This window comes from Oncorhynchus tshawytscha, linkage group LG11 (genome assembly GCF_018296145.1).
Source record: "Oncorhynchus tshawytscha isolate Ot180627B linkage group LG11, Otsh_v2.0, whole genome shotgun sequence".
Lineage (NCBI taxonomy): Eukaryota > Metazoa > Chordata > Actinopteri > Salmoniformes > Salmonidae > Oncorhynchus > Oncorhynchus tshawytscha.
In genome coordinates this window covers 32599015-32887372 of record NC_056439.1, presented here as the reverse complement: position 1 = coordinate 32887372, position 288358 = coordinate 32599015, and the positions used below count along the sequence as shown (strand labels likewise).

Sequence of the window (288358 nt, the reverse complement as noted above, 5' to 3'; positions counted from 1 at the left end):
CTGGTGGCTTCAAAATCTCTCATTGGCCAATACACAGCATAAGCAATCCAAGGTTTATATACACATAATTTCCTGCTTCCCATCACACTTTCACCAGACTCATTCAGACCACTTCCACATGGGAGGACAGGCAGGATGCTCACAGAGCCCTTCTCTATCAATAACACAGCACACTAGTCAAGTCTGAATTTTTCCCTCAGCTAATAAAAAGTAAATAGTCTCACAAATATTGGAGACACTATTTGCAATGAAATTCACAAATTCACATATATCCTATATTCCTATATTAATGGATGTGATTTACATGTATTCTATATTTTTGATTATATTTTTGATTATCCTTAATCTAAAGTAGGATAAAGGATCATCTATTGCCCCATAGCACTCACTTCTGTCATCATGAAGTGCTTTAAGAGGCTAGTTAGGGATCAATTTGTATGTTGCCCCAACAGATCCACGGATTAAGCAATCTCCATCGCACTACACACTGACCTATCCCATCTGGACAAGAGGAATACCTATGTAAGAATGATGTTCATCGACTACAGATCAGCTTTCAACACCCTAGTACCTTCCAAGCTCATCATTAAGCTCTGGGCACTGGGTCTGAACCCTGCCCTTTGCAACTGGGTCCTGGATTTTCTGACAGGCCGATCCCAGGTGGTGAAGGTAGGCAACAACACCTTCACTTTGTTGAGCCTCAACACAAGGGTGCATGCTCAGCTCCCTTCTGTACTCCCTCTTCACCCATGACTGTGTGGCGATGCACGTCTCCAACTCAATCATCATGTTTGCAGACGACACAACAGTAGTAGGCCTGATTACCAACAATGATGAGACAGTCTACAGAGAGGAGGTGAGGGCCCTGGTGGAGTGCTGCCAGGAAAATAACCTCTCCCTCAACGTCAACAAAACGAAGGAGCTGATCATGGACTTCAGGAGACAGCAGAGAGAGCACGCCCCCATCCACATCGACAGGGCCACAGTGGAGTGGGTGAAAAGCTTCAAGTTCCTCGACGTGCACATCACTGACAACCTGAAATGGTCCATCCACACAGACAGTGTGGTAAAGAAGGCGCAACAGCACCTCTTCAACCTCAGGAAGCTGAAGAAATTCAGACCCTCACAAACTTCTACAGATGCACCACTGACAGTATCCTGTCGGTCTGTATCACCACCTGGTACGGTATTTGCACCGCCCGCAACTGCAGGGCACTCCAGAGGGTGTTGCGGTCAGCCCAACGCATCACTGGGGTCCAAGGCCTGTTCACCCCGCTAGCATCTAGACGGAGACAGTACAGGTGCATCAAAGTTGGGAGCAAGAGACAGCTTTTGTCCCCGGGCCATCAGACTGTTAAACAGTCACCACTAGCCGGCCTCCGCCCAGTACCCTGCCCTGAACTTAGCAACTGTACCGGGCTACCACCCGGTACTTTACCCTGCACCTTAGAGACTGCTGCCCTATGTACATAGTCATGGAACACCGGTCACTTTAATGTTTACATACTGTTTTACCCACTTCATATGTATATACTCTATTCTAACCAAGGCTCATTCTATATTCAGTGCATTCGGAAAGTATTGACCCCTTGACATTTTCCACATTTTGTTGCGTTACATTCTAAAACAGATTTAATAACATTTTTTAACTCCTCAATCTACACACAATACCGCATAATGACAAAGCAAAAGCAGGTTTTTAGAAATGTTTGCAAATGTATTAAAAAAATACTGATATCACACTTGTACTTGTCCTCTTATTCAGTCCCCTTTCTATTCTGGTTAGAGACAGTTTGTGCTGTTCTGTGAAGGAAGTAGTACACAACATTGTACGTGATCTTCAGTTTCTTGGCAATTTCTCACATGGAATATCCTTCATTTCTCAGAACAAGAATAGACTGATGAGTTTCAGAAGAAATATCTTTGTTTCTGGCCATTTTGAGCCTGTAATCGAACCCACAAATGCTGATGCTCCAGATACTCAACTAGTCTAAAGAAGGACAGTTTTATTGCTTCTTTAATCAGAATGACAGTTTTCAGCTGTGCAACATAATTGCAAAAGGGTTTTCTAATGACCAATTAGCCTTTTAAAATTATAAACTTGGATTAGCTAACACAACGTGCCATTGGAACACAGGAGTGATGGTTGCTGATAATGGGCCTCTGTACGCCTATGTAGATATTCCATAAAAAATGTTGTAAATGGTCATTTACAACATTAACAATGTCTATACTGTATTTCTGATCAATTTGATGTTATTTTAACATGGACAAAAAATGTGATTTCCTTTCAAAAACAAGGACATTTCTAAGTGACACCAAACGTTTGAACGGTAGTGTATATACAGTATGTATACACACACTACCAGTCAAAACTTTTAGAACATCTACTAATTTGTCTTTATTTTTTACTATTTTCTACATTGTAGAATAATAGTGAAGACATCAAAACTATGAAATAACACATATGGAATCATGTAGCAACCAAAAAAAGTGTTAAACAAATCAAAATATATTTCTTATTTGAGATCCTTCAAAGTAGCCACCCTTTGCCTTGATGACAGCTTTGGACATTCTTGGCATTCTCTCAACCAGCTTAATGAGGTAGTCACCTGGAATGCATTTCAATTAACAGGTGTGCCTTGTTAAAACTTAAGTTGTGGAATTTCTTTCCTTCTTATAGGGTTTGAGCCAGTCAGTTGTGTTGTGACAAGGTAGGGGTGGTATACAGAAGATAGCCCTACTTGGTAAAAGACCAAGTCCATATTATGGCAAGAACAGCTCAAATAAGCAAAAAGAAACAACAGTCCATAATTACTTTAAGACATGAAAGCCAGTCAAAATGGAAAATTTCAAGAACTTTGAAAGTTTCTTCAAGTTCAGTCGCAAAAACCATGAAGCACAATGATGAAACTGGCTCTCATGAGGACTGCCACAGGAAAGGAAGACCCAGAGTTACCTCTACTGCAGAGGATAAGTTCATTAGAGTTACAAGCCTCAGAAATTGCAGCCCAAATAAATGCTTCACAGAGTTCAAGTAACAGCCGCTTCTCAACATCAACTGTTCAGAGGAGACTGCGTGAATCAGGCCTTCGTGGTCGAATTGCTGCAAAGAAACCACTACCAAAAGGACACCAATAAGAAGAAGAGACTTGCTTGGGCCAAGAAACATGAGCAATGGACATTAGACCGTTGTAAATGTGTTCTTTGTTCTGGAGTCCAAATTTGAGATGTTTGGTTCCAACCGTCGTGTCTTTGTGAGACACAGTGTGGGTGAACAGTTGATATCCCTATGTGTATTTCCCATCGTGAAGCATGGAGGAGGAGGTGTTATGGTGTGGGTGTGCTTTGCAGGTGACACTGTCTGTGATCTATTTAGAGTTCAAGGCACACTTAACCATCATTGCATTCTGCAACGATACGCCATCCTATCTGGTTTGGGCTTAGTGGGACTATATTTTGTTTTTCAACAGGACAATGAACCAACACACCTCCAGACTGTGTAAGGGCTATTTGACCAAGAAAGAGAATGATGGAGTGCTGCATCAGATGACCTGGTTTGTGATGAGTTGGCCCGCAGAGTGAAGGAAAAGCAGCCAACAAGTGCTCAGCATATGTGGGAACTCCTTCAAGACTGTTGGAAAAGCATTCCAGGGGAAGCTGCTTGAGAGAATGCCAAGAGTGTGCAAAGTTGTCATCAAGGCAAAGGATGGCTATTTGAAGAATCTAAAAAGTAAAATATTTTTTGATTTGATTAAAACTTTTTTGGTTACTACATGATTCCATATGTGTTATTTCATAGTTCTGACGTCTTCACTATTATTCTATAAAGTAGAAATAGTACAAAAAAACAACAACCTTTGAATGAGTAGGTGTGTCCAAACTTTTGACTGGTACTGTATTTATATAGGTGCTTTTAATCAAAGAACACAGATTTTTGTCAAAGTGGACACAGTGTTTTGAAACTAAATGTGAGATGGTGATATCATGCACTTGCACACATACGAGTGCACGCACTCACACACACACACACACGCACACACACACACACACACACACACACACACACACACACACACACACACACACACACACACACACACACACACACACACACACACACACACACACACACACACACACACACACACACACAAAAAAGCTCAGAGTCAACCTATCACATTGCCTGCTCATGGTAACTTCAATCACTCCCCCCAGCCATGGCGGGGACCTTGACCTTAACTTTACATCGCAGTAATCAGGGCTAGGAGCGGCCATGGGAGGCCCTTCCCGTTTGGGGGCTCCTGACATATGACACAGGAGGTCCACAGCAGGGGTAATTTGTTTATCTGGACCTGGCAGTGACAGAGACACACAACCCCCACACCCCCTTCTTCATCCGCCGATCTTTCTGTTAATGTTTCAACAATACAGAACAAAACGAACAATTCGGGTGATTCTCTCCAGTACACAAAAACTGTTTGTAGTATTTTTTAACTCCTTTGGGGTCCATGGTTGGATATTCCCTTGCAGCACTTTTTTGGTTACTACATGATTCCATGTCATATTTCATAGTTTTGATGTCTTCACTATTATTCTACAATGTATAAAATAGTACAAATAAAGAAAAACCCTGGAATGAGTAGGGTTGTCTAAACTTTTGACTGGTGCTCTTTATCTGTAAGAAAAGGAATGTCTGTAGTGCAGAAACAACAAAGGAGGACCATAATACAGCAGACCCGTTAACGGCGGTGTCTCATCCTGAGCGGACAGCTATATAAACCTCACTGGCCAAACGTGTGCTAAGATAGGAGAGGGTCCTGTCTTGGCAGCCTTTTAACAGCCTGCGTGTTCCATCCATGACCTCGACACCCATCAATCACATGATGGCGCAGCAGCAGGGGGTGCAGAGAGCTATGTGGGGAACACTTTGAGCCAAGTCTCTATGTTGTATAATCAATAGGTATAAAAATAAATGGCTTGACTGTTATTCTCTCCCTGCTACCCCTCTCTAATAAAATCCTAGTAATGCATATTTCATTTACTTTTATACTTATTGATTGCCTGTACTCCAGTTAGTAAATCACGCGGTTATCGATCCCTCAATCGTACCTCTGTCGGATAGAACATAACCAGCCATTTGCGCCCCTTATAAAGAGCTCAGACATTAAACTCTCCACAGTAAATCTTTGCAAACTAAGTTTTTAATTCAAAAATCGATCTGAGCTTCAACGTCACATTATGTCTTGAGGCACACCCGCAGTATTAAAAGTAATACCCTGATGCATTATGGTCTTAATGCATGGAGGTCCATCCTTCCATCTCTCCCCTCATTACAAGGAGCCCTGATCGGGCAGGCGCTCTGGGGCCTAGACTGAAGCCTGGAGGGAGAGATCCTGTGGAGGGTGGCTGCCTGCCTGGCCCCTCCCCTTCTGCTGCTCCAGGATCCAGGCTCCAGGCTGAGGAGCAGGGAACACTCAGGGGCCACAGGGAGCCCACAGAGACACCGAGCCACATGCTAATCAAACAGTAGAATACCATCAGCTGGCTCATTAGGCTAAATGAGACAACTCGTTTAAAAAATGGAACCAAAAGGCCTCTGGCAACAGGCTTGTTATGCATGCTTTGTAGCTGTTTCAGTAACTCACTGCTGGATAACACAGCTAAAATTGAACTTAAAGGTGTAATAAATTGGAAATTGGTTTGCAATAGAGTTGGCCTTAAGATGTGCTCAAGAGAAGCAGTTAACAGATACAACATACAATACATGAGATTGATCTTCTTCCAAGATTTACATGGCAACATTACAAAATAAGTAGCAAAAAATGGTTGTTTCCTTGCACATGGGAACATTTAACATTTGAATGTAATGTAATGGTAAACTAGAAAGAAAGGAAAGTCATAGAACTGGGGATTGAAAATGTATCTCCAGTTTAGAATAGCAGAGCTGTATTAAGCAATGGAAAAAGAACCAAATATCCAATAAAGCAGATGAACAACAACTACCTTTTCCAAAGACATGTCGAGGACATTCAAGAAAATGTCTGAGCAGTAGATTTTACAGGTCATATGAGTCACACAAAGACAGTCCTAAATGCAGCGTGGTCCCTTAGGCAAGGAATAAAACAACAGTGACACAGGGTCAATTGTAATTCGGGCGCACACATTCAAAAGCAGATATATCAATTAAAAATAATACATCAAAAGAAGCGAGAGGAGCAGCAGTAACAAAATGGCCATCTATTTTCATTAGGCTACATGGCGCCTCAGGTGTGAGCAGGATCACAAGATGAATAGAGGTATTCAAATGAATCAGAAAGGATTAGGGTCTCCTGGGAAGCCGATCAATAGCCCCAAATCAATAATCAATAGGCCACTCACACCAATATACTTACTGCTGACACCGAGATCTCACAATTAAAATCAAAACTGGGAGAGGAATGGCGTAAGACTATGATTTATCTTGCGGCGCAAATGTCGTTTAGAAATAAATAAGTCAATATATATAACTTGAGTGTGGCCCGGCACAGGTGGGAGGCAGTAATGCATTTTAACATGGCCACCATCCCAGAGTCTCAGAGGTAAGTTCCACTGTGCATAGTGCCCATTCACACGACCAAGCAGTACAAGGACAAATAACATGGAACCACATAGAGCCTTTTAGCACTTCATATCAAATCCCTGATTGTTGCCATCAACTCTCCCAAAACAGGAGATGACAGGTTTTATTAATCCAGCATCATTTCAACCTCTGCAAAGTACAAGATTAATGTTTATACTTTCCTTACAGACCAAAACACTTTTCTTTCAAGGGTATTTTGAAACAAAGAAAACATATAACATGAGAGCTCATTGATAAAAATGGATCATTCAAAAATCGAAATAAACATACTGAAGGCAATTGTTGTAAGTATAAAATTTGCAATGAGCAAGGTGTTACATAATACAGTTACTGACTCTGAGTATCGATGCTCTTTGCTAGAGAGACACAGCACTATATATCTCCACCCTTTTAGTACCAATGCTGATGCACTATATAAGAATATTGATTACGTTTATGTAAGTGAATGTGTGTGTGCCTGCATGCATCTGCATTGGTAAGCGTGTGTAATGTATGTGTTGGGTGACTTGGTTAGGGGTGTGGACAGGGGGTAAGTCTGGACAGTTTGGGGGCCGGAGAGCAGTAGGACAGAGACGCCGTCTCACTGGAGGATGGATTTGAGCAGCTTGGGGAGATGGATTCAGGCTTGTGCCATCCGACGGGACACATCAGAAGCACCACTCGTCAATCCCCCTCTCTCCCTCGTTCATTTGGGAGTATGATTTATACTTTTTGAAGTGAAGGGTCTTCAATCCCTCTATAAAGGAATTAAGAGGGTTCCCCTGAGACTGCATTTAAATGAGAGCATGCCAGGGATATGAGGGCTTTTTAATAGATAGAAATTAGTATTCACAATGCCTCAAACTGGAATCTGAAGGAACCTTTCAGGTGGAGAAGAAAGAGCCAGTTAAGAAAAGAAAGCTCTAAGAAGTTCAGCCTTTTCATAGCAGTCGTGTTTTTGCCCCTCATCAAGGAATGGTGGCGGGCTTTCTGAAATAGCCCAGGAGAGAGAGAGAGAGAGAGGGCTTGAAACAGAATGAAAAATGCTCTGTAAATAGGCACTGTGGAACTGGAAACAATGCAAGGAAGAGTCCCAGACTGAGGGCTGTTCAGCTCCTCAACAATCCCCATGCAGATCCAACCGTACAGGAACTGACTTGGAGGCTTTGAGAAAAACTCTTTAGAAAAACTTCTGCATTTATTTATATTTTTTTGCATTTTCAGAAACACTGGAATTCAAAGATTCTACATGAATATATTCTATGTTTGAGAAAGACAACCTTGAAAAATACAGTTGTTATTCATTGGAGTCGTATATCCAACTGCAGAGATGTCTGTAGTATAAAGCACAGGTCAAGCTTGCCCCATATACCTGACTGTGCTAGCTAGTCTTTCACAGGAGGCTGTGATGGGGACGTGGCTAATATCACAAAAGTGAATAAGTGTTTCTACAGCCTTCCCCATGTCCTCATCCTAACATGACCTTCTCTGTGGGACCATTCCCTCTCATACATTAAAGACCAGGAGAGCCCACACCAACAGCAACAAAGCAGAACGCACAACTTTACGCTGCTTGATGTGATGTTATCTACATGAACACCCGAGTCTGGAGGTCATAAGGTCTCGCTTTGAGATCCTGTCTCTGAGGAGTTGGTCAATGTTCTAAACCTCACAGACATTGAACACACGTCTCTTGAGGTACAAACTTTGATGTAGCATGCATTGGTTATAACAAAACCTGTGTTTAGTGACTGGTTCATTTAGGAGAGTTAACCATGTCTGTCAATATATTGAGCTTCAGAAGGGAATGGGCTCAATGGCTCCAATTGGCCCAGAAGAGGCGGAGTCTAACCATGCTGCTAATAATGAGTGCTGTGCGGTGCTCCTAACTGGTTTTGCAGATGGAAGAGGAGCATCTCCGATGGGAGCTGTCTGGCACCATGTCAATGGGATAAACAGGTAACGGTCACAGAGGGCTGAACCAGAACACATTTAGAAGTTGTTCATCCAGACCTACCAAAATAGGGCTAGATAGCCGAAATGTCTTATTCAATAGTCAACACAAATATACCTGTGGCTCCGGTCTCTTTTTCCAATGGAAGGCAGCCAATGGTAGAGGTCCTGAGATAAATACTTAATTCTCTCCACAGACACTGATATACTGTTGTCCTGCAACACACACATTTTTTTGTATAACGTACACTGAGTGTACAAAATATTAGGAACACCTTCCTAATATTGAGCTGCACCCGCTTTTGCCCTCAGAACAGCCTCTACAAGGTGTCAAAAGCGTTCCAAAGGGATGCTGGTCCATGTTGACTCCAGTGCTTCCCACAGTTGTGTCAAGTTGGCTTGATGTCCTTTGGGTGGTGGACCATTCTTGATACACAGCAGCATTGCAGTTCTTGACACACTCAAACCGGTGCACCTGGCACCTACTACCGTACCCCATTCAAAGGTACTTCAATCTTGTTTCTTGCCCACTCACCCTCTGAATGGCACACATACACAATCCAACGCTTACAAATCCTTCTTTAACCTGTTTCCTCCCCTTCATATACACGGATTAAAGTTGATTTAACATATGACATCAGTAAGGGATCATACCTTTCACCTGGTCAACATATGTCATGGAAAGATGTTTTGTACACTCAGTGTATGTATAACATAACTTGTTAGATACCAGCATTGAAAGCCTGGTAGCCATTCATGTGGGAAAGGATTGTGTCGATAGTGTGCCACTCTGCCATCACCTTGCTGGGCAGCCTCCTCCGGCCTTTCCTGATGCAGAACAGGAGAGCCTGGAGAGATACATGTGGAAGTGCATAGTATTTTGTATCAGTTATCAAAAGCAAGACCATCACATCTCTTAGTGGGCTGTGCAGGCTGTAGGAAGGTGGGTGGAGCTAAGTCTGATACCTCTAGGACAGGAGGTGTGTCTGGGTCCCAGCTGGGCAGCAGGCTGGGAACGCCCATCCCCATCCCCCTTCTCCACACTCCCCCTCAAAGAACCAGTCACTCTGCTCATCATCACCTACAGCCGAGGCAGGAAATACAAAACTGTTAGTCACAATGTATACATAATTCCATAACAATATAATAGGATTCTGTATTACATATTTTGTTTGATTGTACAAAAAAGTGTTCATGGATGGCCTGCACCAATTTATAATTTAGTGATGTACAATTAGCCATGGTATGAAGTACTGTCTGCATGAGGGCCTATTTCCTAATTGTCCTCCATCAATCCTCTCTCTATTTGTTGACAGACTCTCCACCAACACCACACCACACACACAGCAGACAGACAGACAGTAGACCACCCTGGTCCCCAGACACTGCTCTCTCCACAGACCTGTCAGTCAGTGGGGCGCACGCAGGGGGCATGCATCTCACAGTCAAGGTGTAGTGACAACTGTTAAATCAGGGGCTACCTCGCCCCACCACGGCTAATGAGATTAGCAGAGGCTTCAGCGCTCATTAACACGACATGACAACGCCTTATTAGAGCCGCCTGGGTGCCCGGCAACCAGCCTATTGTATCGGAACTTCCTTCTGTCTAGTCGCAGGATTCTGTTACACGCACAAAGAGCAAAGGCATATCTCCATCCTACCAACTGGTAATGCTAGAATTAAAAGGCTTATTATATGCTTTTTGTTTGCATTTTACTACATGACTGTAGTTGTATTTAATTTAATTTGCACATACATACCTGTTATGTACACTGAGAGTACCAAACATTAAGAACACCTGCTCTTTCCATGACACAGACTGACCAGGTGAAAGCTATGATCCTTCTTGATGTCACTTGTTAAATCCACTTCAAGTCAGTGAAGATGAAGGGGAGGAGACAGGTTAAATAAGGACTGAGCATTGAGACAAAAGATTGAAGTTCCTTTGAACTGGGTACGGTAGTAGGTGCCAGGCACACCAGTTTATGTCAAGAACTGCAACAGTTTCCCGTGTGTATCAAGAATGGCCCACCAACCAAAGGACATCCAGCCAACTTGACACAACTGTGGGAAGCATTGGAGTCAACATGGGCCAGCATCCCTGTGGAACGCTTTCAACACCTTGTAGAGTCTATGCCCTGACAAATTGAGGCCGTTCTGAGGGGAAAAGAGGGTGTACTCCATGTAAATGCCACAGAATAATAATTTTACATGAATACATTGTCTAGGCCAGAATCACTGCAAAAGAGGAAGAATAATATCATTGTCAGTATGCATTTCTTGTTGAAATTAGAAAGCAGTCTTTATGTAGCGACAATACTCATGTGTAACAAGACAAATGATTTACGTTGTGATGAATCATTTCAAAATTAACATTCAATAACCAAATAAAATAATTCCCTAGCTAGGTCGACATAAATATAAAATGACACAAAAAGACAAGGGGAGCTCTCCCCACTGGGCTCTCCCCACAAGGCATGGAGAAGGACTCTGATCGAAACCACTGAGTGACATGCACAATCTAATTGAATATCCTCCGCTGTCAGCTCCAATCTAATCTGTGCTGCGTTCTGGAGGATGACATGAGCGTGGCAGATTCCCCTGCCTTCCCCTCCGTCTGTGAGCAGGACCTGCGGACAACAACTGGCCAGGATTTGCTGTGAAGGCTGCTCCAGCACAGGCTACTCCATGGCTGGCCCTCTCCATGCCCCCCAGCGGCCCCCGTGTCATCCCTCCACCCCCCTCTGCCACGGGCCCCTACCCCGTGTCTCTATGCCTCTGTCACACCTCTGCCACCTTGGGCTGAGAGATAGAGCCACCAAGGTCACACATGACTAAAAGCTCCATAGATCTATTTGTTTTACACCAATTTTTTTTTACAAGAATCGTCTTAATGAAGTGGACATTGATGCAGTTCATGTAGAACTGTGTTCTATTTGACAAAAGGTGAATTTGAAGAATTAATATCTCTGTATTGTGCTAAAGTGACATATTTTGTTTTTTAGATTCTTAGATTTAAACTGCCATGGATGGAATAAAGTCACTGATTTTGAAATGTCTTAAATGATCTCACAGCATGCCAAGTGGCAATTGTAACACAAACGTCCAAGCTCCGTCCTTTGAGGCTTTTTGTCCACTGGGTCAGAGGAAGTCTGAGGGTCTTGTTTGCGTTGCAGTTTGCTTTGTGGTGATCAGCGTTGACCTTGGTGACGAGGGAGAGAGACCGGCGGGGTCAGATACATGCTGGTATGGTTCTTTGCCATATTACACAGGCGTGGCGGTGACTGCAGGCTCAGACTAGGCTGCTGCCAGATGGTCAGCACCATCTCCCCACACACCCAAGAAGCAGATGTGAGAGGGACCAGGCCTCTCCAGGGAATGTGGAAGTCGTTTGGCCTAACCAAGCATTCCTGGACCATCCCTCCCTCCCTCCCAACCCCCTTCCCCAGACCCTGGTTCCCCAGGCCTCTCCTCAGCTGTCCTCCACCTCTGGACACACGGCTGAGCATCTGGAGCACACTGCTTTCTGTTCAACAGCAGTAGAGGGCATATCTCCTCACCATGCGTCCTCCTGGCTATATGCAGCAGCCCCTATAATAAGAACCAATGGCCCTTTCAGGACTATAGCTACTTATCCCACAGCTTTTCTAGTTCTCTCTCTCTCTGGCTCTTTATTCAGTCTGTCCAGGATTTCCCTCTGATTTTTTAAATATTTGCGGGTTAAAATGACACATGCTTTATTTTTGTAATAATATTACTATGATTTGACTGGTTAATGCATAAATAGTGCAGTGATTGGTGAAATTTACGTAGAATTGTTGATTTTGCTAAACAAATTGGATCACAGAATCATGGAGGGACTGTCTAAAAAATAATAAATATTCTGGTCTTAAGGAGAATATTCTGAGTACAGTTCACATATGTATAATAGGGCCAGGAATTGCCAGGGACCTCACGATAAGATATTATCACGATATGTAGGTGCCGATACAATATATATTGTGATTCTCACGATTGGGATTCGATGTTCCAAACACAATGCTCACCGTATGTCTGCTACAGAGGAACAAGAGAGCCATAAGAAAATGAGTTTTGATCAGTCATGAAAATAAAAGTGCTGAAAACAAATTGGCTCAATATTTAAAAAGAAGAGGAGAACAGGCTACAGTAATAATTTTGTATTGGTGCAGCTACAACTGACTACCCCTTGGGTTGTGCCGTGGCGGAGATCTTTGTGGGCTATCCTCGGCCTTGTCTCAGGATGGTAAGTTGGTGGTTGAAGGTATCCCTCAAGTGGTGTGGGGGCTGTGCTTTGGCAAAGTGGGTGGGGTTATATACTGCCTGTTTGGCCCTGTCCCTGGGTATTGTCGGATGGGGCCACAGTGTCTCCAGGCCTCAAGTATTTATGCTGCAGTAGTTTATGTGTCGGGGGCTAGGATCAGTCTGTTATATCTGTAGTATTTCCCCTGTCTTATCCGGTGTCCTGTGTGAGTTTAAGTATGCTCTCTCTAATTCTCTCTCTTTTTCCTCTTTCTTTCTTTCTCTCTTTCTCTTTCTTTCTTTCTCTCTCTCTCGGAGGACCTGAGCCCTATGACCATGCCTCAGGACTACCTGGCCTGATGACTCCTTGCTGTCCCTAGTCTACCTGGCCGTGCTGCTAGTCCAGTTTCAACTGTTCTGCCTGCGCCTATGGAACCCTGACCTGTTCACTGGACGTGCTACCCGTCCCAGACTTGCTGTTTTCAACTCTCTAGAGACAGCAGGAGCGGTAGAGATACTCTGAATGATCGGCTATGAAAAGCCAACTGACATTTACTCCTGAGGTGTTGACCTGTTGGTGTAACGGTTTTCATATAGTGGTGATGAAGGAGAGTCGGACCAAACTGCAGCGTGTCGATTTCGATCCATGTTTAATATAACAAAGAAACACGAACTTACAAAAAACAATAAACGAAACCGAAACAGCCTATCTGGTGCAAACTAACAAAGAGTACACATAGGACACTAAGGACAATCACCCACGACAAACTCAAAGAATATGGCTGCCTAAATATGGTTCCCAATCAGAGACAACGATAAGCACCTGCCTCTGATTGAGAACCACTCCAGACAGCCATAGACCTTGCTAGACAACCCACTAAGCTACAATCCCAATACCACCACCAAAACCCCAAGACAAACACACCACAATTACAAAAACCCCATGCCACACCCTGGCCTGACCAAATACATAAAGATAAACACAAAATACTTTGACCAGGGCGTGACAGAACCCGAACGCACCTCAAAACAATAGGGAGGGTCCGGGTGGGCGTCTGTCCATGGTGGCGGCTCCGGCGCGGGGACGTGGACCCCACTCCTTTAATGTCTTAGTCCCCTCTCCCTTCGTCCCTGGATAGTCCACCCTCGCCGCAGACCATGGCCTAGTAGTCCCCACCCAGAACCCCACTGGACTGAGGAGCAGATCGGGACTGAAGGACAGCTCGGGACCGAGGCAGCTCGGGACTGAGGGGAAGCTCGGGAGTGAGAGAAAGCTCAGGAGTGAGAGAAAGCTCAGGAGTGAGAGGAAGCTCAGGAGTGAGAGGAAGCTCAGGAGTGAGAGGAAGCTCAGGAGTGAGAGGAAGCTCAGGAGTGAGAGGAAGCTCAGGCAGGTAGATAGATCTACCAACTCCTGGCTGCCTGGTGGTTTCAGCAGATCCTGGCTGACTGGCAGATCCTGGCTGACTGGCAGATCCTGGCTGACTGGCAGATCTGGAAGAGTCTGGTTGACTGGCAGATCTGGAAGAGTCTGGTTGACTGGCAGATCTGGAAGAGTCAGGTTGACTGGCAGATCTGGAAGAGTCTGGTTGACTGGCAGATCTGGAAGAGTCTGGTTGACTGGCAGATCTGGAAGAGTCTGGTTGACTGGCAGATCTGGAAGAGTCTGGCTGACTGGCAGATCTGGAAGAGTCTGGCTGACTGGCAGATCTGGAAGAGTCTGGCTGACTGGCAGATCTGGAAGAGTCTGGCTGACTGGCAGATCTGGCGGCGCTGGGCAGACTGGCGGCGCTGGGCAGACTGGCGGCGCTGGGCAGACTGGCGGTGCTGGGCAGACTGGCGGTGCTGGGCAGACTGACGACGCTGGGCAGACTGACGGCGCTGGGCAGACTGGCGGTGCTGGGCAGACTGACGGCGCTGGGCAGACTGGCGACGCTGGGCAGACTGGCGACGCTGGGCAGACTGGGGGCACTGGCGGCGCTGGGCAGACTGGCGGCACTAGCTGCTCCATATAGGCTGACAGCTCTGGCGGCTTCTTACAGACTGACCGCTCTGGCGGCTCCGTGCTGACTGGCAGCTCCTTGCAGACTGGCAGCTCCTTACAGACTGACAGCTCCTTGCAGACTGGCAGCTCCTTGCAGACTGGCAGCTCCATGCAGACTGGCAGCTCCATGCAGACTGGCAGCTCCATGCAGACTGGCAGCTCCATGCAGACTGGCTGCTCTATGCAGACTGACATCTCTGGCTGCTTCATGCAGACTGACAGCTCTGGCTGCTCCATGTAGACTGGCTGCTTCATGCAGACTGGCAGCTCGGGCTGCTTCATGTAGACTGACAGCTCTGGCTGCTTCATGCAGACTGACAGCTCTGGCTGCTCCATGTAGACTTGCTGCTTCATGCAGACTGGCAGCTCGGGCTGCTTCATGTAGACTGACAGCTCTGGCTGCTCCATGCAGACTGACTGCTTCATGCAGACTGACAGCTCTGGCTGCTTCATGCAGACTGGCAGCTCTGGCTGCGCTGAACAGGCGGGAGACTCCTGCAGCGCTGTGTCGGAGGAAGGCTCTGGCTGCGCTGAACAGGCGGGAGACTCCGGCAGCGCTGGAGATGAGGAAAGCTCTAACAGCGCTAGATAGGCGGGAGACTCCGGCAGCGCAGGAGAGGAGAAAGGCTCCGACAGCGCTGGAGAGGCGAGGCGCACTGTAGGCCTGATGCGTGGTGCTGGTACTGGTGGTACTGGACCGAGGACACGCACAGGAAGCCTGGTGCGGGGAGCTGCTACCGGAGGGCTGGGGTGTGGAGGTGGTACTGGATAGACCGGACCGTGCAGGCGCACTGGAGCTCTTGAGCACCGAGCCTGCCCAACCTTACCTGGCTCGATGCCCACTCTAGCCCGGCCGATACGAGGAGCTGGAATATACCGAACCGGGCTGTGCACCCGCACTGGAGACACCGTGCGCTCCACAGCATAACACGGTGCCTGCCCGGTCTCTCCAGCCCCCGGTAAGCACAGGGAGTTTGCGCAGGTCTCCTACCTGGCATAGCCATACTCCCTGTGAGCCCCCAATAAATTTTGGGGCTGACTCTCGGGCTTCCATCCACTCTGCCGTGCTAGCTCCTCATAATGCCGCCTCTCTGCTTTTGCTGCCTCCAGCTCGGCTTTGGGGCGACAATAATCTCCAGGCTCATTCCAGGGTCCTTTACCGTCCAATTCCTCCTCCCATGTCCATTTCTCCAGGTGGTGCAACCTCTCCCACTGTAGCTGCTGCTGCTCCTGCTGCTGCTGCCTCTGTTGCCTCTTCTCCTGTTGCTCCTTTGGGCGGCTACACTCCCCTGGTTTAGCCCAGGGTCCTCTCCCGTCGAAGATCTCCTCCCATGACCAGAAATCCTTGTTGAGCGTCTCCTTTTTCGGCTGCTCCTGCCTGTTGACACGCCGCTTGGTCCGTTGGTGGTGGGTGATTCTGTAACGGTTTTCATATAGTGGTGATGAAGGAGAGTCGGACCAAACTGCAGCGTGTCGATTTCGATCCATGTTTAATATAACAAAGAAACACGAACTTACAAAAAACAATAAACGAAACCGAAACAGCCTATCTGGTGCAAACTAACAAAGAGTACACATAGGACACTAAGGACAATCACCCACGACAAACTCAAAGAATATGGCTGCCTAAATATGGTTCCCAATCAGAGACAACGATAAGCACCTGCCTCTGATTGAGAACCACTCCAGACAGCCATAGACCTTGCTAGACAACCCACTAAGCTACAATCCCAATACCACCACCAAAACCCCAAGACAAACACACCACAATTACAAAAACCCCATGCCACACCCTGGCCTGACCAAATACATAAAGATAAACACAAAATACTTTGACCAGGGCGTGACAGTTGCACCCTCGACAACCACTGTGATTATTATTATTTGACCCTGCTGGTCATCTATGAACATTTGAACATCTTGACCATGTTCTGTTATAATCTCCGGCTATGCCGGGTGGAGCCTGGTTCCTCTCTAAGTTTCTTCCTAGGTCCTGGCTTTCTAGGGAGTTTTTCCTAGCCACCGTGCTTCTACACCTGCATTGCTTGCTGTTTGCTTGCTGTTTGGGGTTTTAGGCTGGGTTTCTGTGACATCAGCTGTGACATCAGCTGATGTACGAAGGGCTTTATAGAATGGCTTTTTTTATGATTGAAATTTGATTGACTAGTGTAAAAATATTGCAATATTGTAAACAATAATATAACGTTGTATCGTCCAAAATAATATCTCGATATGTAACTGTGTCGATATTTCCCCCATCACTAATGTACAGTATACTCTTAATCTGGCTCCCAATACTCTTTCTCCTGAAATCTTTACACTCATGGGAATGCCTATATGTGTAACGATCGTCGTATGGAATAGACCAAGGTGCAGCGTGGTATACATACATTCTCTTTTAATGAATGAACACTGAACAAAAAACAACAAAATCAACGAACGAAACATGATGCTATACAAATAAAGCTGACAGGCAACTAAACATAGACAAGATCCCACGAAACACAAAGGGGAAATGACTGCCTACATATGATCCCCAATCAGAGACAACGATAAATAGTTGTCTCTGATTGGGAACCATATCAGGCCAACATAGAAATACAAATTCACCTAGATGACCCACCCAAGTCACACCCCAACCAACACAGAGAAAAACCAGCTTACTATGGTCAGGGCGTGACAATATGGATAGAGCTACATTTACAGAATATGAAATGCATTCCAAAGCATTTACATAAGCATAGTACCAATTGAAAGGGAAAAGTTTGGAGATTATAGGAAAATTATTAGACCAATATTGAGGACACAACAGTTTACCTGACATGACTGAATCCAAAAATTAAGCTGTTGATTTTATGTGCATTTTAATTTTACTATACCTTTTGCCACATTTGTGGATAACGAAATCTGAAAATACTCTGGACACATTCAGTAACACGATACAAATATTCTTGGAAAATGTGGGGTAGGTGCAACATAAAACAAAGAAATTACAAGGGTTTGAGTGAGATGACTAACTGGTTTCTCTAAGTGGCCACACACCTCTCCAGTGTTCACAACTAGTTGTCTTGTTTGGAACACAGCCCTGCATCCCCGCCATCACACTGTTGTTGTTTAGGCAATCAAAAAACAGACCATTTTAAATCGCAATCTGGGTCAGGTGGGCATCATTTGAAAGCGTGTTCTATTGTCAACATGACTAGCTAAATTAGAAAATACAATCTCACAGTGTTAAGCTTTCACAGGTCAGTTCAGCGAAACGGATCGTAGGTGAACACCGAAAAGACTCATGCGTGCATCAGGTGCGTGTTCAGTGGCAAATCTTCTTCATGATAGACAACCAGAGGCACATTCTGTTCAGAACAACCCAGGTTATGATGCCATGTCCTCTTGTAACTGTACATCAACTGTACATCAACTGTACATCAACTGTACATACAGGCCGTACGTTTGTTTATGTGTAACTCTGTGTATGTTGTTTTTGTCGCACTGCTTTGCTTTATCTTGGCCAGGTCGCCGTTGTAAATGAGAACTTGTTCTCAACTGGCCTACCTGGTTAAATAAAGGTGACAATAAAATAAATACAAATCAAACATAGTGATCATAAATGTTGACACTGTATATGACAAGAGTTTTATGATATGGAAAAGTGAAGTGCACATTTGGACTCTTGGCTTGCTTGTAAGACTTGAGGAGTATTTATTATAATCATCAACGTCTCATCTTTAAAAATACTTTGAGTCTTCTTAATTGACAGCGTTTCCCTCAATCAGAAAACAAAACATTTTCAAAAGTTGCCCAATTAGCAGGAGGGTTTAAGGCAACTTTTCAGAACGGCTGTCGTTAGTCAAAACCCATACAGCACCGTGAAGGGCAGAGCCTGAGCTCTGACGTCATTTATAGCATGTTGTTGTACAGCCACTACGTTCCAATTTAGGTTTTTATCAGTGCCCAAATATGCAATTCTCAACATGTATACGGATAGGTAGTGTAACGGGTTAATAGCAGAACATTTAGAAAAGTGCTCCTCCACAATAAAGTATGGCTCACAGGTGGCAGCGAAAGAACAGCTTCTTCCATTTCTGAGTTGAAAATGTGTTTGCTTCCTATAGGGGGATTTGGTGCAAAGTTTGAAAAAGATCACAGGTATAAACAATGAATTAGAGCCACACATGAAGTATTTATCCATATTAAAGGTCTAACGTGATGTCGCTGGGAGCAGCCCTGAGCCAATGTGAAACCATTTCCATTAAGTGCTATCTATTTAATGACCATGAATAATTGAGGCTGCCATTTTTCTTGAGACCAGTTGGGAAACACCTCTCTCTCATCTCCCAGGAAAAGTGAACTAACATTTTAGTCTAACTTAGTCTGTTTTACATGCAGTACCGAGAAAAGGAATCATCCCTGTGTTAGTATCAACCACAGGTAACGGTCATCAAAAACACTCACCTTCCATTTCTTCATCCCAGAGAAGTACCATCACATACTTTGCATCAGGCACCATGTCACTAAATAAGTCTTCACACTGATGTTCCCTACAACCATGGTGGCACTCAATTAATACAAGGACGGTTACATGTTATAAGACATGAAAACTGCATTCCAGTGTGGAACAAAAGCTCCCTTCTTTTCCGTGAAGCAAAAACATACTATCCAATAGTATATAATCCCTGGCTCCTGGGAGAGGCAGGCTAGTTTGCTCAGAGATTACGAGTCGGCCGCCATTTATTGAGCCTGGGTTCATTCAGCAGAGGAATAAAGAGACAGAGACAGAGGGGGGCAAAGCGCTGATAACAATGGATCTGTAGGCTCTTCAAACAAGCCACCCCAGCCCAAATCCATGCCCTCTTCCATAGGCGTCTGATTATAAGGTTATCCCACCCTCCCTGAGCTCCTGTAATTGGATTAGTCTCAGAGATTGCTGAAAATGAACTTCAGCAAATGGAATACAGCTCTAAAACAAAACTCCTCGTAGAGTTTTCAAAAAAAATCCAAATTACAAAATTATGGAGTGGAGTGTGACAAATGCACGCCAATGGCTTCTGTTTCTCCGGTGACAAGGTTGTCCACCAACAGTACCACCACCACAGCTGAAGACAGTGGCTGTGTCTCTGTGTGCCTTCACCTACAGGTGAGGCCTGCTCTCTGGGCCAGACTTGGCACCAGGTGGCCATCCTGCCAGTAGGCCAATGCTACTCTAATCAAGGATGCCCAGCTGGAGCTGCCAACATCTGCTACCCATGCACTTGGTTGGCTAAAGGCAGGCCCTGGTCTGGGCACATACTGCATGAGCTGTGACCTTGAGGCAAGGGAAGTTTCAGAGATCAAACACAGAATATGAAGAGGTTAATGGAACGAACAGAGAGAGACCACTGAACCCTAAAATGTTAAAAGACACTTTAAGACACACTAAAGTTTCTTTAACTCTAAAACATCAGATGGATCATAGCATTTCCTGATATCTAAATATGGCTGTTGTACCACTGTCAACCCTCCATTACTTGATACAATTTTCCATCTCTTTGGGCTTCAGTAGGACTCATAGATTGTTCAGTCCTCAGTACAGAGCGGCAGTCTACTGAGCAGCAATCAGCAGCGTGCTGTTGTGTAAGTGAGAAATGATTGACAGCGTGCCACGGTGTTCCCATTTATTTCTTCTTCGGAGCTGTTTTCTGTCAGAACGGTTATTGATTTTTCCATAAAGTAAGAAAACAAGTACCATTGAGAGGTCAGCACAAATTAAACCAGAAGATGTAAAGCCCTCTGTATCCCTATTATTGGTTACCACAGACGTCTTCTCCCTATTTTTTTTATAGCCAACAGATAATGAGATCATCAAGGGGAATACCCAGTGGAGGCAGGTGTCTAGCAGTGGGATGGACATGGGAGGAAAGAGACCAACCAGATTTACACACAGGCAGCACCATGCACTGATATGAGACCAGCCTATTGCGCCATGGTCCTACTTTCTATTTTCGTAAAAATCTTGACCTCTGGCTGAGGCCTACAGTGGCCAGGCAGGACTGTATAAGCCTATTTAGTAAACCCATTATTATAATTAATATGACAGCATGGTAATTGATTGGTTCCAATGTCACTTATAGATAGAAATTAATTTTGAAACCAATCAATACCTCACCAAGTGACATTCATTTGTGACAATATTTCTCCCAACAAAGTAATGAGCTGAGTGATGCCTTGCGGCCAAAGAATCAGTGACCCCTCCAGACTGATCACCTCAGAGAGAGAGAGAGAGAGGAGATGAGCAGGACAGGGGAATGTCATTCAAGTATTCATGTCAATTGAATACTTGAAGGTGCAGAAGCATCAATGTGATACACTTTTTGTTTTAGATGGGGCCACATTGAATATTGACAACTAGATGAAGACAGGCAGTATAGATCATTTTAAATGTCGCTGTGTTTAATTGCCTCTGTCAGATAGTAGACTTTTATATTACGGGCCAAACTGCCTCAGTAACTTCACCACATAAAGGGTGAATGGAGCACGTGATATTTAAGGGTGATTTGCAGTTTGACTTGGTCTGTGTCAACAAAGGCTAACAATAACATATTTTACAATGGATATGTTGTAAATATTGCAAAGGTTGTAAATATGATGTAATATTTAGGAAATGCTAAATGAAACCTCTTCGTGTAAAAAGTAAGACTATTTCAGTATCCTAAAATATTCTATCCTATAGGATGTTAAATGATTGTTTTGCCCAAATAGATATTTTCTCACACACAAATAAAATGAAAGTGATGTTTAGGTATATGCATAATGTTTAGAACATTACCCTTCAGACATGTTCTCATCACAAGCCTCTCATTGCTCTCGGACCAGTGGGATCTTATCCGTCCAGCACTCCTCTACCCTGAGACCCACTGCATCAGCCTCCCACTCCCACTCCCACTCCCACCCAGCCTCCAGACCCTTCTTCAGCCTGGACAGACATTTATTTTTTGGATGACCTGTGGTTCCTACCCCACTCGCTATCCACTCCTGACACCGTCAACTTCTGCTGCAGGCTAACCGTCACGTCTGAGGTCATGCGTTTGACCATCCGCCTCCTCCTAAAATGGCCGTTCCAGGGTGTTCTCTGTGAAGGAGTCCTACTCAGGCCATGAGTGCTGCTTGGTTTTGATGGCCTCAGCCTCACTGAGGCAGCAGCCATGCTCCATGGGGTGGAGGGAGGAGTCACAGCGGTGTTTCCATCCCTGACGTCGGAGGATCTACCTGCGCTGCTACAGAAGGGCTCAGAACCATCTCCTCCCAGAGCTCCTCTGCTCTGGGAGGAGAGCTTGGAGCTTGGCCTGCTCTGAGGTCTACTCCAGGGCTGACACCAGGTCATGCACCAGCTCATCCATCATGCTGCTGGGGGAGAGGGAGAGAGGAATACAGGTAAGCTGGTGGATTACAGCTCCAGTATTTATGTCAATAGCACATGAATATGATGAGTATGGTGTAAGTTGATACTAGCTTATAGGTGTGTCTAGGATAGGAGGACAGTGTAAGCTGCTGGTGTCAACTACAACAATCAGCATCCTCAGATGTTAAAGCATAATGCAGATGACTATGAAGGTGTTTTGTTCAACTAATATAACAATGATTTGCACCCATTTTAAATGCACAACAATTGTGTTAGTCTTAATATATCTTTCATAGACCCTTCATAAGGCCAAGGTGGTTGCTTCACATCTTATATAGCATGAACTACAGGAAAAGGAGGACCGAGCACACCCCCCATTCTCATCGACGGGGCTGTAGTGGAGCAGGTTGAGAGCTTCAAGATCCTTGATGTCCACATCACCAACACACTATCATGGTCCAAACACACCAAGACAGTCGTGAAGAGGGCATGACAAAACCTATTCCCCCTCAGGAGACTGAAAAGATTTGGCATGGGACCTCAGATCCTCAAAAAGTTCTACAGCTGCACCATCGAGAGCATTCTGACTGGTTGCATCACTGCCTGGTATAGCAACTGCTTGGCCTCGACCTCAAGGCAGTACAGATGGTAGTGCGAACGGCCCAGTACATCACTGGGGCCAATCGTCCTGCCATCCAGGACCTCTATACCAGGCGGCGACAGAGGAAGGCCCTAAAATTGTCAAAGACTCCAGCCACCCTTGTCATAGACTGTTCTCTCTGCAACCGCACGGCAAGCTGTACCGGAGCGCCAAGTCTAGGTCCAAAAGGTTTCTAAACAGCTTCTACCCCCAAGCCATAAGATTATTGAACAGCTAATTAAATGGCTACCCAGTGTAACGCTTGTCAAAATTGGTAGACCAAGGCGCAGCGTGATTTGGGTTCATCATAATTTATTTAAATGTGAACCAGCAACAAAACAATAAAGAGAAACAAACAAACGAACGTACAGCCTTGTAGGGCTCAAAAGCAACAATACAAAAACAAGATCCCACAAACAACAGGTAGGAAAAGCCTGCCAAAATATGATCCCCAGTCAGAGACAACGATAGACAGCTGCCTCTGATTGGGAACCATACCAGGCCAACATAGAAATACAAAAACTAGACTACACATAGAAATAATAAACTAGAACACCCCCAGTCACACCCTGACCTACTCCACCATAGAAAATAAAGGCTTTCTATGGTCAGGATGTGACACCCAGACTATTTGCACCCCCCCTGTCGCTGCTGCTACTCTCTGGTTATTACATTAACGCTACGTGCATGTACACATTAACGCTACCTGCATGTACATAACGCTACCTGCATGTACATAACGCTACCTGCATGTACACATTAACGCTACCTGCATGTACACATTAACGCTACCTGCATGTACACATTAACGCTACCTGCATGTACATAACGCTACACATTAACGCTACCTGCATGTACACATTAACGCTACCTGCATGTACACATTAACGCTACACATTAACGCTACACATTAACGCTACACATTAACGCTACACATTAACGCTACCTGCATGTACACATTAACGCTACACATTAACGCTACCTGCATGTACACATTAACGCTACCTGCGTGTACACATTAACGCTACCTGCATGTACACATTAACGCTACACATTAACGCTACCTGCATGTACACATTAACGCTACCTGCATGTACACATTAACGCTACCTGCATGTACACATTAACGCTACACATTAACGCTACCTGCATGTACATAACGCTACCTGCATGTACACATTAACGCTACACATTAACGCTACCTGCATGTACACATTAACGCTACCTGCGTGTACACATTAACGCTACCTGCATCTACACATTAACACTACACATTAACGCTACCTGCATGTACATAACGCTACCTGCATGTACACATTAACGCTACCTGCATGTACACATTAACGCTACCTGCATGTACACATTAACGCTACCTGCATGTACATAAACTCACCAAAAACTAAACGCCAGGTCCCTTTTTCAAAGAAAATTCATAAAAATCTAAATAACTTCACAGATCTTCATTGTAAAGGGTTTAAACACTGTTTTTCATGCTTGTTCTGTTTTTTGTGTGTTTAGCATGTTATTATTGTTTAATAAAAAACAAAAACAATAGCAATAAATAAGTAAATAACAATAAGGAATAAAATAACAAAAAAATATAGGCTACCCGTAAGAGAAAAATAGTTATAAATATCATACAACAAGAAAACAGAATAGAAAAGCTGTATTGTTCTCTTTAAAAAGTGAACTTCCCAGAGGGTAATAATTAAGCAATAAGGCATGAGGGGGTGTGGTATATGGCCAATATACCACGGCTAAGGGCTGTTCTTAGGCACGACACATTGCCCTTAGCCGTGGTATATTGACCATGTACCACAAACCCCCGAGGTGCCATATTGCTATTATAAACTAGTTACCAACATAATTAAAGCAGTAAAAATAACTGTTTTGTCATACCTGTGGTATCCGATCTGATATACCACGGCTGTCAGCCAAACAGCATTCAGGGCTCGAACCTCCCAGGTTATAACAGTACATACATCATGTCAGGTCAACTTTATGTTTTCTTGACCAGGCAAGCAATAGATGCCTACCTGTAGGCCAATAATATAGTTAGTATGAAAAAATCATTTCGAGTGGTTTGCAGAAAACTTCCCTCAAAGTGACATTGTTCCTTGTGTGTGGAGCAAGACCAATACATTTCATGTATATAAGACTTTTTAAAACTATAGATATTAGTGTTTTTATCATGTCTGGCAAGTGCCAGTAATGGAAGTTTTCCTCAAAACCAATGTGTGGCTGAATGAAGTGAAAAGTCATTTACCACTCCTTTCATCTCTCAGATGAAGGCTGGCCTAATAATGAAAAAAAGAAAAGTCTCTGTGAAAATGAGCACAAAGGCCATTTAATCTCTCTCATCTTCCTCTTAATAACTGCAAATTTCCCTTTGGGCCCATGGGAGAGGGCCTCTCTGTGCCGCTGCCACCTTATCTGTCCCCTCCATATTTCAGCGTGCCGAGCGGCTTCCTCAGTACCAAGCCCCCGGCCTCCTCTCGCCGGGCCTGTGGGAGAGCTGGGCTCCTGGGCCTGCCATTGTTCTGGCCTGGGAGGAAGTCCGGGGAGAGGCCTGAGAGCCGGAGAGGGGCAATAAAAAAAAACTGCCACCGCTTCATTATGCGCCAGCCTTTCACAAGCAAACATATCAGAAACAGACCCCTTTCAGAGGCGGTAATTAGCCATTTGGTAACCTTGCCCCCTCAGGATATACAGTTTCAATTTAGTCGGCAGGACAGCTTTAGATTCTAAGGCACTTAATATTCATTGTTTCTACCGTCTTCCCAATTTCTCAGCATACATTGTCTAGCCTTTCACTGGTGATATGTTTTATCTGTCATGTAATTCTTCTTTTCAAGTACATTTTTACAAATCATTTTCAAAGGGATTTGTCAAGAATGCATGGGATATGATAGCAAAACGCTCTTCAAGAAGCACCAAGCCGGAAATCCTGCAGAGTTGTGCATGCTTGATTAAGTTGAGCAGTAAATAGTCCATATTTGAGGTAACTCCTTCCAGCCAGTAGCTCTGCCACAGAGGAGACTCTCCCCTCCACAAGAGAGGGCATATGGGTGTTAGAATGTCAGGTCAACAAAAGCAAGACAAGAAAATATGCAAGAAATGCATCATATGTCAAATATGACTGTGATGACCAATGGATATAAAAAAAAGGCCATCTTCAGACAGTTATTCAGGCACAGCCTTTGCATCCTCATGCTCTAGTACTTCCTGTTGGATCTGGTTTGAAGGACCAGTGTTAGAATAGGTGTCTAAAGACAGATTTATTTTACAGATAGTTGAAGGATTTTGTGATTAGTTCCCAATTGGGCCTGTAATACTGTAGTTTTACAATATAGGACAATGTTTTATAATGTCTAATAATTTAACAGTATGGTAAAGTATCATTGTTGGTACTGCTATACTACTTATTTTTCTGCCTGGATGAGAGGGCAAATGTTTGCAAAGTGTTTAATAACCCAAACCACACGCTTTACCTCAGGGGGCAAGAATAACACTTATCTGGGCCACTCTGAATCCTTTGTTTCTAAATGCTACCCATTCCATTGCAATCTGCTTTGTCTAATAAAAATAATTGATTTTTGCCTCTCACATAAATGAAAAAGGAATGTGATTAAGCATTTTGTCTCAAAATCTAAATTCCAAGATCCTCATCAAAAATGGAAAAATACGCAATTCATTAAAGCCAAAAATAAATGGCTTAAAATGTAAAAAGAGGGACAGGGAATGAAATAATGAATGGAGTCCGAGTGAGCTATCTTTCCCAGGCAGAGCGCCACTAGGGATGTAAACTCCCAGCCAGCAGAATGAGCTACCTATCTGTGAAAAGACTGACTGTTCCATCCTATTTGATTTGGTTTCCCTATCATCTCTTAAGAAGATGTCAGCCTTGCTTCGTCTATTGCTCTGAGCCTTTATCAACCATAGACGCTCCGCTGCAAAAAGGGGGAGCCGCATTTCAATGCCTTTCAAGGAGCAACACTAAAGAATAAGTGTTATGCGATAAAAAGAGGGTTGTTAAATAGATCTGTCTATTTGTATGGTAATAATGATTGCTTAAAGACCTGGGGCGTCGTGACTTGTAGAGCAAGGAAACAAATCTGTATTCAGGTATTGTGTGAACATGCCTCTCCAAATGACCTTGTGAAACTTTTACATCGTAAGAAATGAGTTGCATGCTATGTTTTTTCATTTCATATTTTGTATTATTTTCTCTGCACTAGTCAGACTGAAAGCAGCTTGGTATGGGAGCAACCTGTGGCTGCTCAGCACAACTCACTGTCTTATGATTTGATAGAAAATGGGCCTCAATGGGCCCTAATTGATTCAATGTTTCCCACAATTATTGTTTGTTCTAGTCACATTCTGGGCTTACAGATGACTCAGTTAGTAATGTTGACAAGGTCAGAACAATTTGCTTCAGAGAAAATCATCCTGACATTTCCCATTCCTTCAAAAGGAAATAATCCTACCGTTTTAGTAATCGTTGTTGATTAAAGAACCTATTATCCTTAGTTTGCTAGTGCTACATACAAGTTTTGCACTATAAATGAATGAAATATGCCCATTGATTCTCGAAGATCATGACTTGCAACTACCTCATGATCTTCAAGTTCAACTGACGTACACCTCAAAACATGTCTTCAAACTATCGTTTTCATATCATGGATGGTCAGTCCTTGCATCCATAACTATAAATGTGAGAGTGGTTACATTTCTCCAAGCCCATCCCTCAGCTTTTTACCAAAACAAACATGGGTGATCTCTGTTATTGTTTCAACTAACGATTCTAGCTTTAAATCACTGCTAGCTACAACATTGGCTGTATGACAAAAAAAAAACACTAAGTAAACAATATGACTAAAGCCAATAGAGAACTCTCATTGGGATTCAAAGAATCCTGTTTTCTGGCCCCAGACGGCAAAAGCTATGAACAACATTATTTGAAAAGCTGGTCCACAGACCTCCAGAGCATTGTTTTTGTTGTTAATAAGGAACTCAAACAGTTGTGAGTGTGTTCGTTGTGGCTCTGTACCTGGAGACCTCATTGTAACACATTGTTTCAGGTGTGTTGTTTGCTACAGTTAGTGATGTCATTTAGTCCCAACAAAGTTAGTCCCAGTTAGTCCCAACAGGGTTGACATGTCAGCTTGCCAGGGTTCACCTCAGTCACTTGATCCCTTATCTCCCCTTTTGATATCTCAGTCTTGTGTCAGTACAAACAACAACAGCCTAGCCAATGACGTCTGCCAGAGAGTGGCTGCTGAACATGATTGATTCTTCAGGCACACCAAGGGATGAGTACAACAATGACATGAACACTTGATGAAAAAGCTCCCTGCTCTCCATAGAGCAGCTGGAGTGAGTCAGGGTGTAAACTTTGTGGCCATCCCTCTCAATAAAAAGGACCTAATAAAAACACACAATAAAGGCCATGTCCATTTATTCAAATATCAATACAGCTTGTGACATTTTTCCCTGAAAAGCAATGAGGTTCTCTGTATATTCTCTGTGCCCCCTACATGCCTCCAGAGAGTGTATTGGGAAGGAAGTGAATTGAAGAACTGGGGATAAAATAGCCCATTTCCCCATTAGCAATCACTGGTTGACCTGTGAGTAATCTCTGTAACCCAGAAGTAAAATATTGTGTAATTGGGTCAGCTGCATGATTAACTTATGTGTTCATTTGTGTTAGAAAGTGAGTGTCCCAGCAAAAACAGTCTCTGCCCTTCTGATCCATGTGGGCACACACTCAAAGCCAGGGGTGCAACTTTCACTGGGGAAAGTTCAAACAGGTGCAGTTAATACAGGTAATGAGTGGAGAACAGGAGGGCTTCTTAAAGAAAAACTAACAGGTCTGTGAGAGCTGGAATTCTTACTGGTTGGTAGGTGATCAAATACTTATGTCATGCAATAAAATGCAAATGAATTACTTAAAAATCATACAATGTGATTTTCTGGATTTTTGTTTTAGATTCCGTCTCTCACAATTGAAGTGTACCTATGATAAAAATTATAGACCTCTACATGCTTTGTAAGTAGGAAAACCTGCAAAATCGGCAGTGTATCAAATACTTGTTCTCCCCACTGTATTTACGCTCAGTGTGTCGTCTTGATCGCTGGTGAAAAGTTCATTTATTTTGTAGAATTGTCCATCTCTCTCCCTCTCTCTCTCGGTTGTGGTTAGAGGGGATTGTTCAGAGTGACATTCGTTATAGAATGGTTGTTTCGGCGGTTGTCGTTCTTCGTGTTCAATGATACCGAATTCCTAGCTGCAGACTAGTAATTAATATCAAAGACTTGTTCTGTCGGTATCGATAGTCGAAGAGTTTAACCAGGTGGTATGGTTAAAAGATACAACAATGGTCTACAACCTTTGTCCTCCTAATGGAGAAAAACATGGTCTGCAACCTTCAGCCATCTCGTAATTGAGGTAAGCTCGGTCTGCTGATTGAAAAACCAGAGTGGGGGTATTATTCGGAAGGGCCGAAGAGGGCTGTCCCAGGATGTCTGATCCTAACTGGGCTCAGGGGCGGTCCTCGGATTTAGTTCAAATCAAAAGAGAATTGTATTTTTCTTCATTAAACAGTCCAAAATCATATTACACAATTATACAAACAGTATCATACTCACTCATTCATCGTATACAACAATTAGATGTAAACACAGCGTTATGGTAATTGTGGTCACACCGTCTCCCAAGTTGTGACAAACGGACCAGTTCGTAGCTGGATTCTTCACCGATCTTTTATACTTTCTCCGGAACATGAAATTTGCTCGTACCTCAAGTTCTGTGAGGTGGAAGAAATTCCTTTGTGCTCCATGAAAATCTACTCTCTCTATACTGTGTGTCTTCTCAGGAATTTACGACCTTTGACCACAGCAGCCTAGTTGAGGGAGGCAAGGGGGAGGCAGGGACAGGGGGATGGGGTTGCTATACCCAAAGTGGCCAACGTCATGACACTGGTAAATCTCCAAGGCATTCCTAGTTGATCGCCAAGCAGGTCTTGTTAATAAAACAACCGTAAAGCATTGCCAATATGCGGTGATAATGTATTGGGCCTATAGCTTACTGCACAAACCTACATTGAACATCAAACGATGGCTTCTACTGAATGATGGTACAGCTATTTCCATGTTCAAATGTTATGGGATGCATTTGCTCCATTGTTTCTGATTGTAGGCCTACATTATCATCAAATAGCCACAGTAGCCTACTTGGCCACTGTTAAAAATGTAATTTAAAGCGGGTTCAACCTAAGTGTTCACAGTAAACTTGCCGGCAGTTGCACAGAATTTTCACAATGTTTAAGTTTGCTCTCAGCAGACCTGAAATTTGCTCAGTGCTGAAAATAATTAGAGGGTACATTGCTTGAGGCATAGCAGTTTAAGCACCGCCTTCTTCCAATCCTGATAGGTCATGTTGGCCAACCCAGCTCCCCATGCCTGGCTTCAGTATGGCCTTCCCCAGCCTGGTCACACGCTTCCATTTATCTGGTGAGATAACAAAGAATCTGTCAGGAGGCAGGGGGAGGATTTTTAGCTCTGAAACAGCCGAGCTGGCAGGTAGAGAGACCTGTAATGCACAAGACTGTTTTTATTATTCTTGCTGGGGGAACACTATTTCATCAAGTGCATGATTCCACAGAAGAGAGGAGATAGCCCCAGCCGCCTATATTTCTTCCAATCAAACAGGGGAAACAATTAGTGGGTGCCATCAAATCACAGAATAATGCTGCCAGATTTGATGTAAAAAGAAGAACTGATGGACAAATACAGGAAGGCAAGAGAAGTTTAATGACATGTGTTCATGAGCTGAGATTGGAAAACTGACAGAGAAAAGCAGTCTATTTGCTGGAATATAAATTGTTGTGCGCTGTAAAAAGGCTTTTATCTGGAGTGAATATGGGACATAATACATAGGTCAGGGTTAAGTAATTTTCTCTGGCAAGTTAAGTGAATAATGAAGGCGAGCCCACGTGCAGAATGAGCAGTGCTACTGCCAGTTTGTCTTCATTTATTAAGCCAAATCTCATGATTTTGGCGTTGCCACGGTGGGTGCTCTGGCGCGCACCAGTGGATGACGTATCGCTTAATTTACACAAGGTAATGAAAGCAGGGAACGGGATGACAAAACAATTTACCTGCTGACATGGGAAGAAGTGATTTGCCAACATGGAGGTGAGCGGAAGAGCAGGCAGAGGGGTGGAAGAGAAAGGGATAGATGGAGGGGGTGATGAGGAGAGAGAGGGGAGTAGTGGGATGAAAGAGAGGGGGTGCTGGTCTTCTCAGTGGGAACGTTGGTGGGGGCTGGTGTGTACATCTGTAAGCGGTAGCATAATGTGGAAACACATGATTAGGTAAAGACTAAGGAGAGAGAGAAAGAGAGGGGGGCGTGAGGGACTCACCACTTCTGATCACATGACGGCTCTGGTAAATCTGGTAACTCCAGTTTATCACACACACACACACACACACACACACACACACACACACACACACACACACACACACACACACACACACACACACACACACACACACACACACACACACACACACACACACACACACACACACACACACACACACAACACACAGACCAGAAACACACATGCAATCAAGCTGTAATTGACTTCAAACCTGATGGAGGGTCTGTTCTGACAAGGCCCTTGTTTTGCTCTGTCCCCTTTCCCAATTTGAATCACTTAGAATACGTCACTCCAGTGAAGGGGTGGGGGGAGGGGAACTATTATCATCACACTGGCCATGCAACAGGTATTTCTACCCACAGACATCAGGAGCCTGTAAGACTGCTATCTCAAACTGTTATGGTTGACAACCACATTACAATCATGTATAGTTTGCCACACACATTTAAAATCTCGTGTGATCTCTGACATTTCTATACTTCTTCATTTATTGATTAAAAACAATAAAACAATTCTGCATTGTGTGTCTTGTTTTTATTTCAATGATTTATTACTACGTATTGCCGCACTGCTGGAGCTGGAAACACAAGCATTTCGCTGCACCTGTGATAACGTCTGCCAATCTGTGTATGTGAACCAATAACATTTGATGATGGCATTGTATTATAGAAACTCGTAGTGTCATTCAAACATAGTCATTTGTTTCCTATAAATGATTCAAAGCTATAGAGGAACTTCAGTTTTCCAAGATTGGCTTGTCTTCCCTTTAAAGGAGCTTACAGAGATTCTGAAACCCTCGGAGTTGCCATGATGTTTCGTAACATTCTCCTACAGAGTTTACAGACATAACCCTAAGCTTCCTAGAATTGCCAGATGGGCGGCGACAAAGTTCTAAATTGAATGATTGGTGGACAATCACTGGACTGCATGGATGCTTGTGTTCCAATGTGTATGGTGGCCATTCAGCTGATGCTCTTCCACCTGACCAGACAAGAGTCCAGCTGCCGGGACTTGTGACAATGCTTGCAGAAGCCCTGTAATTTTCCAATCACTACCTTTCAGGCCAGGCCACTCTTTAGGGCCGTAAGATCAGATGAGCTCCAGTATTTTCTTTTGTAAGAGGCCACAGTCTATTTGTCGGCACACTGGAACAAAAACAATCAGACAGAGAATCAGGCTTTTTCTGTCTCTCTGGAGAGAGACCATAGGGAGGGAGAGGAGGGGAGGAGGAGGGGGTGAGAGAGAGTCTCGTCCTCCTGGCTGGAGTGTCGTCAAAGTCTTGTCCCCCTGGCTGTCCGCAGTGGGTGGTGGTGATAAACAGAGTGGCGGAACAGCACCGGGGCTCTGCTGGACCAGACACAGAGAGGAAGTGTCACTCTCCGCAGGCCTGCTGGGTCAACCTGGAGTCTGCTGTGTCCTGCTGCTTGAGTCTTCACAACAAATCAAATACCACAAGGCCCCCTCCCCAAACACAGCTGGGGGCCCTCCTCTGTCTGGAAGATTGTGCTAACAAAAACTGGTGGGCATTCTGAATGAATTGAGCACCACAGCTCTGCTCACTGAATATCTGAATGAAACATAACCATTCAACTGCGTACATCTCAATATTTAGTCCTTATAACACAATGAGAGCTAGTTAGCTAGGAGACCTGCTCTCCCTGGGAGAGTAACTGGTCCTTGGGCCCTTGATCTGAGGGTGTTCCCCTCTGCAGTTTCTCCTCACCCTGCCATGCCCCTGGACCCCTCTGCAGGCTCTCCTCTCCTCCACCCTGCCCTGCCCCTGGTCCCCTCTGCAGGCTCTCCTCTCCTCCACCCTGCCCTGCCCCTGGTCCCCTCTGCAGGCTCTCCTCTCCTCCACGCTGCCCTGTCCCCCTCTGCAGGCTCTCCTCTCCTCCACCCTGCCCTGTCTCTGGCCCCCTCTGCAGGCTCTCCTCTCCTCCACCCTGCCCTGTCCCTGGCCCCCTCTGCAGGCTCTCCTCTCCTCCACCCTACCCTGTCCCTGGTCCCCTCTGCAGGCTCTCCTCTCCTCCACCCTGCCCTGTCCCTGGCCCCCGCTGCAGGCTCTCCCCTCTCCTCCACCCTGCCCTGCCCCTGGTCCCCTCTGCAGGCTCTCCTCTCCTCCACCCTGCCCTGCCCCTGGTCCCCTCTGCAGGCTCTCCTCTCCTCCACCCTACCCTGCCCCTGGTCCCCTCCTGCAGGCTCTCCTCTCCTCCACCCTGCCCTGTCCCCCTCTGCAGGCTCTCCTCTCCTCCACCCTCCTCCCCCCTGTCCCTGGCCCCCTCTGCAGGCTCTCCTCTCCTCCACCCTGCCCTGGTCCCCTCTGCAGGCTCTCCTCTCCTCCACCCTGCCCTGCCCCTGGTCCCCTCTGCAGGCTCTCCTCTCCTCCAACCTGCCCTGTCCCCCTCTGCAGGCTCTCCTCTCCTCCACCCTGCGCTGTCCCTGGCCCCCTCTGCAGGCTCTCCTCTCCTCCACCCTGCCCTGTCCCTGGTCCCCTCTGCAAGCTCTCCTCTCCTCCACCCTGCCCTGTTCCTGGTCCCCTCTGCAGGCTCTCCTCTCCTCCACCCTCCACCCTGCCCTGTCCCCCTATGCAGGCTCTCTTCTCCTCCACCCTGCCCTGTCCCTGGCCCCTCTGCAGGCTCTCCTCTCCTCCACCCTGCCCTGCCCCTGGCCCCCTCAGCAGGCTCTCCTCTCCTCCACCCTGCCCTGTCCCTGGCCCCCTCTGTGGGCTCTCCTCTGCAGGCTTATTTCCTCTCACAATGAGAGGTGACAGTGAACAGCGGAACTCGTCAGTGTGAATAACACAGTCATGCTCTGCGAGACTCTATCTGGCTGCATGCACACACACATGTGAGTATCACGGGGGGCTGGGGGCTTGGTGCAGAGCAACACAGTGGCAGGCAGGCTGACAGCCCCCAATATAGCTTAACTAGGGACAAATTGAGAAAATTGTTGTGTTACTGTTTATCGTTTGACTCACTTTGTTGTCTTTACAATGCTGTAGTGCTATCGCAGACTAGTGTACAAATGAAATAACCTCTAGCAGATAGAATGGTGTAAAGGGCACTCTGACAAGAGAACTTGGATGAGTTAAGATGTGTTAAGGAAAACATATTAGAAAAATAAAGACCTGAAAGCAGTGACTTCTTGTGTCATCAATACAAAAGTGTGGTGTCTCAGATTTATTCCAAGGGCATGCCAGTCATCTTTGATCTACAGAAATAACTACGCTCACATTACTGTAAATTCTGGTGTCCCATAGTTGCATGCTCTCTTTAGTTCTTCTCTGTCCTTCCGTAACAGACAGCCTTTCCTGCAGGAGCTGCTGTCTCCAGTTAAGCCGCTATAAGACCACTGGTCAGGTTTAATTTACCCACTTACCCTGTCCACTGCCCCATCAGCACACAGTATCACATAACTGCTAATGGACTAATAGGGGGAGAGAGAGGCAGAGGGAGAGAGTGAGAGAGAGCGAGAAGGAGTGAGCGAAAGAGAGTGAGAGAGAGAGAGAGAGAGAGAGAGAGAGAGAGAGAGAGAGAGAATAGTTAGGTAAATTGAGCTCAGGTTTATCCAAACATTTAACAACTTATCCAACCTGGAGCGTTGAACTCTTACTGGGCATAATTATATCATTTAACTGGCCTGGATGAGTGGCCAGCGCAGCCAATTATGATACTGTCATCACATAATTATGACTTATGCCAACGCAGCTTATCAAGCTTGATGAAGTCAGCTCGCCATCAATTTTAATGATCACTTTGACAATATGAACATTCACACATCTTCCACAGCATAAACAGAAAAATATGGATGCCATAACCACAGTCCTGCAGTCACAAAGACAGACCATACATTAGGGAGAGGAGAGAGAACAAGAGGAGACACAGGGACTAGAAAGAGTAGGAGACAAGCTGGGGAGACGTAGCAGAGGGACAGCCAGGCCAACTGATAGGGGCCGACACATCCTCTTGCGTCTGTGGGATGGGTTTCTGTCTGTGGTCACTCTGCTGGCTCTGGGTGAGGAGCAACAGAGCTGATCAGTTCAGGCTGGTCAGAGAGGTAAACACTGGAGCAAGAGCCAGAGCTGATGTTGCTGTGGTGTGACACGTCCGATCCAGTAGCAATGGAAAAACAGCAGCTGACACTACGCCTGGGGCGTTGCTGATGACCTCATTTAGAGCATGGGCTTTTGGAGGAGGCCTGGAGGGGGGGTTACTGTATATGGTGGACAGGGGACGCTAGCTTTGACTCCCAAGGTCCAAAACTAAAAGCACTCGCACAAAGTTTGAAATAACTTTCAAAGGTTGAAATAAAGAGAAATTGAATAATGAACAATGGTGATATAAAAATAGATTGGACACAATGAAAATGGCTGCGTGTCTTTTTAATTGCTAATTACTCCACTATGATTGATCAATGGCAAGGCTCATTGGGAAATTTGAGACCCCTGAGTTTTCTACTGAAATAATTCTACTTTTCTCGTGTAATTAGGACATGTTATATGACTTTACTGACCTTAAATGACTGTGAAAGAAGTTATGTAAAAACACATATCACAGAAAGAAATAGGCCTAGAAAGGGTGGAGTTTAAGAGAGAGAGAGTGGGGGGGGTACAGAAGGAGAGGGACACATTCAATTTAGAACACCTGTGCCCACTGATCACAGGAAATGTACAGGTAACTCCAAAAATAAAGGGAACGCCAAAATAAAAGGTCTTAATAGGGCGTTGGGCCACCACGGGCCAAAACAGCTTCAATGTGACTTGGCATAGATTCTACAAGTGTCTGGAACTCTATTAGAGGGATGCACCACCACTCTGCTGGAGAGATGAGCTCTGAGGAGTAGCCTTGCACCTAATATTTATGTCTGCTTTTGTGGCTCTCCTATTTCAGGAGGATGTCGTTTGGAAAGCACCAGTCTGAGCATGCACTACTTGATTTATGCATGTTTTTGTTTTCTCCCCGGGCTTTGTGGAGGCTTTGGGTCTCTGTTGTTTTTCTGCTGTAACTTGACTCACTAAACCTGAGGAGGGTGATTCTTACCTAAAGGACTCAGAGGTCAGTCAGTTCCTGATTGAGAGTTAGCTCAGAGTCTTGAAGGTGAGTAGCTTTTCTGGACCAGGGGCCCACCACATAGTCATCCCGTGGGCCTATCAACAAAATAAAAAAATCTCTCACCACCACCACCACAATTCCATTCTTCCCCAACATTAAATGAGATTGAACGTTCCCCTGCACACTTTCCTGGGGCTGTCAAATGAGGTGTCCGTCAAGTGTCAGAGTAGGCTGATGCTCATCTGTTCTAATACATTACAGCCTTTTATATGTACCAGGATCAGGGAGGCTCCCCTTTCCTCTCCTCTCTCACCAGCCCCCCACTGGGACCCAGAGTGATTGATAACAACATCCAGGCAGGGACAAATTGGCACACAGGTGCCCATTTGGAGAACGAAGTGGCAGAGACCCTATAGTGTCCACTGACTTACATCCTAGTGCCCACCACAGCACCACTAGAGAACATGCCATCATGGTGTTAAATATACAGTAGCATGCTGAGCGTTTTCAATCACACTATGGGATGTACTAGAGTCAAGCTGAACAGTGTTTTCATCCATAAAGTATGCTATGAGAGCCGTTGATATGTTATGAATAACAATTTGTATGAAATGTTATGAATTTCAATTTGTTGAATGTGTTACGAATTGCAATTTTGACAATATGTTACGAATTTGCAAAATTCCCTCACTGCTCGAGAATGTAGTGAAATACAGTAACATTTAACATCCATATTTCGGCATTGGGAGGTGGTATCATTTGAAGACGTTTCCATGCTTTGGACTAATCAAAATCAACTTGATCCCTTCAACATTTTCATCTCCAGAGCCATTGAGAGGGGCTGTTTCTAAGGCAATTTAAAGGGAAAGACTCAGAAATACACCATGAGAATTGGAACTGATTTGTTTCAGAGGGTAGATATTGAAATTCAGTCTGTTAGCTTTGTACATCAAATCAAATCACATTTTATTGGTCACATACACATATTCAGAAGATGTTATTGCGGGTGTAGCAAAATGCTTGTGTTCCTAGCTCCAACAGTGCAGCAGTATCTAACAATTCACAACAATACACACAAATCTAAAAGCAAAATAATGTAATTAAGAAATATATAAATATTAGGATGAGCAATGTCGTAGTGGCATTGACTAGAATACAATAGAATACAGTATATACATATGAAATTAGTAAAACAGAAAGTAAACATTATTAAAGTGACCAGTGTTCCAATCTTAAAGAGAACAGTGATTCCATGTCAATGGACAGTTGAAGTTGGAAGTTTACATACACTTAGTTTGGAGTCATTAAAACTCATTTTTCAACCACTCCACAAATTTCTTGTTAAACAAACTATAGTTTTGGCAAGTTGGTTAGGACATGTACTTTGTGCATGACACAAGTCATTTTCCCAACAATTGTTGACAGACAGATTATTTCGCTTATAATTCACTGTATCACAATTCCAGTGGATCAGAAGTTTACATACACTAAGTTGACTGTGCCTTTAAACAGCTTGGAAAATTCCAGAAAATTATGTTTGGCTTTAGAAGCTTCTGATAGGCTAATTGACATCATTTGAGTCAATTGGAGGTGTACCTGTGGATATATTTCAAGGCCTACCTTAAAACTTAGTGCCTCTTTGCTTGACGTCATGGGAAAATCAAAAGAAATCAGCCAAGACCTCAGAAAAAACATTGTAGACCTCCACAAGTCTGGTTCGCCCTTGGGAGAAATTTCCAAACGCCTGAAGGTACCACGTTCATCTGTACAAACAATAGTACGCAAGTATAAACACCATGGTACCATGCAGCCATCATACCGCTCAGGAAGGAGACGCATTCTGTCTCCTAGAGATGAACGTACTTTGGTGTAAAAAGTGCAAATCAATCCCAGAACAACAGCAAAGGACCTTGTGAAGATGCTGGAGGAAACAGGTACCAAAGTATCTATATCCACAGTAAAACGAGTCCTATATCGACATAACCTGAAAGGACGCTCAGCAAGGTAGAAGCCACTGCTCCAAAACCACCATAAAAAAAGCCAGACTACGGTTTGCAACTGCAAATGGGGACAAAGATCGTACTTTTTGGAGAAGTGTCCTCTGATCTGATGAAACAAAAATAGAACTGTTTGGCCATAATAACCATCGTTATGTTTGGAGGAAAAAGGGGCAAGCTTGCAAGCCGAAGAACACCATCCCAACCGTGAAGCACAGGGGTGGCAGCAGGAGGGACTGGTGTACTTCACAAAATAGATGGCATAATGAGGATGAAAAATTATGTGGATATATTGATGGGAGAGGCGTGTCTTGCAGCAGGTCAAGCATCAAAAATAGAACCAAGTTGGATGAAATGATTGAATAACATGTACATTTGTTTTGCAACATGAGCAGTCTAGTCAGCATGTAAGGTGCAGGGTTGAGTAACCGGGTGGTAGCCAGCTAGTGTCAGTGACTAAGTTCAGGGCAGGGTACTGGGTGGAGCCCGGCTAATGATGGCTATTTAACAGTCTGAAGGCCTTGAGATAGAAGTTAAATTAATAGGCAAAATGTTGGTTTGTATTCTGCTAATTCATTTTTTAAAAAGCCTATGTTATCACACACGAACCTGCAGCCACTAGCTAGCTTGACAGCTGACGTTCGAAGTTAGTACCGTTCTGAGAAATGTATTTAAAAAATGTAATAAACCTTAATTTAACTAGGCAAGTCAGTTAAGAACAAATTCTCATTTTACAATGACAGCCTACCCCGGCCAAACCCGGACGATGCTGGGCCAATTGTGCACCGCCCTATGGGACTACCGATCACGGCCGGTTGTGATACAGCCCAGGATCGAACCAGGGTCGGTAGTCACACCTCTAGCACCACTCAGGAGCAATGAAAAAGTTATATTGAGCAGCGACCACTGTTGACCATGGCTGTAATGACATTCTATTCACTCCGAGTAAACCGTCTGTAACTTTTGAACCATATATGGCATGGACATAGGATTTTGACTTTTGTTTTTCTGACACAATTCTCTATATAAACAATACAATAATAATTTTATGGGTGAACAGCCTACAATTTGTTGTGGCTAACATTAGCTAGGTGGTTAGGTGGCGTTAGCTAGGCTAGGGATTAGGGTTAGGGGTTACGGTTAGGGTTAAGATTAGAGTTAAGGGTAGGAGTAATTAGATAATTAGATCCAATTCTATAGTTGTCCGTGATGAGATTCGAACACGCAACCTTTGGGTTGCTAGACATTCACATAAACCGCTCACCCATCCACCCCGACCAACCACCCTACTTTAATTTTTGCCTTAATTAACCCTCTATGTTATGTAATCATACCAAATTAAACATATCATACCAATTTCAGTGTCCTGGATTTACATTTACTATGTTATGTCTAGTCTATGAGACCAGGCTGGTATTATTGGCATGTTGCGGTGCTGCCAAACTAATGGCCACTTGGCACATATCCTAATCTCAGCCTCACTAATCCAATTCATGTGACCTGCTTGGCATTAGAGATACTCATCTGTCTTTACTGTTCATTAACAGACGTCCTCTTGGACTAAACCCATTCACATTCCGCTCCTCTGGATTTCCTGAAAGGGAAAACTAGCAGGGAACCCTGATCTAATATGAAGCGTCAATAGAAGGGATGGATACGCATCATAAAATATTCTACATAGAGCTAAAATCCACATTGACTTCACAAGAGGGACATGCTTTTCTGTGAAACCCTGGGTCACCTCTTTTGGTCATGCCCCAAACTGCACAGATTCTGGCAGGATATTTTTAAGTGTTACTCAGATGTATACAGCTGTAACCTCATATCAGCCCGGGACACTTAAGTTTTAGGCAGGTCACAGCACCTAACGACTTTAACCCACTGGGAACAGGAGACTGTACAATATGAGAGGGGAATTTTTTTTTTGTATTTTGCAGACAGCTAATAATAGGCTAGCTAGTAGCTACTAGCTTCGTTAAGTTTGGTAGCAGAGCACTGAATAATTATAGCTACTTGGCTAAGCTTTGATCAGCCTGGATATCCGAAAATGGCTGAGCACTGCCAAGAACAAAAAAACTTAGGACCGCCATGTTGAGAGTGATGCCAAGCTCACCGACCACCAAGGCTGAGGAGCCTAGCAGAAAATGTACTATCCGCCCATCCAAACGCTGTCTGCTGACCAACATGATGGAGAAGGGCCTTGCACCAGCAGCAGCATCAAAACAAGCGCCTGTACCTCTTTTAACCCAGCCATTAGCACCAGATGACCTGTTGAATCTAACCATAACTGAATCAGTGGAAGCAGAGTTGATTGTGGCTCGCACATTCTTGCAAAGGAAAATCACAACCACAACCAGCAACAACAACTGGACCCCACTCAGTGTTCTTCAAAAGACACGCAGGCCTTTTTCAGTAATGCCATCTGTGCTATTGGCACTGAAACATGATTAACATTTTTGGGGCATCTACAGCAATGTCAGAGAATTCATTCTCCTCCCTGAAGAACTCATTCAGTGAACACAGACTCTGAACACAGAGCATGTTACATCAACAAAAAAGCCCAGCTTGTCCAGTTGGCATTTGAGAAGGACCTGATGAGTAAATTATGTCAGGAAGGAGAATGGAATCAGAAACTTCTCATGAGGTTCATCACAGCATTGAGGAGGCTGCAACTCTTCTAAATGGTAAACTACAAACTTTATGTCCCTGGCCGCCTTACCAGTATTATTTATTGATTGGTTTTCCCTCATGTAAGCCTACTGTTTTTTTGGCACGTTTTTTAAATGTAATGTATAGTTTAGGCCATTGCTTTTAACTGCAATGCATCTTTTACATTTATCTGTGATTCTTAATGTAATTAATGTAATTGCTATTGATAGATATACAGCGTTGCATTATTTGATGGGTATAGGGACAATAACCAATGCAGCCTAATGGGTTGTGCTCTGAGGTGAGCCCTGGTGCAGTGCTCCTGTTGTCCTGGCTCTCCACTCCGGTGGTGCTGAAAGCGGCAGGGCATCTAACATTATCCTTTCATCTGACTGGCTGTAGTCTTCTGTTAATGGTCCTGAATCAATGGTTAAGGTGTGTGCTGTTTTAATGAGCTCATCTTGGGCTACCAGTCATCATGGGGCTTCTCTTCAACATTGCATGCTTTCTTGTGTGCAATATGACAGTTGTTTTGTATATTTTGTATGTCGCAGTAGTAGGACCAACACCATGTGTAGCCTACTAAAATAAGTAGGTGAACATTCACTCTGTTATTATTTTTTGCATGTCTGTAAGTCATGTCTATAATGTGAAAACGACACATAGCCTACTTTTTGCCCCCTCCCTGCTCTCTTGCTATAGTGTGTTTGTGTGTGTGTGTGTGTGTGTGTGTGTGTGAGAGAGAGAGAGAGAGAGAGTGAGAGAGAGAGAGAAATTCTACCACACAGAAAATATTGAGCACCTGGAGAAGTGTCGGCTTGGTTACTCTCATTGCGTAGTGTCACAAATTTGACAGCAATATAGCCTATAGTTCAAATGATTGAAGTATAAGCTATGAAGCCTGTAAGAATCTTTAACAGTGGTGTTCATCCTGTCCAGCTGATCTGTGTGTGTTGGTAGACAATCATTGGATTTCACATCTGGGCAAGGGTGCGGCCATGGGTGGGCCTGCGAGCGCATTCGGCCACCTACTTGGGAGCCAGGCATGCCTGCAGTCAGCATGCCAATTGTGCACTGCCTCAAAACTTGAGACATCTGTGACATTATGTTGTGTAACAAAACTGCACATTTTACAGTGGCCTTTTATTATCCCCAGCACAAGGTGCACCTGTGTAATGATCATGCTGTTTGATCAGCTTCTTGATATGCTACACTTGTCAGGTGGATGGATTATCTTGGCAAAGGATAAATGCTTACAACAGGGATATAAACAAATGTGTGCACAACATTTGTGAAAAATAAGCTTTTTTTCATATGGAACATTTCTGGGATCTTTTATTTCAGCTCATGAAACATAGGACCAACACTTTACATGTTGTATTTATATTTTTGTTCAGTGTATATAAAACGATGGTTGTTGGTTTTTGTACATTTGAACAGTAGTAGGAGCCAACCTACCTTGTTTTATTAGGGCTCTAAAACAATACTAGTTGTGCCCCCATATGGATTTAAAATGCCCAATCAGGTATGTCATCCTGGAGCTGGGCCTGTGGGTATGTCAGTCAGTCTGGAAGTAATAAGTATATCAGTTGAGGCTGTCGTGTGTAAAAGTGTGTGAAGCGATGTAATCATGGCAGTCACAGGGCTTAGGTCCAGCACAGCTATTCACCATGCTACGATAGGAGGCTGTGAGTAAATGGACCTGTCCTGCTAATCACACACAGGCTAAACGCACGCACTCACACAACAACTAGTTCCATCATAAATGACATCCCTCCACACGTCCAGATCCGTATGACAGGGAATTAATGCTTTTGACAGAAAAGCATGCTCACTTTCTCTCTATAGCTATCTCCAACAAGATGTTAGTCCAACTGTCTCTTTTAAGCTAGAAACTGTCAAACATCCAACTGTCTCTTTTAATCTAGATACTGTCAAATATCCAACTGTCTCTTTTAATCTAGAAACTGTCAAACATCCAACGGTCTCTTTTAATCTAGATACTGTCAAATATCCAACTGTCTCTTTTAATCTAGATACTGTCAAATATCCAACTGTCTCTTTTAATCTAGATACTGTCAAATATCCAACTGTCTCTTTTAATCTAGATACTGTCAAACATCCAACTGTCTCTTTTAATCTAGATACTGTCAAACATCCAACTGTCTCTTTTAATCTAGATACTGTCAAACATCCAACTGTCTCTTTTAATCTAGATACTGTCAAATATCCAACTGTCTCTTTTAATCTAGAAACTGTCAAACATCCAACGGTCTCTTTTAATCTGTTCCATTCAAAAAGCATGCAATTTGTCACATGCTTCGTAAACAATTGTCACGACTTCCACCGAAGTTGTTCCCTCTCCTTGTTTGGGCAGCGTTCGGTGGTCGAAGTCACCGATCCATGTTTCATTTTTCCTTTTGTTTTGTCTGTTTACACACCTGGTTCCCATCGTATTCCGGCACAACGGGGTGCCTGAGGATATAGTTTCTGATCGGGGTCCCCAATTCAAAGTCTGGAGGGCGTTTAGGGAGCGCCTGGGGGTCTCGGTCAGCCTTACCTCAGGTTTTCACTCCGAGAGCAACAGGCAGGTGGAAAGAGTCAACCAGGAGGTGGGTAGGTTTCTGCAGATCTATTGCCAAGACCGGCCGGGGGGAGTGGGCGGTGTTTCTCCCCTGGGCAGAGATGGCTCAAAACTCCCTCCGCCACTCCACCACTAACCTGTCACCTTTTCAGTGTGTGCTAGGTTACCAGCCGGTCCTGGCACCATGGCATCAGAGCCAGATCGAGGCTCCTGAATGATTTCGGCACTCGGAAGCGACATGGGACGCTGCCCATGTGCGTCTGCAAAGGGCCATCAGGCGGCAGAAGATGAGTGCTGACCTCCACCGCAGTGAGGCCCCGGTGTATGCACCGGGGGATCGGGTCTGGCTCTCGACACGAAACCTGCCCTGCAGGAAGCTGGGTCCGCGGTTTGTGGGGCCATTCAAAGTCCTGAGGAGACTGAACGAGGTTTGCTATAGGTTACAGCTCCCCCTGATTGATTACCGTATTAACCCCTCGTTCCATGTGTCTCTCCTCGGGCCTGTGGTGGCTGGTCCGCTCCAGCAGTCTGAGTTGCGGGAGGTTCCTCCGCCCCCTCTGGACATCGAGGGGGCCCCAGCGTATACAGTGTGAGCCATCATGGACTCAAGACGTCGGGCGAGAGGCCTTCAGTACCTCGTGGAGTGGGAGGGGTACGGCCCGGAGGAGAGATGCTGGGTACCGGTGGGGCACATCCTGGACCCATCGTTACTCCAGGAATTTCACCGACTCCATCCGGATCGCCCTGTGTCTCGTCCCCCGGGTCGTCCCCGAGGCCGGTGTTGGCGCGCTGCTGGAGTACTGTCACGATGTCCACCGAAGTTGTTCCCTCTCCTTGATCGGAAGGCGTTCGGCGGTCGCCATCACCGGCTTTCTAGCTGCCACAGATCCATGTTTCATTTTTCCTTTTGTTTTGTCTGTTTACACACCTGGTTCCCATCTCATGATTATGTTCCTTATTTAACCCTCTGGTTTCCCTTTCTGTTTTGTGCGTGATTGTCTTTCGTGTGTTGGAGTTCGAGTCCTGTTTTGTCCTTGTTTTGTAACGGGATTTTTGTTACATTCTTGGATTGAGTAAATACAGTGTTTTTTTTACTCTTCGCCTGACTCCTTCGCCATCTTCTAGATAGACTCTGACAACAATAGGTGTAGACTAACAGTGAAATGCGTACTTATGGGCCCTGCCCAACAATACAGAGAGAAAAATAGAAATTATAGAAACAAATAATAACATGAAGAATAAATACACAATAACTTGGCTATACAGTGCATTCAAAAGTATTCAGACCCAAAATGTATTACTTTATTATTCTTATTATTCTAAAATGGATTAAATAAAAAAATGTAATCATCAATCTACAGTTGAAGTCGGAAGTTTACATACACCTTAGCCAAGTACATTTCAACTCAGTTTTTCACAACTTCTGACATTTAATCCTAGTAAAAATTCCCTGTCTTAGGTCAGTTAAGATCACCACTTCATTTTAAGAATGTGAAATGTCAGAATAATAGTAGAGAGATTATTTATTTCAGCTTTTATTTCTTTCATCACATTCTCAGTGGGTCAGAAGTTGACATTCTCTCAATTAGTATTTGGTAGCATTGCCTTTAAATTGTTTAACTTGGGTCAAACGTTTCGGGTAGTCTTCCACAAGCTTCCCACAATATGTTGGGTGAATTTTGGCCCATTCCTCCTGACAGAGCGGGTGTAACTGAGTCAGGATTGTAGGCCTCCTTGCTCGCACACACTTTCTCAGTTCTGCCCACAAATTTTCTATAGGATTGAGGTCAGTGCTTTTGATTTTGTTGTCCTTAAGCCATTTTGCCACAACTTTGGAAGTATGCTTGGGGTCATTGTCCATTTGGAAGACCCATTTGCGACCAAGCTTTAACTTCCTGACTGATGTCTTGAGATGTTGCTTTAATATATCCACATACAGTGGGGCAATTGTTCAAGTTCTCCCACTTAAAAAGATGAGAGAGGCCTGTAATTTTCATCATAGGTACACTTCAACTATGACAGACAAAATGAGAAAAAAAATCAAGAAAATCACACTGCAGGATTTTTAATGAATTTATTTGCAAATTATGGTGGAAAATAAGTATTTGGTCACCTACAAACAAGCAAGATATCTGGCTCTCACAGACCTGTAACTTCTTTTTTAAGAGGCTCCTCTGTCCTCCACTCGTTACCTGTATTAACGGGACCTGTTTGAACTTGTTATCAGTATAAAAGACATCTGTCCACAACCTCAAACAGTCACACTCCAAACTCCACTATGGCCAAGCCCAAAGAGCTGTCAAAGGACACCAGAAACAAAATTGTAGACCTGCATGGCCAAACAGTTAAATTTTTGTTTCATCAGACCAGAGGACATTTCTCCAAAAAGTACAATCTTCGTCCCCATGTGCAGTTGCACATCTTCTTCCTGAGTGGTATGACGGCTGCATGGTCCCATGGTGTTTATACTTGTGTACTATTGTTTGTACAGATGAACGTGGATCCTTCAGGCGTTTGGAAATTGCTCCCAAGGACGAACCAGACTTGTGGTCGACAATGTTTTTTTCTGAGGTCTTGGCTGATTTCTTTAGATTTTCCCATGATGTCAAGCAAAGAGGCTTACTTCCGGCGCCGACAGAGATGGCCGCCAAGATTAGAGTTCCTAGGAAACTGTGCAGTATTTATTTTTTTATGTGTTATTTCTTACATTGTTATTCCAGGAAACCTTAGGTTTTATTACATACAGTCGGGAGGAACTATTGGATATAAGAGCAACGTCAACTCACCAACATTACGACCAGGAATACGTCTTTCCCGAAAGCGGATCCACTGTTTGGTCCACCACCCAGGACAATGGATCGGATCCCATGCGGTCTTCTGGTTAGGCTCCGTAGACGGGCACATCGCGCACCGCCCCTGAGCATACTACTCGCCAATGTCCAGTCTCTTGACAACAAGGTAGACAAAATCAGAGCAAGGGTTGCCTTCCAGAGAGACATCAGAGATTGTAATGTTCTTTGTTTCACAGAAACATGGCTCAACTGGGGTACATCATCGGAGTCTGTACAGCCACCTGGTTTCTTCACGCATCGCGCCAACAAAAACAAACATCTCTCTGGTAAGAAGAAGGGCAGAGGTGTATGCCTTATGATTAACGAGACGTGTTGTGATCATAACAACATACAGGAACTCAAGTCCTTTTGTTCACCTGACCTAGAATTCCTTACAATCAAATGCCGACCGCATTATCTACCAAGAGAATTCTCTTTGATCATAATCACAGTTGTGTATATCCCCCCCAAGCAGACACATCGACGGCCCTGAAAGAACTTAATTTGACTCTATGTAAACTGGAAACCACATATCCTGAGGCTGCATTTATTGTAGATGGGGATTTAAACAAGGCGAATCTGAAAACAAGGCTCCCTAAATTTTATCAGCATATCGAATGCGTGATCCGGGCTGTAAAAACCCTGGATCATTGTTATTCTAACTTCCGTGACACATACACTGTAAAGCCATCCCCGCCCTCCTTCGGAAAATCTGACCACGACTCCATTTTGTTGCTCCCAGCCTATAGACAGAAACTAAAACAGGAAGCGCCATTGCTCTGGTCTGTTCAATGCTTGTCCGACCAATCGGATTCCACGCTTCAAGATTGCTTCGAACACGTGGACTGGGATATTGTTCCACATAGCGTCGGACAATAACATCGATGAAAACACTGATTCGGTGAGCAAGTTTATTAGCAAGTGCATCGGTGATGTTGTACCCACAGCGTCTATTAAAACATTCCCCAACCAGAAACTGTGGATTGATGGCAGCATTCGCGCAAAACTGAAAGCACGAACCACTGCTTTTAATCAGGGCGAGGTGACCGGAAACATGACCGAATACAAACAGTGTAGCTATTCCCACCGCAAGGTAATCAAACAAGATAATCGTCAGTATAGAGACAAAGTAGAATCTCAATTCAACGGCTCAGACACGAGAGGTATGTGGCAGGGTCTACAGTCAATCACGGACTACAAAAGGAAAACCAGCCACGTCGTGGACCACGATGTCTTGCTCCCAGACAAACTAAACAACTTCTTTGCCCGCTTTGAGGACAATACAGTGCCACTGACACGGCCCGCTACCAAAACCTGCGGGCTCTCCTTCACTGTAGCCAATGTGACTAAAACATTTAAACGTGTAAACATCTCCACCCCGCTGATCTTCAACACTGGGGCCCCACAAGGGTGCGTTCTCAGCCCTCTCCTGTACTCCCTGTTCACCCATGATTGTGTGACCATGCACGCCTCCAACTCAATCATCAAGTTTGCAGACGACACTACAGTGGTAGGCTTGATTACCAACAACGACGAGACGGCCTACAGGGAGGAGGTGAGGGCCCTTAGAGTGTGGTGTCAGGAAAATAACCTCACACTCAATGTCAACAAAACAAAGGAGATGATCGTGGACTCCAGGAAACAGCAGAGGGAGCAGCCCCCTATCCACATCGACGGGACAGTAGCGGAGAAGGTGGAAAGTTTTAAGTTCCTCGGCGTACACATCATGGACAAACTGAAATTTTCCACCCACACAGACGGAGTGATGAAGAAGGCACAGCAGCGCCTCTTCAACCTCAGGAGGCTGAAGAAATTCAGCTTGTCACCTCAAACTTTTAGAGATGCACATTCGAGAGCATCCTGTCGGGCTGTATCACAGCCTGGTACGGCAACTTCTCCGCCCACAACCGTAAGGCTCTCCAGAGGGTAGTGAGGTCTGCACAACACATCACCGGGGGCAAACTACCTACCCTTCAGGACACCTACACCACCCGATGTCACAGGAAGGCCAAAAAGAACATCAAGGACAACAACCACCCGAGCCACTCCCTGTTCACCTCACTATCATCCAGAAGGCGAGGTCAGTACAGGTGCATCAAAGCAGGGACAGAGAGACTGAAAAACAGATTCTATCTCAAGGCCATCAGACTGTTAAACAGCCATCACTAACATTGAGTGGCTGTTGAAAACATACTGACTCATCTCTAGCCACTTTAATAATTAAAAGATTGATGTAATAAATGCATCACTAGCCACTTTAAACAATGCCACTTTATATAATGTTTACATACCTTACATTACTCATTTCATATGTATATACTGTAGTCTATACCATCTACTGCATCTTGCCTATGCCGTTCGGCCATCGCGCATTCATATATTTTTATTTTTATGTACATATTCTCATTCATTCCTTTACACTTGTGTGTATAAGGTAGTTGTTGTGAAATTGTTAGGTTAGATTACTTGTTAGATATTACTGCATGGTCAGAACTAGAAGCACAAGCATTTCGCTACACTCGCATTAACATCTGCTAACCATGTGTATGTGACAAATAAAATTTGATTTGATTTGGGGAGTTTGGGTTTGAAGGTATGCCTTGAAATACATCCATAGGTACACCTCCAAATGACTCAAATTATGTCAATTATCCTATCAGAAGCTTCTAAAGCCATGACATCATTTTCTGGAATTTTCCAAGCTGTTTAAAGGCACAGTCAACTCAGTGTATGTAAACTTCTGACCCACTGAAATTGTGACACAGTGAACTATAAGTGAAATAATCTGTCTGTACAATTGTTGGAAAAATGACATGTGTCATCCACAAAGTACATGTCCTAACCGACTTGCCAAAACTATAGTTTGTTAACAAGACATTTGTGGAGTGGTTGAAAAACAAGTTTTAATGACGCCAACCTAAGTGTATGTAAACTTCCGACTTCAACTGTACACACAATACCCCATAACGACATAGCAAAAAACGTTGTTTTTTAAAATTCTGCGGCATTGAAAGTCCCCAAGAACCCAGTGGCCTTCATCATGCTTAAATGGAAGAAGATTGGAACCACCAACACTCTTCCTAGAGCTGGCCTAGAGCTGGTCAAACTGAGCAATCAGGGAAGAAGGGCCTTTGTCAGGGAGGTGACCAAGAACATAATGGTCACTCTGATAGAGTTTTGTTGGACAGACTCCTCAGAGGAGGAAGGGGAGGACCATCCTCCTCAGTGAATTTCATAAAAATTAAAATTGGAAAACATTGGAAAAGTAATTTTTTTAGATAAAACTACACTAAATATATTCACGTCACCGAATAATTGATTAAAACACACTGTTTTGCAATGGTCTACAGTAACCTCAACAGCACTCTGTAGGATAGCACCATGGTGTTGCCGGAGGACAGCTAGCTTCCGTTCTCCTCTTGGTACATTGACTCCAATACAAAACCTAGGAGTCTCTTGGTTCTTACCCCCTTCCATAGACTTACACAGTAATTATGACTACTTCCGGAGGATGTCCTCCAACCTATCAGAGCTCTTGCAGCATGAACTGACATGTTGTCCACCCAATCAAAGAATCAGAGAATGAATCTAGTAATGAAAGCTAAGCTACTGCTAGCTAACACTGCAGCACATAAAATGTGGTGAGTAGTTGACTCAAAGAGAAAGACAATAGTTAAACAGTATTGAAAAATGAAGGAGAAGTGAGAGAGGGAGAGAGACGTTGTCATTTTTTCACTTACTTAGCTAGCAAATGCAGCTGGCTAGTTTAGTTACACAAACATCCGGCACAAACAGAGAGATGCTATGTTAGCTAGTTAGCAATGACTATCCAAAACATCACTGGAACTCTTCCAAGTCAAGTTAAGCTTTTGGTTTGACTATTTTATTGCCACCGGGGCCTGCCGGTGTAACTGCTTACTGACTATACACTGTAACGTTACTGCATGATTGTAGTGGGTTTCCTAACGCATTAGTTCCAAATCAAATCAAATAATCAAATCAAATTGGTCACATACACATTGTTAGCAGATGTTATTGTGAGTGTAGCTAAATGCTTGTGCTTCTAATTCCTCTGAACTTTCCACCTTCTCCACTGCTGTCCCGTCGATGTGGATAGGGGGGGTGCTCCCTCTGCGGTTTCCTGAAGACCACGATCATCTCCTTTGTTTTGTTGACATTGAGTGAGAGGTTGTTTTCCTGACACCACACTCCGAGTGCCCTCACCTCTTCCCTGTATGCTGTCTCGTCGTTGTTGGTGATCAAGCCTACTACTGTTGTGTCGTCTGCAAACTTGATGATCGAGTTGGAGGTGTGCATGGCCACGCAGTTGTCGTGTCTTGGCTATCATTATGACCCAAAAGAGCAAGTCATGACACAGTCGTGGGTGGCCAGGGTGTACAGGAAGGGGGCTGAGCATGCACACATGTGGGGCCCCAGTGTTGAGGATCAGCGAAGTGGAGATGTTGTTTCCTACCTTCACCACCTAGGGGTGGCCCGTCAGGAAGTCCAGGACCCAATCGTACAGGGATGGGTTGAGACCCAGGGCCTCAAGCTTAATGATGAGCTTGGAGGGTACTATGGTGTTGAATGCAGAGCTGTAGTCAATGAACAGAATTCTTACATAGGTATTCCTCTTGTCCAGATGGGATAGAGCAGTGTGTAGTGTGATGGCGATTAAATCGTCTTTGGACCTATTGTGGAGGAACACAAATTGCAGTGGGGCTAGGGTGACAAGTAAGTTGGAGGTGATATGATCCTTGACTAGTCTCTCAAAGCACTTCATGATGACCGAAGTGAGTGCTACGGGGCGATAGACATTCAGTTCAGTTATCTTTGCCTTCTTGGGTACAGGAACAATGCTGGCCATCTTGAAGCATGTGGGGAGAGCAGACTGGGATAGGGAGAGATTGAATATGTCTGTAAACACACCAGCCAGCTGGTCTGCGCGTGCTCTGAGGACACGGCTAGGGATGCCGTCTGGGCTGGCAGTCTTGCGAGGGTTACGTTTAAACATCTTACTCAGCCCACAGTCCTTGGTAGCAGACCGCGTCGTTGGCAGTGTGTTATCCTCAAAGTGGGCAAAGGAGGTGTTTAATTTGTCTGGAAGCAAGACGTTGGTGTCCTCCGGATATATGGTTTCCAGTTTGCATAGAGTCCAGTGGAGTTCCTTGAGGGCCGTCGTGGTATGGGCTGAGGGGGGATATACACGGCTGTGACAATAACCGACGAGAATTCTCTTGGGAGATAACATGGTCGGCATTTTATTGTGAAGAATTCTAGGCCTGGTTGAACAGAAGGACTTGAGGTCCTGTATGTTGTTACAATTACACAATGAGTCGTTAATCATGAAACATACACCCCGCCCTTCTTCTTCCTGGAGAGATGTTTATTTCTGTCGGCGCGACATACAAAGAATCCCGGTGGCTGTACCAACTCCGACAACTTGTCCCCAGAGAGCCATGTTTCCGTGAAACAGAGTATTTTACAATCACCGATGTCTCTCTGGAAGGCAATCCTTGCCCTAATTTCGTCTACCTTGTTATCTAGAGACTGGACATTAGCAAGTAATGTACTCGTAAGTGGTGGGTGGTGTGCGCACCTCCGAAGTCTGACCAGAAGGCCGCTCTGTCTACCTCTTCTGCGACGACATTGTTTTGGGTCAGCCTCTGGAATCAGTTTGAATTCCTTAGGTGGTTCGAACAAAGGATCCTCTTCAGGTAAATCGTATTTCTGGTCGTAGTGCTGGTAAGTTGACGTCGCTCTGATATCCAATAGTTCTTCCCGGCTGTATGTAATAACACTTAAGATTTTCTGGGCTAACAATGTAAGAAATGATTCGATAAAAAAAAAAAATACAGCATAGTTTCCTAAAGACTAAAAGTGAGGTGACCCTCTGTCGGCGCCATCTTACTATGTTGACTAGGACGTTACTTTAGTACTAATATGGGGACAACGATGTAGGCTCTGTATAGCGGTTATGACATGGTTTGAAAAGGTTTTTTCTCCTGGTCACATACTGTTACATCTGCGCCTGCCACACCCTCTATTGCTCATCCTGTGTCTCCCTAACCTGCCGCCACTCCCCCAGTGCTCTCTCCCTCTTTCTCTCTGTGTGTGTTTATGTGTGATTGTGTGGGTGGAGACAGGTGTGCTGGAGGCAGAGCAGATCCCCACCAGCTGCAACCTGTTCCATAATCAAGAACTCTACAAATACTCAGCCCTGCCACTTCCACGCTGCCAGATCGTAAGCTCTGCTCAGTCAGTCTGAGTTTTTAGCCGTTTGTTCCTGCATAGATCCCATTTTTGTGTTGTGCCTGTTTTCCCTTGCCTGGCACTGTTTTCCTCTCCGTTACAGTTCTGTCCACTCTGACTCTGGTCCCTGTCTCCAGTCCCACGTCTTGTCAGTCCTGCTACCCTGTTCTGAACCCCCCACTCTACTGCTTCCATGGATTCCTCTCTGGACCTGCTTATCCAGCCCCAACTCCTCTCGCTCCACCCTCGGCACCTGGCTCCCTGCACAACCCGCCCACACTTTCCCTGGCCTGCACCCTTCTTAACCGTTTTTCAATAAATACCTTAGTTACCTTATCCCAGTCTCCTCGTCTGAGTCTGCTCTTGGGTTCACCTGCTCCTCATAACACATACAGTTGATGTGTTGTTCATTGAAGTCCACAGACAAAGGGAAATGGTGAGAGGAGAGTGCATAGAGGCGAGAAGGAATACAACGTGGCTGCTATGAAATTGAACCATGTTTTTGCGTGATCAGGGGTGTATTCATTCTGCCGATTCTGTTGAACAACGTTTCTTAAATGGAAGCAAACAAGACAGGGATAAAAATACTTAAAATTGTCCAATAGAAACTCTTGTTTGCAACTGTTGGACTAATGATTACACCCTAGATAAGCTAGATGCAGGCAATAGTGTGCAAGCCAGTATTGAATGTGTCACTCACTGTCTGTCAATGTGTCACTGCCTGTCATCTCACATTTTTCTTTCGACATGTGTGCACCTATGTTGTAAACTTTAATTCATAGGCTAGGTTGTAGCAACCTCATGATGGTATAGGGAAAATGTTAGTATCATCTAGTAGCCTACACCCATCAATGTTACATTGAACTGGGTGAATGGAATATGAATGACTGTCATCCAACTGCTTTAATATAAATAAGACCATGCTCGTGAAAAAAAATGTCTTCCCTTATCATAAACGGCACTGACCGCCACTGTCTCAATTCCTCAACTAGACCATGTTTACAAGTCAAGAAAAGCTCTTTGGCAGATTTCCCCCAAATCCTATTCAAATATATATCGGAATACTTGTCCCAAGTGCCTACTTGGGATCCCCCATCTCTCCTCTCCTCTCTCCCAGGCTGTGACAGGGACTTTATGTCTGGGGGTGGAATGATAATGTTTCTAATCTTGTTACATTGCACAAAGAATTGTGTTCCATGTTAATGATGAACTGGCCCCCTCCCGGCCCTGCCGAGCTGCTTACTTTCAATTTGTGTACTGTCATCTCCCTGCGACGATGCTGAAATTGATGCGCCCTCTTCCTTTTAATTAAATCAAACCCAGTTGGGGGCCGGGCAGGTTGGGGGCCTGCGCCCATTCAGCCGTCAAAAAGACCTGCCTGACTTCCAGCCAAAACTGAGTGCTGGTTTAAACTCTGGTTTGGGTTTGTGTGTCCTTCACCCTTCTCTCTAATTATAGGGTCTTTGAGGCAAACAAGACATTCAGCATTTTGTAATTTTCCATAGAGGTTAAACCACTGCTTCCATGAAAACTCATTGAAAATATAGCATTGGCAAGGGATGTCAACTCTCTAACGTATAGATTTATTTTTTAAATTAAAAAATTAAAAAATTCTGATATCCAATTGGTAGTTACAGTCTTGTCCCATCGCTGCAACTCCCCTACAGACTCGGGAGAGGCATGCGTCCTCCAAAACACAACCCTGCCAAGCCGCTTCTTGACACACTGCTCGCTTAACCCGGAAAGCAGCTGCACCAATGTGTCGGAGGAAACACTGTCCAGGTGGCGACCGTAGTTGGCTTGCAGGCGCCCCAGCCCGCCACAAGGAGTCGCTAGAGCGCGGTAGGACAAGGAAATCACGGCCGGCTGTGCCACAGCCTGGGATCGAACCCGGGTCTGTATCAATGACTCAAGCACTGTGATGCAGTGCCTTAGACCGCTGCACCACTCAGGAGGCCCTAACGTATAAATATAACTCAAGTAAAATGATTCACATTGACACTATCTTGGTCTTTCCCAATCAGCCAAAAAAGTAATAGCTTGTTGGCTGGGTTATGAAAAGCCTGACATTTTTTTATAGGTTACATCACAATACAATATAATAGTCATGGAATAATTTATGGCAGCTAAAACATTCCAGTTTCCCAATCTAAATTCAGACATTTTGGAGTTATATGGACACTGCCCCAGCTCTACAAAATCTCTGCTAGAAAAGCAGTCCCTCCAACCTGCCTTGTAGCTTTCACAGTTACAGTGGAATGTTGGAGCCAGCCAGACCATAAAAAAGGGAAGAGATTCCCACACATTTGAGGTAGGATAATTGGATTCCCTGGCTATGTCCTGTATGGTGGGCTGTGGGCAGAGGTGATATTATCAAGGTAACGTAAGGCTGTGGTGCTGTAGCGCAGGGATGCCCGGCAAGGTCCGTCCTCCAGGTTCCACATCACTGCCTGCTTGGCTATTCATCCTGTGGACCCTGCAAATTAAATTATGGGAGGAAGAGCAAAGGACATTTTGGGGGAATTAATCCCATTGATGCCTAAACCTACTTCAACATGTTATAGTGAGGCAATCTTAAGATGTAAGGCGCATGTACTCTTAGACAAGACATTGGAGCACACAGTATGGTTGTTTTTTGGTAAGCAGGCAGATGTGAGAGATGTATCCGAGTGTCTGGAAATGATCAAACAGTTGGATAATCAATTTGAACAAATAAAGAAATGCAACATTTTCACACTCAAACAGTCTGAAAGAAAGATTCACACCTGGTGTCCTGTAGACAACCTTCATTATGCCACTTTTCCAAATGCACACAATGCACACAAATGCACACAATGCACACAAATGCACAAAGTCTACATTTTTCAAAATATAATTATTTTGGACAGGTCATTTTCAAAGGATAATCATCTCACATATTCAAATGAACTCAAATGAACATTTCAATTATTAGTTTCTATGTTTAGAAATGTATGATTTAGATTTTACATTGAATATTGCCCTAGAATGATAGACATTTTGTTTCTGTTTTTATATCTAGGCCTCTAACCCTATTCCTTGTTCAGAAAAGTGTAACGATTGTTGTTCGTATTTATGGAATAGTTCTTATTCATTAGATTAAATGTATTAGATCTACAGAATCCACTTTGATGTGAAAGCATCCCAAGGTAATCAAATGACCGTACAAACGCATCAATAAACACTGGTTGAGGCGAAATTATCAGACACCGTTCTTCCTTTGACCATCTTTGAAATGGAACATTGTTTTTAATTCAATAATATAAGAAAAAATATATACATTGATTTAATTTGTTTAGCCCACCATATGACTATATACTTGTATTTTTAAATAACGTTTTCATGGATTCATTTCCACTTGATTCTAAGACTAACACCGTTGTTTTGATTTTTGAAAATAAAACAATCATTGTAAAATTGTAATCGGTCCCACTGGGCCTTTAGTTTTCTGTATCGCATCAGTTTTACAGGTCATCTACAGTAGCTGGTGGCCATATACAATCCACCTGTCACTACAAAACAGGGCTGGCTATACGGGCAAGGTCAATGCATGGACTTCCTCGCATGTAAATATATCACCTTTCAAATTAAACACCCGTCAAAAATAAGAAAGTAGGCTAACTGGTCACTCAGCCTAAACGGTCAACATTTTTCCTTTTGTTGAAATATTATACCTAATCACACAATATGACATTTTGAACAAAGGCTACTGAACATAAGTACATGTGTGCAGTTTATGCTTACATTTTGGAATAATTATTACAATAATATAGCAGTAGACCAGTAGATTAATTTAAATATGAATGAAGTATATAGGAGCCATAGGCTTATCGAGACTGCTGTAATTATTATTTGAAATAAAGTTGCAGGATTACCCTGTCATTTTACAAAGAAAACCCCAATCTAACCTGTAATTATGTGATTAGACTTTATTACGTCCTAATCTGACAATTTACGTCAAAAAACGATATACTGTTACAACTAAACAATTAAACTGCATTCAACGCCTGAAGCCACAAATACGGATATTTAACCTGCCCTCGCGTTTTATGAAGTTAACCACAGCAGGCTACACTGCGAAGTGTGATCCTCTCGGCATTGCAGATAAACACTGCCCCCTGCTGATCAATACACATTCAAGGAGCATTCAAAAATGCCTTCAAAAAATCGGATTATTTGCACATTCTACATTAATTACATTACTACACAAATTAATATATTTCCGTACACAGAAGCTTCGGAAACATTCAATAAAATAAAAAACATAAATACAGAACATACACCAAGTATACTTTCCTCTATAAATCACATTGTTGTTTGTGGAACAACAATATGACTGCAACATACATTTCAGCCTGTCAATAAGAGTAAAACATAATTTGATGGGGCTTATGTACTGACATATCAGTATTGCATGTCCCACAAACTTGGAGGAGTATTGTAAAAGATAGGATGGGTTATAAAAGTGTAAGCATATTGCCTATAATAAGTTGGAATCTCAGGAAGGCCTATAACAGAATTCAAAGTTGTTAATTCCAAAACTCTTTATTTAAAAAAGCTATATTTTAACATTCTATATATTTGAATAAAAATCATGCTAGACTAGAGAAGAGGACAACATTTTAAACAAAGACACACGTTCCAGGGAGGGCTGTGGCCGTAAATGGTCCTATAGCCTAATTACCTGACAGGTCCTTCAATGTCCTCCTCATCAGGAGCAGCACAGACCTCAGCCAGGACTAACAGGCCACACCACTGAGCCTGTCTCTTCTCCCTGGTTACACATCTCCCCCACCCAATGCAAACAAACACAGCATGCACAGTAAACAGGATATTGACTATTGACACACACACACACACACACACACACACACACACACACACACACACACACACACACACACACACACACACACACACACACACACACTCACACACTCCTCAGTACACCCAGATGTCCTGCTTGGCCCTGCCATTATCCCCTCCTCTACTCCAAACACACAGTTTTAATTTCAAAGCTCTGATTAGCTGATGATTGCATGACAACCGCCGACCAGGTTCCCTTTTCGACAGGCTCCCAGACTGCAACTCAATCATGCCCAATTAGTGGGTCCCCAAACACTCTCTCTTATTAGAGGACTCATAATCGACTCATTGTGTCCTGATTTGGCAAATAAATCACTCTGGAGGTCTCTCTCTCTTTTCTCCCCTCTCTCTCTCTCTCTCTCTCTCTCACTCACTCACTCACTCTAACCCCCCTCTTTTCCTTGTCCAGGGGTTCAGTGACAACATTTTCAGGCAAGCTTTTCATTGGAGCTGACAGTTTGAGCTACACTGCAGGACTCCTTTTTTTTATTACCCAGAAGAATGAAGAATCATTTAGCGGCGAAGGCATGCAGCATGCGGGTGTCCTTGTCCTACAAGGTTAAGAATCCATTCCGTCTGGACAAGAAAGGAATGAATTAAAATAAATGACGGCCAGATATTTATTGCGAGTTTGTAGATGAAGCTAAGTCACTCCAGTGGACAAGCGGGGGCTGCCAATCGCTCAGTGTCACCGCATGACCTGTTAGCTCTTTCTGCGTGGCACAAGGGAATAAACGCTGAATGTCACATCATTCCTCTCCTGCTTGTATATATTTTTTGATATACATTGTTGTATACTGTATATAAATGCATGTGTTGTTGTGGACAGTAGACGTCAAGTGAGATAGCAAGGCATATGAAATGATCTAGTGCTGGATGCTAGAAATATTAGTCATTTGATTGAAAGAACAGAAATCCTGAGAAATAGAAGCTTGGTAGACAGACAACACTAGCAGCTGTCTTAGACAACAAGATCTCGAATGAAGAGGACGGATGGGATACAAGAGGACCCTTGAAACTGTCCATTCATTCCTACAACATTCCACAAACTCCCAGCAGAAATCTGTATGTGAGCCTCAGATCTCAGGGTATAACAGCCTAATTAATTAAGTGGACTGTGATGAAGTAGCTTTATCATAGTGGAAAGATGTCCGGTGCCAAGGAAAACAATATGGCTTTCACACAGGTGTTTCCACACAGTGATCATGTGCTATGTTCACAGAGAGTTGTGTTCTGTACAGGCCTCAAGATGAACTACTATGAACATGGAACAGAAATGAATCACTGCACTTCATAGGCTCTGTGGGGTCTACTGGGTGGAGCTCCAGGGGCATGAGGAGCAGGCAGGAGGTCTATGAAGTGATGGACTTACAGGGAACCGCCTCACTCTGTGATGTGGTGGACTCAGAACCCCTAGCCTACAAAGTGGACTCAGTGGTCTCCCACTGTCATTCTGAGCCTGGTTATTGGGCTCATATGGCTTCTGCCAGTACTGTGGATTTGAGCATGCCCAGTGGGCTCTCAGAGGGGTCTGTGGAGTAACCTCTGGATTGTACGTACAGCGACTGACAGTACAGTAGCCCTCGACAAGGTGTTGCTGGGTGGCTGTGCATGTTCAGATGTCCCTCGCATACCGTAACACGATGATTACTGTCACATGCTTTTCACTGTGTCCAAATCATACAGCAGAGCACAGTCCTCATCATAGGAGACTTTCTTTACTGTAACCATTTGACTCTTATACAGGGTTGGGGAGTAACTGATTACACTTAAGCAGTTACATGTAATCCGATTACAGAAAATCTAACTGTAGTCCGTTACATTACCAGCTAAAATATTGTAATCAGATTACAGATACTTTTGAAAAACTAGATGATTACTTTTTGGTTTACTTTTAAATTCAGAAAGGATGTTTGCGAAAAAATACATTATGACACCGTACTGTTGTCTCAATGATATTCAGTTCAGCATTGAAAAAAGGCGCACGTTTAAGTTTGTTCCACCTGACCAAGTCTAACCACAAGTAAGAGAACACTATGATGACACACCAAATGCATTTGATGGATCCTTTATGTTACTGTCAGTTATGTTACTGATTACAATTTTGGACAGGTAACTAGTAACTCATGGATTACATTTAGAAAGTAACCTACCCAACTCTGCTTTTAGGCATGTTTGTCTCTTAACTTTGAACTAAAGAATTCCCCCCAGACTCTCTCTCCCACCCACCACTATCCTCTCCTCCTTCATCCTTTACTTGGTGCTGTGTGGGGACTGAGGATGTCTATGTGTGTGTGGTGGTCATTAGTCTCTGTATACAAGGTAAAAGTAAACGTCCTGGCCAGCTGGCGTGTGACGTGGGGTGCAGCGTGGTGTGGTCTGCCACTGTGAGACCCCCACGGATGAACCACAGAGGCCTGGTGCCCTCCTCCCCCCGGCAAGCCTATGAGACCACCACAGGCACTCAGCAGATGGAGTCTCCAGCTCTCCTCTCCCTCTTCCACAGGCAGGCAAGGAGGCTGGGGCTGGGACTGGCCTAACTAACCTCCGTCACAGATGGCAGAAGAAGCCTGGGCCTCCAGTGGAGCCCTGCTGGGGAGATGCTGTGCTGCAGCAGGTGTGATCTCAGCTCCTCTCTGTCCCCCCTGTCAGCACCTCAGTGGTGGAGCGCACACTTTGCACTCTCTCTTCCTGTCCTCACTCCTCTTCACTTAGACACCGTCTGTGCTGAGGTAACACAACCACATCCTCCCCCTCACTAACCAAAGACATGTCCACTACACTACAGTCCATAGCACAGCAGTTTCACATCTCTGTAGATCCAGATATTCTGACAAACCACTTTTTATCCTTCACTAACAAATAGAGGTTAGTGACAGGTGACTCTGACTGACTCTGGCTGTGGACTGAATTGGATATAACACATGAAGCATGAGGTATGGTGAATAATATGAAGTACCCTCGATCAAAAGTATATCAACCAAAGTAGATGTTTTTTCCCATTTGAGGGCAAATTGTTTCAGTCTGTTGACTCGGATGTTTTTTTTTTACTGCTGGAGATGAAAAGCTCTCCACCTGACCTCACCACTGCCATGGGGCCTGGCCCACACTACCACTCTCCTTCCCATCAGCCCCTTCTTTATCACCACCGGCTTCAAGACAAACAGGTTGTGCTACAGGTTCACACGTCTGCAGCCAGCGTTCTCCGTGATGGAGAGGGTTTATAGGGGGTACCACCGCACCGCGCAGCCGAGTCCCTCACCTTGAACTGTCCCTGTCCACAAGGCCTCAGTGAACCCTATCCCCTGCCCCCCGGCCTCCCCAGCGCCCTGGCCACTCCGACTGCCTCTGAGTTATTATCATAATTTCCCAGAGAGGCATTGCAGGGCCTCTACAGCGTGAGTCGCCCGTGTTTTACAGAATGTTTTGTGTTTTATTGCCTTTGAGTCACTCGTAGGCCAGTGGAGAGGGCCCACAAAGATAAGAAAACCACTCATGTGAAAAATGAAGGGCCTCGCGTCCTGGACTGAGAGGAGAAAAGACTAAATAATAAAATACATGACAAATGTGGACCCTGACTGTATTTCATGTCCCCCCCAACCTATAACAAAAATATGAGGAAAAAGAGGAAAATAATAATAATGAATTCAGCCAATCTCTGCGTTACAAAAAGAACATACGCTTTTTTCTTGGTCGGTTTGTACTTGAAAAAACCTCCCATGAACCCCCCGACTACCGAGCCCTTTGACAACCTGACACCCGTAAGATGCCCAGGGGCATTCCAAGCTGCCGCTGTCCTAGTCATTTCATGTCCAAACCCACCTGGGGTAAACTAAAAAAGTACTAAGAGAAAGAGAATATTAACAAAAAAAGGAGAGAGAAAAAACAGCATGGTGGAAACTGAAAACCCTTTCCCAACTCACACAACTTTGGACTCCTACATTTAAAGCTTTGTCTTTAATGTGGTCAGGAGAGCCCCTCAAAGCCCCCTGTAGTTCCGCAGTATAAAGGTGTAGCATATCTCATGGAAAATAAAACATCTGTTTAATCTATTACTTTCAAAGGCAAATCCCCTTTTTGATCAAAGAATGATATTGATCTGCCTGCCTCAGTTCTATGACGGGGATTTCTCTTTCAAACTTGAAATATCATCAAGTCTTTGTGGCAAATCAATACAGGGGCTAAACAGCTATACTTTTTCAAGTCATTTTCAAAGTGCACTGAAACAATTTGAATATGGTTGCATTTGCATTTATTTCCACAATATAAAATCTACATTCAGGTTGCCTATGTATGTAGTGTAGTTGACATTTGCCCTAGAGTTAAAACATTGCTAATGTTCATCCTACATATAGCCTATAAAGCTGAATAATTAACAAACTCAGGGACTGCGGATTTATTACTGCATCTCTGGAATAATCAAACCAGATCACTCATCAGAGAAGCTGGACATCCAGGCTTGGCTTATAGCACCTGACTCAGCCTGTAAACCCCTGACCAGGCCAGTGACTGACTGAGGGCCTGTGACAGTCCAGACACGTGGCCCCTGGTGGAACGAGCAGGTCAGTTCCTAATATCCCGTGAGCATTGGCGTGTCTGTCCTCACCCGTCACTCTGTGTGTGAGGGGCCCCGGCTGAAGGCTCTGGCTATCTTCACATCTCCTCATTTTTGTAACACTTTAATTACACATCAGCATATTGCTTTTGGGCCATATGGAAGGCAAATAATGAGACTAGATAAAATGTATAAACTTCTGTCAACACCACAGCATATAAGGGGTAGTTGGAAGCATATTATCTCTATTTCTTCTTCCAATTAGCGCCCTGTATCAAAATACATTAAGACAAACCTGTCATCCCAGAGTAGGAAAAAAAACATGTTTTTAGGAGGCCTTGGTCCATTTTTATTAAAACTGTTTTACTTCCTCTGTTTGTTTTCTTTGCCAGAAAGTGAAAAGTCATTTCCACACAGGGAGACATTTCCACACAGAGAGTCATTTCCACACAGGGAGACATTTCCACACAGGGAGACATTTCCACACAGAGAGTCATTTCCACACAGGGAGACATTTCCACACAGGGAGACATTTCCACACAGAGAGTCATTTCCACACAGGGAGACATTTCCAAACAGGGAGACATTTCCACACAGAGAGTCATTTCCACACAGGGAGACATTTCCATACAGAGAGTCATTTCCACACAGAGAGTCATTTCCACACAGGGAGACATTTCCACACAGAGAGTCATTTCCACACAGAGAGTCATTTCCACACAGGGAGTGATTTCCACACAGGGAGTGATTTCCACACAGGAGTCGTTTCTACACAGGGAGTCATTTCCACACAGGGAGTGATTTCCACACAGGGAGTCATTTCTACACAGGGAGTCATTTCCACACAGGGAGTGATTTCCACACAGGGAGTCATTTCCACACAGGGAGTGATTTCCACACAGGGAGTGATTTCCACACAGGGAGTCATTTCCACACAGGGAGTCATTTCCACACAGGGAGTGATTTCCACACAGGGAGTGATTTCCACACAGGGAGTCATTTCCACACAGGGAGTCATTTCCACACAGGGAGTCATTTCCACACAGGGAGTCATTTCCACACAGGGAGTCATTTCCACACAGAGAGTCATTTCCACACAGGGAGTCATTTCCACACAGGGAGTGATTTCCACACAGGGAGTCATTTCCACACAGGGAGTGATTTCCACACAGGGAGTGATTTCCACACAGGGAGTGATTTCCACACAGGGAGTCATTTCCACACAGGGAGTCATTTCCACACAGGGAGTAATTTTAAAACCCAGATAAAGGACCCAGTAAACTTGGCGTCCTCTCAAAGTTTTACATTTGGACTTCAAAAATATAAGAAACCTTCCATAAAAAATAACCAGTGTAGATTCACATGAGAAACAACTTCTACTAAATAAATACCGGATGAGAACATCACTTTTAGATAAAAAACTGATGTAACTTCTGATGAAAGAGCTACAACATTTTATATGAGACCCTGACAAATGATAAGAGTTCAACCTAAGAGTTCTTTATTGCATTGAGCTGCAATAAGGATATCATATTCCACATTAAATACTGGTCAGAGGATCCCACTAAAATAATACCTTGATAAAAAAATCCCCATCCCTCCCCCAAAAAATGATGACCTCAAACAAAATGAGACCTTATCCTCTAAATAGCTCCCTACATTTGATCAGAGGCACACAAATAATTCTCTGCTCACCTCTCCGTGACACAGTGTTCTTCTGGAGCCAAATACATCTACACTGCGAGGAGCTCTAGGAGCAAGGGCCGTCTCTCTTCGTACAAATAACGTATGTGTTACAGATGGTTTGACGTGATTAAATTCTGTGCGCCCAGCTACCGAGAGGTCATTCTGAGCCTTGCTGCAGCATCGGGATATAAGAGAGAGGAAGAGAGATGGAGCGAAAGAGAGAGGGAGGGGGAGCATGAGAGCGGAAAGAGGAGAGTATGAGGGACAGAGAGAGGTCACTTTGAGGAGCTGGATGCAGGCACATGCCAAACAGCATCTCCTCTCCCTCTCTAATCCCCACTATGATCCACTGGTGTTCTGGCCAATCGTCTGAGACAGGCCACAACCCGTGATCACTGCGGCCTAATCTGGGTCCTCCGCCCGCGAGCCGTCCACCTCAAACGCCAGCAGCCAGGCGCCAGCAGAGGAGTGGCAGGCGCGGCCATCTCCAGAGAGACAGCTAGAGGTTGTCTCTACATGGATGGGCACTTCGCAGCTCTGCGGGGGTGGGAGGAAGGGGCAACGTGGCAGCTGCTCAGGGCATATGGGCAGAATTCATTAAGGCTGGCTAAATAAGCCAATTGTGGAGAGACTGTACTGTGTGTGAATGTTGGAGAGAGAGAGTGTGAGGGAAAGAGAGAGATGGAAGAGAGGGAGACCTCTCGTTACAGTAATTCTGAACTCTGGACATTAACTTTGGTACTTTCCGTTTCTGTAATACCCATGAAGACTGATTTGATGACTGATTTGACGACTGATTTGAAGACTGATTTGAGGACTACCAAGTAACTGGCTGAATGGTTATCTATGTGTGACTGGAGATAATTGAGCTGTGAAGATTGTGTGTCCTCCAGGCCTTTGGTGTGTATCCACAAGTGTCATGAGACCGCTCTCCGCTTCAGGTAGAAATACACCTAATCACAGTCTGTAAATGTTAAACCTGTTTCCCCAATAGCCAGTGTGGCTTCTGAGGCCGGCGTCTTTATTCACACACATGAACCAGACTACTCTGAGTGAAGACACATTTCTCTGACAAGGCATAAACACACACTGACACATACTAAACATGTGTGTGCAAACTATGACTATCTAAGGTATAAATGATTTCTGCTATATTAATGGCAGAGGACATGCACCATGAGAACTTCTTAGCTACTAACAATCAGTATTATTTTGTACCAGGCCCGATAGGCATGTACAGTGCATTCGAAAAGTCTTCATACCCTTTGACTTTTCCCACATTTTCTTACGTTCCAGCCTTATTCTAAAATGGATTACATTGTATTTCCCCTCATCAATCTACACACAATACCCCATAATGACAAATATGACATTTACATAACTATTCAGACCCTATATCTAGTACTTTGTTGAAGCATCTTTGGCAGCGATTACAGCTTCAAGTTATTTTGGGTATGACGCTACAAGCTTGGCACACTTGTATTTGGGGAGTTTCTTCCATTCTTCTCAGCAGACCCTCTCAAGCTCTGTCAGGTTGGATGGGGAGGGTCGCTGCACAGCTATTTTCAGGTCTCTCCTGAGATGTTTGATCGTGTTCTAGTCCGGGCTCTGACTGGGCCACTCAAGGACATTCAGAGACTTGTCCAGAAGCCACTCCTCCGTTGTCTTGGCTGTGTGCTTCGGGTCGATGTCCTGTTGGAAGGTGAGGTTTTCATCAAGGATCTCTTTGTACTTTGCTCCGTTCATCATTCCCTTAATCCTGACTAGTCTCCCAGTCCCTGCCGCTGAAAAACATCCTAACAGCATGATGCCGCCACCACCATGCTTCCCCATAGGGATGGTGCCAGGTTTCCTCCAGACGCGACACTTGGCACTCAGGTGAAAGTGTTCAATCTTTGTTTCATCAGACCAGAAAATCTTGTTGCTCATGGTCTGAAAGTACTTTAGCCTTTCGGCAAACTCCAAGCTAGGCTGTCATGTGCCTTTTACTGGGGAGTCTGGGGAGGCTTTCGTCTGGCCTCTCTACCATAAAGGCCTGATTGGTGGAGTGCTGCAGAGATGGTTGTCCTTCCGGAAGGTTCTCCCATCTCCACAGAGGAACTCTGGAGCTCTGTCAGAGTGGCCGTCGGGTTTTTGGTCACCTCCCTGACCAAGGCCCTTTTCCCCAGATTGCTCAGTTTGGCCGGGCAGACAGCTCTCGGAAGAGTCTTTGTGGTTCCGAACTTCGTCCATTTAAGAAAAATGATGGCGGCCACTGTGTTCTTGGGGACCTTCAATATTGCAGAAATGTTTTGGTACCATTCCCAAGTTCTGTGCCTCGACACAATCCTGTCTCTGAGCTCTACGGACAATTCCTTCGACTTCATGGCTTGGTTTTTGCTCTGACATGCACTGTCAACTGTGGGAACTTATATAGACAGGTGTGTGCCTTTCCAAATCATGTCCAATCAATTGAATTTACAACAGGTGGACTCCAATCAAGTTGTAGAAACGTCTCAAGGATGATTCATGGAAAGAGGATATGCAAAGCTGTCATCAAGGTAAAGGGTGGCTACTTTGAAGAATCTCAAATATGAAATATATTTAGATTTGTTTAACACTTTTTTGGTTACTACATGATTCCATGTGTTATTTCATAGTTTTTATGTCTTCACTTTTATTCTACAATGTTGAAAATAGTACAAATAAAGAAAAACCCTTCAATGAGTTGGTATTCTGAAAATTTTGACCGGTAGGGTATGAATTTACGGTTGGATCAGAATGCACTCATTAATATTAGAAGATCAGTCAGTCAGTCACAATTTACCCATGATACATTTAAGCAATAATGCCCGAAGGGGTGTGGTATATGGCGAATATACCATGGCTAAGGGCTGTTCTTAAACACGAGTGCTTGGATACAGTCCTTAGCCGTGTTATATTGGCCATATACCACAAACCCCCAAAGTGCCTTATTGCTATTATAAACTGGTTACCAACGTAATTAGAAGAGTAAAAATAAATGTACCTGTGGTATACGGTCTGATATACCCCAGCTTTCAGCCAATCAGCATTCAGGGCTCAAACCACCCAGTTTATAATATGGTTTTGATGCTCTCAAACATGGCCAATGTCTATGGCCTCGGAGCGCGAGCCTCCTCGTTGACTGCCGGGCCGTGATTGGCCTGTGTCAGTCAGCACGTGGTCCTGTGTGAAGACAAATGTAGTAGTCAGAATGGATCGCTAATGAATTAAATAACTCAATTTGTATTTGTATCGAACTTAAAAAGAATTCACTGTGGGGATCAAACTTGATACTTTTAAACAAATTGTAGAGCCCAAAACGGCTGTCTAAATTATTTTTGTTTGACTGTTCTGGCGATCGTAATTTTTATAGGCTTTCTAAGACAGACCAAGGCTTTTGGCACCACTACGTTGCTACATAATAGCCAACCAGCAGATCTTGTGACTTCACACTCCAGACCAGACACGGGTGGCCTGTGTATTATTGCTTCTCGTAAGGCCCTGTGGTTTAGGTTTGATGCATGGTTGTTCTGTAAGTTTGGAGAGAGCATACACCTGGACACCACCAGCCTTCTGCTAAGGAGGAAGATGTCTTCCTTACATAATGTATGCTAATCCCCCAGGTGTCAATAGGAAGTGTGTTCAATTCATTTGAGATAATAGTGAAGAAGGGGCTGCTCTTGTCGAAGAGCTGGAAGATAAAGTCAATGGCACAGTCAATAACAATAAGGTTGTGGGCTTTGATGAACAATGTTAATTTGAAGACAATTAAATGGATTTCAGCTTAGCTGACTATCAACCTTGGACTTGTATGGGACTAAGGTTGTAGGGGGGTTGATAGTGCAGGCGGAAGACACAGGGGCATGTTGATCTGTATCAGATCATTTAGAAGGCTTTCTAAAGTAAAGGTGAGTTTGTCTTTTAGCAGTTTAGGTAGAGTCAAACAGATAGCACATCAGTGTAATACCATATACGTGTTACTAAACTTCTGTGTTTTAGAGGAGATAATTCATTTGGAACCTTCCATAAAAATATAATTATTCATTTCACAACAAATACAAATGTGTTTTGTTAAAATTTATTAGGAAAAAAAATACATTTTGCACTTGGAAATAGACATTTGGAATAAGAGCAACAATATGAGGCAAGCTACGTATATTTGATGGTCCCTATGTTTCGACGGAGCATTGATATGCACCCACCCAGGTCCCAGAGGAGACGTTCTGGTCCACTTTATCCCAACTTGGGGAGGCTTGTCCTCATAACACAGACAGCGGGACCTGCTCCTCCTTCTCTCCTTGATCCCATTCCGTCAGCAGCTCTGAGGACACCTCTGTAAACAGATGATCCCAGTCCCAACCCACGTCCTCCTAAGAGAGAGTGAGAGAGAGAGAGAGAGAGAGAGAGAGAGAGAGAGAGAGAGACAGAGTGAGAGAGAGAGAATATGGGAAAAGAAAGATACAAAAAATGGGGGGAAGAAAATATATAGTGTAATAAAGATGAGAGAAGTGTGAGAGAAAAGAGGGGAATAAGAAACAGAGAGAGAGGAAGAGACCAGAGGGGGAGAAGGAGAGCAAGAGAGAGGCAAGGGAAGGTGAGAGAAAGAGAATAGAGCTTGTTAATGCACACATCATAAATCTTGATTACCTGGGAGACTGGGAGGCGACCTCCCTGGTGCTTCAGCAACATCTGGACACCCCCTCACAGGGAACAGCGGCTATATTTACAAAAAACCCACTCACCTCCCTCACCTCCTGCTCTGGAGCTAAAACCTTGGTGAGGAGCTTCAAGTCAATCTCACCGTCCTAGGTAGAGGCAGAGACCTTATGAGAACACCAGCTTGCAGAAACACACTCTACAGACAGAGGTCATTTATATTGGATGCATCCTAAAAGGACCTCCTTGAGGAAGAGAGAGGGCTGGGTAATCTAATATAGAGTACAAATAAATAGCTGTTGAAATCTGGCTGTGTGTGTGTGGCCCCATATGAGATGTCTTACCAGGGTCTGGAAGACAGAGTACTTCATGAGGTCATTGTCCAGATCTCTGTATGTCATTACCCGGTTCACCTGGATGCTGGGGAGAAGGACAAACACTATGTAAACAAAAATCCCATCAGGCTCCTCAGAGGAGGAAGGGTAGGACCATCCTCCTCAGTGAATTTAATTTTTAAAAAAAAGTGAAACACAAAAAAAAGTTATCCTTTTTGATAAAACAATATAAAATATATTCACGTCACCAAATAATAGATTAAAACACAGTTTTGCAATGAAGGTCTACACTAGCCTCAATAGCACTGTGTAGGGTAGCACCATGGTGCAGCCGGAGGACAGCTAGTTTCTGTCCTCCTCTGGGTACATTGACTTCAATACAAAACCTAGGAGGCTCATGGTCCTCACCCCCTTCAATAGACTTACACAGTAATTATGACAACTTCCGGAGGGTGTCCTCCAGCCTATCAGAGCTTTTGCAGCATGAACTGACATTTTGTCCATCCAATCAAACGATCAGAGAAATAATCTAGTACTGAAAGCATAAAGCATAATACAGCTAGCTAGGACTGCAGTGTATACCTGAATTTGTCCAATATAAATTCTTGTTTGCAACTATTGGACTAAAGATTACACTCTAGATCAGCTAGATGCAGGCGAGATTGTGCATAGTGGTATTGAATGTGTCAATGTCTGTCACCTTGATTAAGCAAATCTCTCTCAACCTGTGAACCTACATTGTAAACCTTCATTCATAGGCTAGGTTGTAGCAACCTCATGATGGGTATAGGTAAAATTTGAGTATCTTGTAGTAGCCTAAACCTATTGATGTTACACTGAGCTGGGTGAAGGGAATGTGAATGACAGTCATCCAATATGCAGTAATATAAATAAGGCCATGCTCATTCAAAAAAAACAATCATCCTCCCTCATCTTAAACAGCACCAACCACCACTGGTAGCTGCTATACCAAACATGTACTTGTTGGCATGCTTTTCCTCACTAGCCTGATTAGTGCATGTCTATTGAAATACAGTAAAGTATTCCCTACACTACCTGCAAGATATCACCAGACCAATCTAGAAGCTGTATCATAGTACAGCAAGTACTTGCAAGTATCACTCTGTGAGACAGATATTTTCTCAGATGTTTGAGGTAGTGCACACAGGGCATGGAGAGTTCATTAAAGAACAGAGAGATGAGCGCCAAGTGGTAACTGCCTCAAATTGAAACCCAGCTGCTTATCTGTAGTTGGAATTAAGAGGGGGGCTCTGAAAGTGGCGAGGGCCTAACAGTGCATGCCAGTCCTACTTACTGCACATTACACGCTACATTGCCCCCGCAATGAGTTCAATGTGGATATTATCTCGTACAGAGAGCAGGTCCCAGCCTAATAACCTCCGCCGCTGTCATAGCCGCGCTACATAGCGGACACATGTCGGCGTGTCTCTCACTGCCCTGTAAATCAAAGGGCACCGTTAGTAAGGGTCCCACTAACCACCGTGCATAAATCACATCTCAACTGTTATTTCTGCATAAAGGTCCAATATGCCAAGACGCCTTCAATACCATGATGAGAGGAGGCAAAGTAACAGTCAAAGTCACCATCTGAGACCAGTGTATTCTTATCTTTTTCTCTCCTTGATGTTAAGATGTAGGCCAGGTACTGTACATGGCTCTGAAGATGGGTCAGCAACCAGCCAGAGGTATGGCGAATCTGGTAATATATGAACATCTGAACAGCTATCTGGTTACTTATAACAGAGTTATGCAGTCAGAGACAGTATGTGAGACGGTGTGCAGGTGTGTCTGTACTCACTTAAGTGCAAGACTGACCAAAAGGATGCACTTCATCAATCATGAAAATTGAGTGATGGGATGCCATGAATCTACCAGAGTGACTGGGGTCAACTAGAGTGGAGCGTGACATGTTTTTACAGTACCTTGGAGGAGCAGCAACTTGCATGTTAAGGTCTTCCTCTTGTACTTCGTCAAGGTCTGGGATCACCGGTATATCTAAAACACAACATACATCCAGGACATACTTTATCAATATCTTATCAATGTCACACTGTCTATTATTTAGTAATTCAATCTCTACACCTAAAATATTAACTGAGATGCAATAGTGGTCAAACACATTAAAAACTGGACATGGATTACAGAAAAACTAAGATACAGTCTTCTTTGTGTTTGGTATGACAGTTTGTGTGTGTGTAAGCGTGAGTGTCTGGGAGTAAATTGGCACCTGATTTGTCCTCTCCCTCTCTCTCTCTCTCCCTACATCTTCCATAGAGTTGCCCTGTCACAATAGCCAGGCGGCCATGAATATTCAGGAGACCAGGCGGCAGCTCTTCCTGCTGCGAGAGGGGCGCTGGCCAGGGGCTCCCCGGAAAGAACCCCCCGCTCCCCCAGCATTTTGGCCCTGTCAGTGCCATCCACCCCCAGGACCAGTGGTGGCCGGCAGGCCGACCTCAGTGTCCACTCTGCCACTCGGACAGGGGCGGCGTCAAGCCATGTGCAAGAGTATTTACTGGCGGGCCCATCTGTGTGGGGTCGGAAGTCACGGTGCGGCCTGGCAGGGGCTGCAGTGCCAGGAGCCACTAGCCCGCTGCTCAAACAGTGGGAACCCGCTTTAATTGGCAAAACGCAACAGGACAGAGCATGGCTCAGCTCCCAAGAAGGACGGGCAAACTTTCACAGCACATTTCAGATGGACTTTTGTTAGAGTGGGAGATGGGGAGGCGAGCAACACAGACAGACTGTGATGAATATTGAAATGTTGAAGCCACTTAATCTACTTGTAAAATGAATATGAAATTAATACATTCTTTATGCCATGTTATAAACAAACACAACAAAATAGAAATAGATGAACTACAAGTATATTACATAATCTGGGGGAAAGTAGGTCTCCACTACTGACACAACCGAAACCGATCAATTCATACTTTTGCAAACTTTGCAATTACACTCTTAAAAATAAAGGTTCTAAGCGATGCCATAAACCAGAGGAACCATTTTAGGTTCTCGGAAGAACCACACACACACACTCAACACCTTACTTTATGCAAATATTTATTAGCCTATTTCCCGGTATGCCTTTTGAGTGAATTTTAGAGTTACCAGTACCACCCATGACTGTGTTTGCTAGTGACAGAGACATTGTTTTTGCATTCATTTCAGTCCCATGGCCTTCAGGTGAGATCCTAAGTAAATGTGTATATTTCATAAGGCCTTATTTTAAGCTCCTAGTTTTACCCTAATAAAATGGCCTGAACATCATAGTTTACAGGCCACATCAGGCCTGCAAGTCACATTATGTTATGCTGGCTTGGAAAGTGACGTGTAATTCCTATTGGAATCCAGTCAGAGTGGGGATATCCATTATTTTGAATGTTTATTCACCTGCAACCGGCATTCAGAATGTTCGCCCGGGTTGGGATAAGTAAAATGGGATTAGCTAAAGCATCTAAACTGGAACAACCATTTCATTAACGGATGCAATAAGTCTAAGTAACAGATTGGATTCGTTTAGAAAAGTGTATGTTATGTATATTTGAGTAGCATAAGATTATATTGATCCATCAATGTACAGTACATCCAAAAATGGATATTTATATGAACAATTCTAAAAATCAATCTGTAAAAGAGTGTGATGGAAAGTTTTATGTTGGTGCTTTTCTATTTACCAATCTCTGTGCTCTGTGTGTACTTTTCTAATAACTGTTTTCTATCTTCATGCAAGTGACTGACTGAGCAAATCCTCACTATCAGTATCTGCAATCTGGCATTACACCCAGACCCTTGTTTTGAGAACAAAATATAGCTTCGTTTCAAGGTCTCAGCTTAGAGAGAAGAAGCCTTGTGAGGTATTGGTCTGTCACATGCATAACCCAGTATTGGTCGGTCACTTGAATTAAGCAAACGTTAATGATAAATTATTTTGAATAATGAATAAGCTAAATCATGCAAATATTACTTTCTGTGTAAGTATACTGTATAAGAGAACTAATGGGACTGCCGCGTTAGAGCTCCTGACAGACATTCACTATGGTGTATCAATGTTATGGAACCTCTCCAGCGTGCTGACAATAAACAATTATTAATTTAATATGGACTTAGAGTGTCCCTGTGTAAGAATTTCCACAACAAGAGCATGCTGGGAAATATGATGATAGTTTGGTTTTGTTTCAACTCTGGTTATTAACACCAACACTGGTGTTATTTTACACCACTGAGTGTTAATTTAACTCTTTACAGTGTTAATTTAACTCCTGAATCAACACTATAAATGTTACACTGGCCAATTTGCTATGTGCTATGAAAGAGACATCTGCAGGCTTCAATACATTTCAAGAAACATTTATAATTCCGAAGAACCGTAGATGACACGTCAAGAACCCCCAATTTAACTCAAAGGTTCTTTATCCGGCAAGAGTTCTTAAGAGCGGAGGATGAATCTTTTTCAGTGTAGAGTTTTTTGCCTGTCAACATCAAAGTCACAGACATCTACCTAGTCCTTGTTGCCATGTAACAAGTCTAAATGAACACAAAAGCAGAAACAGAACAACCCACCTGACATCAGAGGATAAGTCTGATTTCCATGTGTTTTGTCTCTTTTTTCAATACTGGTTTTGGTTGAAGGCAGTTGAAAAGGTGATTACTATATGGTATACAGCTATGAACAGAAATCAGCAAGTTGGAATAACGTATTCAGCAGGTTAGGATAATTAATATAGCAGGTTAGGTTAGGAAATGAGGTTAAGGTTAGGACAGTGGTTAGGGTTAGTTCAAATTCTTACATTTTAACAATTTATGTGTCACTTCCATCCGTAGCTGTATACCATCTATACCTAACCGTTGAACAGTGTAGCTACATTTCCTTCTGACTTCTTCCAGTCATACAGTGTGCTAGGTGTCAGTGAATAGGCCGGGAGAAACAGGGGAGCGGTAGGGAGGGTGCAGGGATGTCAGTAATCTCTGAACACAGCAGTGCACCCTGAAGGGAAAGTCAATAGAGGAGCTAAATACAGTAGAGGCCAGGAGATGAGAGGCACGATCTGATGGGAGGAAATATTTGTACATCTGTGTCACTATTCCTTCAAAATACTTTTTTTGAAAACACACTGGTGGTTGTAAAATAAAGATGCTCTGAAATGTTTAGTCTGTAATATTATCATATAACTGTATAAGAAAAGATTTCAGCAATTTTTCAAGAAAAATACTCAAAAAGGAAGTTATGTGTTCATAGAATAAGCTAAATGAGAAAAAGGATTAAGGCTCTGAATGTTTCTTCAGTTGAAGGAAACAGGAAAAAGCCTGGTCAAATTCCATCCACTTTGCACAGATAATAACCCTCATCATCAGTTGATAACTCATTCCTTTCTCTTCAAAAAAAATTATAATAACAAAAAAAATGCCACACTCGGTTAGCCTCTGACAAGATTCATCTGTGTTTCTGATATCCGAATAGAGGCGGGCCGGCTATTTCATATTCATGAGGCCCCGGTGACACTTTGTCCTCTCATTTACAAAGCACAGCGTTCAGCAGAATCCGTCCCCCCCGGACCCCCAATCAAATGTAATGGTCTTAGCACAATGACATCAAAAGCCTCGCCATCCTGTTCTTTGCAAATAGCTTCTTGGGTTGTTTCCCCCCCATCCCATCTCGGCCAATAATGCACTATCAACACTATTTATGAGAGTTCAACGTGGAGCAGTTGGGGGTAGGTTCTCTATATGCAAACTCTATTATTAAGTGAAAATAGGAACAACATTTTTAAATGAGCTTCAAATTCAACCTATTACTGGAGGTCAAAAGGGGATTAATATGAGCTGCAAACAAGCTAGAGTTTTTCTGACGGAAAGGTCAACTCCATCAGAAGGAGCTGTCTGTTCCCAGCACTGCTGGCACAAATTACCTGATACATTTCCTCCCTTCCACATACCAGCCTGGACATCTATCAAGGTTGCTTTGTCTAGCGGCGACTGGGCCAAGCCTCTCCTTATTACACGGTCACGGCGAGTTTCCTCGCCGAAGCATGTAAATATCAAAAGGGGATAATTTGCTGTGAATGTAGACATACTGTACTCCCGGCAGGCACGCCTCAGTCAGCGACTTTGGGGAAACGTCCCCACATCACCAGGCAGGCAGGGCTGTTATAATCTAAGCAGCGAGTCAGTGGGATGACTACCTAGGCACGGGACACATTTGAAAGGCTTATGGGACAATATTCAGCAGATCACTGAGAGAAAGAGAGATGAGAAAGAGAGAGAAAGAGAGAGAGGAGAGCGAGAGATGAGAAAGAGAGATAGGAGAAAGAGGGAAAGAGATGAAAGAGAGAGGAGAAAGAGAGAGGAGAGAGAGTAATGAGAAAGAAAGATAGGAGAGAGATGATAAAGAGAGGAGAGAGAGGAGAAAGAGAGAGGAGAGAGGAGAAAGAGAGAGGAGAAAGAGAGGAGGGAGAGGAGAAAGATAGAGGAGAGGGATGAGAGAGAGACAAATAGAGAGATGAGAAAGAGAGAGAGGAGAGAAAGAGAGAGAGGAGAGCGATGAGAAAGAGAGAGATGAGAAGAGAGAGAGAGAGAGAGAGACAGAGAGAGGAGAGAGATGAGAAAGAGAGGAGAGAGATGAGAAAGAGAGAAGAGAGAGATGAGAAAGAGAGAGAGAGAGAGAGAGGAGAGAGATGAGAAAGAGAGAGGGGAGAGATAAGAAAAGAGAGGGGAGAGATAAGAAAGAGAGAGGAGAGAGATGAGAGAGAGAGAGAGAGAGAGAGAGAGAGAGAGAAAGAAAGAGGGGGATGAGAAAGAGAGAAATTAAATAGAGAGAGGGGGAGAAATAAACAGATTTAGAACAGATGAGTGTGTTTGTAATGGCAGTTCTTTATAATGTAACTGGCAGGGGACTGAAGGCCGGCCGAGGGGAAGAGGGGGACAAGGGGGCAGGGTCTAGCCCTCTCTCTCTCTGCCTCTAGCCAGTGGACATATGGGATAGGGTAGGAGACATAATCAAGATCGGAGGGGCTATCTCACTAACCCTCAGCACTGCAATTTCCACTGCCCCTGCCTTCGGCACTGTATTAAGAGGTCTCCCTCCACTGAGGAATTATCTTTCCAGCTGCATTTACTGGGTAAGAAGCATGCCACTGGGGTCTCCACACAACTGACCCTTTCAGCCACTGCGTGTGTGTGTGTGCGTGTGTGTGTGTGACTGTGACTGTGAATGTGTGTGGTATAGCAACTTAAAAGCAGTGTCAAAAACAGTATGTTTACTGTTTTTGACATATCATAAACAGAAGAAAAATGAAAAATGCTTTGTAAAAACAAATTGGCCATAAAACTATAAGAGGATATACCCTTCAGAATGTAAATGGGGAGACAAAATATGTAAGTGCCTTTGAACGGGATATGGCAATAGGTGTGAGGCGCACCGGTTTGTGTCAAGAACTGCAACACTGCTGGATTTTTCATGCTCAACAGTTTCCTGTGTGTATCAAGAGCGGGCCAACCAGCCAACTTGACACAACTGTGGGAAGCATTGGTGTCAACATGGGCCAGCATCCCTGTGGAACGCTTTCGAAACCTTGTAGAGTCCATGACCCGACGAATTGACGCTGTTCTGTGGGCAACAAATGTGTGTGTGGGGGGGGGTCTTAGGAAGATGTTCCTAATGTTTGGTAAGCTTAATGTACAACGTTTACATTATTTTCTCAATCTAATTCCAGTAATGTAGTTCATAACATCAAACATATAACAATCTAGAAGATGAAACATGTAAATACATTTTGAATAGTATTTTAAGAATCTAAATAGACAGAAAAGGGCGGGTATATGCGTTTCATTTATTTAGCAATGTGTGAGAGTAGTAACTACAGCTGCAGACAAAGTGCTTCTGTTCCTCATCAATATGTCAGCTTGATACCACAGAGACAACCTTCTTATACAATGCCAGCCAGCCTGGCCATTGTCATTGGTATGTATATGTATAACTCCTTAGTGTTCTAACAGGGAATCACAACTTCTATCTTTGCTAAGGCAATTTCACCCTTATTTCCCCTGCTGCTTTGCTCTGAAAAATGGAACAATTATCCTAGGCTGTGCTTTGCTGAAATGTCCTCCATCTATCCTGACATTGTTTGTGATGCGGAGAGCCGGACCCTGAGGTGACCGCTGGATCCATGCTCTGCAACACCTGCCGCGGTGTGTGTGTGTGAGAAGACGTGTGTGTGTGAAAAGCTCAAAGGGGACAGCCACTTAAATCCTGCCACACTTCAGCCAATGAATAGGAGAATGAATTTAGTGAATACTGTATTTGAGGTCTGTTATGGACTTTGTGTAATGTGATTGAATGAGGAGGATTACCAGTGATCCCCTAGTTCTAACTGAACATATTCACCTGTGATTTTCATCTATAAACGATTGTGTGCTCTAGTTAGTTATGGGGCATCTCTCAGTAGCTGGTCTAAACAGAGTTCTTATGAAGGATTCATCAATAGCACTGACAAGAAATATGTAGTGTCAGAGAGCGCGATGAGAGGTTACTATATGCTCTATTTCCAGTGGATGAATGTGCTGCAGAGGGACTGGAGGACTCAGCTCTGCCCTCCAGAAGAGGCGCAGGACTGGGATGCAAGGGTGCTCTCACCTCCTTCATCATCCGAGCCCTGGGGGGTTTGTGGTCGCAGGCGTCGACTGCAGAAACAGGAAGTGGGAGAGTATGAATTATTGAAAGCATTCAGCGGTGAGGTCATCAGAGGGAGCCAGACTTGGATTGGGCTGTTGTGCTTTGATGATGGGCCTGTTTCTGTGGGCTGAGCGAGGCTCTAGATCAGCCTGATAGGAGGCTTGCTCTGCCTGTCTGTCTGCTGCAGGCTGACTGGGACTGTGTCTACAACACAGCAGCAGACGTAGCCAAAAGGCTCCGCAGCCACAGCAGCATCGGTGGTACTGTCACTGTGAGCAGCCCAGGGCTTCAGCTACTTCAACAGTGTCCCTCCAAGAACCAGGGATTTTTCTGCCATTGAAATCCTTGGGCAGGCCACCTAAGCGGTTTTTTGGGTTGCCTAAGTCCAAATAGTGTAAAAAAACTAAAATAGGATGGAAAAACACTTTCAAAAGATAATGGACCTATATATTTTTTTATCAAATAATCTATGAGAACTAACAATCACCTAAATAAAAACTAGACATTCAGGGAGAATTGAAAATTCCAAAAATGAATTTAACAGTATAGATTTCATTACTATGTTTGAGCAAAAGAACACAGCATTAGCCATGGCAAAATACATAAAATTGCAGGAAATTACCTTTATAACTGCAACATTTTCTCTTAGCTGCATGGAGAAATTTGTCAAATTGCAGGAAATTGGCTTAACATTTTCTTTATTCTGTCACGCCCACCACTGAAGCCCCGTTCTGATCCAGAAAAAAACCCTGAGAATTAATCAAAACTAACACAGCGGGGGCAGTAAATAACTGTTACTGAGATGGGCTGGTGGTGAAAAGAGCATATATCAAGGGACTATTTTGAAGTGCCTGTGTTTCTGTCAAAGCTGCATCTCAACACCACTATTTAAGCAAGAGGCTCCAGCAATGATGAGTAAAACACAACATGTTCTCTCGTCTCCTTCCATGTCACTACTGTCTATTCAATGCCTATTATGAACGTTGGAAACGTGGAAAAACTAAAATTACAGACTAACTTGGCTCCCAACAACAATACAAGTGATGACAACTCAGTCACGCAGGCTTTTTAAGTGATTGTTCTTGGAAGGCAAGGATTAGTTGCAACCAAGGACAATCTCAAAGTACAGCAATTTCCACATCAGAGCATTGGGTATAAACAAACATTTAAATTGGCCTAATTTTGCTCCTGTTTTTTAAATATTTTTTACAAAAGTTATTTAATTTCATCAACAACTGAGGGAAAAAATCTGAGTAAAAATCTGAGACTGAGCAAACGTACTCTTCCACGTCCTGCACCATGGCAGGTCTTCTTCCAGACCTAAGGGGGGAAAAGATCATTGTTAAGACTTTGCAACAAAGGAATACAGAGAAAATACGTTTGTGCCACAAAAACAAAAGGACTAGAATCAATTCAATTTTAATAAAACAAAACAATTACCAATTCTATTATTGAACAGTTCTTCTCTTTCTATTTGTAAGATCCATCTTTAAAAGCCACTGCTGGTTTCTGATGTAGGCTAGTTGTTCTGTCTGATTTGAGCCTCATAGGGCCTAGGTCAGGGGTACAAGTACTAACTGAGAAGGTACGGTCACACAAATTTCCTAGGTGACAAAGGTCCGAATGGATATTGTCATTCATCTGCGTAGTAACAAACCCCCACCTCGCAACCCATGCAATCCCAAACTGTTCACACCCCACTTGTTGGCGGAGGAAACATTGAGCAGTTGTAATTGTCATTTCCTGCAATTCTACAAATGTTGCCATGTCTTATGTGTGTTCTAATGATACCAAGGGCCCGCGGTCCACCTATTGTGTTCTCTGTTGTCTGTCTCTCTATCTGAGCCCTCAGCCTCCTCCCCCACTGGACCACGGGGTTATTTTCAGACTCCTCTCTCACACAACCCTGCTTGACTGTGGCACCGCATGCCACGCCCTACACACTCTGACCAAATCACTGTCTTTTCACACATTCTCACCTCAACACACTATTCTTAGCATAACACTGTTTCACACCAGAGAACGAGGGAGATAATATTAAACAAAACCCGGCTACTGTCCAATAAACTAATCTTAACAGCATTAGAAAAGCAAATCAGTTATTACATTCTTGAAAATGTAGACCAAGACAGTCTAGGTATGTTTGGCTGTGAAAACAACTTATATAAAGTTTCATTAGATATGAGTGTTTCTGGGATTCTTTTGGGGAGGAGATGCATGGCACATTCTGCAGGTTCTCCTGGTTGTGGAGTGCCCCCTACTGGTATTAAAGAAATCACATACTGTCATTTTCTCTGGACTGAAAAAAACATTTTCTTATTATTTTTCATTACTGTGTATCAATAACCTGAATAAGAAATGTAATGACATTTAGTATGTTTATAAATGATACTTTATAAATGATATATTCACTCATCTCTGGAGGCTCTGGAGTATGCCATGATGGTCAGTGAGACAGATCAGAGATGGCAGGGCTGAGGGAGCCCACCTTGCTGCCCTTGGACTGTGTCCTGTGTGCCTGGGACCGGGGGCGGGGCTGAGGGAGCCCACCTTGCTGCCCTTGGACTGTGTCCTGTGTGCCTGGCACCGGGGGCGGGGCTGGCGACACTTAAGACACATTACAGGCCCCTTGATTAAGACTCATGTAGGCTGAAGCGATAGACATGGTAAAACTGTCTGGAAAAAGTTGTTAGGGATAAAATATATTGTGACAACCCGGCTTCAAAGGTTCATCAATAAACTGACAGATCATTTAGTGTCAATTAGGAGTGATAGATCGACAAATCCTGGGATTTCTGCGCTGGGATTAGTGGGAGGAGGGCAGCAGTGATTGAGCATGAGGGGTGACATTGAAGGGAAAAGTCCTTGCCGGTTCCAGGGGGGGCCATTACTTACTTTGTTTCAGAGAGGATCAATGCACGTGAGAAACCCTTAACACCTCCTGTATTCCAATCTCTCTGAACGCAGGAATCAAGACAAGTTACACTAACACAAGGAAGCGACACCTTGACCTTCCCAGAGTGAGAAAAATATATTTCATTTGCTGCTCTCTTTACATGCACTATCAGCACAGAAAACCATGCAAATAAACCCAATTGAATCGTCTTGTTCACTTCAATGTATGGATTTATGCACCCCAGCTCTCCTCCCAGAGACTGGAGTAGAGTGGTAGATGGAGCCAGTGGTAGATGGAGCCATCTGGAAGAGTGGAGAGCCAGTTCCACAGTCTGACTACAGTCACACTGACATCACATAGGGAGACGTACAGTCATTTAAATGTGTTCTATTGGAGGGAAATGATTTTGTTCCAGATATTCCATCTGTCTGTGGTATGAAATATTCATACATTCATTGTACAGAGATTTTAATGAATTGACAACGGAATGTGTGCCTTTAAAGGCGAGCGTGCTTTAGTTAGACAGCCATCGTAAGAGCTGATGAAGTGGCCTAAGCCCTGTGATGAAGTGGATAGCTGACTAACAGTGCCCTCCTGTGGCTGATACATGAACCATGTCAATTATTGGATCCCGCGCTGATGAAGATGAATGTGGAGTTCACTGCTCAGAGAGGCTCCCTGGAACGTTGTTGATTCAGAGCAAAAAGGGTAAAGAACTTGCACTGATAAATATCCTATTCTCTGTCTACAGCACGAGAGATCATTAGTAACAAAATAATGCATGTTGGAGACTGTGAGGTAGGTACCTAGAGGCTGGAAATACAATTTGTTGAGAGAAGGAGATACTCACTTGGCTGATCCAGAAGTCTCTTCAGCCCATCCGCCCTACCTGCGGGCTGGTTGAGGAGGGGGTCCCTGAGGTGAGAGAGATCATTAATGACAGGCATAACAATGGTCTGACAAGACAACTCCTTTAAACTATTCAATTCTACACTTATAAATACATACAGGAGGAGGAAAATGTGCAGAATTTCGAGTCCAAAATAGCAAGTATGTTGTGGCATGTCATGGTCTCTAAATCTATGTGAAAATAATACTTTATATCAAGCTTAACAAGAAAGAAAAATACAAGTATGCACCCATGCACAAACATATTTCCAAAACGGAGCAGACCTATTAAGTTCAGATGAGTCAACAGGAGGCTCTGATGTTTAAAAACACACACCACTCATGGAACTGAATTTGTGAGGTGTAAACTACAACAGCCCAAGTAACGCTTAGTTTCCTATATCACTGGGGATAGCCTACTTTATCTATTCTTCTCTTCAGTGTTCTGGTAATATATGTTTGCTGCACTATATACCATCCTACAGATGGCTGCACATTTCTAGCAATGAATGACATAGCTTCTCAATTAGCCCACTTACAAAATAGTTAGGAATGGCATGCACGGCATATTGCTGTTGTTTATTATGGTTTTAACTGCTGTCCAATCACAGAGCCTGAACATATGGAGCAGAGTGTGGGAACTGCCACACAGAGGACTGCCCGGGGGCTGCTAGTCTGACCTAAAATAGCTTCACAGGAAAAAATGACCCTCTCCCTCTCATTCTTTGATTCTGAAAATAGTACTGAAAATAGTCAATTGAGTTTGGATTGTGGTCCTGAGACCGGGGCCCGGGGAGTCAGGGACCAGCACTTGAATGAAAGAATTCCTCAGAGCACACAAGGGTGGGCAGCAGACAAATGAATTAGGGGAAAAAAGCACAACACTCTCATTACCAAATTGGGTCTGCAAAAGACACAGTGGCCAGGAGGAATTTCTTTGTTGCGCCATGAAAGAGGAAATCAATTATTCATGGCTGGTTCCTTCACCAAACCCATTTATAAATGTGAATGTCAGCATCTAGAGAGGGAGGTGGAGGCTGCTGGTGTTAAACTGGAAGGTTGAGGATGAATAAGTAATTTCATGAAATTAGTAAACAATGGGATTTTAACAAGAACAAGGGAGGCCAAATTAATAATAAAAGTGGCAGCTCATCGATACTGTTCAATTCCTCAGGGTAAAACCCGCTTTTACAGTCTGCTACCTAAAAGGATAACTTTTTTATGTTTGGTCCTCCCCTCCCTCCTCTGAGGAGCCTCCACTGTAGCTAAAAATGCCATGACGTTTTCAATGAACCTCCCTCGTTGGGTGAGGATGATAAAAGTATATGAAATATATTTACGTGCCCAAATAATTGATTAACACACCCTGTTTTGCAATGAAGGGCTACAGTAGCCTCAACAGCACTCTGTAGGGTAGCACCATGATGTAGCCGGAGGACAGCTACTTTCCGTCCTCCTCTGGGTACATTGACATCAATACAAAACCAAGGAGGCTCATGGTCCTCACCCGCTTCAACAGACTTACAGAGTAATTCTGACATCTTCTGGAGGACATCCTCCAACCTATCAGACCTCTTGCAGCATGAACTGACATGTTGTCCACCCAATCAAAGGATCAGAGAATTAATCTAGTATTAAACGCATAAGCTACAGCTAGCTAGCACTGCAGTTCATAAAAAGGGGTGAGTAGTTGACTCAAAGAGAGAGAAAGACAATAGTTGAACAAATTATTGTATTTAATGCAGCTAGCTAGTTTAGCTTACTCAAACACCCGGCTCAAACAGAGAGGGATACTATATTAGCTAGCTGGCTATGGCGATACAATACTGGAACTCTTCCAAGTCAATGTAAACTTTTGGTTTTAATAATTTATTGCCACAGAGGCCCTGCCCGGTGAAACTGCTAAACTGCTTGCTGACTGTACACTGTACTGCATGTTTGTAGTGGGTATACTAACGCATTAGTTCCTCGTAACTATGTTGACTAGGTATGATGTTAGCTAATATGGTGACAACGGTGTAGGCTGTGTGTAACAGTTAGCGGTTATGATATGAATGTTTGGCTTGGAATGTTTTTTTGAATGGAATATTTATGACAGTCTTCCAATATGCTGTAATCGAAATAAGGCCATGCTCATTAAAAAAAATGTCTTTCCTCATCTTAAATGTCACCGACCACCACTGTTCCACTAGACTGTATGACCATATATGAACTTTACAGTTATAGTAGAATAGTGGCAGTGGGGTGTATTTAGGCAATAATGTCATCATAGTGAAGGGTTAGGCTACATCTTTTCTATTCTAGACCTTTCTGAAAGTCCAAGCAGTAGACCCTTGTGGTGGACAAACTCAGACTAACAGCCCATGAATGCAGTTCAGCCTTTGTTAAAAAGGATGTCAAGAATGTGACCAATCAGTGGGTATTTATAGGAAAAGCAGACCAGGGCTGATAAACAAATCTACTAAGTCGCACGCCACTGGGAGAAAAAAAATGCATTTCATGTGCACGTCAGGTCACTAGGGGCGCGAGAATCCTGATTCTACATTAGGGAAGTTGGCCTAATTTGGGAAGATTACTGCAAAAGCATAGCTGGAATTCCTGGTCCAGGAATGTTGGGTGGCTTACAGTTTGCCACTTCTAGGGACAAGCAAGACCTCCATACCATGAATGCCGATGCTTTGGAATAAAGTGGTTGACATTGTCATACGTCATTTCCAATTTGACTTTGAAAGCAATTATACCTGTAATCACTTTCTGTGTGTCAGTGGGAGATGAGGGTCCAGGAGCAAAGGCTGGTATGAATCAGCATGGATCAATACAGTCGAGCAGTAGACCTTTAGCCTCTCCCCACACAGCACTGAAAGTCAGACTAACTAAAGACGATCCTCTCTCTTCATAACAGGGGAAGTTATAGAATGGGCAATGTTGTACCAAAGCAAACAGCATAGGCCCACTTAAAAATGAACACCTAGACCCTGCTCCTTCGGTTTCATATCTGAAGGAAATGGGTAGGTGGGCTTGGCCAAAAAAAAGAACATTCAAGACCACCAGGTACGTAGGACAACTTTTAAGTCAAAGAAAGTGCATGGTCCACTTCAAACATATTTGACATAAAAGGAGCAGCATCCATAGAAACTACTGTACTGTAATAACCATACAACTATAAAGCAGAATAAAGCAGTGCATCCCTTAAATAGAACACAAAGTAACTTTATACCACAATGTGAGGTATTCAGAATAGAAGTGACAGCTGAGTAGGTATATAAAATGTCTACATTAAAATCGTATGTGTATTGATTTGAGTATGTAGTCTACTGTACACTATGAGGGTATACTGTATGTTATTGGGGTATAAAGTTACTCTGCAGGGTTTGAAAAGGAATACTGCCAAGACATGCCATATCATTACTCATACAATACCTCTTCCGCGTCCTTGGTTCATGCATAAGAAATGATTCACACGTATTCAGATTGAGTGTATGCAGTGAAGTTAACGGCCATGACAGATAATATATGATATTGGGTTTCAGGTAAATACAAATGCATTACAAGCAGCACTGATAATCAATCACAAATCATAGCTACCTCTCCCATCGATGTAGAAGAAGAGGATTTCCTGACGTGTCGAGGCTCCTCCAGAGATGTTTGCTCTGCAGCCTGTCGAGTACGTTGACCCCGTCGACCCAACTTTGCAACCTGAAAATCATATTTCAAGTCAATGAAAATGATCTTAAAATGACACGAACATGTCGTAAACCCTCAAACATTAGCTAGGAATTGACTTTTTGAGATAAAATTGCTGGCTTTATGGTAACCCAAGAACGTACTCTTAAGGAGTAGGGATTTACACATACCCACTCTCAATTGTGATACGGTTCTAGAAACATAAAGCCCTTTACTTTCAGCGGCAGGTATCCTAGCGGTTAAGAGCGTTGGGCCAGTAAGCCAAAGGTTTCTGGTTCGAATACCCTAGCCTACTAGGTGAAAAATCTGTCAATGTGCCCTTGAGCAAGGTAACCCTAATTGTGAGTCGCTCTGGATAAGCACTTCTGCTAAATTACAAAAAAACAAAAACATTTCAAATGTCTTTCATATCACCCATTTTTTGGCAGCCTTATTCTGTTACAAGGAGAATGCTAGCCCATGATTATGACTCTCAGTTCCATTACATTACACATAAGAGTCATTGGACAAAGGCATCTTCTGTAGTGGGGAGTTCCATCTGAACATTGACACACATTGCTTGAGCTATGGTTTTGGAAGCATAAGGACCTTATCTTTCATATGTTTGAGAAATCATTTTCAAAAAACAAAAAGGTTACATTGATACACACCTTTATTGAGTTAGGGTTCCCATAGGGCCATATTTCCATGTTACAGCCGCTTGTTTACAGAAAACAGACAGAAGACAGAGTAGACTGAATACTTGTGCTAATTAGCTATCTGAAGAAAAACACCACCCAGGTATTGTCACTGAAAAATACTTTAAACCGGTTAAACAGTGTACAGTAAGTGTGTATGTTTGCATTTCTGAAACGCTTTTGATGTGATTTGAAAGTAGAGGGATTTATGTTTCTAAACCGCAATTGATAATCATTTCACGTGTAGATGGAGTATTTGGGTGTTTTGGCTTCCAGGGCAAATTCGACTTTTAAACAGAACATGTTGTCCTTGGACTAAGGAGTAAAGCAACGTTAGGCTCCTTTAGTCCTTTTGAGCATCATCATTAGCACTGGTGGTACAGTAGCCTCTGTCTTCCATACACACCACACGCTGTAACATGGAGATATGGCCGTGTGGAAACACAATAACCCTAACCATAATAAAGGTGTGTATCAATTTAACATTTTGTTTTTTGAAAATGATCGCTGATATATAAAATAAGGTCCTTATCCTTCCGTCAGGGCTCTTAACCACATTTCGCCGGAAGAAGATAGCTACTGTACCTTCATCAATAATGCTAAATGTAGTTAGCTAGCGTCTGACTATGAATAGGGTAGGGTTAGCTTTATGGTCGTTACTTTTTTATGCTTACTAATACTAGCTAGCTGCATGGAAAAGCAAAGGCGCATAATCATGGACAACAGAGAGATCGCAAGGAAGTTCAAGGTTTGCCATGTCATCCCAAACATTGCTAGCTACCTCTGTAAATACTCTGTATGCATACAAGTTGAAAGCGTAAATCACTCACATTCTTTACAACTCCACTGTCTCCGAGTTTAAGATGATCGTCCATTTTTTCTCGCCTTGACAGATGCAGCTAGCTACTTCCTGGAGACCCGGAGCGTCACACAGCAACCATCTCCATGGTGACAACAATTGGGGGGGGGGGGCTGGTGTTTGGTCCATGCTCGAGAGGCAGAGCGGTCTGGTAATAGCACAACTGGCCTTAAACATAGATATTACAAAAAAAACAATCATCTTCATTTGTGCCAAAGCTCGCACGGTCAAGGTTCAGGATAACTCATTTGATCGTTTATTTTTGTTAGTCAATGGGTAGTTGGGTGCATGCCAGCAACTGGACTGGAGGTCCAGTATTGTTTACTAGGATCTTGCTGGTAGATGTTGATTTAAGCCCACTGGAACTGGCCGTATATAGAGATGCTGATATGGAGCCTCACCCTGGAACTACACCAAATATTTCATACCGGTATGTTCATGTCATTCATGACCTAAAACATCATGCTCGATCAATTTTAGTGGTAGCGATTTCTGCAATTAAAGATTTCGCTAGTCCCTAGGGAAGCATGCTTGGTGTAGTTTTACAATAAAAGCGACATTACTGAAATGATATTGTATAAATCATTGGAGAAACAACTTTAACAAAATTGAAGGACATAGGAACTTGTTGGACATATGAGTTATTGCCTCAGACCCAATAACTCAAACTCTCAGCATAAAGGCTAATACAAATACCCATAATTTGCCTTAGTGAGAAGGTGCTGCCAGCAATAGACAATATACAAACAGACATCATACAGAATATACAATAGGCCTATCAGAACAGTAAACATAACATTCTTGAGACAAGGCTAGTTACAGTGGGAATATACAATTTATAGAGGGGGTATATATACACAGAGGGAGGGATGCTGCTATGGCATCCCTACCCCATTTTTCATCTTGCACATTCACTATCTGAATGGCACGCATAGACAATCCATGTCTCAATTGTCTCAAAGCTTAAAAAACCTTTTTTTTTAACCTGTTTCCTCCACTTCATCTACACTAATCTAAGTGGATTTAACAAGTGACATCGGTAAAGGATCAAAGCTTTCACTTGGATTCACATGGTAAGTCTATGTCATGGAAAGAGTAGGTGTTTTAATGGTTTGTAGATTCAGTGTACAGTAGGCCTAAGGTGTTCTTAATGTTTTGTATACTCAGTGTAGGGCTACAGAGCTGTGCTGATGTGTTGGGGAGAGTGGGGTAAGTTGAGCAATTTGTTACATTTAGCGTCACCCTGTCAAGGGAAATATAGTATTATTTTTAACAAAGATATCTTCATGTATTTCAGGATGTTGTGCATCCATGGAAATAATCAGAATTCATGTAAATATTACAGTTTCGAAACACATAGCATGTCCAAAAAAAGACGTTTCTTGGCACGTAAGTTGAGCCGCGGGACAGTGTAAATTAAGCCGCCTACAAATTTCTATATTGAATTAGTTTTATAAAGGTAGTGCTAAAATGTATCTTTGTTTCCCAAATTCGACACAATCACAATCGTACTTTGCATTTTAATCATTTTAAGCATCTTTTAAAACAGGCTTAACATCTAACAAGCACTTTTCACATAGGCCCTGTTGTTACCTCATATCTAGCGGTAAATTCCTTGCATTATACCTGGGGGGAAAAAACACTTCAACTTGCTCAACCATTGGCTCAAGTTACCCCATGGACATTGGCTCAAGTTACCCCATGGACATTGGCTCAAGTTACCCCATGGACATTGGCTCAAGTTACCCCATGGACATTGGCTCAAGTTACCCCATGGACATTGGCTCAAGTTACCCCATGGACATTTGCTCAACTTGCCTCAAGGCAAACATTTAGAGTATATTAGCCCACACAGCTACAAGGATGCACTTTATTTCTCAGTTTAGGACCTCATATTGAAATTTATAGAGACCGCAACTGATGTTTAGAACAATCTTAAAATGATTTACTTTGGTTTAGATACAAGCACCGTGAAACATCTAACACAATAAATTCATTAGACTTGGCGAAAATCATTTTTCTGGAACTAAGTTGTTTACCACTTTTTCCATGTGGTTTCTTTCTTCACAGACTCCAGGAAATGATGATCTTTTCCTAAATATTTGTTCAAATTATTAATTTTGCGTATGGTTTCCTAGAAACAAGGGTGGCTCAATTTACCCCACTCTCTCCTACATACTGCAAATGCAGTATAGTGTAGATTAGTATTTGAGGTCACTGATGACAAGGTGCAGTAATCGGCCCAATGCAAAGTCACTTAATCCCTATGAGCCCCATGGCCGGTTGATGAGGGCCACAGCATGGGGTAAGAAACTATTCAGGTGGCGGGTGTTTTTGGTCACGATTGTTCGGGGTGGGCAGGGTCAGTGATTATCTTACCTGCACACTTCCTTGTCCTGGAGGTGTGCAGGTCCTTGATGTAGGGCAGGTGACAGCCGATGACCTTCTCTGCAGACCGGACGATGCGTTGCAATTGGCCCTTGTAGGGGGCAGACGCAGACACAAACCAGACTGTGAGGCGAGGATGGACCCAATGACGGATGTGTAGAACCAAACCAGAATTGTCAGAGAGAGTTTGAGTTTTCTCACCTGGCGCAGATAGTACAATAAAGGTATGCAGATAGTATGAAAAAGGTATGACACATGCAACAGACATATCTCCACTTCCGCACCAACTGAACCTCAAGTATTTCATATTTATTAGGATCCCCAATTAGCTGCTACCAAGGTCCAAAAAGTAAACAACACAAGTAAAATGCATAATATACATAAATATACATAGCACTACATTTACATTACGATTTAGTCATTGAGGAGACGCTCCCATCCAGAGCGACCTACAGAGTGGATTCATCTTAAGATAGCAAGGCTGAGACAACTACATATCACAGTCGCATCCCAACCACGTATCACGTACATAATACAATACAAAATGCATACAAATGTCTGTGTCTCTTCACAGTCCACATCGTGCCGTAACGTGTTCTTTTATCTGTTTTTATAGCTAGCTAGAGTTACATTAGGTGGCAAATAGTTCCAATTAGTAATAGCTCTATTTAATACTGTGTGTTTCCCAGCCTCTGTTCTGGACCTGGGGACTGTGAAGAGACCTCTGTTTACATGTGTTGTGTTGTACCGATAAGTGTCCCAACTGCTTGAACAGACAGTTCGGTACCTTAAACACCACGCACAAATATAGTGATGCAGTCAATCTCTCCTCAATTTTGAGCCAGGAGAGATTGACCTACAGGTCATCAACATTCGCCCCCTGTGTACACAGTGGTGTAAAGTACATAAGTAAAAAATAATTCAAAGTACTACTTAAGTCATTTTTGGGGGTATCTGTACTTTATTATTAATATTTTTGACAACTTTTACTCTTACTCTGCTATATTCCTGAAGGAAATAATGTACCTTTTACTCCATACATTTTCCCTGACACCCAAAAGTACTCGTTACATTTTGAATGCTTAAAGGACAGGAAAATTATGAAATTCTCACACTTATCAAGAGAACATCCCTGGTCATCCCTACTTCCTCTGATCTGGCGGACTCACTAAACACAAATCATTTGTTTGTAAATGATTGTCTAAGTCTGGGAATGTTCCCTTGGCTAGCCATGAATAAAATAAAAACAAGAAAATCATGCCTTTTGTTTTGCTTAATATAAGGAATGTGAAATGATTTATACTTTTACTTTTGATACTTAATATATTTAAAACCAAATTCTTTTTAGACTTTTACTCAAGTAGTATTTTACTGGGTGACTTTCTCTTTTACTAGAGTCATTTTCTGTTAAGGTATTTTCACTTTAACTCAAGTATGAGAATTGAGTACTTTTTCCAGCACTGCGTGTACATCTAAGTGCAATACGTGCTGCTCTGTTTTGGACCAACTGCAATTTGCCTATATGTCCTCCTTTGCCGCACCTGACCACACAACTGGACAGTTGTCCAGGTGCAACAAAACTAGGGCCTGGTAGGACATGTCTGGTTGACTGAGATATCAAGAGAGCAGAGCAACGCCTTATCATGGACAGGCCTCTTTCCATTACAGTAACCATTGAGTCTATATGTTTTGACCTGATAGCTTGCTATCTAGGGTGACACCAAGCAGTTTAGTCTCTTCAACTTGCTCAATAACCACATTATTCAATAATAGATCCAGATGAGGTTTAGGGTTAGGCCAGTGAATTGTCACAAAAACATCTGCTTTTAGTTTTTTTGAATTTAGCACCAGCCTATTGCTAGTTACCTATTCTAAAACTGACTGGAGCTCTACGTTAAGGGTGGCAGTTATTTATTTTACAGTAGGCTCATTATATCACAAAATTATTCTCTGAATATCAAGTCATATGCAGTAGATCATGTCTTCCACATTAGCTTTATATATCCACTAGGGGGCAGACGGTCACTTCTTAAAAATGTCCAATGCTCTTGTGTGATCCAAACTATTTTGTGACCTGACGTGCCCATGTAGGCTATTATCTGTATACATTGATTAAATACTGTATAGGACAATCACAAACAAACAAGTTGTTTATGTATCTATAATACATGGCCCAAATAGACAGACATCATAGAGGGTGAAATGCGCTCCCAGAAATGTCCCCGTGGAATGATAATCTGCAGTCCCTCCTTCTCAGACGTCACAACTACCACTTACTATAAAGTATCAGTGAAATCACAGCGCGTCCATTGAGTACAAGACTCTGTTGCGCAAAGGGGACAGGAGCGTGAGGGAGAGCGGCACTGACCTTACACCAGCAAAAGTTGATGGAAAAGAAAAAATGCAATGGAGAAAGTACATTTTGTCATGATGAACGAATGACGAGGGAAAACGGAAGATGTCAAGGGTGTGACACAACATTTGAAGGAAGAATAGAAAGACGACAGATTGAGTGAAAAGGGGTCTCAGATAAGATAAAGATAATATTCAAGAATGATCTGGACTATTCTTGGAATGGACACCCGGATAGCACTCAGATGACACTAGCCCTATATTGACAAGATGGGTTTCCTCGGGGGAAAGGACTCATTGACCTCCTGAATGCAAAGAGAGAGAGGATAACATTTCATCTGGAATTTAGTCCAAATTATTTGGTGTCTTTTTCTGTTGCCCCTTTACCATACTTTCTTATATTTCATCAGCTTATTAGCTAAGCAAAGGCAGATAGAAATATGAATTTGGGTAAAGCACTTCTGTTTTTCCTCCTGTTGAACTGTGTGACCATGACTTTGTCACTATCCACTTGCACCACTGTGGACATAGACCACATAAAGAAAAAGAGAGTAGAGGCAATCCGAGGACAGATTCTCAGTAAACTTCGACTGACCAGCCCGCCGCAAACATTGGGTCCGAATCAGGTACCGTTTCAGGTGCTATCGCTCTATAACAGTACGAAGGAGCTGATCGAGGAGTTGGGGAGAGACAGACAGCAAAGTTGTGGACAGGATAACACGGAGACTGAATATTACGCCAAAGAGATTTACAAGTTCAATATGATTAATGGACCACCAGAAAACAGTAAGTGATTTTAATAATGTATCTATTATACGTGTTTTACGCATGAAGGCCACTTTTCTATCCATGCGCTTTGTTTGTTTTCTGAAATCATGATCCTACCAACAGCTGATCGTGTTGCCACGGTGGCTTCTATTCACAGGAGGTTGGTGGTACCTTAATTGAGGAGGACAGGGTCGTGGTAATGGCTGGAGCGGAATAGGTGAACTGGTATCAAATTAGGGCTGATCCCATTTAGTCAACTGGTCGATTGTTTGCTCCATTTATATATATATATAATATGGCACACGAGACACCTGTCTGATTCACTCCTGTCTGAGTAGACTAATCCAAAGACAGAGGCTGTGGGGATGGCCCACCAGTATCACCAGATTACCATTTACCATTAATTACCTTTTCGAATCTACAATGTTTGTTTGGTTACGGTCATTTTTGATAATGCATTCAATATATTATTATTACAGTCTTACGTTTGTCATTGTAATGGTGGAGACGTTGTTTGCAGAGTGCACAACCTAGGCTACACTTGTGGGGTAAAAGTTTTAGTTTATTTCATTCCATTTATTAGTTGTCATTTTATTCATTGTCTTTTGTTTGGAACTCTCCTGTCAATCTTGAGTAAGGACACGCACCTGATTAAGCAACTGGCCTGCACACAAATGTAGGCTTATAAATGTGCCCATTTGGGGATCTGATACTATTTCTGATTGTCTTAACTCACCATCATTGTGGAGCTTCTCAAAGTATTTTTTTCTTCGCCTCAAAAGGCAATTAAACGAAGCCAGTTTTTACATCCATTGACAATGACAATAGTTCCTCAACATAGCCTATTTGAAACATCTCTCCAGCTCGCTCCCTTTCAATTACCACTCAGCATGAAATGGATCATGCTCTGATCGGGTGGAAATATCGTTAAAAAAGGCCTACCTGATTACTTCTTATCCCTTGCGCAAACAGCCTACAGCTGTGTCTGTCTGGAGTTCACTGGCACAGCAAAACTCTTGAGGGCCCAGAATATTTTATACAATGTTGCAAGTTTGCTAACGCAAGTCAGGCTGGACACAAACGTTTTGATACACTGTTTCAAGTTCCTTGCAGACAGGCAATGCATAAGTGATTGATATGATATCAGGATATTTTCTACCTGCGGGCTGCAATGATTTTATTTGTTGGCTTTATGCCATTGCCAATATTTTTTTACATATTGGCAATGGCAATAGAAGTTACTTTAGATCTGTATCATTTTTATTTTGATAGAATTTTGATTAACCACATGACATTGATTTTGAGATATAAAGATTATTATAAATTAAATGAAACTGTTCCATGAAAATCTGGCACCAGATCAGTAGAAATGGTACGATAACTTGGCACTCCAAATGGAAAAGGTTTCTGACTGCTGGTGTAACCACATAACGGCAACTTCAAGAGCTTAATGGCAGAATCTGCGATGCCAGCATCAGCAAGCAGTGGGAGGAGGAGGAGGGTTGGTTCGGGTCGAAACAGGTTTTGTTCTTCTGGTTAAGCTATATCTTGATCTCTGGCTCCCTCTTTAGTAATTTGTGTGTCTTAATGTTCAAATACAGTGCTTAAAGCATCAGGAAAGTAGCCTACATATAGTTGATTTTATTCAAACATCTCATGCAGATGTAATATCAATCTCTGGTGGTTTTCCATATAAATAATTGAAACTAATAGAGGAGCATACCTCCCCAATAAATACAAATGTAGTATGAAAGATCAGTATAGCCTAAAGCAACTTTTTCATTGAGAACTGAAGAACTCATATAGCCAATGTATTACTCCCCTTTTCAAAATGTCATTCTTCTGACTCCCCTGCAGAGTTAAGCCCCCTGTGTCCAGTTTGTGTCAGTGTGCAATGCAAGCAGTGTCTGTGATTTATTTTATGGCATTCATACAACTGCGTTATTTATGTTCCATTTTCAGCTGAATTGATCTATAAAAGCACCCGTAGATCTGCAGCATAGGCTAATACCTACTGTAAAAACGTGAAGACAACGTTGACAAATTGTACTAATGAAATAACGCAAGAACACCCTTGCTCCACCTACAGAGGCATTGACCGACATAACGTTAACGCACGGTCGCATACCTGCGCAGTGGAAAGAGCGCGACAAACGGAGGGCAAAGCAAACAGTCTAATTGGCGTGAGCGCCATTCCTCCCTCATACCTCACATAAAAGCCATGGGAACTCCCAATAGCTGACCCAGCACACGACCGTCTGAGACATTCCATCAGAACACTTTTTTCAGGCACTCAGGCGATTTTAACATCCCTTCAACCACTGCACCAATTACAGTTTTTTTCCCCAACTCCAGATATTATTTGAGCATTGTTTTATCATGTATTGTGTTCACCTCACCACTGTTTTCTTTATTAGGACTATTGTAAAGTTCAAACATAGCTAATTCAGCTGCAAATTGGCTTGTGCACTAGAACAAAATTGCCTTGCTCATCCTAGTAGTAATTTCCTGTATAAAAGGACCACCATTGATTGTTCCAGTCTAATCGGAGTGAGAAGTTTATTGGACCATCTACCTCTTTTGCAGTGAATTGTCTCGAGGGGAATTATTTACTAAGTGGAAGACTTGGAGGTCTATTCACTGTTCAGATGCTGGATCATTGCATCATGTTACTTCTTTATAATCAACAGGTGTTTAAAGCTATTCAATGACATTGAACAGAGCTTCCTCTGGCAACAGCTCAAGCCCCTGTGTCAAATCTGTTTCCTGAGTGCTTCTGACTCTCAAAATAGTCACTACTACAACCATCTTGGTCAGAGGTAGCCAGGAGCCACAAAACAAACAGAGGTCTGGTGCGTGGGTTCTGGGCTGCATCATAGCCAGGAGCCCTAGTCACATCACTCTGTCATGACACTGTCATGATCAAAGTAAATAAACAGGGCATAGTGGCCACAGTTGTCACAAGGGCTGGCTCCAGGCATAAGCAACATAAGCGGTCGCTTAGGGCCCACGGCTGCTAGGGGGGCCCCGACCAACTTTTATTTTATTTATTTAAAAAAAAAAAAAAAAAAATATATATATATATATATATATATATATATATATATATATATATATATATAGTGACTCAGTCAGGGTCGAGTTCTCAACTAACAGTTGAGAGTTAATTTGGAAACATCTTTGGTGGGATATATTGTTTTTATGCAGATTTTTAAATATTCTAAGATCTGCATAAAAACAATGTATCCCACCAGAGTTGTGTTTCCATCAAATTGACTTTCTGCAGATAAATGGATGTGCGCGATGATGTAGTGCACATAACAAAATAACATCATATAGTGTGTGCCCCTCTGGTAATTTCACGTGCGCTCTAGCCAACAGAGCTATCTGCACACTGTTGGTTAGAGTGCACGTATAGGCTACATGATGACATTATATGGACAAAAGAGTGAGATTATTTTTATTTTTCAAAAGGCAGCCAAGCATTGATTATCATGTCACCAGGATAAGACCCTAGATATTTATTGGACACGAGCATCAAGCTCATCACATTGCACTTTCACCACCCTGCGAAGTTCATCATAACTCTAGTGGACCACACAACATGTCATGTTATCACATGACTCCAAGTTTACTTCGATATGATGGTTATTATTCATTTTTCCTTTATTTAACTAGGCAAGTCAGTTAAAGAACAAATTCTTATTTTCAATGACGGCTTAGGAACAGTGGGTTAACTGCCTTGTTCAGGGCCAGAACGACAGATTTTTACCTTGTCAGCTCAGGGATTCGATCTTGCAACCTTTCGGTTACAAGTCCAATGCTCTAACCACTAGGCTACCTGCCGCCCCATTATATAAATATTTGCGCATAAAAGTGTTTCAACCAACATTTCTCGCATAATTCATTATACAGACCCAAAGACATCTCACCTTGTCTAGCGTATTTTGTTTTGACAACATTTGGAAAGTTTACTGAAAAATTTTCTGTTTCCATCGGACCTGTCATTACATGATTTATCCGACATGTACTTTACTGGCATAAAAAGGTTGGATGGAAATCTGGTTACTGACAGTCACTCAATTAGCCATGTCACCTAATGATTTTTAGATTGGTAAATTAGTCTAGCCAGTTATCTAAATTTGTAGTCAGAGTGACTAACAAAATCAATCAGGGCCCCGGGCATGTGCCCTGCATGCCCAGTCGGTATTCAGCCATGATTACTATATCATTAACATGGCATAACATGGCCCCCAACCTAATCTTGTTTAGGGCCCCAAAGGCTAGAGCTGGCCCTGGTTGGCAATCATTGACCATTGAACAAGACTAATTCCATCAATCTCGTACATTTACCTAAATGTAGCCTACAATGCACTTTTCTGTCCCTGTTGTTTTTTCTTTGTTTAATCCTGTTCTTTGTTCATGTCCAGATACACCCTCTAGAGGAGACTGTAAGGGAGGGAGAGTGTTTGTCCCCTCAATAACAAGGCCTGAAGTGTTGACGAATAATCACCTTTCTCTTCCGTTCACTTGTCTATCACCACAGTAATACAGCAAGACATATTTTCATTCCATTTCCATAGTCTAATGGGTTTTACATACACTCTTTCAGGAAGGTGGGAATGTCTTGGATTATTGTCAGATTGGTGCTTTTTCACTCTTTTTATTATTCAGTTACAGGGCTGAGTGTAAGACGAAGAGACTTTTCCTCCCAGACTCATATGCTTTAATAACTAGAGTAATTTGCCAAAATACTCATGGTACCATTAGTTAGGTGTCTCTGAATATAAACAGTGTTTTCCAGTAAAGCTGTGGATAAGACAAGTGCAGATGGGAGCCATTTGGTGAACACTGGTAGAGGAGCCAAACTAATGCCACAAGGGCCAAGCTTCTCCATAATCCACAGCACCCAGTCCTAGGTTTGATTTGGGTACTGAACTCCAGTTGTACTCACTCCTCCACATATATTAGCACTCATTCACTGTCTTTGTTGACATTTGGCATAGTAAGTCTGTCCAAAGACTACCACTGAACCATCTAAGAATACCACACATTGGCTCTCATTGCTGCAAATTAGGCGGAGCCAGGTTTATTTAGAAGAAAAGCATGCAGTGAGTGTTTTGGCATAAGGCAATCATTGATTCAGCATTGGGAGGGAAGAAGAAAGATGTGGACCGGAGCTGAGAACAGCAGTGTTCCTGATATATGGAATTGTAGAAAGGTGACGTCATCCCAAGCAAACAGACTGCTCTGGTCCATTCCGAAAGACAGCCCCCCCCCCCCCATCCCCCATCCTTGATCAAGTGGAAAAAAGCTGTCTTACTTCAGCAGAGAGCTCCATCACATTATCTCATCTTAACAGTCAGCCACAGGGCTCCATGTGTAGAGACTTACTGTAGAGACTTACTCAGGACAGGAGTACTGGAAATGTCTTGGTCTGAGGAATGGCTTGGTCCACACTAGAGTGTTGTTTAAACGACAGTAGCACAAACAGGTGATCAGGGCAGGTATGTTTTTATTGACATGACCATTCATTCATATGTAATCATTTGTTTCGCAAAAGTGTGAATTGTAATTGGATTAGAATTTACTGCTCAAATTATAACGTTTATTCATCTGGAGATAGCTATATTATTTTATTGACATGTTAGATACAGATAAAACTGTTAGTTGAAAAATGCTATATGTGTGGCCTTTTGGATAAGCCAGATTCGTCTAATAACATTAGTTATTAGACATTAGAATACCAGCTTTTGCAGCGCCGTTGCCATTTTTCACTGGTAAACGAGGTCCAGACTCCTCAGCAGCTGGCCAGCACCTGCTTTCTATGCTTCCCATTTCCTTTGTTTACCTTCACATAGCTTTGGCGAGACTGACATCACGGCCGGCCCTTTGGGCACTGGGAACATGCTGATTGCTGGGAGTGTTTGATGGGAGCTTCTGTGTGATGTCACCTACCAGGGCAGGGAGAGGAGCTAGCGTGGTGGGGCATCCCAGACACAGGAAGCAATGAGGTGAGGGCGGAGGGGGGAAGGGGGCAGAGGGGGAACAGTGTCTGTCTAGGGTGGAAGCTTTATGAGAAGCTTTAGAACAGAGCTATTCTGTCCCTAGGTGCTCCTGTGTGGAAGATTTCACTACTATTGTAACCCTCGCCTAATATTCTTCTATTGACCAGGCAGGTTATTGATCTAGAACATTAATATATGGTCAACTGCTCAACATTTTGTCTACAAATACTCTGCTTTAAAGTTTCAAAGTTTATTTGCCACGTGCACAGGATACAACAGGTGTAAAACAGTACAGTGAAATTCTTACCTTGAGAGCTCTTTCCCAACAATGCAGTGACAATAGCAATAATAATATTGATAATAATAATAATATAGATAATAATAATATTAATAATAACAGGAAATATCACAACAAATAAAAGTAAGAATAAAAACCTACGATGAGCATTAAAGAACACCAGAATGGAAGTATATACACATGTCAGTGCCAGTACCTTATTCAATGTACAGGGCTACTCCTCAGCCCCACAGTCCATGGAAGTCATTGCAGACACACTGCCACATAAAAGAGAAAGGTTACAAAAAGCAGGACCCCATTTTCAGTCCCTTGGGAAAAGTGGGAGAGGTATTTGTACCACTTCATATGAAATGCCATGAAAACCTTGTATTTACATTGTAGTTACCGTGTAGATACACGGTTTTACATAGTGCTTAGTGTGTAGTACGTAACTGCGATACCTGTTTGTGGTTTGTGCCATTACACACAGGATTTATTACATGTATTATATTTGCAAACAAAGCCAAATTTGGACAGCTTTCTTTCACCACAAAAGTTACTATTTTCAACATATTCACAATGAATCTCAAAAGAAAGATGAACAACCTTGAGAAATGGGAAGGACTACAATATAATAAAAGTTTGTCACATAGACAAACTATTTTGAGGGGCCATAGAAGCTCTTTGGGACATTTTTTGGTTGCTTCAGATATGTTTCAGGTCAAGATCCCACTGATGTCAGCATGCTCACGCTGCTGGCCTTAGAACCAGATCTGATCATGGAGGGAAGAGAGACTGTAAATTAGTCTGCCGTGTATTTCACTCTAATTATGCTGGCAATCTCTTACACTCACAGCCATGGAACAAATTACCTTCAGACCCTTGGCAATAATAAGCCATAATGTGAAATCCACCTAAAACCATTGCAATGGGAAAAATGAGGTCATCCAAAAGGAAACCAAAGACTTGATTAGAATTTCAAATCTCCTCTTGAAGTGGGCCTTTCCACCTTCTGTGGGGGAGGCAGAGGGACATGGGAGAAGAGAGAGAAGGGGGGTAGTGAGACAGGCCAAGGGAGTACAGGACAGGTATTTGGCTAGGGGTGAAGAGTCTAAAGACTGAAAAGGTCACATGTAAATAGGGGGACTTAAAAATAAAATAGTTAATGGAAATATCAGATAAAGGCTAAACCGCTGTGAAATAGGATTATGGATCATAGGAAGTTTAGCTAGATGTGTGAGCTCACAATGCATTATACAAAAACATCCTTCTCCATTGTTATAAACATATCTAGAGTCATGTCAACCAAAGGTGCGATATCCTTGTTAACCAACACCAGTGAATCACAGGGTCTCTAATGAAGCTCAGGCTTGGGGGTTATAAATTAGCAATGGCTTGGCTTTAAATGAGTGTTTCCACTTGGCTCGTAAAACGCTTGCCGTGTGCTTGTTTTGCTCAGCGCTGCATGCGCTCGGCCTGTTAAAATAATAAACGATTCAATGGTATTAGGGTTGGAAAAAAAGAAAAGCTTCCTTGACTGGGCAGTGCAACAGGAAGTATTTCAGAAGGGGCCCATCGAGAAGTGTTCTGTGGCTGTTACTATAACTACTGTACTGTACTACTGTAGCTGAGTTCACGGTCTGCCTTTCACAACCACACCACACAGGTTGACAGGACTGGTTCCCCTTTCAATTGATGGTTAAAAGAACCTTAAGTTGTTTCTCTCAATTATACAATCAGCCCCCCTGACAAACAGTCACTGAAGGACTCTCTCCCTCACAAACAACACATTGATTGAGCTAGTGTTCTGTATCTACCTGCATGTGATTGCACATGTTGTGAGCTGAACTGAGCTAAACTGGTTGGTTGTTCTAGGGAACGCTTGGCTTCTGAACGAGCTCTGGAGCAGGAGGCAGGGAGGAGGAGCACACTGCCATCTCAGCCCAGCCTGTTCAGTTCCACCAACACATGGGACATTTGGTTTTCATTTCATGACTTCAACTTGTTGCTAACTCGGACTGCACAAAGCATAAACAGATGGCCCAAGGCTTCGTTTTATTCACTGGCAATGGTTGGAGAATGGTTAACTGTATTTTTTCTGTTGTAAAGGACATTCGTTTGGAATGTCGAACTATGAAATACAGAAGATATAGAGTTAAACTGAACAATTATTTACTTTCAAAACAGAGCTTAGGCCGTGTACCAAGAGTGAAGACTTTTGTCATAGTCCTGCTGTGTGGAAGCAGTGAGCATGGCATCATTAGAGTTGTGTTTTAAAGTGAGTCACTTTGTCTCTGTGTCCTGCCCTGCAGATGACCTTCCCTACTGCCCCAAGGGCATCACTTCCAAGGTATTCCGCTTCAACGTTTCCGCCATGGAGAAGAACTCCACCAACCTCTTCAGAGCAGAGTTCCGAGCCCTTCGTGTCCCCAACTCCAGTGCCAAGAGGAACGAGCAGCGGATTGAGCTCTACCAGGTGTGTGAACGTACTATTCCATTCCCACTGTACTCATGAATGTGGGGTGTGTAGTGATCCAATTCTCTCATACAAGCTTCAAAAGGTTCTGAAATTACAGGAGCTCGTCCCTTTAAATGAAGGCAAGGTTAAAGCTAAATTAAACACTATGATGGAAAATTAAGTGGGGGGTGGTCAATGTTTTGACCCCTAGTTGCACCACACTTTCCCAAACCATCTTGCTGTTCAATGTGTAAATGTATGTTTTTTAATCTGTAGCGCTTTGTGTTTGTTGTGAATGTGTCTGCAACCTCGTGTACTGCTATTTTGGCCAGGTATCTCTTGTAAAATAGATTGTTAATCTCACTGAGACTAACCTGGTAAAATAAAGGAAGAATAATACAGAAACAAAATATGTCTCAATACACATGGGACAGTGAAGTCAGTCTACATGGAAAGAAGAAAACATTTATATCAGGGCCCCTAACTCCCCCTGTCTTTAAGTGATTATCATTATTCCATGTGCCTCAAGTCAAGTACATTTGCACACAATTCATGGCGTGCTACAGCAGACTCTGAGAAACTCTAGATTACCATTTTGCAATCGCTCCTTTCACAGCTGTCAATCTCAGAGCTTTTGTCCAACCACCCTTTTTTTCAGTTAGATGTTTTCAACAAGAGATTCAGACATCTGCACCTGTATTTTTTAGGAGGTGTGTATGTGTTTGAATGGTGTGTGTGTATGTGTGTGTCCGTGGATTGTATGTGGGTGGGGTGGATGGGATGTATTTTTGTTTCCTCATTAATCTCCCGTGAGAGACTGGGAGCTGTGATCAGGTTCCAAACTTTCCTGCCAGGGAGACGAGCGTCTCCAGCCTGCATACCGCCTCGGAGGCAAGCTACTCTCTGGCCAGGCCAAGCTCCGCTCAGACTGGCTGTCAGGTCCCCAGATTGTTTCCAGGAGCCCAGAGGAGATAGAGGCAGGGTCAGCCGCTGCACTGGGGGAGTAAATAGAGCTGCTCGCCCCCACACATTAGCCGGGAGCTGATTGGCAGGCCCTGGCGCTGGCCGTGCTCTCTTGCTGGGTCCCCTGTTCCCACAGGAAGCCGGATTAGAAGCTGACAATTTTCAGGAACCTGTCTATCTAGCCTGCTGTGGTGCTGAGCCCCCCACTTCACTGGCCTCTCTCTGGAGATAACACTTATCGTTCACAGAAACCTTAGGCGTTATTTAAAGTGTGGATCCCTAAATCCTATGCCTTAGGGCTGAATTAAATCCGTATCGCAGAAGATCGCCGCTTAAAATATAAAAGTAATTTCCAATTGAACAGACATATGTACTGTTTACCATTTTTTAAAAATTACTATTATTATTTATATATTTATTATCAAGGGGTGCTGCAGCACTCTCAGCACCTCTACTTCCCATGGCTATGTTGCTTTTACATTTCAATCTAGCTATAACGCGGATTATTCGCAATACGGATTGAATCCAGCCCTTAGTCCGGCAATTTGAGACAAAGTATACGCCCATGCTGGTATACAGCACATAATCAGAGACACTCAGAGATCTGAAGCAATGGCGGCTCTAGCAACATTTGCAGTACCTCATCCTGACTAGACCAGTGTTAGGAAATTAAAAATGTTGCGAGCCCAATTGAAGTTTGAAGTGCAGATGGAGGGACAGCCAGGTTCTTCATTGGCAGTAGGGTTACACACAGGCATTAACTTGCAAAATGGGGATATCAACACAGGGAGTCACTTTTTCCATGAGGAGAAGACGTTTGGCCCAGGGCATCCTGGAGCGTCTGGCTCAGACAGCGCTGGCTGGGTTGCCGTCTGGTGTGTGTGGGTGTGTGTGGGAGAGAGAGTATATGCAGCTGGGTCACTCTCTTACCTCTGGCTGGCAGATTCTGCGGCCAGACGACCACATAGCTAAGCAGCGCTACATCGGGGGCAAGAACGTCCTGACCAAAGGAACGCCAGAGTGGGTCTCCTTCGATGTCACAGACACAGTCAGGGAATGGCTTATGTACCGAGGTGAGTGGGCCAAAGCCCTAAAGTTCCCGGTCTCATACCATGTGTTGCATATCAAAGCACGAGCCAAAAGGTATTTGGAAACTCAATTTCATTTGGACAAAGGAAAATGGCCTCAAGGAAAATACCACTTCCTCATATTGCCTTGCTCTCTTCTTCCCCTCAGAGACCAACCTGGGCCTGGAGATCAGTGTGCACTGCCCCTGCCACACCTTCAACACCAACGGTGACATTATCGAAAACGTTAATGAGGTGCTACAAGTCAAGTTCAAAGGTAAAATGAAATGAGGTGCTGCATTTAAGAAACCAACCATTTCTGATTCCTCCCTTTTGGCTTTTCCACTGCTCATCACAGCCCATCTTTCTATCTGAATGAGCTCTGATTTAGAAAAAGACCAGTGAACATGGGCCTCAATGGTTGATACTTATATGGCTTTCTTTTATGAAGATGATGGTTTTCCTCTCAGAGAATGAGGTGAGAGAAAGGGAGTGAGAAAGGAAAAGAGATGAAAGAGATAAAAGAGGACTAGAGAGGAAAGAAAGAGGAGAGAAAGAGGGAGAGAGCAGATCATGGGAATACAATTGGTCTGGTATCTCACTTAGCATTGGGGCCTCCGGGTCCCTAGTCCTGGGAACGCTCCCCTGACTGGCTTGGCCATAAAGAATGTGCTACCACGGCACTCAGACGCTTGGCCCCGAATTAAAGAGGGGCTCCAAATCCACCGGCAAGGTCTCTCCTGAGATCTCTACTGCTTTTGCTATCAGGGGCAGATTGGATGAGCAGACACTAACTAACCCAGGGGGAGGACAGAGGGACCAGCTCTGGTGGAGGAGGAAGAGTGAGAGCAGAGAGGAGGAGGAGTGGGGCTGAGTGGGTGATGCCTGAAGTCCAGCCTCTTACCAGTGGAGACAATGCTTTTAAGACATTACAGAAAGTACTATGACAAAAACAGCCGTGGTGAATTCTAATTCTGTATAACTGGCTCAGACGTACACTATGATACCCCATTCCTGAGCAGAGGGGCAGGGTTCTCAAATCAAATTTTATTAGTCACATGCGCCGAATACAACAGGTGTAGACCTTACAGTGAAATTCTTACTTAATGGCCCCTAACTAACAAAAACACAAATAAGAATAAGAAATAAAAGTAACAAGTAATTAAAGAGCAGCAGTAAAATAACAATAGCGAGACTACAAGGGGGTACCGGTACAGAGTCAATGTGCGGGGGCACCGGTTAGTTGAGGTAATATGTACATGTAGGTAGAGTTATTAAAGTGACTATGCATAGATGATAACAGAGAGTAGCAACGGTGTAAAAGAGAGAGGGGGCAATGCAAATAGTCTCGGTAGCCATTTGATTAGGTGTTCAGGAGTCGTATGGCTTGTGGGTAGAAGCTGTTAAGAAGCCTTTTGGACCTAGACCTGGCGCTCCGGTACCGCTTGCCGTGCGGTAGCAGAGAGAACAGTCTATGACTAGGGTGGCTGGAGTCTTTGACAATTTTTAGGGCTTTTCTCTGACACCGCCTGGTATAGAGGTCCTGGATAGCAGGAAGCTTGGCCCCAGTGATGTACTGGGACGTTCGCACTACCCTCTGTAGTGCCTTGTTGTCGGAGGCCGAGCAGTGACACAACCAGTCAGGATGCTCTCGGTGGTGCAGCTGTAGAACCTTTTGAGGATCTGAGGACATATGCCAAATCTTTTCAGTCTCCTGAGGGGGAATAGGTTTTGTCGTGCCCTCTTCACAACTGTCTTGGTGTGTTTGGACGATGTTAGTTTGTTGGTGAAGTGGACACCAAGGAACTTGAAGCTTTCAACCTGCTCCACTGCAGCCCCGTTAATGAGAATGGGGGCATGCTTGGTCCTCTTTTTCCTGTAGTCCACAATCATCTCCTTTGTCTTGATCACGTTGAGGGATAGGTTGTTGTCCTGGCACCACAGGGCCAGGTCTCTGACCTTTTCCCTATAGGCTGTCTCGTCATTGTCTGTGATCAGGCCTACCACTGTAGTCGGCAAACTTAATGATGGGTGTTTGAGTCATGCCTGGCCATGCAGTCATAACAGGGAGTACAGGAGGGGACTGAGCACGTACCCCTGAGGGGGCCCTGTGTTGAGGATCAGTGTGGCAAATGTGTTACCTACCCTTACCACCTGGGGGCGGCCCGTCAGGAAGTCCAAGATTCAGTTGCAGAGGGAGGTGTTTAGACCCAGAATCCTTAGCTTATTGATGAGCTTTGAGGGCACTATGGTGTTGAACGCTGAGCTGTAGTCAATGAATAGCATTCTCACATAGGTGTTCCTTTTGTCCAGGTGGGAAAGGGCAGTGTAGAGTGTGATTGAGACTGCATCATCTGTGGATCTGTTGGGGCGGTATGCAAATTTGAGTGCGTCTTGGGTTTCTGGGACAATGGTGCTTATGTGAGCCATGAACAGCCTTTCAAAGCACTTCGCGGCTACAGACGTGAGTGACACGGGTCGGTAGTCATTTAGGCAGGTTACCTTAGTGTTCTTGGGCACAGGAACTATGGTGGTCTGCTTAAAACATGTTGGTATTACAGACTCGGACAGGGAGAGATTGAAAATGTCAGTGAAGACACTTGCCAGTTGGTCACCGCATGCTCGCAGTACACGTCTTGGTAATCCGTCTGGCCCTGCGGCCTTGTGAATTTTGACCTGTTTAAAGGTCTTACACACATTGGCTGCGGAGAGCGTGATCACATTCTTCCGGAACAGCTGGTGCTCTCACGCATGTTTCAGTGTTATTTGCCTCGAAGCAAGCATAGAAGTAGTTTAGCTCGTCTTGTAGGCTCGTGTCACTGGGCAGCTCTCGGCTGTGCTTCCCCTTGTAGTCTAATGGTTTGCAAGCCCTGCCACATCCGACGAGCATCAGATCGGGTGTAGTACGATTCAATCTTAGTCCTGTATTGGCGCTTTGCCTGTTTGATGGTTTGCTGTTAGCACAGCAAAATTTCTTACACGCTTCCGGGTTAGAGTCCCGCTCCTTGAAAGTGGCAGCTCTAGCCTTTAGCTCAGTGCGGATGTTGCCTGTAATCCATGGCTTCTTGGTTCTTGGTTGTGATACAGTATGTACATACGGTCACTGTGGGGACGACATCATCGATGCACTTATTGATGAAGCCAATGACTGATGTGGTATACTCCTCAATGCCATCGGAGGAAACCCGGAGCATATTCCAGTCTGTGCTGGCCAAACAATTCTGTTGAAATACTTGGGCCTACATTTGAATTGACCTGAACTTTGTTTTCTAATGGACTAGGACTGCACTTCAGCTTGATTTACTAAATCTATCCCTTTTTTTCCCTATGGAATGGTCTACGTAGTTTAATCCGCTAATGACACCTCTGTACTAACGCTGATGTCCCTGTGTCTTCCTCCTGTAGGTGTGGAGGGTGACTACGATGAGAGCCGCTGGGACCTGGGCAGACTGAAGAAGCAGAAGGAGCAGCTCTTCCCTCATCTCATCCTCATGATGCTGCCCCCTCATAGGATAGACGCCCAGTCCTCATCCCGCAGACGCAAGAGAGCCCTGGACACCAACTACTGCTTCTCGTTCGTAACTAACCACCTCACTCTTCTTATTCAATCACTAAGTTACTGTGCAAAATCAACCTGTGAAATCATAGCTGAAAACAACAACAATTTGAGTGCATGTCATATATTTAGATGAACACCAAATATAACTGCAGGATGAGTAGCCACATTTTTGTCCAATAGATAAATAGTCCCTGGTTATTCCTGTAAGCAACACAGTAGGTCAAGTTGGATCTCAAATGGTAATGGTGGCTTCTCTCGTTTGTAATTCATTTGGCAGAGGAGCGTAGGAATAAGCCGGTTAATTTGCTGTCAGATAGTCTGTAGCATGGCAGAGGCATTAGCAACCTGATACAAGTCAAGATCTGTCCCTGTACGATAGCTGCCGCTCTCCCCTCTCTTACATGCTGTCCCCTCTTCTCCACTCTGGAATCTCTCTGTCAGTCTCACTGACAACAGTAAGACACCTGGGCTGCCTCCAAGAGGGAAATGAGGACACACCTTCCAGTGGAATTTGTGGTCTTCTTAGGGCTCAGTCAGACTGCATGCATGTAGTGAAATGTACACAAACTAGAAATAGAGCATTTCTCCTTCAGGTGAGGTATTTCATTGCTTCATAAAGATCTCTCTCTCCTGCCTACTGTAGTAACTATGAGGAGAACTGCTGTGTACGACCCCTCTACATTGACTTCCGCCAGCACCTGGGCTGGAGGTGGATCCATGAGCCTAAGGGATACTACGCTAACTTCTGCTCCGGGCCCTGCCCTTACTTACGGAGCGCAGACACCACACACAGCTCGGTAAGACACGGCTTGTACACCAGTAATGCACTCATTACCCTGTGTTAAGTATTATTACCACTAAATGACACAATGGAATGCAGGCACTTACAAACATGTACTGTATGTTGGCACACCTAAACAGACAACACCCACCTACACAATCTGATAGCCTGAGGTTTCCCAGGCCAATATGAACAAATACCAACCCATCATCACATTGCTTAGTATTAAGGCTCTATTCAATCAGATCCGCTTTAGCTGACATCTGCATAACGGTTGTTTTGGTGTTGTCGGAGGTGGAACTGTGTTAGTGCTGTCAAATCCACAAGAGTCGCACTGGAACGTGACATGGAATGTAAACCTAACTTAGGCTGATATAAATCTGCATTTATTCATTGAATGATTTAATTATTTCTATATAGCCTACACATTTTCATTCTGAACTTCTAATGCGAGTGTGACGGTGTGATAATGATCAAGAGCAGCTGCTTACCGATTTGAAAGCGCCAACTCTGTTCCACCTCCGACACCGCCAAAACAGCAGCTATGCGGGTGTTGCCTATCACCGGTTAACGCTTGATCTGATTGAAGGTCTAACTTCAAAATCAAACTTGTTTTTCATCCAAATGAAATGAAAGGGAATAACAATTATTTTTGTAGTGATTGTACCTGGCCTGATGTCCCCTCCCTTCCTCCATCCCTCTGTAGATGCTGAGTCTGTACAACACCCTGAACCCTGAGGCGTCTGCCTCTCCCTGCTGTGTGCCTCAGGACCTGGAGCCCCTCACCATCCTCTACTACGTGGGCCGCACGCCCAAGGTGGAGCAGCTCTCCAACATGATCGTCAAGTCCTGCAAGTGTAGCTAAGGGCCCCGGGCCCAGCACACTGGGATCTGACAGGGCCACACACGGCACTACACCGAGGGAGGGGAAGGGGAGGGTGGTATGCTGTCTGTCCCACCACCAAGAGTACACCTGTCCACTCTCAACACTCTCCCCCCTCCTTAGTCGAGCCCACACAGAGGCCCTGCAGAGAGAGGCGCAGCCCACCACTCTACCCACAATTCCCAGGCTGTGTGCCCAAATTACTTTCAAACATCACTCCAGACCCAGCAGTCTCAACAGAACTTTATTGGCCTTTTACAATGTTTTTTTTCTTCTCAATGTCAAGTGTCTTCCATTATTTTTTTTGTCAATATTTTCGGCCTTCTGAACTGCCTTTAGCTTTGTGCCATATGACCATGGGCATTCAAAGCCAACCTCTGTATGCTCAGAGGAAAATAACTGACGTAAGCTGTTCTAGCCATGACCACTGCCTACTCAAGGACATACAGTAGTTGCAGTCAAAAAGAGAGACCCACTGAGAACCTGGATTTACAGTGCAAATTAATCAAAGCGGCTAAAGCAAAAGCTCTGTCAGACTTTTGTTTCCTAAAGAGAACCATCCTTTTTAATGGAGGGCTGTCACAAAGCCTTGACGCACAGGACAAACAGACTGTCCAAGCTGGAAACTAGCGCAGCGTGCACCACATTTCCCTACACTGGTTAATCTAGGACAGATGCTGATGGACTCTAATAATCTTAGGAAAAATACAAAATGCTGGAAAACAACCTTTATTCAACAAAGTATCTTTATGGTTATGTTTACCTCTGTTATGCAACAGAATCATGTTTTCTGGATTTATTTTCTTAAATGAAGCTGACTTTTCTGTTGTACAAGACAATGTATGTCACTAGGTGAACACTTCACTAGATCACAAACTGTAAAAGTTTATTGCTATTACTCTTAAACACTTTTTTAAATTAAAAATGGTCTTGGACGAACAGATGTATATATTTTTTCAAAATCTTTAGATAATCATCATTTGTGGGTATCAGTATAAATTATGCATTTTTGCCCAGCTCAACCGCTATCCATATTGAGATCCTAGTGATGAAGAGCCAGATTCAATCAGATCATCTTTAGCCAAAATCCGCAGAGATGATGTTTTGACGTGTCGGAGGTGGAACTAGGTTAAAGCGCTCAAATCCACAACGGCTCCTGGCATTATACCTAGAGTGGACATTGCCATTGGCTGCATGGAGTCGCATTGAAATGATTCCCATGCAGCGTTGTTTACAAGTTCAAACACTGGAATGTGAGATTTAGTCTACACCTCGATTAGGCTGACAGAAATCCTCATTTTGTTGAATGATTTTCAATTTGAACGTCACTATTTCTATATTGAGTACACTTTCTCATCCTGAACTTCTAATGGGAGTGGGACGGGTTTGGCTTTGTGAAAATCACCACAAGAGCAGCTGCTCACCGATTTGACAGCTCAATGCAGTTTCACTCCCGAGCCCGCCACAACATCAGCTATGCTGGTGTCGGCTAACGCCAGTTAACGCTGGATCTGATTGAACTAGGCCCTAGTTCACTTTGAGGTGCAGGAAACTGATTTGATTGACAACCTTTAAATAAATAAAAAATATATACAATGCAACAATTTACAGTACATATAGACGACACTGGCTGCTACTGATATTAATGGTCTTGCTTGCAAATGGTCACTGATGTTTCCCAAAGTTTGGCCCTCACAATACAGCAGTTGGGGAGACACATGCAAAAGGCTAACACACTAACTCATTATTCCCTTTCAATAATACATGACCCAACCCACTGCTGCATATGTTCTTCCCCAGTTTGTACTCAATAACAGCATGCTGGCACACACTCTTAGACAAAAGGGTTCTTCAGCTGTCCCCATAGCAGAACCCTTTGAATAACCTTTTTGGGTTCCAGGTAGAACCCTCTGTGGAAAGGAGGGTTGAGTATGTTTACTATACAAAAGATGGCATTGCATAGGTAGACCCCTTCATCACCATGCTCTGAGCACAGGGGCCATGAGACACGTTCAATAGCTTTTTCCCTCAAGTTGTAAAAGAGCACACACTACAAATGGACAACATTGTCATTGCATTACAGTCCGAAACGACTGATTACAAGGTATTGTAACATACAATTGCGTTAAAAACATTACTGTGCAGGTCTAACAGTATACTGCACATTACTAAGCCAGAGCGCACAAAGAATGGCAGTATAACAGATGTACACCTTGTTACAGTTCATAGTGGGAAAAGTCTGGTATATAATGTTACTGTAGAGTATAGACAAACAAGGGAGTGCAAACATGAGAACTGTAACGGCAACAATACAACTCATGCAAGTGTCCTGCTAGCCAATGTAACAAGTCTTCACAAAGAGAGAGGAAACCCATCAGTATACATAAACAAGGACCAAAAATAACTGGATTGGCAACCGTTTGTGATACTCTCTGATAAATTCATTCATGAGAGAATGGGATGGTTGGTTCCCAAGCACAACATCAAGCCTGCCTCACCAGACAACACTTCCTTTACTTGCTCATTTCTCAGTAAAACAAGATCATTGAGACAATCTCTAAAATATTGGTCAATTGCAGTTTCTCCCTTGTACCCAAACTTCCCTACACCACAAACATGTCTTTAAAATGAGACAGAAGGGGGTGATAAAGCACATCTCTCTGCCTGTACAGTAATTGCTATAATGTACTAAGACTATACTCTGAGCTACAGTGATAGTGCCCATGGGGCCTCTGGTGGGAACCAGCTGTTGCTGGGTATCTGTCACTGAAGTCTTTCCATGGCATAGACACAGACAGACAGCATGGGGAGAATGAGGGATGACAACTGCTGCGATAGGGTTATGGAGTTGGGGCTGTGGGGGGGTGGGGTGATACAGAAAGCCACTGGAAAGTCTTGGCCTGTGCAACAGATCCCGACCTGCGTCAGGCCCAGGGATTCCTGAAAGGGCAGGCTATCCTCTTGCATGTCTCCTTCATATAGAAGCAGTAACAGGGCCTGGTGTGTGTCAGACATACAGTCACAGCAGCGGGATCCTTAAGTTGTTTCCTACCCAGCATGCACCTGTGGTCACATGCAGAGACACCTCTGTCGGCAAGATGGTGTGCCATAGCTCCCGTCCTTTCTCTGGTTATCTCGCTGTCATCTGAGCTTGGACCCCTGTCCCTGAAACAGTTTGCTGTACCCAGAAAGACCTGCAGAGGAAAGAAGATAACTAAGATTAATAAAATAACTACATTGGGTGAACATCGAATCTTGTGCATTCAGGGCCCGAATCTTCAGTGTGCAGTAGTTAGAAACAGGTCAGGGCAGAAGCTGGGGAAGAAAGTATGCCATAGTGCTGACTGGTGTATCTTACACTTTTAAAACAAAGAGCATTTAGGGTCAATGCCAAATACAAATAGTGTGAGGAGTTGAGCCAAACTTTAAAAGTTCTATGTGGAATTTTATTTTGCTAATGGTTGCAAAATTATGCTAGAGCAGGGGTTTTCAACCTGGGGGTCTGCGGAGGTACTCCAACGGGTCTGCAATTTTTTTGTATTATTATCTTTTGGGAGAAAAAAAATTAGTTGGGATCTTTTTGTGTGTGAAAAACAAGAATTTCATGAATATCGCAGGCTGCAACAGAATACCATCATGGATATACTTTTTATGTCCCTGCGTCCAGTATGAAGGAAGTCAGAGGTAGTTTCACGTGCATACGCTAACTAGCGTTAACGTAATGACTGCCAGCAGAATACAACCCTGGATCCCACTGCTGGCTTGCCTCTGAAGTTAAGCAGGGTTGGTCCTGGATGGGACACCAGATGCTGCTGGAAGTGATGTTGGAGTGCCAGTAGGAGGCACTCTTTCCTCTGGTCTAAAAACAAATATCCCAATGCCCCAGGGCAGTGATTGGGGTCATTGCCCTGTGCAGGGTGCTGTCTTTTGGATGGGATGTTAAACGGGTGTCCTGACTCTGCGGTCACTAAAGATCCCATGGCACTTATCGTAGGGGTGCTAACCCTGGTATCCGGGCTAAATTTCCAATCTGACCCGCATACCATCATGGCTTAATCATCCCCAGCTTCCAATTGGAAAAACAGTCTCAATTTTAAATGACCAAAACCAGATAGAAAGAATGCAGAAAAGATATTGAACTATATACAGAGTATCCTGAAAATATACAGACCCTTTTACTTTTCCACATTTTGTTACATTACAGTCTTATTCTAAAATGGATTATATTGTTTGCCCCCCCCCTCCCCCTCATATCAACCTACACGCAATATTCCATAATGACAAACAAAAAAAGTTTTTTTCTTTTGCAAGCAAATATATATATATATATATTCAATTGAAGTCAACCACTCCACAAATGTCTTGTTAAACTATAGTTTTGGCAAGTCGGTTAGGACATCTACTTTGTGCATGACAAGGAATTTTTCCAACAATTGTTTGCAGACAGATCATTTCACTGTATCACAATGTCTGTGGGTCAGAAGTTTACATACACTAAGTTGACTGTGCCTTTAAACAGCTTGGAAAATTCCAGAAAATGATGTCATGGCTTTACAAGCTTCTAATAGGCTAATTGACATCATTTATGTCAATTGGAGGTGTACCCGTGGATGTATTTCAAGGCCTACCTTCAAACTCAGTGCCTCTTTGCTTGACATCATGGGAAAATCAAAAGAAATCAGCCAAGACCTCAGAAAAACAATTGTACACCTCCACAAGTCTGGTTCATCCTTGGGAGCAATTTACAAATGCCTGAAGGTACCACGTTCATCTTTCTGAACAATAGTACGCAAGCATAAACGCCATGGGACCATGCAGCCGTCATACCGCTCAGGAAGGAGACGTGTTCCGTCTCCTAGAGATGAACGTATTTTGTGCGAAAAGTGCAAATCAATCCCAGAACAGCAGCAAAGGACTTTGTGAAGATGCTGGAGAAAACAGGTACAAAAGTATTTATGTCCAAGTAAAACGAGTCCTATATTGACAACCTGAAAGGCCGCTCAGCAAGGAAAAAGCCACTGCTCCAAAACCACCATAAAAAAGCCAGACTACGGTTTGCAACTGCACATAGGGACAAAGACCATACTTTTTTGAGAAATGTCCTCTGATCTGATGAAACAAAAAATAGAACTGTTGGCCATAATGACCATTGTTATGTTTGGAGGAAAAAGGGGGGGACTTGCAAGCCAAAGAACACCATCCCAACTGTGAAGCAAGGGGGTGGCAGCATCATGCTGTGGGGGTGCTTTGCTGCAGGAGGGACTGGTGCACTTCACAAAATGGATGGCAGCATGAGGAAGAAAAATGATGTGGATATATTGAAGCAACATCTCAAGACATCAGTCAGGAAGTTAAAGCTTGGTCACAAATGGGTCTTCCAAATGGACAATGACCCTAAGCATACAGTGCCTTGCGAAAGTATTCGGCCCCCTTGAACTTTGCGACCTTTTGCCACATTTCAGGCTTCAAACATAAAGATATAAAACTGTATTTTTTTGTGAAGAATCAACAACAAGTGGGACACAATCATGAAGTGGAACGACATTTATTGGATATTTCAAACTTTTTTAACAAATCAAAAACTGAAAAATTGGGCGTGCAAAATTATTCAGCCCCTTTACTTTCAGTGCAGCAAACTCTCTCCAGAAGTTCAGTGAGGATCTCTGAATGATCCAATGTTGACCTAAATGACTAATGATGATAAATACAATCCACCTGTGTGTAATCAAGTCTCCATATAAATGCACCTGCACTGTGATAGTCTCAGAGGTCCGTTAAAAGCGCAGAGAGCATCATGAAGAACAAGGTCCTTCCTAACTAAAATCAAATGTTATTAGTCACATGCGCTGAATACAACAGGTGTAGACCTTACAGTGCAATGCATAATTACAAGCCCCTAACCAACAATGCAGTATAAAAAATATGAATAAGAAATAAGTTACAAGTAGTTGAAGAGCAGCAGTAAAATAACAATAGCGAATCTATATACAGGGTGTACCGGTACAGAGTCAATGTGCGGCGGCCCCGCATAGTCCAGGTAATTGAGGTAATATGTACATGTCGGTAGAGTTATTAAAGTGACTATGCATAGTTAATAACGGAGTAGCAGCGGCGTAAAATAGGGGTGGGGGGCAATGCAAATAGCCTGGGTAGCCATTTGATTAGATGTTCAGGGGTTTTATGGCTTGGTATTTTATTAGGGTCCCAAAAGCAGCAGCTACTCTTCCTGGGGTCCACACAAAACATAAGACATAATACAGAACATTATTAGACAAGAACAGCTCAAGGACATAACTACATACATTTAAAAAAAAGGCATACGTAGCCTACATATCAATGCATACACACAAACTATCTAGGTCAAATAGGGGAGAGGTGTTGTCCCGTGAGATGTTGCTTTATCTGTTTTTTGAAACCAGGTTTGCAGTTTATTTGAGCAATATGAGATGGAAGGAAGTTCCATGCAATAAGGGCTCTATATAATACTGTACATTTCCTTGAATTTGTTCTGGATTTGGGGACTATGAAATGACCCCTGGTGGCATTAGTGTTTGTTTCATGGCTGTGTGTAAGTTGACTATGCAAACAATTTGGGATTTAACACAATGTATCGTATAAAAATAAGAAGTGACGCAGTCAGTCTCTCCTCAACTCTTAGCCAAGAGAGACTGGCATGCATAGTATTTATATCAGCCTTCCGATTACAATTAAGAGCAAAACGTGCCGCTCTGTCCTGGGCCAGCTGCCACTTAACTAGGTCTTTCCTTGCAGCACTGGACCACACAATAATCAAGATTAGACTAAACTAGAGCCTGCAGAACTTGCTTTTAGGATTGTGGTGTCAAAAAAGCAAGAGCATCTCTTTATTACGGCTAGACCTCTCCCCATCTTTGCAACCACTGAATCTATATGTTTTGACCATGACAGTTTACAATCTAAGGTAACGCCAAGTAATTTAGTCTCCTGAACTTGTTCAACTGCCACACCATTCATTACCAAATTCAGCTGAGGTCGAGCACTTAAGGAATGATTTGTACCAAATACAATGCTCTTAGTTTTAGAGATGTTCAGGACCAGTTTATTATTGGCCACCCATTCCAAAACAAACAGACTGCAACTCTTTGTTAAGGGTTTCAGTGACTTAATTAGCTGTGGTTGCTGATGCGTATATGGTTGAATCATCAGCATACATGGACACACATGCTTTGTTTAATGCCAGTGGCAGGTCATTGGTAAAAATAGAAAAGAGTAGAGGACCTAGAGAGGTGCCCTGCGGTACACCACACTTTACATTCCATTAAAGAAAACCATTTGAGTTCTATTAGATAGATAGCTCTGAATCCACGATTTGGCAGAGGTTGAAAAGCCATTGCACTCGCATTTTGTCAACACCAGGTTATGGTCAATAATATCAACAGCTGCACTGAAATCTAACAGTACAGCTCCCACAATCTTCTTATTATCAATTTCTTTCAACCAATCATCAGGCATTTGTGTCAGTGCAGTACATGTTGAGTGCCCTTCTCTATAAACATGCTGGAAGTCTTTTGTTAATTTGTTTACAGAAAAATAGCAATGTATTTGGTTAAAACATTTTAAAAATTCCAACAGTTTGCTAAGAGCCGGCAGCAAGCTTATAGGTCTGCTGTTAGAACCAGTAAAGGCCGCTTTACCACTCTTGGGTAGCGGAATTACTTTGGCTTCCCTCCAGGCCTGAGGACAAAGACTTTCCTCTAGGCTCAGATAAAGAAAATATGACAGATAGGATGGTGGCTGACTATAGTCACTCCTTAGTAGCTTTCCATCTAAGTTGTCAATGCCAGGAGGTTTGTCATTATTAACATTATTATAATTAACAATAATTTCCCCACCTCTCCCACACTAACTTTTAAAAAATGCACTGCTTTTCTTTCATTATTTGTTTTTCCATGCATGAATATAATTGCTTACTGTTTGTCGTGGGCATTTCCTGCCTAAGTTTGCCCACTTTGCCAATGAAATAATCATTAAAATAATTGGAAACATTAGATGATGATGAATAAGCCATCTGATTCGATGAAAGATGGAGTAGTCCTTTAACAGTTCTAACAGTCAGTTTCTTAACAGGTATAGTTTTATCAATAATTGGAAGAAGCAATTTCATAAATTCATCAAGCGCAGCATCTGGATGCTCCTCCTTAATCACATCAGACCAACAAATATTTTTAACATCATCCACATAAGAGTCACAGCAAAATCTTTTGTACGATCTCTTATACACTATTTTAGGCCCAGCTGTTGGAACGTTGGCTTTCCTGGATATAGCCACTATATTGTGATCACTGCATCCAATGGATACAGATATAGCTTTAGAACAAAGTTCGACAGCATTAGTAAAGATGTGATCGATATATGTGAATGATCTTGTTCCTGTATTGTTTGTAAACACCCTGGTAGATTGATTAATAACCTGAACCAGATTACAGGCACTGGTTACAGTAAGAAGCTTCCTCTTGAGTGGACAGCTTGATGAAAACCAGTCAATATTCAGGTCCCCAAGAAAGTAGACCTCTGTTTACATCACATACACTATCAAGCATTTCACACATATTATTTAGATACAGACTGTTGGCACATGGTGGCCTATAGCAATACCCCAAAATAAAAGGTTTCGATGTGCTATGTGAACCTGCAACCACAACACTTCAATAACACTTGACTCGCTAGCTTGATGTCCAGCTAGCTAGCAGCTAGGCTAGCTGCGATGCCAAATAGCTCCTCAGACCGGTCCTTGGTCGGCAGGATCACTGGAAAGATACAAGCAGTCCCAGCAACTGATGCCAACTACGTCGCGGGATCCAACATAAGAAGCCAGGTAGAAACCAAGAACATTCCAATATACTTTTAAACAACAAACTTTCCAAACAAAACCGAGCTCTTCCTCATTCCTTGTGGAGGTAGAAGCTGTTTAGAAGCCTCTTGGACCTAGACTTGGAGCTCCGGTACCGCTTGCCGTGCGGCAGCAGAGAATAGTCTGACTAGGGTGGCTGGAATCTGACAATTTTAGGGTCTTCCTCTGACACCGCCTGACACCACATTCCTGTAGTCCACAATCATCTCCTTTGTCTTGATCATGTGGAGAGGTTGTTGTCCTGGCACCACAAGGCCAGGTCTCTGACCTCCTCCTTATAGGCTGTCTCGTCGTTGTCGGTGTATCAACTGTTGTATCATCAATTTAATGATGGTGGTCGAGTCGTGCCTGGCCGTGCAGTCATGAGTGAACAGGGAGTACAGAAGGGGACTGAGCACACACCCCTGAGGGGCCCCTGTGTTGAGGATCAGCATGGCGGATGTGTTGTTACCTACCCTTACCACCTGGGGGCGGACTGTCAGGAAGTCCAAGATCCAGTTGCAGAGGGAGGTGTTTAGTCCCAGACTCCTTAGCTTAGTGATGAGCTTTGAGGGCATTATGGTGTTGAATGCTGAGCTGTAGTCAATGAATAGCATTCTCACATAGGTGTTCCTTTTGTCCAGGTGGGAAAGGGCAGTGTGGAGTGCAATAGGGATTGCATCATCTGTGGATCTGTTGGGGCGGTATGCAAATTGGAGTGGGTCTAGGGTTTCTGGGATAATGGTGTTTATGTGAGCCATGACCAGCCTTTCACAGCCTACAGACGTGAGTGATATGGGTCAGTAGTCATTTAGGCAGGTTACCTTCGTGTTCTTGGGCACAGGCACTATGGTGGTCTGCTTAACTTCTTGCGTCGAGCCATCCCGGATCCGGGATCGTGAATACAGCCTCAAGCTCATTACCATAACACAACGTTAACTATTCATGAAAATCGCAAATGAAATGAAATTAATATGCTAGCTCTCAAGCTTAGCCTTTTGTTAACAACACTGTCATCTCAGATTTTCAAAATATGCTTCTCAACCATAGCAAAACAAGCATTTGTGTAACAGTATTGATAGCTAGCGTAGCATTTAGCGTTAGCATCAGCAGGCAACATTTTCACAAAAAACAGAAAATCATTCAAATAAAATCATTTACCTTTGAAGAACTTCAGATGTTTTCAATGAGGAGACTCTCAGTTAGATAGCAAATGCTCAGTTTTTCCTGAAAGATTATTTGTTTAGGAGAAATCGCTCCGTTTGGTGCGTCACGTTTGGCTACCAAAAAAAAACGAAAAATCAGTCATCAAAACGCCAAACTTTTTTCCAAATTAACTCCATAATATCGACTGAAACATGGTAAACATTGTTTAGAATCAATCCTCAAGGTGTTTTTCACATATCTCTTCATGATATATTGTTTGTTGAAAGCCTCTCTCCTCTCAATCACTGGATGACTGCGTGCAGCTTGTAGATTACGCACCAATTTAGACAAAGGACACCGGGCGGACCCCTGGTAAATGTAGTCTCTTATGGCCAATCTTCCAATGATATGCCTACAAATACGTCACAATGCTGCAGACACCTTGGAGAAACGATAGAAAGGGCAGGCTCATTCCATGCGCATTCACAGCCATATAAGGAGACAATGGAAAACAGAGCCTCAAAAATTCCGCCCATTTCCTGGTTGAAGTTTCATCTTGGTTTCCCCTGTAGCATGAGTTCTGTGGCACTCACAGATAATATCTTTGCAGTTTTGGAAACGTTAGAGTGTTTTCTTTCCAAAGCTGCCAATTATATGCATAGTCAAGCATCTTTTCGTGACAAAATATTGCGCTTAAAACGGGCACGTTTTTTTATCCATAAATTAAAAGAGCGCCCCCTATATCCAAGAAGTTAAAACATGTTGGTATTACAGACTCGGACAGGGAGAGATTGAAAATGTCAGTGAAGATGCTTGCCACTGTCTTGGTAATCCGTCTGGCCCTGCGGCCATGTGAATGTTGACCTGTTTAACCTGTCAAGCGGAACCCCGTGACCTATGTTAGGTCACCACCAAGTCACAGAAAAACCCAGCCATTTTTCCAGCCAAAGGAAGGAGTCACAAAAAAACACAAATAGAGATAGAATTAATCACTAACCTTTGATCATCTTCACCAGATGACACTCATAGAACTTCATGTTACACAATACATGTATGTTTTGTTCGATAAAGTGCATATTTACATCCAAAAATCTCATTTTACATTGGCGCGTTACATTCAGTAGTTCCAAAACATGCGGTGATTTTGCAGAGAGCCACATCAATTCACAGAAATACTGATTATAAATGTTGATGAAAATTCAAGTGTTATGCATGGAACTTTAGATACACTTCTTCTTAATGCAACCGCTGTGTCAGATTTCAAAACTTTATGGAAACAGCAAACCATGCAATAATCTGAGTACAGCGTTCAGACAACAAAGCAGCCAAAAAGATATCCGCCATATTGTGTCGTCAACATTAGTCAGAAATAGCATTATAAATATTCACTTACCTTTGATGATCTTCATCAGAATGCACTCCCAGGAATCCCAGTTCCACAATAAAATTATTTGTTCGATAAAGTTCATAATTTATGTCCAAATAGCTTATTTTGTTAGGGCATTTGGTAAACAAATTCAAACGCGTGTTCAGGTCCAGCCGAACGTCGGACGAAAGGTTATTACAATATGTTCAATAATATTCTACCTGGAGAATTCCTTTGTCTGTAGAAAAGCAATGGAACGAGAGCTACCTCTCATGTGAATGCGCGTGACTGAGATCGAGGCTGCTGCCAGACCTCTAACTCAATCCCCTCTCATCTGGCCCCCCTTCACAGTAGAAGCCTGAAACAACATTCTAAAGATGGTTGACATCTATACCCATATCCCACTGTATATTCAATAGGGGCTGAGTTCAAAAACTACAAACCTCAGATTTCCCACCTCCTGTTTGGATTTTTTCTCAGGTTTTTATCTGCCATATGAGTTCTGTTATACACAGAGAACATTCAAACAGTTTTAGAAACTTCAGAGTGTGTTCTATCCAATACTAATAATAATATGCATATATTAGCATCTGGGACTGAGTAGGAGGCAGTTTACTCTGGGCACGCTTTTCATCCAAAAGTGAAAATGCTGCCCCCTATCCCAAAGAAGTTAAAGGTCTTACTCACATCGGCTGCGGAGAGCGTGATCACACAGTCTTCCAGAACAGCTGGTGAGCTCATGCATGTTTCAGTGTTATTTACCTCGAAGCGAGCATTGACATGGTTTAGCTCGTCTTGTAGGCTCGTGTCACTGGGCAGCTCTCAGCTGTGCTTCCCTTTGTAGTCTAATGGTTTGCAAGCCCTGCCACATCTGACGAGCGTCGGAGCCGGTGTAGTACAATTCGATCTTAGTCCTGTATTGACACTTTGCCTGTTTGATTGTTCGTCTGAGAGTACAGTGGGATTTCTTATAAGCTTCCGGGTTAGAGTCCTGCTCCTTGAAAGTGGCAGCTCTACCCTTTAGCGCGGTGTTGCCTGTAATCTATTGGTTGGGGTATGTATGTACAGTCACTGTGGGGGTGTCGTCATCAATGCACTTATTGATTGTCATGACGCTGCCCTGGGGTTAGGTTTATGACAGTCATAAATACCTCTCCCCCCTGTTTTCCCTCTCTCTATCCTACTGATGTGACTATTGAAAATCCCTTGGTTAACAGAGATTCTGGGAACATCGAAAAGGTGGGGAGAAATTAATCATATTTTGGTAATCCGACCAGTTGAACATATGCGGTGGTACTTAATGAATATGATGTCAGTTCGGTTGTCATCTGAGACATTCTCATCAATGATAGGATGACATAAACGGTACAGTGGAAAGTCTACACATTATAGTTATCAGATTCATGGAATTGTTGTGCAATTCAAATGTTTAAATGTAAAATTATTGGTGAAGAGATTAAATGTAATTTTAGCTTCCAAAGGAGAGATTTGGGTTTTCATAAGGTTAGGGCTCTGCTCAATCAGTGGCCCGCCCCTGTGAAGAGACATGGACTGTAGACTGTGAAACACACCCTTCTCCCTCCACTATATAAGGCCTTGACGAAAATGTAACCTCCTGTTCCGAGGACGTGAGGACGACGGTCCATACGTTAAAAAGGACTAACATGTCAACTACGGAACTAAGCCAACCTCAGCGTGAGCTTTGGTTGTAAATGGTATGAACTTTGAACTCTTATTCACTAAAGAAGTGAGACATCCTAGCCGTTGAGTTAGCAACAGCAGCCAAAAAAATGTGGGCTAGGAAAGGACAGACAGAGTATCCCGTCTACCACACAGCGACAACACTACAATGTTTCCCATTCACCACCAGAGACACTCTTCAAAGGACAGAGGACTCTGTTGGGCAACACGGCCATCCATCTACCACCAACCTATTGAAGCGCAGCTCAGAGTAAATATTTATTGCATTTTCCTTTTCCAAATGGGCGGTAATTTAGAATGCATAGGATATTGTATTTACGATAGCACAACTTCTTCCTTTGTTCCTCTGTCTTCCCGCTCTTTCACTCAAACCCAACCCACTTTCTTTGTGTAACCAGCTGTCATATCTGTTCCGTCCGCTAGGGACGTTTTCCTTTATGACATAATTTGTAATCAAGGTATGATTCATTCTGTGTATGTAATTCTGTGTGATTAGTTATGTATTTAATAAATAAATAAACCCAATTTCGTAGTGCTGATTCAACTTGTTAGCCAGGGTTCATGAAGATAACCAAGAATTTACAACTTTCAGATGAGACTGAAATAAGGTGACGATTAATAGTGACTGCTATTGATGTAAAATATTACTAGGTCTTTAAGAGTTTATTTGGAAGATAACAGCTCTATAAATATTATTTTGTGGTGCCCCGACTTTATAGTTAATAACATTTACATGATTAGCGCAATCAGGTAATATTAATTACGGAGAAAGGATTTTATAGAATAGCATGTCATATCACTTAATCCGGCATAGCCAAAGACACAACATGATGAAGCCAGTGACAGATGTGGTGTAGTCCTCATTGCCATCGGAAGAATCCCGGAACATATTCCAGGGTGTGCTAGCAAAACAGTCCTGTAGCTTAGCATCTGCTTCATCTGACCACTTTTTTTTTTTTTTTTTTTTTTTTTAATTGACCGAGTCTCTGGTGCTTCCTGCTTTAATTTTTGCTTTTAAGCAGGAATCAGAAGGATAGTACTATGGTCAGATTTGTCAAATGGGGGGCGAGGGAGAGCTTAGAGTTTTTTTTTCCTTCTGGTTGCACATTTAACATGCTAATAGAAATTTGGTAAAACAGATGTAAGTTTCCCTGCACTAAAGTCCACGGCCACTAGGATCGCCGCCTCTGGATGAACGTTTTTCCTGTTTGCTTATGGCGGAATAGAGTTATTTTCAGTCATAAGAGACAGTAGCAGCAACATTATGTACAAAATAAGTTTAAAAAACAAGTTTAACAAAAAAAAACATAAAAACACAATCGGTTACGAACACGTAAAACGTCAGCCATCAACTCCGTTGCCGTAGAGGAAAGAAACGGCTCAGATTTGTGACCATGAAGCCAATGGTGACTAAAACCGTTAAAGAGTTTAATGGCTGTGATTGGAGAAAACTGAGGCTGGATCAACAACATTGTAGTTACTACCCAATACTAACCTAATGATCGAGTGAAAAGAAGGAAGCCTGTACCGAATAAAAATATTCCAAAACATGCATCCTGTTTGCAATGAGGCACTAAAGTAAAGCTGCTAAAAATGTGGCAAAGAAATTAACTTTATGTCCTGAATACAAAGCATTATGTTTGAGGCAAATCCAAAACGTCACTGAGTACCACTTCATATTTTCAAGCATGGTGGTGGCTGCATCATTTTAACAACATGGTTGTCCTGGGCAAGGGAACATTTTTGGATATAAAGAAATGGAGAGCTAAGCATGCGCAAAATCATAGAGGAAAATCTGGTTCAGTCTGCATTCAACAGACACTGGGAGACAAATTCACTTTTTCGCAGGACAATAACCTAAAACACCAAATATACACGGGGGTTGCTTACCAAGACGACATTGTATATTCCTGAGAGGCCTAGCTACAGTTTTGACTTAAAAGCTGCTTGAAAATCTATGATAAGACTTTAAAAATGTCTGTCTCGCAATGATCAACAACCAACTTGACAGAGCTTGAATAATTAAAAAAATAATAAAATGTGCAAATATTGTATAATCCAGGTGTGCAAAGCTGTTAGAGACTTACACAGAACGACCGCCATAAAATCTATTATGTGACTTGTTAAACACATTTTTACTCCTGAACCTATTTAGGCTTGCCATAATTAAGGGTTTGAATATTTATTGACCCAAGACACTTGTGCTTTCATGTTTAATTAATTTGTAAAAATAAAAAATAAACATAATTCCACTTTGACATTATGGGGTATTGTGGGCAAGCCAGTGACACAAAATATCAATTTAATTAACATTTTATTCGGGCTGTAACACAACAAAATGTGGAGAAAGTGAAAGGGTGTTAATACTTTCTGAAGACACTGAAAGTATTCACAGCCCTTTGCTATGACACTCCAAATTGAGCTCAGGTGCATTCAATTTCCTTTGATCATTCTTGAGATGTCACTACAAATAGATGGAGTCCACCTATGGCCAATTCAATTGTTTGGACATTATTTAGAAATAAACATATCTGTCTATAAGGTCCCACAGTTGACAGTGCATGTCAGAGCAGAAATAATACCATGAAGTCCAAGGAACTGTCCGTAGATCTCCGAGGTAGAATTGTGATGAGGCATATACTGTCTTGGGAAGGGTATAAAACCATTTCTACAGTGGTGCTCTTGGAAATGAAACTACCCAGATTCTGCCTAGAGCTGGACGTCTGACCAAACTGAGCAAGGACCTTGGTCAGAGAGGTGACCAAGAACCCAAAGACGACTCAGAACTACAGAGTTCCTTGGCTGAGATGGGAGAATCTGCCAGAAGGACAACAGTCTCTACAGCACTTCACCAATATGGGCTTTATGGGAGAGTGGCCAGACAAAAGCCACTCCTGAGAAAAAGGCACATGATAGCATGCTTGGGGTTTGCAAAAAGTCATGTGAAAGACGGAGCTCATAAGGGAAAAGATTCTGCGGTCTGATGAGACAAACATTTTACTCTTTGGCATGGATGCAAAGCAATATGTCTGGAGAAAACCAGTCATCTAAGCATGGTGGCAGCATCATGCTATGGGGATGCTTTTTAGCAGCAGAGACTGGGAGACTGGTAAGGATAGAGGGAACAATGAATGGAGCCAAATACAGGCAAATCCTTGATGAGAACCTGCTTCAGATTGCAAATGACATTAGACTGGGGGAAAGATTTATATTCCAACAGGACAATAACCCTAAGCATACAGCCAAAGGCAACACCCAGGTAAAGCCCAGACTTGAATCCCATTGAAAATCTGTGGAAAGACTTGAAGATTGCTGTTCACTACCGCTCGCCATCTAACTTAACAGAGAGTGAGACAATCTGCTAGAAACAATTGGAAAAAAATCCTCAAATCCAGATGTGCAAAGTTGATAAAGACATAGCCAAAATGGCTCAAATCTATAATTGGCGCCAAAGGTGCTTCTACAAAGTAATGACTAGGGTATTTCATTTTCAATAACTTTGCAAACATTTCTAAAAACACGTTTTCACTTTGTCATTATGGGGTAGTGTGTGCAGAAATAATACCATGAAGTCCAAGGAACTGTCCGTAGATCTCCGAGGTAGAATTATGATGAGGCATATACTGTGTCTTGGGAAGGGTATAAAACCATTTCTACAGTGGTGCTCTTGGAAATGAAACTACCCAGATTCTCCCTAGAGCTGGACGTCTGACCAAACTGGGTGATATATATATATTTTTTTTCAGGCTGTAACAACAAAATGTGGAATAAGTCAAGTGGTATGAATACTTTCTGAAGGCACTGTATGTTAGAGTTTACACCTCCTCTTCCAATGAACTGTGGGGAGGTCAAAAGAAACTGTCCACCAAATCTATTAATTTTAAAATGTTGATTACTTCTACTTGCCATTCATCTGATAAGACAATACTTTTTTTTGGTAACATATGAATTGAATTGTTATAGGGAGAAGAATTAGTCTAAGGATAATTCTGAAAATAAAATCAGATGAGGTATTGGATGTAGAAATATTTCTTGAACTTTAAAACGTTTCGGAGGAACGTGCAAAACCAATGGAGAGAAAGAGGAATCCGCTGGCAAAATGTCATGGTACGGCTGTGTTACTTTTCATGGCCAAAACAGGTATGAGTGGAGCCGCCCAGGCAGCCACTGGGCAGCAGCCCTTTTCCTGCTGTCCCCTCACCCCTTGCATATCGCCTGGCCCAGCGCCAGGCATCCAGTAGAAAAGGAATTCCAAGTGCAGGTCGAGCTGCTGTATTTGTGCTTCCAAACAGTATTCCCTTTCATTCCCTCTCGGCAGACTGTTTATTTTGGTGCTCTTTTACACCGTGGGGCCTGATGGAGCTGGAAAACGAAAACATCTCCCAGACTTGCAATCCGATGACATGACCGCTGGAAGCAGCTTTTTCTAGCTCAGCAAAAGAGAGAAAGGCCAATATTCCCCTTCCTTTATCCCCAACAGTAATGCAGAAATCAAAATCATAAACAAACACTAATGAAACAAAGCCACCAAACAGAGAGACTGATAAAGAACACTAGATACCTGTGAGAAACCAGGATTTTTCTGAATTGGACAAAAGAAGAATGAGAGTGATGAGTCTTTACTTGGTTCACTTAGAATTGTCTTCAACTGCAAAGTGTCAGCAAAGCAAAACTGGAAAAACCTGGCTAGCAAAGCAAAAACAAAATGGCAGAACTATTACTCTGTACCGGTCTCCTACTAAAACGACACAAGTGCAGCATTCATTTCCTTCTCAAACAGAATACAATAAATCTCTCCTCAGCTGCCTTCTGTGTAGCACCACCCACTTCAAGAGAGAAAGACCATTTGGGACCAATAGGTATAAATATTTTCATAAGCTTTGATAGGTCCTCATTTGAGGAGAAAGCATGAGAGAGAGTGGGGGTTGAGAGAGTGAGTGTGAGAGAGAAAGAGGGAGGAGAAAGTGAGCGAGAGAGAAAGAAAAAAGAGAGAGAGCGAGTGTGTGATTAATATTGGCTGACAGCTGATCAGAGAGAATGCTGTCTGTTCGGACCCATTCTAACTCCCTGTCAGAGTGGATCAGAGGAGGCCAGTCACCTCACTACAAAGGGACACTGGGCAGGCAGCGTTCCTAAGCCCCACAAAGCTATGTCCTCTCGAAAAACAAAGGGCATAACACCAGCGATACCAGCGCTGGCTTCAGGACTGCTCCATTCTCAATGCATGGCTAAACCTGGTCCAGGGCTGGCTTGTTAAAAGGTTTGGTACTGACTTTTTTTTGTTCTCTTCTAAGCTAACTGCTTCGCGTTGTATTGGAGTCACCAGGCATTTCCCCCAACCTGGTGCCCTAAATTATGGAAAAAAATGCATTCATGAAATTCAGGAGCTGCTCCCCACGGATCCAGTTACAGTTATTGATGACTTTATAAGATGTTTGTTAACCTACGCCAACCTTCATACTTTGAAGAGAGAAAATCGGAGAAAAAAAGAAATGTTCTGGTGGCACACATTTTTGGGTTGGTGCATAGCTGCTGTCTTTTTCCAGCTCCGTTTGGACAGATGCAGGCTGATCTGGGTTTCTCTTGGTCGGCTCAAGTGTGACGCTCACATGATGAATGGTGTGATACACTAATGTTAACGTATAGAAGGACTATGGAAAAAGGCCCTGATCAGACAAACAGATGTGCATCCGCTAAAACTGCTTAATATCACTGTTACTGCAATAAACCCAACAGTTCCACCAGTCCCTTTCTCAGGCTCCAGGGTGGAAAGAGTTGTGCAACTGCAGGATGAGAAGGCGGTAGACGCGCACACACTCTAAAAGGTATAAGTAACAAAATGTATGATTTGCAGACATCTAAATTGAATAATGTTAATATAACAGCAATAAAATAGCTAAATGCAATACCACAATGAGACCAAAATGCACATACTCCATTTACTATGAAAGACCTGCTCAGTCATGTGTGATTTCTGGGGCACAACTGGCCAGGGATTTAGGTGGCTGGACAGCAATTAGGATGGGAAGCACAGCCAACAGCTGGGAATGCCCAAACTGTGTCTATATCCCACCACTAGTTCCCATTACAAAAGAGAAATGGCAATCACACTCATCCACTAGCAGTCATCTGACCTCTATAGTTAGATACATGGAGCCTATTTGATCAAACAGCAGATCACCATTGTAGTAGAAAGTTAAGTATTTATACAGTCAGATGCCCCCTAAATCTTTTGAAACAGACCCATCAGGCCTGGATGTGTGCACAATGAGAAGAGCCTTACAATAGCTATACTCTTGTCATTGCTTGCAGATCCGGTCTGAAGTAGTCAGGCCAAAAATATCAAAATGGTGTTGATCAGTCCTCGATGGAAGAATGGTCACTATGCCTGGCTGTGATCACTGACACTGGCATGGAGAGGGCATACCATCTGCCCAAGGACTACAGCACCAGTGGGCAAGCAACAGACAGAGAGGGGAGCATGTGTGTGGACTGTCAGACCCACCTGCTTTCCCACACATGGCCTCGTAGACCACATGCTGCGAGTTGGACGTCAGAGCTCCATTGGCTGGGCGTTCTGATGAGGTCTGTCTGTGGGCAGAGACAAGATAAGAGTGATCGACTCCTGTACAGTACATTACCCAGAGAGATCCAGAGATAGTGCAAAAACAAACCAATGCTGTTCCACATTCATTGTTGTGGAGGGTTCCACTGATATACTGTAGTGCCCTTCACTCTTATTGTAAGAGCATTGTGAAGGCCAATTCTCTTACAGAGTTACAGTAATGGCCTAGGGATTACTGGCTCCTATTACAACTATGGATGCATTGTACGTGTACTATGACATCACCAGGCAGGAAAAATGTAAAGCGTGGTGGTTTGCTATGTGCTGTCCATATGGTCTGGTGGGGTCTCTTGACACTCCAAGAGGTTAAGTGTTTACTGAGTGCTGGGACACATTCCTCTACCATGGTAGCTGTCCTGGATGACGTTTTCCTCATCACTGACGCTCCAAAAGAACACATACGTCGTAGGGTTAGCTGATAGAGTTGTGGTGCCAGCTGGGTCATTTGTGGAATTACCTGTGTGTTTTTAAATAGAAAAGTAATGAGAACAGGTCTCATTGTGACTGATACCGTTTCATAAAATGGGTGACCAATTCTTTCCAGCAAGTACTACCAATGTGTATAGGGCACTGCCTCTTAATAGAACACACAACACTGGCTCTCACAGAAACAGACGACACAGGGACAATGTGTGTATACAGCTCCTCAGACTAAATCATTATGGGTGGAAGGAGGACGTAAAGCAGGGGCCAACAAGCCTGTAACTCTATACATTAAATGTGCTAAGCATTTTTTGGGGAACAATAAATAAAGCTTAGCTGGTATTAACCTATCGCCCCATAACAGTGGCTTGAAAAAGCAGCATTAACAAGGTAATGAGGGCACACACTGCTTCCTTGTAGGGGCTGCACAGTTGTTCCTTCACACCATTACACAACCACAAATAGGACTGGCTCACTTAAAGTGCGGCATAACTATACAGGAAGCAACCCTTTAATATTTGGAGAAAGCTTGACCTCTGGGTTCTTCATATCACTTTGTCAACAGTCTCTCACTTCTCCACATCATAAGGTGTAGACCGGCAAACACCGCAGTATGGAAGGGCTTAATATATTGAACACGTATCTCTGCATGGAGTATGCACCCACAGTTAGACGTTTTGGAAATAAATGTAAAGCCTTGTAAAGAAGCCTTTTCTTTCAGAGGGGCTTGAGTGGATTTTCCCAGATAGACTATGAAATATAGGAACAGGGTTGCCTATGGCTGTGTGTTTCTTTGTGTATGGTGGAAGCGAGCGTTTCTTTATGTTATCTGGACGTCTAACCGGGGGGGATTAGTGTTCATTTATAAACAGAGTTTTGGCAGCGTGATGTGTTTATAGTATCAAGTCGTTCCTACAGCTGACTAATAGGCAGCGAAGGCAGCAGCCAGTCTGACAGTAATGGTTCTGCTGTAATTGTCACCCTATTAAGAATGCCACATGACAGCCTGGGTTTCCGTAGCTACAGCTGCAAAACCCGCCAAGCCTCACAAACACCAAACACAATCATTTATTTGTGTTACAAATTGCTTTCAAATTTGTAACTGAAGTCATTCCCAGTTTGCAACCATGTTAGGCCAATCGACACTCTAGGGTCCTGCCCTACTGTATGCCACAGCTACAGTAACAATTTGGTTATGCAGAAAAGCATGACAATTGGGCTATGGGTGAAGTTTAGAATTTGATTGACGTTGTCCATTGCAATAGACAAGCCTTGATGCTTTGGTTTCATTTTAGGATATCTCAGAAGCAGTCATTGTTGCGAAACTAAGCTTCATTTTGGTCCATTCACATTCTTTCGGTCATCTCTCTCATCAATTAACATATAATGAGACAGAAACTAATTCTGACAAATGTACTGACAAGTCTGTCCAATCAGTGGCTGAACAGACTTGGCATTTCCTCATGATGTTCCGCTCTGATTGGCTGACAGGGCAGCTTGGTGGTGGGTCCAGTGAATTGGCTCTTCTTTCTACATCCCAGCCCTCGGCGAGAGAGAGAGGAGACAGTTTGGCTGCTCCAACATATAAATCCACTCCCCTCTTTATTTGACTCCCAAACACAACTGCTAATCTTGATCCTTATTACTCACTTTCCGTTCTCCAACAAACCCAAAACTACATGTCATTCAGATCCTAGATTCAATAACAAAGACTAACTCTCTGTGTTCATCAATGATGTATTGTTCTGTAGGAAAACAGGCAGCAGGGGCAACATTTTGAGATAAGTATCAAATGTAATGTGTTTTTGAGTTCAGCAGTTGGGAGGGTGTGTTTTGAAGATTAAATAACCTTGAACATTTCTAATACCTACAGTACAGTGATTTCATGTTGGGGTGGATGAGCTAAGGCTACTTAACCAAGGTATTGCGTTGCCATTGGAATGAGTTTAACATAAAGGGAAACAACTTATTATCCATTTCCTGTGAACAATCATCTCATCTTTTTTAGACAGAGGTTTGCTTTCTATCCGTCATTCTTTGTTTCCCTCTCTTCTTTCTTTTCTTCCTTTTTTCCATCAGTGCATTTTTGGTCTAGAAGCTTCCGTTTTTCCCACACTCTCCCCTGTCACACAGGCCAACCACAAAAATGCAGGACAGTGGAGAGTGTGAGGAGGTTCTGGAATTCCGCATGTAGAGGGTAAACACAGTAACTGCCAGGAAGACACACAGAGAGGAGCAAACATTGCACCTACCCTGCCCTAACCGACCTTGCCCTACCCTGCCATAACCGACCCTGCCCTTAACTATTCACTGCCTTCCCTCCCCTCTGACCATGTCAAGAGTCCAGGAGAGCGCTCCTCACACATCAGCAACATAACACAACCACATCCCTCTAGCCTCCTGCTCCCTGGCTGGCCTCAGCCGCCACATCAAAGCTGCTATCTGCTGAGGCGGCCACTAAGGCTTTGTGTCATTAGCCAAATCCTTGTACCCCTGATGAAAGGCACCAACACGGACCCTCTGATACAGACAGAAAGACAAGTGACATGCACACACACAGACAGAGATACAGTAGGAGCAGGCGGGTAGAGCAATGGCTTTACCATACAGTTCTATAAATATCCCTAATATCCCTAAATTCAAAATGGCCCGGTCCATATAAATCTCTCTGATGTAATACTAGAGAAGAACACATCATGGCTAGAGGGGGTGGAGGTTGAGGAGAGGAGAATGACAGAGCTGGGACCACTGCGCCTCACACTGGGGGAGAGGAGCCCTCCATCGAAGCCATGTGTTTTAAACAAACAAGCAACCATATCACTGAGTTTTGCCATTGCTGTGTAATTTAGCCAGATGTTGGGTAATAAAGTCATACTGCAGCGTGGGAAAGTGATGGCAGTTTCAGGCTTCGCTCCGTTTGCGCTCTCCCCAACTTTTCTTTCTTTCGCCATTTTTCCTCCTCTCTTCTTCTGTTAATCTCCAAACAAAACAGGGTTTAAACAGCGCTCATAAATAGGGCCCTGCAGTTGAACCGCATTGTGTTTACTGAGCATGCAGAAATCAGACCTGTGATGAGGTTGTTTACGGAACAGGCAGATACAGCCTGAAGCCAAGGGACTGGTACTGTTCGCTCCACGCTTCATGTAGGCCAGTCTAACTCTCAGTTCCGTTTGAACTCTCTGCTGCTGCTGGACCCTGGTTCACCCCTCCAGCACAGCCATAGTCCTCTAGACCCACTAGCTTGCCATCACATATACTGCATATTCATGTCATGGTCCAATCAACGTTTCCACATTACAGTGGTAATAATGAACTTTCTAGTAAGAGACTAATGAACAGCAGCCTCCCAGAGGCAGCTCTAGCCCCAGGTCTTACTTGCTGAGGCGCTGGGTGGCTGTCTTCCTGACCAGGCCCTCCCTGGCACTGCTGGGTGGTTTGGGGTTGAGGATGTGTCCTGGGCCTGTGCAGGCATGGCTGTGGTTCTGGCGGCCTGGGTGGGTCACTGGTAGACTGGAGGGGGATGGGCCGGTGGGAGCCTGGGGCCAAGGAGCCGTCACAGGATAGGGTGGCATCATGGCCTTAGCAGCCAACATGGCCTAAGGAGCAAAAACCACACATTTAGCTTCAGATTCACAATCAAGTTAGTTATGACATTACACATAAGAGGATTTTTACAATAGGGCATCATGTACCTAATCCCCTACCTATATCAGGGATGGGAAAGGCTATCAAATTGTAAATGTGCTCAGTACAACCATAAAAAAGATCAGACTTTGATTTCAGCAAAAAAAAGTTCTGCCTTCTAGGTGATCTAAGGTCAAATATCATCGATCTAAAAGACAACTACATCAATTAGCTTTGAAAAAAGTGCTATCCTTTATCAAAACATACTCTACATATTTTGAGGTTGGAAGCAGTGCAACACAAATTCTTCACATTTCATACTTGTTTAGACAAGATCTCTTTAATGGCTTCTAGAAACCTGGTAAACAACATGTTCATCCTGACATAATATTTAAGAACTACCGTTTACCGGTTGCCTGTGTTGCTGGGGAATGCTTCACAGACATTCTTTCCAGATCTCATGTCTATGCTATTTTCTCTGCCACTTTATATATCTATCTATCTATCTATCTATCTATCTAACAAGCTAATGGTTTTCCAGCTTCCCAGCGCATGATTTCAAAGGGCCGGCAGCATCACAGAGAATATTTTAGTGTAATTTCTGTGTTGATAAATGAGAAACTGAATTTCCAGGTTGGAGGGTCTGTGGTTGTGGAGCAGTTGAGCAGGGCCAGGGAGGGCACCTTTATTTGGCTGCCAGGTGGCCCCAGGCCAAGCCTGTGGAGGAGCCGCGCAGTCTGCACCCAGTAACTGGAACAGAGTAGAGCACCGGAACAGCGCTCTCTCTTTCTCACACACACACACCTATGCTCCCCTGGATACAGTTTTATATTCAGCTAAGCCAAATACTTCAATCAATTCTGCCACAAGGCAGGGGAGGTGAGTGCCGGAATGTGGAGAGCGCTTATTTCAATAAGACCAAAACCTGCAATGGTTTTTCACGTGTCATTACAGAGTAGGGTCAAGGCATTGACTAATTCCTGACCAATGGAAGGACACAGTCTTGGAAGGAGGGTTTACTGTGCAATTCTACTCTGAGCCAAAGTGAATGAGCCTTAAGGCCATGGAACACATGGAAACACTACAGAATTGCAGGGCGTCTGTTAGTATAGACTCCCATTCAAGTCAAGCTGGCGAGAGAGACTGAGGGGCAGAGCAGAAGGAGAGGATATTTAAGGGACGGTTCCCTGATTGGGTGGTGACTCAAGGCGCACAGTCAGCCCTCCCATGAGCTCAGTAAAAGGGCTGTTTGTTAAGGGGAGAACAACAGGTTGGCTCTCTTAACGCTGTGCCCTTTATGGCATATGATTACACACACACCAACTAATGCTGCAAACCATTTCCTGCAATTTCGCAATCAGGGGGAGAGATGGTCCCTGCACAACCCTACCTGGTAATCGTGGATGGATGGATGCTGTGAGTGGCTGGCTGAGAGTGGTTGTGGCTTGGTGAACTAGTGAACTGTGCTCAATCAGCGAGCTGGCGATGGGAGGGGAGTGGACAGGAGCTGGGGGGGATCACTTTCAAAGAGAGTCTTGCGTAACCCAGCCAGTCCGGGCCAAGAAAAACATCCCCTCAATTGCATTAATTACACTCAACCTAGACGTAAAAACGATGATGAGAACAACTGCATTACTCAAAGAAAAAAAAAGAAAAAAAACTGCGTCTCCCATCATCCCACCCCGAAAGGTGTATTTGTATTTATTATGGATCCCCATTAGTTTCTGCCAAGGCAGCAGCTACTCTTTCTGAGGTCCAGCAAAGTTAAGACAGTTCATACAATTTTAAAAACATTACAATACATTCACAGCACAGATTTTACAACACACTGTGTGCCCTCTTGGCCTTACTCCACCACTACCACATATCTACAGTACACAATTCATGTGTACGTGTGTATAGTGTGTATGTTAACGAGTGTGTGTGCTTGCATCTGTCTGTGCCTATGATTGTATTGCTTCACAGACCCCGCTGTTCCAATAAGGTGCATTTTTATCTGTTTTTCTAATCCAATTTTACGGCTTGCATCAGTTACTTGATGTGGAATAGAGTTCCATGTAGTCATGGCCCCATGTAGTACTGTGCGCCTCCCATAGTCTGTTCTGAACTTGGGGACTGTGAAGAGAACTCTGGTGGCATGTCTTGTGGGGTATGCATTGGTGTGCCAGTAGTTCAAACAGACAGCTCGGTGCATTCAACATGTCTCGTAAATACACGTCTCATAAATACAAGTAGTGAAGAAGTCAATCTCACCTCCACTTTGAGCCACGAGAGATTGACATGCATATTAATATTAACTCTCTGTGTGCATCCAAGGGCCAGCCATGCTGCACTGTTCTGAGCCAATTGCAGTCTCTTTGTGGCACCTAACCACATGCCTGAACAGTAGTCCAGATGCAACAAAACTAGGGCCTGTAGAACCTACCTTGTTGATAGTGCTGTTGAGGTAGATCAGTGCTTTATTATGGACAGACTTCTCCCCATCTTAGCTATTGTATCAATATGTTTTGACCATGACAGTTTACAATCCAGGGTAACTCCAAGCAGTTTAGTCACCTCAACTTGCTCAATTTCCACATTATTTATTGAAAGATTTAGTTGAGGTTAATGGTTTAGTGCATGATTTGTCCCAAATACCATGCTTTTAGTTTTAGAAATATTTAGGACCAACTTATTCCTTGCCACCCACTCTGAAATTAATTGCAGCTCTTTGTTAAGTGTTGCAGTCACTTCAGTCGTTGTAGTAGCTGACATGTATAGTGTTGAGTCATTCGCATACATAGACACTTAAAGCCAGTGGCATGTCCTTAGTAAAGATTTTAAAAAGTAAGGGGCCTAGACATCTGTCCTGGGGAATTCCTGATTCTACCTGGATTATGTTGGAGAGATTTCCATTAAAGAACACCCTCTGTGTTCTGTCAGACAAGTAACTCTTTATCCACAATATAGCAGGGGGTGTAAAGCCATAACACAAGTTTTTCCAGCAGCAGACTATGATCGATAATGTCAAAAGCTGCACTGAAGTCTAACAAAACAGCCCCCAAAACAGCCCTCAATCATTTTTTTAATGTCCTTCCCTATAAGCGTGCCGAAAGTCTGATGTCAATTTGTTTACTGTTAAATAGCATTGCATCTGGTCAAACAATTTTTTCCAAAAGTTTACTAAAAAGGATAATAACAGGCTGATTTACTGGCTCAAATAGCCGACCAAGGGGGCTTTACTATTCTTAGGTAGCGGAATGACTTTTGCTTCACTCCAAGCATGGGGGCACACATTGTCTAGTAGGCTTACATTTTAAATATGGCAAATAGGACTGTCAATATCGTCCGCTATTATCCTCAGTAATTTTCCATTCGAGTTGTCAGACCCCGGTGGCTTGTCATTGTTGATAGACAATTTTTTCACCTCTTCCACACTCACATTACGGAATTCAAAATTACAATGCCTTTCTTTCATAATTTGGTCAGATATACTTGGATGTGTAGTGTCAGCGTTTGTTGCTGGCATGTCATGCCTAAATTTGCTAATCTTGCCTATAAAAAAATATTAAAGTAGTTGGCAATATCAGTTGGTTTTGTGATGAAAGCTTTTTACTATCATTCTTTATACTATCAAAATAAAGAGAGTCACACACTCCATATATAAACTCCCAGTAATTTATTGGGTAACTCTATTTTAATCATTTATTCACCGTTAGTCAGCACCTCCACACAAATACATTTTTCTTGGTGTGTGTAATTTATTTGCCATTGCTTTTGCCTCATCCCTCAACCATACAATTTTTCAATTACTCATCAAGCCACTGGGATTGAACCGTTTTTACAGTCATTTTCTTAATGGGTGCATGCTTATTAATAGCTGGAATGAGCAATTTCATAAATGTGTCAAGTGCAATATTCTTTACATCAACAACATAGGAATCACTACAAAACTTATTGTATGACCTCTTATACACTATATTAGGCCCAGCCTTTGGAACTTTGGTTTTCCGAGATATGGCTACTATATTGTGATCACTACATTCGATGGGTCTGGATACTGCTTTCAAGCACATGTCTGCAGCATTAGTAAAGATGTGATCAATACATGTTGATGATTTCATCCCTGTGCTGTTTGCAACTACCCTGGTAGGTTGACTGATAACCTGAACCAGGTTGCAGGCACTGGTTACAGTTTGAAGCTTTTTCTAGAGTGGGCAGCTTGATGAAAGCCAGTCAATATTTAAATCACCCAGAAAATATACCTCTAGTCTCTCCCCAGCCTCCATTCATAGAATGGCTCTACAACAAATGCTGCAAGAAGAATAAACACAGATTTCCTGTCCAGATCTCCTTTCAAAGCAAACCAAGAACCAATGCGGGTTTATTTTCCAGTTTCAAAATTATATATAGTGTCAAGTAACCCAAGGCATTCAGTTTAATCTCATTCAGCAATGGCAGAAATTGCATATGTCACGACTAGTCAAGCAAGACTAAAAGGTTTTGTAACTATAACGGTTTAGAAAAGTTATGCCTCAGAAATCAGTTTCAGCATTGTAATGGGAACAAAATGAATGTAGAATCTGATATGAGCTGTGAATGATGGGATTAGGCTTCTTATTCAGTGTAGAATCAGTGGCATTGCCACGCCGGAGCCCTTGTGGGCAGCCAGCCTTGATTACTTACCTTCCAATATAAGCACAGACTCAGTAGAACAAAGAGTTCGCTTGGTGTGAGAATTAATGTTTGCTTTCAAGAAACGAGCTCCCTGTGAGGATGTTCCCACTGGACACCATTTTGTTCGGCGGTTGGAGGAGAAATTCCCAGAATAACTTTGCAAGCACAAACATCAAGGCTTTCCTCTACGGGTGATGGGGGAGCTTTTGGAGAGTATCCCCATTGCTTAACAAAAACAAGCAGTTGATATTGCCCAGACAAAAAGAGATGAGGGTTTTCCTGATTTATAATTCAATAGCACTCAAATACCCTACTAAGTGTTTACATCTATGCTTTATTTGAGTAAGAGGGAAAGATCAAGGGATGGAAAGGGAGAATTGCAACCTCTAGTGTTTCTCTGAACCCCAATCAGAGAAAATCACAAAAAGTCTGTAAAATGGTTTTGACACAAAGCTGAACACTGGTTCCAAGGATTGGATTGTGTGCAACTTTCAGCCCAGTGAGAGAAGGAGCGTTTCTAATACACTCTCACCACACTGTATATACAGTCTTGCAGGGTTTCTAGTCTGGGTCTACCTGAACATGAGGTTCTCCACATTCAGCCTGTGGTTTACAGGAAGGCATGGTTCTCATTTCGTTGGGCTGAATAGTTCCAAGGCAACCAGAACTACATAGCAGTGATATTTTTCTCTAAACTCCACAGCCACATTTACCCTACCGTTCGGTCTGTGGTTTTGTGGACTGCAGCTCACTGACCTGGTGGCGGGTGCGACTCTGGTCAAGCAGTTGGCGGGACTGGAACTTCTGCTGCTGCAGCTGCTGGATGGCGAACTGGAGCTGGTAGCTGCCTGGGATGGGCTGGTAGCGCTGCTGGGGGCTGACGCCTCTCACCAGGTTGTAGGCACTCTGGGTCTCCCCATCCCAAAGACCCTCCTCATCTCTCGGCGCCCTGGGGCTATGAGAGCAAAAGAAATTAGATCAAAATAGTTCCAAAGTTAATGTGTACTGTATGCTTGATAAATTAAGAACTGAGCATCTAGCTTTTACTGATACAAAAGGTTAGGCTCAGACAGCAGTGGAACAGATATAACAGCAGTGGGGAGCCATGTAAGTATTTAGGCCTACCATCTCATCATCAGTCACTTGACTATGCAACGAAGACTGAAATGTAGTGTTAGCTCATGGCCTATTTCCCTCCACATGTTGAGTAGTAAGACTGAACAACAAGTAAAGGGGACAAGACAGCGTGCGGCACCCCAGCCGCTGCACCCAGATGCCCTCCTGTCAAAACTGACCAATCAAAGAGGCAAAGCAGAGAGCCGACCCGTGGCAAACATGGGGCACTTAGAAAACATTGAAACCTCTCCCGCCTCAGGGCTCTCAGTGCATCACGTTCCATCCACATCACAAAGCCACAACCTGGAAAGCCAACCTTTGAACGGCTCCACACATTTGTAACTGGATTATCTTTCACTAGGACTAACCCTTTCAGCCCTATCTAAAGCAATGGGGCTCGCCCCTCCAGCACAAGTTCACTGCAGAGTCTGAAAAGGAAGGCACCCCTTCAGCCAAAAAGCAATGTTCTAAAGAGCAGGGGGCTGAGAGAAAAAATGGAAAGAATGAAAGAGAGATAAAGAAATAGAACCCCTGAGGATGAAGAGCTCTTGGAAATTCCTCCCATACATTTAAGTCATTTAGCAGACACTGTTATCCAGTGTGACTTACAATTAGTGCATTCATCTTAAAATAGCTAGGTGGGACAACCACATAGTCATAGTAAGTACATTTTCCCTCAATAAATTAGCTATCAGCAAAGTCAGAGCTAATAGGGGGGGGGGGGAATAGTCAAGTGCTAGTTCATGACAGGCTTATGTTTTTTTATATAAGAAACATAGATAACATTGTAATAACATTTGTATACAGTAAAAGTTAAATAAAATATTATCAGACTTGAAATAACACAATTCACCAGGACATTTTTAGAACAGAACTGCGATAAGGTCTAAAATTAGAATTCAATTAATCTTGAATAACAATGCACGCTGCGGGAAAATAATCCAGTGTCGCTCACACAGGCTACATGAGAAATATTCCCGTCCGGCGTAGCCAAACAAAGACACAAGGGATCTGAAAGTCATGTGAACGCGCTATCCGCCCGCTCATTTCACGTAATGGCATGTATATTGCAAAAACAACTGGTGTGACCCAGAGCTATTGAAACTTTTTTCACCCTCTTCTGCTAACAAAGGTCTGTCTGTGAACCCTTTAAGACAACAGAGTCCAAATGACCACAAGACAAAACAAAACCCTGATGGATGGTTTCGCCTCCATTTTTTTGTATTTAAGCATTTTCCCCAAAAACTATTCTCTCCACATGAGCTACATGGGAGGCCAAATCACAAATCCTCTGAGTCCCACATCAGGGGCCTCAGTTCCTGGCCATTCAATTCCAGCACAATAAATAACAAATAGGAAAGGGGGAAAAAAAACTGGCACATCTGAGTTTCCCATCACTGGTACAGTACATGTGTGCAGTTGTAGCAGCCTGGAGCCTGCTCTGCCTGCCTGCAGCATGTGGGTGTCAGTGTGAACCCTGCTGAACTCACTGTACTGTAATATGCTGATATGACTTACAATAACACAGCAGTGTGAGCTGAGCACATGTGCAGCATCAATCTAACTCAGTGCCGAATGTGGGAAAAGGGCCGTTATGAAATGACATCATGCTGCTTCAGCCCACCATACCTCCAAGTCCTGGCCTAGCTGGTCAATGTGGACATCAGGCTCAGGGGTTCAGGGGTATTTCCAGCACCAGTCAAAATGTTGGACACACCTACTCATTCAAGGGTTTTTCTTTATTTTTACTATTTTCTACATGGTAGAATAATAGTGAAGACATCAAAACTATGAAATAACACATATGGAATCATGTAGTAACCCCCCAAAAAGTGTTAAACCAATCAAAATATATTTAAGATTTTTAGCCACCCTTGCTGACAGCTTTGCACACTTTTGGCATTCTCTCAACCAACTTCACCTGGAATGCTTTTCTAACAGTCTTGAAGGAGTTCCCACATATGCTTAGCACTTGTTGTCTGCTTTTCCTTCACTCCGCAGTCTAACTCACCCCAAACGATCAACTGTGTTGAGGTTGGGTATTTGTGGAGGCCAGGTCATCTGATGCAGCACTCCATCACTATCCTCCTTGGTCAAATAGCCCTTACATAGCCTGGAGGGTGTTGGCTCATTGTCCTGTTGAAAAAACAAATGATGGTCCCACTAAGCGCAAACCAGATAGGATAGCGTATCGCTGCAGAATGCTGTGGTAGCCATGCTGGTTAAGTGTGCCTTGAATTCTAAATAAATCACCTACAGTGTCACCAGCAAAGCACCCCCACACCATCACACCTCCTCCATGCTTCACGGTGGGAACCACACATGCGATCCGCTCACCTACTCGATGTCTCACAAAAACACGGAGGTTGGAACGAAAAATCTCAATTTTGGACTCAGACAACATTTCCATTGCTCGTGTTCCTTTAGTAGTGGTTTCTTTGCAGCAATTTGACCACGAAGGCCTGATTCACACAGTCTCCTCTGACCAGTTGCTGTTGTGATGTGTCTGTTACTTGAACTCTGTGAAGCATTTATTTGGGCTGCAATTTATGAGGTGCAGTTATGAGGTGCACTCTAATGAACTTATCCTCTGCAGCAGAAGTAACTCTGGGTCTACCATTCCTGTGGCGGTCCTCATTAGAGCCAGTTTCATCAAAGAGCTTGATGGTTTTTGCAACTGCACTTGAAGAAACTTTCAAAGTTCTTGAAATTTTCCGGATTGACTGACCTTCATGTCTTAAAGTAATGACGGACGGTCATTTCTCTTTGCTTATTTAAGCTGTTCTTGCCATAATATGGACTTGGTCTTTTTCCAAATAGGTCAAATACTTGTAGTAACCAAAAAAGCGTTAAACATGATTCCATACTTATTTCATAGTTTTGATGTCTTCACTATTATTCTACAATGTAGAACATAGTAAAAAATAAAGAAAAAACCTGGGTAGGTGTGTCCAAACTTTGGTACTGTATTTTCTCCCCCTTGTCCTCCATCTAGAGGGGCATTGATATGATAACTATGAAACACAGAGTACTGGAGCCTACAATGTTGAGAAGCAGAGAGCTGGTGGATGGGTTCAAAGTGCCAGTGTGAGTGCAGTGCATAAGTCCATCTCTCATGTGTGTGACTGAAATGGGGGGGAGAGGGTTTTAGTCCATACTGCCTGTTGAGGGGGGAGGGATGTTACTAGGGTGTCGATGTCAACTCATTAACATGGTCCCCTTATCCCAGGTTGGAATTTCTCTCTCACCTACCTAAGGGGATACATTACTACCAGCACTACATCTGGGTCCAATTGAGGTGGGAAAAAAATAAGCTTTTTATTGAAAGGAGGAAGATATCAAACCATTTTTGCCCCATTCATTTTTAAGTTTCCCTGAGTTTTCTGGGGAGCCAAATAGGCTCTGCAAATGGACAGTCACAAAATGTACTGGAATTAAATACTGCGACAATATCTGACCAAGTAAAACAACAGTCTGACAAAATATTGAACAAAACCAAAAATACCAGTATGTGTGTTGCGGTGACCAGGGTCTGAGCGGTTCTTGAGTACTGCAGAATGAGAAATGGTGGCCCTGTGGTTATTTGGAAGCAAGTTTCCAGAAAATTGGAACGGAAATGGCACCACACCAAACTGGAAGTCTTCCGACTAGCTAGGAAAGACAGTAGCGTGCAGTATCGAAGAGCCCTTACTGCTGCTCGATCATCCTATTTTTCCAACTTAATTGAGGAAAATAAGAACAATCCGAAATTCCTTTTTGATACTGTCGCAAAGCTAACTAAAAAGCAGCATTCCCCAAGAGAGGATGGCTTTCACTTCAGCAGTAATAAATTCATGAACTTCTTTGAGGAAAAGATTGTGATTATTAGAAAGCAAATTACGAACTCCTCTTTAAATCTGCGTATTCCTTCAAAGCTCAGTTGTCCTGAGTCTGCACAACTCTGCCAGGACCTAGGATCAAGAGAGACACTCAAATGTTTTAGTACTATATCCCTTGACACAATGATGAAAATAATCATGGCATCTATACCTTCAAGCTGCATACTGGACCCTATTCCAACTAAACTACTGAAAGAGCTGCTTCCTGTGCTTGGCCCTCCTATGTTGAACATAATAAACGGCTTTCTATCCACCGGACGTGTACCAAACTCACTAAAAGTGGCAGTAATAAAGCCGCTCTTGAAAAAGCCAAACCTTGACCCAGAAAATATAAAAAACTATCGGCCTATATCGAATCTTCCATTCCTCTCGAAAGTTTTAGAAAAGGATGGTGCGCAGCAACTCACTGCCTTCCTGAAGACAAACAACGTATACGAAATGCTTCAGTCTGGTTTTAGACCCCATCATAGCACTGAGACGGCACTTGTGAAGGTGGTAAATTACCTTTTAATGGCATCAGACCGTGGCTCTGCATCTGTCCTCGTGCTCCTAGACCTTAGTGCTGCTTTTGATACCATCGATCACCACATTCTTTTGGAGAGATTGGAAACCCAAATTGGTCTACACGGACAAGTTCTGGCCTGGTTTAGATCTTATCTGTCGGAAAGATATCAGTTTGTCTCTGTGAATGGTTTGTCCTCTAACGAATCAACTGTACATTTCGGTGTTCCTCAAGGTTCCATTTCAGGACCACTATTGTTTTCACTATATATTTTACCTCTTGGGGATGTCATTCGAAAACATAATGTTAACTTTCACTGCTATGTGGATGACACACAGCTGTACATTTCAATGAAACATGGTGAAGTCCCAAAATTGCCCTCGCTAGAAGCATGTGTTTCAGACATAAGGAAGTGGATGGCTGCAAACTTTCTACTTTTAAACTCGGACAAAATAGAGATGCTTGTTCTAGGTCCCAAGAAACAAAAAGATCTTCTGTTGAATCTGACAATCAATCTTAATGGTTGTACAGTCGTCTCAAATAAAACTTTGAAGGACCTCGGCATTACTCTGGACCCGGATCTCTCTTTTGAAGAACATATCAAGACTGTTTCAAGGACAGCTTTTTTCCATCTACGTAACATTGCAAAAATCAGAAACTTTCTGTCCAGAAATTATGCAGAAAAATTAATCCATGCATTTGTCACTTCTAGGTTAGACTACTGCAATGCTCTACTTTCCGGCTACCCGGATAAAGCACTAAATTAACTTCAGTTAGTCCTAAATACGGCTGCTAGAATCCTGACTAGAACCAAAAAATTTGATCATATTACTCCAGTGCTAGCCTCCCTACACTGGCTTCCTGTCAAGGCAAGGGTTGATTTCAAGGTTTTACTGCTAACCTACAAAGCATTACATGGTCTTGCTCCTACCTATCTCTCTGATTTGGTCCTGCCATACATACCTACATGTACGCTACGGTCACAAGGCGGAGACCTCCTAATTGTCCCTAGAATTTCTAAGCAAACAGCTGGAGGCTGGGCTTTCTCCTATAGAGCTCCATTTTTATGGAATGGTCTGCCTACCCATGTGAGAGACGCAAACTCGGTCTCATCCTTTAAGTCTTTACTGAAGACTCATCTCTTCAGTGGGTCATATGATTGAGTGTAGTCTGGCCCAGGAGTGTGAAGGTGAACGGAAAGGCTCTGGAGCAACGAACCGGCCTTGCTGTCTCTGCCTGACCGGTTGCCCTCTTTCCACTCGGATTCTCTGCCTCTAACCCTATTACAGGGCCTGAGTCACTGGCTTACTAGGGATCTTTCATACCATCCCTAGGAGGGGTGCGTCACTTGAGTGGGTTGAGTCACTGATGTGATCTTACTGTCTGGGTTGGCGCCCCCCCTTGGGTTGTGCCGTGGCGGAGATCTTTGTGGGCTATACTCGGCCTTGTATCAGGATGGTAAATTGGTGATTGAAGATATCCCTCTAGTGGTGTCGGGGCTGTGCTTTGGCAAAGTGGGTGGGGTTCTATCCTTCCTGTTTGGCCCTGTCCGGGGGTGTCATCGGATGGGGCCACAGTGTCTCCTGACCCCTCCTGTCTCAGCCTCCAGTATTTATGCTGCAGTAGTTTATGTGTCAGGGGGCAACGGTCAGTTTGTTATATCTGGAGTACTTCTCCTGTCCTATCCGGTGTCCTGTGTGAATTTAAGTATGCTCTCTCTAATTCTCTCTTTCTTTCTTTCTCTCTCTCGGAGGACCTGAGCCCTAGGACCATGCCTCAGGACTACCTGACATGATGACTCCTTACTGTCCCCAGTCCACCTGGCCGTGCTGCTGCTCCAGTTTCAACTGTTCTGCCTGTGATTATTATTATTTGACCATGCTGGTCATTTATGAACATTTGAACATCTTGGCCATGTTCTGTTAAAATCTCCACCCGGCACAGCCAGAAGAGGACTGGCCACCTCACATAGCCTGGTTCCTCTCTAGGTTTCTTCATAGGTTTTGGCCTTTCTAGGGAGTTTTTCCTAGCCACCGTGCTTCTACACCTGCATTGCTTGCTGTTTGGGGTTTTAGGCTGGGTTTCTGTACAGCACTTTGAGATATCAACTGATGTACGAAGGGCTATATAAATAAATTTGATTTGATTTGATTTGGATATGAAGACAGAGATGGAGGTAACAGTGGAGAGAGAGTTTGGGTGCCAAGGTAGAGAGAGACATTAGTGTTCTCCTCACTGAGGGGAGTAGAATGTGCCAACCATGACGTATTACAACCCTAAATACACAATTGTGGTGCTCAATCACAATTTCAAACAACAGCTATTGTTACCCAAAAACTTACTGGAAATGAATTCTTACCTGAGCCAATTGTTCGATCCAGGATCGGGTAAAATTAGTAAAATACAGAGACTAAGCAATCTGGCCTTCTTTTATAGGCTTGTCCTAAACTAGCAAAAGACAGCTAATGATAAAACACCATGCACCCATTGGTTATGCACCCTGATGTTTTGGGCTCCCAAATGTTGCAGTGGTCTAAGACACTGCATCTCAGTGCAAGAGGCTTCACTGCAGTACCTGGTTCAAATCCAGGCTGCATCACATTCGGCCATAGGGTGGCGCACAATTGGCCCAGTGTTGCCTGGGTTTGGCCGTCATTGTAAATAAGAATTTGTTCTTCAAACTGACTTGCCTAGTTAGATAAATTAAAAAAATGTTAGAGACTTTTAGAAAGTCAAATTAATGCCTATGAGAAGTATCGGGAAGTCAAGCGTTACTCCTGACAACAGAGTTGTGAGGTGTCTATATAGTAATAGTATAATGGTGTTTATGAAAGTGAGTGTAGCCAGCATCCCCCTGCTCCAGGTTGACAGCAGACTGGAGTGAGAGGAGTGGGGAAGCAGCTTCTCTCTCTCTCTGTGTTTCAGAGTGCTGAGGCAGCATACCTGGCAGATCCTGGCAGCATGTCGGCACATCAAAGCGCCAAGCTACTCTTTGAAACCCATCATGCTTCACCCCTGTGGTTGCTGCTTAAAGAGCCAGTGTGCTTAACGGTTTCAGTATGTTTGGCACACACCACCGGCCCCAGTTGTAGGGGACTCAGGAAATCCTACATGAAAGAAACAGCACTCAAAGTCAAAATCAAGATAATTTATCCTAATATCTCATCAACGATGTTACACCGCTTTCTAAGATCCCTACGCCAAATTTACGGTTGCGGGTAATGGGGTGGAAAAAAATTGGGGTTTGTGTTGGTGCGGAAAGTAACAGAGAGAAAGTGATGGATGGCACGTTCTTAACAGGAGAACCTTCTGACAAAGGGATCCTTTTTACCTGAGCTGTCCTGTGACGAGGTGAAGGATCTCATCAAAATCTCTGTTATGAAGTATTAACAGCAGAGCTCCTAAGTGGCAACATACTTTAGTGCACTCAAGAACAGTATTTTATGAGTTTACCTCAGAGGATTTCCAGTTAAAAAGTAGAATAATAGTCCTCACATGAACTGGGATCAAAAAGGAGAAAGTACTGTAGATAAGATAAAAGTACTTAAAGTTTAAATGTCACATGCACAAGTGAGTGTGCATAAATAAAATACAAGGGTCAACTCAGTCTGTGTAGCTATTTGGTTAGCTATTAGCAGTCTTGGGAATATAAGCTGTTCAGGAGCCTGTTGGTGTCAGACTTGATGCACAAGTACCGCTTGCTGTGGGGAAGCAGAGAGAAGAGTCTATGGCTTGGGTGGCTGGAGTCTAACAATTTTCCGGGCCATCCTTTTGCACCACCTGATATAGAGGTCCTGGAAGGCAGGAAGTTCGGCCCCAGTGATGGACTGGGCTGTCCGCATCACCCTCTGTAGCGCCATGCGATCAAGGGCGGTGCGGTTGCCATACCAAGCAGTGTTGCAGCCAGTCAAGATGCTCACAAAGGTGCAGCTGTAGAACTTTGAGGATTTGAGGGCCTATGCCAAACATTTAACCTCCCGAGGGGGAATAGGCGCAACTTTGGAACTTGTTAACAACTGTCCACGTGTTTGTGGACCATTGTAAGTCTTTAGTAATTTGGACACTGAGGACCTTGAAGCTCTCGACCCGCTCCACTGCAGCCCAGTCGATGTGGGGCGTGAAAGCTGAGCTGTAATCAATGAACAGCATTCTCACATAGGCATTCCTCTTATCTAGGTGGATGAGGGCAGTGTGGAATGCAATTGAGATTGCGTCATCTATGGATCTGTGGGGCGGTATGCAAATTGGAGTGGGTCTAGGATGGAGTTGATGTGTGCCATAGGAAACCTTTCAAAGCACTTTATGATTACAGATGTGAGTGCTACAGGATGGTAGTCATTGTGGAATGAAGCCTTCGAGTTCTTGGGAACAGGAATGATGGTGGTCAACCCAACATGTAGGGATTACAAACTGGGACAAGGAGAAGTTGAAAATGATCGTGAATATGCTGTTCTGCGCATGCTCTGAGAACGCGCCCTGGAATACCGTCCGGCCCAGCGGCCTAGCGAGTGTTGATCTGATTAAAGACCTTAGTCACTTCGGCCTCAGAGAGCGAGATCACCCAGTTCACTGGGTCAGTGAGGGCCCTCACGCACGACACAGTGTTGTTGAAGCATGTATTAAATGCATCGAGTTCGTCTGGTAGAGAGGAAACGTTAGGCATATCATGACTTGGTCTTCCTTTATAATCTGTGATGGACTGTAGATCCTGCCACATGCGGCGGGGGCGGCGGAGCTGGTAATATGATTCCTCCTTATACCTATATTGTCCTTTTGCTCGTTTGATGACTGTGCGGAGGTCGTAGTGGGACTTCTTGTTCTTGTCCTCAGCGGTAACCTCAGGATTGTATTTGATAGCTGTGTGTGCAGCAGCCCTGTCCTTTAGTTTAGCGCAAACCTCTGTGTTAACCTTCACTGTGGTTAAGCATCCTTCACTCATGCTGCCAAACATACCCTCGTAAAATTGACCATACCGATCCTCGACGATGCCATTTAAAAAATAGCCCCCAACACTCTACTCAACAAATTGGATGCAGTCTATCACAGTGCCATCCGTTTTGTCACCAAAGCCCCATATACTACCAACCACTGTGACCTGTACACTCTAGTCGGCTGGACCGCGCTTCATACTCGTCACCAAACCCACTGGCTTCAGGTCATCTACAAGTCTCTGATAGGTAATGCCGCGCCTTCTCAACTCACTGGTCACCATAGCAGCACCCAACCGTAGCAGGCGCTCCAGCAGGTATATCTCTCTAGTCACCCCCAAAGCCAATTCCTCCTTTGGCCGCCTTTCCTTCCAGTTCTCTGCTGCCAATGACTGGAATGAATTGCAAAGATCACTGAAGCTGGAGACTCTTACCCCCTCACTAGCTTTAAGTACCAGCTGTCTGAGCAGCTCACAGATCACTACACCTGTACATAGCCCATCTGTAAAAAGCCCATCCAACTACCTCATCACCATACTGTATTTATTTATCTTGCTCCTTTGCACCCCTGTATCTCTACTTGCACATTCATCTTCTGCACATCAATCACTCGTGTCTAATTGGTATATTGTAATTACTTCGCCACCATGACCTATTTATTGCCTTACATCCCTTTTCTTACTTCATTTGCACACACTGTATATAGATTTTCTTCAACTGTATCATTGACTGTATGTTTTGTTTATTCCATGTGTAACTTTGTTGTTATATGTGTTGAACTGCTTTGCTTTATTCTTGGCCAGGTCGCAGTTGTAAATGAGAACTTGTTCTCAATGTGCCTACCTGGCTAAATAAAGGTGAAATAAAATAAAGAAAACTGTGGGGACAACGTCGCAGATGTATTTCCTAATGAAGCCAGTGACAGAGGTGGTTAACTCGATGTATTTGGTGGAGTGTCTGAACATATTTCAATTAGCACTAGCAAAGCAGTCCTGTAGTATAATCTCTGATTCTGATGACCATTTCTCAACCGGGAAGAGTCACCGGTACTTCCTGTTTGAGCTTCCACTTGTAAAACGGAAGGAGAACAGAGTCATGATCTGATTTGCCGAATGGGGATGAGGGAGGGCCTTGTATGCTTGCTTGTGGGTAGAGTAACAGTGGTCTGGGACTTTATGGCGAAGGAGACGTGTTGATGTAAGTTTGATATCATGTTGTGGCAGGTAGTCTAGTGGTTGGAACATTGGGCCAGTAACTGAAAGGTTGCTAGATCGAATCCCCGAGCTGACAAAGTAAAACTCTGTCGTTCTGCCCCTGAACAAGTCAGTTAACCCACTGTTCCTAGGCCGTCATTGTAATTAAGAATTTGTTGTTAACTGACTTGCCTAGTGAAAAAAGGTAAAATGTAAAAAAATGTGTCTCAATGATGTGGAATTAAAAATCGCCGGCAACAAGAAAAGCAGCCTCCGGGTGCAAGTTTTCCTGCTTGTTTATAGCCTCGTACAGTGCGAACTTGTTATTTTTCTTATCCTGAGTGTAATGTATACAACAGTTGTAATAACAGCTGAAAACTCCCCCAGGATGTAGAAGGGTCAGCATTTGACCATCAGGTATTCCAAGACGGGTGAACAATGGGTCGAGACTTCCACTGTGCTCGAGTCAACACACCATTTGTTTTTGATGAAGAGGCAAAACCCTCCGCCTTCAATTTCCCTGACTCTACTGTTCCGTCTGCTCTGTGAATGGAGAATCGAATTGGATAGCCATGGGTAGTATTTTGTCTAAAGCCATGTTTCAGAAAAGCAGTGAATATTGCAGTTTACGAGAGTCCCATTGGTAGCAAATCCACGAACAGAGGTCAACCATTTAATTATAGGATGGCAATGGCCAATAGAATGAAGGGAAGAGGTGGCTGGTTTTCGCCTCGCCTTAATCTCGCCTGGACTCCCCCATTCTTGTCTCCAACGCCGGCATTTCCTCTTGGTTACCCTGAAAATTGGATCAGTTACAGAAAGAGCCTAGGGCAGATGAGTCGAAGTTGAAGCCAGAATTGAGGCAAGTAACTGCAGATCTGATGTTCAAAAGTTTGTCTGTTATAAGAAATTATAGCGGATAGATTTTGTGGAAATTAAAAATAAAACGCTAAAAGATTACAAAATAGAAAAGTTGGGTTGGAGCTTGCAAAATGGCTGCCATACAGTACGGCGCCATCTTCTGTTTTGGATTTACAATAGAAAGGAGGATAATCCATCAAGGTCATAACAATTAGGCTACATTTAAAATGTGAAATGTAAAAGTTAACGTCTGTCTCCCTCCATACAACTACTCTTTGAGATGATACATTTAATAGAATGCATCTTCCTCCATTTGTGGAAATAAAAACATTTTAAAAAGGGAAAAGGCCAGACATTCCAGGAATTCCCACACAGTTCCATACATAAGGAAGGGCTGGACTGGAAAAACAGAGAACGGGAGATCAGGGCCAAACTGTCTGAGACATTGTCACTCACATATCACTGTAAAAATAGAGAGAGCAACCATGTATGCTTAAACCTTGCTCGGCCACCTCTTCCAGAAGCAGCATCCAGCAGAGGTTGAACCCCCCCTTAACTCACGTGACGCAGTCTGGCACACATATTCACAGTGTCCATGTGCTCACTTCTCTCTTCCCCTCTCCCTCTCTGCAGTCTGCATTGGCCCATGTGAGGGAGAAAGCATGGTTGCAGAGAAGAGGGTTGGAGCAGACTGGCTATGTGGCAGACTTACTGTTGACTCTGCCCCCACTTATCCAATGCAATGTATTAGGCTGCCAGCATGCTTCACACACTCCAGGCAGCTATCAGCTAACTCCACAGCTAGCCTCACAAAGCACAATTAAAATGCTTCAAAATAAGCATTTTGTTAGTCAAAGGCCTACATTAAACTACCCCATTAAGCCCAGAAGTTGAAAATACTTTTCCAAAAACTTAGTCTTCAATTTAAAGATTCTTCAGAGATCATTAAACCTGGCTTGAGTATTTATTGACTGTGACCAAATAGGCTACCACAAACTAAAGCACCTATAAAAATTGTCCAATGTCGCTTATACAGAAAATCCTCAAAATGTTCATTTGCCCCGTTAATTTACCCCGATGTGAAGGCTCTTAGCATAGTCCCACTAAAAGCCTCTCATGAGGTTGAGCACAGCTCGTGTGAACCTCTCACCGGCAAGCTTTAGAAGGGAGACCAAGAGAAAGGCATCCGCATTAAGGATAGACCTTTGAAATGCACACTCAAGATACACACTTGGAGAGTCCTCTCCAAAATGACGAATGGGATCCAAGCCGCCTCTGTAAAAACAGGTGGCACGTGGGGTTAAGAAAAGAAAGTGCCAGACCTGTGCATTATATTCATGGCAGTGATGCATTTAATCAAAATGACTGTTCAAGCCACTGATCAGAGATGTTCCAACTCCCAGAGGGGTTGCAACATCCATCACTATAAGGGCTTAAACTGGTAGAAAAAAAGAGCACACCATTTCCAATGCTCCAAAAGTTGGTAATACAAGTTACCGATGACCGTCAGAGCGACATAAAAATAGTGACTATGGAGTATAGTGGATGCAGTACAGACTAGACCACAGGAGGAGGTCTGTAAAAACAGTTCTGATTATTCTTAATGAGGCCTCCACTGCCCTAGCGCCACACTCAACCTGCTGCTCTGAATGGCTGTATACAACTGCCTAGCATCTCAGACTCCAGTCTCTCTGAGGAGAGGAATGGCTGTTTACTTTGGCAGTGAACCTCGCTGAGATTGCAACGCACCATTCCCTCTCCACAGCCTTTGGGGAGTGAAAATACCACTGGTGAAGCACAATGGTAATGTTTTGCCCAAAGCAACACAAGAGGTCTTATAAGGGAACTGAGGTGTAGTGCATGACAAATGGACAAATGGATGGTATACTGGTGACAATCAAGGGGTATTACAGACAGTCACCCCGCCTTTCTTGATTCAAGACTGCATTTAATCCCACATAATTTCTCATTGTACAACCAATGTAGTATCAGTGGTACTGTATATAACTAATCATCTCATTCCAAACAGACCCTTGACTCCATCTCATAAACAGTCGTTATCAGTACATGAACAGAGTAGCGCAATGAACCAATGGACATAAGTGATGGTCAAGGGAATTTCCTGCACGTGGGTCAGTATAAATGCATTACGTTGTTGCATGTGAGCATTGCGCAACTCTTTAGGAAGGTGTCTGTTGGGGTGTATGTGTTTGACTCACCCAGTAGTGCTGTGGATGGGCCCTGTGTCAGAGTGGACAGCCCTGACAGGCCGCTGGGTCACAGCTCCAGTCCCATGACCATGCCGCACTGCTGGGGTCAGGGTGATGGCCCCTCTGCTCAGCACCCTGTTAGTCAGGTTCAGGTTGGTCAACTGCAGGGACAAGAGAACACACAGCGACAACGCATCAGAAACGCAACTGTGTTCATCATTGGCACGCTAACTGCTAAATCGTGAGAATTTGTGGTGAAAAATGTCTGCAATCATCTCTGCAGAGAAAAATGGTTAAACCTGAAATGTCAATACATGGTCTTATTGAGTAAGCAAGCAAATAGTGATATTAAACAAGTATAATCTGCTTGAGTTACTTGTCTTCCCACTATGGTACTGCAGACACCAGGGCTTTCGATTTCTTCTTATTGGACTCATACGCACTGGCGGCCACCCTGTGTGCTGCAGCAGCAGTCTCATTTCTCCCTCCCCAGCTGTGTGAAATGTACACAGTGCATCTCGGAGCCAGTCTCCAGTCTCCACTCCGCAGCCAGGTGGTCCCCCCTCCCCGTAACTCCCCAACCCCCTGAGAGGGACTCTGGTCATTACTCACCAGCCAAATCAGTTTACCACCATAACAGCACAATTAGCAGTGAGGTGCTACAGTATCCAACCCCATTACTACAGTACATGCTACAGCATCATCTGACTGCATGGGGCTGCTGCATTCTCCCTACATACTGTACGGTCTATACTGCCCTGGGAGTTTGGTGGAAATTAATACTTATTCAGATTTTCTGTGGCCCTTCTCTGTCTCCTGCCCTCCAACATACAGTGCAGAACCAAACAGAGGGGCTCATTAAAAGCAGTGGACTGGGGCGAAAGACAGGAGAGAATCACAAATGAAAAATGTAGAATATGTTTCCTGATGAGTTCAGTTAAGAGTGACAGTTGATATTAAAAAATATATATTCTCATGCATGATTATGTGATTCTGCAAAGCGGGAAAAAGTGATTTTGTTTACAGTTCTTTTTAGAAATGACAGCCCAGCTAACAAATGTTCCCACAATTTTAGAGAACAGTCCCTTAAGACATTAGCAGTGATGCAAAAAGTACTCAATTGTCATACTTGAGTAAAAGTAAAAAGACACCTTAATAGAAAATGACTCAAGTAACAGTGAAAGTCACCCAGTAAAATACTACTTTTTTATTTTACCAGACAAGTCAGTTAAGAACAAATTCTTATTTTCAATGACTGCCTAGGAACAGTGGGTTAACAGCCTGTTCAGGGGCAGAACGACAGATTTGTACCTTGTCAGCTCGGGGATTTGAACTTACAACCTTTCAGTTACTAGTCCAACACTCTAATCACTAGGCTACCCTGCTACCCCTTTTACATGAGTAAAAGTATACAAGTATTTGGTTTTAAATATTCTTAAGTATCAAAAGTAAATTGAATTGCTAAAATGTACTTAAGTATCTAAAGTATAAGTAAAAATAATTAAAAATTCCTTATTTAAAATTCCTTTTTCAAATGTATGGATAACCAAGGCCACACTCCAACACTCCGACATAATTTAAAAACAAAGCATTTGTGTTTAGTGAGTCCGCCAGATCAGAGACAGTAGAGATGACCAAGGATGTTCACTTGATAAGTGTGTGAATTTGAGGATTTTCCTGTCAAAATGTAGTACTTTTGGGTGTCAGGGAAAATATATGGAGTAAAAGGTACATTATTTTCTTTAGGAATGTAGTGAAGTAAAAGTTTCCATAAATATAAATAGTAAAGTTAAGTACAGATACCACAAAAAACGAATTAAGTCGTACTTTAAAGTATTTTTACACCACTGCATATTAGGTCATTAATTCTTGTGCTCATAGTGTTCCTGTGAATGTTCCCATGAATGTTTCCATGATGTGCAAGGAATGTTTCCAAGAGACCATTCCCTTAACTAAGAAATATGGCACAAGAGGCAGTGTTGCATCATGAATGCAGTCACAGGTAAATGGCGTGGTTCGGACCGACGCGATAGCAGGCCAATAAAGCAAGGCTTGGAACGCTGCTCATCCAATCAGCATCCAGGATCCAAACAGTTTAAAATGTCAAATAAAACATACACAAAACATGTGTTTGTCATGTTCTCAGAATAAAATCTATGAATATTTTAGACATGTTTCATGGGAACAGTTGTGCCCCCCAAAATGGTGCCATTTAAAAAAAAAATCATTTTATGCCCTTTTCATGGTATCCAGTTGTTAGTAATTACTATCTTGTCTCATCGCTACAACTCCTGTACGGACTAGGCGAAGGTCGAAAGAGGCTGGGTGCGAACGCAGAATCTCTGGTGGCACAGCTAGCGCTGCGATGCAGTGCCCTAGACCACTGCACCACCCGGGAGGCCCCTCATTCATAGCTCTTTGTTGGCAAGGTTAGGGAACAGTGCTTTTAGTGTTTTGAGTTTGAGTTCATTTTATTTTTACAGGAACCGTGCACATTAACCTCTTGAGCTTATGGCTCAATACTGCCCCCGTTGGAGGAAGTGCGTGCCCATAGTAAACTGAAAATATTTTTTTCCAAAATTGCTAATATATGCATATAATAATAATTATTGAATAGAAAACACTCTAAAGTTTCTAAAACCGTTTAAATTATGTCTGTATGTAAAGCAGAACTCTCAGGGCAGCCTTTCTCCCAAACTCTCTCTTGTCAAGAGAAAAGTTGGGTCAACTTTGACGTCATCGCCCCCACCCTTCCCAGGCAGCTACCGATCTGGGAACAGTATGTATTTGTTCAGCGCGATGTCTGCTTTCAATTGGCACGTTCATTGTTTGAATTTCGCGCTCCCTCATCCTTTGGCGGGCGAAAATGCCCGGTTCACTCTCACATACATGCACTCTATTGCGCGCGGCCGATTTGGGGAACGTTCTTTTCCAATAGACACCAGTTGAAGCCGGTTCGTTTGTTTGCGATTATCATTGTTTTACATGATAAAAACATCATTTTGCTCGATTCTGCACTTAGTTTGACCAGTTTAGTCGACATATAATATGTAATTTTGAAGTTTGATTGCGCAAGAGTGCGGGACCAGAAGGAGCAGAAGTTATTTTGGGTGCATTTCAGCTGAAGCTGTTAGCATATGCTAATACAAAGACGCACAACTTGAAACCAAACGATGTATTGGGTAAGTATGACTCCTTCTACGTCTTCTGATCGAAGAACATCAAAGGTAAGGGAATATTTATGTGGTTATTTTGGGTTTCTGTGGACTCCAAACGTAGAGGAGACACTGCTAATATCTGAGCGCCGACTCATAGCATAGACTAGTGAACGAATTCTGTAACGTTAAAAATAAATGTAACACAGCGGTTGTATTAAGAAGAAGTGTATCTTTGTAACTATATGTAGAACATGTATATTTAGTCATGTTTATTGCTTGTTATCTGACGTTATCTGTCCGAGCTATCATAATTTCTCCGGACATTTTGAGTAGCATTTTTTGAAATGTCGTCATTGTAAACAGAGATTTATGGATATTAATGGCATATTATTGAAAAAAAAAAATGTACTGTGTAACATGCAATATTACTGTCATCTGATGAAGATTTTCAAAAGGTTAGTGAATTATTTATTTTTTAATCCTACTTTTAAATTTTATATTTTCTGGGACAAAATGGCCGCCGTTTGCCTTTTGTTTCGGTGGTGGTCTAATATAAATGTGTGCTATGTTTTCGCCGTAAAACATTTTAGAAATCTGACTTGCTGGGTAGATGAACAAGGTGTTTATCTTTCATTTGAGCTATTGGACTTGTGTAGGTGTGGAGGTTAAATATGTCTAAGAATATTTTTTCACATTTTGTGTTATGCTAATGAGCTTGAGCCGTAGTCACGATCCCGGATCCGGGATGGGTAGCATCAAGAGGTTAATTAACGTTTCAGTAAAAGTGCCGGTTTTAGCCAGCCGGCTAATTTTCAACCGCAGTCCCTGGGCAGGTTATTGCACTTTTCAACTTACATATTTGACACACATGATTACATTGTGCATGTTCATGTATACAGTAATTGTTATTCAACATGTCTTCACTTGTAATTTGAACTCACAACCTCTTGGTTCACGGTACAGCGATCTTTAAAAAAAATATTGTTTTTGTCTGTGCTACAGAAGACCATATTGGTCCGCTAATACAGGACAAGTAAAGACCCATTACATTTGTGAGAAAACAATAAAAAATTGTAAAGGGATTCAGCAGCAACTCAGCACCCCTACTTCCTGCGGCTATGCCAATAGAATACAGGTTTTATATAATGGAAGCCTCTCTAATGCAAATTCGGTTTAGTGTGGTGTACCGCAGGGCAGCCAGCTTGGACCATTATTTTCTGTGTTTAATAATGACCTTAAACTGACCTTGAATAAATCCTGTATGTGCATGTACGCTGACAACTCAACAGTATAAACGTTGGCTGCAACAGTAAAATAAATAACTGACACCCTTAACATAGAGTTCCAGTAAGTTTTAGAATGGGTCCATGATAAGGCGTTGCTCTGCTTTCTTGATATCTCAGTTAACCAGACATGTCCTACAGGCCCTAGTTTTGTTGAACCTGGACTACTGTCCAGTTGTGTGGTCAGGTGCCGCAACAACAACCAAAAAAAACACATGCAAATTGCAGTTGGTCCAAAACAGAGCAGCACATATTGCACTTACATGGAGGGCGAATGCAGTTACATGGAAGGTGAATGTCAATGAAATGCATGTCAATCTCTCCTGCCTCAAAATTGAGGATTGATTGACTGCATCACTATTGTTTTTTTGTGTGATGTGTAGAAGGTACCCAACGGTCTGTTTCACACAAGACATGCAAACAGATGTCTCTTCACAGTCCCCAGGTCCAGAACAGAGGCTGGGAAGCACACAGTATTAAATAGAGCTATATAAATGGAACTATTTGCCACCTCATGTAACTCAAGCTAGCAATAAAAACAGAGTCAAAAATCTGATAAAAAAAACACCTTACTCTGGGACTGTGGAGAGACAGACATTTTTATTCATTTTGTATGTGATACGTGCTTGGGATACGACTGTGATATATGGTTGTCTCAGCTTGGCTATCTTAAGATGAATCCACTCTGTAGGTCGCTCTGGATGGGAGCGTCTGCTGAATGGCTAAATTGTAAAGTAATGTTTATTTTATTTATTTCACCTTTATTTAACCAGGTAGGCTAGTTGAGAACAAGTTCTCATTTGCAACTGCGACCTGGCCAAGATAAAGCATAGCAGTGTGAGCAGACAACACAGAGTTACACATGGAATAAACAATTAACAAGTCAATAACACAGTAGAAAACAAAGGGGGGAGTCTATATACATTGTGTGCAAAAGGCATGAGGAGGTAGGCGAATAATTACAATTTTGCAGATTAACACTGGAGTGATAAATGATCAGATGGTCATGTACAGGTAGAGATATTGGTGTGCAAAAGAGCAGAAAAGTAAATAAATAAAAACAGTATGGGGATGAGGTAGGTGAAAATGGGTGGGCTATTTACCAATAGACTATGTACAGCTGCAGCGATCGGTTAGCTGCTCAGATAGCTGATGTTTGAAGTTGGTGAGGGAGATAAGTCTCCAACTTCAGCGATTTCTGCAATTCGTTCCAGTCACAGGCAGCAGAGTACTGGAACGAAAGGCGGCCAAATGAGGTGTTGGCTTTAGGGATGATCAGTGAGATACACCTGCTGGAGCGCGTGCTACGGATGGGTGTTGCCATCGTGACCAGTGAACTGAGATAAGGCGGAGCTTTACCTAGCATGGACTTGTAGATGACCTGGAGCCAGTGGGTCTGGCGACGAATATGTAACGAGGGCCAGCCGACTAGACCATACAAGTCGCAGTGGTGGGTGGTATAAGGTGCTTTAGTGACAAAACGGATGGCACTGTGATAGACTGCATCCAGTTTGCTGAGTAGAGAGTTGGAAGCCCTTTTGTAGATGACATCGCCGAAGTCGAGGATCGGTAGGATAGTCAGTTTTACTAGGGTAAGCTTGGCGGCGTGAGTGAAGGAGGCTTTGTTGCGGAATAGAAAGCCGACTCTTGATTTGATTTTCGATTGGAGATGTTTGATATGAGTCTGGAAGGAGAGTTTGCAGTCTAGCCAGACACCTAGGTACTTATAGATGTCCACATATTCAAGGTCGGAACCATCCAGGGTGGTGATGCTAGTCGGGCATGCGGGTGCAGGCAGCGATCGGTTGAAAAGCATGCATTTGGTTTTACTAGCGTTTAAGAGCAGTTGGAGGCCACGGAAGGAGTGTTGTATGGCATTGAAGCTTGTTTGGAGGTTAGATAGCACAGTGTCCAATGACGGGCCGAAAGTATATAGAATGGTGTCGTCTGCGTAGAGGTGGATCAGGGAATCGCCCGCAGCAAGAGCAACATCATTGATATATACAGAGAAAAGAGTCGGCCCGAGAATTGAACCCTGTGGCACCCCCATAGAGACTGCCAGAGGACCGGACAGCATGCCCTCCGATTTGACACACTGAACTCTGTCTGCAAAGTAATTGTTGAACCAGGCAAGGCAGTCATCCGAAAAACCGAGGCTACTGAGTCTGCCGATAAGAATATGGTGATTGACAGAGTCGAAAGCCTTGGCAAGGTCAATGAAGACGGCTGCACAGTACTGTCTTTTATCGATGGCGGTTATGATATCGTTTAGTACCTTGAGTGTGGCTGAGGTGCACCCGTGACCGGCTCGGAAACCAGATTGCACAGCGGAGAAGGTACGGTGGGATTCGAGATGGTCAGTGACCCGTTTGTTGACTTGGCTTTCGAAGACCTTAGATAGGCAGGGCAGGATGGATATAGGTCTGTAACAGTTTGGGTCCAGGGTGTCTCCCCCTTTGAAGAGGGGGATGACTGCGGCAGCTTTCCAATCCTTGGGGATCTCAGACGATATGAAAGAGAGGTTGAACAGGCTGGTAATAGGGGTTGCGACAATGGCGGCGGATAGTTTCAGAAATAGGGGGTCCAGATTGTCAAGCCCAGCTGATTTGTACGGGTCCAGGTTTTGCAGCTCTTTCAGAACATCTGCTATCTGGATTTGGGTAAAGGAGAACCTGGAGAGGCTTGGGCGAGGAGCTGCCGGGGGCGGAGCTGTTGGCCGAGGTTGGAGTAGCCAGGCGGAAGGCATGGCCAGCCGTTGAGAAATGCTTATTGAAGTTTTCGATAATCATGGATTTATCGGTGGTGACCGTGTTACCTAGCCTCAGTGCAGTGGGCAGCTGGGAGGAGGTGCTCTTGTTCTCCATGGACTTCACAGTGTCCCAGAACTTTTTGGAGTTGGAGCTACAGGATGCAAACTTCTGCCTGAAGAAGCTGACCTTAGCTTTCCTGACTGACTGCGTGTATTGGTTCCGGACTTCCCTGAACAGTTGCATATCACGGGGACTATTCGATGCTATTGCAGTCCGCCACAGGATGTTTTTGTGCTGGTCGAGGGCAGTCAGGTCTGGGGTGAACCAAGGACTGTATCTGTTCTTAGTTCTGCATTTTTTGAACGGAGCATCCTTATCTAAAATGGTGAGGAAGTTACTTTTAAAGAATGACCAGGCATCCTCAACTGACGGGATGAGGTCAATGTCCTTCCAGGATACCCGGGCCAGGTCGATTAGAAAGGCCTGCTCATAGAAGTGTAAATGTAAATGTAGTGCTATGTATATTTACGTATATTATGTATTTTATTTGTTGTGTTGTTTCCTGCTTGGACCCCAGGAAGAGTAGCTGCTGCCTCGGCAGAAGTTAATTGGGAATCCTAATAAATACTAAATACTGGCCCAATAAGCATATGCCCCAGTGACACCCCTTATTGGGACAGTGGTTAGGCCATTTGTCATTGGTGCTGGTGGCCTGGGTTCGAGACATGCTAGAGGAGTCACCCTACTGTCACATTCTTAAGACTATACCCTCACTGGATAGTTTATTAGGTACACCACCCCGTTCACAAAAATGGATACTATATTCTCACATGTTTAGCAATATACACTAGTATTCAGACCCCTTCCTTTTTTCACATTTTGTTACTTTACAGCCTCATTCTAAAATGTTCCTCATCAATCTACACACAATATCCCATAATGATAAAAAACGAAAATACATATATTCAGTAAGTATTCAGACCCTTTGCTATGAGACTCGAAATAGAGCTCAGGTGCATCCTGTTTGGAGTCCACCTGTGGTAAATTCAATTCATTGGACAGGATTTGGAAAGGCACACACCTGACTATATAAAGGTCCAACAGTTGACAGCGCATGTCAGAGCAAAAACCAAGCCATGAGGTCGAACGAATTGTCCGTAGAGCTTCAAATCAAACACACTTATTTACAGGTCCTTTTCCAACACTGCAGAATTAAAGATTAATTTTAAAAAACATGGTGATAGTGAATAATGAATAAAAACATGGCTATACAGTGCATTCGGAAAGTATTCAGACCTCTTGACGTTTTCCACATTTTGTTAAGTTACAACCTCAATCTAAATTAATACACACACACACACACACTGAAAACAGGTAGAGAAATTTTGGCACATTTACTACAAATAAAAAATAGAAATACTTTATTTACATAAGAATTCAGACCCTTTGCTATGAGACTCTAATTTGAGCTCAGGTGCATCCTATTTCCATTGATCACCCTTAATTGGAGTCCAACTGTGGTAAATTCAATTGATTGGACATGATTTGGAAAGGCACACAGACCAGTCTATATAAAAAGGTCCCACGGTTGACAGTGCATGTCAGAGCAAAAATCAAGCCATGAGGTCAAAGGAATCGTCTGTAAAGCTCCAAGACAGGATTGTGTCGAGGCACAGATCTGGGAAGGGTACCAAAAAATGTCTGCAGCATTGAAGGTCCCCAAGAACACAGTGACCTCCATCATTCATAAATGGAAGAAGTTTGGAACCACCAAGACTCTTCCTCGAGCTGGCCGCCAAGCCAAACTGAGAATCGGCGGAGAAGAGCCTTGGTCAGGGAGGTGACCAAGAACCTGATGGTCACTCTGACAGAGCTCTAGAGTTAGGAAAACCTTCCAGAAGAACAACCATCTCTGCAGCAGTCCACCAATCAGGCCTTTAATGGTAGAGTGGCCAGACGGACGCCACTCCTCAGTAAAAAAATGCACCTGACAGCCCGTTTGAAATTTGCCAAAAGGCACCTAAAAGGACTCTCAGACTATGAGAAACAAGATTCTCTGGTCTGATGAAACCTAAATGGAACTCTGGCACCATCCTGCTGTGGGGCTGTTTTTCAGCAGCAGGGACTGGGAGACTAGTCAGGATCGAGGGAAGGATGAACGGAGCAAAGTACAGAGAGATCCTTGATGAAAACCTGCTCCAGAGTGCTCAGGACCTCAAAGTGGGATGAAGTTTCACCTTCCAACAGAACAACGACCCAGAAGCATACAGCCAAGACAACGCAGGAGTGGCTTCGGGACAAGTTTCTGTGTCTTTAAGTGGCCCAGCCAGAGCCTGGACTTGAACATCTCAGGAGAGACCTGAAAATAGCTGTGCAGCAATGCTCCCCATCCAACTGACAGAGCTTGAGAGGGTCTGCAGAGAAGAATGGGAGAAACTCCCCAAATACAGGTGTGCCAAGCTTGTAGTGTCATACCCAAGTAGACTCGAGGCTGTAAACGCTGCCAAAGGCACTTCAAAAAAGCACCGAGCAAAGTGTCTGAATACTTATGCAAATGTGATATTTTCGTTTTTTAAAAATAATTATGGGGTATCGTGTGTAGATTGATGAGGATAGCTGAGCATCTGAGAAATCTCTATCTAGATTTCCACTGAAACCCATCTTCCAATGAGAAACTCATTTTAATTAGATCAGATAGGTGTGTTGTAACTGTTGCCAAATGATGACATTAACATATATTGCAAGAATATGAGTAGGGTGACTCCCCTAGCAGGTTTCGAACCCAGACCAACAGCACCAATGACAAACACCCTAACCAGTGTCCCAATAAGGGATATCTCTAGGGCATGTGCTTATTGGGACAGAATAGTTAGGTCCTGTCCAGGACAAACCCTAACCTCTTCTTCCCTAGGCATTTGTGTAGATCTGAAACAATTTGATAGGTGTAAGCAAAAGGGTGAATACACTTTGAAGTAAATCTCAGCTCGAACATTAATGTTGTATATTCTGAGAACATTGTAACCATGTTCTAGATAATATCAAACAGAACTTAAGGGATTGTCTTCTCAAATTTAACACCAGAATATGCTAAAAAAGGTTCTCTCAGAAGGTTTTTGCTAACATAATAGAATGTTCCCCTAACTAAAGGAACTGGAAACTCAAACATTAGGGGAGCATTACAAAATGAAGGTTCTCTCTCCCTAGAATTGTTAGCTGGGAGGGCTGTTTATTTTCTCTGCGCTTTAAAAGCCAAGTTCTGGGCAGGTGAACGAATTGTTTGGCTAGTAGTCATGCCAGAGAAAGGGAAATGTCAAACATTCCTAAACGACAGGTGTTTAAATTAATGCAAGAGCTGACAGAACACAGCCAGATCGGGGAGCTTTTCAGGGCCCAATACAGAGTTTATTTTCATTCCTCAAGGATTTGGAAGGAATTTATAATACACTGTCAACAGATCTCAATGGTGAAGGTTCTTCAACCATGCTGACCTAGAAGTGCTGGGATGCCAGTTATCTTCAGTAAATCCATAATTACATTTGAATGTAAGTTTGAATCCATGAAATCGGAAATTCCAACATTTCACAATCAACCGTGAGTAACTTACATTTCCCCAAAAGGAACTCCCCATGTTGTTCATCAGGACTAAGGTGTTTCTCAACTCCAGGCTACCTTAATATGCACATTCCTATCATTACTGCATCCAACTAGGATTACACTTGACATGTGTCTGCTGCTGCTCTCCTGGGTGGGACAGGGAGGAAATTACTTTAATTTACAATTCTGTTTTGGGTGGATATGTTTGATATACCCGAAACATAAGAGATTTGACATTAATACTATCACGTTTCACCACAATAGAAGTAAAGAACACACGTCTCCAAACCAAATTGTAATGAATTAAATACTATATCATGTTGAATCATGTTGGGGTGTACATGGGCCTGTTATGAAAGTGTAATCATGTTTCACGCCCTCAAGGTACAAGTTACATAGAGGGAGGACTGACAATCCAGCACATATTTATTTGATTACACATTATAAGAAATACTTAAATTTACCCCATTCAAAATGATTACATTGTGAAACTAGTTAAGGTTATTCCCAAAAGATGAGATCTGGCCTGTGAAAAAGAGTAATTGCTGAATCTTCAAAGGTCAATCAGTGGAACAAACCAGCAACCTTTCAGTTACTGGCCCAACCTCTTAAACATTAACACCACTATGACAAAGGGTGGGAGGAACCTGGTGTTGCTTCTCTATACAGAACACTCTATTATAAGTAATTTAATGACTTCTAATCTGAGTCGAGAGAAAGGCCAAGTATATTCAGACCCTTTAAGTGCAAACCATTAAACTATTTTGCACTGCAAAATAAGCTTTTGCCATTACCAGGATTAACTATGCATGGGAATTACAGAAAACATCTTTCAGAGGAATAGAATACTGTACAGAGAAGAGGAAGCCATAAAACTGCAGTCTGTGTGGTCTAGTGCCATCACAAAAAACTCCCAGGGAGGGAGAGCGAGAGAGAGGGAGGGAGCAAGGTAGAGTGGGAGGCTTGTGGGCTTACCCACTGAGAACGACAAACCCTCAGGGAAGAGAGGAAACAGGGAGGTGGTGGAGGAAGCAGAGCCCTTGCTCCCCCACTCGGTGCCAATTTGCCACATTCTTCCATTTATAAGCATCAATTACCACAAAAAAAGTGACTGCCTGTTAAATATCAACAGAAAGCACTCCCTGTGGTGCATCTGATAATGAGACCTCACACAGAGCCTCAGCTCACCGCCCCACTGCTCAGATCAGCCAGCTCCAGCCCACAGGCTGTAGGGTCCAGGAACCCTCTCCGCCTGCTGGATGAGCAAGCAGCACCGAGCTCTGAGCCATCACTCCCCATGGGGTCACAGAGAGGTTTACACACTAACAACACAGCGGAATATTAAAACACGCACAGTAAGACCACTGTGCAAGACAGATCACTATACAGTACATCATACAATTGTAGTAGTTCTGTTTCCTGACATGATCGCTCTACCTGTGCATCAGATGACTGTATCTAGTTGTTGAGCAGGAAAGAAGGCAGAGGGGTTGGATAGGGTGACAGGAGACTCACGTGTTGTGTTAGGAGACTGATGTGGCTGGAGCTGTTGTACTGGCGGGCAGCCTGCTTCTCTGCCAGTTTCTGCAGGGCTGAGACTATGGCTTGTTGGTTGGACTGCGCCTGAGCAGGCAGTGAGTCCAGGTCCTTATTAAAGACCCCATTTGGATCTGGTCTGGGCCGGCTGGAGGGCGTCCTTCTGATTGCTGAAGCAGAGAGAAACATGAAATTAATGACGGGGTGTAGGGGTCCAGAGGTACTGCAGGGAAAAAATAGACTTTATTTTTATTTTTAAATGGTGATTCTGAATTACATACCTACAGTAGAATAGAGGAGAATATCTTCTTTCCTATGATGTCAACTTCATTTCTCAACTCCTAATAATGAGCAAATTATACTCATATCTGACATAGGCTTTTCAAAAGCACCCGCGAATAGGCTACCAGTGAGGCAAGTTGCCGCTGGTAACCTTTCTCGACTTAGTCATACATTTTTGCCAACAGATGGCTAACATTTGTATATTTATAAAATATTATATTTATAAAATATTATATATATTAAAAAAAAACGTTTACCCTTATTTTATATTATTGTATAATCAGCTACTCATAGCAAAAATGTGTTTGGAGTTACTTTTCTAGCTAATAGCCTATGTTAGAGTTTACACAAAATAATGAAAAACTACCAACCAAATCTATTCATTTTAAAAAGCTGATTACTTTTCCTTGCCATTATCAGTCACCTGATAAGGAATTATAATTTTTTGCTAACGTATGATGGGGATCCATGGGTCGCCAGCTTGCCCGGGAGGGGGTCCCTGGGCAAGAAGAGGTGGAAGACCACCGGCTTAGGCCATAGAAAGACTGGGAGCTGAGAACACACCAAACATCTATCAGGATGTTATCCATCAAAGGTTTACCTTGACCTGCAGAGGTGGGCCTGGAGATCTTCTGGCTGTAGATGTGGATGGCACCAGGCATGGAGGACGAGGCTGCAGCCGCAGAGGAGGTGGAGGTAAAGGACTGGACCTGCCTTAGGACCTGGGAGACTGGTGGTGCTGAGACTGTGGTGGGACCAGAGCGGGCAGCTGCCCATATTACCCGAGGGGGCTGGGGGACAACGGTCGAGGTTGAGGAGAACACAGAGGCCTGGGGCTGTGGAGGGGTTTCTGGCTGGCGAGGGGAGTGGAGGCGAAAGTGGGACTGGTCGTAGGATGGGGGCTGAGATGGGGGCGGTGGTGGGGGACAGTGCAGGGGAAGAGACTGGGGTGGGTTCTGGGGGTGAGAATAGTGCTGCAGGTGGATGTGGCCACAGTCTAAGGCAGCTGGAAAGCTGGAGGAGTGCTGGGAGGCCTGGACCTCGGGCTGTTTACTACTTCTGAGGGTTGCAGCCGGTTGCTCTCCGGTGGGTTGGTCAGCAGTGGGTTGGACTACACTGGCCTGGTCTGTGCTGTTTCTGACTTCAGACGTTGAGGACTCAGAGGCGCTGGAGCCCTCTTTTGCCATGGGCAAAGCTGTTCAGAGCACAACATAAGCCAGATCCCTGTTATCATCCAGCCGGCCATTCCATGGCTCTGACACACGTGGGTTAATAATTAGATGCTGACCTGTACTTGACTTTGTATGACTCAGCCTTTTTTTCCTTAATGTGACTTTTCAAAATCAAAACTGCAAAATTCCCAAATACATTAAAGGATTTGTCAACAAAGGACGAAATAAAATGTGAACTAATTGTAGAAATATGTGGAATCTGTGGCACACTGGAATACAAAAGTTCCTACTGAACAGATGTAATTCATCTGACAATTTCTACTCACTTTTCTGGTTCTCTGTGGTAGCTGGCTCTCTTGAACCTAGGCTGTTGCTATTGTCAGGTTTAGTGCTCCGACATTTGGTTCCCAAAAAGACACTGGCTGATTTGTTTTTATGTGTATAGAATGTCAGGACCTCCTCCAGATCACTTTCACTGGAAGAGAAGAGAGCAGTGTGAACATTCTCCACGATACCAAGAGTAAGACCAGTGTTAAGTAGCAGAAGTGAAACAGTCAGGAGCGAGTAGGTCCTGGCTCACTTACCTTGCCTCAGCAATAAACTCCTGAAACACACTGGGGTTGATACAATGTTCTTGGTCTTTGATCTTCTCCACTTTCTTCACCATATGCTCTGTCTCCTGTGAGGAAAGAGACCAGTCAGAGACCAAGTACACTGGCCTGTCTGAGCAACTCAGTATTAAAAGTCATTTGTTGCTTCCTCATAAAATGAACAACTCAACCAATTTAATTAATTTTTTTACCCCTTTTTCTCCTCAATTTTAGGGTATCCAATTGGTAGTTACAATCTTGTCTCATAGCTGCAACTCCCGTACGGACTCGGGAGAGGCGAAGGTCGAGAGCCGTGTGTCCTCCAAAACACAACCCAACCAAGCCGCACTGCTTCTTGATACAATGCTCACTTAACCCGGAAGCCTGCATCAATGCATCGGAGGAAACACCGTACACCTGGCGACCGTGTCAGCGTGCACTGAGCCCGGCCTGCCACAGGAATTGCTATTACACGATGGGACAAGGACATCCCTGCCGGCCAAACTCTCCCCTAACCCGGATGACGCTGGGCCAATTGTGTGCCGCCCCATGGGTCTCCCGGTCGCGGCCGGCTGCGACAGAGCCTGGACTCAAACCCAGAATCTCTAGAGGCACAGTTAGCACTGCGCCACCCGGGAGGCCCTCGAACCAAACATTTGTAATTGGATAAGAACTCAAAGGAAAAACTAAACTAATAATGAAAATCAATGGAGACTCCCTGACTAGTGTAATAACTATAAACAGGTCCTAGAACAGTAGCAGACACTAGAGGCTGAAGAGTATCCTGCTGTTTGGCTGGCATTGGACACCTTGTTGTAGCAGTGGATGAACTCTCCTAGCTGGTGGGACAGGATGCGTCGGCGATCCTGGAGGGGGAGCTGGCGACTGGGCAGGACCATCCTCATGTCCTGCTGAAGGTTACTGGCCGCACGCTTCAGGAAGCGGATCACCAGCTCCTGGAGATGAGACCTGATGTCACTGCACTTCATCATTACACTCACTTTTACGTTGTGTTATTATTTCATTTATTGCAACAACAAAAAAATGGACTTTTCATGGACACATGTTCACATTTATTTTCTCCAGAGGCTTTCTGATAAAATCAACTTTGACGCAGTAGTCACGTACTCACACGATTTTCCTCTCTATGTGGCCACAAACACCTCAGCACATTATGACCCAAGTGGCTCATATGAGTAGCATAATGCAGATAAACATAACACAAGGGTCCAGGTTCCCTTTTCCATACAGTCATTCCCCGGGGCAATGGTATCAGACAGTTGTATTACCATTTGCTCATTGTCCTTCTCTGGCCAGGCGGAGTTAGCGATAGTCCTGCTCTCTGCGAGTAGCCTCAACTGCACCCGAAGGAGATAGGAGGAGAAGGCCATCCGAGCCTGGACCTTACTGCAGAACAGGGGGAGAGAGAGGCTTGATTTAGGAGGACATGAGAGGCTGAGGAGAGGAAACTAAGGAGGAAGAGAAAAAAATATGACAGAGACAGGAAGAGGAAAGAACATTTTGTAAAGATAAAAAAATTGCAAAGATAAGCATGGTTAAACAAGACAAAATGGGATGGAGAGAATGACAGTAGAGAAAGGAATTGCCCACACAGGAACACACACACCGCGCAACACAGATCATATCTCCAACTTTGTCATTCCCTGACAGTAAATAATGAATAATCTCCACCCGGTCTCCAGACAATTTAAATGGGAACAAAGGTTTACTGCCTTTCAGAAATCTCAGATACATGTGTTACAACAGCAAGCACAAGCACTGACGGATATTCTGTTTGTTATTTTAGGCATCATGCAAGAGACAAAACAAATACAGGTATGTATCATTTTCAGCCAGAGTGTTGAAGCACAGTGTGACTTGTCCTCTCGGCCAGCACCAAGAGTGAATAATTGTTTTCATGGCCCAAATTAACCTGAAAAGGGTACTGCCAGTACATTGTAGTGGAAAAATGTTTTGGAGAAAGCTGTCAAACACAAACAATGATATACTGTACTATAATTTCCCAGGTCCCTTCACAGTCCTGGCAAGCTCAGAGGAATTTCGACAAACGTAGACTTGTTATTGTAATTCCCCCTCAAATTACAATTTCAGACACACTTTAAAAAATCTATAGGAGACTGGAGCCTTTGTTGCCGTTTAGACAGAAGAATGTAATATTCATTAATGTTATTGTAAAAACAAAAAGTGGTCTAAATATTTTTGCACGCGTATTACAAAATTAAGGATGGTGAGGAGCCTTTCAAGTCCTTCCAAATTAAAACAGAGAAAGGACAGTTTGACTCCTACAATTAACAGTCAAATCACAGGGAGTGTCTCAACATTGAATTCAAGGCTGACACCCAGGATTCGCTTCCTCTGTGTTTTCTCTATGTTGTGAATTAGGTACACATGGAAGAGACTGATCACAACATGCCGGGGTAAGAAAAGAGACCCAGATTTTCTCCTTTGCTTTTTTGGCCCGTGCTCTGGGAGCCTCATATTTCTCCTTCTGCTGCTGAGAGAAGCAAAGTGAGGGGTGGTGGGATGGATGAAAAGGGAGAGAGGAGAATTTGGAGAGGGCTGCCAACAGGAGCAGAAGCCTGCGGTGTGCACTGACCTGAGGTCCCAGCCCTGCTGGAGGATGTGGAGCAGGTTGACTTTGGGTTTGGTAATGGCAGTGGTGCATCGGGCCGGTTCTGCTGAGGATAGGGCCTCATTGTGGAACCGCTTCAGTGAGGTGGGCACACTGTCAGTCTGCACCACTAACGAACCCAGGGCTTTCTTATTCTTCTCCTCTTCCTCCTGAACCCTCTCCTCCCCCTCTTCAACATCCTCCTCGTCACTGGTCCCAGTAGGGGAGGCCTTGCGACCCCTCGCTTAAGTACAAAGCATTACAGAAAAAAAGTCAAACCTCACAATGTCAATTACATCATTGTGTCTTTACTGGATCAAATGCAAACACACTTCAACACAAGAGATCTTATGGTAGTTGTTATATAAACTCACTGTCATATTTGGCCATATTCATTCTGGTAGTGGGGAGTTCTTCATAGAAAGTAAAGGAATGAACGCGTCTGATTGTCTCCCCCTTGGCTTGGCCAGACAGGCCGTGGTCTGGGTATGAGACTAGACAGAGTGTTGCTATGCTGTGTCAGCTGGAAGAGGACAGACTCCCTGAGGCCTACCTGCTCTTTTCCTCCCCATGGCGGAGTGCTCTGCCAGGTGGCGCAGCCTCTGCCTCCGCGCCTCCAGCGACAACAGCTTCCTCTCGTACTGGATCACGTGACACGCGTGGAACACATCCACCTGCAGCTGCACATTACCATTCAGCTTCCTGATGGGGGACGAGAGGAACGGCTTTAATATAATTCCTGAACCACAGATTCCCATTCAGTATAATAAAACTGAGGGTTCAGTTCAACTCATTCAGCCTGCGTTGCGATATTTCTGCTAAAGCATTCAAGTGTTGCTTTACTCCCAATGTCAAATAATACAGCAGAATTATTTAAGGCACTGTAATAATATACAGGTACATTAGACATTGCTAAGACAAGTGTGGCTGAATAAGTCCCTGAGAAGATAAATGTATCAGATTATAATTTTCCGAGATATTGTGGTAAGATATGGAAAGTTGGAAGACATGGAAGTGGTCAGATGACGCAGATGCTATGCTACAAGACAGTTTTGCAAGCACAAACTGGAATATGTTCCAGGAATCATCCAATGGCATTGAGGAGTGTACCACCTCAGTCACCGGCTTCATCAATAAGTGCATCGACGACGTCATTCCCATAGTGCGCAAATATCAAAACCAGAAGCCATGGGTTGCAGGCAATATCTGCACCAAGCTCAAGGCTAGAGCTGCCGCTTTCAAGGAGCGGGAAATCCAGCTATGCCATCAGATGAACGACCAAACAGGCAAAGTGTCAATACAGGACTGAAGATTGAATCCTACTACAGCAGCTCAGACGCTCGTCAGATGTGGTAGGGCTTGCAAACTATTACGGACTACAAAGGGAAATCCAGCCGCGAGCTGCCCAGTGACGCGAGCCTACCAGGCGAGCTAAATGCCTTTTATTCTCGCTTCGAGGCAAGCAACACTGAAGCATGCATGAGAGCACACTCTCCGGAGCCGATGTGAGCAAGACCGTTAAATAAGTCAACATTCACAAGGCCGCAGGCCAGACGGATTTACAGGACGTGTATTCAGAGCATGGGCTGACCAACTGGCAAGTGTTTCTTCACTGACATTTTCAACCTCTCCCTGACCAAGTCTGTAATACCTACATGTTTTAAGCAGACCACCATAGTCCTTGTGCTCAAGAAAGGGAAGGTAACCTGCCTAAACTACTACCGCCCCTGTGGCACTCATGTCGGTAGCCATTGAAAGGCTGGTCATAGCTAACACCATCATCTCAGAATCCCTAGACCCACTCCAATTCGTATATATACAGTATATATATATATATATATATATATATATATATATATATATATATATATATATATATATATATATATATATATATATATATATATGCTGTTCATTGATACATTTAGCTCAGTGTTCAACACCATAGTGAGCTCAAAGCACATCACTAAGCTAAGGACCCTGGGACTAAACACATCCCTCTGCAACTGGACCCTGGACTTCCTGACAGGCCGCCCCCAGGGGGTAAAGGTAGGCAACAACACATCTGCCATGCTGATCCTCAACACGGGGGCCCCTCAGGGGTGCATGCTTAGTCCCCTCTGTACTCCCTGTTCACCAACGACTGCACGGCCAAGCACGACTCCAACACTATCATTACGTTTGCTGACGAAACAACAATGGTAGGCATGATCACCGACAACGATGAGACAGCTTAGAAACCTGGCAGTGTGGTGCCAGGAGAACAACCTCTCCTTCAGCGTGCACAAGACAAAGGGGCTGATAGTGGACGACAGAAAAAGGAGGGCCGAACACGCCCCCATTCACATTGACAGGACTGCAGTGGAGCAGGTCGAGAGCATGGTCCAAACACACCAAGACAGTCGTGAAGAGGGCACGACAATGCATTTTCTCCCTCAGGAGACTGAAAACATTTGGCATATGTCCTCAGATCCTCAAAAAGTTCTACAGCTGCACCATCGAGAGCATCCTGGCCGGTTGCATCACTGCCTGGTATGGCAACTGCTCAGCATCCGACCGTATGGCGTTACAGACGGTAGTGCGTACGGCCTAGTAAATCACTGGGGCCAAGCTTCCTGCCATTCAGGACCTTTATACTAGCCGGTGTCAAAGACTCCAGTCACCAAAGTCATAGACTGTTCTCTCTGCTACCGCACGGCAAGCGGTACTGGAGCGTCAAATCTAGGTCCAAAAGGCTCCTTAAACAGCTTCTAACCCCAAGTCATAAGACTGCTGAACAATTAATCAAATGGCCACCTGAACTATTTACATTTTATTTGATAGTAAGGGAAAATGGCGGCAATAACACCCACCGTGATCTTGAGGTCACCACCGCTTTCCCCAATCTGAGGACCAAAGCAAGCGACATGGAAAAATCATAAAGGGCCAGAGGAGATGCCAGCTCCCCAGAAAATATTATGCTATAGTGAAACTGAGTAAATGAAGTACTGTACAAAAACCTAAAACTCATAATCACAATATGCATCTGAAGTCTGAACCCATGCAACAGAATAAATACATGTGTTGAATTGTGTACCAAAATTCTTTATAGTTTTGTTAATTCTATAACATTTTCCCTGCTCTTCCTTGCTCTATAAACTCTCCCCAGCACCAAATGTTGTTTGAGGACTAGACTACCAAAGCCACATTGCCACACAGACACTGTGCTCGCTCTGGAAAACTTTACAGTTTACTATTACCATATAGATCTTATTAGCTGTTGTCCTCACCTATTCATCTGAAGACAAAACAAACAGTCAACCAACCATTTCCACAAACTGATGGAGAAGCTGTTCCCTTTCCCAACTACGAAGGAAATGCTTACCTTCCATGGAAAAGTCTGTTAGCCAACATGGAGTTCATCGATGTCTTATACTCCAGATAACCACTGAGAAACAGACACAGATAATGACAAAATGACAACCATCAACATCACAGGCTGCACTGGGCTTCAGCATCTTCTGTCTAATTTGTGGGGGGATGAATGTGTTACAACAGGGATATTGTGATACTCAATGTCATAGGCCCCAGTAATTGCAAGACCACTTCGAAACATACTGTGTAAAAAGCCACAAAATCCCCAGTATTAACAGGCCTATAAAGCTAATCAAGCAGCAAATCCCTCATACAGGAATATGGACTGTAAGCACAAAACTAGATTTCCTCCTAAATAGGGGGTTTAATGCTGTTTCAACTAGAAGTCATCATGGGATTTCAGCCATGTTTGGGGAAAATATAAAAATGTAAAGTCTATAAATACTCTGAGATGTTATGTACAGTAACCAGCCAATTATCTAATGTGTATCAGCTTCTCACCTTACTCCTAACTGCAGTAGTAATAGATGTACTAAGTAGTAATAGCAGTGGCTAAATGTAGGGAGGCAGCATTATGGACATCGCTTTTCTTCCCTTATTCTAAAATGTATCTAGACACTTGCATTAGTGTGCAACATTACCCGACGTGTCTGAATCCCTCTCACCTATACAGTTCCCATGTCTCTGGGGTGGGGAAGATTCGGATGAACCCCCCTCGTCTCTCGTGCTCCTCTCTTATCCTCCTCAGGACTTTCAACTGCCATGGAGAAGAAGAAGAAAAAAGAACCCTTAACTACAATTCTATGTTTGTGATAGATAATATGATAGATCTGCATGAGAGGGAAACTAACTTCAGCTATGTATATTTACCTCCTCAGCAGTCAGGCCCAGGGTGCTGTCCCCCTGTTTACTTCCTGGCTTCTCCTTAGGCCCGTCTGTGTCAGTGTTGTTGGCTGACAGGGGTCTCTGCCGCTGCAGGAGAGGAGGAGAGTGAACACATTGTTATATTGATACGGTACCATCCACGTACTTCCCACATAAATCCACCCCGATACTGGTTTAATACATAAATCCACCCCGATACTGGTTTAATACATAAATCCACCCCGATACTGGTTTAATACATAAATCCACCCCGATACTGGTTTAATACATAAATCCACCCCGATACTGGTTTAATACATAAATCCACCCCGATACTGGTTTAATACATAAATCCACCCTGATACTGGTTTAATACATAAATCCACCCCTGATACTGGTTTAATACATAAATCCACCCCGATACTGGTTTAATACATAAATCCACCCCGATACTGGTTTTAATACACTGGTTTAAATCCACCCCGATACTGGTTTAATACATAAATCCACCCCGATACTGGTTTAATACATAAATCCACCCTGATACTGGTTTAATACATAAATCCACCCGGATACTGGTTTAATACATAAATCCACCCTGATACTGGTTTAATACATAAATCCACCCTGATACTGGTTTAATAAGTGTAATGAATAGGGTGTTAATAAATAGGGTGCAAGTTGGCTAGCTCTGTTAAATTCTTACATTTGCACCTAAAAAATCATCTCACACACTGATAAAACTAATACATCTTAAAATGTAACAATCTTTACATACAGAAAAGCACCAACTACATTGAAAATGTTTAAAAATAAACAAATAATCCTCTTTCCTCCCTCCCTGGGTTACATAAATGGCACATTTTCTATCTTGGCTAGCTGGCATTCCTGACTCCCTCTTACTCGACATGCATTACCAGGGCTGATTGACGACTGGAGCGCAGGTTTGAACCCGGTCAGACAGCAGGGGCAAAACCCCACAGGATCACATACATCATTTAAATAATGGGGGGAGATTACTTTCAATTTGTCTGACTGGTTGGGGGAAATATTAAATAATCTCAACTGTTGCTCCTAATCACAGTATAGGGGAAAAGGACAGGTTGTCCCTAGGAGCCCAAGATTCTGTAACTGCCTCTAACAGGACTGCTATAGTGGCAAGATTGTTTTGCTGTGTCTGTAACGGGAAGAGGGGCATTGCACACTTGTACTAATGTGATGGATTCTAAGAGCTGCATTGCGATACTTATAAATCATAGTCTTGCCCAGACCAATCTACTAAAGACTATTCGATTTAAAGCACCACTTTAAGACCTTGATGCATAAATCGATAGAGGGTACTTTTTGGAAGCCGCAAATAGGGAAAATAGCAGAATAGTTTGGACTCAAAAAAAGTATAAGCGGTTGAAAAAGTTACTTTCTTACCAGTTAAATGTAAAGACGTCACGGTGGTGAGGGAGAGGGAAAAGGTGCAGCAGGGTTAATGTGGTTGGGTTAGAGGATATGAGAAGGCAGGACAACTTACCACTTTGGAGGGTGCAATGGTGGACTGAGCAGATAAAGGACGCTAAGAGAGGCAATGGAGTGTAAGTGACAGTGAGATGAACATCAGCCGCTAACTACACCTCACTGTAAACATACACACATGCAAAGAAGCACACTTAGACAAGCACATCAAAAGAAACAAACAGACACATGCATACAGAACACATATGAACAAACTTCCAGCCTTCTTACTGTAGAGAAACTATCTGTGCTCATTGCACGATAGCTATAAGGTGGAGTAGAAAAATGTCTGATTTGATGTCCCACCAGCAGATCCCAGCCCAGACCGGGTGCAGTAGTTGACTGCACTGAGCCAAGTGTATTAGCTGCTGTGGCATCATTTAGCAAAAGGGCCTAGTGAGAGGATTAGTCACTTGATAAAAAACAATAAATAATAATCCACAGAGCGCTGCACTCACAGTGCTGATGATGTCACCCCAACACTGCAATTACAATAATAGTTGTTTTTCATGAGAATGATTTTCCATGAGGGCAAAAAGGGCTCAGCTCTAACAGCAAAACAAGTACAGTACAGCACAATAAGAGACATGAGATGCTGAGAAAGACATTCCATGAAGTTAGGTTACAATTGAAGTCGGAACACTCGTTTTTCAACCACTCCACAAATTTCTTGTTAACGAACTACAGTTTTGACAAGTCGGTTAGGACATCTACTTTGTGCATGACACAAGTACATTTTCCAACAATTGTTTACAGACAGATTATTCTACTGTATCACAATTCCAGTGGGTCAGAAGTTTACATACACTAAGTTGACTGCACCTTTAAACAGCTTGGAAAATTCCAGAAAATTAAGTCATGGCTTTAGAAGCTTCTGATTAATTGGTTAATTGACATCATTTGAGTCAATTGGGGGTGTACTTGTGGATTCATTTCAAGGCCTACCTTCAAACTCAATGCCTCTTTGCTTCACATCATGGGAAAATCTAAAGAAATCAACCAAGACCTCAGGAAAAGAAATTAGAGACCTCTACAAGTCTGGTTCATCCTTGGGAGCAATTTCCAAATGCCTGATGGTACCAAGTTCTTCTGTACAAACAATACTGCGCAAGTATAAACACCATGGGAACACGCAGCCGTCATGCTGCTCAGGAAGGAGACGCATTCTGTCTCATAGAGATGAATGTACTTTGGTGTGAAAAGTGCAAATCAATCCCAGAACAGTAGCAAAGGACTTTGTGAAGATGCTGGATGAAAGAGGTACAAAAGTATCTATATCCACAGTAAAACAAGTCCGATATCGACATAACCTGAAAGGCCAGTCAGCAAGGAAGAAGCCACTGCTCCAAAATCGCCATAAAAAAGGCAGACTACAGTTTGCAACTGCACATGTCCTCTGGTCTGATGAAACAAAAATAAAACTGTTTGGCCATAATGACCATCGTTATGTTTGGAGGAAAAAGAGGGAGGCTTGCAACCCGAAGAACACCATCCCAACCGTGAAGCACGGGGGTGGCAGCATCATGCTGTGGGGGTGCTTTGCTGCAGGAGGGACTGGTGCACTTCACAAAATAGATGGTAGCATGAGGAAGGAAACTTTTGTGGATATATTGAAGCAACATCAAGACATCAGTCAGAAAGTTAAAGCTTGGTCACAAATGGATCTTCCAAATGGAATGGGTCTTCCAAACCCAAGTTAAACAATTTATGCTACCAAATACTAATTGAGTGTATGTAAACTTCTGACCCACTGGGAATGTAATGAAATAAATAAAATATTAAATAAATCATTCTCTATTATTATTCTAACATTTCACATTCTTAAAATAAAGTGATGATCCTGACTGATCTAAGACAGGGAATTTTTACTAGGATTAAATGTCAGGAATTGTGAAAAACTGAGTTAAAATGTATTTGGCTAAGGTGTATGTAAACTTCCGACTTCAAAACTGTTTATGGCATGGAAAGACGGTTCCTTCAGATGTCGAAACTAAATCACTTTTTGTGAAACAATAAGAAGGGTGGTGTCCCATACCTGTGCTTTGGGGGCTGGGTACTTCAGGCCCGGGTCCAGAGCCACCCGTTCAGAGCGGGGTTGTCGTAGCAGGGGGTCCTGACAAACAAAGCCTGCAGGGACATGACACTACAATGAGTAAATGACAGTGGCCAAATATTCTCGAGAGCATGTGTTATCTATAGCAGTAAAACCACATGAATAAAGATCAATCTGATACTACCATTTGTGACATCAATATGGCAGCTCTAGTCCTAATCTTTCTCCACAGATCTTCTCACACCGACTCCCAATAATTGACATATGCTCTCTCTTTCTAAAACTCACTATGAGCTAACTGATCCAAGAAGTGAAGACAGAAAAACGACTTTATACTTTCCCTTCATACTTTCTCATACAGAGTGAAAGGAAAACTTATTTTGGATCAAATCGACAGCTCAGGTCCTGAGGTTCTTTGTACTGCCTCATCCAAGCCGCCAGGTAAGAATCGGGCTCTTGCCACGTTCTTGTCTAAATGCAGCAATTATTACAAGCACGGCTGACGCGTTACTGACAGCTACACACAAGGGGAAAATGAATGCTAATGGCATGCTGTCATTATTTACAGAGCTGGTATGCAGCCCAAGTGTTATCTGCCAAAAGCACCGGGGTTTGTTTGGTGAATAATAGATGGGGTATGTTTTACATGTCACTGCTCATTTTCCCCAGGCCTGCACTCATGCATCAGTCCAAAGATAACTAGATATTTATGATTCCCTCCTCTCACTTAATGAGCGGGAGGGAGTGGAGGGAGATCCAGCCGCAAGCTGGCCCTGGTACAGACATACACATCACAGTCCCTCACACAGCGCCATTAGATATGGCCTCCAGGCTCAGTGTCATTTTATATTGTCAACGGATCATGACAGGGAGGTACAAACAAGATGACAAAAGTACTGATATGAACATACGGGGAGATTAAATGTAACCTTTATTTAATTAGGTAAGTCAGTTAAGAACAAAGTCTTATTTACAATGACGGCATACCGGGGAACAGTGGGTGAACAAGGCAGTTAAGAGGCAGAACGACAGATTTTTACCTTCTCCGCTTGGGGATTCAATCCAGCAACCTTTCAGTTACTGGCCCAATGCTCTAACCATTAGGCTATCTGCCACCCCAAATGAGCTGTACTTGTAGTACAAGTGTCATTGTCAATGCTCAACTTGCTTTGGAAAAAATTGGCTGAGACTGAAAGTGTAATAAGAATATTTATTTCAGATGTGGACTTGAATTTCTATCAAATATTCTCCACAGCTCCAACCTGGCTACTTGAGAATGCATTAATTGTGAAGGAATGTGACATAACAAAGACATGTTATTCTCTGCATTAAGTGTCTGTTGTATAAACAGTGTTAATCTGCACCTAGGGCTAACCAATTTTTTGTTTGCAAGCTAAGGATTTATTTGGCTTAATAATGTGAGATCGCATTTCTCAAGAGAGCTTAATGACTCCAAAACAACCAAGTCATCTGTTGACAATTTCCCCTGCCAGTCATTGAATGTCAATTACAATGATGCCTGTGGTTTCTCCACAATTCTGAGGCCCCATTATGGAGCAATCCTACTAGGCATATTCTCTAATATACAACGTTAAACTAAGTGTGGGGCAAAAGTTAGTATAAAACAATGCCTGACTGAAACCAAGCGTCAGGCAGCAGAATGGCCAATTAGTGGCTTTCTTCATTCGCAATGAGGATTTGCTGAAGAAAGCCCTAATAACAAGAGACACCGGGCTGAAAAATACACGTAGTGGAACCTGCTGCAGGCTAAATGCTGAGGATGGCAGGAGCCAGGTCCAACAAAGTTTCCATCTACGCTGGCACTCCCCAGCTAGGCCCCAGCCCAGTTCACAGGTAAAGAGAGGCCTTGGACGAGACATGGAAATGGGTGTTAAAGGCATGAGCAAAGTGATCACATCACAAAGGGCAACTCATTAAGCAGCCTGCCCATGACATGTCCTTTAAACTATGCCACTTTGTTTACGTACTCAGCTCATATGTATATACTGTACTCGATACCATCTACCGCATCTTTCCTATGCCGCTCTGTACCATCACTCATTCATATATCTTTATGTACATATTCTTTATCCCTTTACACTTGTGTGTATAAATAAGGTAGTAGTTTTGGAATTGTTAGCTAGATTACTCGTTGGTTATTACTGCATTGTCGGAACTAGAAGCACAAGCCTTTCGCTACACTCGCATAAACATCTGCTAACCATGTGTATGTGACAAATCAAATTTGATTTGATTTGATTTGATAAATGAAGTGTTGAGAATCGGGCCTGTTCTTTACTGACACACGATGCATAGCTATTGAGATGGCTTTAAAAAAATGTTTGTGTGCATGATTAGACAGATGTCTGCCTGAGAAAAGGTCCTTACAATTCATTATATTGTCAAAATGGAAAAAGGTGTCTTAGCAACAGTGGCTATAATGAGATAAAGAGCCTGCATGGAAATATGTTGACTCCTAAAACCTGGACCTTTCTGACAAACTAGGCTTTAAAACAAGTAAGTATATATAGGTTATGGTTTACTCACATCATAAAGATCATGTGGTTAAAAATAAACAGGTGGGTAGGGTTGGGCGGTACACCATATACAGTGGGGCAAAAAAGTATTTAGTCAGCCACCAATTGTGCAAGTTCTCCCACTTAAAAAGATGAGAGAGGCCTGTAATTTTCATCATAGGTGCACTTCAACTATGACAGACAAAATGAGGGGGAAAAAAATCACATTGTAGGATTTTTTAATTTTTAATTTGCAAATTATGGTGGAAAATAAGTATTTGGTCACCTACAAACAAGCAAGATTTCTGGCTCTCACAGACCTGTAACTTCTTCTTTAAGAGGCTCCTCTGTCCTCCACTCGTTACTTGTATTAATGGCACCTGTTTGAACTTGTTATCAGTTAAAAGACACCTGTCCACAACCTCAAAAAGTCACACTCCAAACTCCACTATGGCCAAGACCAAAGAGCTGTCAAAGGACACCAGAAACAAAATTGTAGACCTCCACCAGGCTGGGAAGACTGAATCTGCAATAGGTAAGCAGCTTGGTTTGAAGAAATCAACTGTGGGAGCAATTATTAGGAAATGGAAGACATACAAGACCACTGATAATCTCCCTCGACCTGGGGCTCCACGCAAGATCTCACCCCGTGGGGTCAAAATTATCACAAAAATCCCAGAACCTAGTGAATGACCTGCAGAGAGCTGGGACTAAAGTAACAAAGCCTACCATCAGCAACACACTACGCCGCCAGGGACTCAAATCCTGCAGTGCCAGACGTGTCCCCCTGCTTAAGCCAGTACATGTCCAGGCCCGTCTGAAGTTTGCTAGAGAGCATTTGGATGATCCAGAAGAAGATTGGGAGAATGTCATATGGTAAGATGAAACCAAAATATAACATTTTGGTAAAAACTCAACTCGTCGTGTTTGGAGGACAAAGAATGCTGACTTGCATCCAAAGAATACCATACCTACTGTGAAGCATGGGGGTGGAAACATCATGCTTTGGGGCTGTTTTTCTGCCAAGGGACCAGGATGACTGATCCGTGTAAAGGAAAGAATGAATGGGGCCATGTATCGTGAGATTTTGAGTGAAAACCTCCTTCCATCAGCAAGGGCATTGAAGATGAAACGTGGCTGGGTCTTTCAGCATGACAATGATCCCAAACACACTTCCCGGGCAACGAAGGAGTGGCTTCGTAAGAAGCATTTCAAGGTCCTGGAGTGGCCTAGTCAGTCTCCAGATCTCAACCCCATTGAAAATCTTTGGAGGGAGTTGAAAGCTCCAAAACATCACTGCTCTCTGCTCTAGAGGAGATCTGCATGGATGAATGGGCCAAAATACCAGCAACAGTGTGTGAAAACCTTGTCAAGACTTACAGAAAACGTTTGACCTCTGTCATTACCAACAAAGGGTATATAACAAAGTATTGAGATAAACTTTTGTTATTGACCAAATACTTATTTTCCACCATAATTTGCAAATAAATTCATTAAAAATCCTACAATGTGATTTTCTGGATTTTTTTCTTCTAATTTTGTCTGTCATAGTTGAAGTGTACCTATGATGAAAATTACAGTCCTCTCATCTTTTTAAGTGGGAGAACTTGCACAATTGGTGGCGACTAAATACTTTTTTGCCCCACTGTATGCGGTATCCTGGGGTATTTCAAAATACCATCAGTATGACTATCCAATAAGGTCAATACCCAATATTACATTTAATACACATGAATATTAGTACTTTTTAAATAAATACCTGCAGTCAACTTGTGCACTAGGTAATAGATAAAACAGATCGCGTTCATCATTTTGCTTGTTAGACTATTTTGTTTGCCAGCTATATACCTTATAATGATTAAGTTAACTATATAAGATTTGCCAAATAAATCCTCTCGAGCTGGGTTTTACTATCTTGCTAATGTTACCTAAGTGGCTAAAGTTAGCTTGCAAGATCAAGCTTCTTGATAACAGGAGCAGAGAAAATCCCCTCCTGGATTAAGATCCCTGCTGTCTAATGTTTGTTTTGTGCATGCTGCAAACTGCATTTTGATATGTACTGAACAAAAATATAAAACGCAACATGTCAAGTGTTGGTCCCATGTTTCATGAGCTGAAATAAAAGATCCCAGAAATGTTACATATTCACAAAAAGCTTATTTCTCTAAAATGTTGGGCACAAATCCCTGTTAGTGAACATTTCTCCTTTGCCATCATAATCCATCCACCTGACAGGTGTGGCATATCAAGAAGCTGATTAAACAGCATGATCATTACACAGGTGCACCTTGTGCAGTGGACAATTAAAGGCCACTCTAAAATGTGCAGTTTTGTCACAACACAATGCCACAGATGTCTCAAGTTGAGGGAGTGTGCAATTGACATGCTGACTGCAGGAATGTCCACCAGAGAAGTTGCCACATCATTTCTCTGCCATATGCCACATCCAATGTCCTTTTAGAGAATTTGGCAGTACATCCAACTGGCCTCAACCACAGACCACGTGTATGGCGTCATGCGGGCGAGCGGTTTGTTGATGTCAACGTTGTGAACATGGTGGCAGTGGGGTTATGGTATGGGCAGGCATAAGCTACAAAGAACACAATTGCATTTTATTGTTAGTAATTTGAATGCACAGAAATACCATGACGAAATACCATTTATTTTAAGGTATCTGTGTCCAGATGCATATCTGTATTCCCAGTCATGTGAAATCCATAGATTAGGGCCTAATGAATTTACTGTACTTAAATTGACTGATTTCCTCATATGAACTTTAACTCAGTAAAATCTTTGAAATTGTTGCATGTTGCATTTATATTTTTGTTCAGTATACTTACATAGATTGACAACCCAGCTCATAAAGTTAAGTAGTAAATGTTCGCATTTGCGCGTTAGCATTTACCTAGTATCCACTATGAGGATTCCATAGTACTAGTTAGCATTCTGGTAAGTAACTTTTTTTAAAGGGGGTTTACGTTTGAAATATATATATATAGCGCCCCTTGTGTGCTGCTGGTAATTCCATATATCCCCAGGATGGCACAGGCACGGTATGAAGGTATGGACATCTGGATACCGTCCAACCCTACAGGTGGGTATGTAATTAAACAGAAACATTTTGGCCAAGAGCATTCATTCAGGTGTAGTCGCCAGACCAAACCCTTTGCATTCCTCCCTCTCCAAAACCCATGCATTAACACTTGTTTTTTATGTGCAGAAAGAGAGGGAGAGAGAAGGACTCACCCACAATAGAAAACATGTCTGATATCATGCTGGCCTTTATCTTCAGATCCAGAGGAGCATCACTGGAATGAAAGATTCAAATCATATAAAAACGAACAAAAGACATTAGAAAGACATCAAAGTCCATACAGTAAAATAACACAATATGCCCTCACAAAGTACAATCCCAAAGTTGTAGAGGACACAAACGTCTCAATCACAGTCAACTCACAGAATTTACTGGGCTGGAAAGAACTGCTCAGATGTATTTCAAGAGGATGAGAAGATAAAAGCTTACATTTAGCCACCGGGTATTTATCAACAAACGAAGTGTAAATCCTCAAACATGCCATTTCATTATGTGTTATATTAACATGTCTATTCCTAGAGCTCACCAGAGGATGTTTAAGGGTTTATGGGAGGAAAACAGAAGTGTGTTTCATCTCAAAGAAGGACAAGAAGAACACTTGTTTGAGTTACCCTGAAGTCCCTTTAGCAATTTATAAGTTTTTTTTTCAGAGCAGAGTAATGCTCTCAGAATGATGTTAAGAGAGCAACTGCTGTAAGGTCAAAGATTGAAGATCTGGCATAAGCATGTATTTGTTCCTGTGAACCGTGAGATGACATGCAGTCAGTCACTCACCAGGCCAGGGAGGGAGAGAGGTTGACCTCCAGGAGCCATGGTTTGAGGTTGGAGTCGATGAGCACATCAAAGCCATACAGTTCTGTAGATAAATACACACACATGAATAATGGAGTTACCAGAGGACATGGGAGGTCAGCAGAGTCTGGCTCTATTCTGGCTTCCGCTGACCCCATTTGTAATGAATAGGAATCTTTTCCCAACCACATATTAGGCTAAGTAATAGGCTAGGGACTAGCGTTTTTCCTGGTCAGGTCACATGGGGAGGTAAACCTTCTGATCCTAGTGATGGAAGAGCCTGTTGTCTTATAAACAATAATAAGCCACAATATAACATAGAAGACATCAAGCTTCTTATCTTGGTTCCCCACAAACTGGCAGTTGACAACATGGCTCGTTTTCGGGCTACTGATTATATGGATATTAAATATCCAATCACTCAGAGAGAGAAACTACATCAAACGAATGTTGCTACTGAGGAATGGCTGGCTGCATTACATTAGCTAAGTATATTCACATTTCAGCTCCACGGAGCTGCTTACATAAGAGCTGAGATGAGAACAGAGCATGTGAGCGGAGTAGAGCAGTTGGAAATCACGTTCTCCGCTCCGGTGCTTCATGTCCTTTCCAACCACTCCGCTAAAAGAAAAAAACTGCTACTCCAAATTCGCTCCATTCGTTAAAATCACAATTTAACCAACACCCATCTATTTTTGTGACTACCATTTGCTTTTGAAATATTGAAACCAAACGATTTGAAAGAAAAGTGTTTGAATAAACATGAAAATGTGAATGTAAGAAGCGCACACAATTTCAAATAGGCTACATGTCATATTAAACAGCATATTAACACTCTAAATAGGTCAGGAGCCAGACAGTGAGCCTAAGAAGGAATGAAAATGAATTACCTAGGCTAAATTATTTCAATTATTTGAAGCCTATAAAGAAATACACTGAAGCATGTGCGAGTGCCACACAATCGGCTGTTAGGGATATAAAGAGCTCAGCATTTAAACATTTCATTATCTTAAATCGTTATATAGTCTATAAATTGCGCAGCATCAAATCTGCTTTCAAATCAAATAATTTGTCATCACACGCTTACTTACAGGTCCTATTCCAACAATGCAAAATTAAAGATCAATTTAATTAAAATTTTAAAAAAGTGACAGTGAATAACGAATAAAAATAACATGGCTATACAGAGCATTCGGGAAGTATTCAGACCCCTTGACGTTTTCCACATTTTGTTACGTTACAATCTTACTCTAAATGAATTAAATGTTTTTCATCCACACAAAGTGAAAACAGGTTGAGAAATTTTGGCACATTTACTACAAATAAAAAAACAGAAATAACTTATTTACATAAGTATTCAGACCCTTTGCTATGAGACAAACTCTGTTTTTCAGTGGCAGGGACTGGGAGACTAGTCAGGATCGAGGGAAGGATGAACGGAGCAAAGTACAGAGATCCTTGATGAAAACCTGCTTCAGAGCGCTCAAGACCTTGGGCTGGGGTTCAAATTCCATCAGGACAATGACACAGCCAAGACAGCTAAGCACACAGCCAAGACAACGCAGGAGTGGCTTTGGGACATGTCTCTGATTGTCCTTGAGTGGCCAAGCCAGAGCCCAGACTTGAACACGATCGAATATCTCTGGAGAGACCTGAAAATAGCTGTGCAGCGATGCTCCACATCCAACCTGACAGAGCTTGAGAGGATCTGCAGAGAATGGGAGAAACGCCCCAAATACAGGTGTGCCAAGCTTGTAGCGTCATACCCAAGAAGAGTCGAGGCTGTAATCGCTGCCAAAGGTGCTTCAACAAAGTACTGAGTAAAGGGTCTGAATACTTATGTAAATGTGATGTTTTTTACATTTTTTATTAATTTGCTAAAATAAAAGTTTTTGCATTGTCATTATGGTGTATTGTCTGTAGATTGAGGGGGGAAACGATTTAATCAATTTTAGAAGAAGGCTGTAACGTAACAAAATGTGGAAAAAGTAAAGGGGTACGAATACTTTCCGAATGCACTGTTTAAAGGGAGTAGAACATAACATTGCTATATAAAGGGAGTAGAAAATAACATGGCTATATAAAAGGGAGTACCAGTACCAAGTCGATGTATAGGGGTACAAGCTATGTACTGCACATATACAGTACCAGTCAAAAGATTGGATGCCTACTCATTCAAGGGTTCTTGTTTATTTGAACTATTTTCTACATTGTTGAATACTAGTGAAGACATCAACATTATGAAATAACACATATGGAATCATGTATTAACCCAAAAAGTGTTAAGCAAATCTAAATATTTTTTAGATTCTTAGAGTCACCCTTTGCCTTGATGACAGCATTGCACACTCTAGGCATTCTCTCAACCAGCTTCATGAGGAATGCTTTTCCAAACATCTTGAAGGAGTTCCCACATATGCTGCTTTTCCTTCACTCTGTGGTCCAAACCATCTCAATTGGGTTGAGGTTGGGTGATTGTGGAAGCCAGGTCATCTGATGCAGCACTCCACCACTCTCATTGGTCAAATAGCCCTTACACAGCCTGGAGGTGTGTTGGGTCATTGTCCTGTTGAACAACAATTCATAATCCCACTAAGCGCAAACCAGATGGGATGGCGTATCACTGAAGAATGCTGAGGTAGCCATGCTGGTTAAGTGTGCCTTGATTTCAAAATAAATCACAGACGGTGTCACCAGCAAAGCACCCTGACACCATCACACCTCCTACTCCATGCTTCACGGTGGGAACCACATGCGGAGATCATCCGTTCACCTACTCTGCATCTCACAAAGACACGTCGGTTGGAACAAAAATCGCAAAATTGGACTCAGGCTAAAGGACAAATTTCCACTGGTCTAATGTTCATTACTTGTGTTTCTTGGCCCAAGCAAGTCTCTTCTTTATTTTGGTGTCCTTTAGTTGTGGTTTCTTTGCAGCAATTCGATCATGAAGGCCTGATACACGCAGTCTCCTCTGAACAGTTGATGTTTAGATGTCCGGAATGACTAACCTTCATGTCTTAAAGTAATGATGGACTGTCGTTTCTCTTTGCTTAATTCAGCTGTTCTTGCCATAATATGGACTTTTACCAGATAGGGCTTCCTTCTGTACCTTGTCACAACACAACTGATTGGCTCAAACGCAATAAGGAAAGAAATTCCACAAATTAGCTGTTTTGACTGGTAGTGTAGGTAGAGGTAAAGTGACTAGCAGCAGCGTATGTGGGGAGTTTGAAAGTGTATGGCGTCAGTATGCATGTTCGTGCATGTGGGCGTATGTGTCTGTGTGTTGGGGTATCAGTGGAAGTACACTGCATATACAAAACATTACAATGACAGACTGACCAGGTGAAAGCTATGATTACGTATGAATGTCACATGTTAAATCCACTTGAAAATCAATGAAGATGAAGGGGAGGAGACAGGTTAAAGAAGGATTTTTAAGCCTTGAGACATGGATTGTGTGTGTGTGTGTGTGTGTGTAAGTTTGCGGGCGCGTGTGCCACTGAGAGTGAATAGGCAAGACAAAAGACTTATGTGCCTTTGAACGGGATATGGTAGTAGGTGCCAGGCGCACCGGTTTGTGTAAAGAACTGCAATGCTGCTGGGTTTTTCACACTAAATGGTTTCCTATGTGTATCAAGAATGGTCCACCACGCAAAGGACATCCAGCCAAATTGACAACTGTGTTAAGCATTTGAGGCAATATGGGCAAGCATCCCTGTGGAACACTTTCGACACCTTGTACTTTCGACACCAGTGATGTACTGGGCCACACGCAGTACCCTCTGTAGCGCCTTGCGGTTGGATGCCAAGCAGTTGACATACCAAGCGGTGATGCAGCCAGTCAAGATTCTCTCGATGGTGCAGCTGTAGAACTTTGAGGATCTGAGGACCCATGCCAAATCTTTTCAGCCTCATGAGGGGGAAGAGGTGTTGTCGTGCCCTCTTCACGACCATGTTGTTGTTTGGACCATGATAAATCCTTAGTGATATGGACACCGAGGACCTTGAAGCTCTCGACCTGCTCCACTTCAGCACCGTCGATGTGAATGGGGGCATGCTCGGCCCTCCGTTTCCTGGCATCGACGATCAGCTCCATTGTCTTACTGAAGACGAGGGAGAGGTTGTCTTGGCACCACACTGCCAGGTCTTTGACCTCCTCCCTATAGGCCGTCTCATCATCAACAGTGATCAGGTTTACCACCGTTGTGTCATCAGCAAACTTAATGGTGGTGTTGGAGTCGTGCGCAGTCGTGGGTGAACAGGGAGTACAGGAGGGGACTAAGCACGCACACCTGGGGGGCCCCCATGTTGTTGTATACCCTCAACACCTTGGGGCAGCCCGTCAGGAAGTCCAGGAACCAGTTGCAGAGGGAGGTGTTCAGTCCCAAGGACCTTAGCTTAGTAATGAGCTGAGGGCTCTATGGTGTTGAACACTGAGTTGTAGTCAATGAACCGCATTCTAATGTAGGTGTTCATTTTGTCCAAACAGGAAAGGGCAGTGTGGAGTGGAATAGAATTTGCATAGTCTGTGGATCTGTTGATCTGTTGGGGCGGTATGCAAACTGGAGTGGGTCCAGGGTGTCTGGGATGATGGTCTTGATGTGAGCCGTGACTTTCAATGCATTTCATGGCTACAGATGTGAGTGCTATCTATGGTCATTTAGACAGGTTACCTTGGTGTTCTTGGGCACAGGGGCAATGGAGGTCTGCTTGAAACATATAACAGACTGGGTCAGGGAGAGGTTGAAAATGTCAGTGAAGACACTTACCAGCTCTTCAGTGCATGCTCCAAGTATACATCCTGATAAACTGTTTAAAAAGGTGTTACTCACATTGGCTACAGAGAGCGTATCACACAGTTGTCCGGAACAGCTCATGCTCTCACGAGTGAGTCAGTGTTGCTTGCCTCGAAGCGAGCATAGAAGTAATTTAGCTTGTCTGGTAGGCTCGTGTCATTGGGAAGCTCTCGGCTGTGCTTCCCTTTGTAGTCTGTAATACCTTTCAAGCCCTGCCACATTCGACGAGCATCAGAGCCGGTGTAGTAGGATTCAATCTTAGTCCTATATTGATGCTTTGCCTGTTTGATGGTTCGTCGGAGGGCATAGCGGGATTTCTTAAAAGCGTCCGGGTTAGTATCCCGCTCCTTGAAAGCGGCAGCTCTAGCCTTTAGTTCAGCTCGGATGGTGCCTATAATCCATGACTTCTGGTTGGGATATGTACATCGATGCACTTATTAATGAAGCCGGGGACTGATGTAGTAAACTCCGATGCCATCGGATGAATCACGGAACATATTCCCGTCCTGTGGGTTAGCATCTGTTTCATCGGGCCACTTCTGAATTAAGCGTTTTAAATGGTACTTCCTGTTTCTGCTTGTAAGCAGGAATTATGAGGAGAGAGAGTTATGGTCAGATTTGCCAAATGGAGGGAGAGCTTTGTACACATCTCTGTGTGTGGAGTAAAGGTGGTCTTGCGTTCTTTTTTTCCCCTCTAGTTGCACAGGTGACATGCTGGTAGAAATGAGGTAAAACAGATTTGAATTTTCCTGCATTAAAATCACTGGCCACTAGGAGTGCTGCCTCTGGATGAGCATTTTCTTATTGGCTTATGGCCCTATATAGCTGGTTGAATGCGATCTTAGTACCAGCATAGGCTTGTGGTGATAAATATACAGCTACGAAAAATATAGATTAACTCTTGGTAAATAGCATGGTTAACAGCTTATCATGAGGTACTCTAATTCAGGCAAGTAGAACCTTGGAGACTTCCTTAATATTAGAGATTGTGCACCAGTTGTTAAAAGACACACAGACCCCCGCCCTTGAGTTTACGAGACGCTGCCGTTCTGTCGTTGCATGGAAGTTAGATGTATATTAACCATGCTCTCATTCATCCAGGACTCCGTGAAGCATAGGACATTACAGTTCTTCGGGACCCGTTGATATGATAGTCTCGAACAGAGCTTGTACAGTTTGTTCTCCAGTGATTGTACATTCACCAATAGAACAAAAGGCTACAACTCCCGTAAGGGCTCAGGAGAGATGAAGGCCGAAAGTCATGCGTCCTCCGATACACAACCCAACCAAGCCGCACTGCTTCTTAACACAGCGCGCATCCAACACGGAAGCCAGCCGCACCAATGTGTCAGAGGAAACACCGTGCACCTGGCGACCTTGGTTAGCATGCACTGCACCCGGCCCGCCACAGGAGTCACTGGTGCGCGATGAGACAAGGATATCCCTACCGGCCAATCCCTCCCTAACCCGGACGACGCTAGGCCAATTGTGCGTCGCCCCACGGACATCCCGGTTGCGACAGAGCCTGGGCGCGAACCCAGAGTCTCTGGTGGCACAGCCCTTAACCACTGCGCCACCCGGGAGGCCCTGTTCTGAATTCTTCATCCAAATCGAGGTTAGTGGCCGCTGTTTTGATGTCCAGAAGCTCTTTTCTGTCAATGGCGGAAACATTATGTACAAAAAAAATTAAGATCAGCACAAACAAACAAAATAGCATAATTGGTCAGGAGGCCATTATATACACTATAAAATGTTCATGCCATTATATACACACACACTATAAAATCCTTCTTCCACATTAGGCTGGTGTTGCTCAGTCAATATTGTACCACAAAATTTGCCTACATGGTGATCTCAGTTTAAACCACACCTCAGTCCCAAAAGGTCCCCCTCTAGGCCTAGCTGAAGAGAAGCAAATGATTATGACGGAGCAAATTATTGATAGACCCTGAACTCCAACCGAGCTAAGTTTGGAAAGTTAGGGAAGTATTTTCCAAGTGCGAGGGACCTGGCGACTCAGACACATATATATATTCCACTCCATCGTCAGCTTGGCAGAGAGCGACACAATAAAAGGCCTTTTACTGAGCGGTCAGGGAGTTCCCTGTGTACAAACTCATCCATTCTCTCCCACCCTCGCTCTCCTTCCTTCACGGTTATAAAACAGCCATTTCACCACAGCGCGATGGGGCTAGGAGCCCTGTGGAAGCCCTCCTCACCACCACTCCCTCACACTGCTCTTCCTGGGGGGAGTCCATCAGCTTAGCCCACTGCCCCCTGAGAAAAGCCAGTCTTTTACAGGGACAGGGCACTGGGCAAAGCTCTGGCCGTAATGACAGGGAAAAATCTGCTTAATGGCTCTTCAAAAGAAAAGTCCGTTTTGAGAAGAGGCCAGAGGTTGTTGTTTTCAAAGTGGTCATAGCGCAAGTTGTTTATTCTAGTGTTAGAGGTCAACATCAGTGTTAATACAGAGAACCATGCTATGTTATGTTCAGAGGAGTGTTATTACAGTGCAAGTCAAGTTTCAGAATAAACAAATCTATATTCAGTCATTCATTGTTTGTATATTTACTTATTTTTGACAAGGGCCTCCGTATCCTCTTCTTCTTGGTTTTCTGACAATAGTAAATGGCAGCATGAGACTTCCAAAGTCTCTGAGATTCTATCTTCTTCAAGAGTCGGCTAATTTATCTTTGCTTGTAAAATATTTATTTAACTGACTTGCCTAGTTAAATAAAGGTGAAGAACAAACTCTTATTTACAATGACGGTCTATTGGGGAACAGTTTTGTTCAGTGAACTGTTTTGTTCAGGGGCAGAACGACAGATTTTTACCTTGTCAGCTCGAGGATATGATCCAGCAAACTTCTGATTACTGGCCCAATGCTCTAGATACTAGGCTACCTGCTGGTTACTGGCCCAATGCTCTAGATACTAGGCTACCTGCCGCCCCTAAATATGACCCGTACGAAAGATCTAAATGATTTCCAACTCATCCATATTCTTTTTAAATTTGAGCAAAGTCATTCATCATGTCATTGCTAGGGGTCAAGGGGCTTGCTAAACTCGTGTTAAAGTGGAATTGATCCAAAATGTGACGATGCAGTCCTTAGCCAAGGCCTGTAACATTAGTAGCAGAACCAATCTGTCTTTGGGTAAGGATTGGACACTAAAAGCCAAACAGTAGTTGCTAAGCAGAATGCAGGGATTTTCTTTTCCATTCACTGACACACAGAGAGAGAGAGAGAGAGAGAGAGAGAGAGAGTGAGAGAGCACCATAAAACAAGTATCAGGGAACAGAGAAGGGGAATAAATTGTTTGAGCCCGGAGTGCCTCAGTGGTACCACAACAACGGAAGAAAGAGAGAAAACAAAGAAAGCCTCTCCACTTTGCCAGTCCCCGACAAGCAGACTCCATGTGCCGCGCATTTTCCCCCAATTAGGAGCAGACGCTGCTGCTGCCCCATGAGCCCCTGGAGCCGGCAGCCGCTCGCGCCGAGACGCGTTTGTTCTGTTGCTCGACCGCTGCCTGGGAGTGCCGTTAACGCAGCCACAGAGAAACCACAACAGACATAACACAGCGAGAGAGGAGAACATCCACAACACCCATTAAACGAGGGAGGGAAATAAATAAAAGAAGAAGAAGTGATGTGAAGATCAAGAAGAGTGTTTTTTACTATTGGATGGGCGCAGTTGGAAACTCCATCACAAGAGACAGCGCCAGAACAATGATCTCCCCACCCCGGCCATGCAGTTCATGGGCCCCACAATAACAACAACAACATAAAGCATCTTCTTCAAGTGGGTTTCATTGTTACTTATCACAAATTGGATTATTGCAGCATTTTCAAATAAATCACTTAAGTTGACATTGTAAATCCAGAGAAACAGAGAGGAGCAACAAGTTTGATGCCAAAGGCACGAAGACGCCCTGAATGCAATAAAATAAAAACTGCTGTATCTCCATGGGTAACACAAAAAAGCACTATGATAAAAATGAGCAGCTCAAAACATAGGCTAAATCCAGTGATTTGCAAAGAATTTCATAATAACCATATATCATCCTCATCGTAAAATCCCTACTTTTGGGACAGTAAAGTGTTTGATTTATGGACAAATGTAGGACTAAAAGTTGTTTATAAACTATTGCTGATTCCACACTATGTAGTAGATGTTCTGTGGAATACATGAGCAGTTAGTGGAATGTTTTGTGTTGAACAAAATAAGCCTTTGGCTTAGCTAGATCAGATCTCAGTCAAAACATGTCTTAATCAGCATCTCTCAGTAAAAAGCCTATCCATTAATCATAAGGCATAGTGGTAAAGAGAGCAGCATGGGTGGCATCCTCCCCCAACACACAACTCACCAAGGCAAGTTAGAAGGGGAAAAAAATGGTTGTTTTTACTCTTTCCCACATCTGAGACAGAGTATTAAAGGATTTTGTTACAGTAGGCTCGTTAAGATAGGCAGAGCAAATTGTGCAAAAAGCGCAAATCCCATTTGAAAACAATAAACATTGTATTAAAGACACTAAAAAGGCTTGGAATAGTTTGCTGCAAATTAAGATTACAACCCGCTTTATGGCCATGTGTGGCTGTGGTCCAGAAGTGGCAGAGATTGCATGTTAACTCCGAACAATAGGCCCTATTTTAGGGACGCATACACCGCCCTCATTACCCACAATTATTTAAACGGATACATCACAGCCTACTAATGTTTTCCTTCTAATTGGTGCATGGCAACATTGCTGAATCATTTCAGAGCATGAATTAACATTGAATTCATGTTTGGGAGATTGTGGGAGGGGGAGAGGAAGGCAGAGAGAGGAGAAGGACGTCGACAGGAGCTGAGAGAGCTGTGGTTTGGGTTGAAATTATTTACGAGAGAAGATAAAGCACACAGTGATACTGGACTCCCTGAAGCAGAGGCAGGCCTGGCCTCCCAGCACTCATGTTTTATACTGGCTCATACAGTACATGTCTCCACAGACACTCAGTCACATATTTAAAAAGCAACAGGCCCACCTTGAGAGGAGGACAGAGGTAGCAGGACGAGGGTGGTCCTCTGGAATTGTCAGGACTAGAGTTGTCACTGTCTTCCTTTGGAAATTATCTCCAGCAGACACTGAATGTTATAATTAACTAGCTTGGGGCGATCTGAAGACAACAAAATTACACCACATTAGATGGTAAACTGACATCACAAAGGGTAATGGGCATGTTTATTAGTCAACTGGCTTTGTGTATAGAACAAAATAGATGGGCCTACTTGCCTGTGTACAGTGTGTGTGTGCGTGTGTATGCTCACAAGGTTGTGTGTAAGTTCATTGGTGTGTCAAAATCCATTCATGTCCTGTTCTCTCACTCTACTGTCATCTTTCCCTAAAATGACTCATTTCCATCAGGCAAGTACGAAGGCAGGATTAAGGCATGTCGCCCTGGCCCCACCTCATCCCACAAACACCTTCATCTGAACATTTCACACCCTGGGCCCGTCTGCCTGTTAAGCCCTGTGGTGATGCCTGCCGATCGGGGCACAGATATTATCTCTACACAAGCGATGCTCAGATAACATGCTTTTTGCCCTGGTACACAGCCCCTACAGCCCAAACAATCACAAGTCAGGGTCTATTATGTCTACAGTGGCTTGTCAAAAGTGCAGCCAGGGCTCTCTACTTTTCTAACCAGTGAGAGCACAAAGCAAAGAGAGACAGAGTTACAGACAAGAACAGGAAGAGAACGGGAGACAGAGAGAGAGACAGCGTGCAAGAACGAAAAGGAGACAGAAGGCAGAGGATGCTCAGCAGACCTGGCTGCAGTCAAACCCCAGGTCTCGGAGAGAACGCCAGCGAGAGAGGGAAGACAATTAGTGCCAACACTAACATCAGTAATGGCTCCAAAATGGAGTTCACGCGAGCCTGGTGCTACACAGGAGCAGCCAAGAAAACAGTCACCCTAAATCAGACAGACCTGAATGGCAACAGAAAAAAGGAAACAAATTCCTGCTTCGGTCAACAAGCTGACTCCAAAACCATCCGGACTGTCAGAGAGCAGGACGGATTTGGGAATGTCTGTAGTCTGCACCGAAGAAATGAAGGAGAAAATGAAAGGGTATGGAATACTACATATTCAAAGATCGAGAATCAACAAGGCAAGAGTGTGGCAGACAATCTTACCGAAGCAGTTGTTCCTGTGGGGCACAAACATCTTGCAGGCAGTGGCTATCTGCAGCTCAGCGCTCAACACAGCCTTAATCACCAGGTCCTCCACCTGACTCATCAGCACTGGAAAACACAGAAACAGAGAGCAGGGTGACGCTCAGTCTGAGACCTGCCATAGGTTAGTCTAGTCTACTTTACACACAGGACCCTAAAGAACTTTACACTGGACACAAATTGGCTAGAATATCTCAACATCTTTAACACAATCTGTGGTTACAGGTTGACGTGTAGATTCTGCCCTACTGAACATTTTGACAGAGAAGGGTGGGGATCTGGGTGTAAGATTAAATCCGGTTCAACTACAGTAACATTTCTTTGACTGTGCATGGACAATAGCATGGACATTCTGAGCCAGGAGAGGGTGGAGGGGAGGAGGTTCAAAGGAGAGTGAAGAGTTCAGACTACTCACATGTGGTGTCTTTTCCCTCCTGCTTCAAATACCGCAGCATTGCACTCATGCTCCATTTGTTCCCATAATCCTCCACTTCAGGGTCATCACAACTGAAAAGGAAGAAAATAAATAGAATGGTCTGGCTTTTTCCAAAACAGTTCATGCTACAATGTTGAAAAGATAGTCATTAGAAAACCAAAGTGGGAATCTATCTACCATCTGAAAATACCATTCAAAAACCAAAACGTGTATGATTTGCTGTTTTCCCAATTCTATGCACCGTCAATAAGCTACATATTAACTTAGAGATTCCTGAAGGAGAATAGAAGTGATTGTTCCCTGCAGATCCCAGGTTACCTGACATAGTCGCTGCTCTTCTTGTTCACGCTGTAGTTGGTGAGATGCATGAACTGGTTCTTGATGTTCTTTGTGCCACAGTCATACTTCACGGTGGCAAACCTGTAAGCAGAGTTTTGGTTCAATTAAACAATTTCCAAAAACACAATTTACAGAGGATGCACAAAAGTTTACTATACAGTACTTACAGCAATTCATATGATTGACCTTTGACAGCATTAGAGGGTCTATTAGTAAAGGAGATATGTTCCCCATACTGTACTATGTATTAAAGAGGATTGCCACCACATGTGGAATATTGAGAATTCCTTGGCATACAGCGAGTTCCCGAATCTAGTCAAACCAAATGGAATGTCAAAGATTAAAGTGGTATTCGCAATTCAGCCAGGATTAATTGCCCTCCATTAATAATCAAGCACGGTCTGCGCTAAACAGCCCTGTGCGTTTGTGTTTGATTGCCTCACGCATTGCAGCACATCCATCAAGCCTAGCCGAGATGAGCCAATCAGTATGCATCATCCACCCATCGCTGCCCCCAACCCCACATGAGCCCAGACGATCTTAATGATGAATGAATACAGTATTACAGCAGGCTCCAGGTAAAGACACAGGAAAATTGTTGATCTAATATGATAATAAGAAAATAACTAAATGTTGCAAATAGCATTGCGGCTGTGGGACACTTATTTTAAGTCTGTCACTGCAGATTTACATCTGAGACTCATAAGATAATTACAGCACAATATCATTCATGTTTAATAAATCTGTAAAACAATTTGAAACAGAGATCTGTCTCCCTGCTTATCAGGGTCCAAGTCTGAGCAAAGAGCATTTGATTATCTCATTGGACCATGGAGACAATGGAGAGCTTTGTTTGAAAGCCCCACCAAACCGTACTACTCATCAGTGGCAGATAGAAACGTTTAGAACGCCCTCTACTGGTCATTGCATGGTAACTTCCTAACTACAGTTGATACTTTTCTTCACTACTTTCATGAGGACAGGAAATAATTTCAAAGCCACTATCCAACATGGACCCTTTTGACCCAATACACACTTCAATGACCTAGCTAATGGAGATTAGATATCCCATATATAATCATTGGTGGCAGGTAGCCTAGCAGTTAAGGGCGTTGGGCCAGTAACCAAAAGGTCGCCGTTTCGAATCATCAAGCCGACTAGGTGAAAAATATGTCGATGTGCCCTTGAGCAACACTTTAAACCCTAAATGTTCCTGGATGAGAGCTTCTGCTAAATTATTCAAATGTAACTGGACAACACAAAGTAAAGATCCAGTACACAGCTCACCTGGCCAGGCCCTCCTCATAGAGATAGATAGTGAGTGGATCATATGATGTCACCAGCACATACAACCGCACATCAAACTTGAAGTCTGCAAAAAATGTATTAAACATACATACAACATTACTGCTTTTCTAACTACTGTCTTCATCTGCATAAGTAACTGATTTTACAACACTTGAAAGGGAAAAACTCACCGTCAATCAGTAATGGGTTATTGATGTAGCGAGAAACTAAGATGTTCTCGTCCATTGGAATCTGGGTAGGCTTTGTAGGATAAGGATCATACGTTAGGCTAAATAACACATCAATCATTAGATTACACATACAGTGAGCTCCAAAAGCATTTGACAGTGACACATTGAAATTATACAATGACTATGGGAGGTTAAAGTGCAGACTGTCAGCTTTAATGAGGGTATTTTTATCCATACAGGGTGAACCGTTTAGAAATTACAGCACTCTTTGTACAAAGGTATAGGGACAAATTCACTTGTGTATTAAAGTAGTCAAAAGTAAAGTATTTTGTCCCATATTCCTAGCACGCAATGATTACATCAAGCTTGTTGGAAGCATTGCTCTTTTTTTTGGTTGCGTTTCAGATTATTTTGTGCCCAATTAAAATGAATGGTAAATAATGTTTTGTGTCATTTTGGAGTCAGTTTTATCGTAAATAAGAATATAATATGTTTCTAAACACTAAACATGCTACCATGACTGCTGATAGTTCTGAATGAATCGTGAATAATGATGGGAGAGAAAGTTAGACACAGATGCACAGACATCATAGCCCCAAGACATGCTAACCGCTCACCAACACAACAGAGGAGGTTAGCATTTTTTGGGGGGGGGTATGATATTTATGCGGCTGTAACTTTCTCACTCATCATTAGTCACGATTTATTCAGGAGTACAGAGCCAAAGTACAGAACCAAAACAAAAACATTTGTCACTGTTCCAATACTTTTGGAGCTCACTGTATAATGGACCAGGTCCAGTATGATCAAGTCAGACACATGAAATTGACCATTCAAAGAGAAAACCCATCCTGTACAGCAGTCTATCAGAGGAGTGGGGTCATTTATGAATCTGAAATGTGTTGCAGGTGGTGAAGCCGGGGAGGGGTGAGGGAGGTGGAGAGCTACTAACCGTCGGGCTGGCTACAGTTCAGAGAAAACCCCCAAAATGAACATCCTTCTTTCTAAATATCACCCTGACATTCTTTCCACTGTTTCATAAAAATACCCCAGAAGAAAAAGCATGTTTATAGGTTGTCCAAGTCAGAGAACCTTCTGGAGCTCTTCCAAAGCCTTGAAGTGTGTGATTTACTCAACAGTGCTTAATGTCTATGACACACATTGTTTTATACTTAATTTTTCAACAGAATCCACCCCCTCCCGCAAGTAACTGCCATGTTGTTTCATTTACAACCTGAGATCCCTCAGGCTATTATCCCCACATAGCCTTAAGGTGAGTGTATCTACACTTTACAGTGCATTTGGACACTATTCAGAACCCTTTACTTTTTCTAATTTTTTTTACGTTACAGCCTTATTCTAATATGTATTAAATAAATAAAAAATCCTCCACATTCTACACACAATACCCCATAATGACAAAGTGAAACAAGGTTCATACATTTTTTTGCAAATCTATTAAAAAGACAAAAACAGAAATACCTTAATTACATAGGTATTCAGACCCTTTGCTATCAGACTCGAAATTGAGCTCCTGTTTCCCTTGATCATCCTTGAGATGTTACTACAACTTGATTGGAGTCCACCTGTGGTAAATTCAATTGATTGGACATGATTTGGAAAGGCACACACCTGTCTATAAGGTCTCACAGTTGATAGTGCATGTCAGAGCAAAAACCAAGCCATGAGGTACAAGGAATTGTCTGTAAAGCGCCAAGACAGGATTGTGTCGTGGCACAGATCTGGGGAAGGGTACCAAAATATTTCTGCATTGAAGGTCCCCAAGAACACAGTGGCCTCCATTCTTTAATGGAAGATGTCTGGAACCACCAAGACTCTTCCTAGAGTGGGCAAAAATGAGCAATCGGGGGAGAAGGGCCTTGGTCAGGGAGGTGACCAAGAACCTGATGGTCATTCTGACAGAGCTCTAGAGTTCCTCTGTGGAGATGGGAGAACCTTCCAGAAAGACAACCATCTCTGCAGCAGTCCACCAATCAGGCCTTTGTGGTAGAGTGGCTAGACAGAAGACACTCCTCAACAAAAAGGCACATGACAGCCCGCTTGGAGTTTGCCAAAAGGCACCGAATGACTCTCAGACCATGAGAAACAAGATTCTCTGGTCTGATGAAACCAAGATTGAACTCTTTGGCCTGAATGCCAAGCTTCACATCTAGAGGAAACCTGGCACCATCCCTAAGGTGAAGCATGGTGGGGGCAACATCATACTGTGGGGGGATGTTTATCAGCAGCAGGGACTGGGAGACAAGTCTCTGAATGTCGTTGAGTGTCCCAGCCAGAGCCCGGACTTGAATGAATACCTCTGGAGAGACCTGAAAATAGCTGTACAGCGATGCTCCCCATCCAACCTGACGGAGCTTGAAAGGATCTGCAAAGAATAATGGGAAAAACTCCCCAAATACAGGGGTGCCAAGCTTGTAAGCATCATCCCAAAGAAAGACTTGATGCTGTAATCGCTTTGCTTCAACAAAGTACTGAGTAAAGGGTTTGCTAAAATAAAACAGTTTTTGCATTGTTATTATGGGGTATTGTTTGTAGATTGGGTGGGGGAATGATTTAATCAATTTTAGAAGGCAGTAATGTAACAAAATGTAAATGATATTTCCATTTTTAGTTTTAATGAATTAGCAAACATTTCTAAAAACATGTTTTTGCTTTGACATTATGGGATACAGTGTGTAGATTGATAAGGGGACAAAAAAAGATTTAATCAATTTTAGAATAAGGCTGTAAAGTAACGAAATATGGAAAAAGTCAAGGGGTCTGTCACGTTCTGACCATCGTTCATATGTGTTTTCCTTGTTTTAGTGTTGGTCAGGACGTGAGCTGGGTGGGCATTCTATGTTGTGTGTCTGGTTTGTCTATTTCTATGTTTGGCCTGATATGGTTCTCAATCAGAGGCAGGTGTTAGTCATTGTCTCTGATTGGGAACCATATTTAGGTAGCCTGTTTTGTGTTGGGTTTTGTAGGTGATTCTGTAACGGTTTTCTAGGTGTGAAGGAGAGTCGGACCAAAATGCAGCGTGTAGATTGCGATCCATAATTTAATAAACAAACGTAACACGAATCTAAATACAAACACTACAAAAACAATAAACGTAACGAAAACCGAAACAGCCTATACTTGTGTAAACTAACACATAGACAGGAACAAGGACACTAAGGACAATCACCCACAAAACCCAACACAAAACAGGCTACCTAAATATGGTTCCCAATCAGAGACAGCCCCAGTTGACCATAAGTGCTGTTCTTGTGGAGTGGAAACGTCTAGGAGCAACAAGGGCTTAGCCAAGAAGTGCTAGGCCACACCAGCTCACCGAACGGAACCGCAGAGTGCAGAAGCACATAAAAATTGTCTGTACTCTGTTGCACCACTCACTACCGAGTTCCAAAATGTCTTCTGGAAGCAACGTCCGCACAATAACTGTTCGTCGGGAGCTTCATGAAATGGGTTTCCATGGCCGAGCAGCCGCACACAAGAATAAGATCACCATGCACAATGCCAAGCGTCGGCTGGAGTGGTGTAAAGCTCGCCACCATTGGACTCAGTGAAAACGCGTTCTCTGGAGTGATGAATCACGCGTCACCATCTGGCAGTCTGGGTTTGGCAGATGCCAGGAGAACACAACATGCCCCAATGCATAGTGCCAAGTGTAAGGTTTGGTGGAGGAGGAATAATGGTCTGGGGCTGTTTTTCATGGTTAGGGCTAGGCCCCTTAGATTTAGTGAATGTAAATCTTAACGCATAAAGCAGCATAAAATAACATTCTAGACAATTCTGTGCTTCCAACTTTGTGGCAACAGTTTGGGGAAGGCCCTTTCCGGTTTCAGCATGACAATGCCCCCGTGTACAAAGCGAGGTCCATACAGAAATGGTTTGACGAGATCAGTATGTAAGAACTTGACTGGCCTGGCCAGAGCCCTGACTTCAACCCCATCGAACACCTTTGGGATGAATTGGAACGCCGACTGCAAGCCAGACTTAATCGCCCAACATCAGTGCCAACCTCACTAATGCTCGTGGCTGAATGGAAGCAAGTCCCCGCAGCAATGTTCCAACATCTAGTGGAAAGCCTTCCCAGAAGAGTGGAGGCTGTTATAGCAGCAAAGGGGGGGGACCAACTCCATATAAATGCCCGTGATTTTGGAATGAGATGTTCGACGAGCAGGTGTCCACATACTGTATTATACACTAAATGACCAAAAGTAACACTAACAGTGCACTGTTCTTCCTATGGTGTATCCCTTACATTGCTGACCAGGTAGATCCCTCGTCCTCTTGAAGATGCTACTGGCTTAATGATCCAGGGGCCCTGGTCCTTGACGAAAGAACCTGGGATGAGGGAGAGAAGACGGGGAAGAGTGGCGTGCTGTGAGAAAGACTAGCGGAGAAACATGGTGGCTTATTGTGTTTACAGTAATGAGAGTCAATAGACAAGCAGGACTTACTACAGAACTCCTGGTACTCTGAGGGAAGCACAAAGGTCTGAGGGACGATGTGGAAGTTTTTAAAGCCGTGAGACTGCTGCATCCGCTGGATGTTTTTATACAGCCGATCTTTGCGCGTCAGTTCATATGACCTGGAAATGAACAGGGCCATTGACCTTTCAGCTCGAAATGCTTAAGTTCTCTACTGCTTGGATGCTGATAGAAATAAGAGCTTGTACAAACACAATGGCAACAAGACTACTCTGCATGACAGTTTGATTCATTTCATGTTTTAGAAAGGCACTTGTTCAAACAAAATGTTTTCCTGTGAAAGACAATAAACACAAGGTTGAATTTAAGGGGCTTAAACAAAGAAGCAGTGTGAATTTTTACATCAGGAACTGCAGCAGGCCAAAGTGACTCCACTCTGTGTACAGTTGGACACAGTCGTACCTGGGAAAGTGGTTGACCTTCTGGAAGTCTTGAAGGCTGCGTAGGAGGTAAGGCTTGAGGTGAGACCCCGTCCACATGAGGTTGAAGTCATTACTGTTTGGATGGATCTGAAAAACAGTCCTTCCAGTCAAGCTCAGATCTCAGTTATGTACTTCAGACTATTCAGAGGCAGTACTCACAGTAAGACCAAACAATACGCAAAGGCAGGGGAAATCGTTAAGAAAATTAAAGGACATCATAACAGGAAAAATATAGCCTTGGTGCAAACACAAGGTTTGCACAGTTATTGTTGAATACCACAGTTCCTGTTTGATATGCATCACATCTGACGGCTTGATAAAGATGGATCCGAGGCTTAGATCCGATACTCAGCCACTAATCTCTACCTTCAAATCATCTCAAAGGGAAGCCAGCTCACCAGCTATTTTAATCACAATCATATTCATTTATATCTGTTTTGTTTTATTCATACCCTTCTGCGCTCCTTTGAGAAGAGGCAGGTTTGACATGGGCCAGCACTAACTGCTATGAGAAAACCAGATGTTTGCAATAGAGGGTTATTAAACTTTGGCTCTGGGATGATGTGGCAGACACTAGCATGTCTTTGATGATGGGTTTAGTGGGAGTCAAGTGGCATTGAAGTGAACAAAAAAAAATGAATTAATAGTAAGTGCTTGGATGAAGCAATAATGGGGAGTGTGCTCTTGTGAAACAGGATTAACACTATACTGGGCCAACTTTGTCCGTGCGTGCATTTCCAGGCTTTGACAGACTGTCAGTCAGGAAAAAACAGACCTATCCCCTTACAACACATGACAGAGAGGAACATACAGTACCAGTCAAAACTTTGGACACACCAACTCATTCAAGGGTTTTTCTTTATTTTACTATTTTCATTGTAGAATAATAGAAAAGACATAAAAACAAATTAAATAACACATATGGAATCATGTAGTAACCAAAAGTGTTAAACAAATCAAAATATATTTTATGGGGGCAGAGCTAGCATGTTGGAGTGAACGGCTGTGCGTGAGAGGCTCCTGCAACTTTTTTGCGAAATAATCTAATTTAACCTACTTTATGGCACTTTTTACAACAAACGTTTCTTTCTAATACAAGATTGTAACTTTTTATATGAAAATGCCGAGTAATAAGCGACCAAAGGACAATAAATCCACAGCGGAGGCCTACTCCCCACTAAACAACGAGACAGACATGGCGGGAGGCACATGCAACAACGTGACACTTACAGAACTTACCCGGGCTTTGGGGGAGCTACGTGTTGCTATAGCTGAGGACTTAAGGCCACTATTGCTGAACTGGACACCAAAATCGAGAGCATCATTCGAACGGTCGCTTCGCATGGCCAGAGTATTGTGGACCTTGAGAAAGCTTCTGAATTCAACGCTGGTAGGATCGACGAGTTAGAGAAGCTATGCACGTCATTGCAGGATACTGTGCAGAGGCTTTCTGTGAAAGTGGTGGACCTGGAGGGCCGATCCAGACGTAATAACCTTCGCGTTGTTGGTCTGGCAGAGGGGGTAGAGGCGGGCTCTCGCCCCACCGACTTCTTCGCCAAGCTATTGAAGGATGCAATGGGATTGGATGTTTTGGATTCGGATCCCCAGCTGGACCGCACACATCGCTCCCTTGTCCCAGTGCCTGGACCGGGCCAACGTCCTCGCCCAGTCGCCCAGTAATCATCTGTTGTCACAGTTTCAAGACCAAGGATCTTATCCTGCGTGAAGCTCGAATGAGGGGCAACCTGTCACATAAAGGGCATCCATTCCATGTCTATGAGGATTATGCGCCCGATGTGGCAAAGCATCGCGCCGACTACAGAGATGTCATGACCAAACTCTACAAACTCCATCTTCGCCCAGCCTTACTCTTCCCTGCAAGACTAAGAATTACCCCACCTTCCGGTGAGAAGATTTGGCTCTCCTCGGTTTTGGACGCAGAGAAGTTTATCCGGGGATATACACCAATCCCCTGTACAGGTTAGAGTGCCTTGTTATTGCGTGTTAGGGTCTGCTCAAGGACTCGAATCCATACTATACCATATTGGGTGAAAACGTATTAAACGGGCTCAACAAGGGCTACCGAACATGTAAGACGCTGAGCAGACCAATGAATGGCGGTCAGAACTCTCATTTAACGTTAAATTCACTTTCATCCCGGCTGTGCTCAGAGCGATGCATATTTTTTACTTCCAGGTTTGATCACTGACACCTTCGGACGGATATACTTATATTCCCCCACTTTTGTTTCGTTATTTATTTTACAATCCTTACATTATTCTTACTACCATACCATTTATTTATTGCTTGCAGGGGACTGGGGGTGATGGTTGGGAGGGGGCAGACACCTGTTTAGCAAGTTGATGTTTTGTGCCGTTCTGCCTTTGTCTGGCCGTGGGCCTCTCTCCTGACTAGAGTCCCACCAGCCCTCTGCAGCGCTTATGTATGTGTAGGTGTGCGTACATATAATTACTATTTCTACTTTATTACTATTTTCTCTTAGAATTTTAGTATTATGTATGTGTATATTTTAAATCAGTGTAGATTGTTATTCTGGGGTATGAATGTGTGTATGTGTATATGTGCATATGGATGTATATACATATTCTTTAAATATATATTTTTATATATGATTTTTTTGAGTGGGTATGTATACATACATGTATATGTATGTATATAGGTGTGTATGTATATATGTATGTATATGTGTGTATGTATGTATATGTGTGTATGTGTGTGTATGTATATATATATGTATATGTGTGTATGTGTGTATGTATGTATGTGTGTGTATGTATATATATGTATATATGTATATGTGTGTATGTGTGTATGTATGTATGTATGTATGTGTGTACATGTGTGTATGTGTATGTGTATGTGTATGTATATATATATGTATGCATATATTTTTATTTATTTCTTATTAAACATGTTTTTTTTTATGGGGGGAACGTTTAATTTAACAAATCCTTGTTCCGATCTCCTGACCCACAGTATGTAAAGGTACGGCTGACTATGTCGGTTGCGGATGGTTTATTTTTTGACCGGCAGTGCTTAGCAATATAATCTTGAGGCTATATCTTGCTTATCTCTGGGATTGACCCAGGATGACGCTTAAATGCGCAATATGTTTAAGTTGCAACTTATTCGGTTTAGGTTTATTAGATGCTAACTGAACACTTAACTCGCGGGAGCCTCCTCAGTTCATATGTTAGTAGAAGTTCTAGGATAGTGAGAGGTGAACGTATAGTTGGGATTTAATTTTTGTTTGACCTCTTGTTCGAGGTCGCGCCGTGCTTTTTTGGCATCGGCCAGACAATGTGTTTATTATTTTTATTTTTCCTTTTTTTTTCTCCTGTTTGTACATGCCTGTTAAATGTGGGTTGATGGGGGGGGTGAGTGTTGGGGAAATTAGGGGTACAGGGTGGGAAGTAAAGGTGCTTGCAGGGGGGGAGGGGTGGGTTGGATACGGCTCGGGTGTAGGTGCTACATATGCTGATCGTGATGGTTTGGTGCGCTTTCTTACCTTTTTATCAAGTTACATGGTATGCAGGCCACCATAGGAACTACAAACGAGAGGAGGGCGGGGCTTACATTCACTTCCTGGAATGTCAAGGGTTTAAACGAACCAATTAAGAGGGGCAAGGTCCTAGCCCACTTGAAAGCACTCTCGTCTGATATTATATTTTTGCAAGAAACCCATCTGAAGAATAACTCTCATAGCAGACTTAAGTGTAGGTGGGTGGGGCAAGTGTATCACTCTAACTTCTCTGCCAAAACGAGAGGCACAGCGATTCTGGTACGGAAAGGAATTCCCTTTCTACATAAAACCACTATTGTGGATAAAGAGGGTCGGTATGTGATCGTAATAGGAGAAATCCACTCTACCTCAGTAACTCTACTAAATATCTATGGGCCAAACATTGACAACCCCTCTTTTTTTCAAAAGAGTCCTTGCCCTGATTCCAGATATCTCCCATACTAACCTGGTCATTGGAGGGGACCTTAACTGTGTGCTAGACCAATATTTGGATAGATCCTCTACCCGGCGAACCCCTACCTCCTATTCAAGCGAATTCTTGAATACCTACATAAAAAATTCTAACTTATTTGATATATGGAGGATCGCTAACCCTACGGGTAGGGAATACTCCTTTTACTCTCATGTTCACAAGGTTTACACTCGAATTGACTACTTTTTGTTGGATGCTAGACTACTCCCCTATACCTGTAATGTGAGGTATCATGATATTATAATCTCGGACCACAGTCCACTCACCTTCTCCCTGAGATTGGGTGACATTGTACCAAACGAGAGGGTCTGGAGGTTGAATCCTCAGCTCCTCACAGAACCAACATTCTGTGAATATCTTAAAGACCAAATTACATTTTTCTTTGATACCAACGACAACACAGAGACCTCCCCAGCATTATTGTGGGAAACACTGAAGGCTTATCTGAGAGGCTGTATCATCTCCTTTCAGGCTGCCAGGAGTAGGCAAAACAGAGGAAAACTGGAAGAACTGGAGGGACAAATTCACTTACTGGATAGGGAGAATGCTAGCCACCCATCTATGGAGAAACATAAAAAAATTACCTCTTTAAAATTTGAATATAATCAGATTCTCTCAGCTAAAATTGCTAAATCTTTTCTCTATGCCAAGCAAAAATATTTTGAGTTTGGTGACAAACCACACAAATTACTCGCCAGACAACTTCGAAAAAATGTGAGTGACCGAATGATTCACAGGGTTAAATCTGCATCTGGGGAATTACTCTCTTCCCCCAAAGACATCAATGACAGATTCCGGCAGTTTTATGAGACTCTATATACATCTAAAGCGGATCCTAACTCCTTAATTATGCAAACATTTTTGGAGGACTGTAATCTTCCTGCCCTGAACCAGGAAGATTCTAACTTCCTGAATAAGGAAATATCTCTTGATGAAATTCGAGAAACAATTAAATCTCTAAAGAGTGGCAAGACCCCGGGCCCAGATGGATACCCTGGTGAATTCTATAAAACATTCAGCAACATGCTCTCTCCCTACCTGCACAAAATGTTGGTTCAGGCCAATGAGGATGGAGCTCTCCCTTCTACTTTGGACGAAGCGTTCATTACAGTTATACATAAGAAGGGTAAAGATCCAGAAGAGGTAGGGTCATACAGACCAATATCTCTCCTTAATACAGACCAAAAGATTTTAGCAAAAACTCTGGCTAACAGGCTTAGCACTTTAATTGGCAAATTGGTCCATTCGGATCAGACCGGCTTTATCCCTAACAGAAACTCATTCTTCAATCTCAGGCGCCTCTTCAATATTATGTATTCTCAGAGGTTACCCAACGTGGACCTTGCCGTCATATCCCTTGACGCCGAAAAGGCCTTTGACCAAGTTGAGTGGCCCTATCTATTCAAGGTCCTACAGAAATTTAATATTGGAGATAGGTTCATAAATTGGATCCAGCTTTTATATAGGAACCCCTGTGCCAGAATACTCACTAACCAATCATTGTCGCCACGATTTAACCTCAATAGGGGGACAAGGCAGGGTTGTGCGCTGTCGCCTATGCTCTTCGCCCTAATTATCGAACCGCTCGCTCAGACGATTAGATCTCATGCAGCAATACACAGCTATAATACTAAAGATACCCTAAATAAGATCTCCCTATACGCAGATGACATCCTCCTCTATGTAACAGAACCCCAGGCTAGTATCCCAGCTATTCTTGATGTGATCAATTTGTTTGGTACCTTCTCGGGATACAGAGGGGGGGATCTTCCCTCTTTCTTTCTACTTGTCCTTGTTTTGTATGTCGTGTTTTGTATTATTTGTTCTGCACCCAGAACTCTGGGTCTTGTTGTTCCTGTATGCTCTTTTATGTTTAGATAAGAATTGTATACCTGTCTTGTATACCTATACACCATTCTTGTGTGTGTTTAATAAAAATATTTGAAACAGAAAAAAAAAAATATATATATATATATATATATATTATATTTGAGATTCTTCAAAGTAGCCACCATTTGCCTTGATGACAGCTTTGCACACTGTTGATCAGCTTCAGGTAGACACCTGGAATGCATTTCAATTAACAGGTGTGCCTTGTTAAAAGTTAAATAGTGGATTTTTTTTCCTTTGAGCCAATCAGTTGTGTTGTGAAAAGGTAGGGGTGGTATACAGGAGCGAGTCCTATTTGGTAAAATAACAAGTCCATATTACGGCAAGAACAGCTCAAATAAGCAAAGAGAAACGACAGTCCATCAATACTTTAAGGTCAGTCAATTCGGAAAATGTCAAGAACTCTGAAAGTTTCTTCAAGTGCAGTCGCAAAACCCATCCAGCGCTTTGATGAAACTGGCTCGCATGAGGACCGCCACAGGAATGGAAGACCCAGAGTTAGCTCTGCTGCAGAGGATAAGGTCATTAGAGTTACCAGCCTCAGAAATTGCAGCCCAAAAAAAATGCTTTACAGAGTTCAAGCAACAGACACATCTCAACATCAACTGTTGAGTGGAGACTGTGTAAATCAAGCCTTCGTGGTCAAATTGCTGCAAAGAAACCACTCCTAAAGGACACCAATAAGAAGAGACTTGCTTGGTCCATGAAACACAAGCAATGGACATTAGACCGGTGGAAATCTGTCCTTTGGTCGGATGTTGGTTCCAACTGACGTGTCTTTGTGAGACGCAGAGGAGGTGAACTGATGATCTCCGCATGTGTGGTTCCCACCGTGAAGCATGGAGTAGGAGGTGTGATGATGTGGGGGTGTTTTGCTGGTGACACCGTCTGTGATTCATTTTGTATTCAAGGCACACTTAACCAGCATGGCTATCACAGCATTCTGCAGCGATACGCCATCCCATCTGGTTTGCGCTTAGTGGGACTATCATTTGTTTTTCAACAGGACAATGACCCAACACACCTCTAGGCTGTGTAAGGGCTATTTGACATAGAAGGCGAGTGATGAAGTGCTGCATCAGATGACTTGGCTTCCACAATCACCCGACCTCAACCAAATTGAGATGGTTTGGGATGAGTTGGACCGCAGAGTGAAGGAAAAGCAGCCAACAAGTGCTCAGCATATGTGGGAACTACTTCAAGACTGTTGGAAAAGCATTCCAGATGAAGATGGATGAGAGAATGCCAAGAGTGTGCAAAGCTCTCATCAAGGCAAAGGATGGCTACTTTGAAGAATATAAAATATATTTGATCTGTGTAACACTTTTTTGATGTAGAAAAATAGTCAAAATAAAGAAAATGTAGGTGTGTTCAAACGTTTGACTGGTACTGTATGTGCAAGTGAATCAGAATGAGATTTCATGTAATACCTCATGGAATCCATGAGTGGTCAGTAAGCCACGAACCAGCCGGCTCTCCGTGCGCACAATCTTGAAGGCCAGGTTATACCGTTCTAAAGACAGAATATGAACATAACATTATCATTCAACAGAAATTAAAGTATTGGGCCAGGATAGGAATTCAACAGAATTATATACTCTCATATCTTTAGAATGTTTCTTATGGACATCGTACCTCCAACAGAACGGATGTTTCCATCTTTAGAGACGATGGCTTCAGCAAAGAACACCAGGACTGGGATCTTCCTGCTGAGGCCACTCCAGGCAATGCAAGGATGGTCCCTGATGAGACAGAAAAACAGATCAATAAAGTATTCTTACATTGAGAGGATCATGCAGGGTCAAGCTACTCAAGAGTAGAGTTTATACTTTAAGCTCAAAAAATAAAATATGGGCGACAAAATACCCATATAAAGTCCAATAAAACAAGAACCGAAATGAGAGGGAAGAGTATCTAAAACACGGCATACCATTAGCCTTAGGCTGTAAACCCTTTCCAACATGTCTTTAATGTCTCATTATGTTGAGTTTAGAGTCCTGATGATGCTACCCTTAGGGTGGTGGAACGCAATCTGACAAGGTGTTTACATTAGCGGAGCAGAGAGTGGTCGAGCCACACAGTCTCATGGATACTGAACAATAACAAACCTGTCAAGTAACAAACACTCTGGTAACATTGCACTGAAAATATCTGATGGGTTGGCTGTGTCTGGTTCTATCAGTGACCATGGTGGAGATATGGGCCTCTTTACACAACACATACTAGTCCCAGGAAATATATTTTTGTAGTGTAAAGAGTCGGATCTAGATTCAAATCTCTGAGAGACATTTCTCCCACTACCACCGGAGATAGTGTGGGGCACATCTACGCCACTGAGTGCTATAGTGTAACGAAAATTGCTGCCCCACAACACATGTCCCTGCAAAAATTACCTCAATACCAGTAGACAGTATTTTTGGTCTGTTAGCCAAAACCTGTAGGATGTTGTTATTATGCCTGTGTATAAGACTGGGTTACACATTGATTTGTCTACATCACAGGAGCTTTACAACAACCGTATGCTCAGTCCCCTCCAAGGAATTCAGAGAACTTCATGTAGGTTCTGCTTCCTTTTTACAGTAAAAAGTATTTTAAAATATCCACACATTTCTGAATCGTTGCATTAATCAAGTGGGCAACATTGTGTGCAATATGATTTACTACATCCAAGGATAAAGTAAGGATAGTGTAAACAGAAAAGTTGCAAATGTGATGTTGAAGAGCGATAAATATTACTACACATATTTTACTAATGTAAATCCACACTTAAGATGGCATGCTGCTGGAGAAGAACTATCAGACTTGACCAATCTAGATAAGGTTGGGTGCGGTAGTAAACAATACCTGCTCCTGTCTCAGGTATTTAGACATGTCAGACAAAACTGCCACTAGAATAGTGAGCTTTAATGAGATGTAATAGTTAGGCTAGTGCCCTGCAGCATCACCACCAGTAATAACCCAGTATCTACCTAATATAGGCTCAAGTCATAGGTGTCAAACTCAGTCCAATATTAAGCAAGCAGTGCCTAATTATGTAGGCCTATTGCATGTCTTGAGGGAGATTTGTCGGGCACTCAAGACACTTTACATAAATAATACATTTTAGTCTCTGATGACCATGATCTAAGGTGCATTTGCAGATTAATTAGTTGCCAAAGATTTTAGTAGCCTAATGAAATTTGAATTCAGGACTAGATGAAGACAAGACCGTGAACTTCTTGGCCTCTTCTGCTGTGGTAGTACATGTTCTATTTAAGGACATACTTGAGGTGCCAGGCTATTTAAGTGCCAAATGTATCACATTTATAGACACCAAATAAGCCAGGCTTAATTTAGATTGCATGGTAAGCTCTAGTTAACTAAGTTTAACCACATATTGACACTTTATACAGTATATTTAGATCATACAGGGATCTGTTCTTACAGTGTTTATTATTGTTGCATGGTATTACATACTAGAACTATTTGAATTGAATAGGATCTCAGTGGTGGCAATAAGTTTAAACATTGATCTGTGTATTTTTCTGTGTTACTTAGCACACTAATGTTGCTTTTTACAACTAGAAGGAAATGTAACAAAACCATTAGAAACACTTAATCAGAACAGCCACTTACTCTTGCTCGTCCTCTGAGGACTCTGAATCCTCTTTATCCCGGATCACAGTTGGCATTTCCACCACAGTGAAGGGGGAAGTACCTCCTGACGAAATCTGCTTTGAGTCAGGTATCTGGGGTTATGAAGGTGGGCATTTCCAGCTCTCACCGTCTACTGTTGAAATATCAGTACAGTTAAAACACAGCATTTTCATACTTAAGAATACACTGCTGTCTGGAATTGAGTTAATTTATATATCAATAATAACCATGCATAAATTAATATTATGGGGCCATATTAGCACTGCCCAGAAACAAGCTGAATCATAGACCGTCAAACACCTAGCCCTAACAATGTAAAATATGTTGTGTGTTGCTATTACAGCTAACGCTAGCTATGTTACATAGTTATTACTAGCTCATGATACCAGCCAGCTAGGAACTTTCTGCAACATCTGAGATTGGTTAGCTACTTAGCTAACGTTAGCTAGATAGCTAAATTAGGTAATAAGGTTGGCACGTTAGCTACCTAGCTTTACTGTGGTTTGTAATACAAACTATATGTTTCATTGAGAGAGCAAGCTAACATTCAGGTTATAAATCATGACAGTCGTAAAACTACCATATAAACATACCCAACTCTTCAGCATAGGATAAACTTATGTATTCGAAGAACCACAGTTAGCTAGCTAGCCATCATAAAAAGTATTCCTGTAGCTAGCCTATTTGTAACTACAACAACTGACTGGCAACCAATGGCGAGAGCATGCGCACTGTCCTCCAGCACGTGACGTTTTTGGCCACACAACTTCCAATTTGTGATGAATTTCTATAATTCCAAATATGCATCGTAAAATAAGAATTCCAATGTTTTTATTGAGGGATAAAAACGGACTTGGGCATTCCAATGCCTGCAATGTACTACTGAATCGGGGCATTTGGTCAGAGAATGTCACACAGGAAATTGCTTTGGAATATTCAAGACGAATTACATTGTCTAGCATAGTATTAAAACAATTGATAAAGTAATATAATAGATTTTTGGTGTTTTAATTTTTATAGTAGGAATATAAATCGTCGCCACTTCGTCTCCTGTGGCCGGGAGCACAGTCGCAACTGTGGTTTGTGTTGTAATGATTGGTGGAATGCGCGAAATAAGGCGGAACCTAAAAGCACGTTACCAGTCGAACGACCCATTGTGATGAATGGGACGATGATGAAGCCATCTTCTGAGCTCTATAATTGGCCAAATTGAATGTCCATATCAGCTAGTTATTGAGCGACAGTACGGTTCACACGGTATTCTCAATCTCCAAACATTAGCAATGTTTTTACAGACTTGTTGACATTATATGTCTATTGATTTCGACTCGCTGATCACTCACTGTCGTATCACTGTCGTAGAAGGTAAGTTAGACACATACATCATTTTGTTTGTATCGCGCTAGCGATGATGGTTGCTGTTGTAGCTGTCGTTAGCTATAGTACCCACGACCATGGTGGTTCTTGCAACCTGACAGATACTGTAGCATTCACCCGAGCTGTAACAAGCAGAATGAAGCTGTTATTTTCTTGTTCATTTTTGCAAAGTGCTATGCTGTCTGCCCTTACTCTCAGCCAATGTGTCTGGCAGGTGCATCCCACAGAAGGCAAGGATGAGTCGTTTTCTGAATGTTCTGCGGAGTTGGTTGGTCATGGTGTCTGTCATTGCCATGGGAAACACCGTCCAGAGTTTCAGAGATCACAGCTTCCTCTCTGAGAAACTCTACACGGGGACACCAGAGTTTGGTGAGTAGTTTCTACACGGGATTGCAACACTCTCTAAAGCAGGCCATGACTGATCTTCCCGTGCAAGGGTGGGTGTGGGTGCAGGATTTTGTTCCAACCTGTAGGATGTTATTATGCCTGTGTATAAGACTGGGTTACACATTGATTTGTCTACATCACAGGAGCTTTACAACAGCAGTATGCTCAGTCTCCTCCAAGGTGCAAGGAATTCATAGAACTTCATGTAGTTTCTGCTTCCTTTTTACAGTAAATGGCCTCCAAGCAAGAACATTTGGAATCTGGACATTGTTGTCGTCAATTATCCGCTGCGTGTGCGCCATAGACATTCAGAACAAAACGTAAGATTTCCTGCATCCTTGCACTGTTGTCTGTTAATGCAACAGTGAGTGCATAAACTGTGATTTGTGTTCTGTGGGAGTTATCTTAAATAGTTGTTGTCGCTTCATGTAGGCTCTATCACATCACCCTGTGGACATTTGTACTGGCTCTGGGACACTTCCTGTCTGAAGCCTTCATCTACAAAACGGCACCTCTGACCATTGGCGTTATGGCACCTCTCATTGTGGCAAGTAAGTACTGCAGCTCTATAATCCCATCTGATCAAATAGTGAGCTTGTTTTGTTAAAACCAGTAACAACAGTGTTAACAAATCATCAAACTACCAGGTACATAAGGTGCATCGCTCAACTAAATGTTTTGTCTGATGGAACTTGCTCAGAGCTTGTGCTGCTGGTGTCTGTTATTGCAGAGTAAACCCATTGTATCCTCTCACCTCTCCAGGTTTCTCTATCGTGGGAATGCTGATTGGGTTGCAGTGTGTTCCAGAGCATCAGGAAGAGGTGGGTGCACGGCAGAAGAAGCGGAACTGATTCCAAGCAGCAGAAAACCGTTTTAGCCCAACTCTAGAGAAAGCTGCGGGATAGTCTACTGCTTCCTGCCTTGAAGAATGAGTGGTATATTTACTATACTGTATGTACACAAACACAAGAGTCCAATATGTGTGACATTTTTAAGACTGGATATGCAATAAGTGGGATTTATTTTGCAGGTGACTTGTTCCTGTGCTACGTGATATGTACATGTGCTACAATATACTATGGTTTTTATGGCTACAGCTGTTTCACTCTTACACTGAAAATTGAACAGCAATTGTCTATCAATGTTTCATGATGTGCAATAATGCATAAATGTAGAGATGATTTGTATTAATTATGGTGTGATAGGGCATGGGACTTGTGGATTTTGACATTGTCATTCACAGTACTTTAATGGAGGATCTCAACATTGGGCCTTTTGTCTTGCTTTCTAAACTGCTATGATTTCTGTATGTTACTGAATTGTGTCTATGGTGTAACATGTCCATGAATAAAATAACAGAGCATTTTTCTCAATTTAAAAAAAAAAAAAACTTTTAGTTCACCAGATTACCAGGTGCAATTGTTCACAGTATCTGATAATTTGTCCAAACAATGTCTACAAACAGTTTTTTTTAAACTATGATTGTTCTTCATTAGAGTATGACAAGCATTTTAAAATTGCATCACCATTTGTACAGTACCAGTCAAAAGTTTGGACACTTACTCATTCCAGGGTTTTTCTTTATCTTTACTATTTTCTGCATTTTACAATAATAGTGAATACATCAAAATTATGACAGAACACATGAAATCATGTAACAAAAGTGTTAAATAGATTTTAGATTTCCACCATTTGCCTTGACAGCTTTGCATACTCTTGGTATGCTCTTAAACAGCTTCACCTGGAATGCTTTTCCAACAGTCTTAAAGGAGTTCCCACATGCTGAGCACTTGTTGGCTGCGTTTCCTTCACTCTGTGGTCCAACTCATCCCAAACCATCTCAATTTGGTTGAGGTCGGGTGATTGTGGAAGCCAGGTCATCTGATGCAGCACTCCATCACTCTCCTTCTTGGTCAAATAGCCCTTACGCAGCCTGGAGGTGTGTTGGGTCATTGTCCTGTTGAAAAACAAATGATAGTCCCACTAAGTGCAAACCAGATGGGATAGCGTGTCGCTGTAGAATGCTGTGGTAGCCATGCTGGTTAAGTGTGCCTTGAATTCAAAATAAATCAGACAGTGTCACCAGCAAAGCACCATCACACCGCCACCTCCATGCTTCACGGTGGGAACCTCACATGTGGAGATCATCCATTCACCTACTCTGCGTCTCACAAAGTCATGTCGGTTGGAATGAAAAATCTCAAATTTGGACTCTTCAGACCAAAGGACAGATTCCACCAGTCTAATGTCCATTGCTTGTGTTTCTTGGCCCACGCAAGTCTTTTCTTATTATTGGGGTCCTTTAGTAGTGGTTTCTTTTCAGCAATTCAACTATGAAGACCTGATTCACACAGTCTCCTCTGAACAGTTGATGTTGAGACGTGTCTCTTACTTGAACTCTTTGAAGCATTTATTTTGGCTGGAATTTCTGAGGCTGGTAACTCTAATGAACTTATCCTCTGCAGCAGTAACTCTGGGCCTTCCTTTCCTATGGCAGTCCTCGTGAGAACCAATTTCGTCATAAAGCTTGATGGTTTTTGTGACTGCACTTGAAGAAACTTTAAAAGTTCTTGAAATGTTCCGCATTGACTGCCATGTCTTAAAGTAATCATGGACTGTAATTTCTCTTTGTTTATTTGAGCTGTTCTTGCCATAATATGGACTTGTTCTTTTACCAAATAGGGCTATCTTCTGTATACCCCCCTACCTTTTCACAACACAACTGATTGGCTCAAACGCATTAAGAATGGAAGAAATTCCACAAATTCACTTTTAAGTAGGCACACCTGTTAATTGAAATGCATTCCAGGTGACTACCTCATGAAGCTGGTTGAGAGAATGCCAAGAGTGTGCAAAGCTGTCATCTGTCATCAAGGCAAAGGATGGCTACTTTGAAGAATCTCAAATATGAAATATATTTTGATTTGTTTAACACTTTTTTGGTTACTACATGATTCCATATGTGTTATTTCATAGCTTTTGTGTCTTCACAATAATTATTCTACAATGTAGAAAATAGTCAAACTAAAGAAAAACCCTTGAATGAGTAGGTGTGTCCAAACGTTTGACTGGTACTGTATATACAATGATTATACAAAACAATATACTGTATCATTTGAGTGAAAAACACTTCTTATAAGATTACACAATCATTAAAAAAGAAAAAACACTGGACAACTTCTAACCGCAACACATCAAGTCAAATAAGCAGATGAAAAAGGTTTCTCAGTAACAAAACTACAGGTCAAAATAATAATGTACTTTAGAAAATACAACACTAGCCTACTTCCAAAAAGTCCATTGGATTGTCTCTCGCCAAACTAATGATTTTTGCTCACATTCTGTTATCATTGTGTTCCTTTAAAGGCTATTTAACAAGTCAATGCAGATAAATATTAAATAGAATAGTCCTAAAGTTCTAAGAATGTGGTTAAAGAGGTTGAGTCCTTATGAGACATACTCAGATGCACAGATTCAAACATATTCACCATTATCAGCAGTATTTGTTACTTTTATTAATTATTTTATACTTATCTATTTTTTTACTTAACATGTATTTTTCTTAAAACTGCATTGTTGGTTATGGTCTTGTAAGTTAGCATTTCACTGTAAGGTCTACCTGGTCTACCTGTTGTATTCGGCGCATGTGATAAATAAAATTTGATTATATGGCAGATAGCAATCTCAAAATCCTGTTAAGCCACTACGTGAGTTGGCTTGACTGGATCGGCTCGGCCCTCTGAACAGACTTCCATTCAACTGAAACCACTGAATCTGTAGTCTAATTTTAACGTTAACAAATTCCAAAAATAGAACAGTTACATTAATACTTTCTGTTCCAGTATGGTATTGGTCAAATACCAGGAAACAAATAGCACAGTTACATTAATACTTTCTGTTCCAGTATGGTATTGGTCAAATACCAGGAAACAAATAGCACAGTTTGAATATTGCTCATATCAAAATGCACAGACATCAACATTTATAATATTTAGATTGGAGACATTTAAAGCTAGAGAAACCAAAATGAAAATATTAACAATTCACAGTGTACTCTCAAAAAGTGACAGTTAAATATGAATTATCAGCACATACAAATAGAAATACCCTTGGTTGTGCTTGATAATCAAACCAGTTATCTTCTGACGAGTAATTTGCAGTAGAGGGAGAACCTGTGTGATTCCAAGTGTATGATGGGATTTCTTTCTTTTCACACCCGTTCAACTGGATTTCCTCCTTATACTTTGATGTCCTTCAGTGTAGCTGGCTGTGAGAGGCCTTCCTGTGGGTGACCTGCCTGTTTCTGTCAAATCAAAACATTACTATTAGAAATCAGATTTTCCTAATGATGTTCCAATATTATATTATGTATTGTTACTACATGTTAAAACTTTAAATTGTGTTATTTCAATTGAGGTGGAGCTTACAAACAACAGAACATCTTCTTATTGGGTCTCATTATACCATAACGTTGTTAAATACTCCTTTCTGATTGGCTTGAAGGACATTCTAGAGTGTGCATTATTTCCCTTTATAAACTGGGTGGTCGAACCCTGAATGCTGATTGTCTGAAAGCCTTGGTATATGAGACCGTATACCAGGGGTATGACAAAACATTTATTTTTACTGTTCGAATGACTTTGTAACCAGTTTATAATAGCAATAAGGTACCTTTGGGGTTTGTGGTATATGGCCAACATACCTAGGCTACGGGCTGTATTCAGGCACTCCGTGTTGCGTCGAGCATAAGAACAACCCTTAGCCATGGTATATTGGCCATATACCACACCCCCTCGGGCCTTGTTGCTTAAATAAAGCACTGTATGTTTGCATGCTAGAATTTAATGGCTATAGTTAATTTTGACATGTTTTTGAAAGCAAAAGTTGAATTGAAAACAGTATTGGTATTGTTCAGTGGTGTAAAGGACTTAAGTAAAAATACTTAAAATACTATAAGTAGTTTTTATGGGTAGCTGTACTTTACTTTACTATTTATATTTTTGACCACTTTTACTTCACTACATTCCTAAAGAAAATTATGTACTTTTTACTCCATACATTTTCCTTGACACCCAAAAGTGTTTCTTTGAATGCTTGGCAGGACAGGAAAATGGTCCAATTCATGCACTTATCAAGAGAACATGTGGCCATCCCTACTGTCTCTGAGCTGGTGGACTCACTAAACACAAATGCATAATTTGTAAATTATTTCTGAGTGTTGGAGTGTGCCCCTGACTATCTGTCAATTTTATAAACAAGAAAATGGTGCCATCTGCTTTGCTTAATATAAGGAATTTGAATTGATTTATACTTTTACTTTTGATTCTTAAGTATATTTTAATAATTACATTTACTTTTGATACTTAAATATGTTTATAACAAAATACTTTTAGACTTTTACTCAAGCAGTATTTTACTGGGTGACTTTCACTTTTACTTGAGTAACATAAATACATAAATAAGCTAGCAAGTCTCTTTGTTTGGTTACCATGGCAACTACTGTAGCTATCTTGTAAATTTGCAAGCTACTTCAGTGGATGTTGAACACATTTCTACTTGCAAATGAACACATTGCTAGTGGCAAATGTGTTAAATTATAGCATGGTATAATCAACTCAGGGCTCTATGCATTATCTGAAAAACAATACATATTCGTAAATTAAGCATAAATAAGACACAAACTGGCATTTGCGTTTGTTTCCCAAACGTTTTATAGTCCCGTAACCCCTTAAACATTCAACCTCCAGCTGCGTACCCTCTCTACCACCAGGGTCAGCGCACTCTCAAATGTTGTTTTTTGCCATCATTGTAAGCCTGCCACACACACACACTAAACAATATATTTATTAAAAAAGAGTGTGAATTTATTTCAAACCAGGCTCGTGGGAAGTGACAAAGAGCTCTTATAGGACCAGGGCACAAATAATAATATAATAATAATCAATACTAAATTATATATTTATTAAACATAAGGATGAGTGTGAGTTGTTGTCACAACCAGGCTTGTGGGAAGTGACAAAGAGCTCTCATAGGACCAGCGCACAAATAATAATATACTGCTCAAAAAATAAAGGGAACACTTAAACAACACAATGTAACTCCAAGTCAATCACACTTCTGTGATCAAACTGAATCAAACTGTCCACTTAGGAAGCAACACTGATTGACAATAAATTTCACATGCTGTTGTGCAAATGGAATAGACAACAGGTGGAAATTATAGGCATTTAGCAAGACACCCCCAATAAAGGAGTGGTTCTACAGGTGGGACCACAGACCACTTCTCAGTTCCTATGCTTCCTGGCTGATGTTTTGGTCACTTTGGAATGCTGGCGGTGCTTTCACTCTAGTGGTAGCATGAGACGGAGTCTACAACCCAAACAACTGGCTCAGGTAGTGCAGCTCATCCAGGATGGCACATCAATGCGAGATGTGGCAAGAAGGTTTGCTATGTCTGTCAGCGTAGTGTCCAGAGCATGGAGGCGCTACCAGGAGACAGGCCAGTACATCAGGAGACGTGGAGGAGGCCGTAGGAGGGCAACAACCCAGCAGCAGGACCGCTACCTCCGCCTTTGTGCAAGGATGAGAAGGAGGAGCACTGCCAGAGCCCTGCAAAATGACCTCCAGCAGGCCACAAATGTGCATGTGTCTGCTCAAATGGTCAGAAACAGACTCCATGAGGGTGGTATGAGGGCCCGACGTCCACAGGTGGGGGTTGTGCTTACAGCCCAACACCGTGCAGGACGTTTGGCATTTGCCAGAGAACACCAAGATTGGCAAATTCGCCACTGGCGCCCTGTGCTCTTCACAGATGAAAGCAGGTTCACACTGAGCACATGTGACAGACGTGATAGTCTGGAGACGCCGTGGAGAACGTGCTGCTGCCTTCAACATCCTCCAGCATGACCGGTTTGGCGGTGGGTCAGTCATGGTGTGGGATGGCATTTCATTGGGGGGCCGCACAGCCCTCCATGTGCTCGCCAGAGGTAACCTTGACTGCCATTAGGTACAGAGATGAGATCCTCAGACCCCTTGTGACACCATATGCTGGTGTGGTTGGCCCTGGGTTCCGCCTAATGCAAGACAATGCTAGACCTCATGTGACTGGAGTGTGTCAGCAGTTCCTGCAAGAGGAAGGCATTGATGCTATGGACTGGCCCGCCCGTTCCCCAGACCTGAATCCAATTGAGCACATCTGGGACATCATGTCTCGCTCCATCCACCAACGCCACGTTGCACCACAGACTGTCCAGGAGTTGGTGGATGCTTTAGTCCAGGTCTGGGAGGAGATCCCTCAGGAGACCATCCGCCACCTCATCAGGAACATGCCCAGGCGTTGTAGGGAGGTCATACAGGCACGTGGAGGCCACACACACTACTGAGCTTCATTTTGACTTGTTTTAAGGACATTACATCAAAGTTGGATCAGCCTGTAGTGTGGTTTTCCACTTTAATTTTGAGTGTGACTCCAAATCCAGACCTCCATGGGTTGCTACATTTGATTTCCATTGATAATTTTTGTGTGATTTTGTTGTCAGCACATTCAACTATGTAAAGAAAAAAGTATTTAATAAGAATATTTAATTCATTCAGATCTAGGATGTGTTATTTTAGTGTTCCCTTTATTTTTTTGAGCAGTGTATAATAATAATCCATCATTTTGCTCTTTATTTAGACATTTTACATATAAATCCTTATTTGCTCATCAAAAATTGTGAACAAGTCACCACAACTTAATGAGAAGGATGTGCTTGAAAGGATGCACATACCTCTGAAATGTTGGGTTGTATTGGAGAGAGTCTCAGTCTTAAATCATTTTCCACACACAGTCTGTGCCTGTATTTAGTTTTCATGCTAGTGAGGGCTGAGAATCCACTCTCACATAGGTAAGTGGTTGCAAAAGGCATCAGTGTCTTAACAGCCCGATTTGCCAAGGCAAGAAACTCTGAGCACGGCCCTATCCAGAAATCTGAAAAACTTCACATTTTCACAGAATTGCTTGTTGCAATTTCAATGAAGCTCTCTTGTTCAGATATCGGTAAGTGGACTGGAGGCAGGGCATGAAGGGATAACGAATCCAGTTATTTGTGTCGTCCGTTTCGGGAAAGTACCTGCGTAATTGCGCACCCAGTTCACTCAGGTGCTTCGCTATATCACATTTGACTGTCCGTAAGCTTGAGTTCATTTGCACACAAACAAATCATACAATAATGGAAAGACCTGTGTGTTCTCCTTGTTAATGCAGACAGAAAAGAGCTCCAACTTCTTAATCATAGCCTGAATTTTGTCCCGCACATTAAATATAGTTGCAGAGAGTCCCAGTAATCCTATATTCAGATAATTTGGATCATCACCCAGATAGGCCAGTCCTGTGAAAAACTCGTCATCATGCAAGCGGTCAGACAAGGGGAAATTATGGTCACAAAAGAAAACTTCAAGCTTGTCTCTCAATTTTTTTTAAAAAGTGTCAATACTTTCCCCCTTGATAACCAGCCCACTTTTGCATGTTGTAAAAGCGTTACATGGTCGCTGCCCATATCATCGCATAATGCAGAAAATACACGAGAGTTCAGGGGCCTTGCTTTTACAAAGTTAACCATTTTCAATGTCGTGTCCAAAAGGTCTCTCAAGCTGTCAGGCATTCCCTTGGCAGCAAGAGCCTCTCAGTGGATGCTGCAGTGTACATAAGTGGCATCAGGAGCAACAGCTTGCACGTGCGTTACCACTCCACTATGTCTCCCTGTCATGGCTTTTGCGCCATCAGTACAAATACCAACACATTTTGACCACCAAAGTCCATTTGATGTCACAAAGCTGTCCAGTACTTTAAAAATATCCTCTCCTGTTGTCCTGATTTCCAGTGGTTTGCAGAAGATGATGTCTTCCTTAATTGACCCCCCATAAACGTAACGGACATATACCAGGAGCTGTGCCAGGCCAGCTACGTCTGTTGACTCATCCAGCTGTAAGGCATAGAATTCACTGGCTTGTATGCGAAACAGTAATTGTTTCAACGCATCTCCTGCTATGTCACTGATGCGTCGTGAAACAGTGTTGCTTGATGAAGGCATTGTCTGTATTGTTTTTTTTGCCATTTGCCCCAGCATTGTCCCAGCCATATCCGCGGCAGCAGGAAGAATTAAGTCCTCCACAATAGTATGGGGCTTGCCTGTCCTAGCCACTCGGTAGCTCACCATATAAGACACTTCTAGCCCCTTCTTATTAATGGTATCTGTTGCTTTTATACATGTCTTACTTCTAGAAAGTCATCTTTATTCTCATTCAAAAAACTCCAGTGGCTTATTTTTCTAATTGTCATGTTTAGTTTCTAAATGTCTGCGCAAGAGTGAAGGTTTCCCGCAAGAGAGTAACAATTAATGTGATTAGATGTTAATTATTAGACTATGCGACCTGTATTTGACATTGTGTTGTTATTTCACTGAACACTAGGTTTGATTACATTTTTGGAGGTGAAATGAGGCTACTCAGGCGAGAAAAAAACCTCTCCCAAATGTATAACCTCTTTGGAAAATATAAATGTACTGTGTGAAAATGTGAAGAAAAATTGTTATTATTATTTTTTTTAAATGTGATTCACATTTTATTTGGCGTTCCCCCGACGGCATTGCTCATTTAGGAATACCTGTACTAGAATATACGAGTATTGCTGTCATCAAAACAATATATGTTTCATGCAAGAAGCACATCAATCCACAATTTACAGGTAATGTATACAATTTAAAGGTAATGATCATCTTTCTCTGGAAGACAGAAACAGCTGATTGATCTGCTAACCGTTTTTGTAAGGTACCAAAACATTTCCTCTGGGGTTTATTAGCTTCACTTAAAAAACTGAACTGGAAGTGAAAAGGTCTGTGCTATGCAATAAACAAAAGGGTGATTATTTTTCCAATGAGCTCATATAGTAGGGCTTTGCTTTGAGAAGGATGATCAACCAAAGCACAAATAGTTCAAAGCTCTAATATTACACTCAAGCAGCAAGCTCTATCCTTCAACAAAAGATTTTGCATGAACACTTTATTTCCACCAAGGTTTTACAGTACTTTAGTGCCTCACTCACTGCTTAGCTGACAGAAAATGAGTCTTACTGTTTCTTGTAATTAAAGTGCAGTACCCTGTCTGGATATTAACTCCGAAACCTGCTTGGACCCTAATGGTTTACCAAACCCTATAATCTGTTTTGGCTAATCCCACAAGGCATCTCAATCCTCATTGTTGCAATTTTCACTTAGCAGAAATAGCAAGTGCCATGTCTTTGTTTAAGACCTTTTCACCGTATTGAGGTGGGTTATAGACTACAGTATTTTGAAAAGATTACGAGTAAATTAAGTGTATGATGTGTTTATCTTCCAATGGGAATTCTCAACACATCACCAATACCAGTGCTCTTTATGATTGCATTTTGTACAGTACTGTACAGCTGCAGCATATTTCTTGTGTGATATAACCTCAAAGACTTGATGCCCCTACCTTGGCTGGTTTGTGTTTGGGTTTTAGTGAGGTTAGTGTCAGAACTGCTGCTCCTGAGGGCTGCTGGGTGCTGTGGCCCCGTAGTCCTGTACCCGAGATGGGGAGCCTGCAGCCTGGAACAACAGCTAGGAAATCACGCACAAGAGGGGCCAAGGGCTCCTCCACCACTGCCATCATCATTCCCATCACCATAATCCCTCTGTCCTTACCAGGCCCTCCCATAACACTGGCCTCTAATTCCAGCACTCCACCTGCCTCTAGAGAGAGCCTCCTCTTAATGAGGACTGGGGGTGGAAATGATTTGACATAAAACTGGATTAATGAGATTATTGTAGTTTTGCATAAATAAAGTGAGTAAAGCTCCCAACCTGCATTGAGATAAAAGAAGTGATAGCGATATTCTCATAATAGAAAGAATGTAAGCGCTGAGCAGAATGGATTTGTTAGGGATTGTTAATAACATCTCATCATCCCTGACCACTGGTGAGTTGAGCCTGAAGGTTATTATGAATCTATTATATGATTAAAGCTCATTTTGTTGGAGAAAATTCAATTTTATATTGAGTGAGCAAGCCATTTTTATCAGATGTATTTTGCTGCCAAATGAGTGCAATTGCCTACTGTAAACTACAGTATGACGAAACAGTATGAGTCAGTGTCATATTATTGTAGTTTTATACTACAGATAAACGAGAATGATAATTCACCCTGATCTTGTGTGATAGCTTTCTATAGTTCTGCAAACTGTAGTCATAATAATCTGTGACAAAAGGCATCTTTGTAAAACAGGTGCTTGTGTCGAACGAAACAGAAACTTCTCAAGCATAAATTCTGTATCAAACACCCGCAAGGCATACAATCAAATACAGCGAGTTGGAGAACTGACAGCGGGTGCAGAGTCATGCTTTCAGAAACACCTGGGTCGTTTTCAGAAAGCAGAAGAAAAGCATGGTGGTGTGTAACGCCTGCCTGTAACCCCTGTGTCCACTCCACAGCAAGCAAGAGGAACCCAGCCCCAGAGAAGCAGCCAGCCAGAATAGTCCATTGAATGGAGCATCAGCCAGGGGCAGTATCCGACACATCCCCTTTAACTGGACACCAAATAGCAGAAACAGACACACTTACACTCGCCACCTGATTCTCAGCCAGATGGTTGGCCTTTTGTCGTCGGAGGTCAGACTTGATGAATGCTGTAAGATTTAGGGAGAGGAAAGGCACTTCTCAGAAACATATATTCAGGAATACATGGGTCATACATAGCATACATATTTAGGAATACACAGGACATGTATAGCCTTTGAAACAATATGGGAAATGTCCTACTGTATGTAGAAAATGTCTTAATTTTCATCATGATCATTATAAGTCACTAGAGGGCATTATTACTCCATGATGAATGTTAGACACAGCTGTTGTGCAATGTCTGCTTGACTGACACAATGATCCGAGGAGTCATGCACTACTAGAGCCCCATATAATGTGGATTACATAACATGTCACTGTGCTTAACTATAACAACTGCAGGCAAAGGAGTCCAATGTTCAATCAACTGTAAAGCTAATCTGGGGGGGGCAAACTCTACCTGTCATAATGGTCCCTATGAGGAGGAAGACACATAAAAAGATGTTCCCAGCGAATGTGCCAAAGTGGTCTATGATCTTCCCTTGCCCGATGGTGAATATGATCCCAAATATCTGGAAGATGGAGGGCAAATGAGGGGAGTCAGCATGAGAGTTGATCATCTCTAAACACATTCATACATACAGTAGACCTCATGCATACGACAAACCTTTCAATGCTGTCATTAGTATGGTCCCTGTTACCTGAGCTGAACAGTTGAGCAGGCCTGAGGAGGTGCCCTCACCCTCTGGGAAGGTCAGCTCCACAGCAAACTCAAAGCCAAGTGGCAGGTACCCAGTCATGAAGAACCTAAAGAAATAGGAGGTTTATCAGTGTTGTTGGTACTTGAGCTAAAGCGCATTTTAACATTTCTTGCCTGCTGACTGTGAGAAAATCAACTCCACAATCAAATTCTCTCTGTGGTCATTACCTAGCATACCCTTTAAACCTTCAGCTCTTGGTCATCTCCTTTATTCATCAATTAACAAATGACAAAATACTTATTCAACTCCAAGGTAAAATAATGAATGTTGCACAGAATCATTCAAATGAGCTTGTCTGCCACAACACTTTGCATTAAATTGTATTTTAACACAACTAATCAGTGTCTCAAGATGTTGTCTGTCTCTTCTCACAGAGTGGCTGTTTAAAGAGCAAGGAGGCAGTTTGAAAAATAGCATACAGTGTTCCTGGAGTGTGACCAGAAAAGAAGCCTAGTGTTATCCTCTCTTACAACTGACATGTTAGAGGTGGGAATAGCTGAGAAATGCAAATCATTCACAAACATCATTGTGTTTGTTCACAGTGTTTGTTCACTCTTACCCTAGAGCCCCTGATGTCACAAACACCACCCATAGGTGGCCTAAGTTCAGAGTGAAGGCATAGACCACCATTCCCACGAAGGACATGAGATACACAGCCAGGGTAGTCTGTCTGGGGAGAGAGGTAAACATTATTTGTTTGTTTTATCCTGCTTTTGCCTGTATGAAATCTACTGTATGTTTGTATAAACAAAAATGTTCAAACTTCATTTGGTGCCTTGCTCAATATTGTATAACCCATATAGGATTTGAATGAGTCTGCAATGTTTTTATCTCATCTGGATATTGCTTTTACATAACATGGCCACAAAGCACTTAAGAAAAGTCCCTGTCCTGAAACTTCCCACAGGCAGGCCAGGGGCAACACTGCCTGTGAGACCTACACACAGCACCAGCAACAAGTTCAAGTTCTCAATTGGCATGCAGAACTGTTGGATGAGGCTGGCTGTCAACACCTCCCATCCCATTCTTTATGAGAGGAAAAACAAGATTCCTAAGACCCCCTTAGCATAACTCTGGCATATTCTGGTCTACATCAACATGCTTACTATGGTGAAGATCTTCCTGTACAACCACAAGTGAAACATTGCTCCACTCAGCTGTTGTTGTTAATACAACTTAGTCCTGTGACTATCTCACATGGATGTATGTCAACAACAGAAATATGGGTTGACTGCTTTGGCTGAATATATTAAAATGGCATGTGAAGAATTGTTCTGTTTTAGACTGCTGGATGAAGGGAGACGCATCAGATTCCATACTCAGATCCTCCAGAACCTCAGCTGTTCCCACTTCCAACACAAATACTTCATCCACCTAGAAGCCTGCCTTTGAATAGGAGATTTAAAAGACTTTCATGCAGAAAGTGCTTCGTTTAGAGTGGCTAATGAGAGAGGCTGTTGTGTGCAAGAGCCCAGCCCATCCAATATCATATTGGGTTTACTGTTTTTATAACCCGGATCTCAAGAAAGTATCACAACATTACTGATTGTTACCTTTTCAAGCTATGGTATTTTTGACAAAGAATAAGTTATTGGGATACAATGTATAAGACTCTTAGGTAGATACAGTGAATCTGGCTACTGCTTGAGCATGAGAGCAGAATTAACTAGACTATACACAATAGTTTCCACAAATCACCTTTTAATCAGTAATTAACAGGGCAAAAGTTATCAAAGATGACTCATCAGCAGTTGCTAAATCTTTTCTAACATGGACCAATTACAACAATACAAACAAATAGAATTTTGGTGACTGACATGACTTACCACATCCACATCCTGACAAGATTAATTAACCACATCCTTGTTTCCCTCATGTTCAATATTTACATACTAACCATTAGATGGAGTCTGATGGTGTCAGAAAACTAAGATAATGTTATCTAAATTAAGAGTGTTCGGTTGACTGACTTGATTACGGTGCTTGACCAAAAAGCTTCAGAGGATCATGACATTTCCTGGGAATCTTCTTGTGTCAGATTAAAGATTAGAGTCAGCAGCCTTGTCAGCAATCAGCTACAGCCACAATATAATCTTATGAAATGTATCTTAGGTGGGGACTGGGGACCTTGTGTATGTTACCTTATTTAGTTACTTAGTTCTAAGAAAGAGCCACTGAGATATCAAAGTCACAAAAAATAGTTGTATCTAGGGGCATAATTCTGATGTAATAATGTGTGTTTTATTTCAGTTAAGTCTTTCTTGGGTACTCTCAAATGTTCAGTCCTAGAAGGGATAAGAATGTCTTACTTGTAGGTTTTGGTCTTGTCCAACCAGATCCCACATATGAGGGACCCCACCATCCCGGCAATGACAATGGTGAGGCCAATTCTCCCAGCATTCACCTCTTCACCCTTCGGGGAAATAAATATTTTACTTATTTTGGGAGGGAACAACTCAATATCTTCCTTTGAATAAGTGTGGCTATAACTGCAGGACATGGCCAGTTGTGTTAAGATTTGGGGTGAGACTTACTGGATAATGCTCAATAATCATCCGGTTCAGCAGTGTGGAAACAGCATAGAAACAACCGACATTCAGCCCTGCAGAAAACATAAAGAAACATCTATGTTTTGTTTCTGCACTCTGAGTATTTTACAGGATCTGTAGTCTGCAAATGAGCATGTCTTTATTTAGATTGAGGGAGGAGGCCTGCAGGGAGAGCAGGGGATCCACATGGGACACTGTGTTTGGGTCTGGCCCTGTCCTAAAGGAAGCCTAGCTGACACACACATGGAACCCATACCTTAGCCAGTCTACTACTACACTAGTGCAAGGAGACTATTTGACTTTGGCATATATCTATTTGACTTTGGCATAGATTGTGGAGTGTCACTCCATATTTATTTGGTTTGGACAGCTTTAGCTTTAGCTTTGCTCCTATGGCTTTTTTCTTATTTCTGAACATCCTAAGTTGCTACATCAAAGGGTAAACAATGTCAAAAACACAATAGTCTACCTGTCAAAAGTTTTAGAATACCTACCCATTCAAGGGATTTTCTTTATTTGTACTATTTTCTACATTGTAGAATATTAGTGAAGACATCACAACTATGAAATAACACATATGGAATCATGTAGTAAGCAAAAAAGTGTTAAACAAATCAAAATATATTTCATATTTGAGATTCTTCAAATAGCCACCCTTTGACTTGATGACAGCTTTACACACGCTTGGCATTCTCTCAACCAGCTTCCCCTGCAATGCTTTTCCAACGGTCTTGAAGGAGTTCCCACATATGCTGTTCCCACATAACGACCCTCTATTGATCTGACCGGCCATAGGTATCCTGGCTCTTTGTGTTTTCTCAAATAATAGTCCAAACATGATGGTAGACATGGGTGTGGTTTGAGAGTGATTGAGGGTGAGTAGGACCCACCATAGCTGATAACAAGGAGCATGAAGGGTAAGTTACGCAGCAGTCTCAGGATAGAGGCCATGTAGGAGTACTCTTCTGGAGGGGTGCTCCTGGCCTGGACCTGAGCCAGGGTGGGAGGGATTTCCGGCTTCTCTTGGAACACTGTTGGACACAGATAGAGAACAGAGAAGGATAATGTAAATATGCTGATATACTGTAGTGTCAAGGTTTGTATGCAATTCCTCTGACACTGGACCATTCATACATGATCTAGAAACACCCAAAATATATTAGAAAAGAGTATGATGTAGAATCTAAGTTACACAGCTGTGCTCCTGCCTGTCAGAGCCCTTTAAAAGAGAATGTTTGAAATGGATCCAACCACAAGCCAATCCTCCCCCTTGTCTGTTCCCCTAAGAAAAACAAGCAGCAGTCACCCAAATAAGCTGGTGATAGCAACAGAATAGTGCACGCTTGGCCAATGGCCATCCCATGTGGCTAAAATCCTACCATCTGTGCACATGTCAATCAACACAGACACATTAGGAGTCAAGACAGTCACAGGCAGTCAAAGAGCTCTGGGGGACTGTGGAACAGGAAGGTCCAAAGTTATAGCCAGGGTGGTACAGCACACACAAGGCAACAAACAGGACCTATCTCTGAAAGCCAGAGAGAGACAGAGAGAGAGCGAGAGAGAGAGAGAGAGAGAGAGAGAGAGAGAGAGAGAGAACAAGAAAGAGAGAACGAGAGAACAAAGGAGAGATGATGCATGTCTGGGACTTTGCCTGAGGACTGGACAGATAAGATAAGGAGACACAAAGCGTTGGAAAGATGAGATGCACCAGTAACTGTTTGCCTCCTCCACGCCTCTGGTGCTTTCCAGAATGTGTCAGTCAGTCAACAATAGCCACGCTGGAGAGGCCAGCTCCAACGTTCAGTCTGAGAGGGAGGGGGGGAGAGCACAGCTCACTGGGGCAGGAGTTCACAGCCGTATATATCCCCCCCCAAGCAGACACATCGATGGCTCTGAACGAACTTTATTTAACTCTCTGCAAACTGGAAACGATTTATCCGGAGGCTGCATTCATTGTAGCTGGGGATTTTAACAAGGCTAATCTGAAAACAAGACTCCCTAAATTTTATCAGCATATCGATTGCGCAACCAGGGGTGGAAAGACCCTGGATCATTGTTACTCTAACTTCCGCGACGCATATAAGGCCCTGCCCCGCCCCCTTTCGGAAAAGCTGACCACGACTCCATTTTGTTGATCCCTGCCTACAGACAGAAACTAAAACAAGAAGCTCCCACGCTGAGGTCTGTCCAACGCTGGTCCGACCAAGCTGACTCCACACTCCAAGACTGCTTCCATCACGTGGACTGGGAGATGTTTCGTATTGCGTCAGACAACAACATTGACGAATACGCTGATACGGTGTGCGAGTTCATTAGAACGTGCGTTGAAGATGTCGTTCCCATAGCAACGATTAAAACATTCCCTAACCAGAAACCGTGGATTGATGGCAGCATTCGTGTGAAACTGAAGGCACGAACCACTGCTTTTAATCAGGGCAAGGTGTCTGGTAACATGGCTGAATACAAACAGTGCAGCTATTCCCTCCGCAAGGCTATCAAACAAGCTAAGCGCCAGTACAGAGACAAAGTAGAATCTCAATTCAACGGCTCAGACACAAGAGGTATGTGGCAGGGTCTACAGTCAATCACGGACTACAGGAAGAAACCCAGCCCAGTCACGGACCAGGATGTCTTGCTCCCAGGCAGACTAAATAACTTTTTGCCCGCTTTGAGGACAATACAGTGCCACTGACACGGCCTGCAACGGAAACATGCGGTCTCTCCTTCACTGCAGCCGAAGTGAGTAAGACACTTAAACGTGTTAACCCTCGCAAGGCTGCAGGCCCAGACGGCATCCCCAGCCGCGCCCTCAGAGCATGCGCAGACCAGCTGGCCGGTGTGTTTACGGACATATTCAATCAATCCCTATACCAGTCTGCTGTTCCCACATGCTTCAAGAGGGCCACCATTGTTCCTGTTCCCAAGAAAGCTAAGGTAACTGAGCTAAACGACTACCGCCCCGTAGCACTCACATCCGTCATCATGAAGTGCTTTGAGAGACTAGTCAAGGACCATATCACCTCCACCCTACCTGACACCCTTGACCCACTCCAATTTGCTTACCGCCCAAATAGGTCCACAGACGATGCAATCTCAACCACACTGCACACTGCCCTAACCCATCTGGACAAGAGGAATACCTATGTGAGAATGCTGTTCATCGACTACAGCTCGGCATTCAACACCATAGTACCCTCCAAGCTCGTCATCAAGCTCGAGACCCTGGGTCTCGACCCCGCCCTGTGCAACTGGGTACTGGACTTCCTGACGGGCCGCCCCCAGGTGGTGAGGGTAGGCAACAACATCTCCTCCCCGCTGATCCTCAACACTGGGGCCCCACAAGGGTGCGTTCTGAGCCCTCTCCTGTACTCCCTGTTCACCCACGACTGCGTGGCCATGCACGCCTCCAACTCAATCATCAAGTTTGCGGACGACACAACAGTGGTAGGCTTGATTACCAACAACGACGAGACGGCCTACAGGGAGGAGGTGAGGGCCCTCGGAGTGTGGTGTCAGGAAAATAACCTCACACTCAACGTCAACAAAACTAAGGAGATGATTGTGGACTTCAGGAAACAGCAGAGGGAACACCCCCATCCACATCGATGGAACAGTAGTGGAGAGGGTAGCAAGTTTTAAGTTCCTCGGCATACACATCACAGACAAACTGAATTGGTCCACTCACACAGACAGCATCGTGAGGAAGGCGCAGCAGCGCCTCTTCAACCTCAGGAGGCTGAAGAAATTCGGCTTGTCACCAAAAGCACTCACAAACTTCTACAGATGCACAATCGAGAGCATCCTGGCGGGCTGTATCACCGCCTGGTATGGCAACTGCACCGCCCTCAACCGTAAGGCTCTCCAGAGGGTAGTGAGGTCTGCACAACGCATCACCGGGGGCAAACTACCTGCCCTCCAGGACACCTACACCACCCGATGCTACAGGAAGGCCATAAAGATCATCAAGGACATCAACCACCCGAGCCACTGCCTGTTCACCCCGCTGCCATCCAGAAGGCGAGGTCAGTACAGGTGCATCAAAGCTGGGACCGAGAGACTGAAAAACAGCTTCTATCTCAAGGCCATCAGACTGTTAAACAGCCACCACTAACATTGAGTGGCTACTGCCAACACACTGTCAATGACACTGACTCTACTCCAGCCACTTTAATCATGGGAATCGATGGGAAATGATGTAAATATATCACTAGCCACTTTAAACAATGCTACCTTATATAATGTTACTTACCCTACATTGTTCATCTCATATGCATACGTTGATACTGTACTCTATATCATCGACTGCATCCTTATGTAATACATGTATCACTAGCCACTTTAACTATGCCACTTGGTTTACATACTTATCTCATATGTATATACTGTACTCGATATCATCTACTGTATCTTGCCTATGCTGCTCTGTACCATCACTCATTCATATATCCTTATGTACATATTCTTTATCCCCTTACACTGTGTATGACAGTAGTTTTTTTTGGAATTGTTAGTTAGATTACTTGCTCGTTATTACTGCATTGTCGGAACTAGAAGCACAAGCATTTCGCTACACTCGCATTAACATCTGCTAACCATGTGTATGTGACAAATAAAATTTGATTTGATTTGATTTGATTTTGATTTGATAAAGGTGTCAGATATCTTCAGGGTTGGGGAGTAACTGATTACAAAAAAGCTGTAACTGTAATCAGATTACAGATACTTTGGAAAATTTGATGATTACTTCTTAGAGTACTTTTAAATGTAAAAATACACTATGACACCTTTCTGTTTTCTCAATGACATTCAATGTATCATTGGGGGGAGAAAATAACACAAGTTTAAGTTTGTTCCACCTGAGCGAGTCTGACCACAAGTCAGAGACCACTATGATGACACACCAAATGCATTTGATTGATTATTTTGGTCTTCTTCTAATGCCTCTTAAGGGGAAAGTAATCCTGTAATCCCACGCCCTGATCTTAGTATTTTGTGTTTTCTTTATTATTTTGGTCAGGCCAGGGTGTGACATGGGTTATTTATGTGGTGTGTTTTGTCTTGGGGTTTTTGTAGGTTATGGGATTGTGGTGTAGTATAGTTGTCTAGGTAAGTCTATGGTTGCCTAGAGTGGTTCTCAATCAGAGGCAGGTTTTTATTGTTGTCTCTGATTGGGAACCATATTTAGACAGCCATATTCTTTGAGTGTTTTGTGGGTGATTGTTCCTGTCTCTGTGTTTGTTTGCACCAGATAAGGCTGTTTAGGTTTTTCGCGGTACGTTTTTGTATTGTATCGTCATTATCTTTATTAAAGATGTATGAAGATAACCACGCTGCATTTTGGTCCGATCCCTGCTACACCTCTTCAGACGACGAGGAGGAGGAAATTATCCGTAACAAATCCAAAATAATTGAAAGTAATCCGATTACATAACTGAGTTTGGCTAATTACCTTAATGATTACAATTTTGGACAGGTGATAGCAACAAAATAGTGAAAGCTTGGCCAATGGCCATCCCATGCATTCTCTTGTTCTCTCTCTGTAAGTAACTGTAATTGATTACATTTAGAAAGTAACCTTCCAAATCCTGGATATCTTACAGCACCAAGCTAACAGAGGTCTTCAACAGGCATCAGATATCTTACCCAAGCTAACAGAGGGCTTCAAAATACATCAGATATCTTACAGCACCAAGCTAACAGAGGGCTTCAATAGACATCAGATATCTTACAGCACCAAGCTAACAGAGGGCTTCAAAAGACATCAGATATCTTACAGCACCAAGCTAACAGAGGGCTTCAATAGACATCAGATATCTTACAGCACCAAGCTAACAGAGGGCTTCAATAGACATCAGATATCTTACAGCACCAAGCTAACAGAGGGCTTCAATAGACATCAGATATCTTACAGCACCAAGCTAACAGAGGGCTTCAAAAGACATCAGATATCTTACAGCACCAAGCTAACAGAGGGCTTCAATAGACATCAGATATCTTACAGCACCAAGCTAACAGAGGGCTTCAATAGACATCAGATATCTTACAGCACCAAGCTAACAGAGAGCTTCAATAGACATCAGATATCTTACAGCACCAAGCTAACAGAGAGCTTCAATAGACATCAGATATCTTACCCAAGCTAACAGAGGGCTTCAAAAGACATCAGATATCTTACAGCACCAAGCTAACAGAGGGCTTCAATAGACATCAGATATCTTACAGCACCAAGCTAACAGAGGGCTTCAATAGACATCAGATATCTTACAGCACCAAGCTAACAGAGGGCTTCAATAGACATCAGATATCTTACAGCACCAAGCTAACAGAGGGCTTCAATAGACATCAGATATCTTACAGCACCAAGCTAACAGAGAGCTTCAATAGACATCAGATATCTTACAGCACCAAGCTAACAGAGAGCTTCAATAGACATCAGATATCTTACAGCACCAAGCTAACAGAGGGCTTCAATAGACATCAGATATCTTACAGCACCAAGCTAACAGAGAGCTTCAATAGACATCAGATATATTACAGCACCAAGCTAACAGAGGGCTTCAATAGACATCAGATATCTTACAGCACCAAGCTAACAGAGAGCTTCAATAGACATCTTACAGCATCCAGCTCACAGTCATAACCACAGATGAGTGACACATACAGTACAGCACCACATCAGCACACTGCAACCTACATTGCCTTTTTGTTTAAATACACCTTTATTAAGGCACAATTTATAATAACTGACATCAAACATTGGTTGATCTCAGGGCCTTTGAGAAACAGGTTCCTGTTTGTTTAATCCAATAACTATAGCACAATGATAGGATATAAATAAAATATGCATCCTATCCCCTAAGTGCAACAATGTTGCTGGCCAGGCCTTTATCTGCCCACTGCCTCCCACCATAACTCCAGTTTGTCTTCTAAGGCCAGGTTCCATGTCTAAACTTGCCCAATGTGACTCCTTCAACAAAACATGGGAGGCCCCAAAACAGAAGTGGGATGACCTGGTCTGTGTGTTGAAAGAAAAATACTTTCAAAGGCAGTTCAACGAGGTCGTCAAACCACAGTCAATTACAGTGATTGCAGCCATGTGGTATCCACAGCAAGTGAATGAAGAGACATTGACTGGTCTGTTCAGAGCACATCTCAATATGCACTAATCCCTGAGAATGCTGAACTATCCACCAACACTGCCAGGAGAACATGACTGCCAGGAGAACATGACTGCCAGAAACAAGTAGACATCCAAGACTACAGAACTGCAGACCCAATGATGAGCCCCGGAGATGCAATGCTGCAATGTAATGATATTCAAACTTCCACAGCAGAGCTCTCAGTGTCCCCGTTTAAAAATGGTCTTACACTGATACAAGTCGAAAACAAGGTCACAAGGTTATGGGCCATGGCTCAGTTTGTCGTCTACCAAGAGTTTATTATGAGTTGTTGGTACATAGACAATGCCAGGGGAAAGGAAATACTGACATTAAAATGTAATGTATTCAACACCCCATACTGGCATTATAATGAATTCAACACCTAAGGCTCATAATGATTGGAAGAGTTATATGTTATAATGGGAAGGAGTTTAGGAAGGAGTAACTACTGACCAGCTCTGTGTGTTAGCCATAGGCCATTCTGTATGTATTAGAATGGCCATTTTCCCTCAGGACTTACTGAAGACTACGAGGATGAAGATCACGGTGGCCATTCCAGCAGTGATGTAGAACATGATGCTGATGTGGTATGCCAGATCGTCCATATCATCAACATTTGGCACGAGGATGGGCGGCACCAGAAAGCCAATGGCAATGCCCATCTGTAAGTGAGGGAGACAAAAATACACGATCAGTCAATGACTCCTGCCATCACACCTCCACACACATACAAAGCAATGCTATTAAGGGGAAACATATAAACAAACTATAACATTAAGTAAAGCATGAAATGTTTAAACAGTCCTATATGGCTATACTGCTTGATAGTTGTTAGAGTGACAGTAAAACAAATCAGCTATGGCAGAAACGCATGCTTGATTATGTGTTGACATGAGTGCATACAAATTACAGAAAAGAGAGTGTGGCATGTTGTAAAGTTAATGTCAGGGCCATATTTTAATGGCAGGGCCATATTTCTTGGTAGTCCAGAAATGAGGATAAAGTGTCTTTGCGTCTTTCACAATCCCTTGTCAACTGGCCTATATTCCCCCTCTCCCCACTGTCTGGCAACAATTGTAGTGGTTTTTGGACATTGAGGGTTGCTAAACCTTCCAAATTTGAATACCACATGTGCCCATGTCCTCATCTTCCTAGAGCCTCAACATTCCAGAAAGGACATCAGACAGGGTCCCATGACTCTAGGGGAAAGGTGAAAGTGAGACACGGTCAAGAGATGACAGAGGCATGCTCCTCGAAGGAGGACCAGAGTGTGACATCTCCCCATCACCTTCCCAGCATGCTGCTTCCTCATAGTTGCTGGGGACACTCTTACCCTGCAACTACCCTCTAGGAAATTCACTACACAAAATGTCAATACTGGTGTTGACGTTGTTTACCACTACATCACTATAACTTAGATGAACTTACCTGAGGGATAGCTTAGTGACAGACTCACAGGAGCATTTTAAAGATCAGCATTCCTACAACAGAATAACTGAAGTGTGATCTTTGTTCAATCTCCATCATTTGGTTCAAGAATATACATTTCATAGATTTCATACTTTCTAAAAGAAAAGGTTGGTACCAGTCCATCTTAATGCAGTACAATAGACCTTTTAACATGTTCCTCAAATCAACCTTTTCAAAACAACTTCTGAAATACCATTCAATTTCCACGCTATGTTTAAGCAAGAAGGCCCGAAGGGGTGATGTATATGGCCAATATACCACGGCTAATGGCTGTTCTTATGCACGACGCAGTGCAGAGTGCCTGGACACAGCCTTTAGCTGTGGTATATTGGAAATATATCACAAACCCCCCTTGTTGCTATTATAAACTGGTTACCAACATAATTAGAGCAGTAAAAATACATGTTTTGTCATACGGGCTGTTCTTAGGCATGACACAACAGAACAAAAAGACTGAACAACTCTGCTCGTGTCTCTAGCAACCCTAGATTTGTGTCAGTACTACATCTTGTGGAAGGATGAAATAGTATGAATAAAGAACACGTGCCAATATATCCTCCAAACACTGGCTGCTCCGGCATTATCACTTAAATAGAAGTCCTGATTCTATCAGCTTCTACATGAAACGTTAGTTTAAATGAAAATAATGTTAAACTTTAAAGCAGTAGGAGGGGTATCAGAGCCAGAGGTTAAAATAACTATGAGAAAAATAGGTCATTGTTAATATTAAGAACAAAACAAAATGGTCTTTGATCTACATAAAAGCAAAGGAACTGAAGGTGGGATTGAGTCAAAGAACAATAAACATGCTTAACAATGAACGGTATGAAGTATTTACAGTAAGCTCTGACTGCGTGAGACTCTATTGAAAGAAAAATGAACTGTTTGGCTTCAGAGGTTCCCCATTTGGTGGGCAGCGGGCCAAATCCTGCCCACAGGTAAATGTCTTTGTATTTCCTTTTTATCGCTTGTCCAATTGTGCGCCGCCTCATGGGTCTCACGGACGTGGCTGCCTGCGACACAGCCTGGGATCAAACCCGTGACTGTAGTGACGCGGAACATTTTGATATCGCCTGTTGTTTGCATTTGTGCAGATCAGTCTGACTATGTCTTCTGTCATAATATGTTTGCGCTGCACTATCCTAAGGTCCTGTTGAAAACAAATAATCACACACGCCCTTCACAACATCACCTACTAACTTGAACTTCAAGTAACGCTTGCTATGAAGACAGCATTCTCAAGGTTATAATCTTATTGCTGTACAGTTAATTTACCTAAGTCATAGGAGCTTGAAACCAGACGCTTCGAGTAGTAGTCACCCGCCATCCCCCAGGCTAGAACAAACCACACACAAACGTAACAGAAATCATTTGAACAATACTATAAAAATCATCAGCCTGACTTCAACTGTAGTTAGAGTCGTATCACTTGTTCATAGGGCCTCCTCCCGTTCTCCCTTTCCAAAAGTGAGAGGTTTTATTGAAACTCCTGTTATATGTTACATTTCCATAACGACCCTCAGATGAATCTGTTGTGAAGAAGATGTCAAATTAAACGACCTGATTTGTCAAGTAGGAGCCGAGTCTCCAATATGTATAGTGTTTGCTTAACTAATATGGACCATGTACGGGAGGATTCTTTACCAAATGTAGCTTGCTGTCATCACAACATTCCTGTAATCCTAGGTTCACTATTTGTCATATGGCCACATATTTTCTCTGTTTATGTAACAATTATTATCTTAAATGTTTCAAATGTAAAAACCACAGAGCAGACAGGGTTAAAACACTGTATGTGGGATATGTTGAAACAGGAGATCAAAAACAAAGATTTGTCTGACTACTTTGAATGTAGGCTAAGCTGTAAGTATCACATCATTTCGGGGTGGCAGGTAGCCTAGTGGTTAGAGAATTAGGCCAGTATCTGAAAGGTTGCTGGCTCGAATCCCTGAGCTGACAAGATGAAAATCTGTCGTTCTGCCCCTGAACAAGGCAGTTAATCAACTGTTCCCTGTTAGGCCATCATTGTAAATATGAATTTGTTCTTAACTGACTTGCCTAGTTAAATAAAGGTTTAAAAAATAAATAATAATTGTCAGTTTTCATACACCTAGTAAATTATGTTACTTTGATTTCCCACATACTTAGTAAGTGGGAGGTACTGGGCACATTAGAAGTGTCAGTTTGGCTGGTTCCTGCAGGTTCTCCCACATCAGACCAGTGGACACATCTGCCCCAGTCTTATTAGCCTTTGCATTGCCATCCACCCAGTCGTGTTGTAATTCTCGTTGCAAGCTAATGCTCCTTGTACCTCTGCCCTTTGTAGCATTTAACAGCTAAGAGAGGAACAGAGGTACCTCCTTTGTGGGCGGTCTGTATCTGTGACAAGTTAACGTTTTGTTATTTACCTATCTTTCTCTACCACATGACATACACACGCCATGAGGGACAAAAGTCCAGTGCAAAGGAGAGATTACCCATAAGAATAGACAGGACCAACCCAATACCAGGAAGCAGCATGTTGTGGTTCAAAACATAAGTACGCCTCTACTTCTCTAAAGTGAATGAACCATCCCTTAGAACGGAGGAAGAAAGTCTGTGGGTACTTGGTATACTGAGAAGGTTTGTAACGACTCTCGTGGGTTGAAGAAGGAGACCAATGTGCAGTGTGGTAGGCATTCATGATTAATAATAAAGCTGAACACCTCAACAAAATAACAAAGTAGAAAAACGAAAGCGCACAGTTCTGTCAGGCAAACAAAACAGCTAAACAGAAAATAACTCCCCACAAAACCCAAACGGAAATGACCAATTTATATATGATCCCCAATCCGAGACAACGATAGACAGCTGCCTCTGATTGGGAACAACACATGGTAAAAACAACAAAGAAATAGAAAACATAGAAACAGAAAACCTAGAATGCCCACCCTAATCACACCCTGACCTAACCAAAAACCGAGAAATAAAAGGCTCTCTAAGATCAGGGTGTGACACTGGAGGCTTCGGGCCATGGATCATCACTGGAGGCTTCGTACGTGGAGCCGGAACAGGTTTCACCGGGCTGGGGAGACGCACTGGAGGCCAGGAGCGCAGAGCCGGCACCATCCGTCCTGGCTGGATGCCCACTCTAGCCCAGCCAATGCGGGGAGCTGGAATATAGTGCACCGGGCTGTGACTGAGCACTGGAGACATGGTGCGCATCACCGCATAACACGGTGCCCGACCGGTCACATGCTCCCCACGGTAAGCACGGGGAGTTGGCTCAGGTCTAAACCCTGACTCCGCTAATCTCCCCATGTGCCCCCCAAATTTTTTTGGGGGGGAGCTGCCTCTCGGGCTTCCGTGCTAGCCGTGACCCCTTGTATAGTTGCTCCCTCCTTGCTGCCTCCATCTGCTCCCATGGGAGGCGATCCCTCCCAGCCAGGATCTCCTCCCACGTCCAGGATCCTTTACCATTCAGAATGTCCTCCCACGTCCATTCCTCCTGACCACGCTGCACAGTGGGAAATTACAATGGTATACTGCCCCTACAGTCTCTGCTATGTCCAACAGGAACACACTTTTTTCACTCCACCTCAATACAAAGTGATTTTCTTAGCAGGTTAGGAGAGTATTTTTGCTAACCAGTGGAGGCTCCTCAGAGGAGGAAGAGGAGGACCATCCTAATCAGTGAATTTCATGAAAATAAAAACAGTGAAACATTAAAAAAGTTATCCTTTTTATATTAAACTATACTAAAAATAGTAATGTCACCAAATAATTGATTTGAAAAAAATGAAGTTAAGAACAGATTCTTATTTTACAATGACGGCTTACCCCAGCCAAACCTTCCCCTAACCTGGACAACGCTGGGCCAATTGTGAGCTGCCCTATGGGACTCCCAATCATTGCCGGTTGTGATAAAACCAGGGTCTGTAGTGATGCCTCTAACACTGAGATGCAGTACCTTAGACCGCTGAGCCACTCAGGAGAACTAAACACACTGTTTTGCAATGAAGGTCTACAGTAGCCTCAACAGCACTGTGTAGCGTAGCACCATGGTGTAGCCAGAGGACAACTAGTTTCCGTCCTCTGAGTACATTGACTTCAATACAAAACCTAGGAGGCTCTTAGTTCTCACTCCCTTCCATAGACTTACACAGTAAGTATGACAACATCTGGAGGACGTCCTCCAACCTATCAGAGCTCTTGCAGCATGAACTGACATGTTGTACACCCAATCAAAAGATCAGAGAATTAATATAATACTGAAAGCATACGCTACAGATAGCTAGCACTGCAGTGCATAAAATGTAGTGAGTAGTTGACTCAAAGAGAAAGACAATAGTTTAACAGTTTAGAACAAATTAATTTCTTTAAAATGTGTGGAGAAGCGAGAGAAAGCTAAATTTGTTTTTTTTTATACTTAACTAGCTAATTACATTTCAGTAATTTAGCAGACACTCTTATCCAGAGCGACTGACAGGAGCAATTATGGTTAAGTACCTTGCTCAAGGGCACATTGATAGATGTTTTCCCCTTGTCAGCTCTGGGATTTGAACCAGCAATTTTTCAGTTACTGGCCCAACAATCTAACTGCTAGGCTACCTGCCACAAGAATGCAGTTAGCTAGTTTAGCCTAATCAAACACCCAGCTCAAACAGAGATGGATGCTATGTCAGTTAGCTGGCGATGGCTATCCAACACTGTTCCAAGTCAAGGTAAGCTTTTGATTTTATTCATTTATTCCCATTGGGGCCCGCCGGTGTAACTGCTTGCTGACTGTACACTGTACTGCATGAGTGTAGGTGGTTTACTAACTCGTTAGTTCTACTAGCTATGTTGACTATGACATTAGCTAATATGGTGACAATGATTTAGGCTGTGTGTAGCGGTTATGATATGAAGGTTTGGCTTGGAAAGGTTTTTTAAGCCTGGTCACAGAAATATGACGTGTTGTGCACTGAAGTCCACAAGCGAAGGAAAAAGGTGAGAGGAGGAGAGCACGTAGATGCGAGAAGGAATTATACGAGCAAAGTGATCATGCGGTTTGTATGTCGCTGCTATGAATGTGAACTGTGTTTGCGTGTGATCAGTGGTGTATTCATTCTGTTGAAAAACTTATCTTAAACGGAAGCAAACAGGCATAAACATACCTGAATTGGTCTAATAGAAACTCTTGTTTGCAACTGTTGATCACTAGATACACCCTAGATCAGCTAGATACAGGCAAGAGTATGCAAGGCGATATTGAATGTGTCACTATCTGTCACCTTTTCTCTCGACCTGTGCACATATGTTGTAAACTGTCATTCGTAGGCTAGCAACTTCATGATGGGTATAGGAAAATTTGAGTATCATGTTGTAACCTATAGCTATCGATGCTACATTGAGCTGGGTGAATGGAATATGAATTATAGTCATCCAATAAGCTGTAATAGAAATAAGGCCATGCTCATAATTTAAAAAAAATAATATTGTCCTCCCTCATCTTAAATGTCACCAACCACCACTGTTGCTAACCCTAACCCTAACCCTTTTCCTAACCTTAACCTCTTAACCTGTTACGTGAATTCTCCTAACCTGCTACATGAATTATCCGAACCTACAATGTGAATTCTCCTAACCTACTGCATAAATTCCCCTAACCTTCTACGAAAAAGTCACCGGTATCAAAGTGCATGAAGAGTGTTTCCCAGGTCCCCAAGTCCTACACCCCTGCTGAATGCAAACATTTAGTGGACCAGGAATGAACAAAGCAAGCCCCACTAACAGCATCATCTTTATGTAAACTGAAACCAAAACTACAAATGCATTCCAAATAGGTCATTTAAAGATTGTTCGTAAAGTAATGCTACTATTAAGCTTAAGAAAAATCGTTCCTTTCTGCCATTTCAAATAGGACTTATAGGTCATATAGGTCATATTTTGCAAAGTGTATTTTAAGTCTCTTTCGATATAATCTAGCCATTGACATATTTACGGTATTACATCAAATTAATATAAATCTATGCCTATATTTCCATTTGAACAAAAAGTATTTATTTCATAAAATATTTTTGTTGATTTCCATATAAACAGTAGAGGGGCGATCAAAGGCACTGCGCTGCAGCGCTTGAGGTGTCACTAGAGACTCGGGTACGATCCCGTGTCGTGACCGGGAGACCAATGAGGCGGCGCAAAATTTGCCCAGCGTCGTCCGGGTTAGGGGAGGATTTGGCTGACCGGGATGTTCTTGTCCCATCTGTGGCGGGTTGGGAGCTTGCAAGCTGACTGCGGTCGCCAGTTGTACGGTGTTTCCTCCGACACGTTGGTGTGGCTGGCTTCTGTGCAGTGTGTGAAGAAGCAGTGCAATTTGGCAGGGTAGTGTTTCCGAGGACGCATGGCTCTAGACCTTCGCCTCTCCCAAATCCATATGTGAGTTGCAGCGATGGGAAAAGACTAACTACCAATTGGATATCACAAAAAAAAACACTTATATTATATAGGAGGACACACTTATATTTTTATTTTATTTTTTACATTACATAAATACTTATTTAAAGAGCGATGATTTAGTATACCTTGATCAATGCATTAAGTGGTGATTAAATGTAGTCTACTGTACAGATGCATACACCGTAATAGCAAAAGATCGCCGAATTGTACCACGTAATTTTCCCCTTACTCGTCTTTATATTTTTCTATTTTTTATCTGTTTTTCTTTCATTTCCATAAATTTCTGTTGTGACAGAATTCTCACGAAACCTCGCCAATCGTGAAAGGTCCATCGAGTTATGTTAGAAACATAACAGAAATCCTTCTGAAAATGATTGTGCATCATTCAGCTATAGAGATGCTCAATGTTGTATATTTGATAGTTAGGCTATTGGTGATGACATGTTTAAACATGCTGCATTTTGAGAAAATTTTTCATTTTCCTGTGGTGTGAGTTTCGTATTTGTATGTTGCAATATTCAAGTTAGCATTAGGGTATAACCATTAATTTCAGTTTCAGTCTGAATACATTTCAAATTTGAGAGTGGAGTTTTTTGTACGAAGTGTACATATTCAAAGAGCTCATCCTTACAGAAAAGGCTACATCCCAAGGAGTCTTTTTGGATAGGTTTGAAGGGAGGGGGTTGGCGAGATGTAGAGGTGACTTTCCAGGAGAAAAAACTTCTCATCCTGCTCAATGCACTACACACACACACACCTAAAAAAATACTACAAAAATGTTAATCCGAGTTCAAAGCTTTACTGGCTAAGTAACTAAGCTCAAACAGCATGTTCAGTATTACATTTTCATGAACTCAAACACTTAATCACAAAGGGCTACTTTAGTCAGAACAAAGTAGGCTAGTCAGAAGAAAAAAATATTCCATACAAAAGTGAGCTCTGAAAGGAGGTAATCCAGCAAAAAGGCTGACTAAAACTGTGATTGCTTGGAAATTGGAAAGCTACTTTGTTGGAGCAGTGCTCCTCCTTGCCATGTGAAACCGCCAAAGAAAATCATCTCAATTCAGTTTTTAGGACATGCTTGTCACTATGCATGTAACTCACTATACGGCTGGATTAATTCATCTATAAAAGGACCAGCAATATCAAGCTCTAAACGAGAATACTATGCAGCGCATCTCATCAAATCGCACTAAATCGGATCTCTGAATATATTCTCATTTGGCTATATCAGTGGTGTGGAAATTGTGCATCCAAGGGCTGATAAATGGAGGACAATCACTCAGTCCTGGTTTGTTTATTAATGGTCAACCCCATGCTCAGAGGTAATTTGACCATTATTTTTAATAAATTGAATATTGGGGATTATAATAGACGTGCCTGAACATAAATTGATTATTAAGGATTATAATAAATCTCAACATTGTAAATCCCAACTGGCCTCCAATTCGTGGCTTGGCTTCAACATAGCTAGATACTGAATACAGGCCTATTGCAGTAGTATAATCATAGACATTACCTATTGCATTTAGGGGACGACTACCCAATCCCTAATTTGATTAATAATGGGGCATTTTGAGGGAGAAAAGAAGAGAAATTTCGTCCAGTAAGAGAGGTTGTACATACTCAGTTTCAGATGCTGTACATACTCAGTTTCAGATGTTGACCACTGTGTCAGACATTTATTAAAAGAGGATGCATCCTCGCCAAAAGTTGTCCATTGCAGAATTACAGTATCTCCATTTCTGAATGCATATGAATTGCTCTAGGCTATATCCTAACTTCTTTAACCATTGTCAATGTATCATCAAAACAAATTCTGAATCTAAAATACCACAACTAGTAAGGATAATCTCTTGATAGCCATTGGTCATGCCAAACTGTCGACCTATTTCATCTTAACTATCTAAGATCTCAAATCTATAAACGTCAGTTAAATAAACTGTCCAAGGCCAACCTTTTTGAAAACATCACATATAGTAATCGGGTTACCCATGTGCGTAATGCGTAATGTCTCTCCAATTGTCGCAAACGGCATTGCCGTTTATGGGCACTCTTTTTTTGGATCAACAAATCAATATTTGTTGCGAATTAAAATCAAAATAAATAATGAATCATAAATCACCACAGATTTCACTTAATAGGGTACCTTTGCGTGATGTGGAATAAACTGACCTGATTCCCAAATACGCCGATGGAACAGGCGGTGGACACCTCTTCAGAGCCAAACCAAACCGATGCTAGGCGGGAAGGCATCCCAAGGATGAATACCTGTGATAGGGAGCCTGCGAATTGTCCAAGCATGGTCACCCAAAATAGGTTTTGCTTGACGCTGGCCACCTTGATCCATGTCCCAAGGCAATTAATAGCGGTGGCCATCAGTGCTATGAGCCGCAGTCCTTTTTTGTCTAAAAGCCAGGAGACAGGCCATATAAAGGGAATATATGTCAACATATAGATCATTGACATCCAGTCGATGGCAAAAGAGTCCACATTGTAGAATTTCATAAAAATATTGTTAATTATTCCGTATTGGATCCATTGAAATGCGTTGCACAGGGAATAAGAGCTGAAAAGGAACACCATCACCCATCTCCTTTTGTATAAATGCGTAGTAGTTGTATTGTCCTTGTTCACATTCGGGATGCTCGTGCATTCGATTTGTTCCTCCAAGTCCACGGATTTGGAAGGGTTCGTTTTTCCCAGATCCAGACAAATGTTCTCTTCTTTAATTTCTTCATCATCAAAGTCAGGGTTGTCACCCATATTGAGACACCCTTGGTACCTGTGCGCACTGTTAGTTTAGTCTTCGCAGAAACTGCAACTTAAACAAGTATGTATTATTCAAAATTTGCATACAGTGTAGGCTAACACGCAACAACTTAATTAAAACGTTTTAAATGTTAAACTAACGTCAAAATGCAGGGTGAAACATATCTTAGTCTAACTAACTATTAAAAAACAAATAGAAAACCAGTATTTATATAAATATATTTATATAATATCTTGTTAAATTGCTATCATTATTAAATAATGATATAAAACAAGTGATAAATAACTTGAAATAGGAAACCATACACAAAGCCTATGTTTCTCTTAACATAACAATGTCCCGAATATGTCCGTAATAGCACTCTTGCTCTGAGAGAAATTCCAATCCCTTTATTATAACACCACGTGGTGTCCAAACTCTAACTCCCCCTGATGTAAGTTGAAACAATGATAAGGAAGACTCCGACGTGAATGACGGAACAATATGATTACAGTAGCCTAAGCATATGGGTACTATGTTATTGACCCTTCTTACCAGCATGTTTCTTGTTAAATGTGACAATGAATACAATGGATACGCAAACATTGTGCACACATATTGCAACAGCTGACACACAGTTTGGGGGGAGGTCTCTAAATAATGCTAATTTAACCATTCTCCTATTTGTTTAAAATGCAATTTGTACTGCTACATTGGTAAATATATTTAAAATCTTAAATAAACGAACACCCCCACCTCTGTGTCACCTTTGTGTTTAAACCCTCCAGAACTGTCATTAAGCACACCTGGTCCCTATTCCCACTGATTAGTAATTGTATAAATGTGCCCTTTGTTTATTATTGTTCTGTCGATTATTGTTCCAATGTCCGTTGGACGTGTGAGTACCTGTGCTATGTTGTTTTGGCTTTCGTGCCACGTATATTGTGCAGATGATTACGGTCTCGTCCCGTGTGATAATCATTGTGCGATTGGGTATATTAATTCGAGGTACTCCTCGCTCTCTTGTTTGGGTTTCTACCCTGTGTTTTGTGTAGTACCCTTCCAGACTCCTATTAAACATCTCCAATCCAATATTAAATCTAGAATCGGCTTCCTATTTCGCAACAAAGCCTCCTTCTGTCACGATTGCTATCATAGACGGACCAAGGCGCAGTGTGATTCGAGTTGCACATATTTTATTAGTGAAACTTAAACAAAACAATATCCCACAAATGCAGGTGGGAACAGGGACACCGTAAGTATGATCCCCAACTAGAGACAACAAATGTCAGCTGCCTCTAATTGGGAACCATACTAAGAGCACCAACATAGAAATGCATCGACTAGAACACCCCCTAGTCACGCCCTGACCTACAACACCATAGAGAACCAAGGGCTCTCTATGGTCAGGGAGTGACAATACCCCCCCCACCCCCCCCACCCCCCCCTCCAAAGGTGCGGACTCCGGCCACAAAGACAGAAACCAAAATGGGGGGTTAGGGGGGGTGACTAGTGTCGGTGGCGGCTACGGTGCGGGTCGTAGCCCCAGCCCAGATCCCGGATCCGGCCATGGCGCCGGGCTGAACGCCGTGCTTTGACCGGGCATCGGCGCAGAGGAAGGCTCCAGCCATGGAACAGTACTGGATGCCGTGCCTGGAATGGGTACCGACGCATAGGAGGGCTCCGGCCATGGAGCTGGGTTGGACACTGTGCCTGGACTGGGCACCGGCGCAGAGGAAGGCTCCGGCCTTGGTGCGGAACTGGACGCCGTGCCTGGATGGGAGCACCGGCGCAGGCGAAGACTCCTGCCGTGGAGCGGGACTGGATGCCATGCCTGGACTGGGCACCGGCGCAGAGGAAGGCTCCGGCCTTGGAGTGGAACTGGACGCCGTGCCTGGATGGGAGCACCGGCGCAGAGGAAGGCTCCGGCCTTGGTGCGGAACTGGACGCCGTGCCTGGACTGGGCACCAGCGCAGAGGAAGGCTCCTGCCATGGAGCGGGACTGGACGCCGTGCCTGGACTGGGTACCGGCGCAGAGGAAGACTCCTGCCATGGAGCGGGACTGGACGCCGTGCCTGGACTGGGTACCGGCGCAGAGGAAGACTCCTGCCATGGAGCGGGACTGGACGCCGTGCCTGGACTGGGCACCAGCGCAGAGGAAGGCTCTTGCCATGGAGCGGGACTGGACGCCGTGCCTGGACTGGGCACCGGCACAGAGGAAGGCTCCTGTGCCTGGACCGGGCACCCACGCAGAGGAAGGCTCCTGCCATGGAGCGGGACTGGATGCCATGCCTGGACTGGGCACCAACGCAGAGGAAGGCTCCTGCCATGGAGCAGGACTGGACGCCGTGCCTGGACTGGGCACCGGCGCAGAGGACGGATCCGGCCTTGGAGCGGGACTGGACGCCGTGCCTGGACTGGGAACCGATGCAGAGGAAGGCTCCGGCCATGGAGGGGGACTGGACACCGTGCCTGGACTGGGCATCGGAGCAGGTTGCACTGGACTGATGACACACTCCTCAGGTCGAGTGCGTGGAGCCGGCACAGGTGGCACCGGATTGGTGACACGCTCTTCAGGGCGAGTGCGGGGAGCTAGCACAGGGCATACTGGGCTGGGGAGGCGCACTGGAGGCCTGGTGCGTGGAGCCGGCACAGGTTGCGCCGGACTGATGGCACGCACTTCAGGGCGAGTGCGGGAAGCCGGCACAGGACGTACCGGGCTGGGGAGGCGCACTGGAGGCCAGATGCGTGGAGCCGGCACATTTTTCAACAGACTGCTGACAGGCTCTTCAGGTCGAATGTTGTGCAGAACACACCTGACTAACATCTCTCTCCTCTCTCGCTCTCCCAACTTCTCCATTGCCTCCCTGACGGTCTCTGGCTCTTCAGGGCGAGTGCGGGGAGCTGGCACAGATGCCACTGGACTAATGACTCGCTCTTCAGGGCGAGTGCGAGGAACTGGCATAGGACGTACTAGGCTGAGAAGGCGCTCTGGTGCTTGAACCCGGCGCCAATGGCACCGAACTGGTGTCACGCTCTTCAGCACGCCTGCGCTGCAGCATACTCCTCGCTACCCCCTCTCTCTGGTATCTTTCATTGAATTCCTCCACCGACTACCAAATCTTGGGGTTTCTGAGGCCGCGGCCCCCGGCGTCGTCGCTGTCCTTCCTGATCTTTCTGCGATTTTCTACAAGGAAGGGTCTCACATCCTCCCCGGAATTCCTCCCAGGTCCAACTCACTTTATCCTCCCGTACACGCTGCTTGGTCCTTGATTGGTGGGATATTCTGTCACGATTGTTATGATAGACAGACCAAGTCGCAGCATGATTTGAGTTCCACATCTTTTATTAGTGAAACTTAAACAAAACAATAAACAAACAACGACAGTGAAGTAACAGAGCACACATCAACACTCAACAAAACAATACCCCACAAATGCAGGTGGGAACAGGGAAACCTTAAGTATGATCCCCAACTAGAGACAACGAATATCAGCTGCCTCTAATTGGGAACCATACTATGAGCACCAACATAGAAATGCATCGACTAGAACACCCCCTAGTCACGCCCTGACCTACAGAACCAAGGGCTCTCTATGGTCAGGGCGTGACACCTTCACTCACGCCGCCAAACATACCCTCGTAAAACTGACTATCCTACCGATCCTCAACTTCCGCGATGTCATTTACAAAATAGCTTCCAATACTCTACTCAGCAAACTGGATGCAGTCTATCACAGCCCCTTATACCACCCACCACTACGACCTGTAGGCTCTAGTCGGCTGGCCCTCACTACATATTCGTCGCCAGACCCAATGGCTCCAGGTCATCTATAAGTCTATAATAGGTAAAGCTCCGCCTTATCACAGCTCACTGGTCACGATAACAACACCCACCCGTAGCACGCGCTCCAGCAGGTATATCTCACTGGTCATCCCCAAAGCCAACACTTCCTTTGGCCGCCCTTCCTTACAGTTCTCTGCTGCCAATGACTGCCATATTGTTTTTATTTACTTTTCTGCTCTTTTGCACACCAGTATTTCTACTTGCACATCATCATCTGCTCATCTATCACTCCAGTGTTAATTTGCTAAATTGTAGTTACTCCGCTACTATGGCCTATTTACTGCTTTACCTCCTCACGCCATTAGCACACACTGCACAGTATATAGACTTTCTTTTTTTCTATTGTGTTATTGACTCTACGCTTGTTTATTCCATGTAAATCTGTGTTGTTGTTTGTGTCACACTGCTATGCTTTATCTTGGCCAGGTCACAGTTGTAAATGAGAACTTGTTCTTAACTAGCCTACCAGGTTAAATAAAGGTGAAATAAATCAAATAAAAAATTGTGTTTGTTGGGTCTTCCTCCCGTTGCCTTTATACAGCATGCTGTAATTTGGGGGGGGGGGATATATTGTGGTTTCTATCAGTGTAATTGTCTGCATAATTTCCAATCCTCCATATATTGTTTTAGTAAATATGCAGTGCATTCGGAAAGTATTCAGACCACTTGACTTTTTCCACATTACAGTGTTATTCTGAACTGGAATTAATTGTTTTTCCTCCTCACACAATACCCCATAATGACAAAGTGAAAACAGGTTTTTAGCAATGTTTGCAAATTTGTTAAAAACAGAAATACCTTATTTACATAAGTATTCAGACCCTTTGCTATGAGACTCGAAATTGAGCTCAGGTGCATTCTGTTTCCATTGACCATCCTTGAGATGTTTCTAAAACTTAATTGGAGTCTACCTTTGGTAAATTCAATTGTAGGATATTATTTGGAAAGGGGCACACCCGTCTATATAAGGTCCCACAGTTGACAGTGCACATCAGACCAAAAACCAAGCCATGAGGTCGAAGGAATTGTCCATAGAGCTCCGCGACAGGATTGTGTCGAGAAACAGATCTGGGGAAGGGTACCAAAACATTTCTGCAGCATTGAAGGTGCCCAAGAACACAGTGGCCTCCTTCATTCTTAAATGGAATGAAAGAAGTTTAGAATCACCAAGGCTCTTGCTGGCCTCCTTGCCAAACTGAGCAATAGAGGGAGAAGGGCCTTGGTCAGGGAGGTGATCAAGAACTCGATTGTCACTCTGACGAAGCTCCAGAGTTCCTCTGTAGAGATGGGAGAACATTCCAGAAGGACACCAATCAGGCCTTTATGGTAGAGTGGCCAGGCGGAAGCCACTCCTCAGTAAAAGGCACATGACAGCCCACTTGGAGTTTGCCAAAAAGGCACTTAAAGACTCTGACCATGAGAAACAAGATTCTCTAGTCTGATGAAACAAAGATTGAACTCTTTGGCCTGAGTGCCAAGCATCACATCTGGAGGAAACCTGGCACCATCCCTATGGTGCAGCATCATGCTGTGGGGATGTTTGTCAGCAGCAGAGACTGGGAGACTAGTCAGGATTGAGGAAAAGGTGAACAGAGCAAAGTACAGAGAGATTCTTGATGATAACCTGCTCAGGACCTCAGACTGGGGCGAAGGTTCACCTTCCTACAGGACAACAACCCTAAGCACACAGCCAAGACAACGCAGGAGTGGCTTCGGGACAAGTCTTTGAATGTCTTTGAGTGGGCCAGCCAGAGTCCGGAATTGAACACGAACGAACATGTCTGGAGAGACCTGAAAATAGTTGTGTAGTGATGCTCCCCATCCAACCTGACAGAGCTTAAGAGGATCTGCAGAAAAGAATGGGAGAAACTCCACAAATACAGGTGTGTCAAACTTGTAGGGTCATACCCAGGAAGACTCAAGGCTGTAATCTCTGCCAAAGGTACTTCAACAAAGTACTGAGTAAAGGGTCTGAATACTTATGTAAATGTAATTTCTATTTTTATTCTCCTCTAACCCTACCACCCCTCCCCAAATTGGAGTAAACTCATGGACAACAATACTTTGGCTTCTACTTCCAGTTTATTTATATACAATGCATACATTTCATGGACAGTATATTTTAGATTAGTTATCTTGTGTTTGTTTTAAGTCCAAGCCTTCAGCTACTGTCAACCCCTCCCATCTATCTCTGAAGACCATTCAGTTTCTAGCTGCCAAATATTTTTCTACTGTGCTGTGATGTTTTATAACATTTCTTAACCTTTCTATTCTCATAGTTTCTACAGATTGTAAATTAAAGATGAATACCTTTGCTAATAGTTTTATTATAGTATTGACCGATTGACTATGACTTTTCAAATCACCAAACAATTTTTTCCATATGGCTACATTTGTCATCCCGGGACAGTCTCGTATTTCATCCCCTTTTCAAGTGTACCACATTTTCTTTCTACAAAATAATAATTTTGTCAGCAAGATGCATCAATTAATTCAGGCAACTTGGTGTTTTGTAAATGTCTCTTTCCATTCATCAAATGGCGCGAGTGCACAGTGCAATATTTGGATGCTGGAATTCTTTTAGAGTGGACAAACATGCAGAGGTAGCTTACTTTTTTAATTGATTTGTTTGACAATAAGATGAAAACATAATCACTGGTTGTGTTCATGCCAAATTAAAAGGTAATGAAACATTTTTTAACGTTATCACGTTTTTACAATTAGGCCCATTAAAAAATGCACGAAATTAAAGAAAGACACGGTATAATTCACGACTCTGGCACAATGTTTGTGTATTAATTAAATGGTATGATGCCATTTCGCACTGTTTGTTAGTGGGCAATGACATTCCTTTTTTCTTTGGGACTGTTAATCCCTTTGTAAATGAATTCTGTTGATCAGAATTATGAGTGCTGCATGTGCTGGCCTAATCTGAACTTTTTTGTAAATTCTAGTATTTTCTTTTAAAATAGACATATACAGTTGAAGTCAGAAGTATACATACACTTATGTCGGAGTCACTAAAACTCGTTGTTCAACCACTCCACAAATGTCTTGTTAACAAACTATAGTTTTGGCAAGTCGGTTTGGACATCTACCTTGTCCATGACACAAGTAATTTTTACAACAATTGTTTACAGACGGATTATTTCACTTATTATTCACTGTATCACAATTCCAGTGGGTCAGAAGTTTACATACATTAAGTTGACTGTGCATTTAAACAGCTTGGAAAATTCCAGAAAATTATGTCATGGCTTTAGAAGCTTCTGATGGGCTAATTGACATAATTTGAGTCAATTGGAGGTGTACCTGTGAATGTATTTTAAGGCCTACCTTCAAACTCAGTGCCTCTTTGCTTGACATCATGGGAAAATCAAATGAAATCAGCCAAGACCTCAGAAAAAAATGTGTAGACCTCCACAATTCTGGTTCATCCTTGGGAGCAATTTCCAAATGCCTGAAGGTACCACGTTCATCTGTACAAACAATAGTACGCAAGTATAAACACCATGGGACCACGCAGCCATCATACCGCTCAGGAAGGAGACTCGTTCTGTCTCCTAGAGATGAACGTACTGTGGTGCAAAAAGTGCAAATAAATCCCAGAACAGCAAAGGACCTTGTGAAGATGCTGGAGGAAACAGATGCAAAAGTATCTATATCCACAGTAAAATTAGTCCTATATCGACATAACCTGAAAGGCTGCTCAGCAAGGAAGAAGCCACTGCTCCAAAACCACCATAAAAAAGCCAGACTACAGTTTGCAACTGCACACGGGGACAAAGATCATACTTTTTGAAGAAATGTCCTCTGGTCTGATGAAACAAAAATAGAACTGTTTGGCCATAATGTCCATCGTTATGTTTGGAGGAAAAAGGGGCTTGCAAGCCGAAGAACACCATCCCAACCGTGAAGCACGAGGATGGCAGCATCATGTTGTGGGGTGCTTTGCTGCAGGAGGGGCTGGTGCACTTCCCAAAATAGATTGCATCATGAGGATGGAAAATTATGTGAATATATTGAAGCAACATCTCAAGACATCAGTCAGGAAAGTTAAAGCTTGGTCGCAAATGGGTCTTCCAAATGAACAATGACCCCAAGCATACTTCCAAAGTTGTGGCAAAATGGCTTAAGGACAACAAAGTCAAGGTATTGGAGAGGCCATCACAAAGCCCTGACCTCAATCCTATAGAACATTTGTGGGTAGAACTGAAAAAGAGTGCGAGCAAGGAGGCATACAACCCTGACTCAGTTACACCAGCTCTATCAGGAGGAATGGGCCAAAATTCACCCAATTGTTTGTGGGAAGCTTGTGGAAGGCTACCCAAAATGTTTGACCCAAGTTAAACAATTTGAAGACAATGCTACCAAATACTAATTGAGTGTATGTAAACTTCTGACCCACTGGGAATGTGATGAAAGAAATAGAATCTGAAATAAATCATTCTCTCTACTATTATTCTGACATTTCACCTTCTTAAAATAAAGTGGTGATCCTAACTGACCTAAAACAGGTAATTTTACTAGGATTAAATGTCAGGAATTGTGAAAAACTGAGTTTAACTGTGTTTGGCTGAGGTGTAAGTAAACTTCCAACTTCAACTGTACATACCCAGTAATAATAAAATCATCATCACTGTTTTCTGTGGGCATTATCAGGACCAGCCTTTAAATGTTATCTACATGGTAAGGAAGGGTTTATAACTTCTACTGTCTGAGATGGTGCATGTCATATTAAATATGTGACATCATGTTTAATGTAGATTAGATCTAAAATAGGATAGAAATATAGGAGTACCTTGAATAACTAGTCCAATATGTTGGTATGTGAAATGCAAGTTTTGGATTGGAATAGTTCAAGAGGTAGTATTGCTGTGGCGCACCACACATACAGGTCAGGTGGACCATTGAATGCCAAGACACGTGCACCTGTATGAATATCTGCCACCAGATGAGTTACACAAAATGGACCCTGTTAATAAATGAATGAAAAAGAGTCAAGTGATCAAATCAAGCAGCTGATTTAAATGACCTCATAGACAAATCCTCAGATGTATTTAAATTAGCTTATAGTAATGTTGTGATGTCAGGGTATGATATCGCTTCCAACTAAGATTTTTGTAATGGCATTATTAATATCACAGATCAAATAGTATGATGAATAAGAAAATTACAATTTGAAATGCTGTTCACAGTTCTAAATCACAACAAAAGCCAAGGAGAAAAGAAACTGTATTTATTTGTAATATAAATACAAAATGTATCACGTTGTGATAGCTTATACCACTGAACAAAAATATAAACTCAGCATGTAACATGTTGGTCCTATGTTTCATGAGCTGAAATAAAATATTCCAGAAATGTTCCATACACACAAAAAGATTATTTCTCAAAAATGTTGTGCACAAATTTGTTTACATCCCTGATTAAACAGCATGAACATTACACAGGTGCCCCTTGTGTTGGGGACAATAAAAGTCCACACTAAAATGTGCTGTTTTGTCACACAACACAATGCCACCGATGTCTCAAGTTTTGAAGGAGCATGCAATTGGCATGCTGATTGCAGGAATGTCCACCAAAGTTGCTGCCAGAGAATTTAATGTTAATTTCTCTACCATAAGCCACCTTCAACGTAGTAGAATTTGGCAGTACGTCCAACCGGCCTCACAACCACAGACCACATGTATGGCATTGTGTGGGCGAGCGGTTTGCTGATGTCAACGTTGTGAACAGAGTGCCCTATGGTGGCGGTGGGGTAAAGGTATGGGCAGGCAGGCATAAGCTACGGCCAACGAACACGATTTTATCAATGGCAATTTGAATTCACAGAAATAGCGTGACGAGATCCTGAGGCCCATTGTGAGGCCCAATTTTTTTTAAGGTATCTGTGACCATGTGTATTCCCACTCATGTGAAATCCATAGATTAGGACCTAAATAATGTATTTCAATTGACTGATTTCCTCATCTGAGCTGTAACTCAGTAAAATATTTGAAATTGTTGCATGTTGCGTTTATATTTTTGTTCAGTATGTCAAATGATACATATAATGTACAGCGCGTATACAAATTAGAACCATATTTGAAAGTAACAATAACAGACCAACTACAATGTAAACAGTCAATATATACTGTAGGTTATGTGCATATATGACGCCTGCGCCAAAAAAAAGAAAACGGTTCAACCGGTCTGCCATCGAAGGCATAATACAAAGAAAAAAATCATCTTAAAAAAAACATCCGTGTACATAACCAGTACACATATGTATAAACAAAAAATACAGCTCTGACTGTGCCTAGGGGCCTGAGAGATCTGCCATGTTGCCTTGGAACGGTGGAGTATTGCTCACCAAGCTGCATTTAGCCATTTATTCAATTCCATTTGTTTATAGTGATAGTGGCTGGGACTATGGGGCCCTTAATAACAACAACAATAACAAAACAAAAAATCTAAACAATGCATTTAACTGCCAGCACAAAGTCCAATCACATTGGGTCACCTTTGTGTTTAAAGGCTCTCTGGCTCCAGGCAGGAGTGCTTAGCTGGTTCTCCTCTAAGCCAAGAACCCAGAGGTATTGAAGTGCTGCTAGCTGACCGGAGTGGAGCTTCACTGTAAACTGTAACTGTGACACTGCTGCTCTGAGTCCTGTGACATCACTTCCCCTCCAGGTGCTCCAGCAAGGGGTTGACTTCGCTTTCAGGGGTCTTGACACTGTCTGTTCTTACGATGCACGTTGGGCGGTGGTGATTCAACATGATGATCAGCTGCTGCCGCTCATGCTTCAGCTCCTCGATCTGGGCTTTGAGGTCAGAGTTCATCACCTCTAGTCTCTCTGATTCCTGAGACATAGTGTGCATGAGGAAGGAAGGAAGGAAGGATAAGATCATTACCTATTCTTAGAAGAATGGAGATCTATACATTTCATTAAAGAAAAACCTTCCTCTCACCCTTTGTAGATAGTCTGTCCTCTCCTTCTTTTTGTTTCTACAGCGTGCTGCTGCAACTTTGTTTTTCTCTCTCCTTCGTTTCCTCCTGTCCTCTTCCTCATCTCTCTACAATGAGGGGAAATGCAAACATGCTTTAAAATAGAACTTAAGGTGGAAAATGGACCCAGCAATTATGTTTCAAGTGTGGGAAACCATCGAAAAGTAGATTGTTTGTTTTAATGATAATTCTGTCCACTAGGTGATGCCCTTGGTCAACATTAAGTAGATATTGAAGTCCCTCTGTGCTCTGGGAAATAACATTGCCTATGTTTTCTACAAATTTCTGTGATGGTAAGAAAAGTCAAAACATCAAAAGAGTGAGCCGTAAACAGTAAAATTACCTGAAAAATGTCTGAATTTGAACTTCTCACAACATTTTCAAGAACTAAAACAACTTTCATTCTCACTTCTGTTTTGATGTTTAGGGGCCTCTTCCCTAGCTTGCCCAGGAAGTGCAGTGGAGAGAGCATGGACCCCAGTTCCCGGAGGTCGGCGTATTTGAGCTGGTCAGTCAGCGTGGTGGAGGGGATCCCTGCCAGGGGACCCAGGCTGGGCAGGGAGCCCGCTGTTACCAGGGGATCTGGGATTGGTCCCGGCATCATGTTAGACCCGGCTGTGACCACAGCTTATAGGGAAAGGGACAAATGCATAGGAAAATACATTGAGAAGAAAATAAACAACACATGGTTTGAGATGTACGATTCACCACCTCTGAATATTTCACAGGGATACTTGCCTGACGACTCAACCTGAATTTTTTGTGTGACATGAAAATGAGGGGCATTGAACAAAATAAAATTATCAGCGATTGGATCGTCTCTAACAAATCTAACCAGAGTATCAAAGTTGATAACGTCATCCTGAAGACCAGCTCTGGCCCAATCCATTGGTTTCTGGGACCAATCATAATGGTCAGAATGTGTTCACATTCTAGGAATTGTCAAAGAGGGAGGCAAATGCAGATTCATCGTGGAGAATAAACTCCCGTTGGCTTCAGGCAATAGCTATACCAGAGTTAAAGATCTGAATACATTTTACCCCAAGCATTCACATCTCAAACCTGCTTGTGGTTTTGGTATAGAAGACAGATCATTAATTGCTCTACTTCCATTTAAGTCTGCTAAAGGGCTTGAAGGAGGCATTTCCCAGGGTGCACCTGGTCTCCCTGGCAGCCCTCTCTAATGAATTGTTGGCCTGTTACAGAGCAGGAGGCCGAGGCTGTCTCCCATTAGGACATTTTATTATTTCATCTCTCTTTTTCTGGAATGTATGTATACTCCCATTTACAGAGGTCTTGGCAAGGATCTGTGTTTCTTTTTCATTCCCGAGGAGGCCAAGAGAGAAGCACATAGCCCAGCACAAAAGTAGACTCAGACACATTCCCCTTTATCCCAAGGAGACTGCAGCCAGCCCTTGCCAAGAAACACCCGTTGCCCATGTTTCCTCCATATGAGTTATTTTCTCCATATCAGGGAAGTGGAATGTGGCAACGGGTGCTCAGGACAATGTAGCCAACCCTGGTCCCCTGATAAAGGTTCTTCGTCAAACCCTTCTTCTATTTTGTCTGACTAAATGGACACTATACAATATCTACATCAACACTACATTGAGTCTTCCCTGTAAATCTGTTTTGTTTATAACTGTAGTAATATACGTTATGCAAAGACATCTGCCTTTATTCCTAGGTGAGTAGCAAGTAATTCATTTGGTAGGATGACAGATACGGTATATTACACTGTAGCTCACCTAACAGAGTCTCAAAAGTCTGTTTAAACAGAAGCATTGTACATTTGTACATCTATAACTGTTTGAGAACTCCTTTCTTGATTCTACTCATATTTGCCTCACTCATTTATAAGCTTACATCAGCCAAATATTCAATGCAGAGGTTGGCATGAAAATCAGCGAGCGCTAAAATCAAAGAGAAGGAGCCTGGAGAGAGGTAGCCAGGGACAACAGCTTGCTACATCAACTCTCCCAAGAATATCCGAGCCAAAGAACGCTACAGACAAGACGGCTGTCTAATTTCATTTGCCCACACTCATTCACATTTCCCACCACATTATAGATGGAATTGGATTCAGAGGCACGTGTGAAAATAAATACTCACTCACAACCCCACCAGGTCACCACTGGGATACAATATTAATAAAGAATCATAATAGTTTACCCATTTGCGCTGAATACACAGTATTCTCCAAAATCTCAAAAAATAAATGACTTATGGGCCCAGCAGGATAGGCAGAGTGAATGATGAGGAAAAATAAACAGAACAGAAACAGTGTTCCCTTTGTTTGAAAGCTAGCAAGAGTGTAATACAGATACCAACTACACACCAGGATATATTGATACAGGATCACCTACACTGATCTCTGACCTTACCCCCAGAAAATGTAAATACTGAAGGTTTCCTTCAATGTCTATACAGTCAGGACCTATCCTGTCTAGTTGTACAATGTTGAGTTCCAACAAATGGGATCCAAGCAAAGTAGGCCAATAATCTTATTCTGGGCACGGTACCAAGACAAGTGATTTGAGGTTTTTGCATGTTTCCATGCAAGTGTGTAGCCTGTTTCACTCCACAATACTCCACCCCTATCTACTGTACCTGACCCCTTCCTCAACCACCTCCTAACTGCCCCAATGTGCAGCATTAAATCTACCAACAGCTGCCATTTGGCCTCCTTCTGCAGCTAATTATGTTCAACAAAGTCACTCCTAAATCATTACTACTGCACAGATACAACCCAATTTGGCTTTATAGATGAAAATCTGGTCCTCTCAGTTTACATAACATAATAAATATTGGTATGTCTCAGCAAAACCGCTGCTTTACCTTATGTGCAAAACGTGATTCCATGTTTGCTGTGTAGTGCACATTTGGATTGTACTGGACTGAAACCCTTTTTAAAATCTATAAACACAAGCAAATATCCATAAGTTTGTCTCTGCGTAAAATGAGTTACAGTTCGAAAGTTCCTCAAAACAAAAGTACTAGGCACAAAAAAATATGAAAGTAGCATGTGGAACTCCTCTGGTATCATAAGACAACAGTGTTGTTATGACTTTAGTTTTGAAGCTACATGATGACAAAGACCTTTGTGGTGTCTTTAGTAGGGTAACCTCCCCATAAAGATAAATAATCCACTCACATTTAAGGTGAGTGTGTTGCTTGAAGGTTTTATTTCACTTAGTCCTGCATGTTTGTAAGCTTGGAGACTTAGATTTTCACTGTACCCTGCAATCATATCTGCAACCCCTGTACATGTGACTATTAAACACTGTACCCTGCAATCATATCTGCAACCCCTGTACATGTGACTATTAAACACTGTACCCTGCAATCATATCTGCAACCCCTGTACATGTGACTATTAAACACTGTACCCTGCAATCATATCTGCAACCCCTGTACATGTGACTATTAAACACTGTACCCTGCAATCATATCTGCAACCCCTGTACATGTGACTATTAAACACTGTACCCTGCAATCATATCTGCAATACATGTGACTATTAAACACTGTACCCTGCAATCATATCTGCAACCCCTGTACATGTGACTATTAAACACTGTACCCTGCAATCATATCTGCAACCCCTGTACATGTGACTATTAAACACTGTACCCTGCAATCATATCTGCAACCCCTGTACATGTGACTATTAAACACTGTACCCTGCAATCATATCTGCAACCCCTGTACATGTGACTATTAAACACTGTACCCTGCAATCATATCTGCAACCCCTGTACATGTGACTATTAAACACTGTACCCTGCAATCATATCTGCAACCCCTGTACATGTGACTATTAAACACTCTGAATCTGAAAAAACAAAGATATAAGAATGTGCTTTGTGTAAAAAATGTCAAATGAACAATATCCAAATATCTTCAGAGCACAGTATACAGTGCCTTCAGAAAGTACTCACACCCCTTGACTTTTTCTACATTTTGTTGTGTTGAAGGCTGAATTTAATATATATTAAATTGAGATTTTGTGTCACTGATCTATGCACAATACCTCATAATGTCAAAGTGTAATTATGTTTTCAGAAATGTTTACAAATTAATACAAAATTAAAAGCAGAAATGTCCTCAGTCAATAAGCATTCAACCCTTTTGTTATGGCAAGCCTAAATAATTTGCAATAATAGTGTTTAACATTATTTCTAAATGACTACCTCATCTCTGTATCCCACACATACAATTATCTGTAAGGTCCCTCAGTTGAGCAGTGAATTTCAAGCACAAATTCGACCACTAAGACTAGTTATGTTTTCCAATGTTTGCAAAGAAGGGCACCTATTGGTAAATGGGGAAAAAAGCAGACATTGAATATACACTACAGTTCAAAAGTTTGGGGTCACTTAGACGTTTCCTTGATTTACATGAAAACATACATGAAATTAGTTGCAAAATTAGTAGGAAATAGAGTCAAGACATTGACAAGGTTATAAATAATGATTTTTAATTGAAATAATAATTGTGTCCTTCAAACTTTGCTTTTGTCAAAGAATCCTCCATTTGCAGCAATTACAGCCATACAGACCTTTGGCATTCTAGTTGTCAATTTGTTGAGGTAATCTGAAGAGATTTCACCCCATGCTTTCTGAAGCCTCTCCCACAAGTTGGATTGGCTTGATGGGCACTTCTTACGTACCATACGGTCAAGCTGCTCCCACAACAGCTCAATAGGGTTGAGATCCGGTGACTGTGCTGGCCACTCCATTATAGACAGCATACCAGCTGACTGCTTCTTCCCTAAATAGTTCTTGCATAGTTTGGAGCAGTGCTTTGGGTCATTGTCCTGTTGTAGGAGGAAATTGGCTCCAATTACACACTGTCCACAGGGTATGGCATGGCATTGCAAAAAATGGAGGGATAGCCTTCCTTCTTCAAGATCCCTTTTACCCTGTACAAATCTCCCACTTTACCACCACCAAAGCACCCCCCAGCCCATCACATTGCCTCCACCATGCTTGACAGATGGCGTCAAGCACTCTTCCAACATTTTTCATTTTTTCTGTGTCTCACAAATGTTCTTCTTTGTGATCCGAACACCTCACCCAACTTAGTTTTGTCTGTCCATAACACTTTTTTCCAATCTTCCTCTGTCCAGTGTCTGTTCTTTTGCCCATCTTAATCTTTTCTTTTTATTGGCCAGTCTGAGATATGGCTTTTTCTTTGCAACTCTGCCTAGAAGGCCAGCATCCCGGAGTCGCCTCTTCACTGTTGATGTTGAGACTGGTGTTTTGCGGGTACTATTTAATGAAGCTGCCAGTTGAGGACTTGTGAGGCATCTATTTCTCAAACTAGACACTCCAATGTACTTGTCCTCTTGCTCAGTTGTGCACCGGGGCCTCCCACTCCTCTTTATATTCTGGTTAGAGCCAGTTTGCGCTGTTCTGTGAAGGGAGTAGTATACAGCGTTGTACGAGATCTTCAGTTTCTGGGCAATTTCTCGCATGGAATAGCCTTCATTTCTCAGAACAAGAATAGATTGACGAGTTTCAGAAGAAAGTTATTTGTTTCTGGCCATTTTGAGCCTGTAATCGAACCCACAAATTCTGATGCTCCAGATACTTAACTAGTCTAAAGAAGGCCAGTTTTATTGATTCTTTAATCAGGACAACAGTTTTCATCTGTGCTAACATACTTGCAAAGGGGTTTTCTAATGATCAATTAGCCTTTTAAAATGATAAACTTGGATTAGCTAACACAACATGCCATTGGAACACAGGAGTGATGGTTGCTAATAATGGACCTCTGTACGCCTATGTAGATATTCCATTAAAAAAATCTGCCATTTCCAGCTACAATAGTAATTTACAACATTAACAATGTCTACACTGTATTTCTGATCAATTTGATGTTATTTTAATGGCCAATTTTTTTTGTTGCTTTCTTTCAAAAACAAGGACATTTGTAAGTGACCCCAAACTTTTGAACGGTAGTGTAACTTTGGGCCTGGTAAAGTTATTATTAATTACACTTTGGATGGTGTATCAATACACTGAGTAACTACAAAGATACAGGCGTCCTTCCTAATTGAGTTGCCGGAGAGGAAGGAAACCTCAGATTTCACCATGAGGCCAATGGTGATTTTAAAACAGTTACAGAGTTTAATGGCTTTGATAGGAGAAACCTGAGGATGGATCAACAACATTGTAGTTACTCCACAATACTAACCTAAATAAGTGAAAAGAAGGAAGCCTGTACAGAATAAAAATATTCCAAAACATGCATCCTGTTTGCAATAAGACACAAAAAGTAAAACTGCAAAAATAAATGGCAAGGAAATTAACTTTTTGTCCTGCATACAAAACGTAATGTAAATATTGTACAATCCAGGTGTGCAAAGCTCTTAGAGACTTACCCCCAAAATACTGCCAAAGGTGATTCTAGTATTGACTCAGGGGTGTGAATACTTAAGTAAATTAGATATTTCTGAATTTAATTTTCAATTAATGTGCAAACATTTTTTTTTTTAAACATCTATTTAATTTAATTAATTTAGAATGTATGCTGTAGTCAATGGGCAAGAATACATTCTGAAGGCACTGTATCCTCCTGACTGATGATTAAAAAAATATATATATAGATATACTTCTCTGCATCTCTGCTAAAATCTGGGTAAAAGTACATTCAGTAACCTAAAAGTCACTAAATTGTTGCTAAATGAAACTGTTTATTAGAAGCCATTTTTTTGGACTAGGCTACGTGATAAAACCAAGTAAGAAAAATATTTAGTGTAACATAGGCAGGCCTACAGTGTGAAATCAAATGTAAGTAACATTGTAATACTACATTGATACATTGTCAAAATTCCATCACGTTATTGTAACACTCTTGAAACCCCGTAGTTACAAAGAAACAAGAAAAGCAAACCTCGGTTAATAATGATACACTTCTGAGTCACCATGACTCATTTCTAAAGCGGAAGTTATTCTTCAGTAAGGCATGCATGTTACGTAACGGACTTTTGCAGTGATGAAACGAAGACACTCGAGCAAATACATCTAAGACAAGTGCTAGATCAATGTTATACTACATGTTATGAAGGATGTTCTTAATAAGTCATATTCGTTCAGGACCAATAAAGTTGTAGAGAACGACTTGTTTATTGGGTTGAATAAACGTGTAGGACTGCAACCTTGCAAGCGTGCATCCTAAACAAAAGAAAAGTATTGAGTGTAAAAGTTATGTCTCACGAATAACGTTTATAATATACATACATTTTTACAGTGCAGTGCTGCCCAAACCAAAGAGAACGAAAGAACGGGATTGCACAAATGCAAGGATTGTGCACAATGATCCACTGAAAAGTTAATGGGCTGCTCTGCTCACACTGGCAACTCATCCAGCGTGGAGCCCCAGTGTAATCAATGTTTCTCGACTACGAAGCTGTCTATTACCTGACTTTGATTCCGAGTGCAACAGTTGTCCTTTCTTCTGGTCAGCTGAAGGTCGACAGTAGATTTTAAAAAGTGGAAATCGTTGCATCGGCCCGTTTAAATAGTTAGCTCTATCTGGGAGGATTTGGGAATGCGGAAATTATCAGTTATGCCAACTAGACGTTAAAGTGGGGGGAAGAAGTGGGGAAATCCTATCCGCTCCTCCCCTAGAAACCAGAAAACAAACCACCCCACTGACTCAGTGCAGAGCAGAGCAGGATAGACCATGTTGTCAGCCCACACACCTCAATTGGGATTCGCTCCTAATACATGACAATATTGCCTTTAATAAACACCATTCTTGTTTAATTCTCTCACACTCTCACTTTCTATTCCACACACAGAAAAAGGACACACAGAGAGGAGAGAGAGACTTTTATCTACTTTTCTACAATAATTAACAAGAGGACCTACTAACAAGAGGAACATCCAAATCAAATTCAATGCGAGTTGTTTCCATAGTGAAAAAAATATAAACGCAACTTGCAACAATTTCAACGATTTTACTGAGTTACAGTTCATAGAAGGACATCAGTCAATTGAAATAAATTATTTAGGCCCTAATCTATGGATTTCACATGACTGGGCAGGGGCTCAGCCATGGGTGGGCCTGGGAGGGCAACCAATCAGAATGAGTTTTTCCCCACAAAAGGGCTTTCATTACAGACAGAAGTACTCCTCAGTATTGGTCTCATACAATCCAGCAGGTGAAGAAGCCAGATGTGGATGTCCTGGGCTAGCGTGGTTACATGTGGTCTGCGGTTGTGAGGCTGGTTGGACGTACTGCCAAATTCTCTCAAACAATGTTGGAGGCAGCTTATGGTAGAGAAATTAACATTCAATTATCTGGCAACAGCTCTTGTGGACATTCCTGCATGCTCCCTCAAAACGTGAGACATCGGTGGCATTGTGTTGTTTGACAAAACTGCTAATTTATGAGTGGCATTTTATTGTGCCCAGCACAAGGTGCATCTGTGTCATGATCTTGCTGTTTAATCAGCTTCTTGATATGCCATACCTGTCAGGTGGATGGAATATCTTGGCAAATGAGAAATGCTTACTAACAGGGATGTAAACTAATTTGTGCACAACATTTTAGAAAAATAATCATTTTGTGCGTATGGAAAATGTCTGGGATATTTTATTTCAGCTCATGAAACAGGGGACCAACACTTTACATGTTGCATTTATATTTTTGTTCAACAGATTTCTGGTGACCATATAATTTGTCTTATCTGAAAAAATATATACATGAATTGTTAAACTCAATGGAGTGACACTAGCTGGTATGAGTGATTTAATATTTAGTATTCAATAAAGCACCCAACATCACTTTGAATTCATATTTAATTTGAAAATGTATCAATCAGCAATCGATGCTCATTTTACTTTTTTAACTTGACAAACAAGTCAAAATTGAAGGTAAAAAAATAAATTATCATAATTTACATCTTGATAAATATAGCACTGGATCTTTTCATTGAAAACTCTAAACATTGTAACAATGAGGTCAAATCACAGTTGATGACGTTGAGGTATGTACCTACCGAACATGAATGTATACTTGAACTATAACACAACATTCATAGCTATTGATATACTATTCCCATTGAAGCACAAAACCGTACAGTCAATTCCACAATACAGCATAGATCTAGTACCAGATCAAACATATATGAAATATGACAATTATTTGGAATTCCTCTGCATGCGTTTAAAACCAGAACATACTTAATCCCTATCAGTAAAGTGTATAGCCATGCTCTTAGCTATATCAATTGTATCTGGAAGAAGTTTATACTGGCTTAGTCAAAAACATTTCATGAGTGTAGTAATAAAACTGAAGTGCTGAAACCACAGAAAGTCTCTGATAGCCTATCACAGTCAGGAAAACCAACTAAAGTGATAAACCAATCAACTCCCTATGCTTACATTATAAGGCCAACAGGGTTGGAGAGTTGAGGATATCAACAGATTCAGCCTTGCCCCCTCCACTTTTGCGACCGTCAAACCCCACCCCAAAGGAGTCAAGATCAGGACAGGAGAATGTGAAAACAGACAGGTAGCTGCTACATGTGGGGGTGGAGGTCACAACAGGAGTGCTCAAGGGCTCTAGGTCATTAGACACAGATTTGTACAGGGTTTCCCAGTCCGTAACCCCAAGAGAGCCACTCAGGTCAATATCTGGGACAGAGTGGGCAGTCTCTGTGGGGACTTCCTCCTCCATGCTGGGCAGCAGATTGTCCAGGAGACCCTCCTTCATGTCCAAAGAGGGCTCAAGGTCGCAGATGTTCACTTCAATACTGGCACAGAGTAGGATGTTGGAGTTTCCAGAGATGGCTGTGGATGTGTCATTGAGGATGTCCATGTCCTGGAGCGAGGGGGCTTCCTGAGCACTGTCCTCAGGGAGTTTACCCCCCTCCGGGCTGGGGGGGAGGTCTGGAGACCTACTGGGCTCCTGGAAGATGGAATCCAATTCTTCTGTAATTTGGCACACAGGTTTATGAGTAGCGAGGACAAATTCCAGCCTCTCTTTCTCTTTGAGGAGGTTGGCTATCTCTGTCTGCAGAGCTGCTTTGTCTTCCTCCAGCTGATCAGTCTCCTTCGAAAATATCCCCCAAAAATAACACAGGAAATCTAAATCATAACCATAGATTACTGTTTAAAATGATGGTACTGTGATTAACCTGATTTCTAAGGGTTAACTTACAGTTTGCAGTGAATCAGTGAGTTCCCTCCGTCTGTTGCGACATTTGGCTGCAGCCATTTTATTTCTCTCTCTCCTCACCCTCTTCTTCTCTTCTTCCTCTGGAGATAACTGTGGGGTTCAGAGAAAAACACTTGCACCTTGAAGAATCAGTCCATTTCATCTCCTAATATCATACATTCCATTGCCAAATCCCCTTCTGGAGTGTAGCAAAAGCATCTTTCTCTGCAATGCGTCTAAAAATAGACCATTGTTGCAGACTCGCTGTGACCTGAATACAAATGGACTGCCTGAGCTCAGCACACAGTCAAATACACTGCTTTTGGAGAGCATGCATTGCTGCTGCTGCTGCTGCACTGTTAATATTGATTTAGATGTTTACACGAGTTAATGTTTTTTGTTTGATTTGCAATCAGAAAAGTGCTCTAACCTGCTCGGTTTTCACCTTTCTGCCAGTGTTTTTTCCCCTGCTCTCGCCCGCTTTGGGTGTTGACTGGAGAGTGCTCTTTGCTTCATTGGTTTGTTTGCTACTCAGAGATGGGGAGAGAGACGTTATAATGGTCGGCTGGACCATCCATAGCAAATCCGGGGTTGTGGAAATTGCAGTCACTGTTGGAACAAATGGAGTGGCTGGTATATCCATGTCTGGGCAGAGCTCCTGCAAAGTGATACAAGTTCATTTACCACTGGTGATTTTTTTTAAATCACAATTAGCTTAATTATTTTACTGCAAAATGTGTCATTAAACACATTTTATTCTAATAACAGAGACATAAGGCAATTACCACATTTGGATTGGGGATGTCTGTGACTCTATGCTGTATTGTCATGGCATGTACTATGTATGGGTTCTCTTAAAATATATCTAGCCATCTAAAAATAGTCTCCCCTGGATCAATACTTGACTTTATCACTGTTACTGACGTCAACACTGACGCAGAGATGTTGTGGAGGCTCCTGAATGGATTTATTTTTCTCAATGAACTGCTGCATCGACATGCTACATATTTGGTCTGAGGACGTGTAAATCATAATATACACAATTTTCATCCTCTCTCACTGTGGGGTGTTACATTTTCAATATCTCACACTTCTGGAATAGGAAGGAGGGTATTTATCATATTAATAGGAATAATATGGTAGAATCATTTACCCACCCAGCATTTTCGACAAATACATCAATATCAATGATTTCCTATTAATATTTCACATACATTAATGTTAATAGAGATTAACACTGATAAATGATGAAAGTCAACCATATTTAAATTAATAATCGTTGACATTGTTGCGTCTGAATATTATACATCATTGCATCACAGGCATCACCACTTGATTGATTCATACCTGTGCATTACTCTCTGATGGCGAAGCTGAGGAGCTGGAGATAGAGTCGTCTTGTGTCTTCTGATAGTACGTCAGGGTGTCCCCAACAGGAGATTCGGTGCTACAGCGAGACATTGAATCGAAGTCAGGGTTGAGAAACATGTCTTACAAAATCCTTAGCTAACAGAATATTCACCCTTCTCGTCAAATTGATTTTTTCAGCAGCTTCTATTCCAGGTTTATACCTGGTAACTGATAGACTTGTGTGCAAGCCCCTCCTTTTATATTCTGACAGACTTTTATGAATGAACAGAGGCTGTACCATCTCTATGGAGGGGAGCCACTGGACAATGAAACACACATTTAGCATATTTTAGATAAACATTTGCCAAATACTCAATATCATCGCCGAGTTGCTCATTATTGTCATTTACCCCCAGGTAATTATATTGCATTTTTTTCAAATGTATTTATTCAACAAATACCAGAGGAAAGTGTCATGTGTAGCATGCCCATTCATACATTCATACAGACGGACTGTGCTATTTCTTTGGTGCAAATAACAGCACACTTCAATTTCCCTATAATGCAGTTGTCTCTATATGTTTTACAGCTCACCATACATGACATTTGGCATACACAATAGGCTTCCCACTTATAATTACTTTAAAAAATGCCTATATGTTTTATTATAGGATAATTACAGGCCGCTAAATCTAAAGCATTCTAAGAACTGACAAATCTGGTTGGTAAGTCATATACAGTTGAAGTCAGAAGTTTACATACACCTTAGCCAAATACATTTCAACTCAGTTTTTCACAATTCCTGACATTTAATCCTTGTAAAAATTAGGATCAGCACTTTATTTTAAGAATGTGAAATGTCAGAATAATGGTAGAGAGAATGATTTATTTCAGCTTTTATTTCTTTCATCACATTCCCAGTGGGTCAGAAGTTTACATACACTCAATTAGTATTTGGTAGCATTGCGTTTAAAATGTTTAACTTGGGTCAAACGATTCGGGGAGCCTTCCACAAGCTTCCCACAATAAATTGGGTGAATTTTGGCCCATTCCTCCTGACAGAGATGGTGTAACTGAATCAGGTTTGTAGGCCTCCTTGCTCGCACATGCTTTTTCAGTTCTGCCTACACATGTTCTATATGATTGAGGTCAGGGCTTTGTGATGGCCACTCCAATACCTTGACTTTGTTGTCCGTGCACCAGAATGGTGTTCTTTGGCTTGCAAGTCTCCCCCTTTTATCTCCAAACGTAACAACGGTCATTATGGCCAAACAGTTCTATTTTTGTTTCATCAGACCAGAGGACACTTCTCCAAAAGGTACGATCTTTGTCCCCATGTGCAGTTGCAAACCGTAGTCTGGCTTTATTATGTCAGTTTTGGAGCAGTGGCTTCTTCCTTGCTAAGCGGCCATTCAGGTTATGTCGATATAGGACTCATTTTACTGTGGATATAGATACTTTTGTACCTGCTTCCTCCAGCATCTTCACAAGGTCCTTTGCTGTTGTTCTGGGATTCATTTGCACTTTTCACACCGAAGTACATTCATCTCTATGATACCTGAGCGGTATGACGGCTGCATGGTCCCATGGTGTTTATACTTGCGTACTATTGTTTGTACAGATGAACATGGTACATTCAGGCGTTTGGAAATTACTCCCAAGGATGAACCAGACTTGTGGAAGTCTACAATGTTTTTTCTGAGGTCTTGGCTGATTTCTTTTGATTTTCCCATTCCCATTTTCTGGAATTCTCCAAGCTGTTTAAAGGCACAGTCAACTTAATGTATGTAAACTTCTGACCCACCGGATTTGGGATACAGTTAATTATAAGTGAAATAATCTGTCTGTAAACAATTGTTGGAAAACTGACTTGTGTCATGCACAAAGTAGATGTCACAACCGACTTGCCAAAACTACAGTTTGTTAACAAGACATTTGTGGAGTGGTTGAAAAATGAGTTTTAATGACTCCAACCTAAGTGTATGTAAACTTCTGACTTCAACTGTCCATTGACATGGAATCACTGTTCTCTTTAAGATTGGAACACTGGTGTCACACCCTGACCATAGTTTGCTTTGTATGTTTCTATGTTTTGGTTGGTCAGGGTGTGATCTGAGTGGGCATTCTATGTTGGATGTCTTGTTTGTCTATTTCTATGTCGGGCCTGATATGGTTCTCAATCAGAGGCAGGTGTTAGTCATTGTCTCTGATTGGGAACCATATTTAGGTAGCCTGGGTTTCACTGTGTGTTTGTGGGTGATTGTTCCTGTCTCTGTGTTTGCACCAGGTAGGGCTGTTTAGGTTTTCACACGTTTATTGTTTTTGTTATTTTATTCATGTATAGTGTCTTTATAAATTAAACATGAATAACCACCACGCTGCATTTTGGTCCGCCTCTCTTTCACCAGAAGAAAACCGACTTCAACTGTAGCTGATTTCTATATGATTTTAATTACATCATACAGCATGGCAGTATAATATTAGCCTACACCGTTAATATAATGACAGTTATAGTCTACACCAGCGTTTTCATGCTTTCTCAATCTCGCACAGGAGGAATTCCATATAAGGATATTGGCAGGATAGAACAGCAACCTCTGGTAAGACAATGGGTGGTGGTCTATGTATATTTGTAAACAACAGCTGGTGCACTATATCTAAGGAAGTCTCAAGGTTTTGCTCACCTGAGGTGGAGTATCTCATGATAAGCTGGAGACCACACTATGTGCCGAGAGAGTTTTCATCTATATTCGTCGTGGCTATCTATTTACCACCACAAACCGATGCTCCAGATACGGTGCTCCTAGTGATCAGGGACTTTAATGCAGGGAAACTTAAATACGTTTTACCTCATTTCTACCAGCATGTTAAATATGCAAACACACACAGAGATGTGTACAAAGCTCTCCGTCGCCCTCCATTTGGCAAATCTGACCATAAGTCTATCCTCCTGATTCGTGCTGACAAGCATAATTAAAGCAGGAAGCACCAGTGATTCGGGCAAAAAAAGTGCTCAGATGAAGCAGATGCTAAGCTACAGGACTGTTTTGCTAGCTGAATCCCCAAAAAACATTTCCACTGCATTTCAGCCCTGCCACAAAAGGACCAGCTGACATCATGTCAGTGATTCTCTCGTTAACACAGGTGTGAGTGTTGACGAGGACAAGGCTGGAGATCACTCTGTCACGCTGATTGAGTTCGAATGACAGACTGGAAGCTTCAAAAGGAGGGTGGTGCTTGGAATCATTGTTCTTCCTCTGTCTACCATGGTTACCTGCAAGGAAACACGTGCCGTCATTGCTTTGCACAAAAAGGGCTTCACAGGCAAGGATATTGCTGCCAGTAAGATTGCACCTAAATCAACCATTTCTTGGATCATCAAGAACTTCAAGGAGAGAGGTTCAATTGTTGTGAAGAAGGCTTCAGGGCACCCAAGAAAGTTCAGCAAGCGCCAGGACTGTCTCCTAAAGTTGATTCAGCTGTGGGATCGGGGCACCACCAGTACAGAGCTTGCTCAGGAATGGCAGCAGGCAGGTGTGAGTGTATCTGCACGCACAGTGAGGCGAAGACTTTTGGAGGATGGCCTGGTGTCAAGAAGGGCAGCAAATAAGACACTTCTCTCCAGAAAAAACATCAGGGACAGACTGATATTCAGCAAAAGGTACAGGGATTGGACTGCTGAGGCCTGGGGTAAAGTCATTTTCTCTGATGAATCCCCTTTCTGATTGTTTGGGGCATCTGTAAAAAAGCTTGTCCGGAGAAGACAAGGTGAACGCTACCATCAGTCCTGTGTCATGCCAACAGTAAAGCATCCTGAGATCATTCATGTGTGGGGTTGCTTCTCAGCCAAGGGAGTGGGCTCACTTACTAAACACCTCCCTCTGCATCTAGATCCTGGACTTCCTGATGGGCCGCCCCCAGGTGGTAACACGGATGCCCCTCAGGGGTGTGTGCTCAGTATCCTCCTGTACTCCCTGTTCACTCATGACTGTATGGCCAGGCACAACTCCAACACCATCATTAAGTGTGCCGATGACACAACAATGGTAGGCCTGATCACCGACAACGACGAGGCAGCCTAAGTTAGGAGGTCAGAGTTCTGACCGTATGGTGCAAGGACAACAACCTCTCCCTCAACGGGATCAAGACAAAGGAGATGATTGTGGACTACAGGAAAAGGAGGACTGAGCCCGACACCATTCTCACCGACGGGGCTGTAGTGGAGCATGTTGAGAGCTTCAAGTTCCTTGGCATCCACATAGCAAACAAACTAACATGGTCCAAACACACCAAGACAGTCATGAAGAGGGCACGACAAAACCTATTCCCCCTCAGGAGACTGAAAAGATTTGGTATGGGTCCTGAGATCCTGTAAAGTTTCTACAGCTGCACCATTGAGAGCATCCTGACGGGTTGCATCACTGCCTGGTATGGCAACTGCTTGGCCTCTGACCGCAAGGCATTACAGAGGGTAGTGTGTGCGGCCAAGTACATCACTGGGGCCAAGCTTCCTGCCATCCAGGACCTCTATACCAGGCGGTGTCAGAGGAAGGCCCTAAAATTGTCACAGACTCCAGCCACCCTAGTCATAGACTGTTCTCTACCGGTAACGGAGCGCCAAGTCTAGATCCAAAAGGTTTCTAAACAGCTTCTATATACAAGAATAAGACTCTTAAATATCAAAAAGAAGTAACAAAGACAAATAGAAACAAATTGTAGTATATAAATACAAATAAAAAAGAGAATCGAATTATAACACTTTTACACCATTGCTAACAAAAAACAAACAAATAAAACTAAACTGCACACATCCTATATCACACAAATACACAAAGAGAATAACACACTTATAATGAAGAGAACCTGATTATTACACTTTTGCACTTCAAACAAGAAACACACAAACTAAATTACACAAGTGCCATCTAAACCCTGACCTTTCTTGCCTTCCCGTCGCTGTGTGGAGGCTGAGACCAAGGTGTAAAGTTTGTGTAAGATGCCAAAGTAACCTGTGGCATCGACAGAACTTTTAGCGGCATCAGCCACGACCAGATTCAATGTGTGAGCCCCACATTGCACAAATAGAGCTCTTGGATTAATTTCCAGGAGTCTGGCTTGGACACCTTTGTTTTTGCCTCTCATGTTGGCCCATTATCATAAGACTGTCCTCTGCAGTCCTCAAAAGGAATTTTTAGATCCTCTAATCTTTTGAGAATCAGGGATGCCAAATGTTGGCCCGCGGACTCCTATGCCCCCCAAAACCCCATAAAATGTTCCTTTATGTGGGGCTCCTCCTTCAGTGACACAATTCTAATCACAACTGACAACTGTTCAGTGTGGCTGACATCTGAGTTGCAAACTAGAATGATAGAGAATCATTTTGCCAGCTTGATGTCACTCACCATTATTGAAATGACCTTGCTGCTTAACAAATCAATGAGTTCATTCTACATTTGGTGGCCCAGGTAGCTGATGGTGTGACTCGAGGTCCCTTTTTGGACACGGTTAAGGTGCGATTTCATGACTGGATCAAATTGTGCCCTCAGTTCAACCTCTTTGAGGAAATTTCCATTTGATGGAGAGCACAGTGTTTCTGTGTGTCCCCTTAATTCCAGATTTCTAATTGCCAGAGATTGCACAATAGCAGTCAGACGTGTCAACACCTCTCTCCATCTTATCCTCTCAGCTTCCATAAGTGGCATCTTGTGCTTATCAATGGTTTCCTCTTTTTAGATCCTCATTGCCTGTTCTTTCCATGTTGTCATGCAGTTTTGGTGTTCTGGACTGCTGTCGTGTGAAGTCAGCAAATAACTTGCATGTTTCCAGTCTGTTAGTCCTGAGTTTGCTAAATAAATGTTCTTCTTAGAAAACAGTTTGCAGCAGAAACAGAAGAAGCTGTTGTTTCTTTCAGAATACACCAACCAACTTCTAGGGAGATTTTCACCACTCCAGTAGGGCTTCCTGAAATCCTGGTGGTGGCCACTTCTTCCATCAGTCTCATTCCTTGGGAAAACAAAGTTAGGTGGTACCTCACGTAGTCTTCTGCAAGCTAGTTGTGTCTGAATTCTGTCAGCGGGGTCTGTAGACAGTAGTTCATTCTCAGCAGCAGGATTGGTGGGGATGCTGCTACAGGCATTTCTAATGGAGAGCACATGGGCATTCACAGCATTTATATTGGTGGAACATCCCACATACATTTGAAGTCAGAAGTTTACATTCACAGGTTGGAGTCATTAAACTTGTTGTTCAACCACTCCACAAAATTCTTGTTAACATACTATAGTTTTGGCAAGTCAGTTAGGACATCTACTTTGTGCATGACACAAGTCATTTTTCCAACAATTGTTTACAGACAGATTATTTCACTTATAATTCACTGTATCACAATTCCAGTGGTTCAGAAGTTTACATACACAAAGTTGACTGTGCCTTTAAACAGCTTGGAAAATTCCAGAAAATTATGTCAAGGCTTTAGAAGCTTCTGATGGGCTAATTGACATCATTTGAGTCAATTGGAGGTGTACCTGTGGATATATTTCAAGGCCAACCTTCAAACTCAGTGCCTCTTTGCTTGAAATCATGGGTAAATAAAAATAAATCAGCCAAGACCGCAGAAAAAAATGGTAGACCTCCACAAGTCTAGTTCATCCTTGGGAGCAATTTCCAAACACCTGAAGGTACCATGTCCATCTGTACAAACAATAGTACGCAAGTATAAACAACATGGGACCACGCAGCCGTCATACCGCTCAGGAAGGAGACGCGTTCTGTCTCCTAGTGATGAGCATACTTTAGTGCGAAAAGTGCAAATCAATCCCAGAACAACAGCAAAGGACCTTGTGAAGATGCTGGAGGAAACAGGTACAAAAGTATCTATATCCACAGTAAAACGAGTCCTATATCGACATAACCTGAAAGGACGCTCAGCAAGGAAGAAGCCACTGCTCCAAAACTGCCATAAAAAAAGCCAGACTACGGTTTGCAACTGCAAATGGGGACAAAGATCGTACATTTTGGAGAAGTGTCCTATGGTCTGATGAAACAAAAATAGAACTGTTTGGCCATAATAACCATTGTTATGTTTAGAGGAAAAAGGGGCAAGCTTGCAAGCCGAAGAACACCATCCCAACCGTGAAGCACACGGGTGACAGCATCATGTTGTGGGGGTTCTTTCCTGCAGGAGGGACTGGTGTACTTCACAAAATAGATGGCATCATGAGGGAGGAAATTTATGTGGATATATTGAAGTAACATCTCAAGACATCAGTCAGGAAGTTAAAGCTTGGTCGCAAATGGGTCTTCCAAATGGACAATGACCCCAAGCATCCTTCCAAAGTTGTTGCATAATGGCTTAAGGACAACAAAGTCAAGGTATTGGAGTGGCCATCACAAATCCCCGACCTCAATCGTATAGAAAATTTGTGGGCAGAACTGAAAAAGCGCATGTGCAAGCAAGGAGGCCTACAAACCTGACTCAGTTACACCAGCTCTGTCAGGAGGAATGAGACAAAATTCACCCAATTTATTGTGGGAAGCTTGTGGAAGGCTCCCCAAAACGTTTGACCCAAGTTAAACAATTTAAAGGCAATGCTTCCAAATACTAATTGAGTGTATGTATGTGACCCACTGGGAATGTGATGAAAGAAATAAAAGCTGAAATAAATCATTCTCTCTACTATTATTCTGACATTTCACATTCTTAAAATAAAGTGGTGATCCTAACTGACCTAAGACCGGGTATTTTTACTAGGATTAAATGTCAGGAATTGTGAAAAACTGAGTTGAAATGTATTTGGCTAAGGTGTATGTAAACTTCCGACTTCAACTGTACATACCCAGTAATAATAAAATCATCATTGCTACCTACAATATGGAAACTTAAAACTTTGCAAAAGGAAAATTAGTTATTTTGTTTATGTTATGCAGGGACGCACACATGAACACATGTGCGTGTACCCATACACACACACACACGTGCGTGTGCGCACAGACGCATCTGAAGAAGCAAATGGGTCTTCATCCTCATCCTCAGGTTCAGACAACATTTGTGAAGACACCTGTATGGCTGAGGAGGTGGATGGCTTCTCCACCTGAGGCTCCAAGATCATTTCACACAGCCTGTGTGACTGAGGAGGTACATGGCTCCTTATGCTGGCCATTGCCAGAGGGTGCGTGAAAATATTTCAGAAGTTCCCCTGAATTTGTATTGAAATACAGTACATGAGTCTGACACCCTAAATACATTTGTTGCACAAATAAATATACATGTCATTATGCACAATTTATCAAACTTTCAGAATAGTAACCAAACGGAACATACAACCTGTTTGGCTAATTCAAGGCAAAAGACACACCAAAATACTCAATATATCACAAAAGATACAAAATATCAGCATAATATAGACATCTTTTAAGTTAGCCTACAGCATTGGAAATTCATCTTACTGAGCTCAGGACCTAGTCAATAAAATCAAAGAAAACCTTTATGATGTCACATCAATGAAAGTTAAACAAATCAATAATGTGCTATGTAGGTTATAATCTTTTTGCTGCAGGCTACACACATCATCATGATGAAACTGTGTGAAATTATACCCAATGTTATGTAAGTTAGTTAAACAGAAAACGGAATAGCATAGCAAGCAACATAGCAACATAGGCTATTTTTTTTATTTCACCTTTATTTAACTAGGTAGGCCAGTTGAGAACAACTCATTTACAACTGCGACCTGGTGTCACGTTCTGACCATAGTTCCTTTGTTTTGTCTTTGTTTTAGTATGGTCAGGGCGTGAGTTGGGATGGGCAGTCTGTGTTCTTTTTTCTATGATTTGGGATTTCTGTGCTTGGCCTGGTATGGTTCTCAATCAGAGGCAGCTGTCAATCGTTGTCCCTGATTGAGAACCATACTTAGGTAGCCTGTTTTCACCCTTGAGTTGTGGGTGATTGTTTTCTGTTGAGTGTTTGTATCTGCACCAGACAGAACTGTTTCGTGCGTTCACGTTGTTGTTTTTGTTCAGTGTTCATTTACTTTATTAAAAAGATGGACACTTACCACGCTGCGCATTGGTCCTCACCTTCTTCCACCACAAACGGCCGTTACACCTGGAAAAGATCAAGCAAAGCAGTGCGACCAAAAACAACAACACAGAGTTACACATGAGATAGACAAACTTATAGTCAATAGCACAATAGAAAAATCTATACACAGTGTGTGCAAATGAGGTAAGATTAGGGAGGTAAGGCAATAAATAGGCCATAGTAGCGAAGTAATTACAATTTAGCAAATTAACACTGGAGTGAAAGATGTGCAGATGATGATGTGCAAGTAGAAATACTGGTGTGCAAAAGAGCAAAATAAAAAGTAAATAAAAACAATATGGGGATGAGGTATGTAATTGGATGGGCTATTTCCAGATGGGCTGTGTACAGCTGCATCTGTCGGTAAGCTTGCTGCGGGTGGGTGTTGTTATGGTGACCAGTGAGCTGAGATAAGGCAGAGCTTTACCTAGCATAGACTTATAGATGACCTGGAGCCAGTGGGTCTGGCGACGAATATGTAGCGAGGGCCAGCTGACAAGAGCATACAGGTCGCAGTGGTTGGCGGTATATGGGGCTTTAGTGACAAAACGGATGGCACTGTAATAGAATGCATCTAGTTTGCTGAGTAGAGTGTTGGAGGCTATTTTGTAAATTACATCGCCGAAGTCGAGGATCGGTAAGATAGTCAGTTTTACGAGGGTATTTTTGGCAGCGTGAGTGAAGGAGGCTTTGTTGCGAAATAGGAAGCCGATTCTAGGTTTAATTTTGGATTGGAGATGCTTAATATGAGTCTGGAAGGGGAGTTTACAGTCTAGCCAGACACCTAGGTATTTATAGTTGTCCACATGTTCTAGGTCGAAACCGTCCAGAGTAGTGATGCTAGTCGGGTGAGCGGGTGCGGGCAGCAATCGGTTGAAGAGCATGCATTTAGATTTAATAGCGTTTAAGAGCAGTTGGAGGCCACAGAAGGAGTGTTGTATGGCATTGAAGATCGTTTGGAGGTTTGTTAACACAGGGTCCAAAGAAGGGCCAGATGTATACAGAATGGTGTCGTCTGCGTAGAGATGGATCAAGGAATCATCCGCAGCAAGAGCGACATCATTAATATATAACAGATAAAAGAGTCGGCCCGAGAACTGAACCCTGTGGTACCCCCATGTAGACTGCCAGAGGTCCGGACAACAGGCCCTCCGATTTGACACTGAACTCTATCTGAGTAGTAGTTGCTGAACCAGGCGAGGCAGTCATTTGAGAAACCAAGGTTGTTGAGTCTGCCAATAAGAATACGGTGATTGACAGACAGTTCGGAAACCGGATTGCACAGCGGAGAAAATGGTCAGTGATCAGTTTATTAACTTGGCTTTCGAAGACTTTAAAAAGGCAGGGCAGGATGGATATAGGTCTGTAACAATTTGGGTCTAGAGTGTCACCCCCTTTGAAGAGGGGATGACCGAGGCAGCTTTCCAATCTTTAGGAATCTCGGACGTTACGAAAGAGAGGTGGAACAGACTAGGGGTAATAGGGGTTGCAAAAACGGCAGCGGATAATTTTAGAAAGAGAGTGTCCAGATTGTCTCGCCCAGCTGATTTGTACGGGTCCAAGTTTTGCAGTTCTTTCAGAACATCTGCTATCTGGATTTGGTGAAGGAGAAGCTGGGGAGGCTTGGGCAAGTAGCTGTGGGGGGTGCAGAGCAGTTGGCCAGAGTTGGGGTAGCCAACTCTGTGGTTTATTTGGTAGCATTTCGTAGTGTGACTGATTTTACTAATTGCATTAGTACCATTCAAAGTTAAGAGGTGCCCTATTTGATAGCTTCCCCGCTCCCACTACCTCGGGCTTCCAGTGGGGAGACCTAAGGTCAACCCACCCCCACCTTTTACTTCTGAGTGGGAGACCTTCCCAGGTAGTAGCCTGCCTAGCTCACAAACTAGAATCAGGGCGCCCACTCCGAAAAGGTTCATTGACCCACAGTCCCACACGGTGACATGATATCATTGACGTGACGTGCAAATGAGCGATATAAAACCAATCGCGCAAATGTCACCATTCCAAATGTTTTGGTGCAGGCGCCCGGTGCCGAGCTCTGCTCGATCTACCAGTAATTAACCATTAAATAACATTATTAGTATTTGCATTTATTTCGTAGTTATTACTAGAAAACGGTGCAAGTCAAGTAACTGAAAATACAATGGGTACAAAGCAGCAACAGTATTACGGTTTTTTGATCATATTGACGATGTTGCGCACTTTGCGCTTGTAAAAAAGGGCTGCTGGGCGATGCGATCACGTGACTTAACCCGGAACTGAGCATCATTTCGTGTTTTTTTTGGCATAATTTAGTATCGAGCTAGCTTGGTGGTGACTGACTGTAGCGTACAGAGCCAGCTACAGCATGTCTAGATTTTGTATATTACTAATACTTGTTTCTGTGATTTTTGATTCGACCTTTTCTATTACGTTCTATTTACCGGTGAATCTAAGAAAATGTTTGCGGGAAGAGATCCACAAAGACGTGCTGGTTACAGGCGAATACGAAGTTAGCGACCAACCAAATGCGAAAACCAATCTCAAGGTAACACGTATAACGCTAGCTAGCTTGCTAACGTTAGCTAGACTGTATCAAATCAGTGTTAGCGTAACTTTTTGACACGGAAGCCTCGAATATGTAACTTACACCACCTAGCTAGTATCAAACAATGCCAATAGTTACATTTTCACTGGGCAGGTCTGGGTTAAGTAGCTACTAGCGGCTAACCGGTACGGCTAACCAGTATAGAACCGCCCCTGGCTAATGTAGTTAGGTAGCTAGCTAGCCAAATAAAATGCTGTCAGCTTGGTTTAACTGAATACTGCAAAGGACTTCAATAGCCATCAATATCTAGATGCAAGTATTAAACATGATGTAGCTAGGGTTTAAAAATGTAAACGCGTTAGCTAGTTGACTTAGATTCATGCATGTCTATATTGGTCAAACGTGCAATTTACCTACCACGTTTAATTATTTTCCATTTCAGATCACAGATTCATCAGGTCACACCTTGTACTCCAAGGAGGATGCTTCAAAGGGAAAATTTGCCTTTACAACAGAGGACTATGATATGTTTGAGGTTTGCTTTGAAAGCAAATCCCCCCTAGGTGAGTGTGTTTTTAACCAGATGTGTCACAGATGTGGTCTAATGTATCAATGGGCCTGGGTTGTTTAAGTTAAAAGCTTGGAGTATATATGATTAAACACAATTTGCAGACTGGGCCGGATTTGGCAGTGGGAAATAGTCATTTCCCAGCCTGGTCTCATAGACTAGACGTAACACTGAAATTAGTATGATATGCTGCGTTTGTTACATAAGACAGAAGGCAATATAAAACAAGAACAAAAGGAGGAAGGGATGGTGGATGAGAGGGTGTATAACGGGGACTACTTTTTAGCTACTTTGCAAATACTAGCTAACCCTTTAACCTAACCTTAACCCAACTCATTTTAGCCAGCTAGCTATCGTTAGCCAGCTAGGAAACGTTTGCCTTAGTTACCTAGCTAACATTAGCAACAACACATTGGAATTCGTAACATACATTTAGCAAATTCGTGGCATATTGTACGATCTGTAAGTTGTACCATGTCATATACAAAAATAACTGTGGTGAATTTACATACATAATATGACATGCTCTGAGAGCAGGTTGCATTTCCTGGAATGTTTGGCCCATGTACAATAATTATTTTCATTCTGTGGTCTAGGTACTGGAAGGGTCCCAGACCAGCTAGTCAATTTAGACATGAAGCATGGTGTGGAGGCAAAGAATTACGAAGAGGTAAGTGCCAACTGCCCATCCGCCTTTCTCCAGGTCCATCTGGATCAGATTTGTTGTGGCTTGCCATGAGTCGGCATGAGGTCTCAACATTAGAACATACAATGTGAAAAAGATGGCTAAGCTTTCTCCATTTCTTGTTTGTATTGGAAATTAAGAAATACTAACTTTCTCTTAACTGTCAACTTCTGAAAGCATTGTAGCTGCTGTGCATTATGAAGACTTAAACATGCTGCATAAAATCCTTGCATGCTCACACAGATCTTTATCCAGTCCACAATGCATATGTCATACACTAATTCTATGTCCTACCCTATTAATGTGATTAAGTTTATCCAGTGGTGAATTAAGCAATAAGGCACGAGGAGGTGTGGTGTATATGGCCAATATACCACAGCTAAGGGCTATTCTGGATACAGCCCCAGAGGTGCCTTATTGCTATTATTAATTGGTTACCAATGTAATTAGAGCAGTAAAAAATCTATGTTTTGTATAGGGTCTGATATACCACAGCTGTCAGCCAATCAGCTGGTTAAATAAAGGTGGGGGAAAAAAATCTGCATTCAAGGCTCAAACCAACCAGCGCATAATCATGGGTTTATTATGTATGGTGCTCTTTTTCAGATTGCAAAAGTTGAGAAGCTGAAGCCCCTAGAAGTTGAACTAAGACGCCTCGAGGACTTATCGGAGTCCATTGTGAATGATTTTGCCTACATGAAGAAGCGTGAAGAAGAAATGAGGGACACAAATGGTAAGTGATGTATGAAAGAAAAGTAGAACTTATGGTCCAACTTTTCACTCTACCAGAAAATGGTCAGTGTTTCATATGATTCACAATCTTTCTTTGGCTGGTCTTGTGAAAGGAGTAAAACCTTGGTTTAAATGAACTCACACCTGTTATTCAGTTAAATATATTTCCCTCACATTGCAGAATCCACCAACACGCGTGTCCTGTACTTCAGTATCTTCTCTATGTGCTGTCTAATTGGGCTGGCAACATGGCAGGTCTTCTATCTGAGGCGTTTCTTCAAGGCGAAGAAGCTGATTGAGTAAACCCATCAATGAAACGATGACCATCATGTTGAGGACTTTTGGGAAATGGTGTTTGCTGTACAATTTGTGAAACAATTGTTTTTTTTTGGATGGGGGGGTCTCCCTTTACAATTTAAATGTAAAATGATTTGTCTTCTTTCAGCTTCAGTTTTTTTACCAGCCCCTCATCTCTGGCACTATTTGTTTTTATTAGAAATACAACCAAATGTACTTTGATACATATTGGTCTGATATTTTCTCATTCAATATTCTTGTTACTATTTTTGTTGTAGTAAATGACTAATACTGTATGAAAATAAACATTACATGTTTAATGAGTGCTCAAAAACTCACCTTCAAACATTCAGATATTGTTAGGTGAAAATAACATTTCCCCAATATGTCAGGTACATGGTTGTTTTTTATTAAAAAACGTTTTCACTTTGATCTCATTTTGGGTGTCTATTTTGTATTTTTCTGTAGCTATAAAGGCATTAAAGGTGAAAAGATCAGCAATGACAATACATTTCTCATTTAATGAGGGAAATCTCTTGGCAGAAATCATATTTAAATTGATATTTTATTATTTGACAATGTAGACATCTCTTTCCATATAGTTCCCAGGCTTTTTACATTCTTTTCAGTTTTCTTAAGTTTGGTTTGGGTTGTTGTTGTGAAAAAAATAATTGTTTCCAAGTAAAATTAAGTTTGGCATAGAGCAAATTCTGATTGTGGCACAAGACTGTCATTGGTATTTTTGTTAAGAGGAATATTTAGTGGAGCAGAGTGCTGTTTTACATAAGTCTGCAGTGACAGCATCAAACAGGTTAGCTAATCATTATTCTGTGTATGTCTATTGCGGTACCTCTTGATCATTCAAGTGACGTACGTTTACCATCTGGGCAATGGATGGGTGGCCGTGGGCACACTGGAAGGGTAACTGGCATGAAGATCGAGCTTACCAGGCTGCAACACTCCCTACGGAGGCAGTCACTGAATTTGATTGCAACTGTTTGTGACTTAACGCCAATTATACTTGACCATGACAGTAATTGTACCATAAGGAACTAATGAGCAACTTATACAAAGTATGACTACTCAATAAAAAATGAATTGAAATGAGATTGAGGAATGACACACCACGACATGCAAAGGAGGTGAGGACTTTAAGTACATTAAGAGGCCATGTCCCTCCATGCCAGTTGAACACAATAACTGAGATCAAGGGAATAAAAAACACATACTGACCAAGAGGAATTAACTCTCATATCAATACACAACTTATTTGGTGAAATTGATCCTTCCTATTGATTGGTCTTTCAAAGAAGGCAGCAGGAACACCATTGTCTTTTTAAGATAGTGCAAGAGTACAGACTATTCATGCTCACCTCAATCTGCTCTTGAAGGTACTCCTGGTGGGAAGTTGCATGAGGAGAAAAACTGAGGGAAATAAATAGGAATGAGTTGCTAATTTAAATTATGGAAATATTGAAGGGTACAATAATTTTGCTTACGAGAGGTGGTATACTTCTCATCTCCACTTTGGGCTTGATGATGGACTGCCTCCCATTGCAAAGTTCCTTGCTCTCCTTCTCTGTGAAACACATTGGCACGTTCTCCATCAGCACCTGGGGATCTCCTGTCTGCGAGAACTGCATCTCCAGGCCCCCTGAAGAACAGCTGGCAGAACCTGTAGGAAGGAACATTCCATAATCCATTGTCAACAGAGGAGAAGCTGTGACACCACCAATAATGAGCCAAAATAGACCCTCACTCCAAATTAATGGAGCTATTTCCATGCCAACAGAAATTGTATTTAAATTCCATACTTTTAAATGTGTATTAGGATATTGAATTTGAAATAAACATTTTGGAATTTGTAATACACAAATTGAATAATTGAATACATTAAATTACCTTGTATATCATTAATTGAAACTGAATTGAATGAATATAGCATTCAGTTTTCAAATTCAATTTAAATTTGATTTGATATTCAAATTCAATATTTATATATTCAGTTTCAATATGGTAAAAATTGCATTCATTGTATTTGTATCAAGTTTACAAACTATTATTACAAGTTGATCAAAGTTTTATACAGTTGAAGTTTACATACACTTAGGTTGGAGTCATTAAAACTTGTTTTTCAACCACTCCACAAATTTCTTGTTAACAAACTATAGTTTTGGCAAGTCGGTTAGGACATATACCTTGTGCATGACACAAGTCATTTTTCCAACAATTGTTTACAGACAGATTATTTCACTTATAATTCACTGTATCACAATTCCAGTGGGTCAGAAGTTGACATACACTAAGTTGACTGTGCCTTTAAACAGCTTGGAAAATTCCAGAAAATGATGTCATGGCTTTAGAAGCTTCTGATAGGATAATTGACATAATTTGAGTCAATTGGAGGTGTACCTATGGATGTATTTCAAGGCATACCTTCAAACTCAGTGCCTCTTTGCTTGACATCATGGGAAAATCAAGAGAAATCAGCAAAGACCTCAGAAAAAAATGGTAGACCTCCACAAGTCTGGTTCATCCTTGGGAGCAATTTCCAAATGCCTGAAGGTACCATGTTTATCTGTACAAACAATAGTACACAAGTATAAACACCATGGGACCACGCAGCCGTCATACCGCTCAGGAGGAGACATGTTCTGTCTCCTAGAGATGAACGTACTTTGGTGTAAAAAGTGCAAATCAATCCCAGAACAACAGCAAAGGACTTCGTGAAGATGCTGGAGGAAACAGGTACAAAAGTCTCTATATCCACAGTAAAACAAGTCCTATATCGACATAACCTGAAAGGCCACTCAGCAAGGAAGAAGCCACTGCTCCAAAACTGACATAAAAAAGCCAGACTACGGTTTGCAACTGCACATGGGGACTAAGGTCGTATTTTTTGGAGAAATGTTCTCTGGTCTGATGAAACAAAAATAGAAGTGTTTGGCCATAATGACCATCGTTGTGTTTGGAGGGAAAAGGGGGAGGCTTGCAAGCCGAAGAACACCATCCCAACCGTGAAGCCCGGGGGTGGCAGCATCATGTTGTGGGGGTGCTTTGCTGCAGGAGGGACTGATGCACTTCATAAAATAGATGGCATCATGAGGATGGAAAATTATGTGGATATATTAAAGCAATATCTCAAGATATCAGTCAGGAAGTTAAAGCTTGGTCGCAAATGGGTCTTCCAAATGGACAATGACCCCAAGCATCCTTCCAAAGTTGTGTCAAAATGGCTTAAGTACAAAAAAGTCAAGGTATTGGAGTGGCCATCACAAAGCCCTGACCTCAATCCCATAGAACATTTGTGGGCAGAACTGAAAAAGCATGTGCGAGCAAGAAGGCCTTACAAACCTGACTCCGTTACACCAGCTCTGTCAGGAGGAATGAGACAAAATTCACCCAATTTATTGTGGGAAGCTTGTGGAAGACTCCCTGAAACATTTGACCCCAGTTAAACAATTTCAAGGCAATGCTACCAAATACTAATTGAGTGTATGTAAACTTCTTACCCACTGGGAATGTGATGAAAAATAAAATCTGAAATAAATAATTTTCTCTACTTGTTGGAGGAAATTATGGTTGAAATGACTAATTATGTATACATTCCAATCAGAACTGACTAGTATGATGTACTGTACATATATGAATTTTCTCTCTTGCTCCCATTCCCAATTGTATATAATATAGTCAGGAGTTTAGTAACAATGACGGTCTGTTCCTTGTACAAATGAATGAACTATCTCCAGATGGCAGGGACAGAGAATCTCCAGACTGTCTGGAATGTTGATTTACAGTGACTGACCTTGGCTTTAGGAGAGGAGGCTCGAGAACTATAGGGCCTCTCTACCGGTGTCATGAAGACATGGAACATTTAGGAAACGCTGACGTCATTTTCAGTTTATAACCTGTGGTAAAATGTGTATGTACCCAGTACTCTCTTGAATTAAACGCTGTTACCTGACTTTTAAGACTGGTCTCGATCTATTTAATGCATAATTAATGAATTTACAACTCATTAATGAAATAGAGAGAGTGCGAATTTGGTTTTTGCTACAAAACATATAGGAATTTAGAATTCCTCTAACACTACTATTATTCTGACATTTCACATTCTTAAAATAGTGGTGATCCTAACTTTTAGGATCAGATTGAGGTTGTAACCTCATAAATATCTTGGAATTTTAATTGATGACGACCTCTCTTTTAAATTGCATATTCAACAATTTACAAAAAAAATTGAAGCTGAAATTGGGATTTCATTTTAGGAATAAGGCCTGTTTTTCATTTGAAGCCAGACGGAGGCTAGTATCGGCTACATTTATGCCTTTACTAGACTATGGGGATATTTTATATATGAATGCTTCCGCTCAGTGTTTGAGATCAATTGACACTCTTTACCATGGCACTTTGAGATTTATTTTAAACTGCAAAACCATTACGCACCACTGGACTTTGTATACCAGGGTTGGCTGGCCTTCTCTAGTCACTCGTAGGCTCAGTCACTGGTATACTTTTATTTACAAAGCCATTTTGGATTTATTACCTTTTTATTTGGGCATTTTTATTGTTCAGACATGTGGTGGGTACTCTCTTCGTTCGCTGGACTAGCTAACTGTTCCAAATGTCAGAACTGAATTTGGTAAAAGGGCTTTTATGTACTCTGCACCATCGTCTTGGAACACCTTACAAAATACTTTTAAACTGGAAGAACTTGTCCTGATTGGTGTTTTTAAATCACTGAAGGATTTTGAGGCTGGTTCCCTGACCTGTCAACGTTTTTAATTAGATGTTTTAAAAAAAAAACAATTATACTCTTGTGAATGCAATGGTTTTTACTAGATTACTTGTAGTTTTTCATGTTGTCTGTCTGTAATTTTTTGTAATGACTTGGTGCTGCCTATCTTGACCAGGGCGCTCTTGAAAAATAGATTTTAATCTCAATGAGCCCTTCCTGTTTAAATAAAGGTGTCACGAATATTACCGAAGGTGACTCCCCTTCTTGTTCGGGTGGCGCTCGGCGGTCGTCGTCGCCGGTCTACTAGCTGCCACCGCAACTTTGTTCTGTGTTTGTTTGTTTTTGTCTAATTGGTTTCACCTGTTTCTTGTTTGGTTTTTAGGGTGGGGTTATATAAATTCGTTCAGCCCGCTTCTGTTTGTGCGGGCTTGTTCGTATGTATGTGTTTGCTTTAATGTTTCTGGACATTAAAGCGTGTTTTTCACGCATCCTTTTGCTCTCTGCGCCTGACTCCACACCTATACACTCATTGAGCGTTACAGAAGCCCGCACCAAGATATAGAGTCAGCAGGAGCAGCGGCCACCCCTCTACCCACGATGGAGGAGAGAGTCCTTCATCACACGTCCATCCTCCATCGCATCGGATCAGCGATGGATCAAATGATGGAGAGGATGGATCGTTGGGAGAGGAGTGGTCTCCCTACTACCCCCCACCAGCAACTCTACCATCTCCCCAGCGGGATCTTCTTACAGCGCTCTGCGCATTACGCCTCCGAGGGAGTACGATGGAGCAGCGGCGGGGTGCCAGGGATTCCTGCTTCAACTAGACCTCTACCTGGCCACCGTTCGGCCGGCTCCCTCGGACGAGGAGAGCGTGAGTGTCCTCGTCACTTGCCTTACGGGTAGAGCCCTGTAGTGGGCCAATGCTTTCTGGAACGGGCCCGACTCAGCGAGGGGCAACTACCCGGAGTTCACCCGCCGTTTCCGGGCCGTGTTCGATCACCCTACGGAAGGCCGAGCGGGGGGTGAGAGGTTGTTCCATCTCAGGCAGGGGACGAGGAGCGCGCAGGACTTCGCGCTGGATTTCCGGACCTTGGCCGCTGGAGCAGGGTGGAACGACAGGGCCCGGATAGACCATTACAGGTGTAGCCTGAGAGAGGACGTCCGCAGGGAGCTGGCTTGTCGGGACACTACGCTTGGCCTGGATGAACTGATAGACCTGTCGATCCGGTTAGACCATCTGCTAGCTGCTCGCGGACGTTCTGAAAGGGTCCTGTTAGTTCCACCTCCTCCTGTACCAGTTGTGGCCGGAGAGGGCACACTTCAGGTCGGTGCTGGAGGAGTTCATCTGGGAATCGAGAGGGCAGGCAGAACACTCCTCGGTCACCCCAGGTGAGTAAGCACCACACATTCCCAGAGTTTCCTGTTGGTCACATGTTTTTATTAATTTGTTTCCTTAAATGTTTTTCTCTCTCCAGCATAAGGCGCTAGTAGATTCAGGCGCAGCTGGGAATTTTATTGATCGCGGACTCGCTCAGAGGTTGAGGATTCCGTTAGTAAAAGTAGACCCCCCTTTTTCCTGTGCACTCTTTAGATAGTCGACCATTAGGGTCAGGGCTGGTCAGGGAAGCCACAATTCCTTTGGAGATGATTACGCAGGGGAATCATAAGAAGCGAATTAGTCTGTTCCTTATCGATTCACCTGCGTTTCCGGTGGTGCTGGGGGTTCCCTGGCTGGCTATTCACAATCCTACGATTTCGTGGAAACAGGGAACTCTCCAGGGGTGGTCTGAGTGTTCAGGCAGGTGTGTAGGGGTTTCCATGGTGCGACAACGGTGGAAAGTCCAGACCAGGTTTCCACCGTGCGCATTCCCGCTGAGTATGCCGATTTGGCTATCGCTTTCAGTAAAAAGAAGGCGACCCAATTACCACCCCATCGACATGGGGATTGCGTGATAAACCTCCAGGTAAACGCTGCACTCCCCAGGAGTCATGTGTATCCTTTATCCCAGGAGGAGACGTTGGCTATGGAGACATGTCACCGAAGCTCTGGGACAGGGGTACATTCGGCCCTCCATGTCACCCGTCTCCTCGAGTTTCTTTTTTGTGAAGAAAAAGGACGGTGGTTTGCGTCCGTGTATTGATTATCGAGGTCTAAATTCCATCACGGTGGGTTTTAGTTACCCACTACCTCTCATTGCTACGGCAGTGGAATCATTTCACGGAGCGCAGTTCTTCACGAAACTGGATCTCAGGAGTGCGTATAATCTGGTGCGTATTCGGGAGGGAGATGAGTGGAAAACTACATCTGGCCATTATGAGTACCTCGTCATGCCATACGGGTTAAAGAATGCTCCAGCTATCTTTCAATCCTTCGTGGATGAGGTTCTCAGAGACCTGCACGGACAAGGTGTGGTAGTGTATATTGACGACATTTTGATCTACTCCGCTACACGTACTGCGCATGTGTCTCTGGTGCGCAAGGTTCTTGGACGACTGCTGGAGCATGACCTGTATGTGAAGGCGGAGAATTGTGAGTTTTCCAAACGAGCCGTTTCCTTCCTGGGTTATCGCATTTCCAGCTCGGGGGTGGTAAATGGAGGGTGACCGCGGCAAGGCCGTGCGTAATTGGCCGACTCCGACCACGGTAAAGGAGGTGCAGCGGTTTTTAGGGTTTGCCAATTACTACCGGAGGTTTATCCGGGGTTTTGATCAGGTAGCAGCTCCTATTACCTCACTGCTGAAGGGGGGGCCGGTGCGTTTGCAGAGGCGGACGGAGCTTTCCGTAGGTTGAAGGCGCTGTTCACTGAGGCGCCAGTGTTGGCGCATCCGGACCCTTTGGCGTTCATAGTAGAGGTGGACGCATCCGAGGCTGGGG

General features: G+C 42.9%; 9 protein-coding genes across 15 annotated transcripts in view; 4 read left to right on the top strand and 5 right to left on the bottom strand.

Annotated features, from left to right (window-relative positions):
• Positions 1-67871: 67871 nt before the first annotated feature.
• LOC112233164 (intraflagellar transport protein 43 homolog B-like) lies at positions 67872-86602 on the bottom strand. The gene is given in 9 exon segments (XM_024400596.2): positions 67872-68179; positions 68552-68614; positions 68810-68885; positions 70744-70816; positions 77448-77494; positions 78768-78806; positions 81233-81297; positions 84856-84966; positions 86462-86602. Coding segments are annotated over 9 exon segments (630 nt in total). The 5' UTR covers positions 86507-86602; the 3' UTR covers positions 67872-68068.
• Positions 86603-91195: 4593 nt separating this feature from the next.
• On the top strand, positions 91196-108933 carry LOC112233166 (transforming growth factor beta-3 proprotein-like). The gene is made up of 7 exons (XM_024400602.2): positions 91196-92016; positions 100596-100759; positions 102648-102777; positions 102941-103048; positions 106177-106345; positions 106974-107127; positions 107818-108933. The coding sequence occupies exons 1-7, from the start codon at positions 91671-91673 to the stop codon at positions 107974-107976; spliced, it is 1230 nt and encodes a 409-aa protein (XP_024256370.1). The 5' UTR covers positions 91196-91670; the 3' UTR covers positions 107977-108933.
• Positions 108711-210702, bottom strand: ttll5 (tubulin tyrosine ligase-like family, member 5). 5 transcript variants are annotated; one of them, XM_024400597.2, is made up of 33 exons: positions 210592-210702; positions 209978-210131; positions 207998-208104; positions 207793-207875; positions 200437-200543; positions 200005-200135; positions 199806-199888; positions 195536-195605; positions 195345-195429; positions 194037-194138; positions 193698-193789; positions 193244-193351; positions 182251-182332; positions 181629-181690; positions 175849-175940; positions 173833-173874; positions 172314-172415; positions 172109-172200; positions 171454-171516; positions 170942-170974; positions 168643-168791; positions 168075-168333; positions 166747-166864; positions 166267-166413; positions 165452-165546; positions 165194-165342; positions 164297-164890; positions 163393-163583; positions 151102-151253; positions 137161-137359; positions 131500-131720; positions 127582-127667; positions 108711-111188 (listed from the first exon to the last, which is right to left on the bottom strand). In XM_024400597.2, the coding sequence occupies exons 2-33, from the start codon at positions 210031-210033 to the stop codon at positions 111136-111138; spliced, it is 4005 nt and encodes a 1334-aa protein (XP_024256365.1). In that variant the 5' UTR covers positions 210034-210131; positions 210592-210702; the 3' UTR covers positions 108711-111135. The 5 variants fall into 5 exon arrangements, 4 of the variants coding, with proteins under 4 accessions (XP_024256365.1, XP_024256366.1, XP_024256367.1 ...); XR_006084564.1 differs by lacking the exon at positions 108711-111188 and adding an exon at positions 128045-128158; XM_024400598.2 differs by lacking the exon at positions 170942-170974.
• Positions 210703-211189: 487 nt separating this feature from the next.
• Positions 211190-213314, top strand: erg28 (ergosterol biosynthesis 28 homolog). Its single transcript, XM_024400508.2, has 5 exons — positions 211190-211363; positions 211590-211744; positions 211992-212082; positions 212195-212313; positions 212525-213314. The coding sequence occupies exons 2-5, from the start codon at positions 211612-211614 to the stop codon at positions 212611-212613; spliced, it is 432 nt and encodes a 143-aa protein (XP_024256276.1). The 5' UTR covers positions 211190-211363; positions 211590-211611; the 3' UTR covers positions 212614-213314.
• Positions 213315-213659: 345 nt separating this feature from the next.
• Positions 213660-244910, bottom strand: flvcr2a (FLVCR heme transporter 2a). Of its 3 annotated transcripts, XM_042330027.1 has the most exons (11): positions 243914-244908; positions 234369-234510; positions 227576-227716; positions 226671-226738; positions 226446-226549; positions 224696-224806; positions 224077-224182; positions 223836-223947; positions 223379-223443; positions 222254-222366; positions 214780-216065 (listed from the first exon to the last, which is right to left on the bottom strand). In XM_042330027.1, the coding sequence occupies exons 1-10, from the start codon at positions 244502-244504 to the stop codon at positions 222292-222294; spliced, it is 1515 nt and encodes a 504-aa protein (XP_042185961.1). In that variant the 5' UTR covers positions 244505-244908; the 3' UTR covers positions 214780-216065; positions 222254-222291. The 3 variants fall into 3 exon arrangements, with proteins under 3 accessions (XP_042185963.1, XP_042185961.1, XP_042185962.1); XM_042330029.1 differs by lacking the exons at positions 214780-216065; positions 222254-222366 and adding an exon at positions 213660-213719 and having other exon boundaries at positions 243914-244910; XM_042330028.1 differs by lacking the exon at positions 222254-222366 and having other exon boundaries at positions 243914-244909.
• A 9364-nt stretch (positions 244911-254274) lies between these two features.
• Positions 254275-262933, bottom strand: LOC112261784 (jun dimerization protein 2). Its single transcript, XM_024437389.2, has 4 exons — positions 262756-262933; positions 255738-255955; positions 255292-255396; positions 254275-255183 (listed from the first exon to the last, which is right to left on the bottom strand). Exons 1-4 carry the CDS (start codon positions 262841-262843, stop codon positions 254998-255000), a joined length of 597 nt encoding a protein of 198 aa, XP_024293157.1. The 5' UTR covers positions 262844-262933; the 3' UTR covers positions 254275-254997.
• Positions 262934-264123: 1190 nt separating this feature from the next.
• Positions 264124-267101, bottom strand: LOC112233100 (proto-oncogene c-Fos-like). Its single transcript, XM_024400510.2, has 4 exons — positions 266849-267101; positions 265932-266159; positions 265505-265612; positions 264124-265396 (listed from the first exon to the last, which is right to left on the bottom strand). The coding sequence occupies exons 1-4, from the start codon at positions 266987-266989 to the stop codon at positions 264728-264730; spliced, it is 1146 nt and encodes a 381-aa protein (XP_024256278.1). The 5' UTR covers positions 266990-267101; the 3' UTR covers positions 264124-264727.
• Positions 267102-278207: 11106 nt separating this feature from the next.
• LOC112233169 (transmembrane emp24 domain-containing protein 10) lies at positions 278208-281174 on the top strand. Its single transcript, XM_024400604.2, has 5 exons — positions 278208-278460; positions 278903-279023; positions 279625-279698; positions 280320-280446; positions 280627-281174. Exons 1-5 carry the CDS (start codon positions 278281-278283, stop codon positions 280746-280748), a joined length of 624 nt encoding a protein of 207 aa, XP_024256372.1. The 5' UTR covers positions 278208-278280; the 3' UTR covers positions 280749-281174.
• A 4903-nt stretch (positions 281175-286077) lies between these two features.
• LOC121847762 overlaps positions 286078-288358 on the top strand; it is a 4294-nt gene continuing 2013 nt past the window's right edge. The window contains exons 1-2 of the mRNA XM_042330424.1: positions 286078-286260; positions 286397-286872. Of these exons, the coding sequence (XP_042186358.1) occupies positions 286078-286260; positions 286397-286872 (659 nt within the window). The remainder of the gene's footprint in view (positions 286261-286396; positions 286873-288358) is intronic.

Coding starts and splice junctions, on each gene's coding strand:
- LOC112233166 (XM_024400602.2), top strand. CDS start 91,671: ATGAATTTGGGTAAAGCACTTCTGTTTTTCCTCCTGTTGAACTGTGTG. Junction 100,760..102,647: donor AGCGGATTGAGCTCTACCAG/GTGTGTGAACGT, acceptor TCTGGCTGGCAG/ATTCTGCGGCCAGACGACCA. Junction 103,049..106,176: donor GCTACAAGTCAAGTTCAAAG/GTAAAATGAAAT, acceptor TTCCTCCTGTAG/GTGTGGAGGGTGACTACGAT.
- erg28 (XM_024400508.2), top strand. CDS start 211,612: ATGAGTCGTTTTCTGAATGTTCTGCGGAGTTGGTTGGTCATGGTGTCT. Junction 211,745..211,991: donor CACGGGGACACCAGAGTTTG/GTGAGTAGTTTC, acceptor TCCTTTTTACAG/TAAATGGCCTCCAAGCAAGA. Junction 212,083..212,194: donor ATAGACATTCAGAACAAAAC/GTAAGATTTCCT, acceptor CGCTTCATGTAG/GCTCTATCACATCACCCTGT.
- LOC112261784 (XM_024437389.2), bottom strand. CDS start 262,843: ATGCAACGATTTCCACTTTTTAAAATCTACTGTCGACCTTCAGCTGAC. Junction 255,397..255,737: donor CCCTAAACATCAAAACAGAA/GTGAGAATGAAA, acceptor CCCTCATTGTAG/AGAGATGAGGAAGAGGACAG. Junction 255,184..255,291: donor GGACAGACTATCTACAAAGG/GTGAGAGGAAGG, acceptor ACTATGTCTCAG/GAATCAGAGAGACTAGAGGT.
- LOC112233169 (XM_024400604.2), top strand. CDS start 278,281: ATGTCTAGATTTTGTATATTACTAATACTTGTTTCTGTGATTTTTGAT. Junction 279,699..280,319: donor AGGCAAAGAATTACGAAGAG/GTAAGTGCCAAC, acceptor GCTCTTTTTCAG/ATTGCAAAAGTTGAGAAGCT. Junction 280,447..280,626: donor AGAAATGAGGGACACAAATG/GTAAGTGATGTA, acceptor CTCACATTGCAG/AATCCACCAACACGCGTGTC.
- flvcr2a (XM_042330027.1), bottom strand. CDS start 244,504: ATGGGTGACAACCCTGACTTTGATGATGAAGAAATTAAAGAAGAGAAC. Junction 226,550..226,670: donor TGATTATTGAGCATTATCCA/GTAAGTCTCACC, acceptor ATTTCCCCGAAG/GGTGAAGAGGTGAATGCTGG. Junction 223,444..223,835: donor CATAGGGACCATTATGACAG/GTAGAGTTTGCC, acceptor TAAATCTTACAG/CATTCATCAAGTCTGACCTC.
- LOC112233100 (XM_024400510.2), bottom strand. CDS start 266,989: ATGTTTCTCAACCCTGACTTCGATTCAATGTCTCGCTGTAGCACCGAA. Junction 266,160..266,848: donor CATCAGAGAGTAATGCACAG/GTATGAATCAAT, acceptor ATCACTTTGCAG/GAGCTCTGCCCAGACATGGA. Junction 265,613..265,931: donor GAAAGGTGAAAACCGAGCAG/GTTAGAGCACTT, acceptor TGAACCCCACAG/TTATCTCCAGAGGAAGAAGA.
- ttll5 (XM_024400597.2), bottom strand. CDS start 210,033: ATGCCAACTGTGATCCGGGATAAAGAGGATTCAGAGTCCTCAGAGGAC. Junction 193,790..194,036: donor AAGAGCAGCGACTATGTCAG/GTAACCTGGGAT, acceptor CTTCCTTTTCAG/TTGTGATGACCCTGAAGTGG. Junction 173,875..175,848: donor ACCCAGCCCCCAAAGCACAG/GTATGGGACACC, acceptor TGCCTCTCTTAG/CGTCCTTTATCTGCTCAGTC.